Source organism: Phocoena sinus, chromosome 11 (genome assembly GCF_008692025.1).
Source record: "Phocoena sinus isolate mPhoSin1 chromosome 11, mPhoSin1.pri, whole genome shotgun sequence".
In the NCBI taxonomy this organism is placed as follows: Eukaryota; Metazoa; Chordata; class Mammalia; order Artiodactyla; family Phocoenidae; genus Phocoena; species Phocoena sinus.
Genome location: NC_045773.1, coordinates 21,414,867 through 21,703,224, shown reverse-complemented (window position 1 = coordinate 21,703,224; position 288,358 = coordinate 21,414,867). Strand labels below are relative to the sequence as shown.

General features: G+C 40.9%; 2 protein-coding genes across 2 annotated transcripts; one reads left to right on the top strand and one right to left on the bottom strand.

The window, feature by feature from the left end:
* Nucleotides 1-83,859: 83,859 nt before the first annotated feature.
* Nucleotides 83,860-213,417, bottom strand: TAFA4 (TAFA chemokine like family member 4). The gene is made up of 5 exons (XM_032648068.1): nucleotides 213,404-213,417; nucleotides 207,629-207,744; nucleotides 100,698-100,853; nucleotides 84,586-84,710; nucleotides 83,860-83,868 (listed from the first exon to the last, which is right to left on the bottom strand). The coding sequence occupies exons 1-5, from the start codon at nucleotides 213,415-213,417 to the stop codon at nucleotides 83,860-83,862; spliced, it is 420 nt and encodes a 139-aa protein (XP_032503959.1).
* On the top strand, nucleotides 162,539-162,846 carry LOC116762359 (small VCP/p97-interacting protein-like). The gene has a single exon (XM_032649242.1). It carries the CDS (start codon nucleotides 162,551-162,553, stop codon nucleotides 162,782-162,784), a length of 234 nt encoding a protein of 77 aa, XP_032505133.1. The 5' UTR covers nucleotides 162,539-162,550; the 3' UTR covers nucleotides 162,785-162,846.
* Nucleotides 213,418-288,358: the final 74,941 nt, after the last annotated feature.

The window sequence follows — 288,358 nt, the reverse complement described above, 5'->3', positions numbered from 1 at the left end:
TATTGGCCTGTAGTTTTCTTTCTTTGTGACATCCTTGTCTGGTTTTGGTATCAAGGTGATGGTGGCCTCGTAGAAGGAATTTGGGAGTGTTCCTCCCTCTGCTATATTTTGGAAGAGTTCGAGAAGGATAGGTGTTAGCTCTTCTCTAAACGTTTGATAGAATTCACCTGTGAAGCCATCTGGTCCTGGGCTTTTGTTTGTTGGAAGATTTTTAATCACAGTTTCAATTTCAGTGCTTGTGATTTGTCTGTTCATATTTTCTATTTCTTCCTGATTCAGTCTTGGCAGGTTGTGCATTTCTAAGAATTTTCCATTATGGTTTATCACAGGACGTGGAATATAGTTCCCAGTGCTATACAGTTGGACCTTGTTGTTTATCCATTCTATATATAATAGTTTGCATCTGCTAATCCCAATTTCCCACTCCCTCCCTCCCCCCACACCCCCTCCCCCTTGGCAACCACAAGTCTGTTCTCTATGTGAGTTTGTTTCTGTTTTGTAGATAGGTTCATTTGTGTCATATTTTAGATTCCACATATAAGTGATATCATATGGTATTTGTCTTTCTCCTTCTGACTCTACTTCTCTTCGTATGATAACCTCTAAGTCCATCCACGTCTGCGCCTTTGAATGAAGCCTCACCTGAAATATACTGTAGTCTCTAGACCAGTGCTTTCCATTGTATGGTCCCTGGACCAGCAGAGTCAGCCTTAGCTGAGAACTTGCCTAACAATGCAAACTGTTGAGTCCCCACTCCAGACTTCCTGAATCAGAACTCTGTGCGTGCAGTCCCATAATCTACATTTTATTAAGCCTTCGGGCTGATTGGGATGCACACTGAAATTTGAGAAGCACTGCTGTTGACCGATACAACAGAAAGTAAGCTAATAGAAAGTTAGCTAGTCCAACTCAAGTACAATTATTCCAGGGTTCTCAGTACCACAAGCCGATCTATGCCTTTCTTATTAAAGCTGGTCTGAGTTTGGTTTTTATATTCCTCATCCTAGCTTTAATCTTTTTGTTCTAATAGTAGGAAAATCAGATGAAATGTCTTAATCAGAATTCTTCCTTATATTTCCAAAACATATTGAATTATGTGATGATTCCTGCTCCTTGGGACGGCTCTCTGAAGGACAGCAAGGATGTTCAGTGTACAAACTCCTCATTGTAGGGATGAGAAAACCGAAGTGCCATCCCTTAAACCTCCTGGCTGGCTAAAAGTCTGGTCTGGTTCTTTCCACCATACTTGGCTACCTGTGTAGCTGAGTAATTAGACCCACAGCTGATGGAGTCCAGCCAACCCACATTTATATCCTGATTCTGCTACATGGGAGCGTCTAGCTTTTGTGTCTCAGTTTCTTTATCTGTGAAATGATGAAAACGGTTCTACTTCCTTCAGATGCCTAGTGTGAGGGATCTATGAGAATTAGTATGGAAAGGGACAAGCTCTGGGCAAATGGTCAATAAATTGTGTCCATTCAGAATAATATTGTCAAATCCATCATTGCTACTGCACTATAAAATGCAGGGCTGCACCCACAGCAGATTGAACCGAGCCAGGGAGTGTTATCTGGGAGAAGCAGCATCTCGGTCCTGCACGGAGTTATCCAGCCTGCTGATTTCAGGGAGCCCTCTGAATTCCCTCAGCCAGGCACCTAACTCAAGCAGCTCCAATCAGCATCATAATGTAATCTCTCACTTCAGCTTCCCGTCAGAAGCTGTGTTTCTAAACCTCATCCCCTTTAAGGCCATCTTTCTTCTGAAGGGAGCGAGGCTGCTGGTGATTAAGAGTTGTTTAAATTGCCATCAAAGCAATTAAAAAGTGAATCATTTTTACTAAAGAACCGGTCTTTATTCCTGTCCTGCCCCTAGGTTCAGGATAGGAATGAAGACGTAGAGAATGGACTTGAGGACACGGGGAGGGGGAAGGGTAAGCTGGGACGAAGTGAGAGAGTAGCATTGACATATGTCCACTACCCCATGTAAAATAGCTAGCTAGTGGGAAGCAGCCACATAGCACAGGGAGATCAGCTGGGTGCTTTGTGACCACCTAGAGGGGTGGGATAGGGAGGGTGGGAGGGAGACGCAAGAGGGAGGGGATATGGGGATATATGAATACATACAGCTGATTCACTTTGTTATACAGCAGAAACTAACACAACATTGTAAAGCAATGATACTCCAGTAAAGATGTTTAAAAAAAAAAAAAGAACCGGTGTGCTTGAATCAGTGGGTATCTCGCTCATTTCCATGGATGCTTGATTCATGTCTCATCCACACAGAGGGAGGTGGTTTATTAAGGATTATGACGTCCTGCCTTCTCTGGGCCATCCAGAGGTTGTGCTGCTCTGGGAGGGGAGGGACCACATTAAGCCCAGTAATATTTTTAGAGCTGCATTTCTCTTGCCTGGCTCTAGATCATTCATCTGGCCTTTCAGCATGGCTACAACTTAAGTGACACATCAGGGACATTTTCCTGATAGATCTTATTTGGAGCTGAATCTTGTAGCTGCACGAATAAAAGTTTAATAAGTGCCTGGGTTCAAATCCCAGCTTTGCCACTTAATACCTGTATGACTGTGAGGAAAATGTTTAGCAATTTGGTGCCCTGGTTTATCCATCTTTGAAACGGGGATAATGGAACCTACCCATAGGATAATGATTAAACAAGTTAACGTCTGTTAAACCTTCAATGAGTAAAAATGAATAATAATAATAAATAATAATATTTACCTTTTACTAAGAACTTATTTTGTGCCAGACTTTGCGCTAAGCACTTTACATTTGACAGATATGTTTATCCCAAACATAAATCACTGTAGTAGTGTGATAGTAATAATAAACAATATTGATAACAGTATTAATAATAATGGCAGAAATAATAATAATAATGTGTGCACACAGAACTATAGTACTATGTCTAACCTCACAAAACCTTATTAGTGAGTTTCTATTATAACCTCCATTCTGCACATGGGTAAACTGAGCCACAGAAAGGATAAGTATCTTTCCCAAAGTCACACAACTACCAAGTGGCAGAGTTAGAATTCAAATTTCATCCTCCCTGACTACAGATCCCAAGCTTTCAGTTGCCCACCAACTCAAAACCACATAAATATTGCATTATAAAATGAAGGTGTCAGTGTTCACATTTTCTAGATGCATGGGATAGATCAAAAATGTCAATACCATTTTTTTCTCTAGGCAAATAATTCCAAATAGGAGACACATAAATGGAATGGAGAACTGTAAAGGTTCCCAGTTGGCTGTGGGGCAAGCCCTGTGTGCTCCATGAAAACGAGGGATTGTTTTCCAAGTGAAAAATGACTCCATTAATAATAGGTTTTAAAAACTATAGAGTCAGCACCTTTCAGAAGATACTCAGTTGGGTAATAAAAAAAAAAGTAGAGGCTTTTATAGCATCCAATTACATGACAAGTGAGTTACATTTAAAGGTATTGAAAAAAAGTGATTTCAAACGTGAAATGAGGGGTGTGAGCAAATGTAACTAGTCCTCATATTAAGTTCTTTCCAAGCCCATGGGGGAGGTGAAGTCATAAAGGATAAGCATGTAACCTGACTTGAACTTGACAATTCTGCCTGTAAGTAAGCAGGTGTGTCTGGTGACCAGAGACAAAAGGGAAGGGTGATGATTAGAGCCATCACTCATCCACTACCCACTCTGTGCCTACTTCTGTGTGAGGTCCTTCCCAACACCCTGTTCTGGTCCTTCCTAAAGTGTTTCATTGGGAACCCTTATGAGCTCCATTTTACAGAAGAGGAAACTGGAACTTTGAGGTAGTAAGTGACTTGCCCACGGTCCTTCCGCCTGGTAAGGGGCCAAACTGGGGTTCGTACTGGTGTCTGTGTACTTGAGAGCCAACTTGCTTCCCACCACATCGTGTTTCCTTTCTAAAAAGAGACCACAAGAGAAATTCCAGGATTTGAAGGCTCAATTTTAGGGGAAATGACTTTTGATTTTCTTTGCACAATGTCACATTTAGGTAGAGAGGTAATTTTTTTAGAGGTGGAGACAAATTGAAGCCTTCCTATTGTGGAAATACCTAAGAAAAGAGAGCCTAATGATAAAGATTAGGGAAGATCCCTTCTGGGACTAAGTTCAAGAGAAGGATTTGTGTATTTATCTTTATGTCCTAGTGTTTTATGCCAAGCTGGTGTAAAGTACATGCTCCATAAACGTTCACTCCGTTGGCTCAAATTTTGTTCTTTTAGTTCCCAAACCCCTTAGGCGGAGCCAAATATACTTTAAGTTCCTTGAACCCTGCCAGAATGTCTAGCATTTCTTTGATACCCACATCTGCCCTCCAAGGTACAATGGTAAGCGTGTAGGTGCTCAAATCAATGCAATTAATACAGACCCCATAGGAAATTCTGTTAGGGTTTGCTTCAAGTTCAGTGTACTTTGGGAGGCTATGAAGGACCGAGCTAGACACTGATACCAAGCTAGACCAAAATAGTAGCTGTATCCTCAGAAATTCTGATTAAGCAGGATTGAGAGAATAACGACTAGAGATTGAAATTTTAAAGATAAGACTCTGTTTACTGCAAATCCGTATACAGAAAGAAGAAATGACGGAAGCCCAAAAGAACGGTTTAACTCTTCCATCTTCCTGGAATCTTGAAATTATAATCATTGTTGTATTCACCCTTATATGAATTAACTTAGTTGCTTGAACAAGTGGCCAGGAATCTATCTAAGAGAATTGTCCTTTTGTGTGTGGTTAGGGGTGTTGTTATTTTGATTTGTTTTCCTAGAACTGCTTTTTATTTTTCTGTGGTCACAGGATTCTAGTAATGTAGGGGAATTTGGGGCACAGGTGTCTCAGAAATCAAGGGTAGTTTATAGATTCTTGTAGTAGAGGAAGGCAGCAAATTAATAGTTCCCCAAATATACCGATGTCCTAATCACCCAAAACCAGTGAACGTGTTACGTTTATATGGCAAACGACATTTTGCAGATGTTTAAGGGGTTACGAGGATTAAGTTAAGGGTCTTGAGATGGGAACGTTTTCTTGGATTATCCACGTGGGCTCAATCATAGGGATCCCTCTAAATGGAGACAGGGTGTTAGAGCCAGAGAAGGAAATGTGATTGATGGAGCAGAGGTCAGAGTAATAAGACTGCTCACCTGGAAGAGAGAAGAGAGCCACGAGCCAAGGAGTGCAGGCAGCCTCTAGAAGCTGTGAAAGGCAAGGGACAGTTTCTCTCCCGGAGCCTCCAGAAGAAATGTAGCGAGACTTCTGACCTCCAGCAGTGTAACATAATACATTTGTATTGCTTAAGCCACCCGCTTGGTGGTAATTTGTTACAGCAGCCATAGGAAACTAGGACAAAGTTCCCCATCAGCAGCCTCGGCCAGAGAGGGGTGTTTCCTGACGGGAGCTTCAGAAAATAGTCTACCTGATTGGAAGCCTAAGTTATTATTATCTTTGGGTACTTGTGATGTACCTTAGGGTTTCTCAATCTCTTCAACGTCAGCGCTATTAATATTCTGGCTGGATGATTCCTTGTTGTGGGGCCGTCCTGTGCATTGTAGGACGCTTAGCAGCATCCCTCGCTTCTACCCAGTAGATGACAGTAGTACCGCTTCCCCTCAATTGTGACAATCAGAAATGTCTCCAGACATTGCCAAAGGTCCCCTGGGGAGAGGAAGAGCAGCAAAAGTGCCTCCAGGCTGAGAACCATTGATCTAGCTTGATCGTATCCTCCTCAGTTTTAAAATTTCTGGTGACAGTGAGCAAGCCATCTTTCTCCCACGGCCCTAATTCATAAATTAGCCAAACCCTAAGACACACAAAATGTGCTTTAGTCAGAGTCATTTTGTTGCTCAATTATAAGGCAAAAAAATCCTCACCTCTATACTCGATAGAATAATCTCATGGCTTGTACCAAAATATCAGACAGGATTTCTTTGTGGATGAAACTCCGCTGATAACCTAAGGCAAGTTATTAATCTACTCAGCCCAGCCAGCCAACACCTTAAGCCTGTTCCTCTCAGTAAATGCCAGATAAAGTGTTTTATCAAACTGAGTGAAATGGCTTTGCGGCCCTCCTCTTTATTGGTGGGAGTTAATTGGGAATCCAATTCATAACTGTTACTGGTTCAAAATTCCCAAAATGTACTGGGATGAAATGTGGTAAAGTCTGAGTAAAGGAGAGGGTACGCTCTGTGCCTCGTCTGGTTCCAAAATGTGGCTACTATTGGACATGGAAGCAGAAGCAGCCTCTAGAAAGCCAGTTCTCCCTTCTCCGAATCAACATGCCTGCCAAAGGATGCCTGAATTCAGGAGGCGGGGTGGGTGGGAGGAGCGCAAGGGAGAACCGATTCTAGTTCATTTACCGAAAGAAATTCACACTGTGCCATGGATAGGTTTGGCAGAGATAAGGCAGTCGGAAGTGGGAAAAGGACAAGAGAATAAATGACACTGAGTTACGATCAGCTAGGATGGACGGGTAGGAGGATGTTATAGACTAAACGTCTGCATCCCCTCAAAAATGCTCATGGTGAAGTCCTAACCTCCAATGTAATGGCATATGGAGATGGGGCCTTTGGGAGGTATTAGGTTTAGATGAGGTCAAGAGAGTGGGGCCCCCAGGATGAGGTTACTGTGCTTATAAGAAGAAGAGACCAGAGCTCTTTTTCTCTCCAACACGCAAGGACACAGCAAAAAGGTAACCATCCGTAAGGCAGGACAACAACCCTCACCAAGAACCCAACCATGCTGGCACCCCGATCTCGGACTTCCCGGCCTCCAGAACTGTGGGAAACGAATGTCTATTGTTTAAGCCACCCAGTCTCTGGTATTCTGTTGTAGCAGCTTGAGGAGGCTAAGATGAGCAACTGAACCACAGAAATTTTATGAAGAGCTAGAAAGATTTGAGTTTCTTGGAATGGCCCCTGCCATCACCACCAAGCATGAGACCTCTGGCTTTTTAATTAGTTCTTTGAATTTTGTAAACATGAAAATCACGTGCTAGGTTGAAGACTAGATTCTCACTAGCTCTATGAGTGTGTACAGGTCTCTTTCTTGCTTCCCTTTTTTGGTTTCTATATTAAAATGGGCATAATAATACCTGCCTTGAAAGAGCATCATAAAAAGAGAATGAAATCATAGGTGTGAAATTCATAGGTATGTGATAGGCACTCAGTAAAGGTGAGTCTTCTCCCCTCCCATCTAGCCTCATCTTGATCAGTTGAAAACAGGTCAAACCTAAATGAGGCAGGTTCAGTTAGTGTGTGAGTGTGAATGAGGGTATGTGAACATTTATTCCTGATTTGGATAATTACCAACACTAGTATACTCAAGTATGAAGGGTAGTTCTTCTAAGGGTCTCCTTGTGGTAAATATTTGAAAACACTGCTTTTGTAAACCCATCTTCTAGTCCCCATTCTTCTGGTAATTTCACCTTGATTCTCCTTTGAGAAGTCTCCTTTTTCTCATTCTCAGTCTATGAGTTTCCGTGGGAGCTGAGAACACTCTGTCTCATACACACACACACACACACACACACACACACACACACACACACACACACATCTAACTCAGGAAAGAACACTTCCTTGGTTTGTAAATACGATCATCTACACCAATTATTTCAGATTCCACATATATGCATTAATTTGTTTTTCTCTTTCTGACTTACTTCACTCTGTATGACAGTCTCTAGGTCCATCCCCATCTCTACAAATGACCCATTTTCGTTCCATTGAGTAATATTCCATTGTATATATGTATCATATCTTCTTTATCCATTCCTCTTTTGATGGACATTTAGGTTGTTTCCATGTCCTGGCTATTGTAAACAGAGCTGCAATGAACATTTTGGTACATGACTCTTTTTGAATTATGGTTTTCTCTGGGTATATGCCCAGTAGTGGGGTTGTTGGGTCACATGGTAGTTCTATTTTTAGTTTTTTAAGGAACCTCCATACTGATCTCCATAGTGGGTGTCTCAAATTATATTCTCACCAGCAGTGCAAAGCAGAAATAGAGATACAGACATAGAGAACAAACATATGGATACCAAGGAGGAAAGGGGAGGGGTGGGATGAATTGGGAGATTGGGATTGACATATATACACTATCGATACCATGTATAAAATAGATAACTAATGAGAACCTACTGTATAGCACAGGGAACACTGCTCAGTGCTCTGTGTTGACCTAAATGGGAAAGAAATCCAAAAAAGAGGGGTTATATGTATATGTGTTGCTGGTTCACTTTGCTGTACAGTAGAAACTAACACAACATTGTAAAGCAACTATACTCCAATAAAAATTTAAAAAAAAACAAAAACACTTCCTTGCATCTGGGCAGTGAGTTTATTAATCATTACTCAAACCAGATCAGAATAAATTAATCTCAAGAATACTGTTAGAATTCATTAAAAGGGGAAAGATTTCTTTCTGCTGGGATTGCTGGTAATAAGTGTACTCTGAGCCTGGAGTTGTCAGGAGTCACCATAATGAGAAGGCCAGTGTAAAACTTAAAAGTCATCACAGAAGAAAGCAGAGCTGAGAAATGGAGAGAGAGTGATGGCAACAAGTCCCCTGCATCCAGCTGTTCCTGAAGCTAGTTGGTCCCTTGACCTTCCAGGGATTTGAGCCAATTTACGTTTAAGCCAGAATGAATTCAGTATCTCTCACTCTCTACATAAAGACTCCTGAAAAATATATCCTCCCACAATTATTTCAGGATTTCACCTTGGGGTGAAATTTCCTGTGTTCAGAAATTAATTTTCTCAGCCAAAAGGAGACTCTGCAGCTGCTCTTCAAATGCTGTTAGAACCATCTCAGGGCTAATTGGTTGAGAATGTATGCTGATGGCCAAGCTCCCAGCACCACCTCCATATGCCTGGGAGACTGACCACAGCTACGGTCTCAGTGCTGGTTGTAAAGAAGTTTCACGGTCAGCCAAACAAGGCCCCAGTTTGAAACTATTAAGCCTAAGCCACCCCTTCCTAATAAACAAGGAGAATTCTCCTTCCTTCCATGTGACACTGGATAAGGGATACAGAGCTAGCCTCATTTAGCTATAAAGATTCCAACTGTTACTTGCTGCCTAAAGTCCCCCAAACATGAAATAGTAGGGGCTACTTTTCTCCCTTCTACTCCAACCATTGTCTTTTCCAGAAGACCCAGCCAGCACTTGTCCTGTTTTAATAAGTATTTGAGAGGTCTGTCTAATCAGGGAGGAAAAAGAGATAATAATAGGTCAGAAAAGAAAGCAAGGGAAGCAGAAATATGAGTGTAGGGTCCAAATGATGTGCTGTCATGATTTGTGGCAACATAGCGTTTAGAAAGGAGATTCACTAATGAGAGGTTTCATTTTATTCATAAATTTTTCCTGATGTAAAAAATGTAACTTTTTCTTGCTACTTAACTGCCAAATAAACTTGGAGAAACATGTCCATAGGAATAATGACTCCCTCAGATACTGCCCCAGCCCATAACATCAAGATGAATGCAGGTATTTAGGAATCAGCAATACTTGGGTCCATGATTGACATACCAAGCTAGGCTTTTTGTGTCTGCAATCACTGTCTACCTTTCTGTGCATGGATATCCTTCTCTATGAATTATGTTAGATGAATCCAACTGTGCTGCTTTGACAATATTTCTTACGTAGGCACAGCTTTTGTTAATTTCTCTACATTTCAAGTCAAAAAAAATACGTCCTGAGTGAGTGACTATCCTTTGAAAAGGTCTAGACTAGAAGAAGGAAAGTATTTAAAGATGGGTAAGATTAAGATGCCTCCGTAATTCTCTGCATAGGTAGCTCCAGCAATGTTATTATTCTATCAATTTTATGCCAGTAGGAATGCAAAGAGAAGAGTTTGGTTTTGGAAATGAGAAATGAAAATATAAAGTGGCTTTGATAATCAGACATGCTCTTTTTCCTTAACACTGACTAGTCTTGAAATCACTAACCTGGGAAGGAATCTGCCATGTGTCTGGAAACCAGAGACTACAGTTTCTAAGGGCCCCGGATCCCTCTCTCTCTCTAGATTCCTTTCTGCTTTTTCTAGGGCTTCCTCCAAAGGTTTCAAAGCCAACTCTCTTCCTTCCTCCCAGCTAAATGGAAATGTGGGACTGAAGCTGCCATCAACCTATATCTTTTGAAATGCGCATGTCCCAAGTTCAAGAAACAACAACCATAAATAGATTAGAATGCCTCTGTATCTCATTGCCAAATCCCAGGAGAATCTGATGGCCAAAATCGGGCCAGGTGTTCACCTCTGATCCAATCACGTCATCCTGAGGGGTGATACCGGGTAATACAAACATTGTCATTAATAACCACAGGGTTATTTTGGAAGTAGCTCCGAATCGCAGATGGTAGCTTTTCAAAAGCCATCTCTGTCGTTCCAAAATCAAAGTCCCCATTCCTTTCTGTGCTTTGCTCCCTTGCCATCTTGAGCTAATTACAGCTGTGAAGCCTGCCCTCCAAATCCTAGCCATGAGAAGGCTTGTTTCCCCTTAAGTGGAGCTTAGCCAAATGTTGCTTCTTCAAATGCAGATTTCATACAAACAGGCCCTGAAGTTTAAAAGGTGTCTTTAAACCCCATTAAATAACACAGTTCCTTAGCAGGAATATCTCCTGGGACGGGATGTCTTCTATTCAAATGCCATGTTATGACAAGCATGACAGACTTGATGGGCATCTGTTCTGACTCATGACATCCCTTAAATTAAGTTAGGTAGAACGTGTGCAGGCATTCTAAGAAAATCTCCTCGGGGCCCCAGTCCTATTATTTTTCTTAATAGCTCTGAGTTATGACCGTCTTCTCCTAGGGACAGTAAACCCTCTTTCCATACTGGCTACATCATAGCATGTTTTTAGTACCTGATACCTTACCAGCAAAGCCAGTTGGCCTGCCACACATTAAATACTAATTTACTGTTGCATTTCTTCTCCTCTCTCTCTCTCTCTCTCTCTCTCTCTCTCTCGCTCTTCTTCTAATAGGCCAGAGTCAGCTTCCCCCACCTGAACTTTAATTTCTGCAAACGCTACAAGGGCCCCTCCTGTTTCCAATTTAACCTTCACCAAAGAGAAGAGTCCTGGGATGCCTCCTAATCCCCAATTTATGCGTCAAACTTGATTCACAGTCGCCGTTTCTTTGGTGGCAAAGGCTCAACTTTCCTGTGATCATTATTGGTTATATTGGCTCTTCGATCCAATTTAGTGCATCCTCTCCATTGATCACTGCAATGTAAATCTACCTCGTTATTTTAGCTTCAAGGAAATTTGAGGCAGGACTTAATCGGTTACAAGTCGTCAGGAGTAAGTTTCTCTCTGCTTCTCAGTTCTGCTTTCCTATCAGGCAGCTTTGTGAAAACAGCTGGCAGCTGCGGTGTCACATGCTCCCAGCCTCAAGCCCGCAGAAGGCAAGAGTCAATTTTCCAATAGAGAAATTCCAGAATTTCTGTTGGCTTAGTTTCAGTCACTGTGGTCTGGAGAACAAGATGTTGTTCATTGGTCAACCCTAGTTCATTGGTCTGCCCTTAGACCCTCTACTCACTAGAGGCCAGTAGCACACTTCTCCCACCCCACCCCCAAATTGCCTCAGTTTGGACAAATAAAAATGTCTCCAGACATTGCCAAATGTCTCCTAGGGGGCAAAACGTGCACCTGGTTCGAAATCATTGGCCCAGTCAAGCCATTTGAGTGGCCAACCTCTTCTTGGTTTACTACGAAATAGCCATTCAGAATCGCGGAACTCTGGCTTCTTAACCTTCTTGGAAGCATCACTTAGAAGGAATCACTGTGCATAAGGATCAACCAGATTCTCAGGTCCCACCTCCAGAGAACATAGCTTAGTAATCACGTGTAGAGTCATAGAACGTGCGGTTTTTATAAGTACTTTGAGACCCAGTTCCATAGAGTACTAGTGGTCATTTTGCCACTAGTTCCTTCATTCAAGATCTATTTACTGAGCATGTACTGTGCTAAGAATTGTCCTAGAAGCTGGAAATACAAATATCACTTCCTTCAGTGAGCTTTCATTCTAGTGGAGGAGACAGGCAGTAAACATAATAAATAAGTAAATTATATAGTATAATGAAACATGATAAGTCATATGGGAAAACATCAAACCTTAAATGGGGGTGGCGACGGTAGAGGGGGAATCCCAGGAGTGGAGATAATAGACATGGTGACCTCAGTGAGGGAGTAACATGTGAGCAGGCACATGGAGGATTTGAGGAAGTATTCCAGCATGCATCTAAGGGAAGAGCAGATCAGAGCCAGGAGAGCCAGTGCAAAGGCCCTGAGGTGGGTGTGTGCCTGACTTACTGAAGGAGAACCAAGGAGATGACATGGCTGAGGCAGAGTGAGCAAGAGGAAGAGGGGGAGGGGATGAGGGCTAAGAGTTAATGGGGGGGGCGGGGACTTCCCTGGTGGTCCAGTGGTAAAGAATCCACCTTACAATGCAGGGGATGCTGGTTCAATCCCTGGTCAGGGAACTAAGATCCCAAATGCCACGGGGCAACTAAGCCCACGTGCCACAACTACTGAGCTTGCGTGCCCTGGAGCCTGTGTGCCACAACTAGGAAGAGAAGCCCTGACACCACAGCAAAGAGCCTGCACACCGCAACGACAGGTCCCACAGGCCTCAACAAAGATCCCTCATGCCGCAGCTAAGACCTGAAGTAACCAAAAATAAATTAAATAAATAAATAAATAATAAATAAATCTTTTTTAAAAAAAGAGTTAATGGGGGGCAGGGAGAATATCACATAGAATCTTGTATAAAATTATATGTACTTCATACAGTGAGAAGTGATAAAATAAATTTTCACATACTGTGATATGGGGAAGTCATTCTGGCTTACACATGAGTTAACATGAATTTTATGCTAACTCAAAGGGCCTGTTTGTGGCCTATCAAACATACATTGTACGGGGCTTCTCTCGTGGCACAGTGGTTGGGAGTCCGCCTGCCGATGCAGGGGACGCGGGTTTGTGCCCCTGTCCGGGAGGATCCCGCGTGCCGCGGAGCGGCTGGGCCCGTGGGCCATGGCCGCTGGGCCTGCGCGTCCGGAGCCTGTGCTCCGCAACGGGAGAGGCCACGGCAGTGAGAAGCCCACGTACCACCAAAAAAAAATAATAATAATACACTGTACATCTGCTTTAATTATTAGAGAAAAGGACACATTGACCAAAAGTAAAGAATGTCCCCGTTAAGAAAAAAGATTAAATGCCCCTCTTCCTGGGATGCCAATTCTGGTCCTCCTTTGATGATAAGACTCCCTTGCCAGGCGCCGAGGCCATACTGACTCTCTGTGTACGTGCTGGTCTGTTCTTCTGGGGTTTTTTGTTGTTTTTGTTTTTAACCTTGAAAAAATGTAACCCTGACTTTTTAATGTTCTTTGTTCTGACAAGATATAAAACTGTGCTGGAAACCATGCTTCTCCAGAACAGTTTCTCAGAGTAATCTGGAAAGCGGGCTTCCAGCCTCGTCCTCAGTTTGGCTTGAATAAAACTCTTTCCTATTCTTATTATTGATCGTGTATTGGTTATTTTCGTCGACAGAAGACATGAACATGTTTGGAGCAGAGGTGTGACATGATTTGACTTATGTCTTGTTGCTGAGTTTAAAATACTGTATGGGAGGGCTTCCCTGGTGGCGCAGTGGTTGAGAGTCCGCCTGCCGATGCAGGGGACACGGGTTCGTGCCCCGGTCGGGAAGATCCCACATGCCGCGGAGCGGCTGGGCCCGTGAGCCATGGCCGCTGGGCCTGCGCGTCCGGAGCCTGTGCTCCGCAACGGGAGAGGCCACAACAGTGAGAGGCCCGCGTACGGCAAAAAAAAAAAAAAAAAAAAAAAAAAAAAGCCAAAAAACCCATGTATGGGAGGCAAAGATGGGAAAAGCAAGACTAGAGAGGAGGTTATGAGAAGCGGTGACAAGGAATTCGTGGGTGACATCACTGAGAGCGCTTTCCGTGCAGTGATCTGTGTGAAAGCCTGAAAAAACTGACTGAACTGGTTCAGAGGGAAAGTGAAGAGTATTAGCATAAACAACGCTTAGAGGAGGTTTGCTTCAAGGAGAGCAGAAAAGTGAAGCTCCAGGGGGAAGAAGCAATGGGATCAAGGGAGACTGTTTTAAGGTGGGAGAGACGCCCGTAGTTTTACACAGCTGGGAGCAATCTCTAGATTGGCACGCACTGATGACGTAAGAGGGAGAGAGAGGTGAGTTGCGCGGGTGGTGTTTTCAAGCCGGAGAGCGAGGATCGGCTCTTGTGCAAGAGGGATGGTGTTGCCTTTGCAGAGGAGCGTGGTCAGTTTACCTACAGCGACGAGAAGGAAGACGAGGAAGGTGAGTCAGTGTTGCGGTGGGACTTTGTGGAAGTTCTCTTGTTATTGATTTAATCTTCTCAAAGGAAGAAACAGCAAGGTTGTCAGCTAAGAATCATGAGCAGGAGATGTTAGCATTTTGAGAAGGGAGGAGATGTCAGAAGGAGAGTGGGAGAGGGATGCGTTGTGGTACTAATGCCAGGAGCGTGGCTTTACACCCAGAGATGGGTCAAGGAATATGAAAGTGATGGAGTCACTTTCTTCTGTGTTGTTGGAAGGAAGGTGGGGACCGGATAACGTCCTCAGCACCGGGCATGGGTTTGAGGAACGTGTTCGGGACACACCAAGTTATTCATTGAGTCTTGGCGAACTATGGTGGAGAGGGCAAACCCTGGCAGGCAGAATTGGAATTGCGAGGCACGTGAAAAAAATGTCTTGCTGTACTGTTCGGTCTCAGTTTGATGTTGGCCTTGGACTAGTGCTTAATCCTCTGGTATATACGTGTTTGCCTTCTTGCTCTCACATCACCAGGATTTTCTCAGGGTTGGAGGTGGGGAGAAACTGTGAGAAGGTATTTGAAAGCCGTTCAACCTCTTCAGAGAACAGCTGCTATAAATCACCAAGTAGTGTTCCAGAATTAATACCAGTAGGGTTGGGGAAACATGTCTTTTAAAGTGAGGGTGCTTGTAATCTCGTGGTCACCCTGTGTTGAATAATAGATAGGTGCCTATCCCTTCAGCAAAGAAAATGAGATGAAAATGCTTTTTTCCAAAGTTATGCATTTTCAGAAGAGGACTGAGCCATCAGCACCTCACCATCCTTGCATAAAGGAAGGCTCAACAGGATCAATTAAGTTCACTTGTTGACTCATCCTATTAAAACGCCTCTAGGAAAAGCTGAGCCCAAAATGCACCGTCGTCAAAGAGAAAATTGTTGGATGTAAATAGACCAGCCAACCAAACTGGGTCTGAGAGGCAAGACTAGAGATTGGAAGGACTTATTTGAAAATTATATAAAACTGTTGCTAAAAAGGAACTGACTGCATCTCTCTATGTGTTCCCTTATGTCCTTTAAAAAAAAAAAAGTGCTTTTCTTACCTCACACCTTATAATGTATGTATCCGAACAAGCTTTGTTTCCTTCACAGTAGTTGCCTTTGAAGCTTAGCATTTATCTATCGTAATGATGTTCACATGAGATGCTGTCATAACGTACATGGCATCCTTTTGCACCTGCCAGCTTCCCAGTACATCTCCTTCTAGGGGGATTTAATTGCAAGGAGAAGCTACCAGCTGTTCTGAGTCAAAGCTAACAAATAACATGGCTGATCAGATAGGGGATCTGAAATTTTAAGAAGAGGCCTGGGCTTCCCTGGTGGTGCAGTGGTTAAGAATCCACCTGGGGCTTCCCTGGTGGCACAGTGGTTGAGAGTCCGCCTGCCGATGCAGGGGACACAGGTTCGTGCCCCGGTCCGGGAAAATCCTACATGCCGTAGAGCGGCTAGGCCCGTGAGCCGTGGCCGCTCAGCCTGCGCGTCCAGAGCCTGTGCTCCGCAACGGGAGACGCCACAACAGTGAGAGGCCCGCGTACCGCAAAAAAAAAAAAAAAAAAAGAATCCGCCTGCCAATGCTGGGGGTAGGGGTTCGAGCCCTGGTCTGGGAAGATCCCACATGCTGCGGAGCAACTAAGCCCGTGTGCCACAACTACTGAGCCTGCACTCTAGAGCCCGCAAACCACAACTACTGAAGCCCCCGCACCTAGAGCCTGTGCTCCGCGATAAGAGAAGCCACTGCAATGAGAAGCCTGCGCACCGCATCGAAGAGTAGCCCCTGCTCGCTGCAACTAGAGAAAGCCTGCACGCAGCAACAAAGACCCAACGCAGCCAAAAATAAGTAAATAAAATAAATAAATTTTTAAAAAAAGGAAGAGGCCTGATTTTCTAATACAGAATGTAAATTAAATCCACAATTTGCAAAGTTGACTCGAGATGGGAAATCGGCTCTAGAATATAATTGTAGCCTCCTACATCTAGATTTCCCCCTAATCAGAAATAGCTTTATATCATTTCTTCTTATTATTTAAACTTTATACAGAAAACATACAGATCAAGTGTAATCTCACTGCCGAGAGGTACCTGTGATTTATAGTTTTGTGTATATCTTTAATTTTTCCTTGTTCCTATAGAGTTCAAAATGAGGAATCCTCTTTTGTAAATGGGATTATTATGATAATTTATCTTGTCATTTATGTAAAATGAGTGCCATTCTGTGTCAAATGTAGAGCTAGACATCATCTTTAATGGCAGTGCAGTATTGCGCTGTAGGGAGGATTCGTAATTTAACCAGCCCACTCCTGATGGGCCCTTAAGTGGTATCCAAAATGTTGCTTCTATAAACATTACTAGGAACGTTGCTGTCCTTCCCAATTCTGTTATTTACAAAAAGGCCTTAACGTGTTCTTCCTACTCACTAATCCTCCCTTAGGCTTTCTTCTTGAGGTAACATGTTTTTGAAGGATGTCTAACTTACAGGGTTTCCGTAAGTCATCGTTTTTTTTTTAATAGATTTATTTTATTTATTTAGTTATTTTTGGCTGTGCTGCGTCTTTGTTGCTGCGTGTGGGCTTCTTCTAGTTGCGGCGAGCAGGGGCTACTCTTCATTGCGGTGCGCGGGCTTCTCATTGTGGTGACTTCTCTTGTTGCGGAGCACGGGCTCTAGGCACACAGGCTCAGGAGTAGTGGCACATGGGCTCAGAAGTTGTGGTTTGCGGGCTCTAAAGCGCAGGCTCAGTAGTTGTGGCATACGGGCTTAGTTGCTCCATGGCATGTGGGATCTTCCTCGACCAGGGCTTGAACCCGTGTCCCCTGCCTTGGCAGGGGGATTCTTAACCGCTGCGCCACCAGGGAAGCCATAGTCACCATATTTAATACCGAAGTTCAAATAAAAATGACCTGTTCTGTGGCCAGCCTTGGTGTGGACGCTGGGGATTCTCATCTCAATGTCGTCCTCTTGGCCAGGAGAGGACAAATTTTGTTATCACCTAAGTCACAGTTCTAGCCAGCTGTCCCCATGGGAGCCCCAGGGGACACATTTGAACATGTGTCACTGTGTAATGCCGTGCTCTCTGGGCTCACATGATAGGGTGATACACTTAGTCTGAGAAAAAATAGAGGAAACTGCTTACACATCGTCTAATCCATCCTCTGCGTTCTGTAAACAAGATGACCAAGGCTCAGGAAGGTGAAGTTATACCGCCACGGTGTGTAGCAGTACCTCATTGAACTGGAGATCCAGGTTGACACCTTGATTGGATTCCCTGGAACCCTGGTTAATAGCATTCTGTGAGCACATTAGTCAAAGTCTAAGACTTGGAAAATGGAGTTCCATTACTTAACTCATAGGATTATTTCAAGACCGTGGACTATAGTGACTTCTCAGTAGTTTTTTTTCCAGCAGTAGTGGGACAGTAGTAGTTGTTGACGTCACAGTTGCTGTTGGTATTGTTGTTGATATAGAAGTAGCTGGTGTTGGGGTAGAATTTGGGCAGAATTCACGCTAGATTCCCTATTGAGTATTTCTTTCATTTTACCTGGCTTACTAAAGTTCCCAATTCATTATTTTGAACCCTACATACAAGGCAGAATTCTCTCTGAGATCTGTGTGTGTGCTTCTATGGGGATAGTAATCCTCATTTTTTTCTATGATGGAGGAGAGTAAAATCACACCTACTTGTAGTTCAAATCACATCCTTGGTTGTCAGTTTCCGCAAACCCCGGGGAAACTCAAGTTTGGTTGAAGCTATTGGAGTGGCCATATGTTTAAAGAAGGAAGTGAAAATTATGTTTAGGACACTAATTTTTTCTATTTCATTTTTCTGTTTGCTTTTCTTGACACCGTGAATTCCTTTGGCAAAGTGTGTGTGGCTTTACATTTTTAAAAGGAAGGGAGGAGAAAAAAGTGTCCACAAGCAGGCAATCAATTATAATTCTCATGAAGAGAACAAGTGGATCACATCTGAGGTTACATTTTCAAGTCTTGTGTATGGATTTATTCATTGACTCCCCACTGACTTAATAAGTATCACACCGATAAATTACAGCACGTAACGTTCTTTTTAATTAAGGGCTAGACACCCACTGGGGATGCTCAAAATCAAATTATTTTTTTTCTTATGACCATATTCAGATAACCATTCTGAAGGAGAAAATAATTAACTAACCTTATAAGAAGGCTTGCAGAACTACCATACAACTGTTTTCATTTGGAATGTTCGTGCCCGAGCTTCCTCGAATTCGTCTGCAGTGATGCAGCATCCAAGATGGTTGTAAGCAATGGCGCCAGTGTTTGTTTAATGTTCGTTACATGCTGCACGTTGTGCTAGGGGTTTTCCGTTATCCTCTGTGTCAGTCTGGAACAGTGGTTTTAAGCTGGGCATGATTTGACCCCCAGGAGGTACATGGTGATATTTTTGGTTGTCACAACTGGAGTGAGTGCTCCGGCATCTAGTGGGTAGAGCTCGGGGATGCTCCTGAACATTCTATCAACAAGAAATTGCACTCACTTTTTCCCATTAAAATAAATATTTTTTAAGCTATTAAAATGCTGTACATCTCTGGCATGTCATATAAACATTTTTAATGATACAGTGAAATATAAAAATATGTGGAATATTTGAAAATTTAAAAAGAAACTAAATAAACAAATTAAATCTATTTGACTTGCATTCCACGAAGCTTCCTAGATGTTATTTTTTAATTAATTTTTTTATTAGAGTATGGTTGATTTACAGTGTTGCGTTAGTTTCTGCTGTACAGCAAAGTGAGTCAGTGAGTCAGTTATACATGCACATATATCCACTCTTTTTTAGATTCTATACCCACATAGGTCATTAGAGAATACTGAATGGAGTTCCCTGTGCTATACAGTAGGTTCTTATTAGTTACCTATTTTATATGTAGTAGTGTGTGTATGTCAATCGCAATCTCCCAATTTATCCCTCTCCTGATTCCCCCTTGGTAACCATAAGTTTGTTTTCTATATCTGACTCAATTTCTGTTTTGTAAATAAGTTCATTTGTACCATTTTTTTTAGATTCCGCATATAAGCAATATCATATGATATATGTCTTTGTCTGACTTACTTCACTTATATGACAATCTCTAGGTCCATCCATGTCACTGCAAATGGCATTATTTCATTCTTTTTTATGGCTGAGTCATATTCCATTGTATATATGTACCACATCTTCTTTATCCATTCCTCTGTCAGTGGACATTTAGGTTGCTTCCACGTCCTGGCTATTGTAAATAGTGCTGCAGTGAACATTGGGGTGCGTGTGTCTTTTTGAATTATAGTTTTCTCCAGGCATATGCCCAGTAGTGGGATTGCTGGATTATATGGTAGCTCTATTTTTAGTTTTTTAAGGAACCTCCATACTGTTCTCCATAGTGACTGTACCAATTTACATTCCCACCAACAGTGCAGGAGGGTTCCCTTTTCTCCACACCCTCTTCAGCATTTATTGTTTGTAGATGTTTTGATGATGGCCATTCTAAAAGTATGAGGTGATACCTCAGTGTAGTTTTAGTTTGCATTTCTCTAATCATCAGTGATGTTGAGCATCTTTTCATGTGCCTTTTGGCCATCTGTGTGTCTTCTGTGGGAAGATGTCTCTTTAGATCTTCCGCCCCTAGATGTTAAATTATTTACCACACACAACAACCCTTTTGAGGAAGTGTTGCTCGTAAGAATACTAGCCTCAGATAAGCAGCGCTGAAATCCAGTTATCTAGGGAACTGCCATCCAGACAAGCTGAGGAGCTTGCACAGGGTCTCCTGGCTAGGAAGTGGCACAGTCAGGACTCAGAGAATTGAGTATTCACACATCCCAATATAAATGCATCCCACCAGATTCCCTTGGCGTCTGCCTCTCTCTCCCTGATCCAGATGTTCACATCTCCTCTCCCTCTCAGCAACAACCCATCCGGAGGTGCCTGCCCAGCCTTGAACCAGCTACCCAAGATGAACAACCCAGAGTCAGAATCTTTATCTGAGTAACAGACTTCCAATCCATTTGTTGCAGTTGGAGATAAATTACCAGTTCTAACTTTTTGTAGGAGGAGATATTGCTACTATTTACGATTCCTGACTATCTTCTTAGAGGGCATAACTCAAGGAAAGTGTCTGAGCTAGTTCTGAATGTAAGAAAGTGCACAGACATTAGAGAGAGTGCCCAAAACTATACTTCTAATAGCTTTCCCAGATGATTCTAATACTCACAAAGTTTGAGGCTCACTTTTCCAGGAGGAGAGAGGACCATGTATCCTGGTTAATTATGGTGTAACTAGATAAATTACTGTGTAACCAGCCAAACGTTAAAATAGAGAAAATGCCTATCTAAATTCTGTTTAGCTTTCAAAGCTGAATTCCTTGTGCTCTATGAAGGGTTTTTTGGCTGCCCAGAATACATTGATCTCCAAAAATACTCATATAAACATAATTGTCTCTGTTTCTGAGTATAACGTTTTCCTTTTTCCATCTCGATGGAATCCCTTGGAAGATCATGATCTTGTATTCCCCAGAGTAAATAGGCTAATCTACTGAAAGCTCAGTCAGCCAGTAATCGTGGGCTGAGTGGCTATTGAATGGAATAAGTTGTATTCCTCTGTCAAGGTCCAGGGAGGGGAAATCAAGATAGAACCTAACTGAAAGAAAAATAAAAAATACTTCCTAAACACTGAGATTTGTTTCCATCCAAAATCTGAGTTCACCTGGCCCAATCCCCTCAAGGTGCCTAGCCCAGTCCTAATTTTTTTTTTTTTTTTTTTTTTTTTTTTGCGGTACGCGGACCTCTCACTGCTGTGGCCTCTCCCGTTGTGGAGCACAGGCTCCGGATGCGCAGGCTCAGCGGCCATGGCTCACGGGCTCAGCTGCTCCACGGCATGTGGGATCTTCCCGGACCGGGGCACGAACCCGCGTCCCCTGCATCGGCAGGCGGACTCTCAACCACTGCGCCACCAGGGAAGCCCCTAGTCCTAATATTTTTGAAGTTCTTTTACTAGAGTAGATTCTTCTCCTTTTGAGGGGTGGCCAAAGAAAAATTAGCAGAACCAATCATCAATTTCTTGCAAATTTTGCTGACATGACAATCAAAATAGAAACTGCTGAGGTGTCATGAGTTTGAGGACAAGGAACAGAGACCATGGGAGAACACATCCATGTCCTGAGATCCTCCATAATCACTTGGAATTTATCAGAGATATTGTAGTTACTACAGGCCCACTTACTAGGACATAAGTCAGGGTAAACACTCCATCCAGGGTCTTTAGGACAGCTAATGACAAAGCTTGTTTGGATACGTGTGTGTTTAATATTTTAGCAGTCTTCAAGGCCTATCTCACATAGGAGGTAGTGCAGATATCAAGATGATTGCCATCCTATAGAAAACTCACCAAGAAAAAAACATATCTTGTGTTAAGAGATAGTTGTGCACGTCCTCGTGGGTCCTACCTGTCTGGTTAGATCTCTGACACAGGAGGGAAAAATTGACTTATTTAGAGTTACCACCATGATGTGCACAGAGCAATTTGACCATGATCAAGTTTTTTTCTACACTAACACTTCAAATAGGCAGTTAAGCAATTATTCCCTTATCTGATCCATTCAGGGAGATAGTCCACTCAATACAGCCCCAAAATGAAGTTTGGAAGGTAGAATATAAATACCAGTGATTAAAAAAAGGACATGTAAGATACTATTTCAGAATAATACAGCATTTTGCTATGTTTTAATTTTTTGCCTATTGCCTAAGCAACCCCAAATTAATCTTCAAACCATATTAAAACAATCCTTCCATCACTACCAACCAATCCCACCCCCCAGCCCAGTACACATGTATAAGATTTGAGCAAAAGTATGCAAATTGTATGCAAATTTTAAAATTGTGGGTGTGTTATACTTGCGAATAAGGAATCCAACAAGTTACCAATTTGCATTTTGTGAACTGCCTACAGCTACAGTTTCCAGAACTGATGAGATGTTCAGACCCTAATACACTTTTTTTCATAATAAGGAGGTAAAAAATGGGAAAAAATACAAAAGGAAAGCTTTTATTACAAATTTCTTTCCAGCAGTTTGGTCAGGTTTAGACATGTTTTATTAAAAGATAGGCAGCCAGAGTCTATGATAGGGAAAAGGGTGGATAATTTTTCCAAGGCAAATGTATTCTACTTTTTCCCCTTCTTGTTCACTGTAGCACCCAAATACCAACACTTTTATCTGTATGTGGCTGGTAAATCCAACAGGAATGTCAAATTGAGAAAATTACTCTCTTCAATATCTTGTTATTGGCAGTGATCCTTAGGATCAAATACATGAGTGATGTCAGGAGTAACTCTTTAGATGGCTGAAATAAATGTTAACTCAGGGTGAACAGTTAGGAGAGAGCATGATGCGTGACCCATCAGGCAAAGCCACAAGAGAGAAGTTGACTTGAACCTCATCTAGGGTCCCTAGACATGACCTCAAAGTAGAGATTTTGCTAGAAATGAGATAATACCAAAAAAAAAGGTTGTCTTTTTGGGCACACTTTGGGTTTTGCTGACATGTTTATTTCAGTTTTCCAAGCACTGCCCAGATGTCTGTGCTGGTATATTGGGTAATATCTGGCTCGAAATTCACAGGCAGACTAATATGTCTTCTTGAGGTTCCTTCTAGGCCAATGAGAGTTCAGGCTGACATAAGCCACAGGAGAAGGACTTTAGTCCTTCCATGCCGAGAGGAGAATTGCACTATTTCTGTCAAGCTTATCAAGAAAAATCCCCTCACTTCATCTTTGACCTCGTGATATTTCTCAGTTTTACCACATTTCCTTATTTGCTGTTTATACTCATGCAATTCCAAGCAATCACTGAATAGCTGTCCAATGAGAGGAGATAAAACCTTCGAAATTGCTATCTAAGGGCTAAAATATAAGAATGGCATTTCTGAACAAGCTGTGAGAGACTTGCATACAGATGGAATGTTACTTTTTATGCATGGAGACATCAGGCAAACCAGGATAAGTGAAAGGAAATGTCTTGAAGTAACAATGTTTGTAATTTATTATCTCCTGTATTTCAAGCTAATTATCTTTGAGGTGAAAAACTAGAAAGACTTAATCTGTTTTTGAAGTTCAGCCCCATCAAATTAGGCAGAATATATATGGAGCTTCTTGCTGATGGAACTAGGATCCAGCAATTATTTAAAAATTAATAGCAACTACCTTTGTAATATTTTACTCTTTGGCAAATTTCATTTATTGATTCCTTAGAGGCTTATAATTGTTCTAACTCTCTAGGGAACCAGCTTTGTGTGCCACTGAACTAGCGGCTTCAATTTAAAATCAGGAAAGGAAAATGGAGACTTAATTTTAATGGTGTCATTTTTAGGTAAAATGTGTAATGTATGCAAAAATCTTACATATATAGTTATTAAGGCATTAAATGGTAGTGACTAAAAGTTGAAGTCTAGAATAAATTAGACATGGAATACAGTAGAAGTTCTGGGCTTCTGTTTACTGTTTGAGCAAGTTTCTTATCCCCTCCAGCCTGTTTTGTGATCAGTAAAAATGGGAATGATACAAACTTTCTGATAGGGCTGTTGCAGGTAATAAGTGCCTGGCATACAAATAAGCAAGCGTGTATGAGTAATGTTCTCGTTTCAAGAGTTTACCTTCTGACAAAGGAGAGGGAGACTAAATTATTGAACACCTAACTCTATGTAAGAATAAAATAGGGGTTATGGCCCTCTTTGTAAATGAGAGTAACGAAAAGCAAAGAGATCAATTACGCGGCTGCCCTTGGTCTCACAGCTACCCTTTGGTCAAATCGGAATTTGAACTAAAGTTGTTGGACACCAAAGCCCTGGGCTCTTATCCAGTACCATGCACTGATGGGTGCTCAGTGGTCCTTTTGGGGGTTTTTGGAAAGCAAACAGTGACAAGGATTCAGGAAACCAGGGCCCTGAAAGAAAGGCTATTTCACTTTCTCAGGGCCACCCAGTGACAATACCAAAACTGAGACCAACTTTCTGATTCCTGCCTGTGGGGCTTTCAGATCTCCCTGGCTAGGTCTCAGAGCTTGCAGTCCCCATAATACAAAACTTTTTGGGTCCTTAAAATCAATGCCCTTTCTCATTTATATAAGCCTACTTATGCACTTAATTGTCATTCCTATAGTTAGGAATGATCTTTATTCTTTGAAGTATAAGCCATGCTTTCCTAAGTGGTGATCCCATGTATGTGAACTCAACATAACAGCTCTCTGTATTTTTAAAAAATCTCTCTGAGAAGTTCACATGTGTAGAGATAGAAGCTACTTCCCCTCAAACAGCTGTTGCATTGAAAAGCACTAGAATTTGAGGAGGGTTGTCTGAAAATTCATCCTTGGATTTTTACCTAGCCATTTCAAAAACACCTGCTCTTTGGTCTCAAGAGTCTGATATAGCAAGCCCCATCTAGACATTCTCTTCCTTTATTGCTATTTTAAATGTACAATTCTCTATGTCATTCTTCTGTAGTTATGAGACACTAGACACGCCCTTTATGTGAGTTGACCTCGGAAGAGAAACCAGTATCAGCTAACCAAAGAACACTTTGTCTTCTACTTCTTTTTTCCTATTGGACCTTTCACTGTTAAGGAACCACGATTGAGTATTTAAGATCATTTCCATCATTTGTGATTGGTGAAAATCCCTGTATTCTCAACTCACTTAATAAATCTGCTGGAAAAACTATAGTCCAATATACTCTAATTACTAATGGGAGGAGAAATATAAATATTATTCCATTTGGTTAGATTAAATCTATAGTGTAGTCACAGGTGTTTAGAAAGCTTCTGGAAAACGGCTGAGTTATTGACTAAAATATAATTGATATACAGTATTATGTTAGTTTCACATGTACAACGTCTAAATACATAATGAAATGATCACCACAATAAGTCTAATAACCATCTGTCCCCATACAAAGTTATTACAGTTTTATTGACCATATTCTTTTTACTGTATATTATATCCCTATGACTTATTTATTTTATAACTGGAAGCTTGTACCTCTTAATTCCCTTCACCTATTTCACCCATCCTCACCCCACTCCCCTCTGGCAACCACTCATTTTTTCTCTATATCCATGAGTCTGTTTTCATTTTCTTTTGTCGGTTTGTTTGTTTTGTTTTTTAGATTTCATGTATAAGTGAGATCATACGATATTTGTCTTTCTCTGACTTATTTCTCTTAGCATAATACCCTTTACATCCATCCATGTTGTTGCAAACAGCAAGAGTTCATTCTTTTTTTATGGCTGAGTAATATTCCATTATATGTATACACATTATCCATTCATCCATCATTGAACACTTAGGTTGCTTCCATATCTTGGCTATTGTAAATAATGCTGCAGTGAACATTTTATCTTAAGGCCTAATGTGGGGGGCTTCTCTGGTGGTCCGGTGGTAAAGAATCTGCCTTCCAATGCAGGGGACACAGGTTCGATCCCTGGTCAGGGAACTAAGATCCCACGTGCCACAGGGCAACGAAGCCCACGCGCCACAACTACTGAGCTCACGTGCCTCAACTAGAGAGGCTGTGTGCCACAAACTACAGAGTCCATGTGCTCTGGAACCCACACACCACAACTAGAGAAGAGAAAACCCGTGCACCACAACCAGAGAGAAGCCCGCCCGCCACAATGAAAGATCCCATGTGCCTCAACGATGATCCCGCGTGGCACAACTAAGACCTGATGCAGCCAAAAATAAATAAATAATAAATCTTTAAAAAAAAAAAAAAAGGCCTAATGTGAATTCTTCATTCTTCTGCCTTGCCTCCTGACTAATGGTTACTTTTAACATTTAAAAAAAAAAAAGAATTAACCAGTTGTTATGCATTTTTCAATATTGAAAATGAAAAAAAAATCTGGCTCTATGTAGACGAGTCCTTAACCATATTTCTGTATCTTCTCTTTACCTACTGCCTACTAGATTGATTTTTAAACTATTTTAAATTTTCTCTTTCAAGATTTGTTTAATTTTGTTTTGCGACCACATTAACATTAGTTATATAGAATTTCTGTTTTGTTTCAGTGCTAATTGTTCCTATTAGGCCACAAGTAATTCATTTCAAGGTTTCATATATATATGTAAATATTACATATATACCTAAATTTAAATGTGTATCTATATATAATCTCTATATACATAACATAATTGTTTTAAGGAAAGATATGTGTGTGATACACTTTCTGAGCCATTAAATGTCTAAGGCCATCTTGCTGTTGTCTTCAGAGATGAAAAATTATTTAGGCAGAAGTAGATTTCTTGAATTGTGTTTTTCTCAAATGTTGGTGATTCACTTATTTTCTAGCTTTAGTATTATAGAGTCTACATACAGCTGGAGTTTTGTTCCTTTGTAAGTGACATTTTTCATCGTTATTTGTAAGATGCTTTTTTAAATCCGTAAAATTCAAAAGATGTCATAGGATAAGCCTACGATTTTGTTCTTTTCATTAATTTTTCTTTGGGCTTTTTTTTAAAGACAGAAAAACTGCCTGCTGTTATTTTCTTTGTTATTCATTCTGCCCATCAATTCTGTTGTCTTTCAGGGAATCCTCATATGTATTTCTTCATGTTTCTAACCTTTTCTCCCATTAATTTTATCTACTTTGCTTGAATTCTGAGTGTATTTTACAGGGTTGCTATTTTCTGCAATAATTGATTTGCTAGGATATTTTATCATCTTTCACTGCCTTTTTTACTGTTTTATACATTTTATATAAAATATTTATGAATGCTACATATTTTATTAAATCAGAAAATACAAGAAAAGAAAAATGGAACACTCAGTACAGTGCCATAAAAATAATTGCTGCTGTTAATATTTATTTTTCCCAACTCCAAATACTTCTTACATTTGAGAAATATCCCCTTTTAGATTTTATACGTGTTTTGTGTGTTCATACTACTAGTTAACCTGGGTTTTTTTTAACTTAGGAACAATTTCCCTGATGATGTATATAGATTTAGTTCAACATTAATAACTTCACATAAATCTAATTAGATGAATGTTCTATAACTTAATGATCCATTACCTAACTGATAGACCTCTAGGAATTTTACAGATTTTTTTCTTTTTTATTGAAGTATAGTTGCTGTACAATATTATATAAGTTACAGGTGTACAATATAGTGTCACAATTTTTAAAGGTTAATTAAACTTACTATAAAATATTGGCTATGCTCCCCATGTCACACAGTATATCCTTGTAGCTTATTTTATACCTAATAGTTTGTACCTCTTAATCCCCTACCCTTAAATAGCCTCTCCCCAATTCCCTTTCCCCAGTGGTAACCACTAGTTTGTTCTCCATATCTGTGAGTCTGCTTCTTTTTTTGTTATATTCACTAATTTGTGGTATTTTTTAGATTCCACATATAAGTGACATCATAGACTATTTGTCTTTATCTGTCTGGCTTACTTCACTTAGCATAATGTCCTCCAGGTCCATCCATGTTGCAGCAAATGGCAAAATTTCCTTCTTTGTCATGGCTGAGTGGTGTTTCATTGTATACCACGTTCTTTATCCATTCTTCTGTTGATCCCTGATGATTAGTGATGTTGAGTATCTTTTCATGTGCGATTTGGCCATCTGCATTTCCTCTTTGGAAAAATGTCTATTTAGTTCTTCTGCCCATTTTTTATTTTTTTTACATCTTTATTGGAGTATACTTGCTTTACAGTGGTGTGTTAGTTTCTGCTTTATAACAAAGTGAATCAGTTATACATATACATATGTTCCCATATCTCCTCCCTCCTGCATCTCCCTCCCTCCCACCCTCCCTATCCCACCCCTCCAGGTGGTCACAAAGCACCAAACTGATCTCCCTGTGCTTTGCGGCTGCCTCCCACTAGCTATCTATCTTATGCTTGGTAGTGTATATATGTCCATGCCTTACCATTTTTTAATTGAGTTGTTGGTTTCTTTGATGTTGAGCTGTACGAGTCTATTTATATATGTTGGATACTAACCTCTTATCAGTCATATCACTTACAAATATTTTGCCCCATTCAGTAGGTTGTCTTTTTGTTTTGTCAATTGTTTCCTTTGCTGTACAAAAGCTTTTAAGTTTAACTAGGTCCCATTTGTTTATTTTTGCTTTTGTTTCCATTACTCTAGGAAGTGGATCAAAAAAGGATATTGCCACAATCGATGTCAAAGAGTGTTCTGCCTATGTTTTCCTCTAAGAGTTTTACTGTATCCAGTCTTACATTAAAGTCTTTAATCCAGTTTGAGTTTATTTTTGTATATGGTGTTAGAGTATGTTCTAATTTCATTCTTTTACATGTAGCTGTTCAGTTTTCCTAGCAGCAGTTATCGAAGAGACTCTTCTCTCCATTGTGTGTTCTTGCTTCCTTTGTCATATATTAATTGACCATAAGTGTGTGGATTTACTTTTGGACTCTCTATCTTGTTCTCTTGATCTATGTATGTTTTTTGTGCCTGTGTCATACTGTTTTGATAACTGTAGCTTTGTAGTATACTCAGAAGGCAGAGCGTGTGATTCCTCCAGCTGTGTTCTTTCTCAAAATTGTTTTGGCTGTTTGGGGTCTTTGTGTTTACATACAAATTTTAAAATTATTTGTGCTAGTTCTGTGAAAAATGCCATTGGTATTTTGATAGAGATTGCATTGAATCTGTAGATTGCCTTGGGTAGTACAGTCATTTTAACAATATTATTCTGCCAATCCAAGAACACAGTATATCTTTCTATCTGCTTGTGTCAGATTTAGTTTGCTCTTCTTTTTCTGGTTCCTTAAGATGTACAGTTAGGTTATTGATTTGAGATCTTTAAAGTCCGACTTTATAGCTATAAATTTCCCTCTTAGCATTGCTTTGCTGCATTTCATTAGTTTTAATATGTTGTGTGTTCATTTTTATTTGTCTGTAAGTATTTTCTGATTTCTCTTGTGATTTCTTTGATCCATTTGTTTTGTAAGAGCTAGGCTTTTTCATGTTGACCTTTATCAAACTGAAAAGGATTAGCTTCAGTTGCTGGTTTCTTAGAGTTTTTATAATGAATGGATGTTGACTTTTTTATTATGAATAAGCATTAAATTTTGTCCAAAATTTATGCATATATTGAGATGATCGTGTGTCTTTTCTCCTTTATTCTACTAATACAGTGGATTGCCTTTATGATTTTCAAATGTTAAACCAAACTTGAGTTCATCTGGTAAACCCCACTTGCCCATAATATGTGATTCTTTTTTATGTATGGCTGTATTTAATTTATAATGTTGAAGATTTTTGTGTTTTTTCTCTTAAGTGGTATGACTGTAGTTTTCTTTTTAATATCTTTGTCTCGTTTTGGGTATTAGAATATTCCTGACCTGAAGAAGTTGGGAGGTGTTCACTACTCCTTTATTTTCTGAGGAAGTCTGTGTAGGGTTGGTTTTATTTCTTCATTAATTGTTTGATAACACTAACCACTGATACTATCTGGACCTGGAATATAACGTGTAGAATTCCTTTAATTCCTTTAAGAGACCTATTCAGGTTCTCTATTTCTTAAGTGAGCTTTGGTAGTTTGCATCTTTCAGATAACTTCTCCAGTTTTTCTATGTTATCAAATTTATTGAAATGAAGTTATTTACAATATTGCTTTATTATCCCTTTAATAATGTAGGGTTTGTAGTGCTGTCTTTGCTTTCATTCTTGCTATGGATAATTTGTGCTTTCTCTCTTGAGGGTCATTCTGACAAGAGGTTTGTCAATTTTATTTGTTCTATTCAAATATAGGCTTTCTTTTTCTTTTTAGCTTTCTGAATTCTTGCATGCTTGAACATGACTTACTTCACCCCCAGACTTGATTACATAATATATGTATAGTTTCTAAGTTGTTTAACATTGCTTTTCTTCAGAAATAGGAAGGTCCTGTTGTCTTCTCTCATCCAGTACTGCTGGAAGTTGAATTCCAGTCTGATTCTTGGCAGGTGACCTTTTTTCTCTGCAAGTAGAGGGGATGGTCAGTATGACAATTCTTTCTTTGTTGACCAGCAGGTTTCTGAATTGGCATCAATTCCTTTACATTCTATACTCTTCGGTCCTTCAAAATAGAGAGAGAGCATAGAGCAGTGGTTGAGAACACAGTTTATGAGCCACACTGCCCAGATATGAATACCAGCTCCATCATTTACTGGTTCTGTGACCTTGGGCAACTTGTGTATACCTCAGTTTCCCCAACTTTAAAATGGAAATGATGGTAATAATAGCACCAACTTCATAGAATCACTAGAATGATATTTATAACTCCTTAGAATTGTAACAGGTAGAGTAACATAGGGGTTAGCAAGCTACAACTCTTGGACCAGATCCAGCATTTGGTCTCTTTCTGTACTGCCTGTGAACTGAAAATGGTTATTATGTTTTTTTATGTCCCATATATTTTATTTATTTTTTTAACATATTTATTGGAGTATAATTGCTTTACAATGTTTTGTTAGTTTCTGCTGTATAACAAAGTGAATCAGCTATAGGTATACATATATTCCCATATCCCTCCCTCTTGCATCTCCCTCCCACCCTCGCTATCCCACTTCTCTAGGTGGTCACAAAGCACTGATCTGATCTCCCCATGCAATGTAGCAGCTGGGAAGCTAGCTACCTAATTTACATTTGGTAGTGTATGTATGTCAGTGCTATCTCTCACTTCATCCCAGCTTACCCTTCCCCCTCCCCGTGTCCTTAAGTCCATTCTGTATGTCTGCATCTTTATTCCTGTCCTGCCCCTAGGTTCTTCAGAACCATTTTTTTTATTTTTTAGATTCCATTATATATGTGTTAGCATATGGTATTTGTTTTTCTCTTTCTGACTTACTTCACTCTGTATGACAGACACTAGGTCCATCCACCTCACTATAAATAACTCAATTTCATTTCTTTTTATGGCAGAGTAATATTCCATTGTATATATGTGACACATCTTCTTTATCCATTCATCTGTCAGTGGACATGTAGGTTGCTTCCATGTCCTGGCTATTGTAAATAGTACGCAGTGAACATTGTGGTACATGACTCTTTTTGAATTATGGCTTTCTCAGGGTATATACCCAGTAGTGGGGTTGCTGGGTCATATGGTAGTTCTATTTTGAGTTTTTTAAGGAACCTCCATACTGTTCTCCATAGTGCTGTATCAATTTACATTCCAACCAACAGTGCAAGAGGGTTCCCTTTCTCCACACACTCTCCAGCATTTATTGTTTGTAGATTTTTTGATGATGGCCATTCAGTGTGAGGTGATACCTCATTGTAATTTTGATTTGCATTTCTCTAATGATTAGTGATGTTGAGCATTCTTTCATGTGTTTGCTGGCAATCTGAATATCTTCTTTGGAGAAATGTCTATTTAGGTCTTCTGCCCATTTTTGGATTGGGTTGTTTGTTTTTTTGATATAGAGCAGCATGAGCTGCTTGTAAACTTTGGAGATTAATCCTTTGTCAGTTGCTTCATTTGCAAATATTTTCTCCCATTCTGAGGGTTGTCTTCTCATCTTGTTTATGGTCTCCTTTGCTGTGCAAAAGCTTTTATGTTTCATTAGGTTGCATCTGTTTATTTTTGTTTTTATTTCCATTTCTCTAGGAGGTGGGTCAAAAAGTATCTTGCTGTGATTTATGTCAGAGTGTTCTTCCTATGTTTTCCTCAAGAGATTTATAATGTCTGGCCTTACATTTAGGTCTTTAATCCATTTTGAGTTTATTATTGTGTATGGTGTTAGGGAGTATTCTAATTTCATTCATTTACATGTAACTTTCCAGCTTTCCCAGCACCACTTATTGAAGAGGCTGTCTTTTCTCAATTATATATTCTTGTCTCCTTTATCAAAAACAAGGTGACCATATGTGCATGGGATTATTTATGGGTTTTCTATCCTGTTCGTTGATCTGTATTTCTGTTTTTGTGCCAGTACCACACTGTCTTGATTACTGTAGCTTTGTAGTATAGTCTGAAGTCCGGGAGCCCAATTCTTCCAGCTCCGGTTTTCTTTCTCAAGATTGCTTTGACTATTCAGGGTCTTCAGTGTTTCCATACAAATTGTGAAATTTTTTGTTCTAGTTCTGTGAAAAATGCCAGTGGTAGTTTGATAGGGATTGCATTGAATCTGTAGATTGCTTTGGGTAGTATATTCATTTTCGCAGTGTTGATTCTTCCAATCCAAGGACATGGTATATTTCTCCATCTGTCTGTATCATGTTTAATTTCTTTCATCAGTTTTATTATTTTCTGCATACAAGTCTTTTGTCTCCTTAGGTAGGTTTATTCCTAGGTATTTTATTCTTTTTGTTGCAGTGGTAAATGGGAGTGTTTCCTTAATTTCTCTTTCAGATATTTCATCATTAGTGTACAGAAATGCAAGAGATTGCTGTGCATTAATTTGTATCCTGCTACTTTACCAAATTCATTGATTAGCTCTAGTAGTTTTCTGGTAGCATCATTAGGATTCCCTATGTATAGTATCATGTCATCTGCAAGCAGTGACAGCTTTATTTCTTCTTTTCTGATTTGGATTTCTTTGATTTCTTTTTCCTATCTGATTGCTGTGACCAAAACTTCCAAAACTATGTTGAATAATAGTGGTGAGAGTGGGCAACCTTGTCTTGTTCCTGACCTTAGAGGAAGTGGTTTCAGTTTTTCACCTTTGAGAATGATGTTAGCTGTGAGTTTGTCATATATGGCCTTTATTATGTTGAGGTAAGTTTCCTCTATGCCTACTTTCTGGAGAGTTTTTATCATAAATGGGTGTTGAAATTTGTTGAAAGCTTTTTCTGCATCTATTGAGATGATCATATGGTTTTTATCCTTCAGTTTGTTAATATGGTGTATCACATTGATTGAATTGTGTATATTGAAGAATCCTTGCATTCCTGGGATAAACCCCACTTGATCATGGTGTATGATCCTTTTAATGTGCTGTTGGATTCTGTTTGCCAGTATATTGTGGAGGATTTTTGCATCTAAGTTCATCTAAGTTGCATCTAAGTGATATTGGCCTGTACTTTTCTTTCTTTGTGACATCTTTCTCTAGTTTTGGTATTCAAGGTGATGGTGACCTCGTAGAATGAGTTTGGGACTGTTCCTCCCTCTGCTATATTTTGGAAGAGTTTGAGAAGGATAGGTGTTAGCTCTTCTCTAAATGTTTGATAGAATTCGCCTGTGAAGCCATCTGGTCCTGGGCTTTTGTTTGTTGGAAGATTTTTAATCAGTTTCAAATTCAGTGCTTGTGATTAGTCAGTTAATATTTTCTATTTCTTCCTGGTTCCGTCTCAGAATGTTGTGCTTTTCTAAGAATTTGTCCATTTTTTCCAGGTTGGCCACTTTATAGGCATATAGTTGCTTGTAGTAATCTCTCATGATCCTTTGTATTGATGCAATGCCAGTTATAACTTCTCCTTTTTCATTTCTAATTCTGTTGATCTGCGTCTTCTCCCTTTTTTTCTTGATGAGTCTGGCTAGTGGGTTATCAATTTTGTTTATCTTCTCAAAGAACCAGCTTTTAGTTTTTTTGATCTTTGCTATTGTTTCCTTCATTTCTTTTTCATTTATTTCTGATGTGATCTTTATGATTTCTTTCCTTCTGCTAACTTTTGGGGTTTTTTGTTCTTATTTCTCTAATTGCTTTAGGTGTAAGGTTAGGTTGTTTATTTGAGATGTTTCTTGTATCTTGAGGTAGGATTGTATTGCTGTAAACCTCCCTCTTAGAACTGCTTTTGCAGCATCCCATAGGTTTTGGGTCATCCTGTTTTCTTTGTCATTTGTTTCTAGATGTTTTTTTTATTTCCTCTTTGACTTCTTCAGTTATCTCTTAGTTATTTAGTAGCATATGGTTAACCTCCATGTGTTTGTATGTTTTACAGTTTTTTTCCTGTAACTGATATCTAGTTTCATAGCGTTGTGGTCAGAAAAGGTACTTGATACGATTTCAATTTTCTTAAATTTACCAAGGCTTGATTTGTGACCCAAGATATGGTCTGTCCTGGAGGATGTTCCATGAGCACTTGAGAAGAAAGCATATTCTGTTGTTTTTGGATGGAATGTTCTATAAATATCAATGAAGTCCATCTTGTTTAATGTGTCATTTAAAGGTTGTGTTTCCTTATTTATTTTCATTTTGCATGATCTGTCCATTGGTGAAAGTGGGGTGTTAAAGTGCCCTACTATGACTGTGTTACTGTCGATTTCCCCTTTTATGACTGTTAGCATTTTCCTTACGTATTGCGGTGCTCCTATGTTGGGTGCATAAATATTTACAGTTGTTATATCTTCTTCTTGGATTCATTCCTTTATCATTATGTAGTGTCCTTCTTTGTCTCTTGTAATAGTCTTTATTTTAAAGTCTATGCTGTCTGATATGAGAATTGCTACTCCACCTTTCTTTTGATTTCCATTTGCATGGAATATCTTTTTCTATCCCTTCCCTTTCAGTCTGTATTTGTTCCTAGGTGTGAGGTGGGTCTCTTGTAGACAGCATATTTACAGGTCTTGTTTTTGTATCCAGTCAGCCAGTCTATGTGTTTTGGTTAGAGCTTTTAATCCAATTACATTTAAGGTAATTATTCATATTTATGTTTCTTTTACCATTTTTTTGTTTGAGTTTGTTTTTGTAGGTCTTTTCCTTCTCTTGCGTTTCCTGCCTGGAAACGTTCCTTGAGCATTTGTTGTAAAGCTTGTTTGGTGGTGCTGAATTCTCTTAACTTTTGCTTGTCTGTAAAGGTTTTAATTTCTCTGTCGATTCTGAATGAGATCCTTGCTGGGCAGAGTAATCTTGGTTGTAGATTTTTCTCCTTCATCACTTTAAATATGTCATGCCACTCCCTTCTGGCTTGCAGAGTTTTGGCTAAAAGTTCAGCTGTTAACCTTATGAGGATTCCCTTGTATGTTATTTTTTGCTTTTCCCTTGCTGCTTTTAATATTGTTTCTTTGTATTTAATTTTTGATAGTTTGAGTAATATGTATCTGGGTGTTTTTCTCCTTGGATTTATCCTGTATGGACTCTGTGCTTCTTGGACTTCATTGACTATTTCCTTTCCCATACTAGGGAAGTTGTCAACTATAATCTCTTCAAATATTTTCTGAGACCCTTTTTCTCTTCTCCTTCTGGGACCCCTATATTTCGTATGTTGGTGAGTTTAGTGTTGTCTCGGAGGTCTCTGAGACTGTCCCCAATTCTTTTCATTCTTTTTTCTTTATTCCGCTCTTTGGTAGTTATTTTCAGTATTTTATCTTCCAGGTCACTTATCCGTTCTTCTGCCTCAGTTATTCTGCTATTGATTCCTTCTGGAGAGTTTTTAATTTCATTTCTTGTGTTGTTCATCATTGTTTGTTTGCTCTTTAGTTCTTTTAGGTCCTTGTTATACGTTTCTTGTATTTTCTCCATTCTATTTCCAAGATTTTGGATCATCTTTACTATCATTACTCTGAATTCTTTTTCAGGTGGACTGCCTATTTCCTCTTCATTTGTTTGGTCTGGTGGGTTTTTACCTTGCTCCTTCATCTGCTTCATATTTCTCTGTCTTTCCGTTTTGCTTAACTTACTGTGTTTGAGGTCTCCTTTTAGCAGGCTACAGGTTCATAGTTCCTGTTGTTTTCAGTGTCTGCCCCTAGTGGGTATCGTTGGTTCAGTGGCTTGTGGAAGGGACTGGTGCCTGTGTTCTGGTGGATGAGGCTGGATCTTGTCTTTCTGGTGGGCAAGGCTGCGTCCAGTGGTGTGTTTTGGCGTGTCTGTTAGCTTATGATTTTAGGCAGCCTCTCTGCTAATGGGTGGGGTTGTGTTCCTGTCTTGCTAGTTCTTTGGCATGGGGCGTCAAGCACTGGAGCTTGCTGGCCTTTGGGTGGAACTGGGTCTTAGTGTTGAGATGGAGATCTCTGGGAGAGCTCTCACTGATTGATATTACGTGGGGCTGGGAAGTCTTTGCTGGTCCAAAGTCCTGAACTCGGCTCTCTCACCTCAGAGGCTCAGGCCTGACACCAGGTTGGAGCTCCAAGACCCTGTCAGCCACATGGCAGTTGAGTGGTTTATTACCAAGTGTATTAAAGCACAGGAACCAACAGCCAGATGAAGAGATTCATTGGGTGAGTTTGAGAACAAAGGAACTTTAGTCCTCTTGGAGTTTGGAGCCCAGCATGGTGGCACATGGAGGCATTCTGCTTCACCAACCTGGAAGCTCTCTGAAACCCTTCCTTTGGATTTTAATGGTGGCTCCACTCCAAAGATAGGCTTTTGATTATATTAGTTTTTTGTATTATTTTTTGGTTTCCTGATCATTTGTTTTCGTTTGGTTGGGTTTTTTGTTTGTTTAATGTGGGGGTGTTGGTTTTTGTTTTGTTGTGTTTTGGGGGATTTGGGGGGTTTTCTTAAACATAGTCTTTATTTGTTTGTTTATTTTTTGGCCGATCCATGCGGCTTGTGGGATCTTAGTTCCCTGACCAGGGATCGAACCCCAGGCCCTTGGCAGTGAAAGCGTGGAGTCCTAACCCCTGGACCACAAGGGAATTCCCAGTTTCCTGTATCATGGGTGTCTTTTTCTTCTTAATGACCCTCTTCCTTCTACATATTTGGGTGTTAGTTAATATCCACTCTACCTTTTCCCTGACTGTGCAGCCCTTCAGAGCTGCAGATTATTCTGGAGAGAGTCTCCTGCTAGAATCACCAGTTCCTTGGGCTCTGCATTCTGAGAGCTTTTCACAGTTGAAGGGCATTGTTTCTGTTATCTGCGTAATTCTCTGCCTTCTCAGTTTTCCTTTCAGTTTTTGCCAGCTAATTTCTTACTCTTCTGTTTCTCTTTGTTGTTTTAGGAAATTTATTTTATAATTTATCCTGCATTTTTGGTTGTTTTTCATAGTAGGATTTGTCTAGAAAAGCTAGCCTTCTGTTACCAGCAGTTAGATCCCTAGTAGTTTTTCCACTTTGGAGGGCCATTGTCTCAAAGGCATTTGTGGCCCTTTCATTCCCATCTTCTCATATTCCATCAGAAGCTTGATGATTGTGCTAGTTTCAGGACAATTAGGTTGAATTCAGTCTTCTGTGTCTCACATTTTTATTTTACATTTTTGGGAAAAAGTAATATTTGTATTTCCTGAGAGACCATACATGAAACTGTGTTTTCTTGATTCTAAACATAATAACTCTTGAACAGTTTTTAAAAGAATGAAGAGAGGGCTTCCCTGGTGGCGCAGTGGTTGAGAGTCCGCCTGCCGATGCAGGGGACACGGGTTCACGCCCTGGTCCGGGAAGATCCCACATGCCGCGGAGCAGCTGGGCCCGTGAGCCATGGCCGCTGAGCCTGCGCGTCCAGAGTCTGTGCTCCGCAAGGGGAGAGGCCACAACAGTGAGAGGCCTGTGTACCATTAAAAAAAAAAAAAAAAAAAAAAAAAAGAATGAAGAGAAAATGTCTATATGTTTTCATCCTAAAGAAAACTGCAATGAATATAATAGTGCATTTCCTGCCAACAAATTTTTTAATGTATTTAGATAGACAGCTGCTCTGGCCACTGACTGTGTGTGTATGTGTAGGGTTTTTTTTTAACATCTTTATTGCAGTATAGTTGTTTTACAATGTTGTGTTAGTTTCTGCAGTATAACAAAGTGAATCAGCTATATGTATACATATATCCCCTCCCTCTTGTGCCTCCCTCCCACCCTCTCTATCCCACCCCTCTAGGTGGTCACAAAGCACAGAGCTGATCTCCCTGTGCTATGCAGCTGCTCCGCGTGTCCTCGGGTCCATTCTCTATGTCTCCATCTTTATTCTTGTCCTGCCCCAGGTTCATCAGAATTTTTTTTTTTTTTAGATTCCATATATATGCGTTAGCATATGGTATTTGTTTTTCTCTTTCTGACTTACTTCACTCTGTATGACAGACTGTAGGTCCATCCACCTTACTACAAATAACTCAATTTCATTTTTTTTATGGCTGAGTAATATTCCATTGTATATATGTGACACATCTTCTTTATCCATTCATCTGTCGATGGACACTTAGGTTGCTTCCATGTCCTGGCTATTGTAAATAGTGCTGCAGTGAACATTGTGGTACATGACTCTTGTTGAATTATGGTTTTCTCAGGGTATATACCCAGTAGTGGGATTGCTGGGTCATATGGTAGTTCTATTTTGAGTTTTTTAAGTAACCTCCATACTGTTCTCCATAGAGGTTGTATTAATTTACATTCCGACCAACAGTGCAAGAGGGTTCCCTTTTCTCCACACCCTCTGAGCAGCACTTATTGTTTGTAGATTTTTTGATGAGGGCCATTCTGACTGGTGTGAGGCTGACTGTGTTTAATAGGAATCATACTATTGTACCTGCACTACTGAGTAGGTTAGCCACAAGCTACATATTGCTGTTGAGCATCTGAAACGTAGATAGTTTTTTTTGAGATGTGCTGTAAGTGGGAGATATACTCCAGATTTGCAAGTTTTATTATAAAGAAAAATAAGAGTGTAAAATATCTCATCTATAATTTTTATGTTGCTCATGTGTTGAAATAGTATTTTGGCTATATGGGTTAAATAAAATAGATTATGAAAATTAAGTTCTCTCTTTTTGTTTCTTTACTCTTTTATTAAGCATGGCTTCCAGGCATTGACAATTATTTATGTGACTCATATCTGTGTCTCTTATAATTCTTTTGGATGGACTTGATATATACTGTTTTATATTCTTTTTCACTCAGCTTTATAGAACAGGAAGTTTTGCATACCACACAAAATTCTTCAAAATTATCATTTTTAATGATAATTCAATATTTTATCATTTAGAGATACGATATTTATAGTATAGCATAAAGAAACTTTAAAACATATTTTTAATTTAATTGAAGTATTGTTAATTTACAGTGTTGTGTTAATTTCTGCTGTACAGCAAAGTGATTCAGTTGTATATATATATAAATATTTTTTTTTTCATATTCTTTTCCATTTTGGTTTATCACAGGATATTTAATATACTTCCCTGTGCTACACAGTAGGATCTTGTTGTTTATTCATTCTTTGTATAATAGTTTGCATCTGCTAATCCCAAACTCCCAATCCATCCCTCCCCCACTCCCCCTCCCCCTTGGCAACTACAAGGCTGCTTTCTATGTCTGTGAGTCTGTTGTTTCATAAGTAAGATCATTTGTGTCATATTTCAGATGCCACATATAAGTGATATCATATGGGATTTGTCTTTCTCTTTCTGACTTACTTCACTTAGTATAATCTCTATTTACATCCCTGTCACTGCAAATGGCATTACTTCATTCTTTTTTATGGCTGAGTAGTATTCCATCATATACATGTACCACATCTTGTTTATCTATTCATCTGTTAATGGACATTTAGGTTGTTTCCATGTCTTGGCAATTGTGAATACTGCTGCTGTGAACATAGGGGTGCATGTATCTTTTTGAATTATAGTTTTGTTGAGATATATGCCCAGGAATGGGATTGTGGGACAATATGGCAACTCTATTTTTAGTTTTTTAAGGAGCCTCCATACTGTTTTCCCTAGTAGCTGCACCTATTTATATTCCCACCAGTAGTGTGGGAGAGCTCCTTTTCCTCCACAGCCTCTCCAGCATTTATTATTTGTGGACTTTCTGATGATGGCCATTCTGATTGGTGTGAGGTGATACCTTGCTGTCGTTTTGATTTGCATTTCTCTAATAATTAGAGATGTTGAGCATCTTTTCATGTGCCTGTTTGGCCATCTGTCTTCTTTGGGAAAATGTCTATTTAGGTCTTCTGCCCATTTTTTGATTGGGTTGTTGGGGGGGTTTTGTTGACTTGTATGAGCTGTTTGTATATTTGGGAAATTAAGTCCTTGTCAGTCACATCATTTGCAAATATTTTTTCCCAGTCCATAAGTTGTCTTTCCATTTTGTTTATAGTTTCCTTTGCTGTACAAAAGCTTGTAAGTTTGATTAGATCCCATTTGTTTACTTTTGCTTTTATTTCTGTTGCCTTGGGAGAATGACCTAAGAAAACATCGGTACGATTTATATCAGATAATGTTTTGCCTATGTTCACTTTTAGGAGTTTTATGGTGTCATGTCTTATATTTAAGTATTGAAGCCATTTTGAGTTTATTTTTGTGTATGGTGTGAGTATGTATTCTAACTTCACTGATTTACATGTGGCTGTCCAACTTTCCCAACACCATTTGCTGAAGAAACTACCTTTTTTCCATTGTGTATTCTTGCCTCCTTTGTCAAAGATTAATTGGCTGTACGTGTGTGGGTTTATTTCTAGGCTCTCTGTTCTATTCCATTGATCCTTATGTCTGTTTTTGTTTTCGTTTTGTTGTTTTTGTGCCAATACCACGTTGGGTTTTTTGTTTGTTTTTTACATGCTGTTTTGATTACTGTAGCTTTGTAGTGTTGTCTGAAGTCTGGGAGCCTTATGCCTCCTGCTTTTTCTTTTTCCTCAGGATTGCTTTGGCAATTCTGGGTCTTTTATAGTTCCATTAAGTATTACTCATGACATGTTTTTTCTTGCAGTGGAAATTCTACTCCTGTTACTCAACAAACATTAATGACTCTGTGATTCCTGTTCACATACGTCTTTCTTCATTCCTTCATTGTATTTCTTTTGTTTTCCCTTCGTGTATTCATTTACCAGATATTGTTGAGGGGCCTCATAGGCAGGATAATGTAATAATGAAGCATAATTGCCTCTGGAGCCAGATTGCATGGGTTCAAATCTTAGCCCTGTCACTTAGTAGCTGGATTACTTTAGGCAAGTGACTTAATTTCTCTGGTCCAGGTTTCTCAATAATAACATGAAGCTTATAGTTGTATTTACCTCATATGTTGTTGTATTAAATAGAATATAATTAATTGTAACAACACATTTTGCACACCACCTAGCAAATTTTAAGTACCATGTAGGTTATAAGTTATTAATATCAATGTCTGCTACCTTGTAACAGTCTAGCAGGGAAGATGGGCACTAGACAAGTTACTACAATCATGCTCACTCTTAGGAAATCTCTGAGAGATACCCCAGTGAATAAGATATATTCATTGCTCTCAAGTAGTTGACAGCCTGTTAGGGGAGAAAGACATGAAGATAAATAGTCCTAGTACCGTGGGCTAAATGCTAACAGGAGTTGTATTCAAAATGCTACAGGAGGGAGGAAGGATGAGCTCACTTCCTTTGGTGGTTTGTAGAAACAGTATTTTTGAGCTGAGTCTGGAGGGATGCCTTTGGTTTTTAATTCCAGTCATTTGATCATGTGCAAAGACTCATGGAAGACATTCACATCAGTCAGCAAAATAAAATGCATTTTCACAAGCACGTTAGCAGTTGAATTGGACTAGCCAGTTGCATTTTTGTAAATAGGGCAAAGGTCACCAGTACCAGTTTCACACACTGGTACTTGGAATGGAGGAAGGGGAGATACTTCAGCAAACAGGGGACGCTCTTTCATAATAAAAGCATAAACAGATTACCAGTGTGTTGCAGGGATTATTTTCTTCTATTGCTGATGCCTGGTTATCAAGCAAAATACCAAATACCTCATCAGGTAAAGTGGGAAGCTTTTCCCTTACAATGAAAAAGAACTAAAGACTTCAAGTGTGAGCACAAGAGGAGTGTTGGGAGTTTAAGAAAAAAATTTAACTTAGATAAAAAAGTGTCCTTGATTTTAGAATGGCCAAGAACAACGTAATGATTGAAATTGATAGAATTGCTACTTACCCAGTTAAATTATCCACTCTCAGTATAATGTCCAGGTGACTTTGTGTGTTTTTCTTTTTCTTTTTTTTTTAAGTGATAAGAACTATACTTGAATCAACCCTCATTCAAGCCTTGAATCTGCTAAATTAACCGTCAGTTTACTGGGCAAAAACAGTTTGACTAAATACTTGTTTTTGTACTGAAGAAAATATATCAGAACTAGAAAGCTTCCTTAAAGTCATATGTCTCTCTTTGTGCTCTTTTCACATCATGTTTATCTACTGAGTTAATTAATAGCAGCCAACTCTTAAACAAAGAGAAGGAATGTCTAATAATGAAAGGTATAAAGATTTTGATTGAAAGCTAGTGTGATAGTGTGACCTTAACTTTGCTTTGTCATTCAGTTACAACTGATGAGGATGTCATTTATTTTTCTTCACCTTTTCATTAGAAAGTCAAGATGTTTATAAATCCAGATTAATGATAACAGCACTTAGCTACACCTGCTCATAGATCTATTTGTGTTAGTGTATTTTGACAGGTGGAATGCGTTGTAATCTAACTCCCACTGTACGCATTTCTCTTTTCTTTCCAATTTATAACAATCTCAAAAAGAATGCAGTAAGGGACACACTTATCCTATAATATGTTTCTGTGTTTTCACTTGTTTTGTAAACTCATTTCCAATTTAGTTATAATGCCAGCTTTGCCATGATTTATGGTTATAACTTCTTTGTTTTGGTTATATAGTTCTATCTACATGAAAATGCTCTGACTAATGTAGGCTGATAACGCTTCAAAATTAAGATGCTATGTTCTGTGCAAGTATTTAATACATTAAAGACATTTTTAACACAATAGCTGCTTGGGACAGACAGAAATTTCTCTTAAGGCAGTCCTGAGTGATAAAATGCAAGGTACATGTATATAATTTATGAAACTATCACCAAGGGATCCTGTGTTGATTTGATGTCTCTCTAACTGTTGGGTAACTAAAAGAAAACAATTGATCCACTTTTTCCCAACAGGGGTGATTTTTCTCCCCCAGGGAACATTTGGCAACATCTGGAGATACTTGTGGTTATCACAACTAAGGGATGGATACTACTGGCATCCAGTGGGTAGAGAGGCCAGAGATACTGTTCAGTGTTCCACAATGCACCAGGCAGCCCTCACGCTAACAAAGAATTGTCCAAAACTGCCAGTAGTACCAACGATGAGAAACCCTTTTCTGGTCTGAAGAATTTAAATCCCCTTCATATCCTTTAAGTGTGGCCATCCATATTTCTCTAGCTATTAGCCCTTGTCAGAGCTACCCAAGCAACATCTCAGATACATATTTGATGGTGCATACCTCTCTGGCTTGATTTAAATTGGCAAGAGTCCTGAGAAATTGAGGTGGCTGAGCTGGTCCCATCTGTACCTTCACTGGTACACACGCGCACACACGCACTCACTCGCTCACTCTCTCTCTCTCTCTCATATCACTCTTTGAACCCAAACATAGAGCCTATCTCTCTCATCTATATCCAGGCAGCCTGAAAGTTGCCACAGTTATTCTGACTTGCTGACAGCATTCCCCTACCATGTTGGTTCCCTGTGGTTTTTCAATGAGCCCAATAAGAGAAGCAGTGGGCAATAAGGAGAGTTAGGTGGCACCGCTGTGAGTAGTCGCTTGCTTTCCAAGGTAGCTGTGATTCTTGCCAAGCCTCAGCTCTTGTCAGCCTGGCTTTTGAACACCCTTTCAGTGTGGTTCTTCTGGAGATGAGTGGCTGTGACTTCCCTTTCAGGAGGTCTACAGTGTGCAGCCTGCCATTCCCAATGGCTTGCAGGACAGAGAAAATAATACTGAGCTATTCAGAATCAGTAATTCCGTGTTCCAGGAACTAATTCTGCAGAATGTGGCAGACGCATGTTTCTTTCCATGTACAGGGTATATATATGTCTTCCTTAATTTCTGCTCCTGGGTGTCAATCACTCAGCATATAATTACCAAGTATTTACAGCATGCAAAACATTCCTATGGAACTGTTCATAGAGGGGAGAAAAAAACTTCTTCTGTGAATTCCTCTGAAAGTTTGGGGGATATGTGAAATGATCTTACCCAGGAGTGATCTCAAGGCAGGATGGGATTTATAACCAATTAAGGTGATGATAATGGATGGTAAAAGTCACAAGAGGGACAGTAATACATGACAGTCTCACCTCCACTCCCCACTCCCATGCCTGAGGCAGACATAACATGTCAGAGCACTCTTGCCTGCTGTGCTCAGACATGGACTCAGAAATCTGAGTCCAACGTAGCAATGCAAGTGGCTATAACCACTCAGTGGGAGAAGCTGTCTGAGATGCACTCTATTTGCCATCCATGGAGTGTGGACTCAAGTCACAGTGGTGTGGAGAGAATAGACTGGTGGGTAGATGGAGTTTTGGTAGCAAGAAGGATAGTTCGGGTCTGAGAGTAACACCTTAAAATCCTAGTGTATGGAAAGTATTTGGAGAAGATTTCAAAAGCGTCTGAGCAGGAATCTGGGGCTTTATTAAAATAAGTGGAACAGTCAGAGAAGCTGCGAGTTTGGGGAAAACATCAAAATGGAGTCTAAGAATTACGGACCTCCGCTTCTTTTTTCTTAGTCCCTCCCTACATTCTGGGATTTCTTCTCCATGTCTTCTCACTTTTTCACCTTTTCCACCTTTCCTCTCTTGCCATTTTTCTTGCCCTCTCTTTCTGACATCACCCATCCCTAATGATAAGAGTGTTGAAAAGAGGAGCATAAAAATAAAGTCAGAGGCCTCTCCTTGTTTTCCTGAACTAGTTTTATAATTACCAATTTCAGCATTCTGCTTATGTAATTTTTTATTAGCTTGAGTGGTTTCAGGTCTCAGTTTATTGATAACAACTCTAATAATGGTAAATACTCAGAGCTAACATTTAGCAAGCACATCCCCTGTGCTAGATATACCTGCATAAATCCACTTCATCTTCAGAACAACTCTTTGAGGATAGTTACTATTAACATCCCACTTTTGCAAAAGAGACTTAGTTACATAACTCGCCCAAGATCATCTACCTAGGAAACCATGGAGATGCCTGGCTCTGAAATCCATGCTATTAATAATGATGGTGTTCATCTTAGTAGAGAAAGGTCATTAAAATAAAAGACTTATCACGATGAGAAATACAGATGTATTTAAGGAGCAGTGAGAAATTAAAATTTACTGTGTGTGTTTGGGGTGGGTGGAAATGTGTAAGAGTGCGTGTTTTCCTCTTCATGTTCTCCGAGTTCTGAAGGAAAGGGGAAAAGCTATAAATCTGCTGGATGAAGGAAACACTCAGGTGTCCCCAAATGGATCCGTTTGGGAAAAACCTGAGTGACAATCAGGAGATTAACTAACAATCTGGGGGGAGGTGATCTTGTTTAACCGCAGAGTCTGTTCTTCATTTGGGTAAAGTTATTGTTTCTGAGTAATTCTTTGTCCCAGACACGATCTACTTGGCACGGGTACCCGGCCACCCATTACGTTTCTTCCAAAACCATTGAAAAATACATTCATCTATTCTTGCATCATAGTAGTGGCTCATTAAATGCCTTCTCCCAGAGACATACACACACCTTCATTTGCCTCCATGCAGGGACGTGCAGATGAACTCAAGTCTTTCAACAGCGTCCCCAGCCATCATGGAGCTGTTGGTAGATATTGCTTGTTGAGCTCTTCTTAGTCACTGCTAATGCACATACCAGCACAGTCTGAATTACTCTGTGAGTCCTTTGGATGTCTGGAAGTCAGCCACCCTTACTGTTACAAGAGTTTACTCTGTCAGTGGGACAGCTACATTACCAAGTCTAATTATACACATAAAAAAAGAAGGAAAATGTCCACATATCAAGCTGGATATAGAAGTCAAAGTTTAACATAAAAGAGAGGCTTTTGGGGCTTCCCTGGTGGCGCAGTGGTTGAGAGTCCGCCTGCCGATGCAGGGGACACGGGTTCGTGCCCCGGTCCGGGAAGATCCCACATGCCGCGGAGCGGCTGCGCCCGTGAGCCATGGCCGCTGAGCCTGCGCGTCCGGAGCCTGTGCTCCGCAACGGGAGAGGCCGCAACAGTGAGAGGCCCGCGTACCGCAAAAAAAAAAAAAAAGAGAGAGGCTTTTAATTCAATATGTCAGTTATCTTTTGCTGTCAGCTCATAGTTTAATTCAGGCACTCGCATTGTGAAAACACTGGGTCAAGAATCCTTCCTCTGAGTGAAAAGTACAATTTTGTTATGGTTTTAACGATATGCAATAAGTTTTCTGATCAAACAGAATTTCTGAATTATAATGAAAACATAAATAAAAATAATTTTACATGTGTATTTTTCACTTTAGAAATTACTTTAGGTATCATATATAGAGAAAGAGATCCTGTTATTATGTCTGATTTTTTTTTTTGCGGTACGCGGGCCTCTCACTGTTGTGGCCTCTCCCGTTGCGGAGGACAGGCTCCGGACGCGCAGGCTCAGCGGCCATGGCTCACGGGCCCAGCCGCTCCGCGGCATGTGGGATCCTCCCAGACCGGGGCACGAACCCGTGTCCCCTGCATCGGCAGGCGGACTCTCAACCACTGCGCCACCAGGGAAGCCCATTATGTCTGATTTTTAAAAATTTTATTAAAAAATCACTAAAAAAAAAAAAAAATCTTTCCTCTGGAGACCTAGAGAATACAATCATTCTTGTCCAGCTGTAGCCAGATTCTGTTTGGAGGCCATTCCCACTGCTTTAATTAGGGGGAAAAATTTAATGTTGTAAATTCATAGCGTGTCACTCCGTATTTCCACACAATCCATCACAGTGTGAGCCTGTGTGTGGCAGCTCTTTTTAATAAAGGATTTTGCAGAGCACCTGCTGGGGCTAAAACACTTTATCATCTTTGCTAGCTCCAGGAGTCCTAGCATTATGTCATGCTTGACTCCAAAAAAATATTATTATAAGCCCTGGAATTAGAAACCCAACAATGGAACTAGCTGATTTCAATTGCCTGTGAAGCTATCACATTCTGAGGGATAAAACTTGGTACGTTTTCATTTTAATCAAGACTTATAACAGGACCTGGGGTGCTTGTCTAAAATGAATAGTTTCCACATTTCTGGATGCTATCAGATAATGCCTCTCTCATCCATGATTTAATTATAAAACCAGAAATACTCTAAGAATATCAAATTGTATCCCCCATACTTTCTTTTAATGATAACTTTGTTTCATACACTCAGAGCTTAAAGGATGGGAGTGAAGAGCCATCAAGGGACAATTTTTAGAACATCTTTCCAGCTGCGATGCCTGGGAAGATCATCAGGGTTTGCCGTGTCTCAAGCATCATCTGTGAATGGGCTTATTGAGGACTCACAAGTTATTGGGGTAACTTTCAGGGAAAACTTTTTTCCTAATAGTAGCCTTCAAGGAACATATGTAAAACTGCCTCTAGTATTTCCCAGCTGAGTAAGATCTCCTTTAGTATCTAAGCCCAATTCCACAAGTTTGAGCTATTTTCTCCTTATTCCAATGGTCTCTGCAATTTGTGTGGAGGCACAGTCCTGGTTGTTTTTAAATCTCATTCTCAGCTTTTCTCTGTGTGCCCCAGACCTGAATCTCACCAACCTTAGGAGAGAATCTTGTCTCTAACCTGTCCCCGACTTACAAAGAAAGTAGTTCTGTCCCTCACAAGCTTTAAAAGTGACTTGCCTGGAGGACTGTCTCTTGACTCCAAAGAGGGAGAATATCTCCCAACACAGACCCCCTGGTGAGAAGTAGAGGCAATAGCTCTGTTTTGTTTTGTTGTTGTTGTTGTTTGGTTTTAAGGTTTGCTTTTTTTTTTTTTTTGCTTTTCTTATTGAAGTATAGTTGGTTTATGATGTGTTAGTTTCAGGTGTGCAGCAAAATGATTCAGTTGTACGTACATAGATATCTCCTTTTCCCCCAGATTCTTTTCTCTTGTAGGTTATTACAAAACATTGAGTATAGTTCTCTGTGCTATACAGGAGGTCTGTGTTGGTTCTCTATTTTCTATAGAGTAGTGTGTATATGTTAATCCCACACCCCTGATTTATCCCTCGCTCCCCACACCAATAGCTCTTTTTGCTGTACTTGTCTTATTAAGGGGGTGGAGGTGAGGTAGCGAAAAGGGGCCAGTTTTACAGTGATGCCCTTAAGCAAGTGCTTCAGGGGAATAGCTGCTCTCTTCACTCTGACTTCAGTATATAGTATACTTCCAGATTCTTCTTCAGCTGTGGGCTTTAGCCACAATTCTGGGATGACAAGGGCAGTCTCCTGGGTACAAAGGAGACTTTATATACGCTCTCCTCAGCAAATTAATACTGACTTTCTAAAGTAGTTTTGTACCTTAATTAGAAAGATGTCATGGCTTGGAGAGATAACATACTATCGTGTCTATACTCTAACAGTTAAATGGACAAAGCAGTGTCAGACAGGACTTCAGGTTGTAGGCTCAGTAAATTATAACTGCTTAGTAGATCTAGGAGTTAGATGCGGGTTTGGGGTCTACCCCCTCCTCATTTTCTGTGCACTCATTCTTACCCTTAGCTTCTCTACTTCTCTCCAGGCCTATCTCTTATCTGAAGCTTCCTGACATAAACCCTGCTGCTCCTAGAGATCCTGTTAATTTCCCAGATCCAAGCCTTTGCTTACGTTGATGACTTACCTTAAAAGTTTTCCCTTCCCTCTTCTTCACCCAAAACTCCCAGAAGAAGAGTAATCACCAAATTATTAAGCATGGACTTACTTAATGACTACATTTGTCAGTTAGGATAAGCTGGGTTTTGCTGCAGTAACAAACAAGCCCAAACTATAAATGGTTGAAAACAACACAGATTATTTCATACTCATATAACATGTGTATTAGAGTCAGTTGGTGGCTCTGCTCCGTGGCTTCCTCAGTCAGAAACAGTCTCGAGCATGTACAGAAGCTCTGTCCCAATAGATCTCTCTGTGATGAAGGGAATGGTCTATGTCTGCACTGCCCAAAATGGTACCCACTAGTCACAGGCGGCAGTTGAGTACTTGAAAAGTGGCTAATGTGACTGCGGATCTGAATTTTTACTTTTATTTAATTTTAATTATTTTAATTTCAGTGGCCACAATTAACCAATGGCTACTGTCTTATAGAGTGTAGGTCCAAATCATCATGCATTGCTAGGGGCGAGCGAAATGTGGACACTTACACACTGGTCCTTAAAAGCTTCTACTCAGAAGTAATCATTGCTACACTGTCTGACATTTATGGCACCAAAGCCCCATGTCCACCTATAGATTCCAGGGATGAGATAGAGCTGTCCCGTCTTGTCCTTGGAGGAGGAGAAACAATAGTATCGGTGAGGAGCACTGATGAATTACACACCACTGCTATTCAGTATTCTGGATGTTAAGTGCAAAATGAAAGAGACATGTGCCTGGCCCTCATGGAACATAGGGTCTAATAGGGGCAGGAGGATGAGATGATCATTTGAAATACAGCCCCCTTTAACCAAGCTTTAAATGTGATTAAGAGACTGTGCTCTAGAGGCAGACACACTTGAGTCCAACCCTGCTTCTGTCTTAAGTAAGTAAAATGGCATTCAATGAAATTACATGACATTTATAAGCTATTTCATTACAGTTCCAACAATAAGTTATTATTATTGTGAATTCAGACTGTATGATTCTGTGTCCATAAATAAAATTTATCTTTATGTAATAAACTGGGTTTTTTTCCCTGAGTGCAAAACAATTAAAAATAAAAATTAAAATGCACCAACAAATAACATGGTTACCTATCTTTGGGAAAAAATAACTGACTTATAAATAAAGCCTTGTAATTTAGCCAGGGAAGTAGGAAAGTATGGAAAAATGACGTGACTGATGAGTATGAAATGGTTCAGAGTGTGGTAAAGAGTGTTGCAGATGAAGGGAAGAGCCAGTGTGAAGGCTCTGGATTTTGGAAGGTACCTGGTGGTGCCTTTTAGGAAGTAAAGGAAGGCCTGGGAGGTTGCAGTGTAGGTCCAGGGAGGAGATGGCACTGTGAGGTCTGTGTCATACACTCTGGGGTAAGCTGTGGTGGGAGTTGAAAGTTGGCTCTTATTAACAGGAGGCCATTAAAGAGTTTTAAGAGAGACATGATCTCCTGTACAATTTTGAAAGGTCATTCTGGCTGCTGCTTGAACAATGGGTTTGAAGAGGCATAAGAGAGAAGGGAGAAAACCATTTGTGGTGGTTAATTTTATGTGTCAACATGACTGTGCTAAGGGATGCCAAGTAGCTGGTAAAATATTATTTCCCAGTGTCCTCTGTGAAGGTGTTTCCAGGACAGATTAGCACCTGAATCAATAGACTGGATAAAGATGATTGTCACTAATGTGGGTGGGCATCATCCAGTCCATTACAGACCTGAACAGAACAAAAAGGTGGAGGAAGGGCAAACTTGCTCTCTGTTTGAGCTGAGACATTTATCTCTTCCTGCCCTGGGATATCAGCCTTCCTGGTTCTTGGGCCTTCAGATTCAGACTACATTGTACCACCATCTTTCCTGGTTCTCCAGCTTGCATACCACAGATTGTAGGACTTTCTCTGGGGAGCCTTGGTTAATACACCCCTCCTCCAGAAAGGCTTTTGTATTCGTTAACAAAAAAGATGCAAACATAGTGATTGTAAACAGCCCTCATTTATGATTTCCCAGTTTGAGTGGGTCAGGAGTCCCAGCATGGCTTATCTGAGTCCTCTGCTCAGGCTCTCCAAGCTGCAATCCAAGTGTTGGCAGAGGTACATTCTTTTCTGGAGCTCAGGATATTCTTCAGTTGGTTGTTGCCAGAATTCAGTTCCTTGCGGTTGTAGGACTGAGGTCCCTACTCTCTTAATAGATGTCCGCTGGGGTTCCTTCTCAGTGCCTGAAGTTCCTTGTTGTGTGGACTTCTCACAACATGGCAGCTTGCTTCTTCAAGGCCAGCAGGAGAATCTGTCTTTTCAGAACAGGCCAGTGTCTCTTTCAAGGTCTCTTACCTGATTAAGTCAGGCCCACACAGGATAATCTCCCTTTGATTAATTCAAAACCAGCTGACTTGGGGCCTTAATTACATCTGTAAAAAGTCTTCAGTTTTGACACATAATCGAATCACAGGAATGATATCCCATTATATTCACAGGTCTTTTTCATATGCAAAGGGAAGAAATTATATAGGGTGTGTGTACCAGGGGCAAGATTCTCAGCTGGGGCCTGGAGTGCCATCTCAGAATTCTGCCTACCGTGACTTGGTCTTTTGAGCTTACACAGCATTTGGCCTCTGAGAACCTCCCACAGCAGTTATTGTCTGTATTCAAGGGAAGAGAGAACAAAAATTAGGCAGCTCTTGACCCCTAAGAACTATTTCACTCATGTGGGTCATAAGAAGCCACAGTCTACCATTTTTTATCAACTTAATTTACTCATATATTTAGCTCTGAGAGCCTAATGTAGGCTACCCAGGCTCACAAGAGACTGACCAGTAAGCAAGAATGACATCACTCTTTTTTTTTAATTGATTTTTAAAAAAATTTTTGGCTGCCTTGGGTCTTCGTTGCTGCATGCAGGCTTTCTCTAGTTGTGGTGAGTGGAGGCTACTCTTCATTGCAGTGCACGGGCTTCTCATTGCGGTGGCTTCTCTTGTTGCGGAGCACGGGCTCTAGGCGCACAGGCTTCAGTAGTTGCAGCACATGAGCTCAGTAGTTGTGGCTCACAGGCTCTAGAGTGCAGGCTCAGTAGTTGTGGTGCATGGGCTTAGTTGCTCCATGGCATGTGGGATCTTTCCGGACCAGGGCTCAAACCCATGTCCCTGCATTGGCAGGTGGATTCTTAACCACTGTGCCACCAGGGAAGTCCCTTAATTTTTTTTTGGAGTATAGTTGATTTACAATGTTGTGTTAGTTTCTGCTGTACAGCAAAGTGAGTCAGTTATACATACGCATATATCCACCCTTTTTAGATTCTCTTCCCATATAGAATATTCAATACTCTGACCTCTATTCAACACTCTGGGAAAAGAGAACAAAATAATAGGCAGCTGTTGAATATTGAATAGAGTTCCCTGTGCTATTCAGTAGGTTCGTATTAGTTATCTGTTCTATATATAGTAGTGTGTATATGTCAATCCAAATCTCCCAACTTATCCCTCCCCGCCTTTCCCCCCCGGTAACCACAAGTTTGTTTTCTACAAATGTGACTCAACTTCTGTTTTTTTTTTTTTTTTTTTTAAATTACATAGTTTTTTATTTTAGTATTAGATTTTTTTTTATTTTTATTTATTTTTTTATATAGCAGATTCTTACTAGTCATTAATTTTATTTATTTATTTATTTTTTTAAACATCTTTATTGGGGTATAATTGCTTTACAATGGTGTGTTAGTTTCTGCTTTACAACAAAGTGAATCAGCTATACATATACATATGTTCCCATATGTCTTCCCTCTTGCGTCTCCCTCCCTCCCACTCTCCCCATCCCACCCTTCCAGGCTGTCACAAAGCACCGAGCTAATATCCCTGTGCCTTGCGGCTGCTTCCCCCCAGCTATCTACCTTACTACGTTTGTTAGTGTGTATATGTCCATGACTCTCTCTCGCCCTGTCAAAACTCACCCTTCCCCCTCCCCATATCCTTAAGTCCGTTCTCCAGTAGGTCTGCGTCTTTATTCCTATCTTACCCCTAGGTTCTTCATGACATTTTTTTCCCTTAAATTCCATATATATGTGTTAGCATACGGTATTTGTCTTTTTCTTTCTGACTTACTTCACTCTGTATGACAGATTCTAGGTCTATCCATCTCATTACAAATAGCTCAATTTCATTTCTTTTTAAGGCTGAGTAATATTCCATTGTGTATATGTGCCACATCTTCTTTATCCATTCATCCGATGATGGGCGCTTAGGTTGTTTCCATGTCCTGGCTATTGTAAATAGAGCTGCAATGAACATTTTGGTACATGACTCTCTTTGAATTTTGGTTTTCTCAGGGTATATGCCAAGTAGTGGGATTGCTGGGTCATATGGTAATTCTATTTGTAGTTTTTTAAGGAACCTCCATACTGTTCTCCACAGTGGCTGAACCAATTCACATTCCCACCAGCAGTGCAAGAGTGTCCCCTTTTCTCCACACCCTCTCCAGCATTTATTGTTTCTTGATTTTTTGATGATGGCCATTCTGACTGGTGTGAGATGATATCTCATTGTAGTTTTGATTTGCATTTCTCTAATGATTAATGATGTTGAGCATTCTTTCATGTGTTTGTTGGCATTCTGTATATCTTCTTTGGAGAAATGTCTATTTAGGTCTTCTGCCCATTTTTGGATGGGGTTGTTTGTTTTTTTGTTATTGAGCTGCATGAGCTGCTTGTAAATTTTGGAGATTAATCCTTTGTCAGTTGCTTCATTTGCAAATGTTTTCTCCCATTCTGAGGGTTGTCTTTTGGTCTTGGTTATGGTTTCCTTTGCTGTGCAAAAGCTTTGAAGTTTCATTAGGTCCCATTTGTTTATTTTTGTTTTTATTTCCATTACTCTAGGAGGTGGGTCAGAAAGGATCTTGCTGTGATTTATGTCATAGAGTGTTCTTCCTATGTTTTCTTCTAAGAGTTTGATAGTTTCTGGCCTTACATTTAGGTCTTTAATCCATTTTGAGCTTATTTTTGTGTATGGTGTTAGGGAGTGATCTAATCTCATACTTTTACCTGTACCTGTCCAGTTTTCCCAGCACCATTTATTGAAGAGGCTGTCCTTTCTCCACTGTACATTCCTGCCTCCTTTATCAAAGATAAGGTGTCCATATGTGCGTGGGTTTATCTCTGGGCTTTCTATCCTGTTCCACTGATCTGTCTTTCTGTTTTTGTGCCAGTACCATACTGTCTTGATTACTGTTGCTTTGTAATATAGTCTGAAGTCAGGGAGCCTTATTCCTCCAGCTCCTTTTTTCGTTCTAAAGATTGCTTTGGCTATTCGGGGTCTTTTGTGTTTCCATACAAATTGCGAAATTTTTTGTTCTAGTTCTGTGAAAAATGCCAGTGGTAGTTTGATAGGGATTGCATTGAATCTGTAGATTGCTTTGGGTAGTAGAGTCATTTTCACAATGTTGATTCTTCCCATCCAAGAACATGGTATATCTCTCCATCTATTTGTATCATCTTTAATTTCTTTCATCAGTGTCTTATAACTTTCTGCATACAGGTCTTTCGTATCCTTAGGTAGGTTTATTCCTAGATATTTTATTCTTTTTGTTGCAATGGTAAATGGGAGTGTTTTCTTGATTTCACTTTCAGATTTTTCATCATTAGTATATAGGAATGCCAGAGATTTCTGTGCATTAATTTTGTATCCTGCTACTTTACCAAATTCATTGATTAGCTCTAGTAGTTTTCTGGTAGCATCTTTAGGATTCTCTATGTATAGTATCATGTCATCTGCAAACAGTGACAGCTTTACTTCTTCTTTTCCGATTTGGATTCCTTTTATTTCCTTTTCTTCTCTGATTGCTGTGGCTAAAACTTCCAAAACTATGTTGAATAAGAGTGGTGAGAGTGGGCAACCTTGTCTTGTTCCTGATCTTAGTGGAAATGCTTTCAGTTTTTCACCATTGAGGATGATGTTTGCTGTGGGCTTGTCATATATGGCTTTTATTATGTTTAGGAAAGTTCCCTCTATGCCTACTTTCTGGAGGGTTTTTATCATAAATGGGTGTTGAATTTTGTCGAAAGCTTTCTCTGCATCTATTGAGATGATCATATGGTTTTTCTCCTTCAATTTGTTAATATAGTTTATCACATTGATAGATTTGCGTATATTGAAGAATCCTTGCATTCCTGGAATAAACCCCACTTGATCATGGTGTATGATCCTTTTAATGTGCTGTTGGATTCTGTTTGCTAGTATTTTGTTGAGGATTTTTGCATCTATGTTCATCAGTGATATTGGCCTGTAGTTTTCTTTCTTTGTGACATCCTTGTCTGGTTTTGGTATCAAGGTGATGGTGGCTTCGTAGAAGGAATTTGGGAGTGTTCCTCCCTCTGCTATATTTTGGAAGAGTTCGAGAAGGATAGGTGTTAGCTCTTCTCTAAACGTTTGATAGAATTCACCTGTGAAGCCATCTGGTCCTGGGCTTTTGTTTGTTGGAAGGTTTTTAATCACAGTTTCAATTTCAGTGCTTGTGATTGGTCTGTTCATATTTTCTATTTCTTCCTGATTCAGTCTTGGCAGGTTGTGCATTTCTAAGAATTTGTCCATTTCTTCCAGATTGTCCATTTTATTGGCATAGAGTTGCTTGTAGTAATCTCTCATGATTTTTTTTATTTCTGCAGTGTCAGTTGTTACTTCTCCTTTTTCATTTCTAATTCTATTGATTTGAGTCTTCTCCCTTTTTTTCTTGATGAGTCTGGCTAGTGGTTTATCTATTTTGTTTATCTTCTCAAAGAACCAGCTTTTAGTTTTATTGATCTTTGCTATTGTTTCCTTCATTTCTTTTTCATTTATTTCTGATCTGATTTTTATGATTTCTTTCCTTCTGCTAGCTTTGGGGTTTTTTTGTTCTTCTTTCTCTAATTGCTTGAGGTGCAAGGTTAGGTTGTTTATTCGAGATGTTTCCTGCTTCTTAAGGTGGGCTTGTATTGCTATAAACTTCCCCCTTAGAACTGCTTTTGCTGCATCCCATAGGTTTTGGGTCGTTGTGTCTCCATTGTCATTTGTTTCTAGGTATTTTTTTATTTCCTCTTTGATTTCTTCAGTGATCACTTCATTATTAAGTAGTGTATTGTTTAGCCTCCATGTGTTTGTATTTTTTACAGATCTTTTCCTGTAATTGATATCTAGTCTCATGGCGTTGTGGTCGGAAAAGATACTTGATACAATTTCAGTTTTCTTAAATTTACCAAGGCTTGATTTGTGACCCAAGATATGATCTATCCTGGAGAATGTTCCATGAGCACTTGAGAAAAATGTGTATTCTGTTGTTTTTGGATGGAGTGTCCTATAAACATCAATTAAGTCCATCTTGTTTAATGTATCATTTAAAGCTTGTGTTTCCTTATTTATTTTCATTTTGGATGATCTGTCCATGGGTGAAAGTGGGGTGTTAAAGTCCCCTACTATGAATGTGTTACTGTTGATCTCCCCTTTTATGGTTGTTAGTATTTGCCTTATGTATTGAGGTGCTCCTATGTTGGGTGCATAAATATTTACAATTGTTATATCTTCTTCTTGGATCGATCCCTTGATCATTATGTAGTGTCCTTCTTTGTCCCTTTTAATAGTCCTTATTTTAAAGTCTATTTTGTCTGATATGAGAATTGCTACTCCAGCTTTCTTTTGGTTTCCATTTGCATGGAATATCTTTTTCCATCCCCTTACTTTCAGTCTGTATGTGTCTCTAGTTCTGAAGTGGGTCTCTTGTAGACAGCATATATAAGGGTCTTGTTTTTGTATCCATTCAGCCAATCTGTGTCTTTTGGTGGGAGCATTTAGTCCATTTACATTTAAGGTAATTATTGATATGTATGTTCCTATTTCCATTTTATATATTGTTTTGGGTTCGCTACTATAGGTCATTTCCTTCTCTTGTGTTTCGCGTCTAGAGAAGTTCCTTTAGCATTTGTTGTAAAGCTGGTTTGGTGGTGCTGAACTCTCTCAGCTTTTGCTTGTCTGTAAAGGTTTTAATTTCTCCATCAAATCTGAATGAGATCCTTGCTGGGTAGAGTAGTCTTGGTTTCAGGCTATTCTCCTTCATCACTTTCAGTATGTCCTGCCACTCCCTTCTGGCTTGTAGGGTTTCTGCTGAGAGATCAGCTGTTAACCTTATGGGGATTCCCTTGTGTGTTATTTGTTGTTTTTCCCTTGCTGCTTTTAATATGCTTTCTTTGTATTTAATTTTTGACAGTTTGATTAATATGTGTCTTGGCGTGTTTCTCCTTGTACTTATCCTGTATGGGACCCTCTGTGCTTCCTGGACTTGATTAACTATTTCCTTTCCCATATTAGGGAAGTTTTCAACTATAATCTCTTCAAATATTTTCTCAGTCCCTTTCTTTCTTTCTTCTTCTTCTGGAACCCCTATAATTCGAATGTTGGTGCATTTCATGTTGTCCCAGAGGTCTCTGAGACTGTCCTCAGTTCTTTTCATTCTTTTTTCTTTATTCTGCTCTGCAGTAGTTATTTCCACTACTTTATCTTCCAGGTCACTTATCCGTTCTTCTGCCTCAGTTATTCTGCTATTGATCCTATCTAGAGTGATTTTAATTTCATTTATTGCATTGTTCATCGTTGCTTGTTTCATCTTTAGTTCTTGTAGGTCCTTGTTAACTGTTTCTTGCATTTTGTCCATTCTACTTCCAAGATTTCGGATCATCCTTACTATCATTATTCTGAATTCTTTTTCAGGTAGATTGCCTATTTCCTCTTCATTTGTTAGGTCTGGTGGGTTTTTATCTTGCTCCTTCATCTGCTGTGTGTTTTTCTGTCTTCTCCTTTTGCTTATCTTACTGTGTTTGGGGTCTCCTTTTTGCAGGCTGCAGGTTCGTAGTTCCCGTTGTTTTTGATGTCTGTCTCCAGTGGCTAAGGTTGTTTCAGTGGGTTGTGTAGGCTTCCTGGTGGAGGGGACTAGTGCCTGTGTTGTGCTGGATGAGGCTGGATCTTGTCTCTCTAGTGGGCAGGTTCACGTCTGGTGGTGTGTTTTGGGGTGTCTGTGGCCTTATTATGATTTTAGGCAGCCTCTCTGCTAATGGGTGGGGTTGTATTCCTGTTTTGCTAGTTGTTTGGCATAGGTTGTCCAGCACTGTGGCTTGCTGGTCGTTGAGTGAAGCTGGGTGCTGGTGTTAAGATGGAGGTCTCTGGGAGATTTCCGCTGTTTAATATTATGTGGAGCTGGGAGGTCTCTTGTTGACCAGTGACCTGAAGTTGGCTCTCCTACCTCAGAGGCAGAGCCCTGACTCCTGGCTGGAGCACCAAGAGCCTTTCATCCACACGGCTCAGAATAAAAGGGAGAAAAAGTAGAGAGAATTAGTAGAAGTATGAGGAAAGAAAGAAGGAAAGGAGGAAAGGAAGGAAGGAAGAAAGAAGCAAAGAAGGAAAGAAAGGAGGGAGGGAGGGAGGGAGGAAGGAAGGAAGGAGGGAAAGAAGGAAAAAAAGACAGAAAGAAAGATGATACAGTAAAAATAAAATAAAGTATAATATAGTTATTGAATTAAAAAATATTTAGAAAAAAAAAAAGGGACGGATAGAACCTTAGGACAAATGTTGGAAGCAAAGCTATACAGAGAAAATCTTACACAGAAGCATACACATACACCTTCACAAAAAGAGGTAAAGGGGGAAAAATCATAAATCCTGCTCCCTGAGACCACCTCCTCAATTTGGGGTGATTCGTTGTCTAAAGGAGGGAGGGAAGGAAGGAAAGAAAGAAAGAACGAAGGTAAAGTATAATAAAGTTATTTCAATTAAACTTAATTATTAAGAAAAAGAATTTTTAAAAAAAAGTCATGGACGGATAGAGCCCTAGGACAAATGGTGGAAGCTAGAGTATACAGACTAGATGTCACACAGGAGCATACACGTACACCTTCACAAAAAGAGGAAAAGGGAAAAAAATCATAGATTTCGCTCCTAAATTCCACCTCTTCAATTTGGGATCATTCCTTGTCTATTCAGGTATTCCACAGATGCAGGGTATATCAAGTTGATTGTGGAGCTTTAATCCGCTGCTTCTGTGGCTGCTGGGAGAGATTTCCCTTTCTCTTCTTTGTTTTCACAGCTCACAGGAGCTCAGCTTTGGATTTGGCCCTGCCTCTGCGTGTAGGTCGCTGGAGGGCGTCTGTTTTTTCGCTCAGACAGGACGGGGTTAAAGGAGCCGCTGATTCGGGGCCTCCGGCTCACTCAGGCCGGGGGTTGGGGGATGGGGGAAGGAGGGGCACTGCGTGCGGGGCCGGCCTGCGGCGGCAGAGGCAGCGTGACGTTGCGGCAGAGGCCGGCGTGACGTTGCACCAGCCTGAGGCCCGCCGTGCGCTGTCCCGGGGAAGTTGTCCCTGGATCCCGGGAACCTGGCAGTGGCGGGCTGCACAGGCTCCGCGGAAGAGGGGTGTGGAGAGTGACCTGTGCTCGCACACAGGCCCCTTGGTGGCGGCAGCAGCAGCCTTAGCGTCTCCCGCCCGTCTCTGGGGTCCGCGGTTTTAGCCGCGGCTCGCGCCCGTCTCGGGGGCTCGCGCCCTCAGCCGCGGCTCGCGCCCGTCTCTGGGGTTTGCGCTTTCAGCCGCGGCTCGCGCCCGTCTCGGGGGCTCGCGCCCTCAGCCGCGGCTCGCGCCCGTCTCTGGGGTTCGTGCTTTTAGCCGCGGCTTGCGCCCGTCTCTGGAGTTCCTTTAAGCAGCGCTCTTAGACCCCTCTCCTCGCGCACCAGGAGACAAAGAGGGAAGAAAAAGTCTCTTGCCTCTTCGGCCGGTGCAGGCTTTTCCCCGAACTCCCTCCCGGCTAGTCGTGGTGCACTAACCCCTTCAGGCTATGTTCAAGCCGCCAACCCCAGTCCTCTCCCTGAGCTCCGTCCAAAACCAAAACCTTAGCCTCAGCTCGCAGCCCCGCCCGCCCCGGCGGGTGAGCAGCAAGCCTCTCGGGTTGGTGAGTGCCGGTCGGCACCGATCTTCTGTGCAGGAATCTCCCCGCTTTTCCCTCCGCACCCGTCGCTGTGCACTACTCCGCGGTCCCGAAACTCCCCCCTCTGCCTCCCGCAGTCTCCGCCCGCGGAGGGGCTTCCTAGTGTGTGGAAACTTTTCCTCCTTCACAGCTCCCTCCCACTGGTGCAGGTGCCGTCCTTATTCTTTTGTCTCTGTTTTTTCTTTTGCCCTACCCAGTTACGTGGGGAGTTTCTTGCCTTTTGGGAGGTCTGAGGTCTTCTGCCAGCCTTCAGTAGGAGTTCTGTAGGAGTTGTTCCACGTGTGGATGTATTTCTGGTGTATCCGTGGGGAGGAAGGCGATCTCCGCGTCTTACTCTTCCGCCATCTTCAAGGTCGACTTCAACTTCTGTTTTGTAAATAGGTTCATTTGTACCATTTCTTTAGATTCCATATATAAGTGATATCATATGATATTTGTCTTTCTCTGTCTGACTTACTTCACTCAGTATGACAATCTCTAGGTCCATTCACATCGCTGCAAATGACATTATTTTGTTCTTTTTTATGGCCGAGTAATACTCCATTGTATATATGTGTCACATCTTCTTTATGCATTTCTCTGTTGATGGACATTTAGCTTACTTCCATGACCTGGCTATTGTAAGTAGTGCTGCAATGAACATTGGGGTGCATGTATCTGTTCGAATTATGGTTTTCTCCAGGTACATGCCCAGGAGTGGATTGCCGGATTATATGGTAGCTCTATTTTTTAGTTTTTTAAGGAATCTCCATACTGTTCTCCATAGTGACTGTACCAATTTACATTCCCACCAACAGTGTAGGAGAGTTCCCTCTTCTCCACTCTCTCCAGCACTTATTGCTTATAGATTTTTTTGATAATGGCCATTCTGACGACTGTGAGATGATACCTCATTGTAGTTTTGATTTGCATTTCTCTAATAATTAGTGATGTTGAGCCTCTTTTCATGTGCTTTTTAGCCATCTGTATATCTTCTTTAGAGAAATGTCTATTTCGATTTTCTGCCCATTTTTTGATCGGGTTTTTTGTTTTACTGACATTGAGCTGCATGAGCCGTTTGTATATTTTGGCAGTTCACCCCTTGTCAGTTGCTTCATTTGCAAATACCTTCTCCAATTCTGTGGGTTTTCTTTTCATTTTGTTGATGGTTTTCTTTGCTGTGCAAAAACTTTTAAGTTTAATTAAGTCCCATTTGTTTATTTTTGTTTTTATTTTCATTACTCTTGGAGGTGGATCAAAAAAGATCTTGTGGGCTTCCCTGGTGGCACAGTGGTTGAGAGTCCGCCTGCCGATGCAGGGTACGCGGGTTCGTGCCCCGGTCCGGGAAGAGCCCACATGCCGTGGAGTGGCTGGGCCCGTGAGCCATGGCCGCTGAGCCTGCGCGTCCGGAGCCTGTGCTCTGCAACGGGAGAGGCCGCAACAGTGAGAGGCCCACGTACCGCAAAAAAAAAAAAAAAAAGATCTTGCTGCTATTTATGTCGGAGAGTGTTCTGCCTGTGTTTTCCTCTAAGAGTTTTATAGTATCCAGCCTTACATTTAGGTCTTTAATCCATTTTGAGTTTATTTTTGCGTATGGTGTTGGAGACTCTTCTAATTTCAGGGAACGACATAATTATCTTCTGGCACAAAATAATACTGCCAGGAAGACCAAAACGATTGTGTTAGCTAAGGAAACTGCAGAAAGTTTTCCAAGAGTTTTGGAATCAGAGAAGAAGGTTCAACATGGTCAAGTCTTTTAACTGTTCATAGCCTTAGTTTCTTCATCTGTAAAGTGGGGATCGTTTTAGTCACTATGCAGCATTATTTATGGGGAAAATATGAGATAACGTATGTCAGACCCTTAACACAGGGCCTGGCACCAGATTTTAAAAAACTGGTAGCTGCTGTTATTCTCTTTGTCCTCCTCACCAGGCACAGCCAAAGCCAGATAAATACATGTTGCTGTAACACAGTGGAAGGCAGGCAGCTTGGGAAGCTGCCAGGTTCTGTCCCAAGAGGGGATCCAGAGTTGAAATGAACAAGCTTACCAGTGTGTCACTAAGCCACTCTGGGCCATCATTTCCAAATCTGTCAAACCAAGATAACCTTTCCCTCCACCTCCTTTGGTTGAGGAAGTTTCTGGCAGCAGATCAACATTTGTAGAAGAAATATGTCATGGGATAATCACACAGTGATAAATACCTTGCTTCCATGTCGCTTGTTTCCTCCCAAAGCATAAAGGTATTCTTGCAGCTCTGACTAACATGGCTTGGTAACAGAACCTTCCTGAACAATCTATCATTCCATTACTTTATAACTGGCATTTGATTATTTATTCATTTGGACTCTGCTACAGACTGCTTCATACCACTGAACAGCAAGTAATCAACTAGCACTCAATTTTCCTGTTGTCACACATGTACGTTGGAATGGGCACAATTTCCCCACCTTGCACCTCTGAAACCTCAGGAGTATTCTTGGAATCCTGAAGGCCCAAAACTTGCCAGATATTTCCTAACACATAGTTTTACGCATTCTCAGCTAAATATGCTACGTCTCAGTATGCTCTTTTGTAATTGATTTGCAGGGATGTGTTCAGAAAACGGGTGCGACTCATTCAGAGCCACACATAAGGATGTTTTGGTTTGCAATGAGAATATTATGTTTTCTCAGATTCACTGTATGTCAGATGTCAATATGCAGGTTTCCAGTAATGTAGACATGGCTGGTAACAAAAATGGAAATGTATTTTCACATCCACGTTTTAGAACTGGAGGCATATGTAGAAGGAAGAATTGTTCTCGTAAATAAACTCATCACAAATTGGTAGATTAGAATCTTCGTAATTCAGCAAAGTTCACAGAATCAAAATACTTGCTGGAATTATGCAGAGGAAGTAGCCCAAAAGAACACAAAGAATGATATTGATAAAAGAACCCAAGTAATAAATCACACTGCCAAAAACCATTTATCTAGACCAGGGGGTACTAAGTATGGTCCAGCCCACTGCCTATTTTTGTAAATAAAGTTTTGCTGGAACATAATCACACTTACTTGCTTTCACATTATCTATAGCTGTTGCGTCACTACAGCTGTAGAGTTGAGTAGTTGTGACAGAGGCTATATGGCTTGCAGAACCTAAAACATCATTGTGTCCTTTACTGAAAAAGTTTTCAGGCCCCCGATCTAGAACATCGGTTATTAACTTACTTTTGTAAAGACAATTACATACAAAATTCGTTTAGAATATTGCTGTATCTATGTCTAACTCACAACAGTGTCCATTATGATAGAAAATGTGTCAAGAGGAGACAGGTGTACCTAACAGCACAGTCCCAAAATATAAGAAGCAAACACTGACAAAACTGAAGGAAGAAATATACCATATTATTCAATAACGATAGTTAGAGACTTCAATATTCTACTTTCAATGACGGATAGAACAACTACACAAAAGATGAACGAGGAAACAGAAGCCTGGAGGAATAGTATGAACCGAGTAAGCTAAGAGGCATCATCTATAGAACAGCTCCTCCGAGAACGGTTCCTCATTTTTCTCAAGTGCAGATGAAAACTTCTCCAGCCATGATAGCACAGTACTTACTATCTTTTTGAGGGGAACTTTTCAGATAAAAAGATAAAGGGAATTCTCCTTTGTTAGGGAAAGATTTTGCGAAAGTAGAATGAAGATACTTATTGAAAAATAAATATGGCTTCAAGGCTTCATAGGAGATAAAATGAAAATATGCCTCTTTTTCTCCCATGCCTTTATTTTGTTATTGCTTCTCTGGACCAGTGCTTGGAGCAGTGGTCCAGCTTGAGGGGATACCTTTCTCTAACCGCAGGAAATGTTTGACTGACCAAGGAAATCTTATGTTTGATGTTCAGATCACAAAGCAGGTGGTCATCACTTGCATAGCTGCAAAACCAGAAGAGATTTTCCCCCAGGCCCTACTTGATCCTCCTCGTAGCCTGTGAAAAACAACGTCCTTTTAGCTAATTGCATCCTGTTGGCTCCGATTTTCTGCTGAGCCAGGGTCTCAGCCGTTGGGATGACATTCCATTAAACTCAAAGACACGTACTTTCTCATTTCAGCAGTCTTGCTGACTATACCTCACATAATGTCTTTTTACTAAAACCAATTAGTATCTTATCAAATTTTTAGTTAAGTAATTCTCATTTAAATTTATTTACTTTCTAAGAAGTCACATTCCCCGTTCTGGACAGTCTTATGTAATTACAAAATTAATTATAGCATTAGGCTCCAAGTCTCTCTCCTTTTGACTTCTATTATCACCACCCTGATGTGACTTTATTTTTACAGTGCCTTCTCTGGGGGGAGGCGGGTTGCTCAAGCTCTAAGGCACTGAGAATGACTTGAGGGTCCTGACATTACCATTTACTAACATTTTCTCGCAAAGTGCAAACCTCTAAGAAAGACTAGGTAGGAACACGACAGAAGGTGTGAATCTTAGCTCTGACACTTTCTGTGTCTTCAGGGTGGCTTTTCATTCTTTCGAAGACTCAGTCTTTTCATCTGGCGAATACTGGTGAGCTACAATGTTGCACCTTACTCATACCGGATGTTCAATACATATCAGTTCCCTTTTTCTCTCTAGTGATTTCTGTACCCTGGAACCAAAGATGTTTCGGGCTTGCGTCAAAATCTAGAATGTGAGGGATCAGATGGAAAGATAATAGATGAACTCTGATGGCTACACACATCTCTTTCCAAACATGCTGACACGTGACATCTCTAGGTTGGTGAGACTTACATTTGAGAGATCAAGTTGAAAGTGATCATCTTGGAGAGTTTTAACAGTCAAACAGAATGTCATTTCTAGCTACCTGCATTGTCCTCCCTGCAATGGAATAATAACTCAGTTTAAGTTAGAATGACTAGGTAAACCAAGGGAATATCTGAAGGGAGATCAGTTGGAGATTAACTATATTAGTGAACTTGTCTCAAAGAAAGATTGTGTAAAGAAGGAACTTAAAGCCACCCATCCTCCTTTCACTTAACATTTTATATATGAGATCCATGCCTGTATTTTAATAAAATGGGATTATACTAGAGAATTCAATATAAATCAGTAACGTTTTAATGGCTCTATAATACTTATTGCTTGGAGATGCCATATTTAGCCACCTCTTCTTTATAATAACCTTTTATTTTGAAATAGTTTAAGGGTCACAGAAAGTTACAAAGACAGTAGAGTTTATGTGTACCTTTCAACCGGGTTTTTCTAATAATAATATCTTACATAACTATAGTATCATGTCAAAACCAGAAAAGTGATGGTAGTTTAATCAGTCCTTATTATTCGTGGATTCTGAATTAGTAAGGTTCTCAAATCTGTGCATTTGTCTACTGGCCAATATTTATTTGTAACCCCAAAATCAATACTCTCAGTGCTTTCATAGTCATTTGGACGTGTGTCTGCACAGAGCGGTGAAAAATTTTAGTCATCCAAAGCGAACGTTCACAGTGGAGGTTGAGCATGGGGACACTCTGCCTTCTGGTTTCAGCTCTCATACTGTAAATGAGTGTCCTTTATGCAGTCTATTTAGCACCACGTTTTCTTGCCTTCTTGTGCTTTTTTATTGGTCAGCTCACTGTTAAAATGGCCTCCTGGCTAGCGCTTCTACACACAAGAAGGCTGCGATGTGCCTTATGGAGAAAATATGTGTGTTAAATAAGCTTCGTTCCAGCACAAGTTAGAGTGCTGTTGGCCATGCGTTCAATGTTAATCGGTCCACATTCACGTATTACACAGGGTGTCCTTAAACAGAAAGATACATTGAAAAAGGTAATGCACTGATCCGTTGATGAAAATGTTGTGACTGGAGGCCCGTAGGAAGATAGCCCCGTGTTTCCCATAGAAGCAGTGATTCAGCATCCATTCACTGAGCGGCCCTTGTGATGCTGCAGATCATAACTGCTGTAAAAAATCAGAATCACCTGTACGAAGCTGGTGAGGATGTAGAGTAACTAGATTTCTCACACAGTGCTGGTGAAAATGTAGGATGGTACCACAAGTCTGTAAAAGTTTGGCAACTTATAAAGCTAAACATACATTTACCATGCAACCCAGTAAGTGTACCCCTGGGTATTTATCCCAGAGAAACAAAAACTTACATTCACACACGTACTGTTGAATCTGTAAGTTTATGTCTGTTGTCAAATTTGGGAAGTTTTCGGCCATTTTTAAAGTATTTTTTGAGCTCCATATTCTTTCTACTCTCCCTGTGGGCCTCCGAGGACATGAATGTTAGATCTCTTGTTACTGCATCACGAGTCCCTGGGGCTCAGTTTATTCTATTTCAATCAATTTCCTCTCTGTTGTTCAGATTAGATGCTTTCTTTCAGCCTATCTTCAAGTTCACTGAGGCTTTCCTTATTCCAATTCTGCCATGAAACCCATCCAGTGAGTTTTTAAAATTTTTTATCTATTGTGTTTTTCAATTCTAAAATTTTAATTTGGTTCTTCTTTGTGTCATCTATTTTATTGTTGAGATAGGCTGTTTTTCAATTTGCTTCTTGAGTGTTCATAATTGCCTGTTGCAGCATTTTTATGACAGCTGCTTGAAAAACATTAGAAAATTGCAAAATCTACGTCTTTTCCATGTTGGCGTCCATTGATCACATTTTCTCCTTTGAATTGAGATTTTCCTTTCTCTTGGTATGATCAGTAATTGTGGACTGCATCCTAGGCTTTGGAATATTACATTATTAGAAGCTGGTTCCTATTTAAATCTTCTAATCAACCTATTAGGTTCTAAAGACATATCCCGGTTCACTCTTGTGGTTCATGGTTCAAATATCAGCTTCGTTTATAAAACGTGTGCAGTGGTTTTATAAACCTGTTCTCCTCACTTGCGTGTTACTTAGATGATAGGAGTCCACCCTATAGTGTCCCCACTGGTGGCTGGAGGTGGGAAGGGGAGAGACACATATCATTCCTGCAGGATGGGGAAAGAGGACAGAGTCTTATGCAGTGACAGACCTAGGGCAGGAGGGGTCACCTTGTTCCTGAAGAGAAGATTGAATCAAAATCTTGCCCACAGGCTCCACGGGACCAAAGTCTCCCCTCATTATCACCGTGGTGGCGTGAGGGTGCAAGTCAGAGTTCTGCCCACAGAAGAGGAAAGTTGCCTTATTATTTTCCACTCCATGGTGAAAACAGGCTCCGATTTTTTGCCAGCAGGCTCTGTGCGGAAGGAGTGCTGTCTGATTACCATAATAGGGAATGCAGGAGACAGGGCTCTGCCCACGGGCTACAAAGGAGCGGGGTACACCGCGTTCCCACCACAAGAAAGTGGAGGAAGTGTGAGTTCATCCCCCAGCCCTGCAGGGGAGGGACACGCTCAACACTGGGAGATGGGGATGAAGGACAGAGTTCCAGCTGCAGCACCCATTTGGGGAGGGAGTGGCTACAGAGGGCTTTCATGATGTTCACTCAAGAACAGGCAGATACGGCTAATGGTTTCTGCTCTTTTGGATTGCCCTTTTCTGAGTCCTTGGCGTGAAAGAAAGCAGGTTTTGGAGGGGGGCTGTGTTTTGTCTGCACCCTTTGGCATTTCTGGGTTGCAGGCTTCTCCAGCACCCAGCTGGGTTACACAGAACACAAGAAAAAAACAGCAACTCCAGAACCTCACTCCTCGGTTATTCCTTGTGTCGACTGGAAAAAAAAAAAAAAAAGCATAACGTGTGAGCTGTGAGTTATGTTTTATCTGGGGCAAAATGAGGACTATAGCCTGGGAGACAGCCTCTCAGATAGCTCTGAGGAACTGCTCTAGAGAGGTAGGGGGGAGGTCAGTATACGGTGATTTCGGTGAAGGTGGGGACGTGCAGTCAGGCACACACTTGGACAGGTTACTGCTGGTCACAAGAAGTTTGCTGCTAGTCCGAAGGAGCAGAGGTCTCCGTTAATGATTTTTGTGCTTTTCTAGATATGAGAAGATGTAAGAATTTGGGCTCATAAAATCTCCTGAAAAATGTCTTACTATCTGAAGTCCTGTTCTGCCAGTTTTTCCCAGAGCCCAGAGTGCCTCCTTCCTGATCTCCACCCTGAACCCCTTTAGGGTGTATTGAAGGTTAGTGGCTGCAGTGGCCAGTGACTTCATTCTTCCATAACCAGATGGCAAGTGACAATTTTTAGTTGGCACTTGAGTCCCAAGGTCCCTAGCTAGTCTGCCTGTCGTCCGTCTTTGACCCTGCCAGGATTTTAATGTGTTTTGTCCAGGAACTTCTGTTGAGATAAGCAGGAGTGCCCAGAACCAGAAGTACAGCCCTTTTTTTTTTTTTTTTTTTTTTTAAGTACAGCCCTTTTTGATGATGATGTAGGATTTCTGATTGCTTTTTGCCCTTATGAACAATTCTGGGATTCATATTCTTGTTCATGCCACTTGGCCTCGTAATTTCTTATGTCCCTGCAAGTAGAAACCCTGAGTCAGGAAGGTTGACTGCTAAGCCTCTTGATGCAATATGTACAGGGTAACATCACACCCCTGCAACTCCTGTTAGATATTCTTTCTTTTTAATATCGGCCAAACTGACTTGAAAGACTGTACAATCTCAGGTATTCATCAAAAATTGCAAACCATTTGGCCTTTTTGTATTTCTTCTTTTGTGAATTATTACACCTTTTGTTTGCTTTTCGATTGAGGTGCTCATCTTTCGCTTAGCAGTTTGTAAAAGTTTTGCGAGGATATTAATATTTGTCTGCCAATACAAGCTCTAAATACTTTTCCCACTTTGACTTTTAGTTTATGTGGTTTGGTCATGCATAAAGTTTTGCTTTGTATGGAGTCAAATCTATTAATTGCTACAAATCTTTTCCTGTTGAGTAGATCTGCCTTCCAGGTCCTACTCTGAGCCCGAAGAGATTTCTCTTCCCCCTTTGGACCCCTTTCTGCATCTGAAATGGCAGGAGGGAGAAGAGAAACTGACACAGCTCTGTTTAAAGCACAGGAAGATGAATGGAGTAACAAATGGGAAGACCTTCTACACCAGTCTTCTATCTAATCGTTAGTCAGAGAAGAGCCCTCCAAAGCACATGCAAACCCCTTTCTACTTCACTCTCTCTGACCACAGCCCAAGGGCCTGCATCACCAAATCAGAGCCATCTGTACTGATCTGCCACAGGCAAAGTCCCCTTCCCTTGAGAATATCAGACATAGCATCTTTTAAAGATCCCCTGCTCTATTCCCACTCTTCATCTGTGCTCTAGTAGTGAATCAGAAGAGACAGTGATTGAAATAGCATGTGGCAGCATCAGATACCAATTTTTCTGACTCTGACAGTTTCAAGGGTTGTCACGAACTTCTTCTCCAGCTGAGACTTAGTGGTTTTACTCCCCTTTCTTTACTGTGGCACTAAGGATCCGTTTCAGCCCTCTGTCAGATATATGGAGCTCACAAATATTTAACTGTTCCAAAGTATTGTCCTGATCCCTATTTCAACCCATGACCCCACTGAGCTGACCTAAGCAGTCCACTCTATTGATTTGTGTGTGAAGAGAGACAGGATGAATTATTTTTTAATGTTTTCTTTTCGGTTATTGCAACGCTGAAATAGTAAGGGCATGATTAAATTTTCTGTGGCGTCTGTCAATGGGCTGTAAGACACCCAATGTTGAACTTAATAGATGGAACAAAGCAAGGATGAAGATAAAATTCAGAAAGAAGGCAGGCGGGTTCAGAGATGCAGACTGAACTCCTGAGAGTAGGATTTCAGATTTGCAAGTAGAGGACCCAGGTCCATCGGCTTGCTTCCATTCCTTGGTTGTTAAGTACAGTTATTCAATTAATAATTCAGTGTCCTGAACTATTGTGATAATTCCTCATTAAGAAAACCAAAGCTGATCATTAAAGGACAGGTCACAGACCCTATCCACAGAGAGCAAAGGTCCAGGTCCGGGTGAACGATACAAAAGAAATACCACTGCAGGTTCCTCACAGGGAAGCAGGCTATGAATATTGATAGCACCAAAGAGGAGAGGAAAAAAATCTCAAGCATGAGCTTGTTTTGTTCACAGCCCCAAATCAATACTACAAAGACTGTCCAATATGCTTCAGTAACTATTCATCAATTATTCAAGGGGCTCTTTTGTTCCAAGTTTCTGTTTACAAGATTACTTTGTAACTTGAAATGATGGTTTCCTTTCATGTAGCGGCTGGATGGGGCTTGAGTTTTTTACACGATGAACCTGAAAGGACGGTGTTCACGTGTATGTCCTACATCTGTCACCTCGGGTTGCAGATTCAAATCAGCACCCCTGCGTAGTACATCTTTCTTTGCAGTGGTGCTCTGACTTCTACCAGGTAGGTACTACAGACTCAAGACATTGACGTGTCCATGCAGAAAGCATAAGCGTCTTCCGTTCTCTGCCAGATAAGACAGCCAAGGTTAAGGGGAAGCAGGGTTCCTTGAGTTGTTTGCCGAGTTTGTCCTCGCTCTGCTTTCTCAGAGTCTTTTACTGACTTGAAAACAGGGAGAGAACGCTTCAAGGTCTAGTCTCATCTGGCCCCGATTTTCTGTCAGTGGTGTCCACTTAAACCTTACACCCCCGTTTTGAGCCCAGGGCCTGCTACTTGCTTCTCCTTTTCTGTGTGAGGTGACTACTTGGATTATGAATTACTCATCACAGAGGCACAACTTTATCAAGAACCTATTATTTGCTCGCCACCATGCTAAGAGTTTGTTGATAGAAAATTCTTATCAAAAAACTCCTGCAGCGTGTATGTACCATTATCCTGACATCCCTATTTTATGAAGGAACTGCAACTGATGGCGTAGAAGACTTTGAAAGATGCGTAGCAGAGCCCATATCCGTACTTGGATTTGTCTGCCTCCAGAGCCTCAAATCTTTGCCGTTCTGTTACCAGGTTCCAGTGAACTCATACGATAACATCGCGTTCTTCCATTGTATAGAACATAGATTGGCCAACTTCTCTGCAAAGGAGCAAAGACTAAATATTTTAGAATTTGTGGGTCGCGTGGGCTCTATCACAACTAGTCTTCTCTGCTGTTGTAGTGCAAAACCCCAGCTTCTACACAAATGAACGGCACGGTTGTGTTCTAACACACCTTTATTAACAAACCCGGGCAGGCTGGATTTGACCGCCGTTTGCCAACGCCTAGTATAGAAGAACCCACAGGCTTTAGGTACACCTCTTAATAATGCTTTGCCTATTTCAGAGAGACCCAAAATGGTGAAGGCAGTTACCAGAGTAGCTGTGGATTAAGCCTTGGTCAGTGAGTCTCTAATTGCCCATCACTAGGAATTCTGTGCAGAAACATTTTCCAACCTTGGAGAAATTATCTATGACACAGGCATTTTGATGAGGTTGTTTTCACAGGTATTGGCAGGAGGCAATTCCCAACCCTGTGCACCCACAAATTCTTTCCAAAATTCCATAGTATGAGCAAAAATTCAAGTGAGGGGGGCTGGCTAAGTAGTCATGGCATTGGACCGGGGGCGGTGGGTTGTGCATACCCATGGAAGGGGCTGCCGTCTCCCCTCCACCCAATAGCATTGACGTGGAAGAATATGGGCTTAGCGTCACTGCATCTTCAGGAAACCTTCAAAATCCGTGGAACATATACCTGGGATGCATCTGCCCTGATGCACAGCCTCTAACTAAAACTTAACGTGGAGAAGGGCTGGTGTTCTGCCAGTGTACACAGTGGTATATGGAACCTTATAGTTGCTTACAGTCTAAGTCATAGTAATGAGCAGTTCAATTTTTTAATCATTGTATCCCAGGCCAACAGTATTTTTTTATTGTTCTTTGTTTTTTATTTAAAATTTTATTGGAGTATAGTTGACTTACAATGTTGTTGGTTTCAGGTGTACAGCAAAGTGATGCAGTTATACATATATATATATATTCATTCTTTTTTTTAGATTCTTGTCTCAATACGGGTTATCACAGAATACTGAGTAGAGTTCCCTGTGCTATACAGTAGGTCCCTGTTGGTTATCTATCTTATGTATAGTAGGGTGTACGTGTTCATCCCAAGCTCCTGATTTATCCCTCCCCCCCGCCCCATGTTTCCCCTTTGGTAACTGTGAGTTTGTTTCCGATATCTGTAAGTCTGTTTCTCTTTTGTAAGTAAGTTCATTTGTATCACTTGTAAAAAAAATTAGATTCCGCATATGAGTGATAGCATATAATATTTGTCTTTGTCTGACTTAATTCCCTTCGTATGATAATCTCTAGGTCCATCCATGTTGCTGCAAATGACATTATTTCCTTCTTTTTTGTGGCTGAGTAGTATTTCATCGTATATAGGCACCACATCTTCTTTATCCTTGGTTGATGGATGTTTAGGTTGCTTCCATGTCTTGGCTATTGTAAATAGTGCTGCTATGAACGTTGGGGTGCATGTATCTTTTCGAATTATGGTTTTTTTCTGGATATATACCCAGGAGTGGGATTGCTGGATCAAATGGTAGCTCTATTTTTAGTTTTTTAAGGAAACTCCATAGTGGCTGTACCAATGTACATTTTCTCCTACAGTGTAGGAGGGTTCCCTTTTCTCCACACCCTCTCCAGCTTTTATTCTTTGTAGACTTTTTGATGATGGCCATTCTGATTTGCAGTTTTGGTTTGCATTTCTCTAATAATTAGAGACGTTGAGCATCTTTTCATGTGCTTTTATAAAAAAAAATAGTTTGAGTAAAATTTACCACTTGAAATCGGCTTCTTGCAAGTCAGCCCTGTTTTGAATTCTTCTTGGATTACCTACCCCAGGGCATTTCTTGAGCGCGGGCTGTCCTTTACAGCCCTGCAGGCCTTGTGACTAAGTGTGAAATTGTTGTTATGGAAAATGGCCACAAGGCGGCAGCATTTCTTCATGCCCAACTCTGGTTACTCAGGCAACCAGAGCCTTCGCGTTCCTGGGTTATAACTTAGAGCTGAAGGTGCCAGCACACACACCCAAGGGCTTGTGTCTCATTACTTCTTTCCCCTTGCCTTTCACCACCCACCCTGCCCCGGGCAAAATCCCAACCCTGCATAACCGCTGCGGCAAAGGTGCTGTCTTGTGCAGGTGAGGCGACTCTCAGGAAGGAGGCTTGAGGGTGGGAACCCCACCACCAGGAGACATGAAGACCTGGGGACATTTCAAAGCTAATCCAACCCAGAGGCTCCACCATCCTTTGCGTGCACTGGGCTTGCTTTAGCTGTAGGAGGGCCCATCTGGATCTGGAGATTGTGGTCCCATCCAGAGGGAAGCAGGCACTCCAGGTCCAAGGGGGCGGGGCTCATTTGCTGGCGCATCCTCCCCAGTTCCCTTAGAACCAGGACAGCCCTTAGACCCCAAGCCTGCTCAGGCTCCAGCGATGTGACAGCTGCCCAGTTTTTCGAGGCCTGAGGGGAAGAGGGTAGGCATGTCTTTATTTTTTTTAATTAATTTGGGGGTGGGTACTACAGATGATTTATAACGTTGTGTGCGTTTATGGTGTGCAGCAACGTGATCCCATTCTATATGTACAGATAACTGTTCTTTTTCGGAATCCTTTCCCATATAGGTTATTACGGACTGTTGAGTAGAGTTCCCTGTGCTCTACAGTAGGTCCTTCTTGATTATCTATTTTGTATATATTAGTGCATATATGTTAATCCCAACCTCCTAATTTATCCCTCCTCCCACCTTTCCCCTTTGGTAACCATAAGTTTGTTTGCTAAGCCTGTGAGTCTGATTCTCTTTTGCAAATTAGTTCATTGGTATCAATTTTTAACTTCCACCTATAAGTGATATCATATGATATTTGTCTTTCTCGGTCTGACTTCACTTAGTACCATCATCTCTAGGTCCTTCCATGTTGCTGCAAATGGCAGTATTTCATTCTTTTTTATGACTAATATCCCACTGTATATATGTACCATATCTTCTTTATCCATTCCTCTGTTGATGGACACTTAGGTTGCTTCCATGTCCTGGCTATTGTAAATAGTGCTGCAGTGAACATTGTGGTACATGTCTCTTGTTGAATTATGGTTTTCTCAGGGTATATGCCCAGTAGTGGGATTGCTGGGTCCTATGGTAGTTCTATTTTCAGTTTCTTAAGGAACCTCCATACTGTTCTCCATAGTGGCTGTATCAATTTACATTCCCACCAACAGTGCAAGAGGGTTCCCTTTTCTCCACACCCTTGCCAGCATTTATTGTTTGTAGACTTTTTGATGATGGCTATCCTTACTGGTGTGAGGTGATACTTCATTGTAGTTTTGATTTGCATGTCTCTGATAATTAGTGATGTTGAGCATCTTTTCATGTGCTTTTTGGCCATCTGTATGTCTTCTCTGGAGAAATGTCTGTTTAGATCTTCAGCCCCTTTTTTGATTTGACATAGAGCTGCATGAGCTGTTTGTATATTTTGGAGATTAATCCCTCGTCGGTCGCTATGTTTGCAAATATTTTCTCCCATCCTGTTTGCAAATATTTTCTCCCATCCTCAAATCCTTGTCTTTTTGTTTTGTTTATGGTTTCCTTTGCTGTGCAAAAGCTTTTAAGTTTAATTAGGTCCCGTTTGTTTGTTTTTATTTTCATTACTCTAGGAGGTGGATCAAAAAAGATACTGCTGCAATTTATGTCAAAGGCTGTTCCATCTATGTTTTCCTCTAAGAGTTTTATAGTGTCTAGTCTTACATTTAGGGCTTCGGTCCATTTACTTTTATGGATGGTGGTAGAGAATGTTCTGATTTCTTTTACATGTAGCTGTCCCGTTTTCCCGGCACCACTCGTTGAAGAGACTGTCTTTTCTCCATTGCATATTCTTGCCTCCTTTGTTGTGGATTACTTGACCATAGGTGCATGAGTTTATTTCTGGGATTTCTCATCCTGTTCCACTGATCTATATTTCTGTTTTTGTGCTGTTACCATACTGTTTTGATGACTATAGCTCTGTAGTATAGTCTGAAGTCAAGGAGTGCAATTCCTCCAGCTCCATTGTTCTTTCTCAGGATTGCTTTGGCTTTTTGGGATCTTTTGTGTTTCCATACAAATTGTGCAAAAAAAATTTTTTTTTTTTTTTTTTTTTTTTTTTTTTGCGGTACGCAGGCCTCTCACTGTTGTGGCCTCTCCCGTTGCGGAGCACAGGCTCCGGAACCGCAGGCCCAGCAGCCACGGCTTACCGGCCCAGCCGCTTCGCGGCATGTGGGATCCTCCCAGACCGGGGCACAAACCCATGTCCCCTGCATCGGCAGGCAGACTGTCAACCACTGTGCCACCAGGGGAGCCCTGTGAAAAAGTTTTGTTCTAATTCTCTGAAGAATGCCATTGGTAATTTGATAGGGATTGCACTCAATCTGTCAATCGCTCTGAGTAGTATAGTCATTTTCACAGTATTGATTTTTCCACTCCAAGAACATGGAATATCCTTCCATCTGTTTGTGTCGTCTCCAATTTCTTTCATCAGTGTCTTATAACTTTCAGAGTAGAGGTCTCTTGTCTCCTTAGGTAGGTTTATTCCTAGGTATTTTATTCTCTTTGATGCGATGGTAAATCAGATTGTTTCTTGAATTTCTCTTTCTGATCTTTCGTTGTCAGTGTACAGAAATGCAACAGATTTCTGTGTATTAATTTTGTATTCTGCAACTTTACTGAATTCATTGACGAGCCTTAGTAGTTTTCTGGTAGCATCTTCAGGATTCTCTATGTTTAGTATCATGTCATCTGCAAACAGTGACAGTTTTACTTCTTCTTTTCCGATTTGGATTCCTTGTATTTTTTTCTTCTCTGACAAAGAAGGACTTCCAAAACTATGTTGAATAAAAGTGGTGGCAGTGGACATCCTTGCCTTTTTCCTGATCTTAAGAGGGAATGCTTTCAGTTTTTCACTGCTGGGAATGATGTTAGCCGTGGGTTTCCAACAGTCTTCTTTTAATAAATAAAAAAGAATAGTTATTCTTTTAAACTCAAGTGGAAATTCAGTAGCATAGTACACAAAGGGTCAGATATATACATTTGTGTGTATAAGGGTGGACAATTTCCCCAACAGCTCCGAGGGGTCTTGGGAAGGTTTATTAAGTGCTGTCGAATTTAAAGTGTGAACAGAGTTCCAATTTTCCAAGGGCGTGTGCTAAAAGGGTATACATGTTTTAGAGCAGCAGATCGGAACCTGAGAGAGTGCTCTAAAATCAAGGAGGTTGCCGGTTCCTTTGGAGAGACCCTGGCTGAGTCCACAGCCTAGCTGGGCAGCTGAAAGTTCTAAGATACAAGAATTGAATGTCTCTCGGGTATTGAGACCCCATGTGCCACAGTCAGAGGGCCTGAGCCTGACATGACTGATATCCTCCTTCAGTATCTTTGCTTTAAATTTTGTAAAAATACGGGAAAGTCTCCTGTCTACTCCCCTACAGGGAAAGAAAAGGAATGATAACATTAAAATGCTTCTCAAAGAAAGCCCCGTTTCAGGGCTAACTTGCGAACTAGGTAAAAAGAACACTTGGAAGCAGTAATGGATGAAATGGCAGCTTTGATACCTTCCATTTTCCCAAGTGGACTATTTATTCCCTGGTAGTAGTTTGTATCTTAGAAACGAACCTCAGGGTGAACCAGTGTCATTTTCACTTGATCTTACTTGGGGTACAAGATCAGATGGGTGGCTGAAAAACGTTTTATTTTATGTGCCATAAAATCTCTTATTTTTAAACTCGCTCTCTCACAGTGGAAGGTCTTAAACACTAAAGGCAGCAGAATACACGTAGAACATCATGAATGTGTCTCAACTTAATAAAATCGTCCTACATTTTAAATTCTCCTTACTGCTAGATAGGCTTGGGAGAAGAAACTAAGTAGTAATCTATATATAAATGCCAAGTTTGCCATATAGTAAACATCCCCAACGTGAAACTTTGTGTAAAGTTGTTTTTCACATTTATATTAAAAATTTGCAAGGCTAAGAATGTTAACACCACGTCTTAAGGCATAAAATAATCACAAAAACGTATATACGCCATACACCATGAGTAAAACGAATTTTTTACTTACTAACGTGAGAGGAACAATTCTGGTAAGCGTCTAGTCAGTCAACTTCAAACAAAAGGTAGCAAACAACCAAATAGCTATCACCTCATCCCGTTGCTTCTGCAAGAATAAAATCGAATAGACGTAATTGTTGCTGCTACAAACAGTACGATAGCATTATTTTCCCCCGTAACTGTGAAAGGACAGGGATAACCACCAGTGCAGAAAGTATGTTTTTGGCGTTTCTTAGTATATAAAATGTATGCCATATTATTATAGTGGTATGTGTTTTAATAACATTATGCATTTAAACTCTGGGTCACTTTTCATCTGTAATATGTTTCTGCATGAGAGCATCTGCGAGTATGTGGAGACACGTCTGCTGCAAGATAATTAAACCAAGAAAAGAATGACTCAGGTTTTACTTACATTTAAAGAAAGAAGATGAGTAACACATAAGTAGGGAAGGAGCTAGGAATAAATCACAGTCTAAAAATTCTGCATTCAAAGGCTTTTGGAGTTAACAAAATATTGTAATATAATTGCCATAAACTGGATCGAAGAAACCACCCTTGATCTAAACAGGAACTGTTTTATATTTTCAATGATTTACCTCTCTGACTACACTGCAGCCATAAACATCCCAACAGGTTTTCTTTCTGTTGTGGATATGTCACGATAGAGCTTTGGTTATAAAATACTGGAACCGACACCCTTCCTTAGTACTCGGTAAAACGGCACACAGAAGTTAAAATGGGAGCATTTGATTTCTGCTAACCTGCCAACAGAACCTCTAATGCAAAGATTTTAGATCGTCAAAAGCAATAATACAACTGCACACACAAGAACCCCGGTAGAAGTCCTTCTGTTCTTCCAGGTTTATAAAATAAATTTTCATCACCAGTTAATCAGAGTTCCTTAATCTATATATGCCAAAATGTTCTGCCAAAACGTTTTGTCATTCGGACCCCTTTCGGACTTCCTTCAGCCCTTGCGTTAAAGTAAAGTAGAGTTCAAGAGAGGAAGAGAATGAGGATCCTCGGAAACAGGTCCGTGCTCCTTTGTAAATGTAGAAAGAAACTCAAGACCCGGTGTTCCTTCAGAGGTGGTCCATTCGGAAACTTCTAGTGTGTTCCTCCAGAGTTTCTTGGAGGTATGTTCCTTAGTAATCCAGATAGGATGTCAGTTGTGTGTGCGGCAGCCCATAGGTATAATTCACTGTAATAAAATCAGGAAGCAGAGAGGGCTGGGACAGTTGAGCAAATGCCACCCTTCAGAGCACAGATATGCAAATGTGATGTGGGTGAAATCCAAGACGATTTCCTGCAAAGAGTCCAGGACTCTGGACAGTCCAAACAAGAGAGCGCTGCAGCCTGTCGCTCCTCCAGGGTTGAAGCACACCTCTCTCTTTGCTACCGTGTTACCTAAAATGAAGTTTACAAGTTAGCATTCGACACCCCACACCCACCAAAGATAACCCTTCCTGTTACCGGACCCATACATCTCTGGCTGTGTCACATGCATAGAATTTAATAGTGGGCATCTTTATCAGTAACCAACTTTGCCACATCACCTGTTCAAATCAAATCCTTCTTTACATGTCTTGCTTTGAGGTTGCAAAGAAAAACACACCCAAAGCCTTCCACAACATGGTATCAGCGCCCTAGCTCTGTATCTTGTTGCGTTACAAAAAAATCCCATCAGATTAGGTACATTCATTGCCCATCAAGTTAACTCACGCATGCTAAGCATGCTTTGTTAATGGGGCTAAAATATGTCCAAACGAATGCTGAGTTAAATCAGTGTACGTCAAGATCAGAAGGTTGCCTTTGTTCGTTCTCTTTTAAGACTGACGTTCACTTTCGTTTTCAAAAATAGGTTGTTTTTATTAAACTACTGTATTTACTGGAAACATACATCCATTAAAAAGTGTGTTGTTTCTTCCATTTTTAAGCACCCAGGCTCATTATGGCTTAGGATCTAAGGAAACAGGCCTGCGGTTTCTATAGTTTGATTTCATCATGTAAGAAACTGTACAGGTTAGATCATCAATACATCAGCTGGGAATACGTAAATAAAAACATAAGACTTTAACATGTCTACACCATCCAAATACTTTTGAAGTAAATGATATTATTTGATCGCACAGTCGTCATGCCTGGACTTTAGACCCAATCAGGTATTTTTTCAAACCTCAGATACGTTTTAACTGAAAGACGGCCTTGATTTATGTATTCTACACTATAATTGCTCTTTTGTTTGTACTGGGGAATACTATAGAGCAAACAAAATTAAAAACCCTGTCCTCGTAGAACTTAGTTAGAAGCCCTGTCCTCATAGAACTTAGAATAGGGATTGGTATACTTTTTCTCTAAAAGACCAAACCATAAAATATTTTCCACGTTGCGGGCCCTGTAGTCACTATCACAACTTCTCAGCTCTGCCTTTATACCACAAAAGCAGCCAGAGACAATACATAAATTAATGGGCAATGGGCATGGCTTTATCCCAATAGTACTTTACTTATGGTTGTCGAAATTTGGATTTCATATAATTCTCATGTGTTATAAAATACATTCCTTTTGCTTTTTTTCCCAACCATTTAAAACGTAAAGCTCCTTCTTCCCTGTTTGTTGTTGTTGTTGTTAATGGCCTGTGAGCTAAAGGCTGCATCCGGTTTGCAAGACATCGCTTGCCGATTCCTATTGTAGAGGAAAAGGGCTGGACAGATAGGTAAATAGTATGTCAACAGGGGATACGAGCTATGGAGGCAAGTAAAGCAATACTCTGGAGACCATTACTGGGGCAGGGAGGGCAGAAGGCTAGTGTTTCATAGAGGGTTGTCAGGGAAGGAGGTATTTATGGAGATACTTGATGGAAAGGAGCGAGCCCTGACTCTCTGGGGGAAGAACTTTCCGGCGAGAGGTAAATGCAAGGGCCAGTGCAAGGACTTTGGCCTTTTTCCGACTGCCGACTGAGGCAGAGAGGTGAGACAAGGGAGGCAGGGCCAGGCTGTCCACTTAAAGGGATCCCTTTGGCTGAAGTGATAAAAGAGGAAGGCGGCCGGGTTTGTGACAAATAAAGGGTGTAGAGAGAGAAGCAGCAAGGACAACTCCAAGGTCTTTGGCCTGAGCAACCAGAGGACGAAGCTGGTCATTTTCTGAGCTGGGAGGGGCTCTCTCTCCGCCTAAGGGTCTTCATCTGCTAAGTGGAGAACAGTCACACCGGCCCCCTTCAGTTGCAGTGCAAAGGGAATGAAAAGCACGTGAGGTTAGGGCTCAGGAAATGGTGGCTCTTGTCATGTTAGCTCTTTCTGGAGCTTTCTTTCATGCATCTATTGAAAACCCAGCCATGTTTATAGCCAGCCAACTATCAATCTACATCTAGGATGTAATTCTCAAAAGCATCTTATTTGATGCTTTTGAAGCTCATTCTCCATGCCCAGTTTGTTTCGGAGCCTCTCTGCCCTGAAGGTCGGATGATAAGCCCCTGGTGCTCTCCGGTTTAGTTTCTTTTAAAATACTTGTTGTGCTGATTGTATGTGGAAGGTTCGTTGTTATTTTGGTGGATAAACAGTTGCCATCCTGTCGCTATTAGCTCCAGTCTCGTGTGACAGGGTACCCTGAGGAGTTCTGGCTCTAGGGATCAGAGAAGATAAGGGTTCAGGATAAAGGAGTCATCTCGGCTAGACCTTGAAAGACAAGTAAAATTTTAGAAGTGGGAGGAGGTGATTAGAAGTGGGAGGAGATGAAGAGGAAGGCCGTGGGGTATGGAAGTACATGGCCTATTTGGTGAGCGGCCGTGAAAACCCATCCCAAGATGCTTATACTCTATAATGTCTGCCAGTTACCAAGGGGGATCCATCGATGGTCTCTCACTAGGGAGGAACCTGGGCAGGGACTTTACCCTGGCAGCACAGAAAGCAGAGTATAGGCCAGTTAAAGGCAAGAACAGAGAGCAGGTGGGGCGCTCGGCAAACGAGGGATCCCGGCATCCTGTGTGCTCGTCAGAATCACCCTAAGAACAACGTCTTCAAAGTATGGGTTTTTTTAAGCCCCGTCCATAAACATCCTATAAGGAGGCTCAAAATAGTTTGTTTTTAACAGGTTGCCATGATGATTTTCCTGTAGCCACTGATACCATTAAGTAATTTAACCTTGTGGTAGAGAGGATGACCCATCACAGTAGTCCAAGAGACAGAGGAAAAAGGTATCGATTTGAGTCCCGTGAGGAAGATACTAGAAGGACGTTGGTCATCTTAGATGTTGAGGGTGAGGGAGGTTTTGAAGAGAAAGCCTGTGGTTTAATTTCTTACCTCCTACCTCTAGGTTTTCCAGTACGAAATATTGGAAACAAAACAACTGGACACGTAATAGAAACTTTGAAGAACAAAAGGAAGTAAGAATCAGGTAGGATGCTTACACACAGCTACTAAAGAAAACGACCCTGTTCTAGAAAGCACAGTTTTTCAGCCTCAGCACCACTGCCACGTGGGGCTGTATAAGCCTTTGTCGTGGGCACCGTGCTGTGCATTTTGGGATGTGGAGCAGCATGCCTGGCCTCCACCTACACAAGGTGCCCATGGCAAGCCCCCTCCCCGACGTGTGACAACTAAAAGTGTCCTGAGACGTTGCCAAATGTCCCCTTGACGGCAGACTTGCCCCTCGTTGAGAATTACCGCTCTAAACACATACCTCTTCACTCTTAGTAGACGTTTTAAAATCAGGAACGTTTAAACATGGAAAACTTCTCAAGATTCAATGTGAATTGCTTACCTTTGCAAATCACAAGAAGCCCCCGGGGCAAGTCATTGCCTTTGGTGCTAAGAGGACTTGCACACAGTGTCAGGAGCCTTCATACTTCAATAGGGAGAAATCATGTAGCACATGTAGCAGGGTGGAGGTAAGAAAACTCAGAATTGAATTAGGGAAAACTGAGGCAGGATGACAGAGCGTCAGTTATACTTTCCCACAAAGCAGTAGCTGCCTCCTCTCTGGGGATCCTGACAACTCTACCAGCGGAATAAACTCAATGCCAACCTTCCTGGTTAGGGAATTGTCTCCTCTCGCGTTCCTATCTTCATCTAAGGCTATTAATATCTCAAGTTGACTGCTACCTCTGTCACATTTGCACCTAAGTGGAAGTGGAAAAGAAAAGTCGGACCTAGATGGCTTACCGCAGATAATCTTATTCTTTGGCCTTGCTGTGTTTTGAGGCTGCTGGGCATCAACTGTTAAGGACAATGGCAACTATTTTGTTCTCTAGTTAATTACCCCCCTCGAGGGAGGTCATTGTTCTACCTTTAGAGGACTGCTGTCTCACCTGGGGTGTAAGGTCCAGTGTCGATTTTAAGGTGCAGCTTCTGTGAGTACCAAGCGCTTCACTGAAGCCAGTCACAGCTCCACAAATGAAGTTACTCTATGTGCAGAAGCTCCATAAAAGACAGAAAATGTTTTATATAGTTCAAGTCACACTGACTTGGATTAATAAAGGAAACAAAGTTTTATGACTTAGAGATTATTCTCCAGTGCTGTATCCCTTAAGAAAAAAAAAAAAAAAAAGCTACGTATCATGAGGGCTGGGGGAACTGTATTATGCTTCTACAGCTTCCCAAGTGCTAAATGAAACGTCACTACCGTTCAGGATGCAGCTTGCGCAAACTTCTAACCCCCAGCACATAGAGCCGAAATGGCCCGCAAGGTTTGCTTCCTGCAGCTGCCCTCGCTCTCGGCACGTCAATAGAGAGGGAGCTGCTGCAGCAGGGGACCCCTTAGACACATTCATTTCTGGACCACAGCTGGCTGGCACTTGTGTTCTTCTTTTATATTTATATGTAAGAGTCAATACAAGAATAATCTTGCAAAATGTAATTTCCTAGTTGACAAGAAACACGTTGAAGGACATTTTTTTTTTTTTAATCGTTGATGGATTTAAGACCCTGGCTCCTTGGCCACTCCAAGATTTTGATTTAGGAGGGGGTGAGGGAAGAAGGGCTGCAAGGGGCGCATTGGGAAAGGATGGTGGAATCATCTTAAGGCGGGATTTGCTTAACAAGCACACTTGGGTTTACACAGGTTGGAAGTGTATGGGGAGTTGGTTAGAAGGAGAGCTGATAAAAAGGCTGGCAGTGCTAACCTCCTTCCCCCTCCAGCAACCTCCCCGAGCTTCTACTGCCCTGGACATAAAAGCCTAGATCAGGTCATTTAACCTGAGAGTTATGCTGTCACTAACAAGGACACGTTAGCTGATCATTGCAATTAATGTCACAATGGTCTTGATTTTGAAATTATTTTACCTAGATAATGAGGAACTAATCAAATCACTGACTATATACTATTGGTAATTTGGGGTAGGACAAATAGCAGCTAAAATCTACATTTAAAATGTATTATAAAACCCTGTTCTATAAGAGTCTGTTGTAGATGTAACCTTTTATTCATGACATACTTAAATATTTATTTTATAAAATCTCGTGTATTATAATACCCCACGTACACACACATAGGAGGAGAACTCACCTTCTCGTGACCTCAGGGGTTGAAAATGATTGAGAGCTCGAGTAATTCCAAATACTCATAAAGGGGAAACTGTAAGCAAGATGAGAAACGCTTCAAGAGATGTTATACCTCCTCAGGGGCCACAGCTGACACAGCAACCAGAACTAAACAGTCATCCCATTCCAGTGTGCCTAGCTCATTATAATCCTAGAATGACCGGTTTTATGAATATTTCCATTCAAGCAATAGTCACGGAGACATGCAGCTGGCTCTGGGACGATTATGGGTAAGCAAAGCAGCGAGGGGCCCTGACTTCACAGCTCTCCTCCTAGACAGAAAGCTGTCAGTATGAAGCCAATAAGTACAGCGCTCCCTGTAAAATGTAACTATAGTACCGTGCTAGAGATACAGGGAGCGTGAATCCTACCAGTGAAGGATTCCCTGAAGAAATAATGGTGAACTAGAAAAGAAAGGCAGAAGGCACGTTCCTTTGCAACTGTAAAGGCACCACAGGAAGAAGGACTAGACAGAAGGCCCAGATGGTTGGAGCAGAAAGAATGAAGGGAGGGAGGTGGTTTGCCAGGTTATCTATCTAGGGCCAGACAAGCACAGGCTAGCTAAGGAACCCAGAGAAGCCCCTGAAAAATGGGGAGGTGGACTAGCTTAGCGGATCTGCAATTCGCAAAAACGACTAGGGTCATCCGGTGGAGAACAGACCGGGAGGGAATCAAGAGCGGATGTGAGGCCGCAACCTCAGTCATCCAGATGAGACACAATGGCGGACCTCACGGGGATTGTAACTATGGGACGCAGAAGCGTGGAGGGATTTGGGAGTCACAGTCCCAAAGACAAAATAATAGACTGGACAGGGAGAGATGAGGAAGAAGTTAAATTTCTGGCTCAAGAACCAGGTGGAAAATGGAGTCTTTCAGAGCCAGAAAGAGGATGATCTGGGGAGGAAACTATTGACTCGCAAGGCTTGAATTAGAGTCTTCAACCATTCAATCTCCTCTTAGGCACTAGGTCTTTCTGTTTCAGTAAATCGTCTGGAGGTGGATTCCTGCCATACTGTTTTGATACACGGGACTGTCAACTCTGAAACCTTTACTTGAAAGCGGGCCGTGAAGGAGCTGAACTGAATTCAGCAGCCCTGCCTAAAAGAATGCGTTTCCCCACCAAATCACTGCTCTGTGAAATCTGAAACTAAGGCTGATGCTGAGAAATGGGCTTTTCAAAGGGCCAAAGTCACAGAGGGGCCCTGCCCAAGCAGGTTTAGCAACAAGAAGGACCGCTGTCCTCTTGACGGCAGGACGAAATGAAGGGGGGGAGACCCCACAGGTAATGGTATACTGAGGCTGTAGATTACTGTTGGGTTTTGTCTATACTTGCCTTTGTAGTTTTGACTTTATTGCCACTGCTACAGGACCAACCTGAGTGATCTGGCAGCTCTTTGCAATCCTCTCCTTCCAAACAAGGATTCATGTGACACCACCATTTCTGAATCACAACGGAAGCTGGAAGACAAAGCCAAATAATATTTGGGACATTGTTTCTTCCTCCAAATACAGGTAACATAAAGCTCACCATTGGTGAGTACACTGGCTTCCAAGATGGCTTATGGTGAAATCTTGTGAGTACAGAATCCAATCAGCCGTATACTGTACAGAAACAGTTTCTTTTTATGCAGCTGGCTAACCGAGGATGATGTAGTTAGTGAGATCTCGCACTGTGCAGTACGCCCGCCCGGGTTTGAATTTGGCTGTGCTACCTTTTCTGAAGGACCTTGGGCTAGCTTTTTTACCCTCAGCTTCAGTTTCTTCATCTGTTACGATGGGAATAAAAACAGAGCCTTGCCAGAAGGTGGCAAGAGCATAAAGGCAATCCGTGTGGAAGTCTCGGCTGACTGTGGACCAGTCACTGTGTGGTCAGAAAATGTTCACCATTACCGTGGTCTCCGTCTCTGGTTGCAGGTGATAGTGGTGGACGCGGATACCGCGGTTGTGTTTCATACTCTTTGTTTTCAACAGCAAAGACTCAGAACAGTCAACATTTTCAGCACACAGGGTGCCTCATCTCTCCACGCCATTCCAGCAAGGTGAGTAACCACTTGAGTCAACTACTAGACGCACGTTAGGAGGGGAGGGGCGGGCCAGCCCCTCACATGCCTACATTCTCGACTAGTCAGTTAGCTTACCTGTGAATTCCCTTTCCTCTTCATCTCACTATCCCCACAGCAGTCTGCCAATAAAATGACTGCTGTCTTAAGCCCCTGAATCAGAAACTAGTACCCCAGATCTCTGGGTTTGCAGGCAGACGAAGAGAAGTTAAGAAGAAAACCATCACCTTGATGGTTATTCCCATAGATCTCAAAGGACGAAAAAGACTGTGATTGATTTTTAAAGGTGAACCCCCACCCTGCAGGCTGGTATAGGACAAAGCTCCAGAGCTGGGGATAGTATGTGTGGATTGGGGGGTGGAGGTAGGTTAGCCTTGTTTTTTCTCTTTTTTCTTTTTTTTGGGTCGAAACAGTAACACGTTGACTAAAAAAAAACAAAACAAAACAATTATACCCCAATGGATTTTACCACTGCCTCAGAAGTCTGAAACTAAAGTTCAAGAAGAAGCAGGCATCCACAGGCCCACCTTGGAGAACTCCAGACCACCACCCTAAAGTAAGTGACACCAATTTTATGACTTCCCAGTGCCCAGAAAAGTTAGGTTTACACTACACTGTAGTCTATTAAAGGTGCAATATCCGTATATCGAAACTAAAAAAAAATTTGGTGTACCTACTGTAATTAATTATTTTATTGCTCAAAATTGCTAACCATCACCTGAGCATTTAGCGAGTCATATTCTTTTTGCCAGTGGAGGGTTTGAAATACCGCAAGAACTGCCACAATGTGACGCAAATACACAAAGTAAGCAAAGGCGGTTGGAGAAGTGGCACTGATAGACCACTGCCTCAAACCATCAGTCTGTAAAAACGCAGTATCTGAAGTACAATGAAATGAGGTATGACTGTAAATCCTAAGAGCTACTTTTTCTCGAGTGCAGGACACATCGCCAGATGTCCTGCCTGCATTTGCTAATTTCAAATTCACTTCAACTCTGAGGTTCAAAGTGGCTATTTCTTTTTTCTGCATTTTACAGAGAGGAGAAAACTGAGGTCTGGTGGTATTAAATGAGTTGCCCAGAGTCACCCTTTTTCCAAGTAGCCAAGCAGCATTTGAACAGAGGCAATCTAACACTGCTGCCACCACTTAATACGTACCCACTCCCTCCCAGCAGAGATCGCTACTAGAGGCAATGACAAAAGTAGGTAACGTAACGGAGGAAGCCAGCGCATTCAAAACCCTTCTCCTGTCAGGCAAACGCGATGTGGCAGGATGAGGGTATAGGATTGTTCCATTACTGGCTGAAGTAACCAGATACTGCATTTTCTCCACATGCAGCCACCGTTCCAGATTTGGCCAAATACTGAGCTATGTATCCAACGAGTCCCATCCAAACCAACAGTACATGAGTCAGGCAGATTTGTGATCTAGAATAACCAAGTGCTTTTTAAATCAGGAAGTGCCAACACTGAGAAAGGCACGTAGCTAAATGGGTTATTTATTTTGTCAGAGACTGACACTGCACTTGAGTGGACGGACACACTGGGGCCATGTCTGACCAAGTTACATTCTTTTCAGCCCCCGACATCACAACGGTTTCACCTTAAAATCGTATGGAGCTGTGCACTTTTACGTACTGTTCCCTTGTGATGGTCCCAAGAACCTTCAGAAGCAAGAAGGGGAGTCAGAGGGTTCCAGATCCAAAAACCAGAGCTTGCCACAAAGTGAGTAATACTTGAAGCGAGACCCTGTATCCATCGATCTTTCTACTTGTACCACAATTTGCAGTAATCGTTTAGATTAATAAGTGCTACCCAAAACTGACCATCTTCAAAGGGCCGACCGGTCATTGATTATTTTCTGAGTACCTTAGTTTGGTCCCAAGTAGATATAAAGATAAACAAGAGTGGTTCCCAGCCCTCAACTGAAAATGCCATCTGCAGGACTGGAAAAGTTATCTGAATGTTGCCAGAGCTTAGTCATATTTGCACAGAGTTAAAAGTGAATCTGAGGTACTTTTTAAAAAGGCTTTAAAACTGTTCCTTAGACAAACTTTCTTCCACTCAGCAGTGGAAACCTATGTACCCTTGACAGGTGTCAGAGCTACACGGATGATTGATTCAAAAAGAAGCTTTGACAGATGGCTAGTGATCTGTCCAGGTGAAGGCAGGGGGGGGCAGTGAACGGCCACCTGGAAGCCAGGAGACCCACATGGCTCAAGTGAGGGGTCAGCAGGGAAACAGTGGGCGTTCAGCTGAGAAAGGTGGTCTGGGAAGCAAACTTTAGGGACTGTCAAGGACAATCCAGGACTTGATTCTCTAAGCAGCGGGAAGCCAGCACGGTAGTGCAACAAGCCAGGAAAACCTATGTCCCTAGAAGGGTGAGTCTGGCAGGGACAATGAAAGAATTCAGAACAAAAAGGTGCCTGACAGGGAAGACCAACTGAGGTGTGAGTGAGGGGAGAAATCTGGGAATCAGACTGAATCCGATATTATCTCAGCTTCACAGCGGAGAAACGCCAGTACCTTCTCACTGGACTCAGGGGAATCGGAAATAATCCCGATGCCGAATCTAGAAAAGGAGCTTTGAGGTGGGGAAAAGGATGGCTTCGGGCTTTCATCACAGTCCTCAGCTACAGCATTGGCCTAGTATTTTGTTTAAGGATTTAAGTGTAATAATGTATTTAAATAAATACAAGAAGGAGGCATACGCAGTCAACCCCTTTGGAAACTATTTACCACTGTCCTCTCATTTCGTTGGAAACACGGAGCGATGGAGACAGATTCACAATAGACTCCTTAAAACAGCAGGCTGCCCTGGAATTCCAAATATTTCTAGTTGTAAAAAAGACATCGTGTTCATATTTGATAGAATGCGTTGAGTGAGGAGCCCTAGAAGTAGCCACTTTATCCAGATAAAAGTTTCCTTGTGAAAGACTTAATCGCAAATGTTCTTTCAGAAAAGGAGACACGATAAGAGCCATCCCGGTAGCCAAAATACAAGTTTCAAATTCCGTTATGAGTTAAGGATTGATTAAGGAACTCGCAGCTAAACTGAAAACCAACAGAGGGTTTGACCCGACAATGACTAAGGTGATTAAACAGCCCGGATGTTTCAGCCCTGAGAGCATACGGGGTAGGGCTATGAGCTGAGACAAAAGACTCAGAAGTAGGGTTCTATTAAAATAACTCCTGAGAACATCTGCCCACTTAACTGAGTTTTGCCTCCACAGGAAAATAAATTTGTAGGAGGCATACATGGTTTTTTTCCTGGTGCCAAATACCATAATATACTTATACTTTGAGAAAGTGTCTTGTCGCTTCTATTTTTAAAATGAAATTCTTTAAAAAGCCCCCTGCCTTAGGAAAATACAAAATATCCCTATCTGTCTATCTCCAAGCTGCCAAGCTGCCGAGCTCTAACGAATCTCTAGCTTTATGCAGAAACGAACTTAAAAAAAGACAGGCAACTAGTACTTTCTATAATGTTGTTTTTTAGGTGCTCCTGGTGCATTTTCTTTACTCTCTGTTGTATGAACTAGATGGAGGGTTTTTGTTTCTGGCCCTCGTCCCAAATAAATACCACTCTATTAAACAAAACACAATATGGTATTTATATAGCTATTCTAAAGAAGAGTGTATTTTTACCCTGAAACTACGGACAGAGAGATTAAGAGCACATCTTCGGGGAATATGTATCATCTAGAAAATGGAAACAGTCACAAGCATAGGTTCTGAGGTTTTAACGTATCGTATCTTCAGCTGTTTTGCTCTCACCCCTGTTATTTCAAGACACTCACTGTGTGCTTTAAAAATTAAGCCATTCATTAGCTTTTAAGATAGGTGGAAAGCCCTGCCAATTTATATTTCTGGTCATTCAAAGAAAAGAAGCCATTCCAACCTGACCCAGGTAACATGCATAAAAGCAGTAGTGAGAGGACTATAATTTTTTTACGGAACCTTTTCCTTGTTCCCACACTTCACAAATGACACAGTACTGTTATCTGCACAGAGTACGGCGGGAGGCTGGGGCTGAGGATGTACAGACTCCTCTTCTGTGATCTAGGTCTGTCTTCCCAGCTAAAGGCCCTCTCGCACAAGCACACACACATCTGGGAGAAACTGCTAAGGCAGGGTCTCTTGACCTACGTTTGGGACCAGATCATTCTTTATTGGGGGTGTATATCCTGTGCATTCACCGTGGATATTCAGCAGCATCCCTGGCCTCTACCTGCTAGATACCAGTAGCACCCTCTCCCCCAGCATAACAACCGGAAGTGTCACCAGACATGGTCAAATGTCCCCCGGGGTGCAGGGAGAAAATCACGCCCCGGCTGAGAAACATTGATCTGTGGTTATCTATTTATCTATGGTGATGATTTAGATGTATTCGGCCCAACATGAGAGGCTATGTTAGATCATCAGACCTCATCAAAGCTTTGGCTGGTGAAAGTGATACTAATTCACAGTAAATATCATCATGCCACCTCCATTCCATGGCTTCCGTCCTCCCTCCACCCCCCTCCACCGTGGGCGCTTCCACAAGTCTAACCTTTGTATCTCTCTTTCACACACACAAATCCTGGCTAATCTTGGGCTCACTACGCTGACAGTCTATGTGACCTGTCAGATTCCGAGATCACATTTTTCCTGCTCAGAAACCTCAGGGTATTTTATATGCGCTTTGTTCCTAGCACTTCATACCCTTTCTTATCGGCAGAGTCTGCTTCATCCATTCTCCTTGAATACAAATTCCCAGAAGGCAGGCAGTAAGCCCTAAAATTTGATTTGCTCTAAGGCCTTTAATATCACAGGCTCTGTTTACATCTCCAGCTTTGTCTTCTACCATTTCTGAGCCAGATGAGCTGCTTCTGCTTCCCAAGGCTGTCCCCTTCATTCTCAGGTGCTCTACACGCCTGCCCTCCCTAGCTCCTTCCTACCTGGTCAAGTCAGACCGATGGCGTCTCATGGGCACCACCGCTGACCCCTCGTCTGCTTTACTAGAGTTTAATTACCAATCTTTCCGAGTAAACTCTGGGCTCCTTGAAAGCAGGACCTGAGTCTAATTATTATGCTACCCTCCAGCATCTAGGACAGGCCAGGCACAAATGTGCTAAATTAGAACTTGATAAATGGACAAACATACGCAAGAGGCATGTCCTTCCAACTTCCAAAGTACTTTTTGTAAAGGATACTTCATTGTCCTTTACCTGACCAACACTGAGAAGAACTCAGAAAACTGCTTCGTCTGCCAGGTGGCACAGAGAACATAACTGGTAAGAAAACCGTGTGAACTCACAACTTAAAGACAGACCCTGCATCTCACCACACAATCCATAAAGCCATGAAAGACGTCTGCAATACACACAGTGACTCTTGTCCTTAAATAAGCGAAATCCGACATCTCAGAAAAGATATTTGGGCATCCTCGAAAGGAAAAAAACTATAGCTTTAAAAAGTAACTAACTGTCTTCCATTCCTAGGCTTTCACCTTATTAAGTTTTTTTAAAACCGATGTTTAGAAAGCATTCACTTTGACAAAAATAAATTGTTTCACTGTACTACACATTTATTTCATTTCATCCTACAACGATTCGGCATTATCTCTTGATAAATGTGTAGAATACGGTTCCTACCACAAAACAGCCTTGTCTATGCCAGTAGACGAGTCAAAAGCAAGAATGCTTAACAGCTAAAGTTTCTGTTTTAGGATCCAAGTAATCATAGCTTTAATCAAATAATTCCCCATCCCTTCTCCCAAATCCCAAATGTGTATTACAGACACATTTCAATAATTCAGGGGGACTTCATAAGTTAATTATAAGAAAAAAGCCCGATAGGAGGGAAAAAAAAGCTATTTTTTCTCCCTTTTTAACTAGGAAAAGCTATGATTTTATGGAAGAGCAACAAAAAACACCAGATAAGTATCTGTGGTGTGGATTAACAAAAATGCATAAAGATAGCCCAGTGTCTATACCAACATTAATAAGTGCCCCCCCATGTCTTCTCGCCTTGGTTTTAATTTAAATGTAAATTCAAGTAAATTTTATATTTTAGATCCTCTCTATTCTTAGTGACAAATAAGATAAAAGGAACATATCAGCAGAGACTAGGTTTTCCCGCATGCCAATTAGCAGCATGATACCGCATAATTATTATGGGATAAAGATTAAGCAGGTAAAGCTAAAAAGCCCTAATCAAAACATGTTCAGATAAGAAACAGATGATCAGGGAGATATGAAAACAGACGTACACCCTAACTAGAGCCTAAACTACAACTTCCTACATCTCCTCTGTGACTTTGAGCCAATAAACATTGACCGAGCACCGACTACTTGCCAAGCAATGCTAGTGCAGGGAACACAAATATGAAGACACAATTACAATCCCATCTTTCAGGGTTTTGGTATGCTCTGGCCACCAAATGTTGCACTGAAGTTACAGATTTACGTAAAGCTTCTCCTGCACTACCCAATATAGACGCTTCTAGTCACAAGTTCCCATGTAAATTTACACGAGTCACATCTCAAATGCTCAAGGGCCACCTGTGCTTAGTGGCAACCAATCATACTGGACACGTATACATCACGCCATATAGACAGGGAGATATACAGAAAGAACATCTGCGTCATCACAGAAATTCTACTGTACAGACTCTGCTCTGACACCAAATAATTGGTCTCCGTCACTCACTGATCCTCTACACTAGGGAAATCATGGACCCTGTGAGCGTGTTTCCTTTGCCACAGACACAACCGAAATGTCTTTCAGTAGAAGTACAGCTAAATAAATTATAACCTGTCCAATATAATGGATGCTGTGGAGCGATTAAAAAAACAGGTCAATAGGTACTAGTACACAAAGAGCTCCACAACCTAATACTAATAGGAATAATGCACATTGGATTAAGAAATATCCAGTGATAGCCATTTGTGTAAAACACATTCATACTGAAATCTACCACATTTTCCACAGACCTGTCTTAAATACACAAGTATATGGAAAATATATTGACCAAACCCATAGGGTACCCATAGGGTAGAGGCCAAAAGGGATTTTTCCCATATACAAAATTTAGAACAAGCCAGTGTATGATAAGGTACTAGTATTTCCTTTACTAAGAGACAGATGCTAATAGGAACTATTACCCTATCTGTACTTTCCAGGCATCGATAAAAGTGCTTTGAGTTTTGTAAAACATTATTTAGATATCTAAGGTTTTTATATCCAAATATTCTAAGCTAGACAGTATAAATACAGTTTGTTATGATTCGTGAGCTCGTGTAGAAGTTTAAAATATACAGAGGCGATGTTGGTTCTGGATAAAATGGCAGAATAGGAAGACCCTGACTGAGCTCACCTCCTCCCATGGACACACCAAAACTACAAATACCTATAGAACAACGATTTCTGAGCGTGACCTAGAGACTAGGAGAACATATTTCCACAACTAAGGCTATAAAGAAAAGGCCACATCCAAACAGGTACGAAGGTCAGAGATGTGGTCTAGTCAGAACTGACACCCCTGGTGCAGGGACCCACAAGCAGGAGGGATATCACGACCATAAAGCTCCCTGCTGAGGAGCAAAGGGTCCGAGCCCCACATCAACTGCCCCAGCCCGGGGGTCCTGCACCAGGAAGATGAGCGCTTAGAACATCTGGCCTTGAAAACTAGTGGAGCTTACGTCTAGGAGAGCTGGAGGAATGGAGAAAACTGAGACTCCACTCTGGAAGGATTCACACACAAACTCACTTGCTCCAAGTCCCAGTACGGAGGCACCAGCTTGCAAAGTGCCTGTGTGACACAAGAAGGAAATTCACCGACTAAATTTAGGACACATGCCAGAGGGGCAGGGATCCGGTGGAACTTCCTCCAGGGACTGAAGTGCTGGCAGGAACCCTTTTTTAACTCTCCTTTTACCTAGCTTGCCCAGCACTGATGTGCACCATTTCCGTAACTCTCGATCTACCTAGCTAACACTGTGTGCCCCACCCCAGTGTTCCCCTAAGACCCTACCCAGCTGTGATCAGTCCCTCCAAAGTAGTTCCTGCCCTACCTGCTGGGCCACCTCAGCCGTTACCAGTGCCCCTGCAAGATGGTTCTTGCCCCCTACCCCACCCAGCAGCTTGGCCGGCACTGGTGTCCCTCCAAGGCAGCTCCCATTCGGAGAGCTCCACACACCGGCAGTCCCACGAGAGTCATGATCAGGCCCCACAGCCAGTTGTGCCAGAGACGAGTTCTACGAGTTCTACACATCAACGTGCCCCATAACAGTCCCGGCCAACCCATGCAACCAGCAAGCCTGGGGGTCAGCCCTGCCCACCAACCAGTGTGTCTGTAGCAATCAAGACTCAACCGTAAAAGGAGGGTGCATACAGCCCACACCAGTGATACCTCTGGAGCAGCTGGCTCTGGTGACCAAGGGTGACTGTGCCACTGGGCCCCACAGGGCACCTTGTACGTAAGGCCACTCTTTCGAGACCGGGAGACACAGCTGACATACCTCATATATGTAGTTAGCCAAAATGAGGAGACAAAGAAACACCTTCCCAATGGAAATAAACAGGAAAAAACACAGAAAAAGAACTAAATGAAATGGAGGTAACCAATTTACCAACCAGCTAAAGAGTTTAAAGTAATAGTCATAAAGACACTCACTGAACAAAGCAGAAGAATGAATGAACTCAGAGAACTTCAAAAAAGGGATAGAACTTCAAAAAAACATCAGAACTAAAGAATACGGTAACTTCTACTCAATACTCTGTAATGGCCTATATGGGAAAAGTATCTAAAAAAGAGTGGATGTATGTATATGTATAACTGATTCACTTTGCTGTACACCTGAAACTAACACAACATTGTAAATCAACTCTACTCTGATTAAAAATACATACATCCAGTAACTTAAATACACTAAAGGGAATCAACAGCAGATGTAGCAATACTTAGAATAGACTCTAAAACAAAAACTGTAAACAGAGACAAAGCAGGACATTACCTAATAATTAAAGGGATCAATCCAACAAGGTATAATGCTCGTAAATATCTACGCACCCAACAGAGGAGCACCTAAACACATAAAGTAAATATTAACAGATATAAAGGTAGAACTTGACGGGTATAATAGGAGGACGTGAACACCCCACTTATATCAATGGACAGACCATCCAGACAAAAAATCAATAATGAAACATTGGCCTTAAGTGACACATTAGATCAGATGACCTTGATAGATACAGTCCACCAAAAAAAAAAGCACACAAAAAAAGTAAACTCAAGATGGATTAAAGACCGAAATGTAAGACCAGATACTATAAAACTCTTAGAGGAAAACATAGGCAGAACACTCTTTGACACAGATCACAGCAATATCTTTTTTGTTCCGTCTCCCAGAGTAATGGAAATAAAAACAAAAATAAACAAATGGGACCTAATGAAACTCAAAAGCGTTTGCACAGCAAAGGAAACCATAAACAAAATGAAAAGAGAACCCACAGAATGGGAGAAAATATTTGCAAATGATTCAACCAACAAGGGATTAGTCTCCAAAATTTACAAACAGCTCATGTGACTCAGTATCAAAAAAACAACCCAATCAAAGGATGGGCAGAAGACCTAAATAGACATTTCTCCAAAGAAGACATACAGAAGGCCAAGAGGCACGTGAAAAGATACTCAACGTCACTGATTACTAGAGAAATGCAAATCAAAATTATGAGATATCACCTCACACCAGTCAGAATGGCCATCATCAAAATATCTGCAAACAATAAATGCTGTAGAGGGGGTGGAGAAAAGGGAACCCTCCTACACTGTTGGTGGGAATGTAAATTGGTAGAGCCACTATGGAAACCATATTGAGGTTCCTTACAAACGGAAAAAGAGAGCTGCCATATGTTCCTGCTCTCCCACTCCTGGGCATATATCCAGAGAAAAGCATGGTTCAAAAGGATACAGCACCCAATGTTCACTGCAGCACTGTTTACAGTAGCCAAGACATGGAAGCAAACCTAAATGTCCATCAACAGATGAATGGATAAAGAAGAGGTGGTACATATAGACAATGGAATATTACTCAGCCATTAAGAAGAATGAAATAATGCCATTTGCAGCAACATGGATGGACCTGAAGATTATCATATTAAGTGAAGTAAATCAGAAAGAGAAAGACAAATAGCATATGATATCACTTATATATGGAATCTAAGAAAACAGATACAAATGAACTTATTTACAAAACACAAACAGAATCACAGACTTAGAGAACGAACTTATAGATACTGGGGGGAAGGGTGGGGGAAGGGATAGATTGGGAGTTTTAGGCTTGACAGGTACACACCTCAATATTTAAAATAGATAACCAACAAGGACCTACTGTATAGCAGCAGGGAACTCTGCTCCATACTCTGTAATAAGCTAAATGGGAAAAGAATTTGAAAAGGAGTAGAAACATGTATATGTATAACTGAATCACTTTGCTATACACCTGAAACTAACACAACACTGTTAATCAACTGCACTCCAGTATAAAATAAACAGTTTCCTATAAAAGCAGAAAAAACACATACATTTCAAGAGCACATGGAACACTCTCCAGGATAGATCACATTATACCATAACACAAGTCTCAATAAATTTAAGACGAGTGAAATCAAGCACTTTCAACCACCCACAGAAGTATGAAACAAGAAATCAAATTACAAAAAGAAACCTGGATAAAACACAAATGCATGGAGACTGAACAACATGTTACCAAAAAACCAATTCGTCAGTGAAGAAATCAAAGAGGAAATCAGAAACTATCTCGAAACAAATAAAAATAACATACAATTTTCCAGAATCTATAGGACGCAGTGAATGTAGTTCTAAGAGGGAAATTCAGTGATACAGGCCTACCTCAAGAAACAAGAAAAATCTCAAACAACCTAACTTACCATCTAAATGAATTAGAAGAAGAGGAACAAAGAAAGCCCAAAGTCAGCAGAAGGAAGGAAATAATAAGTATTAGAGCAGAAATAAATGAAATAGAGACTAAAACGAAAATAGACAAGATCAATGAAACTAAGAGCTTGTTCTTTGAAAATATAAACAAAATTGATTAACATTTAGCCATACTCATCAAGCAAAGAAAGGGCCCAAATAAATAAAATCAGAAATGAAAGAGAGGTTACAACCAACACTACAGGAATACAAAGAATCATAAGAGGCCAGGAGAAATAATCATATACCAACAAACTGAACAACCTCAAAGAAACAGATAAACTCCTAGAAACATACATTCTTCTAAGGCAATCAGGAAGAAATAGAAAATCTGAACAAATTGATTACTAGTATTGAAATTGACTCAATAATCCAAAAGCTCACAACAGGATACCAAGGGGGAAGGGGGGTTGCGATGAATTGGGAGATTTGGATTGACGTATATATACTATCAACACCAAGTATAAAATAGATAACTAATGAGAACCTACTATATGGCACAGGGAACTCTACTTCATGCTCTGCGGTGCCCTAAATGGGAAGGAAATCCACAAATGAGGGGATACGTGTATACATATGGCTGATTCACTTTGCTGTACAGCAGAAACTGACACAGCAGTGTAAAGCAAGTATACTCCAGAAAACAAAACAAAAAATCCCTTCACAACGAAGTCCAGGACCAGATGTCTTCAGAGATGAATTCTATAAAACATTTAAAGAAGAGTTAATACTTATCCTTTTCAAATTATTCCCAAAAGTTAAAGAGGAAGGAATGCTTCCAAACTCATTATCCTTATACTAAAACTATAGACAAAGACTGTACACCAAAAAAAGAAGAAAAAAAAAGACAATTACGGGCCAACATCCCTGATGAAGATAGAAGCAAAGAACCTCAACAAAACATTAGCAAACCTAATTCAACAGTACATTAAAAAGACCGTATGCCATGAGCAAGTGGGATTTATTCCAGGAATTCAAGGATGGTTCAATATCTGCAAATCAATCAAGGTGATGCACCACATTTACAAAATAAAGGAGAAAATCGTAGTCATCTCAACAGATAAAGAAAAAGCACTTGGCAAAATTCAACATCCAGTTATGATTAAAAGCTCTCAACAAAGTGAGTATAGAGGGAATGTACCTCAACACAATAAAGGCCATATACAATAAACCCACAGTTAACATCACACTCAATGGTGAAATGCTGAAAGCTTTTCCTCTGAGATGAGGAACAAGACAAGGACCCCTACTATCACGACTTTTACTCAACACAGTGTGAGAAGTCCTAGCCACAACAATCAGACAAGAAAAAGAAATACAAGTTCTCCAAATTAGAAAAAAAAGAAGTAAAACTGTCACTGTTTGCAGATGACATGATAGTATGTATGAAAAAAACCTTAAAGACTCCACCAAAAAACTATTAAAACTGATAAGTGGATTCAGTAAAGTTGCAGGATACAAAAATCAGTATACATAAATCTATTGTATTTCCATAAACTAATAACAAACTAAGAAAAATTAAGAAAACAATCACGTGTGGGATAAGCTAACCCTTATACACTGTTGTTGGGAGTTTAAATTGGTGCAGCCACTATGGAAGACAGTATGGAGATTCCTCAAAATACTAGGAATAGAATTACCATATGATCCAGTAGCTACCCCACTTCTGGCTCTCTACCCAAAGAATACAAAAACACTAAATGGAAAAGAAATATGCACCTCTATGTTCACTGCAGCATTATTTACAATAGCCAATGTATGGAAACAATCTAACTGCCCATCAACAGATGAATGGATAAAGAAGATGTGGTGTGTATATATATATATATATATACAATGGAATATTACTCAGCCATAAAAAGAAGAAAATTCTGTCATTTGCAACAATGTGAATGTATCTTATTTCTCAGTGAAATAAGTCAGACAAAGAAAGACAAATAAGATATTATTTCACTTATATGTGGAATCTAAAAAAATTTTTTAAAAGAGAAAAAAAGAACAACAAACAAAACCAAACAGAAACGGACTCACAGATGCAGAAAAAAAACTGGTGGTCTCCAGAGGGGAGAAGTGTGGGAGGTTGGACAAAATAGGTGAAGAGAATTAAGAGGTACAAACTTCCAGTTATAAAATAAGCCATGGGGATGTAATATACAGCACAGGGAATATAGTCAATAATTTTGTAATAATTTTGTATGGCAACAGGTGGTTGACTTACCCTGGTGATCAGTATGTAACGTTTATCAATGTCAAACCGCTATGTTGTACACCTAAAACTCCCATAATATTGTATGTCAACTATACTTCAATAAAAACATTAAACATCTTTACAACTGTTAATTAAAAATTAAATAAAATCTACAGAGGCAAGCAACCATTGTTGTTACCTTTCGAAATGAATCTGTGATTAGTGAAGATGAAATCATTCTCTCCTGTGCTAAAACTCATCATGCACCAGCTACTGCGGGGAGATGTAAATAAGAGACCCAGTTCCCATCCTCAAGCAACTTGCGGACTAATGGGAAGCATACATTCGACAAGTTTTTACAACAAAACAAGATGCACATCATGAACTGGAAGTATGGGGAGATACAAGAACATATAGAAGATTTGAAAGGAGACTAGGCATTAAGTGGACAAATGTGTGTTGGGGGGATGAAGGGAACGATTCAGGCAATGACAGGTGAAGTGCAGAGATGAAAGGGAACAGAAAAGACTCCAGTTTGCCTGGGGTACAGTAGTTCAAAGAAAAAAGTAAGACAGAACGAGATTATGCAGGGCTTCATCAGCCAAGCCATGGTAAGGAATTTGGATTTCATTTTAAAGACAGTGGAAAGTCACTGAAGTGTGGCTTTAAATATGCGAGTGACGTAATGAGTTCTGTTTCTGTAGAAGGATCATTCTGGCTACAGAGTGAAAATTGGAAGACGAAGAGTAGTAAGCTCAGCAAAATGTATTTAGGCCCTTAGACGGTGGAGGTGACAGTGGGGTAGAGAAGAGTGGACTGATTTGAGAGAGAGCCAGGAGACAAAATGAGTATGATCTGGATTCAGTAATGGAGCAAATATATACACTAAACTGTCCCAGCTGGGGAGACAAACTTAGCAATTTTTTTTTTAATGTTAAAGATCCTTACCTTTTTTTCCTATAGGCCTACAATCCTTTATCTTTAAGCCCCAAATCCAAAAAGCTCTGAAAATGGCAAGAATTTCTTTAGAATGGCAGCAATACCTAACTTGAATTAACATGAGGTTCTTCATCTTGCCTTATCCCATCCTGCATGAATATTCATATATTTTACTGTATAAATATTAATATCTGTAATTGTGGGGTGCAACTGCAGAAGACGTTAGGTCTGTTAGGTAATAGATGGCATATGCACCATGTTGCCTTAACTAAATCTGACAGAAGCTGAATTCAGCAACACGTTTGGCCCCCAGAGTTTCTGGTGAGGAATTCTAGATGGGAAATTTTCCACGTTCACTTTCCATTTTGAAAGGTGGCGGAGATCATGCTGATACATAGCCATGGTATGCATACAATACGTGTACACCAAACAGTCTACAAATGTGTGTCTGTTTGGTAGGGTAGGTGGGATGTGGTTAATTATCGTCGACTGTATGATTCTAGAGATAAGAATGTGTGTGTGTGTTAACCGCTGACCTTTAGAAATGCATCAGATAAGACAGGAAGTGTTCGTTTTCAGGGAGGTTTCACACCACTGTAGAGAAACTGCTACAAGACTTAACCTCATGCATCTGTCCCCCTGGGGACTGATACTTGTTTCTAACAAGGTGTCTGCTGGAAGGAGCCAGGGGGTATCAAAAGGAATCAGTCCCAGGCCTCCACCTACAACCATCAACATTGATTCTTTTTTTTTTTTTTTTTTTTTTTTTTAACCACTGCCACCATATTCTGCTAGGGGATAGGGAAACAACAAATGAATGATATCCCAAACTATTCTCACAGAACTTGCTCCAAAGATGTTGTATAAATAGTAAACTAGAAATAAAGAGAATATTAGTCTATAACGTCAAACACGAGGTGAGAAAACCAGGTTGCTGACTTTCTGAATAGAGTTTTAGAGGAGGCGGAAAAGCATGTCTAGGGAAGAAACTGCTCCAGTGGGTGATATGTGGAGAGACAGTTGGGCAAGCAGAAATCAAAGCATATCTTCCTGATTGTCCAGTAACTGAACTCCTCATTGGTACCTCTTGGGAGACATCATTAATACCCTACTCATTAAGAAATTTGTGGGGTTATATTTATGTTCATTTTTTAAATGACACTGACATAGTTGACACAGATGCAGCCCTAGTTTCCTTTGAGTTGCAAAGACAGCAAAGTAGGGGGGTTCTTTAGGTCCTTTTGCAACATTAGGGAAACTGACCAGAAAGGTCTTACCTTCAACACAAGAAGGCTGAGCCCGAGTTGTGCCAGCAACCTGTCCTGGGAAGCAAGAACACTTGACCGTTTGTGATCGCTCCTCTATGCGGTTCTTGTTACAGCACCTGTGCACTGCGACCACCTCACAGGTCCCTTGCTTGATTTGGTGGTGACCTGGTGGATAACAGGGGAGCAAAAGAGACCCAGTGCTGTTAGGAAGAAATGAAAGTACCAAGGATGTGAACAATGCCATGACTACATTTCCCAATTCCATGTATACTACGTTTATGAATCCTTTTGGTTTGTTTTGATGTGAATTTAAACTTATATAAAGGTGGCGAGAATAGTGCAAAAAACTCCTATAAAACTGAGGTACACAGAAATTTGGCTTCCAGGACCTTTAGCCCCGGTATCACACCAATGGCTGTGTTATGTTACTTACATGGCAAAAGAGATTTTGCGGATGTAATTAAGATTACTAATTGGTTAAGTTTAAGAGAGGGAGATTATCCTGGATTATCCATGTAGAGCTAAGGTGATGAGCCCTTCAAAGCAGAGAGATGAAGCAGAGGGCGAATTCAGATTTAAACCACGAGGAGGACTCAAAACACCATTGCTGGCTTGAAAATGGAGGGGCCAAGAGTCAAGGAAATGGAGACTTCAGTCCTACAACCACAAGGCACTGAATTCTGCCAAAAACCTGGATGTGCTTGGAAGCAGATTCTTCGCCAGGGTCCCCATAAAGGAAGGCTCTCCTGCGGATACCTTGATTTTAACCCAGAGAAACCAGCCAAACTGTGCCAGACTTCTCACCTACAGAAACAAGCCGCTATGTCACAGCAACAATAGCAAACTGATATAAGACCTTTTACCTAGATTCCCTAATTGTTAACATGTGACCCCATTTGCTTTCTCATTCACTCTCTTTCATATATTCTTCTGAGCCATTTGAGAGTAAGTTGCAGACATGACACTCCTTCACCCCTAAATACTGTGTATTTCCCAAGAATAAAGACTTTCTCCGACATAATTAACGAATTCAGGACATTTAACATTAATACAATGCTATTATATAACTGACAATCTACAGTCAAATTTTTCCTCTTGTCCCAAAAATGTCCTTTAGGGCCATTTCCCCCACTGCTCAGGATCCAATGCAGAAGCCTACATTATATTTAGTTCACATTTCTTTAGCCTTCTTCAATCAGAAACTACTCCTCAGCCTTTATCTTTCTTGACCTTGACATTTTTAAAGAACACATGTCAGTTATTTTGTACAATGTTCCTCAGTTGGGATTTGTCTGATGTTTCCTCCTGATTAGAGTCAGGCAATGCACTTTTAGCAGATTACCCCAGAAGTGACACTATGTTCTTCTCAGTGCATCATATCAGGAGGCACATAATGTCATTTATCCAGCTTTTGGTGCTCTTACTTTTAATCACATGCTTAAGGTGGTGGCTGCCAGGTTTCTCCATTTCTAAAGGTACTATTTTGCCCTTTGTAATTAATAAGCATTTTAAGGGGAAATATATTCAAACTATGTAAACACCCCACTCTTCAAACTTTGACCCACTCTTTTTAGCATCCATTGACGACTTCCACCAGAACCAATTATTAATATGATGGTTGCAAAACTGATTCTATATTAATATTCAAATTATCTCAGATCTAGACAGGAGGAGCCCCTTCACACTGGCAGCTGTGTCATTTTGACATATCCCCATTATGCTTTGAGATCTTAGCTAAATTTCTGGCTCAAAAGATGTGCCAGATTTTCCCTGCCCTCATCATTTTTCTCCAAGGAGCCCTGATTGTTTTTAGTGGGGCTTCAGATTTAGAAACCAGGACCTTGGCACAAAGGTTTATTCATTGCTACCAGGGAGTGACTTGGGGCTGAAAGGGCAGATAGACCTAGGAAGTGTGTGTGTGTGTGTGTGTGTGTGTGTGTGTGTGTGTGTGTTTACAGCATGAGTCCACAGCGTAAGTCCACACTGGCATCTCCAATTCCATCCTAGCACCACAGGTTCTCACTGCTCTGTCCACAATTCTATATTTCTACCTCCCATCGCCAACAACAATAAAACTGACTTCCATACTCCTGTAACAAACAGAAAATGGTTTACGTTTATATTGGAGTCCATTTTATCAGTTAGAAGTCTTTTAACAATGGAAAGTGATCTAAGCTCACTTAAGCCAAAGAGAATTTATTGGAAAATTAGCAGGAGATTGTAAAACCAAGAGAGAACTTAGCTTAACACTAAGTGGACCCATTCTCATGGCTGGACCTGAGGGAATGATTCCACTCCATGAGTCTGTCGTTCTGTTCAAGGCCATGTCAGCTGTAGCAGCCACCGTCTAAGATGGTCCCTAATGCTCCCTGCCTCCTACTGTCCACACGTTTGTGCAGTCCCTTCCCACATGGTACCAGGGTTGGTCTTTATGACCAATAGCGTGCAGAGGAAATGATGATATGTCACTTCCAAAATTAGGTGGTCACCCTTTCTGTGCCTTTTAGATCACTCACTTAAAGGAAACCATGGGATAAGTGGCCCTATAAAGGGGCCCTTGTGGCAAGGAAGTGAAGTCTCTTGCCAACAACCCTGTAAGTGAGCTTCGAGGTATATTCCCTCCTACACTGCACCAGCACTGGTCTGTGTGCCAGTGCCAATAGCACACATCACAAGTGATGGTTTACCACTTCCACAGTCAGGTTGTAAAAGACAGTGGTGCAGTCCCTTGCTTGCTCATCAGTCACTCTGGAGGAAATCATGCTGTGTGCTGCCATGAGTGAGTTTGGAAGTGGATCCTACAGCCCTAGTCGAGGCTTCAAAGACTACAATCCCAGCCAACAGCTCAACTGCAATCTAACAACCCTGAGTCTGGACCACCCAGCTAAGCCATTCCCAGATTCCTGCTGCTCAAAGACTGTAAAATAATATATAGTTGACCTGTGAACGATGCAGGAGTTAGAAGCGCTGACCCCACACACCCAGTCGAAAACCTGAGTATAACTTATGGTTGGCCCTCCTTATCTGTAGTTATGCATCCATGGATTCAGCCAACCACAGGTCGTGTGGTACTATAGTACATACTTACTGAAGAAAATCATAGTATGGTGGACCTGCACAGTTCAAACCTACGTTGTTCAAGGGCCAACTGTTTGTTGATTGTTTCAAGCATCTAAGGTCGGGGCTCATTTGTTACACAGCAATGGATAACTAATGCACCAACTCTGGTTACACCAAGATGGAAAGACTTACCTTTGCTCTGATAAAAAAAAAAACAACGGAAACAAGATTGTAGAGGCAATGTTTAGAAATTATTAATGAAAGGCAAGCTTTCCAGGCACCCTTGAGCACCCTCATGATTTTCAGATATACCGTTTACATATATATTGTTCTGTGAATTACAAGAAATCTCATCTACTCGTTAAAACAGGTTTCCCCGAGGATTCCCACAGGTTAATGCTTTGCTTGGTTTCTGTTGTTTGGTGTATGTACTTCGAATAACAAAGCTCCTTTTTACAATTCTGTATTTCAGATTTTTAATCCATAAAGACAGACCTTCTATAAAGTAACCTCTATATCATGGTGAATTTCTTCTGGCCCTTCCCTGTCATACTATCTTAAATGGTGGAAGCAAAATCCAATTAATGGTGAGAACAAACACTAAGGCAAAGTTTCATTTGTAAAATACGTAAAAGCGGAACCAGTACCCAGAGAGTCAAATCGCCAGCATGAGAGAAAGTTTTCAATCCACTACAGAGGAAAACATAAATATGAAAGGAGTAATTAAAACTATAAACCTAATTAAATGTTTGCAAGAAGAGTGTTGATTTCCCATAGGTAGTTGTGTACAATTGTAAAAAAGTAAAAAATAAAGAGTAATTACAATGTCGGTAAAGTACCATGGGACTTTAGCACCAAGTAAGCAGAAAAGTGAGGACTGGGGAGACTTCATGGGGAGATCCTTTCTGTAGTCTCCAATTGCAAATGAGCACTTCAGGTCAAACGGTCCTGGACAGGTAATGAGTAGCCACGAGGGGGAAGAGGGGTGGCTGGGATGAATTCATCCTCAGTCTTCTCTCAGTGACCACCCTCCCTGTTGGCCATTGTCTCAGTTTGCTCAGCTGCCACAACAAACTACCACAGACTGGGTGGCTTCAACAACAGACATTTATTTCTCAGAGTTCTGGAAGCCAGAAATCTAAGATCAAGGTGCTGGCCAATTCAACTCGTGGTGAGAGCTCTTTTCCTGGCTTTAAACAGCCTCCTTCTTACCATGTCCTCACATGGCAGAGAGAGAGAGAGAGAGAGAGAGAGAGCACACACTCTGGTGTCTCTTCCTTTTCTTCCTAAGGACACCAGCCCTATTAAATTAGGGCCCACCTTATGACCTCATTTAACCTCTATCACCTCCTCACAGACGCTCTTTCCAAATACAGTCACATTTGGGGGTTAGAGCTTCAACGTATGAATTTGGTGGGTGGTGGGGGCACAAACACTCAGTCTGTAACAGCCATCATGCCTTAATTAGATTTTTAATGGTCCTAGAGAATCTATAATGAAAGCAGCTCTAAACCTCATTAAGAAAATAAAAGAAACGTGCTTTAGTAACTTCCTAGAATAGTCAAGAAGTGATGTGAACATTCATTATTATTATAGTTTGCTGAGAATTTTGTTGCTATTTAGATAACCATCCACAAATGCAAATAGTTGTTTTTTTTATTCAATCTTTTCTCTGAAAAATCAGCTTGCCTGGTGTAGAATTTTATTCATTTATGTAGCACCAACTATGGTACTTCATTGATTTTTTTTTTTTTTTTTTTTTTTTGTGGTAGGCGGGCCTCTCACTGTTGTGGCCTCTCCCGTTGCGGAGCACAGGCTCCGGACGCGCAGGCTCAGCGGCCATGGCTCACGGGCCCAGCCGCTCCGCGGCATGTGGGATCTTCCCGGACCGGGGCACGAACCCGCGTCCCCTGCATCGGCAGGCGGACTCTCAACCACTGCGCCACCAGGGAAGCCCCTTCATTGATTTTTAAGATACATATTTTAACGTGTCAGGATGTGTCACAACTGATAGCATCTTACCATTATAATTGGCATTGCTTTTCTTTCTTTGAAATACACAAAACAGCAGTATATTTCACAATTGACAGCATCTTAGATTTGATAAAATATGGTAGGTTGCAGGCACTCTTCTAACCTTTTACAAATATTCTATGTAATCTTTTAAAACGCTACAGTACAGGCACTATTTTTATTCCTATTTTACATCTAATAAAATGTCCAGAAATTGATTTGCCCAAGTTAACACAACTAGAAAATAGCAAGAGAAGAGATTCAAACCCAGGCAGTGTCTATGCTCTCACAGCAGAAAGTGTAGTCGCTATGGTAGCTAATATTTCACCAAGTACAGCCAAAATAGTATCTCTACCTCAGCAAGTCACAAGATATGGCTCAGTTTCCCACATAAACATCTTTTCTACTTGATAACAATGTTTATGTGGCTCCATTTAGACAGTCTTTCTAGAAATGTGTGTACTGTTGACATGTGACAATAATCTTTGAATAAGGATGTGCCTCATTTCTTTGTAATCTTTGTTCCTGGCACAGGAGATGGGTTCTCAGAAACAGGTACTTAAAACTGCTGAAGGAATGATGGCAGAAGATAGGGATCCAGTGTGGGTGATGCACAGAAATCACTGATTATACGTGCTTGAGCAGCTCATGTGTTAACATTGTATTAGTCAGAGTTCTCCAGAGAAAGGGAAGCAAGAAGCTGTGTCCAAGGGTGGACAGATTCATGATGCAGTAAGAGCTGATGTTTCAGTTTGAGTGCAAAAACAGGAAAAGATACGTCCCAGTTCAAAACCTGGAAGAATTCTCTCTTATTCAAGAAGAAGGTTAGGTTTTTTGCTCTATTCAGGCCTTCAGCTGATTGGATGAGGCCCACCCATGTTAGGGAGGGCAATCTGCTTCACTCAATCTATAGATTCAAATGTTAATCTTATCCAAAACACCCTCACAGAAACACCCAGAATAATTTGTGACTGGGCACCCCGCCAGTCAAGTTGACATATAAATGTAACCATCGTAAACATCATACAGCTACGTAGTATAGTGTTGCTGGATGCAAAAAAAAAAAAAAAAAAGAAAGTAGAAAACAGACAAGAAACTAGTGGCTTAGTTCTCTAAAAACATACAAAAGGGATGCCTTGTTCAATAAGCTTAGTACCAGAAAGTGGCCACTTCAGGTAAATTCAGTTAAAACAAAGATGCATTTTCTCTCTTAAACAGCAGGGAACATTTCAGTTGGAGATCTGTCTTGAAAACTACAGCTAAATACATATACATAAGACCTGTGCAGTAAGTGAGAAGTTGTAGCTGAAATCTCTCATTTCTCTTACTTTAGAGCTTCAAAGTGTGAATTGGAGTACATACAAATGAATTATCCAGAAGTGGAGCCAGATTCACTGGACAGAAGCTGGCCAAAGAGGGGGGAAAAGAAAACTGTCCTTTTTTTGCTGTTAACCCTTGTCAGTTTCTGGGCCATTTTCCTTCCAGTTTTCTCTGGGCAGGTAGATGGAAGCATATTTATTTCTATTTATTTAACCAACACTTTCATACAGTATACTGTGTGGCAGTCACTATTCTCAGCATTCTTGGAGACATATTTTGTAAGTGGGGAAATTTAAAACTTCCTTGATTCCTTTCCACACTTCTGAACTTGCAATCAGGTTGTATATGCTCTTTTCAAAAAAGGTGACTTAAAATTAATATTGGCAGAAGTGTAAAAGTTAAGATGCCTGGTTCCTCACTCACCTGACTAACTGATGTATATAACATTAAAGGAGTTAGGACAATCCTTACCAAAAAAGTTGATTGCTTTGGGATTGCTATAGAGGATGGATTAACTTTATCTGCTTAAATACATATCTTTTTTTCTTATTAAATGTGCTTTTAAACTGAAACCATTTCCACTAAGATCAGGAACAAGACAAGGTTTCCCACTCTCACCACTATTATTCAGAATAGTTTTGGAAGTTTTAGCCACAGCAATCAGAAAAGAAAAAGAAATAAAAGGAATCCAAATCAGAATAGAAGAAGTAAAACTGTCACTGTTTGCAAATCACATGATACTGTACACAGAAAATCCTAAGGATGCTACCAGAAAACTACTAGAGCTAATCAACGGATTTGGTAAAGTAGCAGGATACAAAGTTAATGCACAGGGCTTCCCTGGTGGTGCAGTGGTTGAGAGTCCGCCTGCTGATGCAGGGGACATGGGTTCGTGCCCTGGTCCGGGAAGATGCCACATGCCACAGAGTGGTTAGGCCCGTGAGCCATGGCTGCTGAGCCTGCGCGTCCGGAGCCTGTGCTCCGCAACAGGAGAGGCCACAGCAGTGAGAGGCCCGCGTACCGCAAAAACAAAAACAAAAAAACTTAATGCACAGAAATCTCTTGCATTCCTATACACCAGTGATGAAAAATCTGAAAGACAAATTGCGGAAACACTCCCATTTACTACTGCAACAAAAAGAATAAAGTACCTAGGGATTAAGCCTACCTAAGGAGACAAAAGACCTTATGCAGAAAACTATAAGACACTGATGAAAGAAATTAAAGATGATACAAACAGATGGAGAGATATACCATGTTCTTGGATTGGAAGAATCAACATTGTGAAAAGCAATCTACAGATGCAGTGCAATTCCTATCAAACTACCGCTGGCATTTTTCACAGAACTAGAACAAAAAATTTCAGAATTTGTATGGAAACACAAAAGACCCCAAAGAGCCAAAACAATCTTGAGAAAGAAAAACAGAGCTGGAGGAATCAAGGCTCCCTGACTTCAGACTATATGACAAAGCTACAGTCATCAAGACAGTATGATACTGGGACAAAAACAGAAATATAAATCAGTGGAACAGGATACAAAGCCCAGAGATAAACCCACTCACATACGGTCACCTTATCTTTGATAAAGGAGGCAAGAATATACAATGGAGAAAAGACAGCCTCTTCAATAAGTGGTGCTGAGAAAACTGGATAGCTACATGTAAAAGAATGAAATTAGAATACTCCCTAACACCATATACAAAAATAAACTCAAAACGGATTAAAGACCTAAATGTAAGGCCAGACACTATAAAACTCTTAGAGGAAAACATAGGCAGAATACTCTATGATGTAAATCACAGCAAGATCCTTTTTGACCCACCTCCTAGAGAAATGGAAATAAAAACAAAAATAAACAAACAGGACCTAATGAAAATTAAAAGCTTTTCACAGCAAAGGAAACCATAACCAAGACCAAAAGACAACTCTCAGAATGGGATAAAATATTTGCAAATGAAGCAACTGACAAAGGATTAATCTCCAAACTTTACAAGCAGCTCATGCAGCTCAATATCAAAAAAAAAACAAACAACCCAATCCAAAAATGGGCAGAAGACCAAAATCAACATTTCTCCCAACAAGATATACAGATTGCCAACAAACACATGAAAGGATGCTCTACATCACTAATCATTAGAGAAGTGCAAGTCAAAATTACAATGAGGTGTCACCTCACACCAGTCAGAATGGCCATCATCAAAAATCTACGAACAATAAATGCTGGAGAGGGTGTGGAGAAAAGGGAACCCTCTTGCACTGTTGGTGGGAATGTAAACTGATACAGCCACTATGGAAAACAGTATGGAGCTTCCTTAAAAAACTAAAGATAGAACTATCATATGACCCAGCAATCCCACTGCTGGGCATATACCCTGAGAAAGCCATAATTCAAAAAGAGGCATGTACCACATTGTTCACTGCAGCTCTATTTACAATAGCCAGGACATGGAAGCAACCTAAGTGTCCATCGACAGATGAATGGATAAAGAAGATGTGGCACATATATACAATGGAATGTTACTCAGCCATAAAAAGAAACGAAATTGAGTTATTTGTAGTGAGGTGGATGGACCTAGAGTCTGTCATACAGAGTGAAGTAAGTCAGAAAGAGAAAAACAAATACCGTATGCTAACACATATATATGGAGTCTAAAAAAAAAAAAAAAGGTTCTGAAGAACCTAGGGGCAGGACAGGAATAAAGACACAGACGTAGAGAATGGACTTCAGGACACAGGGAGGGGAAAGGGTAAGCTGGGATGAAGTGAGAGCATGGCATGGACTACCAAATGTAAAATAGATAGCTAGTGGGAAGCAGCCACATAGCACAGGGAGACCAGGTCGGTGCTTTGTGACCACCTAGAGGGGTGGGATTGGGAGGATGGGAGGGAGACGCAAGAGGGAGGAGATATGGGGATATATGAATACGTATAGCTGATTCACTCTGTTATACAGCAGAAACTAACACAACAGTGTAAAGCAATTATACTCCAATAAAGATGTTAAAACAAATTTTGTTTTTAATAAATAAATAAATATGCTTTTAAGAAAAGTTGCAGACAGCAGGGTAAATAACTATTTGTCCCAGTGCAGTCAGGGCTTTCCCACTGTAAAGGAGGTAAAATATAAAAACCACATTTGCAATAAAAGTTCTTCGGCTGAATCTACTTGAAAGCTGATGGAGAGACAGAAGGCATCAGACTAGGCTGACTTTTTCTTTATCCTATTATTTCCCTTGAATCCTTTTCCTTTTGTTTAAATCCTTTTTTCCCTTCCTCCTCCAGCCCAGCACAGGAAAATACACCCTCAAAGAGAAGCGTCACACTCCAGTGATCTTAGAAGGCATTTATTTGATTTGAGCGGGGTATTCTCTTTGGCATTCTCAGCCTCCCCCCTCCATGGAAGCAGAACAGAGGAAACAAAGGGCTGAAAACAAGATTTCATGAAATGAAAGCAGAGAATGAGGCCATGGCTAGTCACCTGCCTTTGGGAAACATGCCCAGTATTCCTAGTTGTGCTTCCCTTAAAATTCTCAACTTTCTTCCCCTATCCCAGCTCCAACTTGGCTTTTCGTCAAAAAGAGGGACGTCACGTAAGTTAAGACTATGGTAGCCATGGGACCGTCAGCTGGACAAACATGGTAACTTAGCCGTGCAGACAAATATCCTCTGAGCCCCTACTATGCGCCAGGCCCTCTGCTGGGGTTGAGGACACAGTAGTAAAAAAGAGAGATGCTTTTGGCCTCAACAAGTAGAGATACCAAATGGAAATGTCTAACGATTCTCCTGAGGTGGAAATGGAATTCTTCCCTGTTGGTAACCAAGGGGAGAGCCCTGGACTTGGAGTCAGAATTGCTGAAATGGAATGCCAGCTTCCCCACTTGGAGAATTCCACTGAGTAATTCAATCTCAGTTTTCTGATACACAACTAGTACATTATCTATCACACATGATGGTTATGAAGTTTCAATTAAAGTGCTTAATGAACGAAAAGTGTTTAATCGTGAGCTACTTACACCATAGATGTTGAATAAATGACTTTGGGTTTTTTGTTTACATATTTATTCAGTAAATACTCGTTGAGCACTTGCTTTGTGCCAGACACATGGAAATATAACACCGAACAAAACAGGACCAAAAAAGCCTCTTCCTCAAGAGTCTTTTGTATTTTTGTGATGAAAGAAACACAAAGCGTGAAAAATGGAATTTAAAACAGGGAGGGCCTAAGAAACTAACACGTCAGTGTGAAATTAAAGCAGGTGAGAGACTATTACTTGCAGATATCTGAGAGAAAGAGGCCCTTTACCCGGAGCTATGTGAGAGAAGGGAAGATTAATAGGAGATGATGTCTGAAAGATAATGCAGGGTGAATGGGCAGGTTACTCAGAGCCTCATGAGTCACCGTGAGGCTCACAACCGGATGGGAAGCCCCTGGGAAGTCTGAACTTAGGATGACCGGATATGACAAATATTTGTAAAGGATCTACCGTAATGAGCACAGACTAACGAGGAACAAGGATGGAAGCAGGGACACAGCTCCTGTCACCATAACCCAGGGAGAGGTGATGATGGCTTGGTCCAGGTGGTAGCAGTGGAGATGTAAGGAAAGGTGGCATTCTGGATATATTTAGAAGGTAGAGGTGACAGGATGTGTCGATGGGTTAAATGTACCATGTGAGAAGAAGAGAGGAGTCGATGCAGACTCTGAGGTTGTTGCCTTCAACAACGAGAAGGGTGGGGCTGACTCTTAAATAAAACAGGGCAAACCAGGAGCTTGCTTGTTGGGTGTTAGGTTCCTAACTGAAGAACGTCAAATAGGCAGTTAGATTAGACGTTTGAGTCTGGAGTTTAAGAGAGAAGGCTGGTTTCAACCTAGACATCTGTTCATCATTAGAATATGTGGATGGTATTTAAAGCCCACAGACTGGGTAAAAATCCTCAAGGAAAAAACTGTAGCTGGAGAATTTTTTAAAAGGTTCATTTCAATGCTAAGAGTTTGGGAGAAGAGAAGCAGTGGCCAGTGGCCTAAGAAAAGAACCAAGGAGGAATGTGGGGTGCTCTGCAAGCCCAAGGGACAAAGATTTCAAGGATAAGGGAGTGATCATGTTAACTGCTGTTCCGAGTTCAAGTAAGATGAGGACCACTGGACATTGCAGTATTAAGGTCAGGTCAGGGGTGGCCTTCACAAGAAAAGTGTCAGAAAAACAGTGGAGGCAAATCATGATTGGAATGGGTTTCAGAGAAAGCATACAGTGAGAAATTGGAGACAGTAATTATAGCTAGAAATTGTGTTGTGAAAGGAAGAAGAGAAATGATACTGTATAGGGTATACAGGTGTTAGCAATTTCTTTTTTAAGATACGAGAATTTACAGCAAACATGTATGCTGTTGGGAAAAATCTGATAGAGAGGGAAAGCTGCTAGAGAGATGTCTGAGTAGGCAGGAGGTAATGGGTAGAACCTAAATGAAGAGGCAGGCATTTGTTAGGAGCACAGACAGTTCATTTATAACCCTCCTCTTTCCAATTTTCTGTGTGCCACCCTTGTGCTGGATGGTCTATATGGAAGCTGTGTTCATTGCTATGTGAGTATTCATTAACATCATCAGAATAAAAAAATATGCCTAGTCACACATAAAACTAGTCCCCACTCAACACCAGGGACTGTCCTGTCAAGGCTGTCAGAGAGCCTCTCGGCGACGGTCCAAAACATCCTATGATGCAAATGTTACAAAGGATGAAGAATTTCATAAGGTCATTGAAAGTGACATAGTAGAGCTGCCTGAATACCACTCAAAGCCATTCACTGAGAATATGGCAGATTTAGCCCAATAATTAAAGAGGAGAAAATCACCTCGAAAGACTTCACAAAAGAGAATGGCTGAAGTGGCGAAGGGCTAAAGAGCAGCTCATGGGGAAATTGGGGAAGCTTCTGAATGCTTTTGTAGACAGTTACGATCCTGCAGCAAAAGGCCATGATAAAATAAAAGGTGATCCATTACACCATGTTACAATTTTTCCCTGAAAAGCCATATCTAATGCAGTCTAAGAATTTTATCCCAACTACCTTTTCCTTTCCTGCCCAAGACCTTCCACCTACACTCAAAAAATACAACTTTCCTCCAGAAAAATTTCCCATCTACCTGGAACACTGTCTTTGTGGGGAAAACTATTGTTATCCTATTCTTATAGATATTACAAATACAGTTTTTCAATAACTGATTAAAAGTCAAAACAATAATATGTTCTAACGTCAACACAACCCAGCCACTTACCTTAGTTTTTAGAATATCTAAAAATCTCCCATACTCAGCATTCCTAATTCATCTTAAGAAAATTTTTCGTCTGACATTATTCAAAATAATACACCTATTCTAGGGATAAAACATTCACAAACAATGTGACTGACAAGGGACTAATCTCCAAACTTTACAAACAGCTCATGTGACTCAATATCAGAACAACAAACAACCCAATCAAAAAATGGGCAGGGCTTCCCTGGCGGCGCAGTGGTTGAGAGTCCGCCTGCCGATGCAGGGGACGCGGGTTCGTGCCCCAGTCTGGGAAGATCCCACATGCCGCGGAGCGGCTGGGCCCGTGAGCCATGGCCGCTGAGCCTGCGTGTCCGGAGCCTGTGCTCCGCAACGGGAGAGGCCACAACAGTGAGACACCCGCATACCGCAAAAAAAAAATGGGCAGAAGACCTAAATAGACATTCCTCCAAAGAAGACAGACAAATGGCCAAAAGCACATGAAAAGATGCTCAACATCACTAATTATTAGAGACATGCAAATCAAAACTACAGTGAGGTATCACCTCACACCAGTCAGAATGGGTATCATCATAAAGTCTACAAACAATAATGCTGGAGAGGGTGTGGAGAAAGGGGAACACTCCTACACTGTTGGTGGGAATGAAAATTGGTACAGTCACTATGGAGAACAGTATGGAGGTTCCTTAGAAAACAAAAAATAGAGCTACCATATGATCCAAAAATCCCACTCCTGGGCATATATCCAGAGAAAAACATGGTTCAAAAGGACACATGCATCACCCAATGTTCACTGCATCACTGTTCACAATAGCCAAGACATGGAAGCAAAGTAAATGTCCCTCGACAGATGAATGGATAAAGAAGATGTGGTACACATAGACAATGGAATATTACTCAGCCATTAAATGAATGAAATAATGCCATTTGCAACAACATGGATGGACCCAGAGATTATCATACTAAGTGAAGTAAGTCAGGCAGAAAAAGACAAATATCATAAGACAAATATCATATATCGCTTATAAGTGGAATCTAAAAAAAAATGATGCAAATGACTTTATTTACAAAACAGAAACAGACTCACAGACTTAGAGAATGAACTTATGGTTACCAGGGGGAAGGCTGGGGAGAGGGATAGATTGAGAGTTTGGGACTGACATGTACACACTGCTATATTTGAAATAGATAACCAACAAGAATCTATTGTAAAAGAAATAAATTTTTTTTAAAAAACACATATTCTAAAGACTTGCCCTCCACACTTTTCTTAAGCAAATCTACTATCTCTTTGTCAAGAATACCATCAACTAGAAGATACATATAAGAAGATGATAAGTACCATGGAATAAATGCTCTGAGAGGATCTCATCATTAGATGAATACATATCATAATATATATATATATATATATATAGTCTTTCTGATTATTTATATATATAAACTAGAAATAGTTCCCAGTTTAATTATAATATAAAAGCTGTCTGTAATTAATAACATATACTTTCACGTGTTACACTGAGATGCTACTTTTTAGTAGACTTAATCTTCCCATATTTCAGAAGTATTCCTTCAAAACGTCTGTCATAGACTGAATTATACCCCCTCTCCGCAAAATGTATATGTTGAATCCCTAACCCCCGATGTGACAGTACATGGAGATAGGGCCTTTAGGAAGGTAACTCAGGTTAAATGAGGTCTAAAGGGCAGGTCCCTCACAACAGGACTAGTGTTCTTATAAGAAGAGGAGGAGATACCAGAGAGCCTGCCCTTTCCACACACGCACACAGAACAGGCCACGTGAGGACACAGTGAGAAGGGGGCTGTCTGCAAGCCAGGAAGAGACACCACACCAGAAAATGAATGTGCTGACACCTTGATCTTGGACTTCTAACTTCAAGAACGGTGAGAAAATTAATTTCTGTTGTTTAAACCACCCAGTCTGCGGTAATTTGTTACGGCAGCCTGAGATGACTCATACGTTGTCACTCACTACTTCTAACTTCATGGACTGAAAAAGGTGACATGCTCCACATCAAGGGGTACCACAGTGAAAACATGACTGGGCAGAAGAAAGCTTTTGGGATCATTCATGTTTCTGAAAAAGTTTCTGTCTGCGTGTGTGTATGGTAAATGGGATTTTTAAACCCAATTCATTATCTGCCTTAGTTTATGGCCACATAGTTTATTACAGTAGCAAACTGGATTGGAGAATGGTCTTGTTCTTGGGAAACATATGCAGTTTGCCACTTACTTTCAAACAATTCAGAAAAAAGAAAAGAATAGCTGCATAGGCATAGGCGTATGTAATTGGCAGCTCTAATACGATAGGATCTCATAAGGGATCTAAAGATGTACTTTTCACTCAACCTTTCTTTAGATTTGAGAAGTTTCCAAATAAGAAGCTGGGGTTACCTAACACTGCGAGAAATAACTGGAAGTCATTACAGTCACTAAAGACACTATCCTGCCATCTCTCTACTTCTGGGAGGTTTTCAACAAGTGACTTCACTTCTCTTTGCCTCGGTTTCCATATCTGCAAAATAATAAGGCTTCAGAGGTCTGATGTGAGGATAAATAGTAATATAGATAAAGTGTCAAGAATGCTGCCTGGTGTATAGTAAGTGCTCAATAAATATTGGTAGTGCTAGATGCAAACTAGTTTATATAGGATGGATAAACAACAAGCTCCTACTGTATAGCACAGGGAACTATATTCAATATCCTGTGATAAGCCAGAATGGAAAATATGAAAAAGAATATATATATATATATATATATATTCTTAAAACTGAATCACTTTGCTATAAGTAGAAACTAACACAACCTTGTAAATCAACTATACTTCAATAAAAATTTTAAAAATATTTGTGGTGCTAATAATAATAAGTATGACAGTAAAATTACTGCTATTATTATTATAGACTACTTAAATAACTATTTAACTGGGAAGATCTAGGAAGAAATGCAAAGAACTGAATTCAATTCATTTTCAAAAAATTATGCTTCTCAGAATAAGGAAAAAGTAAGTGCCTCTAAGAGTGAAACATCCACCTTATAATGGTCCCCTTACCCAACGGATATTTATTGAATTAAAGATTTGAAACAGTCAGCAACCTTTGTTTTAATTTTTCCCCACCTGGTGCATGAATTCCTTATTTCCCGAAAAGTTTTCATTTAATGCCTCCTTAAACCCTTAGCTCTCCCATTAAAAGCCTGTTGCTGCCAAATTTAGGGCATCTCCAACGATGTGAATCATGACTCCCAACTCCATTGCACTGGACTACACTGGGCCCTCCGGTTTCTATCTCTCTGGCTCCCGGTTTCATCATTGCCTAGTACTTTTAAAGGTTTTCAACTCAGCAGGATCACTGGGGCACAGGAAATCAAATAAAGTGGCTCCCCACGTTCAGCTGATCAGACTGAGCCCCTTTTTCTTTTGAAAGGAGAACATAATTGCAGAAAGATAGGAGAGATTGCAAAAAGCCTCTCCCATAGCAGTAGCTGATGAAGTAGAGAACTGACATTACGATTTACTGGCACCTTCCTTCCCAGCCCCAGGCATGCTCCACCCACCCCTTTCCTAGCACTCCCACAAATCAGGGGGATAGCTAAGTGAAAGAAAGAGAGAAAGAGAGAAAGAGAGAGAGAAAGAGAAAGAGAGAGAGAGAGAGAGAGAGAGAGGGAGAGAGGGGGAGAGAGAGAGAGAGAGAGAGAGAGAGGGGGAGGGAGGGAGGGAGGGAGGGAGGGAGGGAGAGAAAGGAAGGAAGAAAGGAAGAAAGGAAAAAGAAAGAAGAGGAAAGAAAAAAAAGAAAGAAAAAGAAGACAGAAGGAGGAGTGAAACTGCTGTGTTCAGTTTCAAAGAGCCTGTTACACAACTAGTGTATATATATGCTAAAGTTAGAATAAAGCCAAATGGAGAGTTAAAAATAAACAAAAGGACTTGTTTTAGTCCCTGCAAGCCCCTTCATGCACAGTTGGATAGATTTCTTAACCGTTCTTCTACTAAATTTATATGCAGAACCGTCTCCGTGGACAAAAATAAATAAATCTATGTGCATGTAGAAATTGGTGATAAGCTTCCACTTGTACATTTTAAACCTAAAAAGTATATATGTATTTTTTAACATTTTCCCTCAGAAAATTTTGTTCTATTTTACTTCTAACTAAAACAGACTCCAGCAAAATGCTGCATGTTTTTTATCATAACCTAAACAATATTTCAGTTGTTATTTAAACTCTTATAAACATTATTTTTGTTCTCATGTTATACATGTCACTAAGTATCTAAGCCCAGAATTATCAATAAAATAGCATTCTGATATGCTACCCTGACATGTCACCATGAACCTTTCCTTAACAGCAACTTAGCAGAACCAGTTTTCAATAGATGTTTTAATTTTTTAATTTTCAAAAAATGGTAAATCACCCACCTATGTTGCTGTTCTCTCGTTTCTAAGACCCAACAAATATGACAGTTAAGGAAGACAAAAGATTTGAACTCACAAGAGCAAAGAATAAAATTGGAGATATCAACAAGTGAGAAACATTTAATAGTGTTTTGGGAGATGGAAAGAAGGTGAATTAGGAGTGACTGATTGAGACAGCAGGAGTAGGGGAATGGACTGATTCACTTCCAAGGACCTCAATAGGTCCTTCAAGGCATGGGGCTCAAAGCAGAAGCCTTGGCTGACCACCAATATACTCAAAAACAAATTCACTGGTCACCAAGTCCTATACATATTCAGAGATTCCACTCTTCTATAAGGAGGAACGACATTGAGAGAAAGTCTCCAATATGAAAAACACTAAAATAAACAAAATAGAAAAAATAAAACTAGAGGACACAGTGTTAACTCAAGGAACAGACAAAGACCTAAGAGTACGAACAGTAGCAGTATGACTCCAAAAGAAAAGGAGGAGGAGGAAATGATTAACATTTAGGATGTCCCAAAGTCTGTTTATTAATATTTAATATATACCTCTACTAGTTTTATATGTATTATAATATATATAAAATCTCATAGTTATAGAACATATACATTTGTGTATAGATAGATATATAGAGATAGAGATATATTCTCATTAAATCTTTGACAATACGTAAGGGAAGGGAATAAAACAAAACTTTACAAAGCCATCTATCAAGTATTCAAAAAACAACAACACACCACATCTCAAATCCAGGTAATCTGATACTGCAAAATGCTATGATAACAAAATCAATCTGATAATGAAAAAGCACTCTTGGGAATTTTTTAATAGATGAAACCAATGAAAATCTCTCATAAAATTCAAAAATGAAGATAAAGAGATGGAAATCATTAACACAAACAATAAATGCTTATAAAAACAATCCAAATGTCCCAATATCCTACTCCAGAGATAGAAAACAACAACAACAAAAAGTGTAATGAGGATATCATCAAAGCAATACATATCCAAATCAGAAGGACTTGAATCCAGTTAGTGCCCAGAAACACAGAATGAAGAGCAGACCTACGCCAAGATACATCTGCATAAAATTTTAGACTGCTCAGAAAAACAACAACAAAAACAAAACAAAAGGGTAATAGCTTTGAAAAGCCAGGGGAAAAATACTAACATGTGGAAAAAGAATAAAACAATTTTATTAGACTTCCCAAAAACAACACTATATGCTAAAAAGCAATTGAGTTATGCTTTCAAAATTCTAAAGGAAAAGATTGCTAAACCCAACAAGACTATCAATAAATTTTCAAACATTGTCTCAAACGTTTTACTTTCATGAACCCAATTGTTTAGGAATTTACTGAAGGATATGCTGTAGCAAAAAAAACCCAAAAGAGTAAAGCTCAAAAAGAGAGAGACAAGGGAAAAGAAGGAAATCAATCCAAAAGACAGATGAAACAGAAACAAAGCCAGAGGGTCAGTCTTTCAACTAGACACAATGGAAGAAGCAGTCAGAAGGGAGACAATCTCTGAAACAAAAAGGAATTTGATATGATGCATAAGCTAAAAACATTTATGCATGCAAATAAATGATAAAACTATCCAAGAAGGGACATGTATTCTTTATCTAGAAGTTTAATACGTAAGATTTAAACTTGTTGAGTCAATAAATCACAGTATATGCATATTGCTTAGAAATGTGATATTAACAAAATCTAAGATGTAAAAAAAGAAAACAGTATTTGCGGCTGTTTTGTAGCCATGTTTCTGGAAACAAAAAGACACATGCACCCCAATGTCCACTGCAGCACTATGTACAATAGCCAGGCCACAGAAGCAAACTAAATGCCCCTCGACAGAGAAATGAATAAAGAAGATGTGGTACATATATACAATGGAATATTACTCGGCCGTAAAAAAGGATGAAATAATGCCATTTGCAGCAACGTGGATGGACCTAGAGATTATTATACTAAGTGAAGTAAGTCAGAGAAAGACAAATATCATATGATGTCACTTCTATGTGGAATCTAAAAAGTGATACAAATGAGCTTATTTACAAAACAGACTCACAGACATAGAAAACAAACTTATGGTTACCACAGGGGAAAGGTGGGGGCGGGAAGGATAAATTAGGAATTTGGAATTAACGTGTACACACTACTATATATAAAATACATAATCAACAAGGACCTACTGTATAGAACAGGGAACTCCACTCAATATTCAGTAATAACCTATATGGGAAAGGAATCTGAAAAAGAATGGATATATGTATATGTATAACTGAATCACTTTGCTGTACACCTGAAAGTAACACAACATTGTAAATCAAGTATACTGCAATATAAAATAAAAATTTTTAAATAAAATCAAATCTTAAAAAAAAAAGGAAAACAGCATTTGCAGCTGGAGCATGAGACCAGGGACAGAGAGGTGAGGCTGATGCTTTTTCAAAAAGACACCAGTATTACTTTGATAAATTTAATCATGTATTTTGAAATTTTAACCAGCCAGATGATTTCCAAAGCCACAGTATCTTACATTCATAGCTAAGTCCTTACATACATCCATGCATACATACATACACGTACATGTGTACATACATACATACACATACATTAATTGACTCGTTAGCACTTGATAACTATGTCTAAGTAAGCTTTCTATTTTCAGTAAAGTTTTTCTAGAATACTAAAGTTACTTTCAGGTTAAAAAAAATTTATCTTTACGAGCATTTCTCAGATCTACTTAAGCAGTCACACACCCGTGTGCATACACAATTCCTTACGTGAATACTGACTAAAAATTCTTGTTAAAACTTCCAAGACAAAAGAGAAAATCCCAGTGAGTATAAAATACTTAATTGACATTCATTTTTTTTCTGGGCACCATCTCTTAGACTATCAGTTTCATCAGGGCAGGGAACACAACTCCCTTATTCATGATTGGATCCCTATGGTAAGCAGTAAGTTCTTCTCAAATTAAGGAGCTCATCCTTTCGATTTTCTTTGGCATATATGGCTTACACTAATACTGGAAGATAACTGCTACACAAAGCTTCATCAGCGGCCAACAAACCTGAACCAGTAGGATATTTATATTGTGAAAACCCAGGGAAGAGACTGTGTGCCTGTTCTGTAGGCTCATAATGGATTCAGACTCATTTTTAAAAATCCAAATATAATTATATTCAAATGCCAAGCCTTTTATATCCTGGATTTTAATTTGCTGGTTCATTTGGGATCTTTGTTTTGTTTCATTTGCTTTTAATGAAATGCTAGGTAAAAACACTTTGTCAAAAATGGCTCCCACCTGAAAACATGATGGCTTTACGAATGAAAGTCAAAGAGAGGTAAAAGTAGGGGTAACTTGTGGGGATTATACATTTTAAACGCTGTAAGGGTAGAGAAGTTTGTGACCACTCAGGGCAAGTTGATGATAACATGTTTTGAAATGGTCAGAAAAAAATCCAGTACGGTAAACCACTGCTGATAACAATGATTATCTCTGAGGAATGAGACTGAGGAAGAGAAGTTTTAGAATAGGCCAGGATTCATTCTTATAATTAAAGAAAATAAAATCAATTAGAAAAATGGAAATCAATAAAGCCGAAGCTCTCTTGATCAATGTTCTAAAATAGCAGTTTTCAAATGAGGGTATGTGAACCCTTAGAAATACACAGATTTTCCAAGGGGTACCCCCATATTCAGCTTTAAGCGAGTCAATGTCTAGACTATACTCCAAACATCTTTTTAACCGAAAAATGTAGGATGGGCCTATGATGAAGGTACATGCCTGCTCTCCAGATCCACCTCACCTTCTCTAACTTTACAAAGAAAGAATAACTTTTGGGCAGCCCATATCTCACTATGGGATTAGGAATAAACATTTCTGAATTAACACCCAATAAAAGGAGAGTCTGAAATGTGGTGTTATCGACAGTCCCCTCTCCAATATTCATCTCATGAAGAGATATTCCAATAAAATTTTACAAATGAGGAAGAATTTTTAGATGTCAACCTAAAGTATGCAAAAAAGGCCCCAAGTTGTTCTAAGTGTGATTACTAAACTACCCAATGACTTTCTAGACTTTTCTGATGAATCGCCACGGCACACTTAATGCTCTCACACGGGGAGCAACATCTGAGCTGCCTACTCATCAAAATTAAGAGTGTATTACCAAACACAGTGAAACCATTTGTAGTGTAACTGGAATTATGTGACTTAATTGAATATTATGTAAGCTGAAAGAGTTATTTCCTCTCCAAAAAGGAAGACAAATGCTTGGAAAGACTCAAAGGCAAATTGTGAAAATGCAATCAAATACGATGTAGGCAACTGGGGTTTCCCTGGTGGTCCAGTGGTTAAGACTCCGTGCTCCCAATGCAGGGGGCACAGGTTCGATCCTTGGTCAGAGAACTAAGATCCCGCATGCCACACAGCTCAGCCAAAAAAAAAAAAAAAATTTGTAGGCAAGGCAAATGTAAGAGCAGGTAACAGAGATTTTTTTCTTTTTTTTTTTTTGCGGTGCACGGGCCTCTCACCGCTGTGGCCTCTCCCGTTGCGGAGCACAGGCTCTGGACGCGCAGGCTCAGCGGCCATGGCTTACGGGCCCAGCCGTTCCACGGCATGTGGGATCCTCCCAGACCGGGGCACGAACCCGTGGTCCCCTGCATCGGCAAGCGGACTGTCAACCACTGCGCCACCAGGGAAGCCCGAGATTCTTTTGTTTAATTTTGTAAGGCTTCACCCATATCTTAGGTCCACACTTCATTTTTACAAAGAACCCAGAATTTGGGGATGACACACAGTAGGTGAGCTTTATGGCAACAAGACCATATGGAATTCAGACATTAGATCCCTGCTCAAAGAAAAGATCTTAATCTAACATCAAATGATTGGTAAATCAATGTATACTTATAGGTATTAAGTTCAAATAAGATATTTAAGCATATTTTACATTTTTTAACAATTCCTTCTCTAAGTGACTTTCTCACTTAGCCAAACAACCATTGGTCTCAATCACCTAGATAAGAAAGCATCTACTAAAATAAAAAGATTTAACTTCAGCTGGAAGTTGAAGAGTCATTCCCAAAAGAGTACATGGTGCCCCCTATAACAAGGAGGAGTCCCTTTAAGACCAAGAACTCAATTTCCACCCCAACTGGGTCATACTGTAATACAATTCTGACCCAGTCCCACAGGTCAAGGGCAAAATCCTCTACAAGACTGCCCCCACTTCAGACGCCAGGTCACCTGGCACTCTGGACAACTTGGCTACAAATTTGGGGGCTCCCACGTACCTCTTGGCTTTAATAATTCTCCATAACTACTTGCAGAACTCACAAAGCACTATGCTTATAATTAAAGTTTTATTATAAAAACTGCACATCCGGCCAAGTCTGGAAGGGTCCTCGACAAGGAGCTTCCACACCCTCTCCCCTTGGATTCAGGGCACGTCCCCCTCGTGGCACATCAGTATGTTCACCAACCAGGAAGCTCCTCTAAACTTCAGTGCCTGAAGTTTTTACTGAGATTTCATTGCACAATCATGATTGATTAAATCTGACCATATACGTGAACTCAATCTCCAGTTCTCCTCCTCTACCCAGAGGTCAGGAGGCTAAATCCTCCAACCTTCTGATCACATGCCTGGTCTTTCTGGTGACCAGTCGCCATCCTGAAGTTATCTTGGGACCCATAATGAGTCACCTCATTAGGATAACAAACACAGTCCTATCACTCAGGAAATCCCAAGGGTCTCTGAAGCTCTGTGCCAGGAATCGGGGACAAAGACCAGATGTATCTGTCCTTATACTACAACAGGTAAATTAATATTGTGTAATAGAGACAATTTCATTAGAATTTTAATGAAATTGGGGGTAGAGGGAGACTAAGAGTAGGGGAGCTTAAGAAGAGGTAAGGAGGAGAGGAAGCAAGGAAGACTGAGAACAGTGATGAAGGAACACGGAGCCAGTGAGAGAACCGGACCAAGGAGTCAGCGATGGCCTAATATCAGAATAGTGCTGTCAACATTTTTGCCAAAAAAATACTGTTGATACAGAAACAAAGCATCTGGAAGGAGAAACCAAACACAAATAGACCTTGCTTCTTCATCTAAGAGACGAACTAGACTGATCACTCTAGACCTAGGGTAGATGTTGGGAAGGCTAGCGATAACAGTAGGAATCCCCCTGCCAAGCTCCCGTCCTAGAAGAGGTGGCAATACTTGGAAAGGAAGCCTCTGGAAGGAGGAGTTCACTCCTAGAATTACCTGTTATGTTCAATCAGCAACAAAACCCTGGAATTCACAGATGATGCCTAACACAGTATATTGTTAGCGTTACAGAATTCTTTCATTCTCTCTCAAGGATTAGGTAGGTGGGAATTACCGCTTACTTCAGTAGAGGCTGCTTTACTGAGTATTTAATACGTATCGTCCCATTTGAAATTGTTCTTGAACTGGAGGAAAGGAAGATAAAACCATGAACACAGAGGCACTGCTTGTGGAGAGGAAAACTCTCTCCATGCTGTGTACTCTCAAGCAACAACAGCAGAAAGTAAATAAAGACGAGGTGCTTAAATGGAATACCAGTAAAGTTTAAGCATGACCTGAATCCTGTCTGCCACGCCTTAATGGCACATGTGTGAGAAGCAGTAGATCAAAGATGAAGTCAACAAATGGTATTAGGTCAACTAGACAGCCACTCGGAAAAAATCAATCTGAATTAATATATAATGCTACACGCCAATGCACACTCCAGGTGGATGAAAAAATTGAACATGAAATAATAAAATGTAGATGCACTATTAGAAAACAGGAGAGGTTTTTTTCTCCTTTAGTAGTAAGGACACCCTTTCTAGTCAAAACATAAACCTCAGAGGCCTATGGGAGAAAACTTATACGTTTGCATAAAAAGGAAATTATGTGGCAAAACCAAAAATAAACAGTTGAACACAGAAGGGGGCTCTGCTTGTGAAAATGACAAAAGAAAGCCACTCCCACCATAAAAAACAAAAAGCCAGACCACCTACAAAGTCACTAGTTTCCTGAGCCTATCAGAGAGTCACAAAGAACTTGGGTGAACTGAATTCCAAAGGGTGGCAAGTACCTCTGAGGACGTGAATTGTGTGCCTTTTGTCAGAAGAGGGGAAGAAAAGGTGGCTGCCACAAAAGCAGACGAGGAGAAAACAGCTGAAATGTTAACCATTTCTTAAAGGCCCAGTGTAAGCAGGGAGCCCCAGGCACAAGGGAAATTTGCACTCACTCTTTTCCAAGGTAAACTCCCAAAAGTCACTGGGGAACACACAAGACTCATTGTTCTAGAACCTTCTCTCATACTATGCAGAAGTTATGTGCAGCCCCAGACAAAGGTTGCGATCACCATCAAGGAGGTTGAAAACCTGAGTGTGCTTGCCCACCCTGCCATCAGACAAAAGCCACTTGCCACTGGGGGGAAAATAGGAAAACCCACTCATTGCCAGGATCCTATAAAGATCAAAAGCACTGGTCGGAGCGGGCAGAGGAGAAAGGCAGGCAACCTACTCCTGCCCGCATAACCTTCCCCCACAGATACCAGAGTAAGTTCAGCCACCATGGAGCGAGGAGCAGAAGCAAAAGGGCTTTGAGAAAGCCCCACCCCTGAAGCTCAGGCATGCAGGACCTGCCTAAGACTGAAGCCGGAGTCGAAGAGACAAGAAGCCCTGCTCCCCACAGGACGCACCATGAATAGTGAGCACCATCAGCCTACCACTGGGGAGGGGGCAAGAGCAGGGAGGGAGGCTGCCACGTGTCATGGGTATATGGGACCTGCTGCGGGTGAAGCAGAAGCAATGGGGGAAAATGCTCTGATAAAACAGGCCCCCACTAAGCATAAGGTGGCATTGCTCCACTGCTGAAGGGATGGGAAGTCAGAGGCACTGAGGGTAGTAAGAGCAACAAGAAAAAAACAAATCCAGCTCAACTGACAGACTAGACTGACGCGACTTACGGCCTGATAGAAGAAGGGAAGGACCTATTTCTAGTCATAAACGGCGCCTATCTTAGTCTCCTGTTCTATACACACTGTCTCATATTCAGTAAAAACAAAACACAAAACAAAACATAACAAAAAAAAAAAAAATTATGAGATTCACACAAGAAATCAAGAGGAAATGACCCAGAAGACAAGGGAGCAACATCATTAAAGTACAGAGAGAAAAACTGTCAACCCAGAATTCTGTGTTCAAACTCAAAGGCAAAACACAACAGGAAAGTCAAAGTAGAATTCCAAAAAATTATTCAAAAATGACAAGAAGGAGGAAATGGAGGGACAAACAAAGAGAAGGAGCAAGAAAAAACAAACAATAAACTGGTAGACTCAAACCCAAACAGAGCAATACTTAGAGTAAATGGTAGTGGATTATGGAATTCAGTTAAAAGGCAGAGACTCTCAGAAAGGACAGAATAAAAACAAGGCCCAAATACATGCTATCTACAAGAGACACCCCTTAAGGAACAGAAAGGTAGGAAGTAACTGAACTGAAAAAAGATACATCATGAAAAGAGTAAGCATAAAAATATTCATATCATTTTATTAATAGCAGATAGATTATATTTCTAAACAATATGCATTGCCATGAATAAAGAAGGATATTTCATTATTTAATAAAAGGTAAATTTAACAGAGGGAAATAGAAAACATTAAAGGGTATACAAAAGAGCTTAAAAATACACGAAGCAAAGTCATGGAATAAAAGGAAAAATAGATAAATCTAACATTCAAAGTGAAAATTTTCACCCCTTCTCTCAACAACTATTAGAACAAGATGAAATCAACAAAGACACAGAAAATCAGAACAGCGCTATCAACCAACTTGACTTATTATTTAAAGAACACTCAACAACAGAAAAAACGTACGTTATGTGTCCAAAAAAATGTATACCAGAATAGACCATATTGTGTGCCATAATTAAGTTTCAATTAATTTAGAATTATTGAAATCATAAAAAGCATGATAACTGAACACAGTTTAATTAAACTGGAAACAAATAATACTAAGTTAACCAGGAAAAACATTTGGATATTTAACAACATACTACTAAATAATCATTGAGTCAAGAAGAAATCATGAAAAAAATTAGAATATGTTTTGACCTGAACAGTAAGAAAAAGAGAAGGCAAAATAAACACTTTCTCAGACAAACAAAAGCCAAGAGAAATTAATGCCAGCAGATCAGCAAAACAGAATAATCAAAGCGTTTCTCTGGGGAGAAGGAATTTAACACTGGATGGAAATATGGATTCATACAGATAAATAAGGTATGTTGGAAATGGTAGAAATGTAGTTAAATATGAGAGATATTTTTCTTACTTTTAATCTCTTTAAATTATAACTGACCATCGAAGGCAAAAATAGTAATATATTAAAGGGTTTAAACCATCACACAAAAGACGGATGAAATGAAAGCACACTACTGTAAGGCTCTTACGCTGTACATGGGTTGGTATACTATGTAAAGCTAGGCTATGAGAAATTAAACTTATCTATGTTAAACGCCAGAGCAGTACTATATAAGAAGACATTCTTTGATGATGGAAATGTTTCAAATCTGTCCTATCCAATACAATAGCCACTGCCCACATGTGGATACTGAACACGGGAAATGTGGTTAGTCCACCTAAGGATATGAAATGTGAATTATATTTAATTTTAATTAATTAAAAAATTAAATTTAACTGGCCGTACATGGATAGTGCCTATCAGTTTGGATAGTGTAGCCCAGGTGAAAATAACCACTAAAAAACTGTGGAAGAAAAAGGCATAGATAATTACTAATAAAGGAGGGGAAAAGACAATCATGAAAAATACTCAATTCAAAACAGGCAAGAGAAAAAAAGAAATTAAAAACATATGAAAGAAGGAGAAAAAAATAATGTACTAGATTTAAAACCAAACATGTATATAAATGTTAAATATAAGTCATTAAATACACCAATTAAAAGGAAGAGATTGTTAGAATGTATATACAACAAAACCCAACTATATGCTGTCTACTTTAAATATGAAGATATAGACTGCTTAAAAGGAAAAGGATGGAAAAAATATACCATGCAAAAATACACCACTAATGAAAGAATGGAGTAGCTATTTATTATTAGACCACATGAATTTCAGAAAAAGTAATACTACTAGAAGTAAAAATCGGAACTTTGTGGTCATAGAAAGGTTAATATATATCAAGAGGACATAATAATCCTAAATGTGTATGCATCCAATACCAAAGTTTCAAAATACACAAAGCAAAAACTCATGCAACAAAGAGAATAGAAAAATTCACAATTATAAGAAGAAGCTTCAAACCTCTACTGCTAGTAATGAATAAATCAGTAAAAAAATAACTAGCGGGCTTCCCTGGTGGCGCAGTGGTTGAGAGTCCGCCTGCCGATGCAGGGGACGCGGGTTCGTGCCCTGGTCCGGGAGGATCCCACATGCCGCGGAGCGGCTGGGCCCGTGAGCCATGGCCGCTGAGCCTGCGCGTCCGGAGCCTGTGCTCCGCAACGGGAGAGGCCACAGCAGTGAGAGGCCCGCGTACCACAAAAAAAAAAAAAAAAAAAAAAAAAAAAAATAACTAGCATAACTGACGTTTATGGAACAACTCCAGGGAACATCAAAATACACATTTTTAAGTGCACGTGGAACATTCACCAAGACAAATTACATTCTAGGCCATTTTTTAAAAAATCTCTAAAAACTCAAAAAGATAGAAATCATGCCAAGTATGTTCTCTGTCCACAAAGGAATTAAACTAGAAATAAGTAACAGAAAAATATTTAGAAAATATTCCAACTATTGAAATTAAACTACACATTTTTTAATTGGTCAAATAAATCACAAGAGTTAAGTCAAAAACATATTGAATTGAATGAAAATGAAAACACAACATGTCAAAAATTTGTGGGACACAGCTAGCTCAAGTAAACTTATATAACTAGGTGCTTGTATTAAGAAACAAGAAAAGCCGCAAGTTGAAAGTTTATGATTTCATATGAAGAAACTATAAAAAGGAAAGCAGATTAAACCCAAAGCAAACAAAAGGAAGAAAATAACAAGAGCATACAGTAATGAAAGAGATCACAGAAAAATAATAGGGGATAATAAGTAAAACAAAAGTTTGCTCTTTGAAAAGGCCAATTAACTTCTTAAATTTCCCCAGAATGATCAAGAACAAAAGAGAAAAAAATACGTAATACCAGTATCAATAACAGAAGAGGAAACATCACTACAGGTCTTACTGACATTAAAAGGATAAGTGAATATTATGAACAACTTTATGCCCGTAAATTTGATAACTCATCAGAAGAATGCCCTGAAAAACACAAACTTACCACAGCTCATTCAAAAAGATATAGATAACCTGAGTATCCTTATACCTAATTAAGAGAATGAATTTTTATTTTAAAACCTTCCTGCCAAGAAAACCAGATGTTAGATGATTTTACTGCTGAATTTCTAGAAACATTTAAGGAAGCATTAACACTCATTCTACATAAACCCTGAAAGGAAACAGAAGATATGGGAATATTTACTAACTACCTCATTTTATGTGGCCAGCATTACCCTGATGCCAAAACCAAACAAAAACATTATAATCAAAGAAAATCACAGACCAATATCTCTCATAAACATAGATGTAAATGTGCATTTAAAATCTAGCAAACCAATAAGAGCTAAAACTTTAAAACATTTATAAGAAAACACAGGAGTAGTGAGGTGGATGGACCCAGAGTCTGTCATACAGAGTGAAGTAAGCCAGAAAGAGAAAAACAAATACCGTATGCTAACACATATACATGGAATCTAAAAAAAAAAAAAAAAAATGGTTCTGAAGAACCTAGGGGCAGAGGACAGGAATAAAGATGCAGACGTAGAGAACGGACTTGAGGACACGGGGAGGGGGAAGGGTAAGCTGGGATGAAGTGAGAGAGTGGCATGGACATATATACACTACCAAATGTAAAATCGATAGCTAGTGGGAAGCAGCTGCATAGCACAGGGAGATCAGCTCAGTGCTTTGTGACCACCTAGAGGGGTGGGATAGGGAGGGTGGGAGGGAGACGCAAGAAGGGGGGGATATGGAGATATATGTATACATATAGCTGATTCACTTTGACATAAAGCAGAAACTAACACACCTATGTAAAGCAATTATACTCCAATAAAGATGTTAAAAAAAAAATAAAGAGGGCAAAAAAAAAAAAAGAAAACATAGGAGTAAATCTCCACAAGGGTGGATTTAGAAATGGATTCTTATGACACCAAAATTATATGCCACGAACCAAAAGGAGATAAAACAGACTCCTTGAGAATTAAAAACTCATCAAAAAACATTTAAAAATTAAATTATAAGACACATATTGGGAAAAATAATTTGGAAAACATATCTAATAAATGGCTTTTATCTAGAATATATAAAGAACTCTTCCAACTCAATAATAAGGCAAAAAAATAAACACATCCTCTCACTGAAAAACAGACACAACATTAAAGAGACATTTCAACAAAGAAAATTTACCAATAGACAGTTTAACATATGAAAGTATTCACAACACCAACAGTTATCAGAGGAATGCAAATTACAGCCATGGTAAGATACCACTAGGTATCTACTAGAATGGCTAAAATCGTAAAAGTGACAAAAGCAACTGCTGTTGAGAATGAGAACCAGCTAGAATTCTCATACATTAGTGGTGGGAATGCAAAATGGTATAGGCACTATGGGAAGCAAGTTTGCAGTTTATTACAAAGTTAGCCATATGATTACCATACAACCCAGCAATCTAATTCCTCAGTATTCACCCAAGAGAAATGAAAGCATATTTCTATACAAAGACATATATGAATGATTATAGCAGTTGTTTTCATAATAGTCAAAAAGTGTAAACATCCCCAATGTCCATCAGTTGGTGAGTAGATAAGCAAACTGTGGTATATCCATACAATGGAATACTATTACTGAACAATAAAAATGAATTAACTACTGATACACAACAACATGGATGAATGTTAAGTGCATTATGTGAGTGAAAGAAGCCAGACTCTGGTCTACATACTGTATGATTCTATCTATATGTCAATCTAGAAATAGCAAAATTATAAGGACAGAAATCAGAGCTGGGTATTGGGGGACAGAGTAGATGTCATAAGTGCCCAAGGATAATTTTGGGGGTGATGGAAATTTTCTGTATCTCGATTACAAGGATTAAACAAACTATATATATTTATCAAAACTCATCAAACTGTACATTGAAAAGGGTGATTGTGTATGTGAAAATTATGTCTTAATAAACCTGACTTTTAAAAAAAAGACAATGCAAGCTGAGAGGCAGAGAGTGATCCTTAAGTCCAATAATTACGTCCCCAGTAACAAACCAAAACAAAGTCAGACAGTCTCAGAATCAGACAAATATAGACAAAGGAGCTCCATCCAGTTCGGGAGCTTCAGCCATGTGAGCAAAGATCTACCAGGGAGAGGCCCATTTACACCCTCCCTAGAGAAACAAGAAAAGGATCCTTAATAAGCACTGAGGATTTTCCTTCTTAAAGAAAATGGGAAAAGGGAGGTGATACAAACAAGTTAATGGATCTGCTTCAGAGCTTCCCACCTAGTTTTTTGACACGCCAGGTGGCTCCAGAAACTGCAAGATAATACAAACTTTGAAACACAATTATCACACACACTCACACATACCGGAAAAAGACTAGAACTTTCAACAAAAAAACAAAAGTGGTCACTAAATGACAGAATTATGGTGAGTTCCATTTTCTTCTTTTTGCTTTTCAGATTTTCCCAACTTTAATCTTATAATTGAGACAGGCTGGGACCTGGGACTCTTTGCAGCAGTGCTGCAATGCTTGCACCTGGACACATCTCTCCTCCAGCAACAAAATAGAGAAACTACATGGGACTAAAAATAACTGTGAGCATGCAGTTGGGGCAAATTCTGCACCCAAAAGATACAGAGAGACCTAAAAACCCAACTGCCACTTTTGAAGAGCCTGGAGCAAAATCAGGGTGTCCGAAGCAAAAGCAGGGTACTGTGCGTGCCCCCTGCACACAACAGCACCTAAGGGGTGGGCAAAACACCTAAGCCACCCCTCTGGCCCGACCCCTGGACACACTCCTACCCTCACTCCATGTAAGGAACAAGCTCGCCTCCCCTCAGTGAACAAGTAAGGGCACCTGTTGTTTGCTCTTGTTCCCCCCCCCACCCCCGCTGCAGCAGGGGCCCCAATAAAGCCTTGCCCCTATTTCTTGTCTGGCCTCTAGTCAATTTCTGTTGACTGGGGAAGACCAAGAACCCTGGTCGGTATCATAATGACCATGTTTACTCTTGTAATAAAAATTGTTTTTTTTTAAATGAATAAAGGTCAAAACACAAATGATAAGTTGGGGAAAATAGTTGCAACAGGATATGTTCTTCAATACACAGGGTTCTTAAAGTTATTAAGAGAATAAAAAAAACATAACAGAACAGAGAACTGTAAATGAAATATTGATACAAAGTGCTTATAACCATATGAAAATATGATCAACCTCACTAATTAAAGAAATGAAAATTAAAACAACTCAGACTGTCAATTTAAAAAAGCGTTATGATTTAATGTATTAGACTAGTTGTAAGGGAAGGTGTAATCTTTCGTATACACTGTTATACTGTGTAAATATTGTAGTGAAATAATAGGACACCTTTAGAAATATGCATCAAAATTTTAAATGCATCTACCTGATAGCTCAGCAATTCTACTCCTAGGAATTTGCCTATCTGTCTAGAAACAGGCGTATTTCCAATATATATGCAAAGATCATGTACAAGTCTCTTCAGACCAGTCCTCTTCCCTAGTTCTAAAAAACTGTAAACAACCTAAATGTCCACCAATAGGGGATGGTTAAATAAACTATGCTAAGTCCCCACAATGTGGGAGGGAAAGCTGCAGGACCTGTGATCATATATGTTCAGTTTCCACCCACACAATTAAATAAATAAAGCAAGTTGCAGAACTATGGAGAACATTATCTTCTTTGTTAAGGGAAAAATTAAAAAAACTATAGACAAGTTTGAACATGCATGGAAAACTACTGGAAGAAATGCATGAAAATGGATAATTATGTTTACCTCTAGGTAGGGAAACTCTTGTGTATCCTTAGTACTGTTTCAAATTTTACTATTTACATGTATTAGCTTTTATAACCACTTAACCTTGACCCTCAGTCTTGGTTTTCTACTTTGTAAAGTGGTAATAATACTTGTCAGGCTCACCTCAGAAGATATTTGTGAATACTAAATGAGAAAATGCAGAGGCATTGAAAGTGATTTGTAAGGTTTATATGGTAATACATAAACCGCATAAAAGTTGGGTATTATCACTAATGATTTTTTTTTAAGCTACAGGAAATCATTTTATGACCCAGGATTTACAACGGATAGGTATGAAGAAAAGTTAATTTAAGGGAAAAGGACAAATGAGAAATAAAGGCTAAGAACATTGCTACAAAATACATGAGTGGAAAAAGGCTTTTGTCTTGTTTGCCTCTAAGGTCAGAGTAGAAAAAATAAAAAGGGTCAAAAAATATACATACAAATGCTCATGTGAACTTAAAAAATTCTCTGCTAAATAAAATTTTAATCCTGTAGAACATTTTTAAGGCCCTTAAAAATGAAGATAAAAACCTTATGCGAAGTTCCACAGGAGCCTTATAATTAAAGGAGAGTCAGTTGAGACCAAGGTGATCCAAAGAGCAGTATGTTCCCTCCATGCAGAGTGAATTTTAAACAGGTGTTTGCAGATATCAATAAAGCTAACGTTCAAGAGAAACAGAAAAACAAGGAGACCTCAGAGTATTCAGTGGAGAGTGAAATTGCAACAAACTAACCCCCTACACTCACTATTAAAAGCTCATTAACTCCCAGCTGTTCATCCATTAGGCTAAGAAGAAGAAAAAATGCATGCCCTTCCTGTCACATATCTGTACCAGAGGTTTTCATCTAATAAAAGGGAGAGCGAAGGAAGATGAGAAGATAACAATCACACTCATATCACCAGGCTGTAGAGAGAGCTGTGCTAAGTGTAATAAACCTCTCGGCAATAAAGTCAGATGAATGTCCAAAATCTGCCATGTAAGGAGGAAAGAAGGGCGGAGTGGACACCCAGAGGCGTCACCGGACTCATCCTTGAACCACTTACAAACCGGAGGCCCACGACCCACCCGGCCAGGGGATAAACACCTCATCTACACTACAGACAGACACACCGGAAAAGAAAACATTTTCCACCAAGTTACTGTGGTATATAGTGTTTGACTACAACATTAAACAGAAGAGGGCATAGGAGCGCAAATCAGATGTAAAATAATCTATGCACAAACTACTGTTTTCTTTAAAGAGCGGTGGGATGGAGCTGCTTATTGTACGACAAAGCTTCCAGGCCAGCACTTAAACAAAGGCAGCCCAATTCTGGCCCATGGGGGTTATGTTTGGCTCAGAGCTCCAAAAAAATTGTAATTTTTCAGTTGTCAGTATTTACGAGTCGAGACAAGTAACTGAACGGTCTATCTCCAGCTTGTTCGGCAAAATTGGAAGATTGCAATGCTAGGCCTACACTTACATATTTCAGCAGAACACAAGACTAGTCTTAGGTATTTGAGTTTTTTGACCTTGATTATAGCCCAAGAAGAGTGAAGTATTAAAAATAAAATAGTTTTCCCTACGTCAGTCGCACGCTGTGGTGTAATAAATGGTTGGTCTTTCTTAAATCTTTTTCACAGTACCATCTCTATGGCCACATCTTCACCTATCTGGCACTATTCCTGCATGCCTCACCACCCTCCTTCCTCACTACCAGGGCCACACTGGCCTCCTTGCTGCTCCTCACACATACCAGTCACCCTCTGTCTCAGGACATCGGCACTTGCTGTTCCCTCACCTGGAACATTCTTCCCCCAGATATTATCAGGGCTGGTTCCTGCACCTGATTTGAGTCTTTACTCTCACATTCCCTTCTCAGAGAGGTCATATTTTTGACCAACCTTTTTAAAAGTCCATCTCTGACCCCTGCTCTATTTTTTCACATAGAACTCATGACATGTGACTCACCATGCTTTATTTGCTTATTTACTGCCTATCTCCCTCCACACATGATGTAAGCCTCAAGAGGGCAAAGTTATTGTTTTGTTCACTCTCTGATGAATATCAGTGCTGGGCACACAAGAGGCATGGAAAAAAGAAATTCCCATTGGACAAATTAACTTTGGTTCTCATCAGGAAACAAAAGAAAAGCACACATTCAACATATAGTCACACATATCAATGAAACCATGGTGACCACATATCTCTAAAAGGAGAGTACAATTTGTCAGGACAGATTTTCCCTAAAAGAAAAGCTAAAGGATATTCTTCAGGCTAAAGGGAAATCATATCAGAGAGAAATCTGGAACTTCATCACTGAAGGAAGAGCAACAGATAAATGGTAAATATCTGAGTAAATAGTCTATTGCTCTCCTCTTCAATTTTTAAAAAAGTGGATGACTGTTGAAAGCAAAAAATATAACATTATCTGGTAGAGTTTTCAATGTACATAGATGTAATATATTACATATATAATATATAAAGTAATATAAAGAAAGGAGGCTAAATGGACCTATATGCTTGTAAGCCTTCTACATTTTGCTCATTGTGTCAAAATATTAACTGTAAAGTGACTGTGAAAGATTAGTAGGTACCTTTTAAGCCGTAGAGCAATCCCTTAAAAAATGCAAAGAGATATAGCCAAAAAGCTAATAGATAGATTAAAATAGAATGTATTAAAAATTATTCAAATGACCCCAAAGAAGGCAAGAGAGGGGAACAAAGAAAATCAGAAGTTACAAACAGAAAACAAAGAATAAAATGGTAGGCCTAAGTCCAAATATATCAATAATTACATTAAATGTAAATGACCTAAACACACTAATTAGAAGACAGAGATTATCAGATTAGCTAAAATGAGAATACTTACAATTTAACCAAAGAAGAACCGGTTCTGTGTTGAAGAACAAGGCTGATTATACTCAGGTGACTTGCATTACACAGTAAATTCTTAGGTGGAAAGTCAGAGCCACATTTACATTGATATGGGAATCCCCTGAGTTAATTGTACAAATGACTTCAAATTAGACATAAGTGGAACAACCAACCAGGAACTATTACAATGGCACAGTAATAAAGCAAAATGGCTGAAACCATTGGATTCAGAAACTTGGGGTCAAATGGGAGAGGATGAACCAGAATCAGTAAAAAATTTAAAAGAATCTCTCCCACCTTTTGTATCACCTCAGCACTAATGAAGGAAGGAAGAAAGCATCAGGAATCCTACTTTGGTAACTTTTGGCTCTCTGGCATCCATGCCCACCCCCTAACAGCATACTGATTTCCTTTAGAAATATTTATGGCAACCCCCCAATATGTGCAGTGGCTTAATGGGAAGATAAGGCAGCTGCATATAGATAGAGACTCTTATAGAGACATGTGATCGAAACAGGAAAGAATGTGGTAAAGAACTAAAACAAGGTCACTGGGCTGGAGTCATCTATTACTGTGGGTTGGTATCAGGTGACGTGGTCCATAAAAGGGCTTCACCCTAACCACCTCACTACCTATGGCCCAGGAGCCATTGGTCATGCTGGTTCTGCTCTCTGTTCAATGCAAGTGATGTGTGTTGAATTGTGTCCCCCAAAAAGACATGCTGAAATCCTAACCCTCAGCACCTGTAAATGTGACCTTGCTTGGAAATAACGTTTTAGCAGATGTAGTCAAGTTAATATGAGGTCTAATCTAATATGACTGGTGTCCTTATAAATAAGAAGAGGAAAATGCCATGTGAAGAAAGAGATGCACAGAGTGTGATGATGGAGGCAGAGACTGAAGTGCTGTAGCATCCACCCAAGGACAACCCTTGGAAGAGGCAAGGAAGGACACTCCCCTGGAGCCTTCAAGGGGAGCATGGCACTGTCAACACCTCAATTTCAGACTTTTAGCCTCCAGAAATGATAGAATAAATTTCTGTTGTTTAAAGCTACCCTGTTTGTGGTACTTTGTTATGGCAGCCTTAGACAACTACTACAGCAAAGGATGATATTCCTCTTTGTTGGAACACACCATCATTTGAAGAGGGTAAAGGAGAGGAAAAAATATAGATTTGTTTCCATCAGAAGAACCGGACACTCAAGGAAAAAAAAAAAAAACAAAAAACTATATCCTGCCTCACATGAAGCAGCAATCGTAAAGACTACAAAGTAAATGAGAGGAACAGCCATATAACCTAATAAGGCACAGAAACAAATGGGAGCATCTCTTGTCTAGGCACAGTTGTTCATAGAAGTGTCTTACGATCTTTTGTATTTCTGTTGTATCAGTCGTAATGTCTCCTCTTCCATTTCTGATTTTGAGTCCCCTCTCTTTTTCTCTTGGTGAGTCTAGCTAAAGGTTTGTCAGTTTTGTTTATCTTTTCAAGAACCAGCACTTATTTTCACTGATCTTTCCCATTGTCTTTGTAATCTTTATTTCATTTATTTCCACTCTAATCTTTATTATTTCCTTTCTTTTACTAACTTTGGGCTTCATTTGTTCTTTGTCTAGTTACTTGAAGTGTACAGTTGGGTTGTTTATTTGAGATTTTTCTTGTTTCTTGATGTAGGCATTTATCACTATGAACTTTCCCATTAGAACTGCTTTTGCTACATCTTTTAAGTTTGGTATGTTGTATTTCCATTTTCATTTGTCTTAAGGTATTTTTAAATTTCTCTTTTGATTTCTTCTTTGATCCATTGGTTGTTCAGTAGTACGTGATATAATCTCCACATACTTTTGAATTTTCCAGTTTTCTTCCTGAAATTGATTTCTAGTTTTATATGACTGTGGTTGGAAAGGATGCTTGATATGATTTCAATCTTAAATTTATTATGATTGTTTGGTGGCCTAACATATGAGCTATCCTGGAGAACGTTCCATGTGCACTGGAGAAGAATATGTATTCTGTTGTTTTTGGATGACATGTCCTATGTATATCTGTTAAAACCACCTAGTCTAAGAAGATATGCTAATATTTTGATAGAAACTAGAAATCAGGATTTTGACATGATATTCCCACACTGAAACACCGTGCAGACTGAACACAGCACATATTTGGGCCAAATATGTCTCACAAGCCACCAGCTTACAATCCCTCCTGTCAATCACACCCCTGCACCCCAACGCAGAGATTCACATTCTAACAATGTGAATCTTAGACCAGCAGAAAAATCACGGTACTTTCAAAACTCAACAATCTACCAATGGATTTCATTGGTTGTCTAGAGTTTCTGAAGTATTAAGCAATCTTAATTGTTCTTAGAAAAATACCTTCAACATCCATCCTTGCAAGCTCATTTCACTTATTCATAAAATGAAATGCTGGCCTGATACCACATTATTAAATAGTACTTAACAAGGACAGAGGTTCATAGACAAAAAACCCATAACTCATCATCATTAGTAGAAAGAAAATATCAAATCTAACCTTATTTCTATTTTTGGTTGAGAACATTAGCTACAACTACATATGTAGACTCACCCATTCACAGTCATTTTCTTCCTCAATAAGTCCAAGAAATTTTTTTAGAAGAGACAGAAACGAAATTTCAATTTTGGTGGCACGTATCCTCATTTCATGGTCTGGGATATGACCTGAGCATCAGGATTTTTAAAAACTTCCCTGATGATCCTAGCATGCAGCAAACTTTGCAAACGTCTACAAAAGACAATGGAATGAAGGACTTTTTCTAACAGTGAGATAACATTCTTTCTTTGAAATTCAAAATACGATGCACTCATACACCAAAGATAATCCCTGCAAAGCTTTCAAAATTTCAGGAAAAAAAATCAGATTGATTTATGCTGTCTCTTGCCCTGATTTTGGTTAGTGAAAATCTTCTAGGTTCCTAAAAATGCTCTAAAGTTGCCCATGTCATTTTATAATCGTTGTTCTTCATGCAGCAATAATTTTCATCTAAAATGTTTTCAAATTAACTGGATTAAAAGAAATGCCATTTATAATGAACAAAATGTGTTCTGAAGATACAACTTTGCTTCCATTCCTAATGAAACTCAGACCTTTCATCTTAAATTCGAGCAGAATCTCAAACACTAAAATGAAATGAGTTTGATACTTTCATATTTCTATTAAATTGATGGCCATCTACACACAGGTAAAAAGCCTCCTCAGTCTCTTCATTATACCTGTACAGCTGTGCTACTACTCCTGTGAGATCAATGGGTTATACTGTCTCTTAATAGTGGGATTACATTTTTCCTATATTTCTGCTTTTATTATTCTGGACCTTGCAAAGCATCTCAACTTTGGCAAGCAAATACAGGCAGTTAATCGCTCTCTGATGTCAGGGAAGTAGAAGCTGACTTATCCAAAGCCTCCACTGGGAGACAGATCTTCGAATGACATCGTTTGAAAAATTCAAAAAAAAGAAGATAGTCCGTGGGCATGACCCCAACATTTGCTAAACAGAAAAGGAGACTGGACTATTGTTTTGAAATTCCACTAAACAGACTGCATAATTAAGAGAATACAGGCCCCGTAAGTGCACTCAGATGATCACTGCTCTACTGATAAACGCCCTCTGTTTTAATTGCTTGCTCGTAATTCGTTTCAGGGTTTGGGTTTGCAGCAAACCCTTTCAGATAAGCAATCCTATTTGGTGGTTCACAGATAGGCAGCCCAATTCGGAAATCCAACTGCCATTTAGGCAATGATTAGCCATAAAGCTAAATGGCAAAAATGGCATTTTAATTTTGAGCAAGAGAACATTAAAAACATTTAGCATGAACCAATGCTCTCCTGCAACAGTTAGCTGAACTTCACGGAGAGTAACAATTATGATCTTTTGCAAAAGGAATGAGTGAGACTTTGAGCCAGTTTTTTAAAAAAGGGAGCTGCCATTTTTATTGCTGTGCCTGAGTTATGGATTTTAAAAACTCCACCTCGTATGCAAGTTTAATTCACTCTATAACAAGGAATCAAAGGTAAGCACATAAAGTGGGATTCCAAATCAGATAAAGTGAAATTCAGAAGATGCCATCTTTACCTGCCAATCTACATAACTCAAGAGGTAGCCTCAATGTATTTAACAGCGTAATCAAAAAAAAAAAAAAAAAAAAGTCAAGACACTGGAATGGTGAAGCCGCTCCACTTACACCCTGTCCCCGATGAGTCATTTAAAAGTGGGCAGGGAATTCCCTGGTGGTCCGGTGGTTGGGAGTCAGTGCTTCCACTGCAGGGGGCCTGGGTTCGATCCCTGGTTGAGGAACTAAGATCCCGCAAGCCGCGTGGCGCGACCAAAAAAAAAAAAACTTTAAAAAATAAAGAAAAGTGGGAAGGTTGTCCCAATCAATGGGACATAGACACCTCTTATTCCCTGAGATGCTGCTAGGATCTTGACCTGTGCAACCCGTTATTTTTCAAACTCCTCTCTTTGGAATAAAAGGTGCTCTTGAAAGTTCTAGGATCTTTTACTAAACATTGGTAGGCATATGACAATGGATTTTGCCATTGATGAGAATACAGACTTCACGTTATAAGGAGTCACTGTTCATGAACACATGCTAAGGAAAGACAGCACCAGTTACTTTGTGTCTTTTTTTTTTTTTTTTTTTTTTTGCGGTACGCGGGCCTCTCACTGTTGTGGCCTCTCCCCTGGCGGAGCACAGGCTCCGGACGCGCAGGCTCAGCGGTCATGGCTCACGGGCCCAGCCGCTCCGCGGCATGTGGGATCTTCCCAGACCAGGGCACGAACCCGTGTCTGCTGCATCGGCAGACAGACTCTCAACCACTGCGCCACCAGGGAAGCCCCGCTTTGTGTCATTTTTTTCCCTTCGATTTACCCCTGCCTGGAGAACTAATCACTAACACGGGGAGGTCTGTCTTCATCCTGGCTGTCTTCCTTTCTTACCTTGTACTTTGAAAAGCTGTAGGGTGTATAAAGATCACTGTATTTGACTCATGTTAAATACAGGCTGCATTATTATAAAGTAACACAGGTAACTTTAAAGATCCTCACTCGCAATTAAATAAAAATAACAGGGACAGCTCTGGCCTTCAGATGACTTTATCTTCTTCCCCAGATTGACCACTGGTCTGCTCTTCCTTACATTTCCATATCACTTCTCCCTGCTTTCCGTGGCTCCCTCCTTTCTTCACATTTCTTTCAATATTCCACATTATGTATTGATCTTAGTGAACGGCTTAGGCCTACCTGAAGTCATAAGGGTAACTGAGAGCCAAGAAGATGTCTTTGTTAATCATTTGGAATCAAGGGGTGGGGAGATACATATATATATATATATATATATATATATACACACACACATACACTCCACCCCTCAGAAAGCATGCTGTAACCCCTTTATTGAATGTGGACGAACGACTCTGATTCTTTTTTTATTTTTTTTAATGATCATCCACTTAACCCCACTAAGGCAAAGAGCAGTAGGAATTGACCGCATCAAAGACAAAGAGAGAAAAAAAAAATACAGCTACTGTAGAACCAAGTGTTGATGCAGATGAAAAAACATAGGCTACCAAGAGTTATACAGCCTAAACTAAGCCTATGCTTTTGAATCAGGTTTATGCTTCAATAGGGAAATCACAATTAATTTTGAAAAATTAAATTCAGAGTGCTATAAGTGCTTTACTAGCACTCAAAAACGTGCTTCGATTTTTATTGTGACTTGGACAAGAACTGAAGGTTACAGAAAGAATAAGCATAAAACACACTTTTCTGGCAGAAGTGTTTCTCCAGATATGGAAATTCCTGAGGAATTAGAGGAGCAAAGGAAGTAGCCTTTGAAAGGAAGCTGGTTTTCTGATGTGCTTCCACATGTCTTGTTTAGAGAAGAAAGTCAGATATATGAGTCCATGAACTACAGAATAAATCCCAAGGGCTCCCTCTTTCAACGAATACGTATTTGAAGGCCACCATGTATCCAACACGGTGCAAGCACCAGGGATGTAGCTCTGAGTGGAAGAGATCCCATCCCCATGGAGCACACAAGCTTCTCTACTCCATTCACTGGATAAATATAACAGTGGACATCACAACACTGTATATTGTTAGTAGAATTACAAATCATCTTGACCTATACAAGTACACACACAAAGGACCGAGGCCAAAGAGCGAGATCTCAACATACATCATTATCAAATGCATCACGGCAGGAAGAACCAGGGTGTGTAGATGTTATTTTTCAGGTAGGGCTTTCTGGAACAGCGAAGTTCTGAGCAAGGTTTATTTGTAAGGAAATGAAGAACATGAAGTAAGATTCCATGTGTAGCAAAACTGGTGCTATGACTTGATCAAACTCAGGCAGGTGACAAAATTGAGAAGAGGATGATTTTACTTAATTAGACAGCAAATATGTGCCTAAGAGGTAGAAATCACCATTCAAGGTGTTGGGCAATAGTTTCTTACACTTTATAATGCTCTCTGTCCTATATGTGTATTCTGGTTGGGAGCAGATGACATGAACACACAAGTTAACTAATTGGGCCTCATTCTTACTTCTCCCTCACCTCCCACATTCAATCACCAGTGTCCTGACAGCACTGTCTCCTACCTCATAAATCCATCATGGTGGATTGCCAACTTGGCCACAAATTCCTCCCCTCCTTTCATCTGTGCCCTTGCAATGTGACTTGGTAACTTCTCCCATCAAGAGGTGGAGTCTTTTTCCACACCTGAATCAGGGTTAGACTTGTGACTTGCTTTGGCCAATACGACATCAGCAAACAGTGAAAAAGCACTTGCGTGTTAAAGACTTGCCTTCTTGCTGCTCTTTTAACTCGCTGCCCTGTGAACAAGCCCTGGATAATTCTGGATGACAAGAGACACGTGGCCCCCTCACCCCCTCACCCAGCCAGCAGCCACCCAACCTCAGACAAGTAAGTGGAGCCATCCTGACCAGTCAGCCCCTAGCTAACCTTCCAAGTGATCTCAGACAAACAAGTAAACCCCATCAAACCAATGGCTTGTCACAAACCGAGAGAACTGTCCAGAAGAAGTGTGAGCTGAATAAATGCTAATGTTTTAAGCCGTAAATTTTGAGGCAAAAGCTTATACATCGAGTTACTCATCTCTTTCCTCTGCCATCGTAATTTCTCACCTAAACTATTACATCTTCCATCTTGCCCTCGCCAATCCACTTGCCACAATGCAGCCAGATGGATCTTTGAAATTATATACATGTGAGTCTACATGTAAATGTATATATATATATATATATATATATGTATATATAATGTATGTACTATATAAATATATTTTTAGATATTAAATATATTTTTAGATATTAAATATATATAGGGACTTCCCTGGGGGAGCAGTGGTTAAGACTCTGTGCTCCCAATGCAGGGGGCCTGGGTTCAATCCCTGGTCAGGGAACTAGATCCCACATGCATGCCTTAACTGGGAGTTTGCATGCCACAACTAGGAGCCCACATACCACAGCTAAGGAGCCGGAAAGCCACAACTAAGGAACTGGTGAGCTGCAACTAAGACCTGGTGCAACCAAATAAATAAATAATTTTTTTAAGTGCCATCTTTAAAAATAAATATATATATAATATACATATGTACATATAAATACAAACATAGAAATTTGATGAACTCACTCAATGGTGTATGGTAAGTATTTAACAACCCTTTCAAGGGTAGGAAGAGTGACTTGTGGCATTTGCCAATTTCCACAGTGCAAACAGTCCCACCATGGCAGATTTCAAGCTACCAATGGTTTAACCAGTTGCTTGCACAAATTTTGAAAAAGGAACAATCAGCTTTCATGAGCCAGTATCAAGCGCACTCTAGCAAAACACTCTTTTCTCCTTAAAACTTTCAATGGTTTCCCATTAAATTCCGGATAAAATCCAAACCTCACACGCCATATCCTATAAGGTCTGTAGGACCAGACTTTGCTTCTCTTTCCTTCCCAAGTTCTACAGTCTAGTCCTGTTAAATTTCTTTCATTTCCTTTAATGGTGTTTCTCAAAGCATGGGCTTAAAAACATTGGCAAAAGAATCTCACGGAAGGAACACCGGTTAAAAATTGGGAAAACAAAGCTTCATCCCAGCGATCTCAAGTTAGAACTTCTTGGGAGTGGAGTCCAGAGATTACAGGTTTTAACTACCTGAACAGATTCACGCCCAGCAGAGGGAGCAAACCTAGACAAAGGACCACGTTAGCCCACAGGATTTTATTTTGCCCATACAGTGTTTTTAAAATTTTAATCCATTGCCAAAATTTTTGAATTGGCAAATGTGAAATAAAAACTCTTCAGAAACAGAAGTTCTGGCAACCTGGACTAGAGCTGAGAGGACAAAGCGACTTGAAATAGCCTTTTGACTCACAACGCTGCCAACATGCATTGTCCTCATCCTGGCCGGCTTCTTTCAATGATTCATCCTCCCAGACAGAGGAGTTTGAGACCCTTGGTGTATGACAGTTTCTGGGCCTTTCTACTTCCTCCCATCTACAATAGTCCATTCCCCTTCTTCTACACTATCCTCACCTGCACCTAGGTAATTCTGGGATTCACGTTAAATAACACCTCCTCACCGAAGCCCTCTCAGATCCCGCAGACTAAACCTTCCTGTTAAATTCTCCCACCCCTTCTCCTGCTGTAACACTCATCACACCTATAATTACCTGGGAGATGCCAGTCACCTCCACTACATAGTAAGTCCCTCAGAGGAAATAATCAGCATTTCTGTGCTCAGCACACAGGGTCTCAGAGATGAACATACTTTAGATGTTTGTTAAATGAATGGATAGACTCATAAATAATCAGATAAATTTCAGATCATTTTGTGCTGGGAGTCCTGCAGGAAGGACTCTGAGAAGAGGTAAAATTTTAGCTAGACATTAAAGAACAGGTGCAGATACTAATAACAGAGAAGGCAGAAAGCATTCTAGATGGGCCAATTCCAACAGCTATTAATTTGGGGCCACTCAGCATCCACTGCCTTCAATGCTAGTAAGAGCCTGTTTTTCCTTCAGTAAAAGGCCTTCCCTATTTCCAATCTCATGATTCAGGTGGGGCCCTACCTTCCAGCTCCCGTTACAGATCCTATGACCCAAACCTAAGATGTCAGTGCCTTGCATTTGCCCCCTGTGTCACAATAAATGGTTTAGTAAACAATAAGGTCTTACTGTATAGCACAGGGACTATATGTAGTATCCTGTGATAAACCATAATGGAAAAGAATATGAAAAAGAATGTATATATGTATAATTGAATCACTTTACTGTACAGCAGAAATTAACACAACATTGTAAATCAACTATACCTCAATAACATTAAAAAAACAAAAAAACAAAAACAATAATTGGTTTAGTGATGAGTTCAAGTCTACCCAAGCAGGCCCAGTTAGAGCTAACCCAGTCTTATACCCAACTAACAAGTATATTGCTCCATCCCATGACAATGAAACTGGAATGGTTGTAAGGACTGAGCTACTATCTTGCCACCACATGGACCCTAAAAATAAAAATAAAATCCAGAAGAAAGCAGAGGCAAAAAGCAGAGAAAAATTGCATCTTGGAGCGATTGTTTGAAGCTCAATCAAGCTATCAACACAGCAGACTCTGCCTTCACAAGAGCCACCATATGCCCCTTTTGCTCAAGACAAACTGGATGAGTTTCTGCCACTTGGAAGGAGACCTAAATAAAACAAGGAATTATGTGAACAAATTTACAGAACCTCCATACCCTAAAGAAATCACATGCTGACTGCAGATTTATAGGCTGGCGACTAGCGGATGGAGCTGGAAAAAAAAAATATTTTTTTTTTTTGGCCAAACTATAGAGGAGCAAAGGCCTGATTGTAGGGTTCCAATACCTTACTACTTCCAAAAAGAAAATAGGGGTGCTACTCAGTATTTTTAAAATCTATATACAGAAAGGTGATATTGTGATTTATCATAAGAAATATACATATTTGGTCTTTGTTCCCATTTCTGGCACAGAGCTCTCCAAACCTTTGGAATTTCCTAAGTGCTGAGAGTGATAAAGGTGTCCTTTATTATGCTAATAAGGTGACCTGTGGACAGTACATAGGATGGAACTGGTTGCTAGTGGAGCCAACCCTATGATCAGAGGGTCAGAATTTCCAGTCACATCCCCTATCCTCTGAGGAGGGGAGAAGGGCTGGAGATCGAGTTCAATCACCCATGGCCAGTGATTTAATCAATCATGGCTACATAATGAAGCCTCCATAAGAACCCCAAAGGATGGAGTTCAGAGAGCTTCTTGGTTGAACATGTAGAGGGGCTGGGAGCAGCTGGGAGAGGGCAAGGAAGCACTGACCCTTCCCCGTACCCAACCCTAACCTTACACATCTCTTCCACCTGAATGTTCATCTACATCCTTTATCATACCCTTTAACAAACTAATACTGTAGGTAAGTGTTTCTCTGAGTTCTGAGAGCTGTTCTAGCAAATGAATCGAACCCGAGGAGAGGGCTGTTAGAACCTCCAATCTCTTGCCAGTTAGTCAAAATAACCTGGGCTTGCAACTGATGTCTGAGGTGTGCATGGGGGCAGCCAGGGGGCAGTCTTGTGAGGCTGAGCCCTTAACTGGTGAGGTCTGACCATACCTCTGGGAAAACTGTGTCAGAATGGCATTAATTTCATATACACACTACTACATATAAAATAGATAATCAACAAGCACCTACTGCATAGCACAGGGAACTCTACTCAACACTCGGTAATAACCTATATGGGAAAAGAATCTGAAAAAGAATAGAGATATGTATATGTATAACTGAATCAGGTTGCTGTACACCCCAAACAAACACAACATTGTAAATCAATTATATTCCAATAAAAATAAGAAGAAAAATTTTAAAAGCAAGGGATGGAGGGAGGAAGGAAGGCCTACAGTATTCCCCTCAGGCCTCGGTGACCTGGGCTGGTGTCACATCCCAGGAGCCGGAGCAGCCTTGGGTTCCAAGGCTGGACTGTCATGGGGCAGAGGGAGCTGGGGAGGATGTGCCCACAAATGAGCCCCCCTTGGACCTGGAGTGCCTGGTCCCCTGCGGATGGGACCACAATCGTCCCCTGGTCTCCAAGTCTCCTGGTGGTGGGGTTCCCACGGGCAGCCTCCTTCCTCGGAGTCTCCCCACCTAAGTAGGACGGCAAGCTCAGCATAGCGGTTTTGGCAGGGCTTGGGATTTGTCTGCCAGGGTGAAGGGTAAGGGGGAAGAAGTAAGGAGACACAAGGCCTGGGGTGTTTCTTCTGACGCATTCCACTCAAATCTACCACCCAAGGACAAGACTTCCTCTAAGGCTCTGGTTGCCGGCGTAACCCTAGTGGGGCATGAGGAAATGCTGCCCCCTTGTGGATATTTTCCATAACAACAACTTTACAAAAGGTGCTTATGGACACTTCATATTCGCAAGGCCTGCGGGGCTGTGAAGGACACCTGCCTTCAAGAAAAGTCCTGGGGTGGGTAATCAAAAAATAATTCAAAACAGGGCAGGCCTTCAAGAAGCCAATTTCAAGAGGTAAATTTAATGCACACTGTTTTTGTTTTTTTTTAAAGCACACGAAAAGCTGCTCCCTATCGCTAATTGTTAAGAGAACTCCAAATCAAAACTACGAGGTATCACCTCTCACCAGTCAGAATGGCCATCATCAAAAGGACTACAAACAATAAATGTGGGAGAAGGCATGGAGAAAGGGAACCCTCCGACGCTGTTTTTGGGAATGTAAATTGGTTACAGCCATGATGGAGAACACTATGGAGTCTCCTTAAAAAACTGAAAATAGAATGACATGATCCGTAAATCGCACTCCTTGCGTATACCCAGAAAAAATCATTCACGTGGACCTAGGTGTACACCTGAAACTAACACAACACTGTAAATCAACTATATTCCAATACAAAATAAAATTTAAAGAAAAGAATTGCATTAAATTGTAGGACACCCAGCTGGTGTCAGAGAGAATTGCTCGATGTGGGGAAAAAACCTCCACACATTTGGTGACCAGAAGTGTCAGAAGTGAAACATTCTCTTGAAGGTAAAGGAGACACACAGGAAAGAAAGACATAATAGGGAAGAACTGGGTTTTTCCTTAGATAGAAAGATAGAAAACTGTAAACGTATTCATTTACAAGAATAAAATCATCAACCTCTTTCCAGAAAAGCAGGACTAGTAAAATTAAGTTACACAAAATAAAACAGGACCAAGGAAAATAATAAAATATGCAAATTTAAATTTCCACATGGTTATTACAATTAAGTTTAAACATGTCACTGAGTTTCCTGATAACCAGTTTTCCTGCAGTCTTTGTTTTATTTTTAAAAGAAAGATGCATCTTGAAAATAGTTTACTCTCTGGGCTACAGGGAACGATTGAAGGGTTTTTGAACAGAGACATGTTAGGAGTATGTGGTGGACAGAACAAAGCCATCCCTCTCCCTGCCCCGCCCAACCCCCCAAGACGTCCACGTCCTAATTCTCAGAACCTGGCAAAGGGACTTTGCAAGTGTGACTAAGTTAATGATCTTGAAATGGGGAGATTGTTCTGGATTCTTCTGGTAATCACAAGGGTCCTTGTAAGAGGGAGGCAGGAGCCTCAGAGTCAGAGACAGGGCAATGTGACAAGGGAAGCAGAGAGAGAAAAGGCAAAATGATGGGAGGACACGCACCAAGGAATGAGGATAGCCTCTAGTAGGTGGAAAGGGCAAAGAAATAAATTCTCCCCCCAGAGCATCCAGAAGGAACCAGCCCTGCGGACACCTTGATTTTAGGACTTCTCACCTCTAGAACTATAAAATGATACACTTGCGTTGTTTTAGGCATTTAAGTTTGTGGTATAAAGCCCATTTTCTTAGACATACTCTATCTTAGTGTCACTTACAGAATCAAGCTTTTAAACAAATGGAAGCATGGCATGGATTTTGTGAAAATCCAGTTTGGCTTATATGAAAAAAAGTGAGTCGGGGAGCGTCTAAGCAACCCGCCAAGCTCAGGAAGTGTGAGTTCTCGGCCTCCCAGTTCACATTCATCTCTGTAACAGGTTTGCTCCACAGGTGCTTTGAGTTCTCCAGGGCCTGGCACCAGGACGCAAAGGCTGCTTTTGAAGAATTTCATTAAGACATGTCTGAAAGACTCGTCACAGCTTAAACGGAGAAAGAAAAGCAAGTTCTGCCAGGCGCATCTTCCACAAATTTAATGAGAACTGAAGCACGTGAAGAAATGAGTTGCGATCATTATTAACGAGATGTGGAATTGAAAATAAGGCTAAGGACAGGACAAACTCATGAGGTTAAAATGATGGGACGACAGCTTTGTCACCAAAGCCATGGCCGTGTGGCAAGTATTGAGGGGAAGACAGCAGGTGCCACCCCTTCGACAGGTGCAGAGCTAATAGGGCTTGCAAGTGTCAAACGGCCACTGCTGCCTGGTTCGAAAGAGCCCCCCATTAACCTGCGTGACCTCAAGACCCCAGAGTCTCACAGCCAGATCTGCTCTGGATTTACATTCCAGGAAAGGTTACTCCCCTACCTTCCAAGGTCATGAGTTTTACTTTTACGCAGGGCAGTTAGGAGACTTAATAAATACTGTTTTCAGTTATTGTCGCTGGCATGTAGATTTCTAAGTGAAATTCACACCCATATCCTCACTGGCCAAAATATTAGCAAAAATTACCATTTTGCTGATGTATCCCTGTTTCACTCTGTCTTTGCCTAATTGACCATCCCTTGTGGCTCTGAATGAGCCCTAATCCCTGTGGGTTTTGTGGCAGCCTTTGGGGGGAATATGCAGGTTTAGGCTGAGGACCACTTTCATCTCTTTTCCACTGATGGCTGTTCAGTGGCTTATGTGAAAAGCTGGAATTAAGAACCTTCTTAGTGTACAAAGTTTCTCCACTCACAACACCAACTGCAGTGGTGCTTTGCTTACTACAGTTATCTGTTGACGGCAGCATGAATGTGGCCCAGAAAGGCATTTTTTACCTGCTACGTATCCATCATGGCAATGCAATCAGGCAGAGTTTTACCACCACAGTCTAGATCAGAGGTTGGCAAACTTTTTCTTAAGAGACCAAACAGTAAATATGTTAGGCTTTGAGGGCCAAGAAGGAGAATCAAGGCTATTATATCAATGCCTAAATAATCATTTGAAATACGACCATTTAAAAATGTAAAGAATATTCTTAGCTCACAGACCATACAGAAAGATGTAGGGGGCCACGGTTAGCGCAAGGGCCATACTTTGCCAACCTCTAATCTAGATAATTAAGAAAGCCTGTTCATAGGTGGGGGGAAAAACCCTGGAATTTGAAGTGTTCCCTTAATCATTCAAGATCCTTTACATAAAATCCATGTAGTATTTTTTTTCCTAGAGCCCAGAAAACAATGGTGTGTATAAGATGCAAACCAGCCACTGGGAGCTTCAGGGTTTTTTGCAGGTAAATACAGTTAAGGAATACTGATACGCACTTAGGTTCACAAGATTTTTCGAACTAACAGGGTAGGGATTACATTATATTTTTACTCTATTGCAAAATGATAATAGAGGTATTAAGCAACACGGAAAGCTATTCTAATTGATATCACCAGTTAGCTAACTTTTATATGCAGTTTAGCCTCCTCTAATTGACATTTTATAAATGGTATCTGCTTCTAAGCATTCCCTTTTGATTCACACCAATCTGTTGGCATTACACAGGAACTGGAAGAAAATATGGAGCCTTCTGCTTCAAGTATCCTAATTTACATGCTAAATCAGAAGGTCAAAATGAATCTGTGTCATATTTAGAGCCCGGTACATTGGCCCAGAAATAAAAGGCAGCATGTTGATTTTTTTTTTTTTTTTTTTGGTGGCAGGAAGGATAATTCCCACAAACAAAGCAGCAAGTCATAACTCAGTGTGAGTTTAGAACAACAAAATCTAGTACACTGGAAGATGGATACTGCGGAATGTGTTTCGGCATGATGAGTATGGCTCTGTTGAAGTTGAAAATTCTTCTTCATTCTGATAGTAGCTGAGGAACACATGGCTTGCAGTTATCATAAATATGTAAGCCCTAGAAGTGTTCTGCATTGAAGAGCAACCAGAACACAACAGTGCTGAACTACACAGAGCACAGAGAAAACCGTCTGACACCTACAGAAGAATGCGAAGCCTTCCCCCATACAGTATGATTTCTAAGCGTAGTAGAACATCTGAGACACCACCTAGCTTTCCCACACAGCAGTAGTGCATAGAGCAGCCCCATTTTTGAAAGGCTCCGTGGGGACGAAGTTAGCCTTTCTTTCAATTAAATTACCACATTTTCGCAACACAGAACTTGAAATAGAACTTCAAGTGCTTTCTTCTTTGGAAACTTGCTGTCAAAATCGAAGCTTACTAGTACGATGAAGAGCTGTACATTGCAAAGGAGGACTCTAATCGGATGGTTTGCTTCAGCTTAAGTGTAACTTTCCACCCTTCTCTAGGCACTGTGATTTTTTTCCCCTTGTTCCTGTCTGCCTAACTGAGTATCTGAAATGCCACCCAAAGAGATCTTTATTGAAAATTCCCTTCACTGATGAATTATGAAGGTAGCTCACTTTATATCTATGGCAGCTACAGCCATAATGTTTTGTAGTTATCAGGCGTCAATAAATAAATACACATGAGATCCATCCATCTATTTGTTAATGCCTATTATGTGCTATGCTAGATAATGAGAAATACAGAGCTGAATAGTTTACAGAGGGCAATACTCCTCTCCCTGTGTTGCTACAGAATTGGTTGGAAACTACTGCCTTCTCACACTCAGTCCTCCAAATGGGAAAAGGAGGAACTGATTTGATTGGTGAAATAATGAGAATCCAAAATCCCTGGTCCATCATTCGGTCCTGGGCAAGTTGATTTATTCACAATTGCTCTGCTGACCAGCATCATGGTCCACCACGATGCTGCACGTGGGTTGATGGATAACTGTCTGTTCTGCCACTTAACAGACTACAGTACAGTGTAAACGTAACTTTTATATGTGCTGGGAAACCAAAAAATTAGTGTGACTCGCTTTATTGCAATATTTTCTTTATTGCGGTGGTCTGGAATCAAACCTACATTATCCCTGAGGTATGCCCGTATTCTGTTTTAATACGATGATCGCAGTGGATTTGAACATTTTAAAGTACAATCAAAACCCTGAAAGCACAGTGGATCAGTATGAATCACAGCCAACAGTGTGTCTTTTGGATTGCCAGTTCGTGAACTCAGTTTACCAATGCGATGAAATTCTAGTACAACAAAATAATCTGGACATGGATTTAAAGTTCATTATGACAGTACGGAGTTTAGAGTTATTTATCTAGAAATATAACTTGTGGCCAACACAATTTGGTTGCTTCTTTTTGGCAGTTCTGAAATATACAAATTTGATATAGTAAGATAGGAAATATTATTAAAGTTTCACTATATGTACAATGTTAACCCTTCACAATTAAACAAAAGGTGATGAATTTCATTTCAAAGCTGCTGAGCCATGGAAACTATAAACAGTTTGTGCTACACCATATGAAGGTGCCAATTTAGCTGGTATGCAGATACACAGACTTTGTTAGCCCTGTGGAAACCAATTCTGCAAATTATTTTACCACCTTTCATGGCTGTTGTTTTAACAGTTAATACTTACAAGTTACATTTTTTTAATCTATAAGAATGTCATCCATACATTCACTGATGCTGAAGAACACGGCCAAAAATCAATAGCTTTTGAACCACTGCCAACATATACCATGCTGTTAATTTAAGTACAACTTCTGAGCTATTAGAGATAATACTGAGGAAATAAACACAGTATCAAAGCAACAATAAGATATGATGGCTGTAGATTTACGGACCATGAAGACAACCCCATTTGATTTTTTTTTTTTTTCCCAGAAGAAAATCAGTCTCAGATGCATTGTGCATTGTGAATTATGTGAGCTCTTCAGGCAACACTCCTCACAATAAATCCCACTGCCACTGGGTTTTAAACCTTGTCACAAACAGTGAATCCATGAGGGCACATTCCCAGTAGCTATGCTTCATTGGGGTGTTTTGTCCCTATGTAACTTTTTATTCGAAAGATGAATGAGAAAATATTGACTATCTAAACCATGGTAAGTAACTAAGAGCTCTCTGTCTTCTATTTCAAGACACGGCTGTCAAATCCATCACTTACAAAGACACTTGCAGGTCCTTCCTCCAGTAAATCTGCAATGGAAACCGCCTGCAGAAAAGCTCTACTGGTATTAATTCTGCAAACCTATTGAGCCTCATGTTAACAAAATAAAAATGTATCATGCTCGCTCCTGTTATATGGCAGGTGTGGACAGCTTTGAAAAGCTATGTGTTTACTTGGGGCTACCATAGCTTTCTAAATTATGCTGTGAAAACAAATATTGACTTTTCAAAAAATGTCATCCAGGTAGTGAATGTGGTGTAAAATGTTCTTGAGTCAAATGAATTTGACAACCACGAGCATGCCTACTATGTGCAAAGCCATGTGCCATATTTAAGCCTAAAACTCTCACCAAATAAGCTATCTGATATGCTAGCTAATGAGTTCCTCTTAGGAACTCTGGTTGAAGCTCACCTGTGGATACTGAGCAGTGACAATGGTCAGCACAATTTAATGGACCTTCTTACTCATTCTTGGTCAAGAAAATTTTCCTGACCACTGTTATTTAACCAAAATTGCCTCTAAGAGGCAACTGCACTGAAATTCTTATAACACTATTCATTCCTTTCATTGTGTTTAATGCTTTGCTAACATGGAGTTAATTTCACTCTCACTACCCTATCTTACTGTTTATTTGATAGGTCTTCTCTCCTGGTAAGTTAGCTTTATAAATAACGTTTCAAACCACGAAACCCAAATAAAATTCAATTGGTACAAGAAAGCCCTTGCCCTTTTCCAAATGAAACAGACCAGTCATATCCTTGTCCTAATAGACCTACAGTCCCTTCGATCCTCAAGGATTTACAGAATACACACACTGACTCTTGATATAAGTATTAAGATCTCGAAGTTTCACTATACTGCCTTCTGGTCTTTCCAAAATGCGCTTCCCAGGGATTCACGCCCCAAGGGGGTCCACAGTCAGAAATGGAGTTGGAAGACACGGCAACTGAACCAGGATGGGGAAAAATTACATTTTCATTCCATAAGCTCAAATTGAAATCTCCAATGATGAGGCAATGAAATGCAATAGTATCAGCAGTACCTGCGGTTTTATCACCAAAAGAGATCATGAATATTTTCATCTCACATTTCAGTTTTTGGAGATGCGTTGAAATATCATTTATGCTCATTACAACTTCTAAAGTACAGTAGATTTAAGGCCTGCCACAAGATCTTTTTTAATGTGTTACTAAGGTTCAAACATAACTTTAACGCAACATTTGAGGGTTTTTTAGTATTTGCTAAGTGTAATTCAATATAATGGAATTTCTGGGTCATAGTACTGAGTTTATGAATTAAAAAGAGAGTTATGAGAACAGTCCATAGACTACATAACGCACTGCCAAAGGGGTCCATGGCTCAGAAAAAGAACCAAAATAGGTGCAGTACAGTGACGGTACGTGAGCACCAATGAGAACCTAAAGCTTAGAAACACTGTGAGCGGCCCACGTTGCTTGGCTCACTGCCCCCTCCATCTTCACAGCCGGCAGTCACTTCACTCCAGCCTCTGCTTCTGTCCTCCCAGCTCCTGACTCTGACACTCCCACTTCCCTCTTTCACTCACAAGGACTCTTGTGACTACACTGAGCCAGCCAAATCACCCAAGACAATCTCCCCACCCCAAAATCCTTAATTTAATCTCATCTGCGAAGTCCCTTTTCCCATGTAAAATAACATTCACACCGGTTCCAGGGATTAGGAAGTGGATCTCTTTCAGGAACTATTATTCTACCTACCACCCTGGCCCTATTTCCTTCCAGCCATGCTTTACGTGGCATAACAATCCAATGAGTTTCAAAGTATCATCTTCAGTGTAACAGATGAGAAGTCTGAGATTTTAAGTTCAGAGTTCAAAGTCATATGGCCAGCAAGGGGCAGAAACAAGAACCAGTCCTCTTAGACACCAGACATTTTGGGGTGCCTTCTGTGTATCAGATGTTTATATCCAGGTTCCCTTATCCTTTACCCTCCAGGCTTGCTGTCCCATACTCTCTAGACCAACTCTCATTTACACTTGGATGCGAAGTTTAATGCTTCCTTTCATGGCTCTCGGGGGGCTGGTACTTTCACTGACATGTCTCCCCATCTGTCCCTGAATTTTACTTTTACTCATCCATTATCTTACTGCACATACTTCAGCATAGGGGGAAAGCAAAAAGGAGAGGCTCACTTAGCAACGTCTTTATCCTTTGATGAACTTGGTCCTCATAACTCATAAAATGCAACCGTTGAAGGGAATGACTTTCAGTATCTGTAAGGCCTTCTACAGGGAGTCTCAGGTCAATTCAATGACCGTCTCCACTCTCTGGTGCAAGACTTTATATTGGATTCTATTGGGGACACAGAAAGGTGTTCATCCCTGCTCATAAATTGTTTATAACATAAGGGATGGGAGAGGGATAAGCAGAAATCAACTCGTGCAAACGTGACTATTTGACAGGGAGGGACGCAGTCAGCGTCCCAGGCTACAGGTCAGCATCACGAAGGGGCTTTTAATAAGAGAATAAATCAAACCAGCAGGACCTTCCTTTGGAACAGGCAGGGAGCTCGGCAGAACAAAGAGGGTTTTGCAGGTGAGTGATGGCTGTTGGCTTGAAATCATGGCACAGCTCAGGGAAGAGTTTTATTTGGGCTGAAGAGAGGAGGTGAGACAGGAACAGACCACTGGACCTGGAATCAGAAAGCCAAGGTTTGGAGAGTCAGCTCTGCCACTACCTGTATAACCAAAAATACTTGATTATCTCAAGTTTTCTCACCCATAAAAAGGGATAAGAAGGCTAATTCAGAGGGTGGTATGATTAAAATGAAATGAAATAAAATAAAATAAATAAAATGTAAAGTAAAGTAAAATAAGTGAGCCTGTGTAAATGTTCAGCTGAATTTGAGGATAGAATCCCTACAGAAGAGCATCACCTGGAAACGAAGGAGAAGAGGAGGCACAGTATAGTCTGCAGAGACTCAAGAATAAGGAAAACCCACCTTCCTTCTGAAGACTCAATACTTTCCTACTCCAACCTCTTTCTTACTCAGTAATATTAGAGCAAAGAGATGTGAGAATAAATAACAGGTCTTGTATTATTTCAGAAGATTTCTATTTTACAGGAAGTCAGCTCTTCTCAAAAGACCATAGAATAATCACAGATTCAGCAGATGTACGCAGAGACAGTCTAGAATTTTCCACGACTGAAATCCAACTTTGTATGAAATGTGGCACCCAGATTTATACTACCATGTCTTGTCTAAGAAGCCCCAATAACAGTGCCAATGTAATGATTATTTTGAATAGCTGAAGCATTCAGGTACTTGGGAATAAAAGTGAGAGTAAAGATTGGTTCAACATGGCGGAGTAGAAGGACATGCGCTCACTCCCTCTTGCAAGAACACTGGAATCAAAATTAACTGCTGAACAGTCATCGACAGGAAGACACTAGAACTCACCAAAAAAGATACCCCACATGCAAAGACAAAGGAGAAGCCACAATGAGATGGTAGGAGGGGCGCAATCACAATAAAGTCAAATCCCATAAATGCTAGGTGGGTGACTCACAGACTGGAGAACGCTTATACCACAGAAGCGCACCCACTGGAGTGAAGGTTCTGAGCCCCACAACTGGCTTCTCAACCTGGGGGTCCGGCAATGGGAGGAGGAGGAGTTCTTAGAGAATCAGACTTTGAAGGCTAGCGGGATTGGATTGCAGAACTTAGACAGGACTGGGGAAAATAGAGACTCCACTCTTGGAGGGCACACACAAAGTAGTGTGTGCATCAGGACCCAGGGGAAGGAGCAGTGACCCCATAGGAGACTGAACGAGACCTACCTGATAGTGTTCAAGGGTCTCCTGCAGACGCGGGGGGTGGTTGTGGCTCACCGTAGGGACAAGGACACAGGCAGCAGAAGTTCTGGGAAGTACTACTTGGCGTGAGCCCTCCTAGAGTCTGCCATTAGCCCCACCAAAGAGCTGGGTAGGCTCCAGTTCTGGGTCACCTCAGGCCAAACAACCAACAGGGAGGGAACCCAGCCCCACCCATCAGCAGACAAGCAGATTAAAGTTTTACTGAGCCCTGCACACCAGAGCAACACCCAGCTCTACCCACCACCAGTCCCTCCCATCGGAAGCTTGCACAAGCCTCTTAAAGGGCCACATCCACCACAGGGCAGACAGCAGAAGCCAGAAGAACTACAATCCTGCAGCCTGTGGAACACAAACCACATTCACAGAAAGACAGACAAAATGAAAAGGCAGAGGGCTATGTACCAGATGAAGGAACAAGATAAAACCCCAGAAAAACAACTAAATGAAGTGGAAATGGGCAACCTTCCAGAAAAAGAATTCAGAATAATGATAGTGAAGATGATCCAGGACCTTGGAAAAAGAAAGGTTGGCAAAGATCGAGAAGATGCAAGAAATGTTTAACAAAAACCTAGAAGAATTAAAGAACAAACACCTAACAGAAGTAAAGAACAAACAGAGATGAACAATACAATAAGTGAAATGAAAACTACACTAGAAGGAATCAATAGCAGAATAACTGAGGCAGAAGAAAGGATAAGTGACCTGGAAGACAGAATTGTGGAATTCACCATTGTGGAATAGAATAAAGGAAAAAGAATGAAAACAAATGAAGACAGCCTAAGAGACCTCCGGGATAACATTAAACACAACAACGTTTGCATTATAGGAGTCCCAGAAGGAGAAGAGAGAGAGGAATGGACCCGAGAAAATATTTGAAGAGATTATAGTCGAAAACTTCCCTAACATGGGAAAGGAAATAGCCACCCAAGTCCAGGAAATGCAGAGAGTCCCATACAGGATAAACCCAAGGAGAAACACACCGAGACACAGAGTAATCAAAATGACAAAAATTAAAGACAAAGAAAAATTATTGAAAGCAACAAGGGAAAAAAGACAAATAACATACAAGGGAATTCTCAGCAGAAACTCTGCAAGCCAGAAGGGTGTGGCAGGACATATTTAAATTGATGAAATGGTAGAAGCTACAACCAAGATTACTCTACCCAGCAAGGATCTCATTCAGATTCAACAGAGAAATCAAAACCTTTACAGACAAGCAAAAGCTAAGAGAATTCAGCACCACCAAACCAGCTCTACAACAAATGCTAAAGGAACTTCTCTAAGTGAGAAACACAAGTGAAGAAAAGGACCTACAAAAACAAAACCATAACAATTAAGAAAATGGTAATAGGTACATATCAATAATTACCTTAAATGTGAATGGATTACATGCGCCAACCAAAAGACACAGGATTGATGAATGGATACAAAAAGAAGACCCATCTATATGCCGTCTACAAGAGACCCACTTCAGACACATACAGGCTAAAAGTGAGGGAATAGAAAAAGATATTCCATGAAAATTGGAAATCAAAAGAAAGCTGGAGTAGCAATACTCACATCAGTTAAAATAGACTTTAAAATACAGAATGTTAAAAGAGACAAGGAAGGACACTACATAATGATCAAGGGATCAATCCAAGAAGAAGATATAACAATTATAAATATATATGCACCCAACATGGGAGCACCTCAATACATAAGACAACTGATAACAGCTATAAAAGAGGAAATCGAAAGGAACACAATAGTGGGGAACTTTAACACCTCACTTACACCAATGGACAGATCATCCAGACAGAAAATTAATAAGGAAACACAAGCTTTAAATGACACACCAGACCAGATAGATTTAATTGATATTTATAGGACATTCCATCCAAAAACAGCAGATTACACTTTCTTCTCAAGTGCGCACAGTCATTCTCCAGAATAGATCACATCTTGGGTCACAAATCAAGCATCAGTAAAGTTAAGAAAACTGAAATCATATCAAGCATCTCTTCTTACCACAACACTATGAGATTAGAAGTCAATTAAAAGGAAAAAAATATAAAAAACACAAGCACATGGAGGCTAAACAATATGTTACTAAATAACCGAGATTACTGAAGAAATCAAAGAGAAAATCAAAAAATACCTACAGACAAATGAAAACATGACGATCCAAAACCTATGGGATACAGCAAAAGCAGTTCTAAGAGGGAGTTTATAGCAATACAATTCTACCTCAAGAAACAAGAAAAATCTCAAATAAACAATCTAACCTTATACCTAAAGGAACCAGAGAAAGAAGAACAAACAAAACCCAAAGTTAGCTGAAGGAAAGACACCATAAAGGAACATAAATAAATGAAATAGAAACAAACAGAACAATAGCAAAGATCAATAAAACTGAAAGCTGGTTCTTTGAGAAGATAAACAAAATTGAGAAACCTTTAGTTAGAATCTTCAAGAAAAAGAGGGAGAGGACTCAAATCAATAAAATTAGAAATGAAAAAGGAGAAGTTACAATGGACACCACAGAAATACAAAGCATCATAAGAGACTACTACAAGCAACTCTATGCCAATAAAATAGACAACCTGGAAGAAATGGACAAATTCTTAGAAAGGTATAACCTTCCAAGACTGAACCAGGAAGAAATAGAAAATATGAACAGACCAATCACAAGCACTGAAATTGAAACTGTGATTAAACATCTTCCAACAAACCAAAGTCCAGGACAGATGGCTTCACAGGTGAATTCTATCAAACATTTAGAGAAAAGCTAACACCCATCCTTCTCAAACTCTTACAAAAAACTTCAGAGGAAGAAACACACCCAAACTCATTCTAAGAGGCCACCATCACCCTGATACCAAAACCAGACAAAGATAATACAAATAAAGAAAATTACAGACCAATATCACTGATGAATATAGAGGCAAAAATCCTCAACAAAATACTAGCAAACAGAATCCAACAACACATTAAAAGGATCATACACCATGATCAAGTGGGATTTATCCCAGGGATGCAAGGATTCTTCAATATACACAGATGAATCAATGTGATCCACCGTATTAACAAATTGAAGAAGAAAAACCATATAATCATCTCAATAGATGCAGAAAAAGCTTTTGACAAAATTCAACACCAATTTTTGATAAAAACTCTCCAAAGTGGGCATAGAGGCAACCTACCTCAACATAATAAAGGCCATATATGACAAACCCACAGCAAACATCATTCTCAATGGTGAAAATCTGAAAGCATTTCCTCTAAGATCAGGAACAAGACAAGGATGTCCACTCTCACCAATATTATTCAACATAGTTTTGGAAGTCCTAACCACAGCAATCAGAGAAGAAAAAGAAATAAAAGGAATACAAATTGGAAACCAAGAAGTAAAACTGTCTCTGCCTGCAGATGACATGATACTATACAGAGAGAATCCTAAAGATGCCACCAGAAAATTACTAGAGGTAATCAATGAATTTGGTAAAGTTGCAGGATACAAAATTAATGCACAGAAATCTCTTGCATTCTTACACACTAACAACAAAAGATCAGAAAGAGAAATTAAGGAAACGATCCCTTCACCATTGCAACAAAAATAATAAAATACCTAGGAATAAACCTACCTAAGAAGGTCAAAGACCTGCACTCAGAAAACTATGACACTGATGAAAGAAGTCAAAGATGACACAAACAGATGGAGAGATATACTATGTTCTTGGATAGGAAGAATCAATATTGTGAAAATGACTATACCACACAAAGCAATCTACAGATTCAATGCAATATCTATCAAATTACCAATGGCATTTTTTACACAACTAGAACAAAAATCTTAAAATCTGTATGGAGACACAAAGACCCCTAATATCCAAAGCAGTCTTGAGGGGAAAAAAAAAACAGAGCTGGAGGAATCAGACTCCCTGACTTCAGACTATACTACAAAGCTACAGTAATCAAGAAAATATGGTACTGGCACAAAAACAGAAACATAGATCAATGGAACAAGACAGAAAGCCCAGAGATAAACCCACGCACCTATGGTCAACTAATCTATGACAAAGGAGGCAAGGATATACAATGGAGAAAAGACAGTCTCTTTAATAAGTGGTGCTGGGAAAACTGGACAGCTACATGTTAAAGAATGAAATTAGAACACTCCCTAATGCCACACAGAAAAATAAACTCAAAATGGATTAAAGACCTAAATGTAAGGCCAGACGCTATAAAACTCTTAGAGGAAAACATAGGCAGAACACTCTATGACATAAATCACAGCAAGATCCTTTTTGATCCACCTCCTAGAGAAATGGAAATAAAAACAAAAATAAACAAATGGGAATGAAACTTAAAAGCTTTTGCACAGCAAAGGAAACCATAAACAAGACGAAAAGACAACCCTCGGAATGGGAGTAAATATTTGCAAATGAAGCAACTGACAAAGGATTAATCTCCAAAACATACAAGCAGCTCCCACAGCTCAATATCAAGAAAACAAACAACCCAATCCAAAAATGGGCAGAAGACCTAAATAGACATTTCTCCAAAGAAGATATACAGATTGCCAGCAAACACATGAAAGGATGCTCAACATAACTAATCATTAGAGAAATGCAAATCAAAACTACAATGAGGTATCACCTCACACCAGTTAGAATGGGCATCATCAGAAAATCTACAAACAACAAATGCTGGACAGGGTGTGGAGAAAAGGGAACCCTCTTGCACTGTTGGTGGGGATGTAAACTGATACAGGCACTATGGAAAACACTATGGAGGTTCCTTAAAAAACTAAAAATAGAATTATCATATGACTCAGCAATCCCACTACTGGGCATGTACCCAGAGAAAACTATAATTCAAAAAGACACATGCACCCCAATGTTCACTGCAACACTATTTACAATAGCCGGGTCATGGAAGCAACCTAAATGCTGCCTGACAGACGAATGGATCAAGAAGATGTGGTACATATATACAATGGAATATTAGCCATAAAAGAACGAAATTGGATCATGTGTAGAGACGTGGATGGATCTAGAGACTGTCCTACAGAGTGAAGTTAAGTCAGAAAGAGAAAAAGAAATATCGTATATTAATGCATATATGTGGAATCTAGAAAAATGGTACAGATGAACCAGTTTGCAGGGCAGAAACAGAGACACAGATGTAGAGAACAAACGTATGGACACCATGGCGGGAAAGTGGCAGGGGCAGTGGTAATGGTCAGATGAACTGGGAGATTGGGATTGACATATATATACTAATATGTGTAAAATGAGTAACTAATGAGAAAAAAAGTGAGAGTAAAAAGTTTTGCTAAAAATAAGTCCAATGAGAATGAATAGTCCACAGTCTTTTTTATTTAAATTGCATCTAAATATTTAATGTGGTTGGAAAAACAGCTTTTCTAAATTCTTTTGTGACTTTGAATAAAAGTTTCCCTTAACTGATGTCTACCCTAAACACTCCATCAGCAATAACAAAAACCAACGCTTTCATGTCTGTAGTTTGAAAAATAATAATAGAACTGGGACTCGGGTCTGATCGCGCAGTTCGCACGGCCTGGTCTGGGGCGGACCCAGGAGGGGAACCGCCCCCCCCCAGCCGCGATCCCCATGGGGCTGTGTTTTCCCTGTCCCGCGGAGGCCGCGCCTCCTTCGCCGGACCTGGAAGAGAAAAGAGCAAAGCTTGCAGAGGCTGCAGAAAGAAGACAGAAGGAGGCTGCATCTCGAGGCATTCTGAATGTTCGGTCTGTGGAAGAAAAGAGAAAGAAAAAGGAAAAAATAGAAAAAGAAATGGCTGCATCTGGACCCCCACCAGAAGGTGGCCTTAGGTGGACAGTTTCATAAAGCATAACACGAGTGGAAGAGTCTACTGCCAATAGCTAGTATCTGCAATCAAGCGGACGTCCTCAATTTAATTTCTCCTCTGAATAAATGAAGATTCAGACTTCGTAATTTTAGTGCTCTTAAAGGCAGTGCTTTTTCAAAATTGAATATTGAAAACGCTTTTGATTGTTAGACTTAGAAAATGGGCAGACCTTTCATTAAATACTTAGTTTCCCTACATTTGCTCTTCTGCAGACACTGGGTGATTTGCCGTTTTTTAGTAGTTAAAACATGGGCCTAAATAGTGAATATATATTTATATATTGCATGGAAAAATTCTGCATACATCTCAGATATTAAAGTTTGCACTTGTATTTTCCCTCCTTTACAAAACGACCTAGCCATTTATAGTGTGCCGATTAACCTTATATCTCTTTATTTCATTATATGTGAAGACTTTTGCTTAAACTTATGGACTTAGTGCCTTTAAACTGATCATCAGGGAAAATCTTGAAATATCATTTGAAGGGCTCACATGAAGGAACACTGTAAATTTTTATAACTTACTAAGAAATTAATATTTGTAGAAAACATTGAATTTCCCCTAATTTATTTTCTACTTCTGTAGCTTATACAATTAACATACTGTGTTTTACATTATAATACTTTTTGGGTTTTTTTTTTGCTTGCTGAGTTTAAAATTATATATTAGTGGTACCATCAGAGGGCAGTGATGTACTATTATACAGTATCAGATTCAGCTCTATAAAGATCTTTGCAGTAATTGAATGAGTTAAACTAAGAATCTGGATGGGTTAAAAATAACAAAGTATAGTGGTAATGTGCTTGTCCAAATTTCATAGGTGTTTTTATTCTTTTGTATTTATTAAAGAATGATCATCAGATTTATATAGATGTCAAATTGCCAAGGCAAGTATGAATATATGAAAGAGAAATATGTAAGTACTGTATTTTAAAAGGTCCACTTTAAACATAAAAATATTGCGAGGTAATTCTATATGATACACTGCCATGAACTTTGTAGATTTTTGTTCATTTGTAACATGGATTATAGCATATTTGGTTTTTTGAGTTTTTTAATATATAATGAGCTAAAATAGAAGAATTGTTGTGTCTTTTAATTTGGTTGCTCTTTAGGATGACAAGGCCACAGTCTGAGCCCTAAATTAGAATTTTCAAATATCAAGTACAATAGGGACTGTCAATTAGATAGACCAGCTCATTTGATTTACAAAAAGGAAACTGAACCACTGTCTCGCTCATCCTTCCCACAAATCTTGTGTTACGTTGCAGTATGTTATATATGTTAATTTAAAAGAGTTTGAACTAGAATATAGATCTCTTGACTCCTCATTGGAAAAATCACTTCCTTCTATTACAGAATGAAATATCTGTGACTATCCAGGCAAGATACGTAGTTATAGGCAGGTTCAATTTTAAGTTTTAGAGAATTAGTGGTATGTTTGCTCATAAAGGATAGTGAAGTCATTGAATTATATTTTAGAAATATAATTTTTGACTTTTTGAACATGATTAATTATTCCAAGGCAGAAATAAAAAAGGAACATTAATAGATGAATGGATATAGAACCAGAGCATACTATCCTAGAACTGTGCACTTTCTTGCTTCTGTTTTAGTACAGAAAGAACAATTTTATCTGTATTACAGCTTAGAGAATTACAGCTTGGGTTGGTGTAAACAAAAGGTTTACATCTAGGGGATAATGCTGTATTTCTAATAGTTTATATCCAAATACCATGCTCATTTACTGTTGAACCAAGAATGCTGTGCTGATGAATTGCTTTCTAGGAACAGTGGGATATGCCATTCCCGCCAACCATGGCCTGCCTCCATGGGTGTGATCGTGTTTCCTCAAAACCACATGGGTTGCATGGGCTAAGGGGTGATACTCAATGGGAAGGAAAAAGGGGAGACTGGATGCATGATAGGAAACCAATAAGTGACTACTTAAAAAAAAAATGTATACACACATACACATATTCCAGGAATCTTCCTCAAAGTTATGAATCAGTTCCTGATGAAACCTTAGCCTAGAGCCAGTTTCCCATAATTCATAATTTAAATAGGAAAGCATTATAATGATTGATATGTCACCCAAACTCCCCAACCAAATTACTAAAATAAAACCAAACAGTAAAATGCTTATATGTAACTATCTTATTGAGATATAAAATGCTTAAATCACTACTTCTTCATTCTAATCATTGAACTATTACTATGGTAACAAAAAGTTGTATATTACCGCACAGCCCCTCTGCTAACGTGCTGCATGTTTTTTAAAACATCTGTATGTGATACTTTTGTTCCACTGATTGTATTTGGAATGTAATTAATAGTTTTGTTATAAATGCTGTACTGCCTTACAGGGTACAAATATACGTTTTCCTATATAAGAAAAAATAATAATAATAAAATGATCACCCCTTCGCTAGGCATGGACATATATACACTACCAAATGTAAGTTAGATAGCTAGTGGGAAGCAGCCACATAGCAGAGGGAGATCAGCTCGGTGCTTTGTGACCGCCTGGAGGGGTGGGATAGGGAGGGTGGGAGGGAGGGAGACGCAAGAGGGAAGAGATATGGGAACATATGTATATGTATAACTGATTCACTTTGTTATAAAGCAGAAAGTAACACACCATTGTAAAGAAATTATACCCCAATAAAGATGTTAAAAAAAAAAAGTTAATCAGTGGGGGGAGAAAAGCCATTTCAGTTTGAACCAAACATAAAAATTCTGTCTTTCATATTTTTGCCTACTAGTTTTGAAGTGTTTCAACTTATTCAGGAATACACTTGATAGTTTTAATATCTCATATGTGTTTCTAGGTCTAAGAACAGCAGATGTTTTAATATAATTAATGCTGAGACATTTAATTTCTAGTAGAAATCAAAAAAAAAAAACATAGCAGAGGAACTAAAGACAAGTGTCAAATCACACAGAGATGTTCCCATTGCAAACTATACGATCTTAGGTAAAGTAGCATCTTTAAGTGTGAGTTGCCTCATCTGTAAAATGGTGATAAAAATGTGGAGATTACTTGAAACAATTAGTGTAAAGAATCTAACATTCAATCAGATGAGTACCGGGGAGATAAGTATTCCCAACGCCTGAGGCTCCATTAGCTAGAGTTAGTGCTCACCCTGGCTTCTCTCCCCAAACCTAAGGAGCCTCTCTCTAGAGGGAGAAGAATGACTTATGCATTGACTGCTTGGCAAGTTTAAGGAGAATGAAGTGACTTTCAAGGTCTGTGTGTGATAAGAGTTCATTCAAGATCTGCTTACCTGAGCAGACACTAACATTCTGATCTGCTCAGTACCTCCATGCAGTAAGAGACCCACCCCTTAAACTGTCCACCTCGACCATGCCTGGTAGAAAGCCTACCTGACTCAAGAGTAAAGTATGGGCAAGTCCACTTTGCCATAGACACGTTCTCTAATCCTGTGGTTATCAGCAATAAAGTTGACATTTCAATTCTCTAACTGTACAGCTTTTGTTTCAACGTATCACTTGGTTCTGAATGCAGACACATGAAACAGAATGTTCTTTATTGTGTTCATACACTCAAGTAACAGGCACTCAATATTAACAGCTCTCACTACCATCATCTTCCGAATCCTCCATATGACCTCCACCACCACACAACCACGTGCCTTCCTGACCTCTTCATTTGAGTAGCTCATCAGCATATCAGCTCAACATGCCCCAGATCAGACTCCTGATGTCCGTGGCCACCCCCCACCCCTGTTCCTCCCATACACTCCCTCATCTCAGAAACAGCATCACCTCCCTTCTGGTTGCTCAAGCCCAAAATATTTGCCTCATCCTTGATCCCTCTCTTTCTCTCACCATCTGTATTCCATCTGTCAGCAATCGTGTTGGCTCCATTTCACAACATTTTCCGAGTGTACTCAGTCCTTGCCATCTCTAGTGGTACTACCCTCATCCAAGACACCCATGTTTCTTACTAGGAATTATTTCAACAGCCTCCTAACTGGTCTCCCTGCTCCAGCTCCCACCCTTATACTTATCAACACACCACCAGAGTGATGCTTTTAAAGTGTAAGTCAGATACGGTCCCCCCTGCTCAAAACCCTCCAAAGTCTTACATCTCATTCAGGGTAGAAGCCAACATCTTCACAATGGCCTGTGAGGCCCAATACTATCTATGTTCCCATGCAGGGGCAGGAAGGGCAGTATTCACTCCATTGAACTCTCTTCCTCTCTTCCCTCCTCCCTCACAGCCTTCAATGTGTCGTGCACCCCACCTGGAACACTCACTCCCACTCATCCTCAGGACTTCATCTAAATGGTACCCCAGCAAAACCTCCCCTGATGGCCCTATGTGAAATGGCTACCACCTCCCACATCCAACCTGCTCCCCGCAATCCCTTGAACCTGTGTAATTTTTCTCCTTAGAACTCGTAACCATCTGATGTTCACTTTTTTCTGTTTGTTGATTACCTATCTCCACTCACTAGCATCAAAAACTCCTGGAAGGCAAAGACTTTGTTTCCCCGGAATGAGAACACTACCTGATACACAGTCAGCATGCAAATATTTGTGGAACGAATGAATCAAAGAATGAATGAATGAGGTCAACGTACATGATAGAAACAAACGTTAATATTTCTTCCTTGCTAGCTGGCTTCTGCAAGGTCTGATAATAATAAGTATCATGAATAAATAAAACCCCAGAATGTAATGTCTCAATTTTTCTATCAAAGGTAGTCTAGTCAAGTTAGCTGCTCAAGTACAGTACAAAGAGAACACTCTTGGACTTCCCTGGTGGCGCAGTGGTTGAGTCCGCCTGCCGATGCAGGGGACGTGGGTTCGTGCCCCGGTCCCGGAAGATCCCACGTGAAGTGGAGCGGCTGGGCCCGTGAGCCATGGCCGCTGAGCCTGCGCGTCCGGAGCCTGTGCTCCGCAACGGGAGAGGCCACAGCAGTGAGAGGCCTGCGTACCGCAAAAAAAAAAAAAAAAAAAAATCCGCCTGCCAGTGCAGGGGATACAGGTTCGAGCCCTGGTCCAGGAAGATCCCACATGCCACTGACCAACTAAGCCCGTGCGCCCCACAACTACTGAAGCCTGCGCTCTAGAGCCCGTGAGCCACAACTACTGAGCCCACGTGCCACAACTACTGAGCCTGCGTGCCACAACTACTGAAGCCTGCGCTCTAGAGCCCGTGAGCCACAACTACTGAAGCCCACGCGCTCTAAGACCTGTGCTCCACAACAGGAGAAGCCACCCAACGAGAAGCCCACGCACCGCAACAAAGAGTAGCCCCTGCTCGCTGCAACTAGAGAAAGCCCACGCGCAGCAACAGAGACCCAACACAGCCAAAAAAAAAAGAGAGAGAGAGAGAGAGAGAGAGAACACTCTCGTAAGAAATTTCACTACAAAGCCCAGACGTCCGTGGCAGTCTTGCATGGGCACAAAGTTGGCTTGCAGGTGAGATCACTAGGTCACCTGAGGCAAGAAGGCTTAGCAATGCTAAAGAAATTGATACAAGTTAGTGTCCTTGTAGCTTTAGCAGCTGCGCCTTCCCTCTTGCCTCCTCAGGATCGAAAGCCCAACTCCCAGCCTTCCAGCAGCATCTCTACTTCAGTAAATTCCACTTTCAGCAGCCCTTCTGTCTTCCTCACATACCCTTCTTCAAAAATTATATGTGATGCTTTAAACACACCTGCCAAATTGCCCTTCCCTTTGTGTCAGAAGAACCTTGTACAAATTATAGTGTGTTTTCTAGCAATACACAACACGGTTACCAAGAAACCCATTCCAGCAAGGTCTGTGGATTTCATTTTTAAAATCTTATCAACTGTCCTAAAATGAGAAACTCCAGAGAACAAAGAAGAAAAGGGTGTATTACCCTTGTCCGGCCCCTTATTTCTTCTGATTGGTGACGTGACAATTGACTATTGGTTTTGTTTTGGAGGAACGCCCCATGAGAAGATGATAGGAGTTTTGTCTGGGATCTCTTGCCCCAGGAATAGTCCTTGATTCATTCCTCCATTCACCAGGAGGTTCGCCAGAAAACAATTTTATCCCCAATGCTGAGAAGGGAGTGAAGGTTTAAAATTAAAAGGAGGTAGTATCTGTTTGGAGCTACACGGTAATGACTTAGGTCCTTGCAAATTACATTTATCAAACTTAAGTGCACCGCCGAGCATGAAGGAGGCTGAGCGTAGAAAAATCTGCTTCCTAGGACTTGCAATGAGGTTCACTAACTGTATTATGGGTTGCATTGCTTTACCTCAAAAATCCCTTCCCATAAAACACTATTATTAGAAGTGGGAAATCATGAAATAGCCGTTCATTCAGTAACTGTTTATTGAGCACCTACTGTGTTCCAAGCCCTCTTCTAGGCAGTGAGGATACTGAGAGAACCAAAGATATAAATTCTTGCCCTCATGAAGTGTACATTCCTCCACTCCTTCAAAACAAAAGTTACTTCCAAAGCAAGATTTATTGCTAATGTGGAACCCACAGTGTATAATAAATAGAAAAGACACTCAGATTGTAGTCCAGAGGTCAGGGCTCAAATCTCAGCTCTGCCACCTGGTAGCTGTGCATCCTTGAGAATGTTCCTTAATTAACGTTTCAGAAGTCATTTTGAGGGAAAAAAAATTACTTAGAGTAGCTCCAGGCAATTAATACACTCCCAGTGAATTTTAGCTATTTTCATTTTATCAGCTTTTGGATTCATCAGTTTAGTTTTTAAAAACATGAAAAACCTGGAATGACCACAAACTAGTGATCTTAAAAATCAGTCATTGTGGGGGCTTCCCTGGTGGCGCAGTGGTTGACAGTCCGCCTGCCGATGCAGGGAACACGGGTTCGTGCCGCGGTCCGGGAGGATTCCACGTGCCGCGGAGCGGCTGGGCCCGTGAGCCATGGCCGCTGGGCCTGTGCATCCGGAGCCTGTACTCCGCGGTGGGAGAGGCCACAACAGTGAGAGGCCTACGTACCACAAAAAGTAATAATAATAATAAGGCATTGTGAATTCATTTAAAGTGCATGCACTCATCCCTAAATTATATCACAAAAATAGACTACTTTAGTAATAAACACATAGATCAATGAAACAAAATAGAGGACCCAAAAATGGGCCCACATAAATAAAATTTTAAAAATTGAAAAAAAAAGTAGTTTTGCATATGCTACCGGGATACAAATGAACGAAACCACCTTCCAAATGACCTGTCACATGAAAGGTGCTCAGTAATTCTGAAGAACAGTAATAATAATTGGTATGATTTGGCAAATCATGGCCCTCAGGGCCAAATCTGACTGGGGCCACCTGTTTTTGTAAATAAAATTTTATTGGGACATAGCCCATTTATAATTTATGTATAATCTATGGCTGCCTTGGCGCTACAATGGCAGAGTTGAGTAGTTGAGACAGAAGCTTTATGACATGCAAAGCCTAATACTTTTACTCTCTCACCCTTTAGGGAAAAAATTTGACAGCTCCTGCTCGAACCCCCTGTTATGCTAAATGAGGTTCAAAAACAGATGCAGGTACCGTCATCTGGCAGCTTATTTGAAATGCAGAATCTGAAGCCCCACTCCAGACCTGCATCAGAATCTATTACATTATAACAAGATCCCCACCTGTGATTTGTATGACATGGAAGCCTGGGAAACACTGACATGGAGTCTGCCATGATGACAGCATCCTTGCCCTACAATGATATGGTGAATTTCACCCTTCCCCTTCCTCCCAATATTTGAATTCGGAACAATGCTTTTCCACCTTAGTAAACATCAGAATCACATATGGAGCTTGTTAGAAATATAAAGTCCTGGGACATCCCTCCAGTGATTCTGATTCAGTGTGTCTGAGGTGGAGTCAAAGACTCAAAATATTTTTAAACAAGTACCCCCTGAGGAGATTCAGACACAAGTGACCCTGGGACATCACTCTGGAAACACTGCTTGAAAAGAGTAGACTTTTATATCCTGTAGAGTTGGGGCCAAAATCAAGAAGCATCATCTGTGTCCACCACTATTAATGTTTTTCTTTTGGATACTTGAAATACCACCAGGAGATCCATCAGCTACAGTTTATTGTAAAGTAATGACTCATGGGGTCTCCGTGCCTACCAAGGGGTCAAGCGCCGTACTCTGAGCCACAATAAATATTTTACCACAGCTACTGTTTTCAGTGACAGGAATCCAGTTTTATGCCTTCACAGCCTTGTTCAAGACACTTTACTCGACACCAGATGTTTGTGAGACGACATTCTAGGTAGATGGAGAGTCCAAAATTGAGGGACCCAAGTGACACTCCTTCATTGCACAAATATTTGTTGAGGGTTGGCATAACAGCCAGGCTCTGTTCTAGGTCAGTGGTCAGCACATGTTTTCTCTAAAGGGTAGATGGTCAATATTTTAGGCTTTGTGAGCCACAGAGTCTCTGTTACATACTATTCCTCCTGGTTGTTTGTTTGTTTGTTTTACCCCTTTTATAACCCTATAAAAAAGCAAAAATCATTCTTGGTTCTTAGGCAGTACACAAACACAAAGGGCCAGATGTGGTCTGTGGGCTGTCGTTTATCGATCCCTAGTCCAGGTGATAGGAATACAGGAGTGAATAAAAGTCCCTGCCCTCATGGAGATTACAATCTAGCATAAGGACATATATAATAAACCAACAAATACAGTAAAATGACGGTAGCAATTAAGTTCTATGAAGAAAAATGTTAAAGGAATTAAAGAGTGACAGCAGAAGAGGGTAGCCAAGGAAGGTGACATTTAAGCAGAGATTTGAATGATGTGGGGAAATGTGTACTCCTCTTCCAGATATGGCAAGACCTGCTCACGTTAAATTATCATCATGGGGAATAATGTTAACACCACTTGGGAACAGTGGAAACACTGTCCAAAACAAACAGAAGTCATTCATCATGAAATGGGCTTCAGGCCACAAACAGGAACAGTCAAGGTGGAAGTGAAATACTTCAAACAGGGCCTGGAAAAGTCGGCACCAACCGAGCTTCATTAACAGCCAGATGCAATTCACAACCTTTTCATGTGAGAAATGTTCCCCTGCCTCTTAAAACAACATTCTAGTCATGTACCAAAATGTTCATTGCAGCTCTATTTACAATAGCCCGGAGATGGAAGCAACCTAAGTGTCCATCACCGGATGAATGGATAAAGAAGATGTGGCACATAGATACAATGGAATATTACTCAGCCATAAAAAGAAATGAAATTGAGCTATTTGTAATGAGGTGGATGGACCCAGAGTCTGTCATACAGAGTGAAGTAAGTCAGAAAGAGAAAGACAAATACCGTATGCTAACACATATATATGGAATTTAAGGGAAAAAAATGTCATGAAGAACCTAGGGGTAAGACACGAATAAAGACACAGACCTACTAGAGAATGGACTTGAGGATATGGGGAGCGGGAAGGGTAAGCTGTGACAAAACGAGAGAGAGGCATGGACATATATACACTACCAAACGTAAGGTAGATAGCTAGTGGGAAGCAGCCACATAGCACAGGGAGATCAGCTCGGTGCTTTATGACCGCGTGGAGGGGTGGGATAGGGAGGGTGGGAGGGAGGGAGACGCAAGAGGGAAGAGATATGGGAACATATGTATATGTATAACTGATTCACTTTGTTGTAGGGCAGAAACTGACACACCATTGAGGAGCAATTATACTCCAATAAAGATGTAAAAAAAAAAACCTTCTAATCCCTCCTTTCCCTGACAAATGTCCTGTTGCTCTGCTTTCCAACCTCTTGTTACTCCATGAGAAGTGTTAACTTTGAGATCAGTGGATCCTCACCACAGAATTTTGTTGCAAAGGAGCTGCTGAGTCTTGGAAGTTACAGTTAAGGGGAAAAATCTAAAGACAGCAACTCCTTAAGCTAGCTGGAAGTTTCATAGGTCAGAGAGACCATCAGCTCTAGTCACAGAGGCACTGGGCTGGGATGGGAGGAAAATGGGAGACTTTTGATGGGTCCACCATGAAAATGTAGCACTGGCCACAGATTTAAAACACAGTTAGAAAGCTTTCTTAGACTCTCTTCACCTTCCTTGGCTTCCAGGTAGAAGCTCTGATATGACACCGTCTTTCCTCCTCAAAGAAGCTTTTGTTCCCTTAGGCTAAAGTCTCAAGGAAAGATGGAGATTGTGAGACAGAGGACCACATGGAAAATGTGGGCTGCTTCAGTAAACCTTCCCTGGCTAGAAATCACGGTCTTGCCACTTAGTGGTTTTAGAAGTACCATCTGTTGGTACAAATGAACTTATTTAAAAACAGAAACACTCACAGACTTAGAAAATGAACTTACGGTTACCAGGGGGAAAGAGTGGGGGCGAGATAGATTGGGAGTTTGGAATTGACACGTACACACTACTATATTTAAAATAGATAACCAGCAAGGATCTACTATATGGCACAGGGAACTAGGCCCAATATTCTGTAATAACCTAAATGGGAAAAGAATTTGAAAAAGAATGGATACTTGTATGGGTATAACTGACTAACACATAATTGTTAATCAACTCCAATATAAAATAAAAATTAAAATAAATAAACTGCCAAAAAAAAAGAAATACTATTTGTACCTCTAGGTCAGCTGTCTCCCCAAGAAACGCTGGAGAGATACAACACACATGACTTTTAAAAATTAAATTCAAAGTCTAAAGTTCTGTTTCCTTAAATACGCAAAGACAAAAGCTGAGAAGCTGGCAGGTGACATTTATGTGTATCCAATATGGTGATGGAGAAGGGAAAATAGAGGCCTAGCCCTTCCCCATGGGGAAAAATTACAGTTCCAGAGTTGTTTTAGCAACAGCCACTCTGCCTGGGTGACGAGCCTTTCATAGTTTGTCCGTAGGTGCCACCATGCCTGCCAAATACCACGCTGGGCGCGTTGCCCCTACTATAGCTAGAATGACTCTTGCTTCAGTCACTGTTACTTCCTGAAATACTGAACTAAGTAGTTTCTTTCTAAAGCTGGACTTGCCCTGTCTCACATTCCCTACCTCAGCTGTCAAGACAATAACACTGTAATCGGTGCAAAAACCTATCAACACTCAAAGGCTTTCATCCTTTCTTGACAAGTCTAAATAGAAGGTGATCTTCCAAGGGGGGAAAGTGGTGGTGGGGATGGTGGTGGTGGGATGAACTGGGAGATGGGGATTGACATGTATACACTAATATGTATAGATAACTAATAAGAACCTGCTGTATAAAAATAAAATAAAATAAAATTCAAGAAAAAAGAGGGAGGGGATATGGGGATATATGTATATGTACAGCTGATTCACTTTGTTATAAAGCAGAAACTGACACACCATTGTAAAGCAATTATACTCCAATAAAGATATTTAAAAAAATAAAATTGAAGGTGATCTTAGAAACACACACACACACACACACACACACGCACAGGTGCGCGCGTGCGCCAAAAAACAAAACAAAACAAAAAAGAAACTTTTCATTTTCATTGAGTCTCTGTGGTTCCACAACTGTCTGGCACTGTTCTTGCCTTTCTTCCCTGACAGCACAAGGTCACCAGCCCCTGAGCTAAATCACAAGGCGTGGCTATCACCCTACACAATTCATGCAATGTCACCTTCAACTGATTGACTAGTGGGGTTTGAGAGGAACTGAGCTTCTCAAAGGTCACAAGTTCCAAATTAGTAGATTAGAGCACAGTAAGGTATAAAATCACTTGGTCATAAAATTCACATTAATTTCCCAGGTGTACAGCATGTTTTGCAAACATTTACTACCTTTGCCTGTACTTCCTGCTTTGCCTTGTCCCCCAAAGTGTAAGCGAAACACATGCAGAATTCACTCATCTAACATTCTGAAGTCCCTACTTTGTGCCAAGAATTAATGCTAGGAATTACTCTGGAAAAGATAAACACCACTACTGCTAACAGCTACCGCTTTTATAGCATTCTGTCCACTTTACATGCAACCATGTAGTTAACCTTCACACCTCTACCAAAAGGTAAATGCTATTGTTAGCCTCATTTTATAGGTGAGGAAACTAAGGCAAAGAAAGATTAAGTAATTAATCTTAGTGTGTACAGCTATTACATGGTAGAACCAAGACCTGAACACAAGAAGTCTGGCTTCAGGATGTGTGCCATTAACTGCTCCACTACACCACCTTGTGACATCTGTGGAAATGTGTCTTCTCCGCATTTAAGTGGAATTCACACAAAATTAAACTGTCCAGCATGAGGCTCTACCCTCTACATGACTCCATTTCTAGACATGGGACAAGAGACAAGGAATAGGACAGTATCCTCTCTCTACGCCCAGCCATGTATCAGCAAATAAAAATAATGGTCTCCACTCATATTTTGGGGTTTTTTAAGCACATGATCTAACTGGCATTTCCTATCACCTATATGCCTTTCCCCTACAAAGCAGGTAGCCTAAATCAATAAGGTAGAGACTTTTAACAGCCTTTTCATCCTACTGTTCAGCCTTTCCACGGACCATGGGTGGTCAATGACTTGCTGACAATGGTACCATGAACTTAGATGAAAGGTAAAAAAGGACATGCATATTTAATTACATCACTTCCCCCATGCCCTTCGAACATCTCCCACACCCAGTGCCCGTGGCTCAGACAATCATTTCTATTGGCACCTCCAGAGGAAACGAAGCCTGCACTACACCACTGTCTTCCCCAAGACCAAGGTCCCTAGCTCCTCTGCCACTTTCTCAGGCATGACTATTTCAGGACGGGAACACACAGTTCATAGTACATGGAAGGTGGCAGACTGTCTCCTTTCCACCTCATTAGTTCACCATATAAAAATCAAGTTGATTCACTGGAATGGTTTTCCAGGGAGAATGCCAACTTACAAAGAAAAATACGTAGGAAGGAAAATAAAAACACTCCTCTAAAAGTTCTCTCTGCAATAGATTTCCCACCTTTAGCACAAGTTATCCTTCCAGAGAAATGGAGCAATGAAAACTACAGCTGATGAATATAACGCATATATCATTTTTCTATTAAGTATCTTTCCCTGGCTACTCTTGTATGATTCTTGCTTTCAAACCCCTATTTCCTTCTTCTCAGAGCTCTTAAATTCCTTTTGGCCAACAGATGCATCAAAAACTGGAGGTAGGGCTTCCCTGGTGGGGCAGTGGTTGAGAGTCCGTCTGCCGATGCAGGGGACACGGGTTCATGCCCTGGTCCGGGAAGATCCCACATGCCGCGGAGCGGCTGGGCCCGTGAGCCATGGCCGCTGAGCCTGTGCATACGGAGCCTGTACTTCACAACGGGAGAGGCCACAACAGTGAGAGGCCCGCGTACCGCAAAAGAAAAAACAAAAAAATTGGAGGTAAGTCATTGTGGCAGATGAAAGCCTGCCGCCAATGCTTTGACGCCCCTCTGAGGGAGAAGTGGGGATCTGTGTGCCCTCCTTTGAAGATGATGAGCTCTGTGACCACTCTGAATAACAGAATATGGCAGAAATGACACTGTGCCGGTTTCTGGGCCCAGGCCTTAAAAGACTGGCAGCTCCCACTCCTTGGCTTTTGGCAAGTTTGTTCTTGAGCTCTGAGCCACTATTGAGAAGTACTATAACCTCCCCGCCCCCCGCACCGGGAAGACCACATGGAGAGACCCTGAGACTCATGCAAAGGGACCCAGCTGACCGCCGCCTCCCAGCTGTCCACCAATGTGGCATTAACATGAGTGAAGGCACGTGAATCCTTCAAACTAGCCAGATGTCATCTGAATATCACCAAGCAACCCAGTCCATGTGGAGACCACCCCTAACCAAGTGTCCAGAATTCCTGATCTGCCATCACGACATATGACAAAACACTGCTTTAAGTCACAAGTTTTGGAGTCGTATCTCATATTGCATTAAATAACTGGAACACCAGTCCTTCCACAAAAGCCCAACTTTCATTCATGTTGCCTAACTCACCTCCTTCTCCAAAGGGATCCACTACTGAACAGCTCACTCACTGTGCCATGGCCTTATGGCTGTCCAATGCTGCCAGCAACAGGGTAGAGAAGTCCTAATTCCAGGCAGAAGCATTAGCAAGCTCCTCTGGCTATAAACGTGAAGGCACATTCTCCAGCCAGCTTGAACAGTGCCCAAGGCGATGCACTCATCTCCACTTGCCTGACTCCATAGCTCTCTCTCAACCAGTTCAACCAGTAACCACCCAGGGGGTGCAAGTTCCCAGGCCTCCCAAAACTTTAAAAGTTTTGAGTTGAACTGACCAAGCTTCAGCTTCTGCGTATAAGTCAATATACACTGGTCATCAATTTCCTTTCAGATTTACTAAGCCTGTATCCTTAGTTATTGAAATTCATTAACCAAGTCCCCAAACACTATCAGTCCACCTTCAACTTAGCCTTGTCATCGACTAAAACGAAAGCAAACTAGCAAGACTGAGCTCCTTGGTTCTTTTATTTTTATTTTTTGGAGTATAATTGCTTTACAATGGTGTGGTAGTTTCTGCTTTATAACAAGGTGAATCATCTATATATATACCCATTTCTCCTCCCTCTTGCGTCTCCCTCCCACCCTCCCTATCCCATCCCTCTAGGTGGTCACAAAGCACCGAGCTGATCTCCCTGTGCTATGCGGCTGCTTCCCACTAGCTATCTATTTTACGTTTGGTAGTGTATATATGTCCATGCCACTCTCTCACTTCGTCCCAGCTTACCCTTTCCCCTCCCCATATCCTCAAGTCCACTTTCTAGTAGGTCTGTGGATGGACCTAGAGTCTGTCATACAGAGTGAAGTAAGTCAGAAAGAGAAAAACAAATACCGTATGCTAACACATATAGAGCCGGAGGTGCGGGGTTGGGGAGGTGGAGAAAACAAAACAAAAAAACAAAAGAACAACTCCCTCAGCTCATATTCATGATTGGACTAGATAATCCTTTTGAATCTAAAAACTCTACATGTTTCCCAACAGTGTTCTGAAATAATTCCTCCTTAATGAACTCTTCTCCCTTCAAAGGAAAACTGACAATTCTTTTTTCCCCCTTTTTCTATGAGTTTATTTGTTTGCTTCTTTTTATCTAATTTTTAACTTTATATACAGTTTTAAAGTTTACAATCCATTTACAGTTATTAGAAAATATTGGCTTTCTTCCCGGTGTTGTACAATACGTCCTTGAGCCTACCTGACACCCAGCGGTTTCTACCTCTCACTCTCCCACCCCTATATTGTGCTCCCCCCCAGCTGGTAACCACTAGTTCATTCTCTGTATCTGTGAGTCTGCTTCTTCTTTGTTATATTCACTGGTTTCTTGTACTTTTTAGATTCCACAGAAATGCGAAGGTTCAGGTGTGATTCCCCTGAGCCTTTTGCAAGTACATGGTAAGAACGTACGAAGCAATGTGATTTCTGCATAAGTAAATTATACTTTAATTTAAAATGTCAAATAGATTTAAAGTTGGAGTGTCACAATGTTTCTATATCTATTAGCCTTAATTATTATCATTATCTACTACAGAGTTAAGGGGAAAAATAATTTTCTCCCTTGTCAGTGTTCTAAAAATAAATCTTCAGGTGTTAATAGATATGACCTCGTTGTGTTTTTAAGACAGGAGAGTGTGACTCCATAACACCCATCTTCCTTCTATTACCTTTACGTCTATTTTAAGTAATGTTTTAAATGCATGATTTATTGTTTTTATTAATTTCCTCTGGAAGGCCCACATTTCCCCCTCTCTTAAAATCCAGGTAAGCCCCCTCTCCCCTTTGAGGTGGGGTTGGGGTGAGGGAGGTGTTGAGTCATGACCCTTCCTTTCCCCAGATCATACCTTGGCTAATTCCTACCCTACTTCTAACTTATACAGCACAGTTATCACCCCCTACATGCTTCTTTAGTCTCTTACCATCCATTTTCCATAATATGGCCCTTTATTATTCATTCCAATGCAATAAATATTTATTGAATGCCTACTGTAGGCAAAGACAGTGCAGTGAAGTGGTTAAGGGATCACCGAATGCCCAAGTACAAGGATCCTCCACTTACTACCTGCTTGACTTTGGGCTAGCTGGTCAACCTCTGTGCCTCAGCTTCCTTCTTTGTACAAAGAGAGCTAAGAGTCTGACCTACCTCAAAGGTTCTTTAAACAAATTAATACTTGCAAAGCACTTGGAACAGGGCTTGGAGTGTAGCAAGCTTCGGTAAACATTAGCTGTTACTGTTATCACTACTGGTAATCATATTCCTGGGCTCAGGGAGTACAGAAATAAACAGGGCATGGTGCCTTTTCATATTTTAGAGCTCATTCACTAATTTAGCAAAGATTTACTGAGCACCTACTATGTGCCAGACACTGTTCAGGGGATGTGACTGTGAAAATTCTCTGTCTCAGTGAGAGAGAAAAACAATAACTGGTAGAAAAATAATTGAATATACAATAGGATGTCAGATAATGATGAGTTCCATAAAGAATTATAAAGCAGAGTAAGGGGAGAGAGAGATGTAGCAGGAAAGGGGACACCAGAAGAGATGACATTTAAGCAAAGTCCTCAATGAAATGGGACAGTGAACATGCAAGAAGGGTTTCAGGGCAGAGGGAACACAAGCCCAAGATGAGAATGTTATGTGAGGAAGGGCAACAAGGCCAGCGTGGCCGGAAAAAGTGAGTAAGAAAGAGAAAGGCAGGAGATGATGCCAGGGATGGAGCCAGGGCCCAGACCAAACAGGGCCTTGGAAGTCACAGGAAGGACTACAGCTTTATTCTAAGGATCATAGGAAGCTGCTAGACGGTTACATGCAGGGGAGTGACATCATCTGCCATGTGCAGAATATACCAGAATCACATACGTACATTTTCACTAACGGTCAAAATGCTGTATATTCACTAGTTGCTCTTGTGAGCTCTCTGAGCTACTTACAGGCAGGTACCAAGTCTTAATATTCTGGGGCTCTCATACAGTTCACATGGAGCGAGGAACAGACACATGATAAAAACCTTACTGACTGGAAAAATAATCTTCGCCTCTCGTTTGATGCAGTTTTTCTAAAAAAATCAAGTATTTTCTAATATGTTTGTCTCTCTGTTCTGTTTCTTTGTATGGTTTGCTATGTTTGCCTCTGTTCCTAACCAACTTTCAAAAAAAGTGAACAACAATTTTGCCTTCACAGAAGTCCATTTTCCAACAACCTCAATCTTCCAGGACAGTCTTGAAAAACAAAACAAGAAACATTCCACTAAGCTCTCCAAGAATCGGTCATAACTTCCCAACACACAATCTCTGTATTTTACCTGTAATCATCTGGATACACTCGCATTCACTCTTAGTTAACATACAATTCTAACACCTCTGGTCCCAAACCCCCAACAGAATAAAAATCTTAACAGGGGATAGTGGAGTTCTTAGGCGCCAGAAAACTGACAATGATAAGTAAAAGATAACTCTATGAAAGCTAAGTAAGAAAGAAAATCTAAATTATAACAGAACTATGCTGGGTGCTCCCAAAAAACTCAAAAGTAGTTGTTTCTAAAGTTGCTGACACCAAAGCATTCAATTATGTTCTTTTCATTTACAGAAGAAGAAAAAAAAAAAAGGAAACAGTAAAGTATCTCCTAGATGGATTTCTATGCAAAATGGTTAAAATCAGCAAAGTTTTGGTATGTGACAGGAACGGCTTGATTTACTCTTGTACTCTAGAGGTAATGGGAAGAAAATTTGATTGCTATAATGAAGCCCAATAAATTACTCACATAACAAACTGACAAGTAGGGAAAATAAGTTGCAGAACAATATCTAGAATATACATCGTTTATGTGTGTGAGAGAGAGAGAGAGAGAGATTTTATGCATACTTATACAGGTACATAAATTCATTGAAAAAGAATGAATGGATAAGAGACACTGGTAAAACCAACCCAACATCCCTTTGTCCCATATTCCTTACTATGAGAAACATGATTTTTTTCCCAAGTGGTCATGAGACAACATTCTGCCCAGTGAATGTAAACAGATTTCACTGGGCATGGTCTCCAGAAAAGCTACTGTTTTCCTAACAAAAAGGACCAGAATCAGCTGCCATGCACCTATTTCTGTTTGCCCTTTCCTGTTTTTCCTGCTCAAAATGCACAAAGGCTATCCAGAGCTAGAGCAGCCACCTTGCCACCAGGAGGACAAAAGCCACAACTAAGGATGGTGAGGCAGAAAGAGAGCAGTCGTCGATGTCTGAACAGTTATACCACCCTGGAGTACACACCCTTAGATCCCTTGTTAGGAGGCAAAAATAAACTGATTTGTTAAGTTTAGTTGATTACATGCAGAGGAAAACAATCCTAACTGATTCATACACCAAACTAATGAAGAAAACTGGGTTAGCGGCACAATGGGAGAAGAGGATTGGAAGCTCTAAGACCGCTTTACTTGTTTAAATGTTTTAAAATAACAATACTGTATTATTTATGTCATATTTAATTAAAAAATAGATGACTGGGCTTCCCTGGTGACACAGTGGTTGAGAGTCTGCCTGCCGATGCAGGGGACGCGGGTTCGAGCCCCGGTCTGGGAGGATCCCACATGCCGCGGAGCGGTTGGGCCCGTGAGCCATGGCCGCTGAGCCTGCCCATCCAGAGCCTGTGCTCCGCAACGGGAGAGGCCACAGCAGTGAGAGGCCCGTGTACCGCAAAAAAAAAAAAAAAAAAAAATAGATGACTGATGGTGACTATACTTATCATGGTGATCATTTCACAATGTATAAAAATATCGAAGCACTGTGTTTTACACCTGAAACTAATATAATACTATAAAGTCTATTATACTTCAATAAAAATAAGTAATAATAGAATAGAAGATCATTCTGAGAGTCCATGAATAATATGGCTCAAATGAGTAAGACAGCCACTACGATGGCTCAAATGAGTAAGACAGCCACTACGATGGCTCAAATGAGTAAGACAGCCACTACGATGCCCTACAGGGCATCGCTCTCCAAAGACTGAGATGGTCTCAAACACACCTAACTTGTCTGACTAACCCCCCTTAGAACATTCTTCCAGAGTCTTATGAAAACTTCTCTTGACCTGTGTTTTCAACCCATTAGGCAGCCTTTTGGGGTAAGAAACTTCACAAGCTATGGAGCAGTAAACTTCACATGATTTTCAAACTAACTCCTAGGAGTGGTACTCAGGCAGGAAGCTTAAGCTAGAAAACAGACCCGGTTCCACTCTTATCCGTAGCACGCATCGGTACTGAGAAAGTCACTCAACCCAAGTGGAGTTGTCAGCATTCCTATGGATGGAATAAACGAGAGCTCCACTCACCCATCCTCAGGGAGGTGCAGATGAGAACACAACACAGAAATAAGGATGTGTCACTGGTGAAGCACCGGGGTGTGGAGGGGAAGGATATGGGTTCTGGAGGGGAACTGGTGCCATTCCAGCCGCAGTCCTACCACTGCTGGCTGTGTGGTGTTGGGCCAGTCACTGAACGAGTCTGAGCCTCAGTGCAAATATGAGAGGATAACAACGCAGACCTCCAGGACCTCGAGTAAGTCAAATGGGAGGCATACAGGGTAGAGGATTTGGCCCAGCGGCTGTTAATAATATCATAATAGGTATTAGCATTAATTAAACTCATCAGCATGTAAATAACATTCTTCCTGAATTAAACTTAAAATGCTCAGTATCCTTATTATCAGCTTCCACGCACCTGTTATATGTTCAAAGCGTGGCAATCAGATTCCCTTTCCCCATGGCGTTCGATGGCGCTCCCACTTGGTGCAAACTGTCAAAATGTAGCCACGTAGCCATTTCTGAAAACTCAAAGATATATTGGTGGCACGACTGTTAAGTACCACAGCACAGCTAAAGGACAAAAGTCCCTCTTAATAAAGCATTCGCCTGTTGATTCGCTAAGCACCTTATGCATACACAGAGTGTTGGAAGGATGGAAACACAATGCCTGTACCCTAAGGTATGGAACTTATTTGAAAAGAGGATAAACAGGACATAATGGTAGATGTTAGCTAATTAGAACCCGTGGATGTAAACCTTTCATCACGATACCATTCATCATTATATAATGCTCTTAACTGCCATTAAAACAATTTCAAATCATTGAAATTAAAAATGGCTTTTACAGACTATGATTGCTTTACTAATTTATCATTACCTAAAAAATACATTATGTAGAAGAAAAATGTAAATTCATATACATATATGTAGTGTATATATATACACACATACTATAGTTAAATGTTATTAACTTTCCTTGAGTTTTAGAGCTCCAGAGGAAAAAAACCACTCAGAAATGCACTTAGTTTTAGCACTAAATAGCTTTGGAAGCCAACATCGTCTTTTAACATAAGGAGGGGGTGGGGAAAAGCCATATTAGCTGAAGAAATACAATGTATTAAGCTCAGATTCTAGTCAAGAGAGGACATAACGACTAAAGCAGGCCAACTGATCTCCATCTCATTCCATCATTCAGTAACTTAAATCTGATTTCTGATTCTCCATCTGCTTATCAAACACCAAACACCACCATGAGATGTTATCTCTGACAGTGATCCTGCTTTCCTTCCCCTGTGGACCGTCAGATCCTGCTACTTTACCCATCAGCCTGGCATTAGTTCCACCTCCTCATGTGGAGCATGGAAGCCGTCACTTAAAGCCACCTGACTCACGTGTAAGGAACAAGGCTTGCGCTTATGAGCAAAATGCTTTGTGAAAACGCTTTGGCATCCTTGCCACACGTACCAGCCCCTCAAGCCTCACTGCTTGGGAGGACATCAAGAGCAGGATAATGTCCATCAGCTTTGACGATTTCTTTTTGTAGTTAAGTTAGAATGGAGTTAAAAACAGTATCAACCTAGCATACCTGCAAATTTTAAGGAACATCACATGCAGCCAAAAAATATTACTTTTTGCCTTTTTCAGCTGAGAAATGGAAGAGGAATTATTCTTTTATTTATCAATTAAATTTTCTTTTTCAGCCAAACTGTCTTTTTAAATATTGATTCTAAATATTTGATGAGCTAGCATGAACAAGGCACTATTCTAAGTGGTATCTGTGTGTATATGTGTGTGTGTTAGTATTTAATGGATACGCACCCACACAGATGCCGATGGAATCCTGAGAGCAACCTTAGGAGGCAGATACAACTGCTGTCCAACTTAAATGAGAAAACTAGTGTTCAGAGAGGTTAAGTAGACTTTTTAAGGTCACACAGCTAAACTGGAAGAAACCAGCACTTGTTTCCATGCAATTTTGATTCCAGAGCCCAAACTCTTAACCACTGTGCAAAGATGCATGAAACCTGAAATAAAATCTTCTAGTTATTTTTATCTTCATTTTGAAACATGTGAGCCAAGGCTCTCAAACTCAACTGCTTATATTTCAGGGTCAAGGGGGTCAACATAAATGAGGGAAACAGGTGACAAAGATGAAAAATGCCCCATCTGCTGGGAGCAGCCAGCAGTCACCTACAGCAAACTGTTACAAAGCAGAAAGAAAAACCCGGTGTTGTCCCAAATCTGGATTTATATGTGAAATCCTATGATTTTCAAACAATGCAACCAATTTTTAAAAGACTTTTTCGACATAATCTGAGCCAAATAAAACACATCTGTGGGCCTAATTTACCTGTGGGCCGCCATGTTGAGACCTCTGCTTCAGACCATAACTTAATCAAATTTTTGGTGGGGAAAAAGATATCAAATCACTGGCAATAAATAACTGGTATCTGTTTGATTCTCTGTATTTCTAAATATCTTGAATCCCTCCCTCCCCCCCGAGATGTTTAACTCAACCTGTTTCTTCATTCACTTCTTCCTGCTGCCAAGTTTACCTTTGGTCAGGTAGAAAATGACCTTGCTGGTTCCATTTATTACTTCACAGAACTCAGTCTCAAAATCCCTGTCATAATCCATAATAAAATAGAGAGAGCAAAACTTAATCGGCTATAAATGTACAGTAGTTAGCATTCACCACAAAATGCCAATAATATTTCGAGAATGCCATTTCTCTTCTTGGCCTTTTGACCAAGCTGGTTAATGGACTGAGACTTGGGAAATAATGGAAATAATTTAGGCAGAGAACTTCCAAACCATGCATCAACCTCGAATTGCATTGCATCCGAGCAGAGAAAGCTCACCAAGATGGCCCATCACGCAGCTTTGCCAAGAGCTCACCAACCAGCGTGAACACTTGTAACTCTGACAAAAGGAGAATCTAATATTTCATTCTCAAGTGGCCAATACCCACTTTTTAAGTATTCCTAGCACCAAATTTTCTTACAATACTATGAATTTAAAATTGAATGTCTATTATGTATGCAGAATGCTTGAATCCTATGGTTGTAAAGAATCGTTTAAGTCCACAAGCACTTATGTAGCACTTAGGTCCCTAACCCAGAATGCTAATCAGCAGGCTATGACCCCTATGAAACTCATCAAGCGAAGCATGGATATTATTTTCTAAAAGCTTTGCCTTCAAATTCTTTCCTTTCAGAGAGGACATCTCATACACAGCTTCTAGGACTGTGAAGGAGAGTGGCCACTGTGGCTGGGCATCTGTTACTATTTTGTAATGTTAGGTATGCACTCCCTTCCCTGGTAACCCAATAATCCCTCCCACCTATCCGTATATCCCCAAAATCCCTGAACAGGTCCATTTACACGGGTTATCACGAGTGCACTTTTCTTGTTGCTTGTTTTGTTTTTGTTTGGGGATAGTGGAGAGCGGGAGCAATCTAAGCGTCCGTTACGAAGAGAATGAAGAAATTCACCTGTGATGGACATTCACGATGGACTGCTCCACAGCAACTGGAATCTTGGTTTGATCTTCATTCACTCTCAGGAACTAACTCGCAAAAATCTCTCCCACTTGTATCCTGAAAAGCTGAGATGATAGGCCCTGGGAAATTTTACCTTAGGAGAGAAAATATCCTACGAGATTCAATATTCACTCACTCTGTTAATTTTTTTAAATTCTATTGTGCCAGGTACCTTCAGAAACAAAAGTAAGATACCTCTGCCTACCCTGTAGGAACTCTTGCCTCGAAAGGGAGACTGACACAAATCATGTTCACACCCAATGATAAAGGCCACAAAAGATGTGTATACCTATGCAGGGAAAGCGCTGAAGGTGCTGGCTGTCCGGCAGGATGCCTGCAGAGACTAGGACACGCTGCTGGAACCTGCCACGGAGGAGAGCACGCCCACCTCCCTGGAGCCCAGCTCCACAGCCTCTGAGAAAATCCCACAGCCCAGGAGATGTTCAAGCACTTACTTGCTGCTCCTCTCTCCACGAAGAGAAAAGGGCACCAGGACTCACCAGAAAACCAAGCCATCTGTGACCTGTCATCTGATTCCCACCTGCTGGAAATGCAGATTGAGACAACAAGTGTCAGGAATGGAGATTCAATACTGGACACCTGATGGGGTAGAAGTCCTACAATGACAACTGTACTGAAGGCCCCCGAATCAGTCACATATAAGCTCCATGTCCCAACATCACAATATGATGCAATTTGTTCCACTTCTGCCTCCTCTTCCCTTTCCCCACTGGCCTGAGGGGAAACTCATCTTTGTGGATACCTGACGTCATGATAGAGCAGCTTCCCACGTGACCACCAAATCACTTTCCTGTAGGGAAAGAGTTCTCTGATGAAGCCGTGAGATGCCTCTGCTACCAGCAACCCTTACCAACTTAGGGGACTCGTGAAGGGCAGGTAGGCTACGATGCAGCTGGAAACGCTCACAGCAATTCCTCATCATTTTTGTGCCATGGTGAGTCTACAAACTTCCTCTCAGAACAAATATTGTAAATGCATAAAATAAAACTCATAGGATGGCAAAGGAAATCGGTTAAAATATTGTAAGCAATTTGTAAATACCACGTATGATGTGTCTGTGTGTGTGTGTGTGTGTGTGTGTGTGTGTGTAAAGACATGTAACTGTTAGTAAAAATAAGCAGAGAGCAACATATAGATCACATGACAGTCCCTACAAGGATGTGTCATTTCACCCTAATTAACCTGTTTTTTAAACATGTTCCTGAGGGTTTCCAAGCTAGCACATGTTATAGGATATTCACAGAGAGAGGTTCTAACTCTACCCTTCAGCCCGAGCTATGAATATCCTCTAATAGTGATATACATGACCACACTTACCACCCATGCCACCTTCTGAGCCATCAGCAGTGTGAATAGAACAGAGCTAGGAACACTGTCGGGGCCAGTGAGGAGAGTCGAGACATTTACTAACCTAGGACTGGAACCATCAGAACAAACTGGCATCTCGGCGATGCTAAAACCCACCAGCCACAAATGCTGATCAACTAGGACCTCACAGCCTCATTACATCTCAAAGCACGAAAGACTCTTAGTGGAGGATCACTGAGATACGTGTTTTCCCATCTAAAATGAGTAAGACTACATTTTACTAGTAAGAATAAAGTTTGTGTTTCCAATCAGACAGTGGTTGCACTGCTGTACTCCTTGATTACGAAAATGTAGACCTGACACAGCATTAATAGGAAGTCAAAGCCCTTTTAAGTCAATTTTAAGTCAATTTCCATTTTCTTCATCAAATTCCATCAACACATGCTTGAAAAATGAACTACCCACAGCTGAGGGACATCTAACCAACCTAGTCAATTATTGGTGCCAAGACAAATATAAAGACTGGTAAGAATCTGCCCACCCCTAGTGGGCAGAGTTGCACACTGTGAACATAAAAACTCATCTAACTTCTGTGTATGACAGCTGTAGAAACTGACGCCAAGAGATTAAACAACTTGTCATGGTCTATACAACTGGTTATTGCCCAAGGCTGAAGGAAGAGCTGGTCTCCTGGCTTCCACGTTGATGGTCCTCTCACTGTTCAGAGTTTCAGAAACGCGCTGTTTCAAATATTCTTACCTGAAGTGCTGTATTGCTTAAATTATTGCACACCTTTATTTTAACTCACTAATTCACACTAGTGTGGGACTAAGAGTCTGGCTCATTAAAATACCTAAGTTATTGAAAAATAAATCTATGATTTTATTATTTTTGAGTACTCTCAGCAACTTCACCTAGGTAACGGGGAGAATTCATAATGAGCAGTCTTTTCTTACCTACACAAACTGCATTAAAGTACATCATATAGAGAGGGCAGACAGCAGAAGCAAGAAGAACTACAGTCCTGCAGCCTGTGGAACAAAAACGACATTCACAGAAAGATAGACAAGATGAAAAGGCAGAGGGCTATGTACCAGATGAAGGAACAAGGTAAAACCCCAGAAAAACAACTAAATGAAGTGGAGATAGGCAACCTTCCAGAAAAAAGAATTCAGAATAATGATAGTGAAGATGATCCAGGACCTCGGAAAAAGAATGGAGGCAAAGATTGAGAAGATGCAAGAAATGTTTAACAAAGACCTAGAAGAATTAAAGAACAAACAGAAGCGAACAATACAATAACTGAAATGAAAACTACACTAGAAGGAATCAATAGCAGAATAACTGAGGCAGAAGAACGGATAAGTGACCTGGAATACAGAATGGTGGAATTCACTGCCACAGAACAGAATAAAGAAAAAAGAATGAAAAGAAATGAAGACAGCCTAAGAGACCTCTGGGACAATATTAAACACAACAACATTTGCAATATAGGGGTCCCAGAAGGAGAAGAGAGAAAGAAAGGACCTGAGAAAATATTTGAAGAGATTATAGTCGAAAATTTCTCTAACATGGAAAAGGAAATAGCCACCCAAGTCCAGGAAGCACAAAGAGTCCCATACAGGATAAACCCAAGGAGAAACACACTGAGAAACATAGTAATCAAATTGGCAAAAATTAAAGACAAAAATTATTGAAAGCAGCAAGGGAAAAGCGACAGATAACATACAAGGGAACTCCCATAATGTTAACAACTGATTTCTCAGCAGAAACTCTACAAGCCAGAAGGGAGTGGCATGATATACTTAAGGTGATGAAAGGGAAGAACCTACAACCAAGATTACTCTACCCGGCAAGGATCTCATTCAGATTCGGTGGAAAAATCAAAAGCTTTACAGACAAGCAAAAGCTAAGAGAATTCAGCACCACCAAACCAGCTCTACAACAAATGCTAAAGGAACCTCTCTAAGTGGGAAACACAAGAGAAGAAAAGGACCTACAAAAACAAACCCAAAACAATTAAGAAAATGGTCATAGGAACATACATATCGATAATTACCTTAAACGTGAATGGATTACATGCTCCAACCAAAAGACACAGGATTGATGAATGGATACAAAAAGAAGACCCATCTATATGCTGTCTACAAGAGACCCACTTCAGACCTAAGGACACATACAGACTGAAAGTGAGGGGATGGAAAAAGATATTCCATGCAAATGGAAATCAACAGAAACCTGGAGTAGCAATACTCATATCAGATGAAATAGACTTTAAAATAAAGAATGCTATGAGAGACAAGGAAGGACACTACATAATGATCAAGGGATCAATCCAAGAAGAAGATATAACAATTATAAATATATATGCACCCGACATAGGAGCACCTCAATACATAAGGCAACTGCTAACAGCTATAAAAGAGGAAATCAACAGTAACACAATAATAGTGGGGAACTTTAACACCTCACGTACACCAGTGGACAGATCATCCAAAATGAAAATAAATAAGGAAACAGAAGCTTTAAATGACACAATAGACCAGATAGATTTAATTGATATTTATAGGACATTCCATCCAAAAACAGCAGATTACACTTTCTTCTCAAGTGCACATGAAATATTCTCCAGGATAGATCACATCTTGGGTCACAAATCAAGCCTCAGTAAATTTAAGAAAATTGAAATCATATCAAGCATCTTTTCTGACCACAATGCTATGAGATTAGAAATGAATTACAGGGAAAAAAAATGTAAAAAACACAAACACATGGAGGCTAAACAATAAGTTACTAAATAACCAAGAAATCAATGAAGAAATCAAAGAGGGAATTAAAAAATACCTAGAGACAAATGACAATGAAAACACGATGATCCAAAACCTATGGGATGCAGCAAAAGCAGTTCTAAGAGGGAAGTTTATAGCTATACAAGCCTACCTCAAGAAACAAGAAAAATCTCAAATAAACAATCTAACTTTACACCTAAAGGAACTAGAGAAAGAAGAACAAACAAATCCCAAAGTTAGCAGAAGGAAAGAAATCATAACGATCAGAGCAGAAATCAATGAAATAGAAACAAAGAAAACAATAGCACAGATTAATAAAACTAAAAGCTGGTTCTTTGAGAAGATAAAAAAAATTGATAAACCATTAGCCAGTCTCATCAAGAAAAAGAGGGAGAGGACTCAAATCAATAAAATTAGAAGCAAAAAAGGAGAAGTTACAACAGACACTGCAGAAATACAAAGCATCATAAGAGACTACAACAAACAACTCTATGCCAATAAAATGCACAAACCAGAAGAAATGGACAAATTCTTAGAAAGGTATAACCTTCCAAGACTGAACCAGGAAGAAACAGAAAATACGAACAGACCAATCACAAGTAATGAAATTGAAACTGTGGTTAAAAATCTTCCAACAAACAAAAGTCCAGGACCAGATGCTTCACGGGTGAATTCTAACAAATATTTAGAGAAGAGCTAACACCCATCCTTCTCAAACTCTTCCAAAAAGTAGCAGAGGAAGGAACACTCCCAAACTCATTCTAACAGGCCACCATCACCCTGATACCAAAACCAGACAAAGATACTACAAAAAAACAAAACTACAGACCAATATCACTAATGAATATAGATGCAAAAATCCTCAACAAAATACTAGCAAACAGAATCCAACAACACATTAAAAGGATCATACACCATGATCAAGTGGGATTTATCCCAGGGATGCAAGGATTCTTCAATATACACAGATGAATCAATGTGATCCACCATATTAACAAATTGAAGAAGAAAAACCATATGGTCATCTCAATAAATGCAGAAAAAGCTTTTGACAAAATTCAACACCAATTTTTGATAAAAACTCTCCAGAAAGTGGGCATAGAGGCAACCTACCTCAATATAATAAAGGCCATATATGACAAACCCACAGCAAACATCATTCTCAATGGTGAAAATCTGAAAGCATTTCCTCTAAGATCAGGAACAAGACAAGGATGTCCACTCTCACCACTATTATTCAACACAGTTTTGGAAGTCCTAACCACAGCAATCAGAGAAGAAAAAGAAATAAAAGGAATACAAATTGGAAACAAGTAAAACTGTCATTGTTTGCAGATTACATGATACTACACATAGAGAATCCTAAAGATGTCACTAGAAAACTACTAGAGCTAATCAATGAATTTGGTAAAGTTGCAAGATACAAAATTAATGCACAGAAATCTCTTGCATTCCTATACACTAATGATGAAAAATGTGAAAGAGGAATTAAGGAAACACTCCCACTTACCACTGCAACAAAAGAATAAAATACCTAGGAATAAACCTACTTAGGGAGAGAAAAGACCTGTATGCAGAAAACTATAAGACACTGATGAAAGAAATTAAAGATGATACCAACAGATGGAGAAATATATCATTTTCTTGGATTGGAAGAATCAATATTTTGAAAATGACTATACTACCCAAAGCAATCTACAAATTCAATGCAATTTCTCTCAAATTACCAATGGCAGTTTTTACAGAACTAGAACAAAAAACCTTAAAATTTGTATGGAGATACAAAAGATTCCGAATAGCCAAAGCAGTCTTGAGGGAAAAAACGGAGCTGGAGGAATCAGACTCCCTGACATGAGACTATACTACAAAGCTACAGTAATCAAGACAATATGGTATTGGCACAAAAGCAGAAACATAGATCAATGGAACAAGATAGAAAGCCCAGAGATAAGCCCACGCACCTACGGTCAACTAATCTATGACAAAGTAGGCAAGGATATACAATGGAGAAAACACAATCTCTTCAATAAGTGGTGCTGGGAAAACTGGACAGCTACATGTAAAAGAATGAAATTAGAATGCTCCCCAACACCATACACAAAAATAAACTCAAAATGGAATAGAGACCTAAATGTAAGACCGGACACTATAAAACTCTTAGAGGAAAACATAGGAAGAACACTCTTTGACATAAATCACAGCAAGATCTTTTTTGATCCACCTCCTAGAATAATGGAAATGAAAACAAAAATAAACAAGTGGGACCTAATGAAACTTCAAAGCTTTTGCACAGCAAAGGACACCATAAACAAGACGAAAAGACAACCCTCAGAATGGGAGAAAATATTTGCAAACGACTCAATGGACAAAGGATTAATCTCCAAAATATATAAACAGCTCATGCAGCTCAGTATTATAAAAAACAACCCAATCCAAAAATGGGTAGAAGACCTAAATAGACATCTCTCCAAAGAAGACATACAGATGGCCAAGAAGCACATGAAAAGCTGCTCAACATCACTAATTATTAGAGAAATGCAAATCAAAACTACAATTAGGTATCACCTCACACCAGTTAGAATGGGCATCATCAGAAAATCTACAAACAACAGATGCTGGACAGGGTGTGGAGAAAAAGGAACTGTCTTGCACTGTTGGTGGGAATGTAAATTGATACAGCCACTATGGAAAACACTATGGAGGTTCCTTAAAAACTAAAAATAGAATTACCATATGATCCAGCAATCCCACTACTGGGCATATATGCAGAGGAAACCATAATTCAAAAAGACACATGCACCCAATGTTCCTTGCAGCACTATTTACAATAGCCAGATCATGGAAGCAACCTAAATGCCCATCAACAGACGAATGGATAAAGAAGAGAAGATGTGGTACATATATACAATGGAATATTACTCAGCCATAAAAAGGAACGAAATTGGGTCATTTGTTGAGACGTGGATAGATCTAGAGACTGTCCTACAGAGTGAAGTAAGTCAGAAAGAGAAAAACAAATATCGCATATTAACGCATATATGTGGAACCTAGAAATATGGTACAGATGAGCTGGTTTATAGGGCAGAAGTTGAGACCCAGATATAAAGAACAAACGTATGGACACCAAGGGGGGGAAACGGCGGGGGGTGGGGGTGGGGGTGTGATGAATTGGGAGATTGGGGTTGACATGTATACACTGATGTGTATAAAATGGATGACTAATAAGAACCTGCTGTATAAAAATATAAAAATTTTTTTAAAAAAAGAAAGTACAAAGTCAAAGTCCCCACTTCATACCCCAATCTCCCAACTCTACACTCAAAGGCATTTGCTGTTAAGGGTGATATATATCCTTCTATCTATTGTTTGTATATAGAATTGCTTGAGTGAATGAAAAGACAAAGTCCTAGGAATGGAATTTTGGAGTGAAAGTTTTGTGTATTTCAAATGTTGAAGGAAAATGCCAACTGTATACTAAGCCTTTTAAATGGACATGATCAATCCATATAAATGCAGAGCTAGAGTGAAGTGAGAACTCAGTCTGGCCCCATCTCTCCAACAGCGCTGGGCCAGCTCAAAGATGGTAGACCAGTACTGCCCCACAGGTGCTTTGGAAATTTGTAGGAGAAAGGGTATTCCGTTGCCACAATGATTGGGAGGGTGGAATAAGGGGCTTGGACGTTAGACATGTTACAGTGCATAGGGCAGTCTCACCGAATGAACAACTGTCCTGCGTCCCATACAATCTACAAATGTTTTGGTGGGCATTCATGTTGGTGAAGAATCTTTATTATCCTGGGCCCAGAGCTTGGCTACATTTTACATATAAATTCATCCACAGTTTTTTGTGGGTTTTTTTTCCTTTGTCATGTTTTTAATATACATTGAATTTTCCAGGAATACAGCCACGATGTAAATAGAGTTAAATGTTTTGGAAAGTTGCATCACAGTGGCATTTTAAGTCCTAAACCAACATATTTTTATTGTTCTCTATTTATAACTAATGAGTTCACAGTGATTCTATTTGTAATCTATGTTACCACTATACCCAAGCTTATACATAATGACATATATGTTTATTATATTAACTACTTGCCTTTTGGTTTCTTTAAAAAAACAAAGCCTGCCACCAGATGCAGCTGTACAATATAAAAAAATAAATAAATTTTAAAAATAAATATATATAAATAAAGTACAACATATACACAAATTAACTCAAAATGAATCACAGACCTAAATGTAAAGACTCAAATTAAAACGTTTCACAGAAAACAAGCTTTGTGACCTTAGATTAGAGGCAAAAAGACACCAAAAGTATGGTACATAAAAGAACAAACTGGCAAGTGGGACTTTATCCAAAAAAAATCTGCTTTTCAAAAGACACTGTTATGAGAATGAAGAGACTGGGAGAAAATATTTGCAATTCCTTTCTCTGATGAAGAAATTATATTGAGAATATATAAAGAACTCTCAAAATTCAATATTTAGAAAACAATCCAACTTTTAAAAACATGGGCAAATGATGTGAATAGACACTTCACAGATATACAGATAAGCAAATGGTAAGATGTACAACATCATTAGTCAGTAGGGAAATGCAAATTAAAACCACCATGTGATATCACTACCACCTAGTGAAAGGGCTAAAATTAAAAATACAGATCATACCAAGTGCTGACAGGAATGTGAAGGAACTAAGACTCTCTTACTCTGTTGGGGGGAGTGTGAGCTGGTACAACCACATTGGAAAACCGTTTGACAGTTTCTTGAAAAGTCAATCGTACATCTACCATATGAACCAGGCATTCTGTTCCCTAGGTACTTCCTTAAGAGAAATGAAAGCATATGTTCATATAAGCACTTGTAAGAAATGTTCCTAACACCTCTACTTGTAATAGTCAAAACTGGGAACACCCCCAAACGTCCATCAACAGGTGAATGGATACACAGTGTGTGACACAGGATGGGCTACTATTCAGCAGTTAAAAGAAATGAGCTACTGACGCACAGGACACCACGGATAAACCCTAAAGCAACTATGCAGAAAGAAATCAAACAAAAAAAGAATACATCTTGTATGATTTTACTTAAACACGATTCCAGGAAATGCAAACTCATCTATAATGGCAAAAAGATCAGTAGTTGCCTGGCAACGGTGGAGGTAGGGGCAAGAGGGACTGATTACAAAGGGGCACAAGAGAACTTTCAGGGGTGATGGGTATATTCATTATTTTGATCATGGAGATGGTTTTCATGGGTGTGCATATATATATATATATATACACACACACACACACATATATACATTATATATGTTAAAACTTATCAAATTGTACACTTAAAAATATGCAAAGTTGACTGTATGTCAATTACACCTCAATAAAGCTGTTTAAAAAAAAACAAAATCAAAATAATGCATTAAGTTCCCGATGGAATCCCCAACTTTTCCTCTGAACTATTTTATTTAAACCTCACGAAAACACTTTGAGATAGAAGGTGCTGTTATACCCATTTCCAGGAAAGGCAAACTGAGCAAAAGTCTCAGAGATTGAATAACTGTTATTCAATAACTCACATAGCTAGGACCTCACAGGGCCAAGGCACAGGCATTTTTATTTCATGTTATATAAATGCTTCCAAAGCACTTGACAATTTTTTAAGATAACTTCAACAGCTCCCAGGCAAACATATTTACACTATTTATTTGCTTAGCAAATCTCCTTTCGTAGACGGCACATGGGTAAATTTCAACCCTATCATTTCAGGATCATCACAAATTCTAAAATTAATAGGGTTCAACTTAAGGTTTCAGTGACTTAGAGAAACAATCCAGGTTCCGACGTGTCACACACCCAAGAGTCACCCAGTCAGCACATTGGAAAACAAACTCAAGATCAGCACAACGTACAGAAGAGACAGGCTAATAACCTTTTGGGTCCCACCTGGAGAGATCAAGCTCCGTAATTTTTCTTCCGGAGCACACACACACACACACACACACACACACACGCACACACACACTTGGCAACCAAAATGCTGAGTGTGAATGTTTCAAGTTTCTAGACGTCCACTAACTAGAAAAACATTGTTGATTGTTGCTTTCTTGTTTTACATACAGTCATTATTTCCTATCGAATAAGACTGACCAGCAAAAGCTCAAATACATAGAATATCCCCCATTAAAAGTCGCTGGCCTCCACTGGTCGACAGTTTGGAAGTTTCCTAATGACCGCAGGACAGCTGTGGAGGGGGACAGGCAGAGAAAACTTCAACAAGTTCACTTCTATGGCTCAAATCCAATCAGACTCTCAACGCTCCTCTTGCAAAAAATGGCTTCCACCATGCCTTGCAAACGCTTCCCCAATAGCAAAGCGTACAACTGTGTTTGGTTTGGGGGAAGAAGACACACACCTTAACTCTGTGCCAAGTTCAGGCGGTTCAAGTCCCCCACCCCCTCCCTGGACTGCTGGTATTAATTTCCAGCCCTTTAGCAGGTAGCTGTGCAAAGTCAGTGACAAACTACAGAAAGATGACCTGCTGGTGGATTTACTCATTTATTTCATTTTGTGCCCATATTATTTTTTTCGTGAAACAAAGTTCTCTCCTGTTTCCCTTTCTGACTCTCCACAACAGATAAGAAACAGGAAAAGAGAGCACAGTCCGAGATGCTCCCACCTTCAGGCCCTCCTAGCCTGTTCAAATTGGTTATAGTTCTTATCTGATTTCAGACATTCCCTAAAATATACGCATTGATGGCACATGGCATAAGGAGTGGTAAAGTTTTTAACTGTTGAACACACAGTCTTCTCAGAGTGAATTAATCTGTTTTAATGGATTTTTGAGTATCCATTCAATAATATTAATTAATTAATATTAATAATATTACTTGTGCTATTCTGAGACCACCATATGAGCCAAAATATTTCAAGCATCCAAGCTACACCTAGAAAGACACAAAACCTCTTTTTCCTTCCTGTACCGTCTTTACCCCTGCTGATTCTTCTTACCAAATGATTTTATTTTCCTTATATGGGACAAAAGATTCTTATTTCCTCAGATAATGCTGACAGATGATATACTGACCCCTGGCTTTTTAAGCCCCAAATTGTAGGCTTTGTTTAGATAAGTTCAAGTGCATGGCTTGAAAGAAGAAAGAGGAACTTTCTTCTCAAGGGTAAGGAGAATCTTTTCCCTAACTACCCAGAGAACTCTTCCAAGGCCGTGGGTTGCCTCTTCTGCCTCAAAGACACAAAAGGGGGCAGGAGAAAAAGCCTGCTCTGCCACATAGGGTGGCTCACAAGCTCGTTTAAGGAACTAAAATTCTTTACTCTCCTGTCAGTGAAACAACCCTTCCTCCCCATGAAAAAGAATGTGAAGCACACTCATCTGTCAGATATTTTGCAAAGCTGACCTTGACGGTGGCACTGGGATTTGAACTTGCAGGCAAGGAGATGAGAAGTCAAATATTAACACCTCACATAATCTGTTCCTTTCCCTTCTTGTGAAACATCGAGAATAAGACGAGCCTATCAAGATGGAACTAGAGAAAAATAATGTAGGGTCCAAGGGAGGTCAATGGAATCTCTCACACTACAAGCTTTTAGCATCCAGGAACAGCCCTGCCAGGGCAAAATGACCAAGCGTCTTCACAGTCCTTCCAAAGAGATGGATACGGAGGTCACCGCTAGAGGGAGAAAACACACCTCTGCTCAGCCTGGCAACATGTAGTGAGAATGAAATGGAGACTCATCACCACTGGAATCAAACTGTAGCTTAACAAGAGCTTGAGTCAAACCTGACTTTTTGTTCTTCTGAATCAGTGGTTCTGACACCCACCAGGCAACTATTAAAAAATAGAGTTGACTGGGCTCCACCTTGCAAGATTCAAATATAACGTAGATATGGTAGGGCCTCCATGCTTTTTAGTGGAAAACTCCCCAGATAATCAAGTAAGCATCATCACATAGATGCCCTCTTCACTACCAAAACACAGGCTTTTCTCCCGTTCCAAAATCTTTTTCTTGTTTATAAAATAAAGGTTATTCCCGTAGAATTGCCTACATAAAAATATACCCATACAGTTAAAGAAGTAACCATTCATTGGGGGCAGGGCAGGAAGATGGGAACAGTCATGGAAGAAACCATATTAAAACTGTATCTGGGCTTCCCTGGTGGCGCAGTGGTTGGGAGTCCGCCTGCCGATGCAGGGGACACGGGTTCGTGCCCCGGTCCAGGAAGATCCCATATGCCGCAGAGTGGCTGGGCCCGTGAGCCATGGCCACTGAGCCTGCGCGTCCGGAGCCTGTGCTCCGCAATGGGAGAGGCCACAACAGTGAGAGGCCCGCGTACCGCAAAAAAAAAAAAACAAAAAAAAACTGTACCACTGGATTTCACTCCAGTGGATAAACACTGATTATGGGTCAAAGTAAGCTTCCAGGGAATAACTTTACGACTTAATGGCTGGGCTTCCCTGGTGGCGCAGTGGTTAAGAATCTACCTGCCAATGCAAGGGACACAGGTTCAAGCCCTGGTCCGGGAAGATCCCACATGCCACGGAGCAACTAAGCCCGTGCACCACAACTACTGAGCCTGCACTCTAGAGCCTGCGAGCCACAACTACTGAGCCTGCATGCCACAACTACTGAAGCACACAGGACTAGAGCCCGTGCTGCTCAACAAGAGAAGCCACTGCAATGAGAAGCCCGCGCACTGCAACTAGAGAAAGCCCGCACACAGCAAAGACCCAATGCAGCCAAAAATAAATTAATTTATTTTAAAATGTCTTCATGGCTGAAGCCATCACTCACACCAACGCACACACATACACTTTCAAATTATCCTGCTACTTCTCTCTCCCTAAAAAATATGCTCTTGCAAAGAATGATCATATGGGCAGTTCATTAGGAAATGGAACCATTTTCCCCACCCTTTATGAGGGCTACAAACCCCACTTACCTGGCGCTTTTCCTGAATTTACATGCAATCATTTAGGAAGAAAATAAAAAGAACTAAAACCAAAAACACGAAAAGAAATTAAGTGAAATAAAGGGAGATAATACATTGTGCCCTAGGACTGACCCATGAAAATATATATAAGTCATAATTCTAATCTTTCAGAAAGTAATGCTAAGACCCAATTCATTACCCTGTACTAAACAGATTACACTGGCCTCTGGCTGCATGTAGCTATTGAGTCCTTAGAATGTGGCTTGGGCCGCAGGTTGAAATGATCATATTTGGGTGTGTTAGATTAAATAAAATACACTATTAAAATTAACCTACGTGTTTCTTTTTACTTTTTAAATGTGGTTATAAAACATTTAAAATTCCATGTGGCTCCCCCATTTCTGTTAGACAATGGCTGCATCAGGCTAGAGTCCCGCTTCTCGCTATTTAGCTCTTCTAAGCCTTGCCTGCCCCCTAGTGTCAGAACTCTGGCAATGCAGACAAAATATTTTTCAAAACCATCTGTATTGCTTGGAAAGAAATAGAAGTTTCTTCCATTAGGAAGATTAGGGCTAAAACAGTCATTCCAATCAAAATCATCAGCAGGGTTCCTATAAAAATTCAGCCTTTATAGGGGACAGAAATAGGTGCACTCTTCATACTTAGGTGCGCTCTTCATACAATTTAACCAAAGTTAAAGACAACACAAGGCACCAAAGCACACAAGCCCAACAACATTCATATTCTGCATATATCATTTATAACAGAGAAAAGAGAAAACCTAAATCTCCATAAATTTAAACATTACAGAATCTCTATAAAACGGGATTCACTCAAAAGGAGAAGGCAGTTCTCAATAAAGATGACTAACATTTATTAAACACTTACTGCGCAAACACAATTCTGAGCACTTTCCCGGTATTAAGTGACTCCTCATTACAACTCTTTAAGGATGACTTTTATTGTTTATTATCCCCACTTTACAGAAGAAGAGACTGAGCCCCAAAGAGGTTTTTTTAACCAGCCCAAGTATGAAAGGAGAATGTAAGCTAACCTGGATGCCTGCTGCTTAGTGCGCAGTGAGAATAAATCCTTCTTCTCTGACCCAGGGATCTCATGTCTTCTGCAAGCATCCAGGAAACTGACATGCTATCCTGTTAGCCTGCAAGAAATCTCAGACCTGTCACAATTTTTGACACCAGCCCCCAAGAGTGAGGTGCCCCCTCTACAGAAGATCTGGCTGAAGGCCAGCAGGTAAAAGGGCTCTCAGCATCCTTCGGTCACTCTGTTTTCAGCTTTTGAAGCCTTGTTTGTTAGAAATTTCTTTTTTCTTAAGGTTGGGCTGAAACCCCAGTATTCATAAAGAAACTGTCTTCATTATAGTCAGCTTCTAGGACAATGAAAAACAAGCCTTTTTCTCTTGTACACGATAAAGCTTCAAACCTTAAGCCACTGATCACATCTCCCTACACATACAAAGCCGTCAATCACTCCTTGAAAATTTCCAGACTCCTTTTCATTTTGGACGCCTCTAAATATGAAAATAGCTACCATTTATTGAGTGTTTACTATGTACTAATCCCTTCACCTACTTTCTTAGCTAATCATTCCAATAATTCCATAAGGTAGGCACGTACATCATTTTATTTTTACAGATAATGAAGCAAATTCAGAGAGGTTAAGTGACCTGGATAAGGTCACACAGCTGGGATGTGGCATAACCAGGGTTATGTTTGACTCCAGACCCCCTATGCTTTGCTGCCTCATTCTCAGTTGTGCTCCAGTTTCTTGGGCCCTTAATACTTTGGACAGACTATATTAAATAAGAGATTTTACAGCGTAACAGAGTATATTAAATAGCAGCTAGGCACCATGGCATCTGCTGGAATGAAAACACCCCAAACCAGTCATACTTAAAGCTCTCTGGAGAAATGGAACTATTAAAATGAACTTGTAAACCAGCAGCACCCCAGTTCCCAACTCTCTCAACTATAACGGAAAAGTAGCTATGCTTCTGTTTTCAAAGGGGAAAATTTTAATTTTTGAAGTGTCCGAATATTCCCAGAGATAAATCTCCAGGATGTAGGGTGTTTCGTGTCCCAAACTCATCATGTAACCAGCTAATTAATTTCAAATGACTCTCAAGTTTCTGAACCTATCAGCATCTTTCCACTGCATTACATGTGCTGCCTTCTCATGGGGAAATGATGTTACATATGGGGCTGGGGAGGGGCGAGACAGGGAACTAAAGGACAAATTGCTAGTTGAAGAAATAATAGAGTTAACTCTGCTTCCTTTTAAAAGAAACTAACCTACCAAATGGCTCTCACACCTTTCCTACAGATTGGGCTACAGAAGCCCATGTCTCCTACTCAATTATTATGTCAGGTAGGATTTTAAAAGCAACAAAATGGCCTTTTGTGTTTTCTAATTCCTTAAAGATACTACCTCTGGACTCTTGTGAAAGATTATCAATGCCATGTGCCTTAAAGAAAGAGTCCTACCACCAATTCTGTGAAAATTAGGTGTGTTTTTGTTTCTTACACTTGAACTAAAATGAAACTTCGGTCCACACCTAACAATATCCCATCCGATCTGCCCAAATTAGGGGCAGTGTCCCACATTCTTCCCCTCCCTCTCTGTCTTAGAGGTATGAGTGGAAATGGGATTGTAAAATATCTCCTTGTTCATACATAGCCATCAACAAGCCACTTTCCTAATCTGAGCCATTAAAAGCATCCAAAAAACTTCCAACTAGGGTTTCCTAGGGACACAGTTCCTTAATTGGCCAGCATGAACCACAAACTCTTGGGACAGTGTCAGGGGGTCCTCTGGACACCGCACAGAGGCTTCTTCAGTTAACTCTCTGCAACTTGCTCCCGCTCTCAGGCTGTTTCAGATACACCCAAAAATCTGACCAGAGTTTCTCAGGTCTGACCCTTGACTTTGTCACCAGCTGAGCGCAATTCTGGGAAGAAACTCCACATGGCCACTGCAAGGTCATCAGAGAAATGTACAACACCTCCCTGCCACCGCCAGTTCCCTCTCTGTCCACCTCTCTCTCTCTCTCTCTCTCTCTCTCTCTCTCTCACACACACACACACACACACACACACACACACACACACACAGACACACACACTCACTCACTCACTCACACAGCCTGCTGGAATACACAGCCTTACTAGAACGGGAGTAGTGGGCAAAGGAAAAGCAGGAAGAAACAAGGAAATGAGGATCAAAGTACTCGGGTGTCCTCAATTTTCAAAGAGCTTTCACAAATCGACAAGTAAACAATCAATAGAGCCAAGACAAAAACGGATAAAGGATAAGATAGTGCAAAGAAGAACAAACAAATAGTCCCCCAGCACACTGAGTACTTGGTCAAAAAGAGTTGCAAGGGCTTCCCTGGTGGCGCAGTGGTTGAGAGTCCACCTGCCGATGCAGGGGACATGGGTTTGTGCCCCGGAACGCGAAGATCCCACATGCCGCGGAGCGGCTGGGCCCGTGAGCCGTGGCCGCTGAGCCTGCACGCCCGGAGCCTGTGCTCCGCAACATTAGAGGCCACAGCAGTGAGAGGCCCGCGTACCGCAAAAAAAAAAAGAGTTGCAAGACAATCCAACAGCAGTTTTCATTACCATACTTGCAAAACAGTAAGACCGATAGCACCCAGAGTTGATGAGGGTCTGGGGAAACGGGGGTTATCGTACTATTACTGCTGGTGTAAGTATAACTAAGTCCAGAAGTCTGGGAGGGCACTTTGCACTATCAAAACTTTAATGCGTTGTGTCAAAAGCTGCAGGATACTCACCAAAAATCATTGTCTCCTCTTTGAACTGGGTCCACAGCTAGGGTATGTTTCCCAGCAGCCCAGGCAGTAAGGTGTGGCCATGGGCCTCAGCTGCAGCCAATGGCAGGACAATTCAAGGGACGCAGTCAGCATCTAACCCCGTTCATCAACACCTCCCAGGTGTATCCTCCACGCCCACTTCCCTTCCAGCTGGCTGGAATGAAGACCACTCTAGAACAACCCTTAAGGCCGCGGGTTGAAAACACTAGAACTTCCATCCACTGTGGTTCCAAGAAGACCACAGTAGAGGACATCCAGCTGACGTATTACCCACCCAGCACTCATGAGCAAGAAATACAATTTCTTTTATTTAAGCCATTATGTATATTTACTTGGTCTATGTGTCACAGAGATTAGCCTACTCCCATACATTTACATGCACTTTAATTCAGCAATCTCACTATTAGGAATTCATCTGAAGTCAGGACATACATATTCGTACAAATACGGTAACAAGCGATATGTCCACCAAAATTGGGAGTGATCAAATAACTTATGGCACATCCATACAACAGATGACTATGCAACGTTACAGGGAGTGATACAGATCTGCACGCACTCACATGAAAAGACCTCTAAACTTTATTGTTAAATGGGGAAAAAAATCAAGGCACAAAACAGGGTGCATAAAGAGACATCTGTGCATACACACATACTGGTATATACATGCCTTTTTCTAGAAGGATAGGTGTGGATACATAAAATCTAAAACAGTATAGAAAATATATAAAATATAGATGACTACATAAAACAATACCTAGAAGGCTATATGAAATTAACAATGTGACTGGGCCAGGGGACACCCAGATATCTGCTTAAACATTATTTCTGTATGTGTCTGTGAAGGTGTTTCTGGAAGAGGTTAGCATTTCAGCTGGGGGCTGAGTGAAGCCAATGGCCCTCCCCGTTGTGGGTGAGCCTCATCCAATCCCTTGAGGACTTGAATAGAACAAAAAAGCAGAAGAAGGTTGAATTTGTTCTTTGCCTGATTGTTGAGCTGGGACATTGACCATCTCCTGCCCTCTGTGCTCCTGGACCTCAGGCCTTCAGACTCAGGCTGGAATCTACACCATTGCCTCTCTGGCTCTCAGGCCTTTGAACCACATCATTGGTTTTCCTGGGTCTCCAGCTTGCAGACTGCAGGTCATGAGACTCCTCAACCTCCATAGCTGTGTGAGCCAATACCTTAAATCAATAATAAACTAGTTGTGTTGGTTCCGTTTCTCTGGAGAACCCTAATAGTCAACAAAAAGTTAAAAGCCTATCCTTTCACACCTGCCTATTATTTTCTGGAATTTTTACCACCAGGAGAAAACTACGTCATTGATCACAGGGTGACAAATGGGCAAAATGAGCCTATTAATAAATATTCATTTAGCACCCATTATATTCCAGGCATCAAGGACACAGCTTAAGAAACCCGCGAGGGAGTAAGACTCCACAGGATTCAGGAGCCCTCATCTGCGGGTATGCAAAGGGTACAGGCAGACCTCAGGGATTTTGCCAATTTGATTCCAGACCCACGCAATAAAGGGAATATCGCAATAAAGCAAGACGTGAATTTTTTGGTTTCCTAGTGCATATAAAAGTTATGTTTACACTATACTGTAGTCAATTAAGTATGCAATAGGATTATGTCTGAAAAAACAACTCACATACCTTCATTCTAAAATACTTCAAAGCTGTAAATGCTACCCATCATCTGAAACTTCAGCGAGCCATAATCTTTCTGCAAGGGTCACATCAAAGATCATGGATCACAGGTCACCACAACGAACAGAGTAAAAATGGAAAAGTTTGAAATATTGCGAAGATCACCAAAACGTGACACAGAGACATGAAGTGAGCAAATGCTGTTGGAAAAATGGCACCAAAAGACGCTGCATTTGTAAAAAATGCAAGATCTGCAAAGTGTAAGAAAGAAGCTAAGTGCAATAAAACGAGGCACGCCTGTACTTCTGCAAAGATGGTTCTTCATGCAGCCTGCAGCCCCAGTGAGAGAACAGAGCCCATTGTGGGCAGGAACCAGTCCTGATTGCTTTGATGGTTGTTAAGATAAGGCGTGAGAAGGACTTAAGTTCCAAAAACGAAAGCAGGAAGAATCCCCCAAAAGACAAAAAGAAACCAAAAATGGGCTGAGAATCCAAATAAAATCATCTAGAAAGTCTAAGATGAAAATTTCATTTCTTGCGCAAAACTTGCCAAGGCTTTGCTCAGACTTCTCACCCTCCCTGTTGCAGGAGGGTCTTTGCTTATATGGGAGACACTGCATCTCTTGTGTACACAATTCTAATCTTAATTTAGATTTATCACTACAGTTCCACGTTTTCCAACTTTAAAGGGTTATGGTATGAAATGAGGATTGCCACAAAGATTTAAAAGTGAAGGTTCACATAAAGACTACCAATGTCGGGGGCTGGGGGGCTGGGGGGATAAATTAGGAGATTGGGATTGACATATATACACTAATATGTATAAAACAGATAACTAATTAAAAAAATAGGTAACTAACAATAACCTGCTGTATAGCACAGGGAACTCTACCCAATACTCTGTAGTGGAATGTATGGGAAAAGAATCTTTAAAAAGAATGGATATATGTATAACAGATTCACTTTGCTGTACACCTGAAACTAACACAACATTGTAAATAAACTATATTCCAATAAAAATTTTTTAAAAAGACTACCAGTGTGTATATGTTGGATGTGGAGGGGTGATAAAAATAAGTAATCTAACCTGGAAGAAAAAAAACCTAAGTATAATGCCTTTTAATAAGTGAATATTGAAATAAAGAAATATTGAAGGTTCAGTCATGTCCCCTGTTTCCTCCAAGTTTAATCATTTTTCATCATAATCTCTCTGACATCTGGAAATGTGCTGGTGATAACTCCCCACCCCGAAATGCTTTGCTTCTTTACTAGCCTGACTCTCTACCTGCACCCAAGAAACGAGATGTGTATCAAACAGGTAAGACTGATGACTTCAAATTCTCTATCCTTGAGAGCAAGCTCACCAAAATATACACAGCACAATAACCAACCAGCCCTGGGCACTTTCACAGCAGCCAAATGGTATTGATTTTATGCTGATTCATTAAAATTTCAATCATTAATTTTCTTGTCTTCTTGAAACTATTGCTTAAGGACAATTGAGTCATGAGAGAGTTTAAAAACTTAAGCCTAGGGCTTCCCTGGTGGCGCAGTGGTTGAGAGTCCGCCTGCCGATGCAGGGGACACAGGTTCATGCCCCGGTCCGGGAAGATCCCACATGCCGCGGAGCGGCTGGGCCCGTGAGCCGTGGCCACTGAGCCTGCGCGTCCGGAGCCTGTGATCCACAACGGGAGAGGCCACAACAGTGAGGCCCGCGTACCCCAAAAAAAAAAAAAAAAAAAAACTTAAGCCTAGGACTTCCCTGGTGGCGCAGTGGTTAAGAATCCGCCTGCCAATGCAGAGGGCACAGGTTCCAGCCCTGATCCAGGAAGATCCCACATGCCATGGAGCAACTGAACCCGTGCGCCACAACTACTGAACCTGCACTCTAGAGGCTGCAAGCCACAACTACTGAGCCCACGGGCCACAACTACTGAAGCCCGTGCGCCTAGAGGCCGTGCTCTGCCACAAGAGAAGCCACCGCAATGAGAAGCCCGCACACCGCAATGAAGAGTAGCCCCCGCTTGCTGCAACTAAAGAAAGCCTGCGTCAGCAACAAACAACCAATGCAGCCAAAAATAAATAACTTTATTTAAAAGAGAAACTTAAGCCTAAAATTAAATCTTAACCTTAACTTATCAGAATAAGTAAGTAGAGAGCTTCACCTGCTGTATATCTGAGGGTAAGGATAACTAACAAGCTTCTCTACATACTTTCTTGGAGAGAGACTTTACAATCCTGATGCGTACATAGTTTAGGGCTCAAGCTTCACTCTTTCACTAAAAAGTCAAAGCATGCCTGGCACTGCCACACCTCCAATTACTGAAGCAGAGACAGCAAATTAATTGCTTGACAAGTCCACTGACAAATGTGAATTATTTAGGAAAACACAATTCTCGGGGGAGTTTCCAAGTCTGTGTCACTTTAAATGTAGATGTAACAAGGAAAGGGGACAAGAAACACACAGGAACACACACACACAGGTACTTTACTGATTATTTTCATCTTTCTTTAGAAATAAGCAACTACAGCCATGGGTCTCACTAGAAATTAACAGAATGATTCTCTAAAACTTCAGACATTCTATTTTAGGTCCTGTGTAAAAGTGACCACCGCTTTTTTTTTCTTTTGTTCCTTTCTTTCTCAATCATTCACCATCTTTTCTTAAAGGGGTTTTAAAATTATCTGAAAGCTCCCTTCACTATAGCCCTGGAAGTGTTCATTTAAGTTTATTAATGAAGATGTTCTGCCTTCAAAGGAAGATGGAGTATATAATCACAAAGTGCTGCTGGTTTTCCAGGATTCTTTGAGAAAAATCACTGAAAAAATGAAAGTGTACTCAGGAAGGTAAAAAAGGAAAAACCTGGAGGACATTTTAGATAGATGTCCAGAACAACACGCTTTAAGCATCAAACCCTTAAACTGCTTTACCCTGTTGCATTTCATGCTTCCTCTGGTTAGTTACACACCATCAAAAGATTTTGTCAATTACCTGTGTCTAAAATGTGGGCTTAGGGGGCTTCCCTGGTGGCACAGTAGTTAAGAATCCCTGTGGGATTTGAACCCGCAAGGGACATGGGTTCGAACCCTGGTCGGGGAAGATCCCACATGCCACGGAGCAACTAAGCCCATGTGCCACAACTAATGAGCCTGTGCTCTAGAGCCTGCGAGCCACAACTACTGAGCCCACGTGCCACAACTACTGAGGCCCACGTGCCTAGAGCCCGTGCTGCACAACAAGAGAAGCCACCACAATGAGAAGCCCGCGCACTGCAATGAAGGGTAGCTCCCTGCTCACTGCAACTAGAGAAAGCCCACGCACAGCAACAAAGACCCAACACAGCCAAAAATAAATAAATTAAATTAAAAAAAATTTTAAACAATAAAATAAAATGTGGGCTTTGGTGTTTGAAAGGGTTTTATTACTTGATCTCAGTGGCGCGCAACGAGCTTAAAGGGCTTACCTGCGTGTCCCCGGAGATGCTGGCTGGAGGCAGACATCAGCTTACAGCACACCATTAACACATAGGCCAGAAAGAGCCAGTGAGACAGCAAGACCGACCTAGCACAGACTCTCATCCTGGAAAGAAAGCAGGATGCAGTTAGGGAGGGCTGAGTGACACAAGGCTTTTCAGCAAACACCATCCTGAGAAGGTGGGGAAAGCAGTGGATGATGCTCAACTATGGACTTCTTCCCCCACAAGGAAACTGAAGGCCAATCCAACCTTATTTGCACTGTCCATTCACTCAATTTTCAATAAATACCTTTTTTTAACATCTTTATTGGAGTATAATTGCTTTACAGTGTTGTGTTAGTTTCTGCTGTATAACAAAGTGAATCAGCTATATGCATACATATATCCCCACATCCTCTCCCTCTTGCATCTCCCTCCCACCCTCCCTATCCCACCCCTCTAGGTGGTCACAAAGCACTGAGCTGATCTCCCTGTGTAAAAGTTTTCGAAGTTAGCTTCATGCCTCGGTGAGAGGTCTATTTATGAATCCCTAGAGTGTAGCCTGAGTGGCCCTGATAGAACATGGGCGTTATATACTATTTTATAGCATGAAATTTAAAAAGCGACATACTTAGAGCCGGATTCAAATAGAAGATATGTGGTTTCCTCATCAGAAAAAAACACAGAAATTTTCACACCAGGCTCAAGAGATTTCCCCTGGTTCCTCTGTTTATTAATGCCCTCTGCCTAGAAGCCTGGCTGAATAGTTTATTAATCCAATCTCAAAGTTTGATGGGAATATGAGCAAGTACAGGTGAATAGAGAAACAACTTCATATAGATGTCAACAGATAAATGGATAAAGAAGATGTGAGATAGATATGATGAAATATTATTCAGCAATGAGAAAAAAGGAAATCTTGCCATATACAAAATTTTAGATGGACCTTAAGGGCATTATTGCTAAGTGAAATAAGTCAGACAAAGACAGATACTGTATGATCTCACTTACACATGGAATCTAAAAAAGACAGACTCAGAGAAACAGGTTAAGTAGCATGGTGGTTACGAAGGGTTGAGAGTGAGGAAAATGGGTAGATATTAGCCCAAGGTCAAATATTTCAGTTACATGATTAACAAGTTTGGGGATCTAATGTATAGCATGGTGATTATAGTTAATAATACTGTATCATATACTTGAATGTTGCTAAGAAAAATGTTCTCATCACCAAAAAATAATTTTAAAAAAAGGTAACTATGTGATAGTAGGAAGGTGGTAGCTGATACTATGCTGAGAATCATTTTGCAATTGACCATCATTAAATCAACACAGTGTACACCTTAAACATACACAGTGTTATGTGTCAATTACATCTCAATAAACCTGGGAAAATAAACTTCACCTCATATGAATGGACAATAACCAGACAGTTGCTCAAAGACAATTCAGGTCACAGATATGGTTGTGTGGTCTATTCTAAAACAACTCCCCCCCCCAAAAAAAGAGTAAGTAAAAAGAAAATAGCCAGTATGCATGCCAAGCCTCTCCCTAACTTTCTGCCCTTTTTGATATTATAGAGAAATTAGATAGCACTTGATTAACTTTTATCTTTGCTATTTTTTTTTTATTAACTTTTTCAAGCAAGAGTCAGAGTTCTTGGCGTTTGAAACTCCAGTGATACTAGGTTCTGCCTGGCACATGTCTCACGGTATTTAGGATAAAACATCCACCACAGAGGATCAAAGGAACCCCCTTTTCACATACACAAGATGTATAAACACTCATGGGCAGACAATAAAGACATGGCCCATGGGGATGGATCCCTGTTTGGGTAACACTAGAGGCAAAGCTTCTGAGGAAATCCTGGAAGGAAGGGTCTAGCCACCTCCCGGCTGTCAGCCACAGTGCCTCAACCAGAACCATGATTCCATGCTCAAGGGAAGGCACAGCCTTGGGGACCTGGTGCCCACATCACACTCTGGGAAGTAGGTTGTGACCTCTCACAAGTTAGTCAAATAGATCTTGTTGAAAGATCTCGTATTGCTCCCTGATTTGAGACTCAATCTGCCTTTGAAGCAACCACAGTAAGACAAGATTCTAAGATTATCTTTGAAGAGCACGGTGTTAAAAGGGACTCAAAGCTTGACATCTTTTTGCCCCCTGCCTTGGAAACCCTGAAAATTTTAAACCTACATGGAAACATAGGGTCTCTTTGCTTTGAAGGGCCTGCACATGCCTTAATTTTACAAAGCATGTATTCTGTCTCCCCCACCTTGGCACACACACGTGGTAAGTAGGAACCCTAGGATCAGTTTTAAAGGTGGCAAAGAATATACACGTAAGCCTATGTGAGCTTGAGGTGCTATTGTTTAATTATATTTCCACTTCAGGAAATTGATTATTAATTTATTACTAACAGGGAAAGCATGTAGGTTCAGAATTCCATATTTGCTAATTTTTGAATGAGGTGCTCTATCTCACCGATAATGTTTTTGTTTTTGTTTTTGTTTTTGCGGTACGCGGGCCTCTCACTGTTGTGGCCTCTCCCGTTGCGGAGCACAGGCTCTGGACGCGCAGGCTCAGCGGCCATGGCTCACGGGCCCAGCCGCTCTGCGGCATGTGGGATCTTCCTGGACCGGGGCACAAACCCGTGCCCCCTGCATCGGCAGGCGGGCTCGCAACCACTGCGGCACCAGGGAAGCCCCTCTCACCGATAATGTTTTAAAATTTCAGCTGTTAACCCCAATATCAGTTACTGATCTAATTGTTACAAAGGCTTATCCTTCTTACTCAAGGATCAAAAATTCAAATATCTCTAAATAAATGCGTAGGCTGCCTGGGTCAAAAGCACTGGTGAACAGTAGGTAGTGTAGAGACCTGTCTAGGAGCAGCTGCTCCAAGTGATGCCAGGAACGACTTTTAAAGAAAAGCCGTTTTCTGATATGCAGTCTACACACTTTATATGTTGGCAAGTAATTCCATTTTCTTTGTTTTTTCTGTTTTTTGTTTTTTGGGGGGCGGGTACGCGGGCCTCTCACTGTTGTGGCCTCTCCCGTTGCGGAGCACAGGCTCCGGACGCGCAGGCTCAGCGGCCATGGCTCACGGGCCCAGCTGCTCCGCGACATGTGGGATCTTCCCGGACTGGGGCACGAACCCGTGTCCCCTGCATCGGCAGGAGGACTCTCAACCACCATGCCACCAGGGAAGCCCCATTTTCTTTGTTTTAAAAGCACAGTGCATAGCTTCCCTGGTGGAGCAGTGGTTAAGAATCTGCCTGCCGATGCAGGGGACACGGGTTCGAGCCCTGGTCCAGGAAGATCCCACATGCCGTGGAGCAACTAAGCCCGTGCGCCACAACTACTAAGCCTGTGCTCTAGAGCCCACGAGCCACAACTACTGAAGCCCGCGTGCCTAGAGCCTGTGCTCCTCCACAAGAGAAACCACCGCAATGAGAAGCCCGCGCTCCGCAATGAAGGGTAGCCCCTGCTCGCCACAACTAGAGATAGCCCACACACAGCAATGAAGACCCAACACAGCCAAAAATAAAAATAAATAAATAGATTTTAAAATAAATTAAAAAAAAAAGACCACAGTGCAGACTGAACAAAACACATTTGCAAGCTGGATCAGGTACCCCGGTTTCCAGTTTGTAGCAATTAGTGGCCCAAAAAGCAAACTTTCAAAGAGTCAAATGAATGGAGTACTAGTTTTCTATTGCTGTATAACAAATCTGCCAAGTTTAGCAGTTTAAAACAACGGGTCTCCTACTGGCTTCTTAACTTTTCTATCCTCCACTTTTTCCTGCTTGGCGGGTTGGCTGCCCTCCCTCTAACCACAGTGCCCCACCCAATTTAGAGTCTCCAAATTCAGACTAGGTCTTTCAGGTGAGCTATAATCCCTCCCACCTAAAGCATAAGTGAAATTCAGTCTCCATGTGTTTATCAGTCCCTGCATCACCTAAACTTGTCTGAACGGAGTTTACCAAATCTGGAGAGCATGTCTGAGATGATCTGAGTCTCAAAGGTTGGTTACCCTGGGAGGCCAACTGTGAGATGGAAATTGATGAGCAGGGGGTTATTTAAAGGATGCTCTAGGGAGAATCACCTGCGGAAGGGAAGGGGCGAGAAGAAGGCAGGACAGAAGGAGGAAACAGCCTCGGATAACCCTACGGAGAGTTCCAAAGCTGAGACGCCCCTTCTCTGCGGTACCAAGTTGGAGTGAGGGGCCAGGCCTTTATACTTGGACATAAGGGAAAATCTTAAATCTTCAGCAAGGAGGCTCTTTGTTTTGTTTTGTTTGTTTGTTTGTTTTTGGCCACAGCACATGGCATGTGGGATCTTAGTTCCCTGACCAGGGATTGAACCTGCGCCCCCTGCATTGGAAGTGTGGAGTCTTAACCACTGGATCGTTGGGCGAGTCCCCCAGCAAGAAGGAGGCTCTTTGAATTGAGGACAATTCAAAGAAGCTGTAGGCCATCTTCTGTAATACTCCCAACGGTTGAGGGAATAAATCCTTCATTCCTGAAGGGGCTTCTGGGCAGTGCATCACAGACCACTACTGTCCATCTTCAGACAGAAGATTCCAGAGCATATGCATAATTTACTTGGTGGGGCTGGGAGAATCAGCCTCAAGAGAAGACTCATCCTCTGAGGTAGAAAAGCCTGTGCCACGCTCATTAAAATGTCATGGGAAGAGGTTTCAAATATAAACTCTATGCCAGCCTGGGCCTGTTTTGCCCTCAGAACCATTCTTTCCCCTTCCCCTGGGTAACACCCATACACTGCATTTCCCAGCCTCCTGAATCACCTGGCTCCTGGCTGGGCTTAACCAATAGGAGACCCTGGCTGGAGCCTGGAGGGTGGAAGGGAAAGGGCAGGGTATTTCTCCCCACCTTCTCTGTCTTGGTAGGTGCTATGGAGTGGCCATGTCTCCTCCACAGTGCCAATTTCCAAGAGAAGGGCCCACTATGGATCCAGCTGCTGCTGAAGGTCCCTTCCCCTAAGCACTGATCAGCAGTACTGCCCTCCTATGTCCCACCAGCCTCAGGATGGCAGAAGCTTCCCGCTGTTGCTGATCTCTGGGCTGCCTCTGTATCTTCTGCTTAACGTCTCTGACTCTCCCATCACACGTGTAACCAGTTCCCTGAATTCACTTCCCTCTGTTCCACATTATCAGGATGGTTTCTGTTTTCCTGGTTGGATCCCAACAGCAAACCCCAAATCAAAAGTCTCAAGGGCCACTGTTCCTAATCTCGGATGATAATTCCTAACTTCTTCTTCATGGACAACTCTACGTACCAGTGCGGGTTGAATAGTTACAAATTCCCAGTGCCTATAGTATTTATAAGTTAAGTATTTACTTAACAATAGCTATGATTCCCCTGAGAAATGCCTACAGATAAGTGGGCAGCTATTGAGCAATGATTCTTTATTTCATTCAATAATCTAGGACCCCCTCCGCCAGTAAAAGGATTTCTCACCTACTACATCTACTGTGATACCTCAATTTCTTCTACATTGAACAATTTTGCCCAAATGTGAAACAAAATCGCTTTACCTTAAAAATATCACCATTTACCCTGCTGAAGAGCTGAAACACTGCCTTACAAACTGAAATAATTTCAAAGATGAGAGCTAAAATTTTTTAACCTCCCCAAATTCCCAGAAATTCAACATAAAAAGAAGGCTTTTATAAAGGATCATCAACTCTAAGATACTCAGTTTGGCTAAATTCTTTATGCTTCGTAAAGATACCATCTCTAGGTATGTGTTAAAATCACTTTACCTTGGAGACTTCATAAGATTTGGTTCCAGTCAAACACAATTATTCCAGGATGTATTTCAGAGTGACTCCAAGTTCCCATTGGTAGCTAGGACCACTTCTGCAGTTCCAAAAAATTATCTTAGCTTGGAAGACCTATTTTGAAAAACAAAAAAGACAGGAATCCATTAGCATTTTAATGCTGAAATGATGTAGATTTCCAGTAGCAAAATTGTGGGTTTTTTACAATGCCACCCGCATTTTCAGGCAAGCGGTAGACAGCCAAACACATCCACATTTGTAAAGTGTCCTAACAGACGGAGCAGAGGGGAGGAAGATACAGAATTCTACACTTATTAACTAGCCACATATTAGTTAACATAATATAGTTTTAAAGTAGAAGTTCCCTCCGGAGCAAAGGCATCCCCAAGTTGACAGACGGTCTAAACCATGCAAAATTTCACTCTCATTTCATTAACAATGGGATGAAAATGAAATTGGAGGTAATCCAATCCCAAGAGTTCTACAACTCGCCCAAGTTCACAGAGCAGTGGAAAAGCCAGCATGAAGATCCGAGTTCCTACGTTTGTGTGATATAAACCTGATGATGCTAAACAATTTGCAAGACACACTACCACGCATAAAATAACCAACAAGGACCTACTGTATAGCACAGGGAACTATACTCAATATTCTGTAATAACCTGTAAGGGAAAAGAATCTAAAAAAGAATATATATATATACAAAAATATATATACATATATAGATATGTATATATATATAACTGAATCGCTTTGCTATATACCTGAAACTCACATGATATTGTAAATCAACTATACTTCAATTAAAAAAAAAACAATTTGCAAGGATGCTTTTTGAAAAATGTTGATGGGAGGCAGAAGGCAAAAATCTTTCCAACATAAAACACCATACCAAAATACAGAAAAACTTGTTAATACCATAATTGACACTCAACACTGTCCTTTAATGCAGACCTAAAAGGACTTTTCTACTCAGTGAAAACATTTTTCAGGAAAGACTCAGATGACTCCAAACCAAAAGACATCGCAAGAAGAAGGAAAAAAAAACAAACAAAAAAACCCCACGAAACTACCCATTTTTAATGTTGCTAAATTAAATACGTCTCCCCCAGGGGTAGAGATCAGAGAGAAATAATGATGGGCAACAATAAATATTTAAGTTGCAAATATGACATAAAAATTATCTTTGCAACACAGTCTAATTACTATTGAATCCTGTGGAACCCATTACAAATCCACCAACAAGCACAACTGAGATTCTTCTCTTCTTTGGATGCCCCTTTACAGATGTTTGTCTAGAGACCACTTTAGGTGATAGACTTGAGATCCATCCATTCGGGGCTACAGGAGAGACAGGGGAGGCCTTGAGTCATTAGCGCCACAAGAGGGAAGTGGCTTTGAATAACTGTATAAATATAAGGTATTCGAAAAAAAAAAACACTGGAAAACAGTCATTTCCCAGATCCTCCAACTTTATTAAGTATGTTTGTCCTGATGTCCACCCAAGGGCACTACGTGACCTTCTGTTATCGGAAAGAAGTACACAGCATAATTTATCAGAACCCATCCTAATGAACTCCCCACATACTGGAAACCAAAATGACCTTTCCTAGCTAATATTTATCTTTTTTTCTTCACACAAAGGGAACCACTGGGGATTCTTTTTTCAATTCATTTTAAAAAAATGTATCCATCCGTGAAAAGAAATGTGATCCAATAGTTCGTATGCCAGACAAAAAGCCGAGTTTAATTTTAGGCTGAGCAGTAACTCATTCAGTCAGATTTTCCCAGAGTGTATCCTAGGCACTTGCTTAAAAGAATTAACGCTTTCTTGTCACCTCCAAACTTTAGTATGTTCAAGACCATCAGTTATTTTGTGCATTACGCCAAAAGTATTTACTTCCGGTCACTCTACTTCCCTCTCCGTTGTTTCACATCAATAGCACAGTCCTATCATTTGGCCCGTATCTAGACTACAAATAAATTTTAATGTGTCTGGTCATTGTCAGAATGAAAAAAACTCAGCATTTAGCTGCTAGGTTACACTTTTCATCTTTCACCTTACATGTTGGTCTTATGTGGAGACAGTCACTCTTTGACAACAAAAGAGCAGGATGCCTGGTTATGTTTCCTGGTACCAAGAAATTTTGAGTTCCCCAGACAGAGGAGACCATTCTTCAGATGTTTATTTCCGTCGTACACAAGAAAGAATTCTGCCTGCGCTTGATTTCTTTTCAAGGAAATAGCAAGGCTCTAACTCTTGATCTACCTGCCTTCACTATTAGTAGAGTGAATTCCCTAAAAGGATTATTTTGGGAGAATATAGTTATTTACTTGTTGCAAATAAGCATCCTCAGAATACCTCTTATGCGAGTTTCGCTACACCCACCTCCCTCCACGCATGCCGATCTGTGCAACATGACGTTCTCCTCATCTTTTCATTCCAAAAATCTACACTGGTGAAATATCACCGTTCCTTTTAAAACCATAAGACACAACGACCTTAAACCTGGACCTAAGCGTGAGACTAACTCAGATTTGAGGGACATTCTGGAACGTAATTGCTCTCTATTTTTAAAAAGTTTCCAGGTTACGAAAGACAAAAAAAACTTTGAGGAATGGTTAAAATTAAAGACTTGATACAGGGCAACTAAATGAAATTGTGACCCTATGTTGGATCTTAGATCAGGAAAAATATATACACATAGTCATCCTCAGAATGAACTGCGTGTACACACACATACACACACACACACATATGTTTACACACATATAGCTATAAAGGACATTACTGGGACAATTAAAAATTTCTAAATATAGCATATAGATTAAATTCCAGTGTTGTATCAACATTAAATTTCTTGCTTTTGATCACTGTATTACAGTTAAGAGAGAGAATGTCCTTTAGAGAACAGACTTGTGATTGCTATGGAGGAGGAAGTTAGGGAAAGGATGGATTGGGAGGCTGGGATCAGCAGATGCAAACTATTATATACAGAATGGATAAACAACAAGGTCCTACTGTGTAACACAGAGAACTATATTCAATATCCTATGATAAACCGTAATGGAAAAGAATATTAAAAAAAAGAATGTGTATATATGTAAACTGAACCACTTAGCTGTACAGAAATTAACAGACATTGTAAATCAACTATATTTCAATAAAATAATAAAATAAAAACAAAGAAAAAAAGGAGAGGGGATGTCCTTGTTATTTAAAATACACCCTGAAATATTTAAGAATAATGGGGCAAATGTCTCCAACTTATTTTCAAATGATTCTGAAGGAAGAAAATAGACATGAAAAAGGGAAGAGGAAAGGAAGGAAAGAAGGGAAGAGTGAATGAATGAATGAACACAAAACAAAATGCAAGCAATTGGTGACTCAGGGTAAAGGGTTATATGGGAGTTCTTTGTACTCTTCTTTTGACTTTTCATTAAGTCAGAAATTATATCAGAATAAGACAATAAATATTCACTAAAAGACTTTAGTTTATCACATATACTAAAATGATTTAGAACTTATTACCAATCTTAAACAATAAGGAGAGTTGACAGTTGAAATCTTCTGGCTAATTTAGTTCTCTGAATACTCACCCAAGGCCCCGGGGGAAGTTTGTTTTTATTTAAAAAGCACTTCTGGGGCTTCCCTGGTGGCGCAGTGGTTGAGAGTCCGCCTGCCGATGCAGGGGACGCGGGTTCGTGCCCCGGTCCGGGAGGATCCCACGGGCCGCGGAGCGGCTGCGCCCGTGAGCCATGGCCGCTGAGCCTGCGCGTCCGGAGCCCGTGCTCCGCAGCGGGAGAGGCCGCGGCAGCGAGGGGCCCGCGCACCGCAAAAGAAAAAAAAAAGCACTTCTGGGGTGGGGCTAATGGCAGACTCTGGGAGGGCTCACGCCAAGGAGTACTTCCCAGAACTTCTGCTGCCAGTGTCCTTGTTCTCACGGCGAGACACAGCCGCCCCCCGCCTCTACAGGAGACCCTCCAACACTTGCAGTGATAAACAGCACACAGCGATGGACTGCTTTCAACATCCGAGCTGCTAGACTTGACCTCCCCACCAGCTTTAGGATGACAACACTGAAACCCCACCAGGTGGGAGAAGTTAACTGCATGCTGCCCACGAGCACGGAGACCCCAGACCAGCTGGAACCAGAAGGTTGATGATGCTGACGCCCACTCACCTCCCCACCAGCCAATCAGAACAATGTCCACAAGCTGATCATGCCCTCTTTGAACAATTACTATAAAAGTCCTCACTACCCCCTCCAGGTCGGGACAGTTTTGAGGGCATTAGCCCACTGTAGCCCCCTTTGCCTGGCAAAGCAATAAAATTATTATTTTCTACTTCACCCAAAATAAATAAATAAAAATAAATAGAAAGCACTTACGTGGTGCCTACTATGAGCCAGGCACTTAACATAATAACTCACTTAAAAGTAGGATTTATTTCTATCCTGCTAAGCAGATGAGGGGAGTGAGGCACAGAGACGACAAGGGTCTTGCCCGAGGTCACTCAGCTAGCAAGTGGCTAAGCCAGGATGCAAATTCAAGCCATCTGGCACCAAGGTACCTACTGTTTCAATTCTTGTAAAAATACTTTCAAAAAGCATCTGTCCTTTTTCATGCTTTAGTAAACAGACTGAAAATAAATCTATCTTTCTTCAGGAATTCAAGACATTGATCATCAACCTAAAAATAAAAATTGTCTGCGGACCCACATGTGTAGACAAGTGGACTGAATTAGCTACCAGACCCTGGCTTGGAGCCTAAGGTATTTTATATTAACCCCTAAATAATTTCGGCCTCATCTCTGAGAAGCTGGTGAACAACAGTGATTCTGACTTGCTGCAGGGTTCTGCTTTGCCACATATTTATTAAAGGCTTATGTCATTTTCCAAATTAAGACCAAACATACAAGAATCCTAAAGACCTTGAGCACTTAAGCTGCCATTTTTCAAACAGATGGAAAACAACCGCACTTCAGATCAGAACTCCTCGAAGACGCTTCAGCGAAAATATAGCAGAGCCACAACATAAGGCTAAATGACTTCTGTCGATTTCTATAGGAATTCAGCATCGAAGCAAAAACAAAATGGATTTTTCTCAGCGCATCCACTCAGACTCATATCCTGATAAACTCCAATTCAGAAGCATTTTTGCAACAATATAGCAAGGCAGATTCTGGCGTAATAACAAAACAGACAGTCCTCCAGCTACCAATCAGCACTGCCCTTTCCTGCCTGCCCACTCACCTAGGAGGCTTCCAAGCACTGTCTTGCGTCACCTGCGGAGTGGGCAATGTTTGAATAACTATTTCCAGACTCACCATCAGTTCAGGTGACCTCCCGGAGTGGGATCTACTGGGATGATCTGGTAACTGTGGTTCTTAGCCCCTCAGGTATCAGGGCGCAAGTAAGGAATAATTCTTCCAGCTAATGATGTAAGAGGTGATACCCTTAAGAGTTTAGACATCGCTGTAAATCATTTTACCACACTAATTTCAAATCGGTCAAGATGGAAGATGATAGAAGCGAGGAGTGTTTCATAAATTAGCAACCTGGGCTTGGGGAGTAAAAGCAGAGTTTTATGAGTGGAAAAGGGTTAAAAGGATGGTCCCCCAAGTGAGGTCTTGTCTGATAACCAATGGAAATTTTGAAACAGAAGTTGCCTCCATGAAATAATTCATCATTTCTTCAGGCAGAGAGGAGGAAAGATGCTTCCATTTCTAGCTGCTTAAATAACACAACCACATTGCATTGTCTTCTGGAAATTTTCAAAGAGCTTTTCCACAAAAGCATGCAAACAAAGTGTAACCTCTCTCTTGACAAATTTATGCTGGAACAAGACAAGTATTAATGAGCGTCTGATATTTAAGAGGGTGCTGATGAAAAGCAAATGTACTTGCTAGGTTATCAATGCTTTTGTGAATGTATTTCAAGCACTGATACATGGCTGATACCTCAGCTGAGCTATCACTTATAACTATCACATGATGCGTGGGATTACTTTGTAATTTAGAGCATGTGTAGTGTCATATGTTCAAGTGGACATGTTTTGCTGCTAAAATGTGGTATATACATGTCATAAGTTGCTTTTTTAATGCTAACTTAAAAAAATCAATGAAGAATTTACTCTTTCACTTTACAATATGCCAAAGCATGTTCTAAGTGAGCCATTAAAGACAATAACTGTGTCTGTTAAATGTTAAAGAATTTTACAAAATTTTATAAATGGCGCTTTAATTTCAAGTGTTGCCAATACCATCGCATTTCAATTAGGTGGTAGAGGTCTTCAAAAGGGCCCTCCTGGTCAGAGATGGTTCAAATACATTAAACAGACATGTTGTGATCTCCTAAGGTTCACATTCTGTCGCTTTAAGAACTGAAAAATTCCTTACAAACCCGCAGTATCTTTATTTCCATGCAGTGACATGTTCCTTTCCAATGGAAGTGTGGGCAAAAAATGCATTTTGTTAATGAATAACAATTCTAGCCTACAAGTGACCATGAAATGTACGAAAGCAATCATCGCTAAGTGATGATGGTTCAGTGACGGCCATTATCAGTCACAAAACTGAGAAAACAGACCTGAGAGTGACATAAAATAAAATGCACTCACCAAATTCAGGGACACTGAGCATGATTCCACAGCTCGTTGTCCAAGTGAAACTGCCCAGGTCTGGGGCTGAACAAGTGTGAGTGGTAATGGCAATTTAAACATAAATCTCTCAAAGCCCAATTATCCTTACGGCTAAGGGTTTCTTTCTTTTAATTAGACCAGCTTTTAATTGGAAAATTTCCTCTCCTTTCTCAACTTTCAAAGAATCAAAACAGTGTCCATGGATTTTATTTAGCATAACAAATAACCAACATAATATTTTGAAGGCTACCCACAAGTAGCCAAGCACTCGAACTTTTATTTAAAAAAATTTCACGTGATATGATCTAACTAACTTCTACATAGTATTATAAAAATACAGTAAGTTGTACGTAAGTATCAGTAACAGAATTCCTATGACATGAATAGTTACCTTGCTGTGGTGGAGGCTGTATGTTCATTTACAAACGGAATGTAAAGCTCTCGAGGGGAGGGTTTATGTCTTACTTCCCTTCTACCCTAATCTCTAACATGATGCCCTGCACATCATGGGTGTTAAATACATTTCGTTGAATAAACGAATAAATGTAAGTCTCTAGTTTTACTCCCAAATGAATGGTCATTTCACTTCTATGCTTCCCTAATTCCTCACCTGTAAACTAATATAGTTCAACTACATGATCACCAAAGTGCCTTCCAGCTGTAACAAGCCTCACAGAACATTTTAGGAAAAATACAGTAAGACGCAGCTCTAGATAATTTACAGCTCATGGACATATATACACAGTAAATTCAACTGCAACAGGATTACACAGCAAGACAATGCCCATCGCAGGGAATATTGGCCATTTTAATCCATTAGTGGGATAAATGCTTCTTAAAAGCTTAACCTAAACCATTTTTAAATTTCCAAACTTAGTCATCTTTTGTTTGACAACAGTGCCCTCCTGTGGCCAAAAAAGGAAGTCTCCTGGCGATGCTAACATAATCTGATTTACATGTTTTTATTATAAGTACGTTTTAATTTTGTTAGTAAAGTCACATTTATAAACAGAATGAAAACTATACTTAAATAAGCATAAGATACTTATAGTTTAAATAACAATTTCACACTAAATGGCATCACAAAAAAAGTCAAAATATAGTAAAAAGCTTCTAAATGAAATGGTAATTATTTATATGGAAAACTACACAAAATAAGCACAAGCATAACGGGATTCAGTATTTGTTGGTTCTCCCAGTTACTTCTACAACACAAATCCATGATACAATCTGTGAAAGCTCCCCAAGCTACTTAAAGATGCTCTAAACACAGCCTATACATACAAAAGCATACTGAGTTCTGGCTTTATACCAAGACATGCTAAGGGAAATCAAGAATAAGACTAATTCCTGTCTATCTAAAAATGACAAACTAATTGGAAAAGACATACATGGGGCAACGAAGAGAGTAGGTCATTAATATTTGCCATTGTCTTTTGGAATAATAAAAATAAAGACTTCAACAATGTTGAGAAGAGTAAGATTGGTGAGGACTGCTGCAATCCAGGAAAACTTCCTGGAGGAGGCAACAACACAGAGGAGCGGGGGAAAGAGTAAAGAGGTGTTCAGGAATTTTAAAATTTTTGTTTGTTTGGTTGGTTCTTGTTGAGGGGAAAAGATCTGCCTATGTGTGTGAGTTTGTTTTGTTTTGTTCTGATTTGACCTGGTGGATAAGGTGAAAGGGCCACTGAAGGAAACCACACAGAGAAAGGGGGAAGGGAGGGGAGGTAGGTAAGGCACGCTGACCATACGTGGAAGTCATACAGAACAGGTGAGCAGTCTTCCATATTCTACCTCACGCTCAACGGCTCACCTCTGCATGATTCCTTCAACACGTATTTTTTGATCAGCTCTTTTGCACCAAGCCCTGTGTGGGTGCTGGGCACAGAAGGTGGTGGTAAGGTCCCGGGTACCCTGGAGCTTGCATTGCACCATGGGAAGACAGACAAACAAATAAATGGGTGTGAATAAGATAACTGTGGGTTGAGATAGGTGTGACAGAGGAAAAAAAAGTGAATAGTGTGACAGACAGAGAGATCAGCTCGGTGCTTTGTGACCACATAGACGGGTGGGATAGGGAAGGTGTGAGGGAGGTAGATGCAAGAGAGAAAAGATATGGGGACATATGTATATGTATAACTGATTCACTTTGTTATAAAGCACAAACTGACACACCATTCTAAAGCAATTATACTCTAATAAAGATGCTTTAAAAAAAAAAGAACCTGCCTGCCAACGCAGGGGACACGGGTTTGATCCCTGGTCCAGGAAGACCCCACATTCTGCGGAGCAACTAAGCCCGTGCGTATTAAAAAAAATAAAAATAAAATAGTGTGACAGAAACTGTCTGGGTTTGGAGGAAGAGAGGCTGCACGGATGGGGTGTTCCGGGAAGGAACCTCTTTGAGAAGGTGACTCTTGACATGATGACGGATAATACGATGTGACTTCCGGGGGAAGAGGGTCCCAGATAGAGAAACAGCGTGGCCCTGTAGGAGCCTAATGCCAAAACAAGCTGGATGTGGTCAGGTGCAGAGAGGCAGTCAGAGGGGCTCGAGGAAAGTGAGTGAGGCAAAGAGGCAGGGGGGTGATGTTGGGGGGGTTCTGAGAGCAGATCACGCAGGAGTTTGCAGACCACGGTGCGGAGCTGGGATTTGGTTCCCAATGTGATGTGAGAGTTGTCAGCAGGAGAGAAATAGGAGATGGTTTATGTTTGCACAAGAGCCCCCCAGCTGCTGGGTGGAGACGGCCCTCTGGGGAGAAAGAGTAGAAAATGAGAGATTACTGCAGTCGTCCAAGCAACGGATGGCGATGGCTTGAAGCAGGATGGGGACAAAAGAAACCAAGAAAACTTGATGTGGGGAGTTCCCTGGCTGTCCAGTGGTTAGGACTCAGCGTTTTCACTGCCAGGGCCTGAGTTTGATCCCTGGTTGGGGAACTAAGATCCCGCAAGCGGCGTGGGGCAGCGAAAAAAAAAAAAAAATTAATGTTCCTATGCCTAAAATAGAGCCTAGCATACAACAGGTTTTAATAAATATTTGTGAATGAATGAGTGAGTGCTTAAATGAGCAAGGGAACAAACTCCCATTTTGCAATCTCCCATTTGTCCCTCATTAATTCTCTCTAGGGCTGGAGTCTGTCTGACATGTAAGTGCAACAAAATTACTGCCTTATCTAGGCCCTCAAGAAAAGAAAAACCGGCAAAACATTTTATCGTCTGCTTACTTGGGTCAGACTAAGGTCTCAGCCCAGAAGTACAAGAGAATGAATCTGGCCAGATGTCTGAAGAGCACAGCACTAAGGAAGTCAGGCCTCTTAGCAAGAGATCTTTTAACATACACCGCTGGGTATCCTAGACCCTCCACCTGGAGTCAAATTACTGAACTAACTTGCAAGGTTCAAATGTCAGGTACTGGTACCAAGAATACTAGTTTTTATCTTATGGAACTGTAAATCTTATACTCAATTGTTTTTTACTCTTCACTTTGGCAGCTAGGAAGCTCAGAGCCAAACTTAGAGTCCACCTTCAATAAGTGAAGAGGACCTTTCACCAAGCATATCATATAATAACCTTCTGCTTAGTTGTCCTTATTTTCTCTTTATCTCCAATCTCATAAAAGATTTTTTAAAGTTTTCTCAAGTCTGCTTTGATGGGAACAGGTACACATACATGAATATGTAAACAAGACACCGTATGCCTTAAAAGGCCCAACTTGTCCTGTCTCTTCATCCTCTTCCCTTTTTCTACCCATTCTACTTACCAGACCAAAACTCAAAACTCCCACTTTGACATGGTTACCACAGGGAAAAGCATTACTTCCAAATACTAAAATGAAAAACATTATCTAGACTACACAGCCTAGAAACTAACGAGCGATGAATCACTTTGGGATTCATCGATGGGTTTCTCGGTAGACTGCGGGATGTGAATGAATGGGACAAAGGACTTGGTAACGTTTGGTTTAAGGTGAGTAAGAATGTGAGGAACAAGCTCTAATGCCTGCAGTACAGGGAAGTGAGCACAGTCACGGGACGCAGAGGAAGACAAGGGGAAAACAGGATGGGATGGAAAGGGACCCGAGGACACACGTTTAAAAAAGATCAGTCCCGGCCAGCGGTGATTCATAACCAATCGCCCCCTCTGATATTAAGATCACATTATATATAATCTAAGAATCCAGAAAAGTGTTCACGGGACACAGGAAACACTAGAAAGCCATATCTGACTGTTCTGTACCTTAGTTTAGAGAAGAGAATCAAGGAATCTAACATCATGATAATAATCTAGCAGCTGGATACTCTGAGCGAAGCATGAGATCAGACACTATCACTTCCCATCTCATGGAACCCTCAGAACAACCCATAGGACAGTTTTACTTTATTCTGTTTTAAATCTCTAACTTGGGAGAATATAAGTAATTCCACTTACCCAGGAGCACAAAACGAGTAAGTAGTTAGTGGACCCAGGATTCCAAACTAGGCTGGGATATTCCCCACGCTGGGAGGAAAAGGGAGGGTAAAAAAGGAAAAAAGTCTGGGAAAACCAGAGAGCGGGCTGGAGGTGTAAAGTAGTCAGCCGAGGCTGTTTCAAGACTGGAATTTGCACAGTACAGAAAATCCAACTCAGAACGTCTCCCAGTTCAAAAATGGAGTTGTTAAAAAACATGGAGTCCCCCAAACAACTGGCCATATTTGAGGAAGGAATACATTATACAATTTCAGTCACATATCCACTTTTTCTGATGTAAACATTACAAAATAAATGAAACGCCTATCAAACATTTCCAATGAAAATTTACCATCTAAGATGCGCCCTAAGTATTAAAAAAACACATAGGATCATAAAGACTTAGAACCAAAAAAGAACTCCCTCATTAAAGTTTTAATATTGTTTTAATAAAGTTTTAATATTGTTTTTATAAAGTTTTAATAATTTAAAGTTTTAAAATTAATACTGTCATTACTTGTTGAAATGACAGTATTATAGATATAGCAGATTAAAAAAATACATTATGAAAGTTAAAACAAAACTCAGGCTTATGGTTATCACCACAAGTTGTTATCTATAGACAACAGTACACTCTGGATGATTTGTTTCTTCATTTGGGAAAATCTCTTGGCTTTCACAGCAGTTGTCTTCAATTCCTCCCATGGTTTGACATCACTGACTCATGTAAAGGCCTATGAGGCCACTCCTCTTATTCAGGCTCTAAATAAGACACAGCTCACATTTATAATGCAATACAGTCAGAACCTGAGTTCTAAGAAATTTCTACGTCTCGTTCACAGTTCCACACAAGAGTTCACTAATCACACTTCATTCAGGCATCAGGGAAACATTCTGGCAGCAAGTACGCCCATATAATCAAATATTAGGTCATGATCCTATAATCCCAGTACACAAGAGATGCACCACACTTTAGGCTTTCATTTCCTTTTTTAAAGTATTTTTTAAATTTTTTATTTATTTATTTTTTAAATTTTTGCCTGCATTGGGTCTTCGCTGCTGCGCACAGGCTTTCTCTAGTTGCAGCGAGCGGGGTCTACTCTTCGTTGCAGTGCGTGGGCTTCTCATTGCAGTGGCTTCTCTTGTGGCAGAGCACTGGCTCTAGGTGTGCAGGCTTCAGTAGTTGTGGCATGTGGGCTCAGTAGTTGTGGCACACAGGCTTAGCTGCTCCGTGGCATGTGGGATCTTCCCGGACCAGGGCTCGAACCCGTGTCCCCTGCATTGGTAGGCGGATTCTTAACCACTGTTCCACCAGGGAAGCCCTAGGAGACTTTTTTTTTTTTTTTTTTTTTTTTTTTTTTTTGCGGTACGCGGGCCCCTCACTGTTGCGGCCTCTCCCGTTGCGGAGCACAGGCTCCGGACACGCAGGCTCAGCGGCCATGGCTCACGGGCCCAGCCGCTCCACGGCATGTGGGATCTTCCCGGACCGGGGCACGAACCCGTGTCCCCTGCATCGGCAGGTGGACTCTCAACCACTGCGCCACCAGGGAAGCCCCCTAGGAGACTTTTAAAGCAGAAAAACACAGGAGGCCAGCAAGAATGACCTCTCTTTCCAGGGACCAGTCTATACCTTCCAGGTAACAAATGCACTCTTCATCCCCAGAAGGGAGAAATGCATGTGAAAACACAGATTATCATAATCTGCTGTGTAACATAAAAATGTACAAAATGCAGATTTATCTTTGTGACCTATAGGACCTTCACCTTTTAATTAAAATGACAGAGTCCCCTGAAAACCCATCAATCATAGTCAATGCCAAAGTATTTTTGGTAACTGGGGCCAGGGGAGCAGAAACAATAAAACTCTCACATGAACCAAGTGAAGTTTCCTCTTCTACAATTTAGAATGGAGCCTATGAGACAGCAAATCATTCTGGAATAAGCTGCTGAAGGAGGGAGATACACATTTGGGGGTTGTGGGGTGGCCATCCTTGTCTCATCACATGCGGGGGGAACAAAGAAAGCCTGTCTTCACAGAGACAAGATCAGCACAGATGTGCCAAGAGCAGAAACGACCCAGAAGAGCTTGATCATGACCCTGAAGATCATTCTATTTTTAGCCTTTCCTTGGCCCGCTTTTATTCCTTCCCTTGGATTCCACAGAAATGGCTATAACTTTTCAAAAAATAATAACATTTTTGTTTGGCCTCGCTAGAGTGAATTTTTAATTGTCATTTTTGTTTGGTCTCGCTAGACTGAATTTTTAATTGACCCATTCCACAGATAGGGAAACTGAGCCCTCAGGAGTTATCTTCCCCAGGTGGCAAAGCTAATCGGTAGTAGAGCTGGGCTTTCCACCCAAGCTTTCTAACACAAGAGCCACTCTGTCTGCACTGTCCAACTGGTAGCTACTAGTTACATGTGGTCATTGAAATTTTTTTTTTTTTTTTAAACATCTTTATTGGGGTATAATTGCTTTACAATGGTGTGTTAGTTTCTGCTTTACAACAAAGTGAATCAGCTATACATATACATATGTTCCCATATGTCTTCCCTCTTGCGTCTCCCTCCCTCCCACTCTCCCCATCCCACCCTTCCAGGCTGTCACAAAGCACCGAGCTAATATCCCTGTGCCTTGCGGCTGCTTCCCCCCAGCTATCTACCTTACTACGTTTGTTAGTGTGTATATGTCCATGACTCTCTCTCGCCCTGTCAAAACTCACCCTTCCCCCTCCCCATATCCTTAAGTCCGTTCTCCAGTAGGTCTGTGTCTTTATTCCTATCTTACCCCTAGGTTCTTCATGACATTTTTTTCCCTTAAATTCCATATATATGTGTTAGCATACGGTATTTGTCTTTTTCTTTCTGACTTACTTCACTCTGTATGACAGATTCTAGGTCTATCCATCTCATTACAAATAGCTCAATTTCATTTCTTTTTAAGGCTGAGTAATATTCCATTGTGTATATGTGCCACATCTTCTTTATCCATTCATCCGATGATGGGCGCTTAGGTTGTTTCCATGTCCTGGCTATTGTAAATAGAGCTGCAATGAACATTTTGGTACATGACTCTCTTTGAATTTTGGTTTTCTCAGGGTATATGCCAAGTAGTGGGATTGCTGGGTCATATGGTAATTTTATTTGTAGTTTTTTAAGGAACCTCCATACTGTTCTCCACAGTGGCTGAACCAATTCACATTCCCACCAGCAGTGCAAGAGTGTCCCCTTTTCTCCACACCCTCTCCAGCATTTATTGTTTCTTGATTTTTTGATGATGGCCATTCTGACTGGTGTGAGATGATATCTCATTGTAGTTTTGATTTGCATTTCTCTAATGATTAATGATGTTGAGCATTCTTTCATGTGTTTGTTGGCATTCTGTATATCTTCTTTGGAGAAATGTCTATTTAGGTCTTCTGCCCATTTTTGGATGGGGTTGTTTGTTTTTTTGTTATTGAGCTGCATGAGCTGCTTGTAAATTTTGGAGATTAATCCTTTGTCAGTTGCTTCATTTGCAAATGTTTTCTCCCATTCTGAGGGCTGTCTTTTGGTCTTGGTTATGGTTTCCTTTGCTGTGCAAAAGCTTTGAAGTTTCATTAGGTCCCATTTGTTTATTTTTGTTTTTATTTCCATTACTCTAGGAGGTGGGTCAGAAAGGATCTTGCTGTGATTTATGTCATAGAGTGTTCTTCCTATGTTTTCTTCTAAGAGTTTGATAGTTTCTGGCCTTACATTTAGGTCTTTAATCCATTTTGAGCTTATTTTTGTGTATGGTGTTAGGGAGTGATCTAATCTCATACTTTTACATGTACCTGTCCAGTTTTCCCAGCACCATTTATTGAAGAGGCTGTCCTTTCTCCACTGTACATTCCTGCCTCCTTTATCAAAGATAAGGTGTCCATATGTGCGTGGGTTTACCTCTGGGCTTTCTATCCTGTTCCACTGATCTTTCTGTTTTTGTGCCAGTACCATACTGTCTTGATTACTGTTGCTTTGTAATATAGTCTGAAGTCAGGGAGCCTTATTCCTCCAGCTCCTTTTTTCGTTCTAAAGATTGCTTTGGCTATTCGGGGTCTTTTGTGTTTCCATACAAATTGCGAAATTTTTTGTTCTAGTTCTGTGAAAAATGCCAGTGGTAGTTTGATAGGGATTGCATTGAATCTGTAGATTGCTTTGGGTAGTAGAGTCATTTTCACAATGTTGATTCTTCCCATCCAAGAACATGGTATATCTCTCCATCTATTTGTATCATCTTTAATTTCTTTCATCAGTGTCTTATAACTTTCTGCATACAGGTCTTTCGTATCCTTAGGTAGCTTTATTCCTAGATATTTTATTCTTTTTGTTGCAATGGTAAATGGGAGTGTTTTCTTGATTTCACTTTCAGATTTTTCATCATTAGTATATAGGAATGCCAGAGATTTCTGTGCATTAATTTTGTATCCTGCTACTTTACCAAATTCATTGATTAGCTCTAGTAGTTTTCTGGTAGCATCTTTAGGATTCTCTATGTATAGTATCATGTCATCTGCAAACAGTGACAGCTTTACTTCTTCTTTTCCGATTTGGATTCCTTTTATTTCCTTTTCTTCTCTGATTGCTGTGGCTAAAACTTCCAAAACTATGTTGAATAAGAGTGGTGAGAGTGGGCAACCTTGTCTTGTTCCTGATCTTAGTGGAAATGCTTTCAGTTTTTCACCATTGAGGATGATGTTTGCTGTGGGCTTGTCATATATGGCTTTTATTATGTTTAGGAAAGTTCCCTCTATGCCTACTTTCTGGAGGGTTTTTTATCATAAATGGGTGTTGAATTTTGTCGAAAGCTTTCTCTGCATCTATTGAGATGATCATATGGTTTTTCTCCTTCAATTTGTTAATATGGTTTATCACATTGATAGATTTGCGTATATTGAAGAATCCTTGCATTCCTGGAATAAACCCCACTTGATCATGGTGTATGATCCTTTTAATGTGCTGTTGGATTCTGTTTGCTAGTATTTTGTTGAGGATTTTTGCATCTATGTTCATCAGTGATATTGGCCTGTAGTTTTCTTTCTTTGTGACATCCTTGTCTGGTTTTGGTATCAAGGTGATGGTGGCTTCGTAGAAGGAATTTGGGAGTGTTCCTCCCTCTGCTATATTTTGGAAGAGTTCGAGAAGGATAGGTGTTAGCTCTTCTCTAAACGTTTGATAGAATTCACCTGTGAAGCCATCTGGTCCTGGGCTTTTGTTTGTTGGAAGGTTTTTAATCACAGTTTCAATTTCAGTGCTTGTGATTGGTCTGTTCATATTTTCTATTTCTTCCTGATTCAGTCTTGGCAGGTTGTGCATTTCTAAGAATTTGTCCATTTCTTCCAGATTGTCCATTTTATTGGCATAGAGTTGCTTGTAGTAATCTCTCATGATTTTTTTTATTTCTGCAGTGTCAGTTGTTACTTCTCCTTTTTCATTTCTAATTCTATTGATTTGAGTCTTCTCCCTTTTTTTCTTGATGAGTCTGGCTAGTGGTTTATCTATTTTGTTTATCTTCTCAAAGAACCAGCTTTTAGTTTTATTGATCTTTGCTATTGTTTCCTTCATTTCTTTTTCATTTATTTCTGATCTGATTTTTATGATTTCTTTCCTTCTGCTAGCTTTGGGGTTTTTTTGTTCTTCTTTCTCTAATTGCTTGAGGTGCAAGGTTAGGTTGTTTATTCGAGATGTTTCCTGCTTCTTAAGGTGGGCTTGTATTGCTATAAACTTCCCCCTTAGAACTGCTTTTGCTGCATCCCATAGGTTTTGGGTCGTTGTGTCTCCATTGTCATTTGTTTCTAGGTATTTTTTTATTTCCTCTTTGATTTCTTCAGTGATCACTTCATTATTAAGTAGTGTATTGTTTAGCCTCCATGTGTTTGTATTTTTTACAGATCTTTTCCTGTAATTGATATCTAGTCTCATGGCGTTGTGGTCGGAAAAGATACTTGAAACAATTTCAGTTTTCTTAAATTTACCAAGGCTTGATTTGTGACCCAAGATATGATCTATCCTGGAGAATGTTCCATGAGCACTTGAGAAAAATGTGTATTCTGTTGTTTTTGGATGGAGTGTCCTATAAATATCAATTAAGTCCATCTTGTTTAATGTATCATTTAAAGCTTGTGTTTCCTTATTTATTTTCATTTTGGATGATCTGTCCATGGGTGAAAGTGGGGTGTTAAAGTCCCCTACTATGAATGTGTTACTGTTGATCTCCCCTTTTATGGTTGTTAGTATTTGCCTTATGTATTGAGGTGCTCCTATGTTGGGTGCATAAATATTTACAATTGTTATATCTTCTTCTTGGATCGATCCCTTGATCATTATGTAGTGTCCTTCTTTGTCCCTTTTAATAGTCCTTATTTTAAAGTCTATTTTGTCTGATATGAGAATTGCTACTCCAGCTTTCTTTTGGTTTCCATTTGCATGGAATATCGTTTTCCATCCCCTTACTTTCAGTCTGTATGTGTCTCTAGTTCTGAAGTGGGTCTCTTGTAGACAGCATATATAAGGGTCTTGTTTTTGTATCCATTCAGCCAATCTGTGTCTTTTGGTGGGAGCATTTAGTCCATTTACATTTAAGGTAATTATCGATATGTGTGTTCCTATTTCCATTTTATATATTGTTTTGGGTTCGCTACTATAGGTCATTTCCTTCTCTTGTGTTTCGTGTCTAGAGAAGTTCCTTTAGCATTTGTTGTAAAGCTGGTTTGGTGGTGCTGAACTCTCTCAGCTTTTGCTTGTCTGTAAAGGTTTTAATTTCTCCATCAAATGTGAATGAGATCCTTGCTGGGTAGAGTAGTCTTGGTTGCAGGCTATTCTCTTTCATCACTTTCAGTATGTCCTGCCACTCCCTTCTGGCTTGTAGGGTTTCTGCTGAAAGATCAGCTGTTAACCTTATGGGGATTCCCTTGTGTGTTATTTGTTGTTTTTCCCTTGCTGCTTTTAATATGCTTTCTTTGTATCTAATTTTTGACAGTTTGATTAATATGTGTCTTGGCGTGTTTCTCCTTGTATTTATCCTGTATGGGACCCTCTGTGCTTCCTGGACTTGATTAACTATTTCCTTTCCCATATTAGGGAAGTTTTCAACTATAATCTCTTCAAATATTTTCTCAGTCCCTTTCTTTCTTTCTTCTTCTTCTGGAACCCCTATAATTCGAATGTTGGTGCGTTTCATGTTGTCCCAGAGGTCTCTGAGACTGTCCTCAGTTCTTTTCATTCTTTTTTCTTTATTCTGCTCTGCAGTAGTTATTTCCACTACTTTATCTTCCAGGTCACTTATCCGTTCTTCTGCCTCAGTTATTCTGCTATTGATCCTATCTAGAGTGATTTTAATTTCATTTATTGCATTGTTCATCGTTGCTTGTTTCATCTTTAGTTCTTGTAGGTCCTTGTTAACTGTTTCTTGCATTTTGTCCATTCTACTTCCAAGATTTCGGATCATCCTTACTATCATTATTCTGAATTCTTTTTCAGGTAGATTGCCTATTTCCTCTTCATTTGTTAGGTCTGGTGGGTTTTTATCTTGCTCCTTCATCTGCTGTGTGTTTTTCTGTCTTCTCATTTTGCTTATCTTACTGTGTTTGGGGTCTCCTTTTTGCAGGCTGCAGGTTCGTAGTTCCCGTTGTTTTTGATGTCTGTCTCCAGTGGCTAAGGTTGTTTCAGTGGGTTGTGTAGGCTTCCTGGTGGAGGGGACTAGTGCCTGTGTTGTGCTGGATGAGGCTGGATCTTGTCTCTCTAGTGGGCAGGTTCACGTCTGGTGGTGTTTTGGGGTGTCTGTGGCCTTATTATGATTTTAGGCAGCCTCTCTGCTAATGGGTGGGGTTGTGTTCCTGTTTTGCTAGTTGTTTGGCATAGGTTGTCCAGCACTGTGGCTTGCTGGTCGTTGAGTGAAGCTGGGTGCTGGTGTTAAGATGGAGGTCTCTGGGAGATTTCCGCTGTTTAATATTATGTGGAGCTGGGAGGTCTCTTGTTGACCAGTGACCTGAAGTTGGCTCTCCTACCTCAGAGGCAGAGCCCTGACTCCTGGCTGGAGCACCACGAGCCTTTCATCCACACGGCTCAGAATAAAAGGGAGAAAAAGTAGAGAGAATTAGTAGAGGTATGAGGAAAGAAAGAAGGAAAGGAGGAAAGGAAGGAAGGAAGAAAGAAGCAAAGAAGGAAAGAAAGGAGGGAGGGAGGGAGGGAGGGAGGAAGGAAGGAGGGAAAGAAGGAAAAAAAGACAGAAAGAAAGATGATACAGTAAAAATAAAATAAAGTATAATATAGTTATTGAATTAAACAATATTTAGAAAAAAAAAAAGGGACGGATATAACCTTAGGACAAATGTTGGAAGCAAAGCTATACAGAGAAAATCTTACACAGAAGCATACACATACACCTTCACAAAAAGAGGTAAAGGGGGAAAAATCATAAATCCTGCTCCCTGAGACCACCTCCTCAATTTGGGGTGATTCGTTGTCTAAAGGAAGGAAGGAAGGAAGGAAAGAAAGAACGAAGGTAAAGTATAATAAAGTTATTACAATTAAACTTAATTATTAAGAAAAAGAATTTTTAAAAAAAAGTCATGGACGGATAGAGCCCTAGGACAAATGGTGGAAGCTAGAGTATACAGACTAGATGTCACACAGGAGCATACACGTACACCTTCACAAAAAGAGGAAAAGGGAAAAAAATCATAGATTTCGCTCCTAAATTCCACCTCTTCAATTTGGGATCATTCCTTGTCTATTCAGGTATTCCACAGATGCAGGGTATATCAAGTTGATTGTGGAGCTTTAATCCGCTGCTTCTGTGGCTGCTGGGAGAGATTTCCCTTTCTCTTCTTTGTTTTCACAGCTCTCAGGAGCTCAGCTTTGGATTTGGCCCTGCCTCTGCGTGTAGGTCGCTGGAGGGCGTCTGTTTTTTCGCTCAGACAGGACGGGGTTAAAGGAGCCGCTGATTCGGGGCCTCCGGCTCACTCAGGCCGGGGGTTGGGGGATGGGGGAAGGAGGGGCACTGCGTGCGGGGCCGGCCTGCGGGCGGCAGAGGCAGCGTGACGTTGCGGCAGAGGCCGGCGTGACGTTGCACCAGCCTGAGACCCGCCGTGCGTACTCCCGGGGAAGTTGTCCCTGGATCCCGGGAACCTGGCAGTGGCGGGCTGCACAGGCTCCGCGGAAGAGGGGTGTGGAGAGTGACCTGTGCTCGCACACAGGCCCCTTGGTGGCGGCAGCAGCAGCCTTAGCGTCTCCCGCCCGTCTCTGGGGTCCGCGGTTTTAGCCGCGGCTCGCGCCCGTCTGTGGGGTTTGCGCTTTCAGCCGCGGCTCGCGCCCGTCTCGGGGGCTTGCGCCCTCAGCCGCGGCTCGCGCCCGTCTCTGGGGTTCGCGCTTCCCGCCGCGGCTCGCGCCCGTCTCGGGGGCTCGCGCCCTCAGCCGCGGCTCGCGCCCGTCTCTGGGGTTCGCGCTTTTAGCCGCGGCTCGCGCCCGTCTCTGGAGTTCCTTTAAGCAGCGCTCTTAAACCCCTCTCCTCGCGCACCAGGAGACAAAGAGGGAAGAAAAAGTCTCTTGCCTCTTCGGCAGGTGCAGGCTTTTCCCCGAACTCCCTCCCGGCTAGTCGTGGTGCACTAACCCCTTCAGGCTATGTTCAAGCCGCCAACCCCAGTCCTCTCCCTGAGCTCCGTCCAAAACCAAAACCCGAGCCTCAGCTCGCAGCCCCGCCCGCCCCGGCGGGTGAGCAGACAAGCCTCTCGGGTTGGTGAGTGCCGGTCGGCACCGATCGTCTGTGCAGGAATCTCCCCGCTTTGCCCTCCGCACCCGTCGCTGTGCACTACTCCGCGGTCCCGAAACTCCCCCCTCTGCCTCCCGCAGTCTCCGCCCGCGGAGGGGCTTCCTAGTGTGTGGAAACTTTTCCTCCTTCACAGCTCCCTCCCACTGGTGCAGGTGCCGTCCTTATTCTTTTGTCTCTGTTTTTTCTTTTGCCCTACCCAGTTACGTGGGGAGTTTCTTGCCTTTTGGGAGGTCTGAGGTCTTCTGCCAGCCTTCAGTAGGAGTTCTGTAGGAGTTGTTCCACGTGTGGATGTATTTCTGGTGTATCCGTGGGGAGGAAGGCGATCTCCGCGTCTTACTCTTCCGCCATCTTCAAGGTCCGCAAGCTGGTCATTGAAATTTAAATGAACTTAAATAAAGTCAAATTTACAATTGAGTTCATCGGTGGCCTTAGTCACAGTTCAAGTGCTCAGCAGCTCCATGCGGTCACTACTGTCGTCGTGAACAGCACAGCTACAGAACATCTCCACCACTGCAGAAAGTTTGATGAGGTGGCGCTGGATCCCTGAAGGAACAAACCTCTTCATTTGTAAAATCTGAAACGAACTGCAAAGGCTCATTTCAGCCACTCTGCCAAATGCAGTGGGACCCACTGGAACCTGGATATATGTCTCACCATCCCAAAGCTTAGGCTCTTGTCTGCACTGCTTCATAGCCTTTCAGTGGACAAATCATTGAACCTCTCTGTACCTCAAGTTCTTCATCTCGAATATGGATATTAAAATAGCTACCAGGGTTACTGTGGGATTCAAATGAGGTATGGTACAGGGAAGGGCTCCGTGGACTGCACCTGTACTAATATGAGTTGTTCTAATGAGTAAAGCAGCAGCTTACGACCACTTCCAGAGCCCGTATTAATGCCTGGCTCTGCTCTAAGAGTTTTCTAGGCATTAACTCTCTTCATCTTCTCTACGTGCTCGGAGGTATTTGCTATCATTATCCCCATTCACAGAGGAGGAAATTTGGATGCAGGGAAGTGATTTACCCTGGGATTTACCCAGGGTCAGCTACCAAGTACCAAGCGGCAGAGCTGGGATCTGAGCCCAGGTTCCAGAGGCTGCCTTCTCAACTACTGGGTACACTGCCTTTCCAATATCTAAAAATGGGCATTCACCCCTCCCTCCCTTTTACCCCACCACCATTTTTTCCAGCTGATACCTATATAGTTCACTTTGTGTATGTGCACTCCAGTTATAATCTTGTCTCTTCCAATATTTTTCCCTCGTGCATAGATATAGATATAGATTTTGTATATGGGTATGAGAAGCTTACTAAGGACACAAAAACACTTGATGTCAAAACCAAAAGCAGGCTTGTTCACTCTACACCATTCTGCAGAGTAGTAACCAGCAAACAGATCCCGCCTGAGAAAACCTGACAAACCAAGTTAGTAAAATCACTCTGCAAAGTATTTTCAATCTAATAACTAATTTCAGACACCATTCGTTCTCCCAATCAATGGCCATTTCTATTATAGATGAAAGGAACCAAAAAAAAAAAGCAGAGACAGGAATCCTGAGAGATAACAACCCAGCATCACCACTCTCATTATTAATGTTCACCAGAGTCCTTGGATAGAATTCAGGGGGTTCATGAACTGGGATGAGGGGGGAAAAAATGACGTCTTCATTTTCACTAACTCCTATTTAAAACACCATTCCCTTCGACTGTAAACGTCAGCAACAAACCAGAGGGGCAGTTAGCGGTTTCTAGGACTTGACCACAAACAGAAACCTCAGGTATTTTCAAGTCACGTGACACTCTGTTGCAGATACCTCAAAACATGTGCCCATCACAACCTCATAATTAGAGAGTTAATGGATCTGCCTGTAAGTCGTGTTGTTTAATGCATCCATGCAGAAGTATGCATGTCCTGTATCACGAACAAGGTTAACGTTTTGATGACCGCACTTCTGTAGACGTGGCTCCTTTTGTAATCCTACAAACTTTGTTTTATGTGTTTTACAACATTATTTTGAGACGGGATCCACTGGCTTCACCGAGCCTCCCAGGGAACCCACGGCAAAGAAGAGGTTAAAGGATCTACACCCTAGGAGATGGCAAAACCCTATCTTCGATGTGCAATACCACAGCTGCCTTCTCCCTTCTCCCCCAACACCCACCCTACATAAGCTGAAACTTTCACCCATCAGTTCTGCCGGTACTGACACAGAAGTTTGAAAGAAAACTGACGGATGATGTAATGACTTCTGTGCAGGGCATAAATCAGTCACAAAAGTACCAGATAGGGCTCCCCTGGTGGTGCAGTGGTTGAGAGTCCGCCTGCCGATGCAGGGGACACGGGTTCGTGCCCCGGTCCGGGAGGATCCCACATGCCGCGGAGCGGCTGGGCCCGTGGGCCTATGGCCGCTGAGCCTGTGCTTCCGGAGCCTGTGCTCCGCAACGGGAGAGGCCACGACAGTGAGAGGCCCGCGCACCGCAAAAAAAAAAAAAGAAACTAGGAGAGCTGGGGGCCGGTGGATTGCTCAGTGAACAGCTATAAGAAAAATGAGGCGAAGTTTTTAGATCTTTAGAATAACAGGTCTCAGAAGTCCAAGAGACCCTTGTCAGCCTGAAAGATGTAAAACACATAAGCAGGCAAACGCTCATAAAGACATTCATAAAAGGTTTCCCAATTTATACTGTAAATGTCTATGCAGGCTGTGACAAAGGACAGGCAACGACAAAGTGAAATTATCCGTGTGAATGGGGTCTTAGGGTGGGTTCTCCCCAAAGCAGAGCCTGAGACAAGGATGTAAGATAAGAGCATGTGAATGAGGTTGCTGATGTGAGTGATGGCAACTGGATTCCCCTAGGCCCCCCCAAGAAGCGTAGAGAATCATCCACCTAAAGACACGAGGTGGCGGCATTGACACATCAGTTTTCCATCAGAGGCATTAACTCCCCGATTCTTCTGCACAGCCTCTGCTTATACGCCATTGCAACAGAGAAGGCCCCGTTGACAAAGGTGGAAAGACGATTGGCGAATACTAGGGACAGAACATGAGCTGCTCATCCTATCTGGTACCTCATGTCCTCAGCTCCCCACAGAGCCACCTCTGAACCTGTTCAGGACGGTCCTTTGAAGCTGTGGGGAGCTGAGGGCTTGGACACGAGGTATCAGAGCTACGTGCTACCCACAGCAAAGGTGGAATGTAAGCTTTTCTTTCCTAGAGTAGCCTCCCCTGCGTTACCTTTTTTTTCTTTGCGTTTTCTTGAGATATAATTGACAGACAACACCATATACGTTTAGAGTTTACAGCGTAATGATTTGACTTACATGCATCATGAAATGATGCCCACAATAAGTTTAGTGAACACGTATCATCTCATAGAGATACAACATTAAAGAAAGAAAAAATGGATACATTTTCTTGTGATGGAAACTGTTAAAACTTACTCTCTTAACTTTCATATAAAATGTACAGCAGTGTTAATTATATTTATCGTATATATGTACATATATGTACATTACATCCCTAGTACTCATTTATCTTTTAACTGGAAGTTTGTACCTTTTGACCGCATTCCTCCAATTCCCCCTCCTCCCTAATACCTGCCTCTGGTAGCTACAAATCTGACCTCTTTTTCTATGACTTTGTTTATTTCTGACCTATAATTGTCCTATAACACTATGTTAGTTCCTGGTATACCACATAGTAATTCAATACTTCTATACATTTCAAAATGATCACCACGGTAAGTCTAGTTACAATATGTCACCAAAGATATTACACAGTTATTGACTGTACTCCCCATGCTGTACATTTCCTACCTGTGACTCATTTACTTTGTAACTGAAAGTTTGTACCTCTTAATCTCCCTCACCAATGTCCGCAAGGAATTTTAAAATTCATTCACTCGCCAAATATCTGTGAGCCCCAACTATGCGCTAGGCACTGCCTCTAAGTGCTAGGACATGGCAGGGACAGGACAGATGAGGTCTGTGTCCTCATACACCTTGTATTCCGAGAGCAGCCATCTGAAAAATGAGTATTCCAGATACCGACAGAAAGAGATGATAAGGAAAAGAAGGATGAGAAAAGGAGAGAGGGCAGAGAGGATAACTTAGCAAGGGTAGCTAGGAAATGCCATTTTGATTTGGAGCCTGAAAGATAAGGAATCAGCCCTGGGACATGCAAAGGAAGAACACAGCACAAGCAAAGACCTTGAGGTGCAAAGAAGCCAGTTAGAGCACCAGTCAGTGCAATTTCCCACAGGGTGGGTGAGGGGAGCATTTATTACCATCATGAGTTCTCCTCTGTCAGAGAGCAAGCACTGTGGAAATCTGTTTTCAGATGGTCATGAGCTCTAGACAATACACAGGGTCCTCTCTTTAGGCAGACCTCCAACCAAACCAAAGTGTTTCCTTTCTTTTTTCCTTTTTATTTTTTTTCTCACCACATTTTCACCCACGGATCACTGAACTTGGAGTTTCACAGTGTTAACCATGCTTGAACCAAAGGGAAAATCCCCAACTGCCTGTAGTCCCAGGGCATTTGGGAAAGAAGAGAACAAAAGGAAATCATAAAGTACTTTCACGTCTGAGGAAGAGATGAGAAGGAGCAAATGGGGATCGGTACCCATAGACCAAAATAACGTTCCGTGTACACAGCTGGCCAGATAAGGAAGCAGGATGTGGGCTTGAGGCATCTCAAAGGATCGAGTGTCCTTCCTCAAAGTGGCCAAGCCAACTCTGCATCTCCATCCCTTTCTCACATCCTGAGTGATGATACCTTGACTGGCGTTAACAGAAAATCAGGTATTGATTTCACGTGTCCCTCGCTGGGCATTAGAATTGAAGATCTCGCCACAGGACTGCCCTTTAATTTCCATTATTCGGGGCCTTTTAGCCTTGAGAGACTCGGTAGGCAAATCCTAACTGCTGCCATTAGAGAGCTTTTATTTAGGATTAACTATGCGCCAAATACGATGGTGAAAACTTGTTCCATACATTAACTCATGCGAGTCTTAACAACAGCTTTCTGAGGTTGGGACCTCCTCAGAAGAAATTCAAATTCGGCAAAGTTAATCACTGGACCAAGGTCATAAAGTTGATAAGCAGGGAAGCTGGGATTTGAGCCAGCCAGGGTATGACTCCAGAGTCCCTCTCCCAACCACAAGCTCTAGGGCTTTGTTAAGTCCGTGGGAATAGCACAGCTGACCTTCCGTGTTGATTTTTTTTTTTTTTTTTTTTTTTGGTGAAGGCATTTTGAAGGTGCTGGAAGCCTGCCTATAGAGAAAACCCTGTGTCTCATCTGAAAACCACTTCCCACAGTATATTACACCCATCATGAAAGGGTCTCAGTAAAGTGATTTTAACCAAGAGAGAGAGTTGTTTTTTTTTAACAAAAAGGCAAGGGAGAGAAGGTTTAGAGAAATTGATCCTCCGCTAATACCCAAAGTAGTCCAAGAAATTAATGCTCATTGTCTGAACCGAAGGTGGAGGCATAGATATGCACCAGCTGTCATTCTCAGTATAATAGCTTTCTATCTTGCTGGCTCCTTTAAAGTCATCTGCTTTGGAGAATGTCTTGATCCTTAAATGAAAAATCTTCCAGCTTCTGATATGACTGTCGGGAAGGCAAAAGGCTGGAGAATGAGCTGAGCCCAGCAGAAAACACGCAGGACTACAAAAGGGCTATTTTTGTTACTCTCAGGGCAAGGAGAACAACAACAAGACATTGGTCTCCTGCTCGGAGAGGGTGGTGTGACGCTCATAGGTGACAGCAGGCAGAGTTACCCAGCCTCTGGTCTGCATGCGTGTTCTGTCAGGAGGGGTCAGATGCTTCCCATAAAGAGAACAGGGGGCACTGATGAGAGGGAACTGAGGTCCAAACCAGGCGCTGCGATTGTCAGAGTGCCTGCTCTCTCTGAACGTGTCTGAGGCTCCTGGCCCTGCTGAATTAAACTCCATGCTACTGGTGGCATGAGGTGGGAGGTAGCAAAAACATCGTTGGCAAACTCCGAAGCATATCGGAGAATAGGAGACACACCAACAAATGAAAAGGAAGGAAAACAGAGGTTCTGACAATTATAAATCAGTAAGCAATTGCTAATCTCACCCCAAAAATTCTTCAAATGCCATTATTAACATGGGGGGTGGGGACAGACAGCAGCAATGATTACACGCAATACGCGTGGATTCACTAAGAATAATTCATACCAGGCAATGCTCACTCCCTTTCTCCATACTCACTGACATTGACAATCAAAGGACTGTTACAAAACTTATGGTGACTGAAGGGGAAAGTAGGGAAGGGAGGGATAAATCAGGAGTTTGGGACTAACACTACTACACATAAAACAGACAAACACTGGAATTTCCTGGCAGTCCAGAGGTTAGGGCTCCGCGCTTCCACCACAGGGGCACCGGTTTGATCCCTGGTCGGGGAACTAAGATCCTGCATGCCGCGTGGCCAAAACATGAAGATAATAAGGACCTACTATTCAGCACGGGGAACTATATTCCTTATCTTGTAATAACCTACAACAGAGAAGAATCTGATAAAGAATATATACATATATGTATAACTGAATCACTTTGCTGTATTCCTGAAACTCACACGGCATCGTGAATCAACTATACTTCCATTTTTTTAAAAATTTATAACAAGGAGCCTGTTATGGTCATAAAATCGAGAATGCAGCAAGATACTCTGACTAGGTTTTTCATAAAATTCCAGTGCAAACATATAAAGAAATATAGGCTAGACATAATGAAAATAAGTAGGCTGAATAACTCACTAGAAGTTTGCTTCTGCTTAATTGTATCTGTGTCGATTTAGAATGCAGTCTCTAACGGCATGCCACCAGGCTCCATCCAGAGCACTGTCCTGTTTGTCTTCTTATCAATAACTTGGATGCCAGGGTTGCCAGCATCCCACTCAAATCTGAGGATGAACTGAAGCTTGGAAGGATAACAATGATTCTGAAATGTTGGAAGCAAAGTTGAAAAAATTCCAATACAGTACCCACTCCGTTAAATGCTAACAGAATTAAATTCTCTAGAGGTAAATGCAAAATATTAATATGAAGCTTGGGTCTAAAAATAGAAGTAGACAACTACAGGAAATAAGAAACACTGCTCTCTTGTATCACCCGGGTAAAGATTGCTTATACATGTCTTATGGACTTTCAATTTAAAATGAGGAATACAACATGGCTGCTAAAATTGTTACTTTGATCTTATGTTTCATTAACAAATGTATATGACTTACAACCAGAGAAGGGATACAGTTCGCTTATACTGAGTTAGACCAGAAGGAAACCCTCTTTTGGGGAATGTGAAATTAAACTGAGCAAACATTTCAGGCTAAAACTGTCATCAGATCTTTTTTACATGCTTAGTAATTTAAAGGGAGGTAAGAGTTGATGTTCACCAAACGATTAGGTACCAAGCATTAAGTTACCCTTTTAATGATGTTTTATTAGGACAAACCCATGAGGTTGGGACAATGGAATCTGATTGTACGTGGGATTTGGTGTTTAAGTGTGTAAAAGAAAACTCACATATAGTCAGATATACTCTCTGAAAAATTCCATAAAATATTTTTGTGTACAACCCTGTAGAAGAGTTCTTAGCCCTAAAGTTTGAGAATTCACTGAGCTAGGCCATAGGAAGGAATAAAACAAATGTCTCCATGGGGAAGTCTGGGCATTCAAATTTATTGAATAAATGAATGTTGAATGAATTCTGCTTATAACTATCAAAGTTCTATAGATGGGTGATGGGTTGAGAATTCTTAAGTATTTCTCTGGCTTAAAGCGTTGGCTAGGAGATTTCTTGCTGCTTTCGCCCACGCCTCCATCATCTTCTCATAAGACAAAGACAAAACATCAACAATTAAGAGGTGCTGTCCAATTAGAACCAAATGCTTTTTTTTTTTTTTTAAGATTAACATTCCCTGTGGATTTTGGACTGAGAGAGTAAAAAGAAAGGGGACAATAACAGAGGCATTATGTGTCAGACACTGTGCTGGACGAGGGCCCCGTGCTAGGTCATTTGTACCTCACATCCACCCTAGGTGAAGGGTACGAGCAATTCCGTTTCACAGCTGAAGAAACAGAAGCTGTGAGAAAGGTCCCATGGTTTGTCCAAAGCCACACACACACACCAAACTGCAGCTGGAAGCTAGACCCTCAGAAGAGGATCCCCTAATATACAGCATGTCTCCAGCACAGGAGAATCCGCAAAACGAATCATCTGTTCAACAAATATTTGAAAGTCTTCTATGTGCTGGACAACCCCAACTGCTGCATGGCTTGTAAATAAACCAGAGAACCAATCAACAGGGGAGACCCAGAAATACAAGTTCATCTGTACTCTTGGGGTAGCAGATGGGGGACAGGGAAGGAAGATGGCTTAATTTCTACCACTATGTCAGACAAGGTTAAACAGAAAAATAGAATGCCACAAACCTTCCTGCAGAGGGTGTCTGTATGTCAGGATGTATGTGTCAGCAGATGCGGCTGCCTTGGCTCAAAACCCTTATTAGTAGTGATGTGTTTGTTACCCACACCGAGGGCTCTAGCACCCAGCTCATCAGCCCAAGAGCTGTGAAATCATTTCAATTCTCCGCACCTCATCTCCAAGGCATCACTCTCCTCCCGTAAGCTCCCTTGGATCAATGTTTCATCCGCTACATTTGAGCGAATCACTGATCCTTCTCCTTCATTCTTTTGGTCCAGGCTCGCAGAATATTTCCTGCACCTTGATTCCATTATTGCCATTCTATTATTTTCCCCACCGTCTGTTTTCCACTTCCCAAGACATTAAAGAGAAGCCCTCTCCTAAAGGGTATACAAGCCAATTTGCTTTCTTTCACCTGACAAGGCCCCTTTAATCATGAAACATCAGAAAAGACCTGCAAACTCAAATCCCCCTTCCACTTTTGCCGGTCCCATCGAATCAAATCTGGGTCTTTTTATTTGCCTGCAGAGTAGTAGATCAAAAGAAAGGGGTGGGGGGGATGATTAAAAGACTGCAGCAGCTCAAGGACACAACCAAAACATAACATGCCTGACTTAACTACTGACCGTTAATTCAATGCAAGACAGTAGTGACAATGCGAAATGGGACAAGCAACACTGTATTTATTCGGTTTTCCTTTTTCCTGCGCAACGAACAGCCCTGGTTTCCCCCACCCCCATCCCGCTGTATTTTCAAAGTGTTTGGGACCAGGTGAGCGAGCGAGCACGACGCCATTAATCAACCCTTACTCACCTGTGTGTGCCCCTGCATTCTGAGAGAATCAATAATGGGCTGAGCTAAAAACCAGGGGACCAAGGTGCTGCTGGCTCCCATTCAAGTGCTCTCGGATTCGTGGCTGTTCGTTTAAGCCCCAAGAGTTCAAACTCACTTGTTCTTCTGTTAGAGACTGAAAATTGGAAAGCCCTACGAATACCCTCTCTCGGCTTCAGGAAACCACTGGAGATTAACAAAGTCGAAGGAAAAGACTCTGGGTTCTCAGATATCTTCCTCTGGGTGGATGTTAAACCACTTGTGGATCTCACTTTGTGGGTTCAAGGTATTCACCCAAGTTCTTAATGCAGGCTAGCTGCTGGGAAAGGCGTGACTGAAGGCAGCAGGAGAGGGAACCCAGCCCCCCAATATTTCCCCAGGCAGGTTAAAGATCAGCTCTTGGGGTTATTAAGGAATTGTCTGTCCTGGAGGAATTCACATGGGAAGACTTTCAGCTGTCCAGTCATTCATTGAAACGGCCCTGATGACACTCACTTTGAATAACAATTAAAATAAACATTGGGTTGGCCAAAAATTTCCTTTGGGTTTTTCGCAACAGCTTCTGGAAGAAACCAGAACAAACTTTTTGGCCAACCAATAATAAACACAGCGGCTGATTCTACCAATGAAAACTTCCTGTGTGTCAAACACCACGCTGTGCGCTGTATACACATTTCCCGTCTAATGCTCACCTGAGATTTTCTCCGTTTTATGGATGAGGACACCTGAAAGGGTTGCACAGATAGTTAGGACTGAAGCCAAGGTTCAGGCAAGGTCCAGGCAAGTGATGCCAGAGGCCAGTTTTCTAAAGGCCACCCAGTTCTGCCTCTTTACACGTGGTGGCTGGGTGGCATCGCCAAACAAAGCTTGCCAACCAGGAAGAGAACAGAGGGCATCGTCGGGGGGAGGGGCAGTGCTGCCACCTGGGGTGACAAAGAGCCCAGGAAGAGGGGGAAAGGTTTGCTGGAAGGGACAAGGAAAAGCTGACCAAGATGAAGCTTGTTCTATTTATGCAGAATAATTAAGAGTAGAGCCTTTGGAGCCATACCTCCTGGGTTCATATTCCAGCTCAAATCAAGAGCTGCTAGAGATCAACCTACAGTGATGTTCCTTACTCACCCTCTCTCTGGCACGGGGTCCTACACAATGATACTCATTTGGAGAAATCAACGTAATTAATCTGATCGATGCTTGAAAGGCATTCTCAGTGAGAGACAGAGAGAGATGGAAAGACAGAGAGAGACGGAAAGAAATTCAAGCTCTTTAAGTTACTAGCCGGTGACCCTGGCCAAATGCTCCATCACTCAGTTTCCTCATCTGTAAAATGTAGACAATACTCCTACTCACCCCATTAAGAAAGGCTGATAGATCCAAAGGATTCAAAACAGTGTTTTGCACAGGATAAGCGCTACTTCAGTGTTAACTGTGTTTTATTTTTGTAAGAATTCTGGCAAAAAAATAGCTCTGGCTCAAACACCCAGTCTGAAAAACATGAGGATACGCTACAGAAACGAAGGTGTATGTCAACCAAAAACATGATGCGAGCGTTCACAGCAGTCTAATGCATAGGCTAGAAAAAACCCAAATGTTCAACACTAGAATGGATGAGTAGAATGGGTTTTTTTTTTTTTTTGGCTGCTTTGGGTGTTTGTTGCTGCACGCGGGCTTTCTCTAGTTGTGGTGAGCGGGGGCTACTCTTCGTTGTGGTGCGCAGGCTTCTCATTGAGGTGGCTTCTCTTGTTGCGGAGCACGGGCTCTAGGCCGTGCGTGCTTCAGTAGTTGCGGCACATGGGCTCAGTAGGTGTGGCTCACGGGCTCTAGAGCGCAGGCTCAGTAGTTGTGGCGCACGGGTTTAGTTGGTCCGCGGCATGTGGGAGCTTCCCAGACCAGGGATTGAGCCCGTGTCCCCTCCATCGGCAGACGGATTCTTAACCACTGTGCCACCAGGGAAGTCCCTCGGAGTGGGCTGTTAATACAATGACCACTACACAGTGAAGAGGAACTACCACTACGTGCAACAGCAGACATAAGGCAGACCAAAAAACTCAGACAGGAAGGAATACATGCTGTTTGTTTCCATTTATACGAAGCTATAGAAGAGGGAAAAGTAAACTCTGCTGGCAGAGGTGAACTAGAGGTCACCTAAGCGGGGGTGGGTATGGCTAGGAGGAGATACAAGGGACCCATCTGGGAGCTGGAATTTTGCAGTCTGTCGGGGTAGTGGTTTCATGAGGGTGTATGTGTACGGTCATGCCATTCAGGTTGGCTGCTCTCTGTACCTCCCCTGCTCAACCAGGCCCTGCTTCATTCACATGACTATCCAGTCCTCTGAATTATACAGCTTAATCTGTAACTGCCTACATGTGGGCCCCCTGCCCCAGATGCCGGTTTCCCTGGTAACTGAGGAGCCAATCTGACATCAATTCCCTCTATAAATGGTAGCCTCTTTCTCTCTTGAGTAGAGAAGATTGCTGCCGTGTCCTGCCTACTGTCTGCTATAAGTGGTGGCGTATTGCTCCTGAACATTTTGCTTAAGAACCCTTGTCCAATAATGGGATGTCCGTTGATGTCTCTGTCACTGTCTCGGGGCTCTTTCTTCAGTCTCAAGGCTGGGCAACTACAAGTCTTGCAGGCCTGCGGGGTGCCACCCAACAGTACATATGTGCAAGTTCACTAAGCTCTAATGGTTAAGATTTGGGTACTTTATTAGAAGTTACACCTCAATTTTTAAAAATTAACGAAAGGTACTGAGTCAGTATGGTATGTGACGTGATTTTATGTTCCATTTTAGTAATTAACATTTAATTAATATTTAAGCAGTGGTTCCTTTAGCCTTATTTCATTAATATATAATTGTTCAAGATGAGACTGAATGTAAGGCCATTTCAATAAAAATATGGAAAAACATGGTAAAAAAAACAAAATCTCTCAAAGGCAGTGTGCAAAGACTGAAATTTGGAAATCACTAGACTGTGAACAGCACACACCTTGGCTATGGAGGGAAGTCAAAGGGGCCTTTATTCTATCCCAGACTGAAAAAAACTACACCCAAGGACCAAGGCCAGCCCACTGCCTGTTTTTTAAAACATGGAAACTAAAAATGGTTTTTACATCTTTAAATGGTTGAGGGAAATCAAAAGGATAATATTTCTTGACACATGAAAATTAAATGAAATTCAAATTTCAGTGTTCATAAATAGAATGTTATTGGAACATAGCCTTGGTTACTCATTTACATATCGTCTCTGGCTCTGTTCCGGCTACAACGGCAGAGCCGAATAGTTGTAACAGAGACCATGTGGCCCATAAAGGCTAAAATATTTACTACATGGCCATGTACAGAAAAAGTTTGCTGATCCTGGCTCTACTAGCTAATTTCCATCTTCACCACTGATGCCGCCCATAAAGTTACCTACTCTCCTAATCTTTCCTCACTTAGATGCTGTCCTCAAATACCCACCATAAAGAGCTCCTTGGCTCCAAATTCTGACTTTATAAAGCCACAGCATGTGTCTAAACTCTGATTTCTGACCCAATGACAACTAGAGCGTTATGAGAAGATCTTAGCCACAAAAGACAATGCAATCTCAAACTACCATGGGCAAACATTAAGAGTTCGTTTCTTCAGTTTCATTGTAAAACTGTCCATTTTCTTTCCTGGAAGGTTTACTGCCCTCAAGTTAGTTCTTGCTTAAAACCCAACCAACTATAGAGTCCTTTTTTTTGTTTTCAAGTCATTAGTGTATCTTCGTAGTGTAAACATTTAAGGCTGTTGTTGGAAAGGCACCAATAGAAAATAATTGAGGTGCTAATTGGCTGATAAGAAAGTTTAACTGTCTAAGGGTGAGGGAAGATGAATTTTCCCATCTCTGAAACTTCAATAGGTTTATTTCCTCCACAGGGAATATCCTTCCTTCTAGCTCCACTGTAGCTAAATCTCCCCTACTACCCTGAAAGCTCGCTGAGCATGAAATCCATATTAGAATCCAAAATCATACCCAGCCCACCACCTTATGCAAAATAAGCTTTGGAGAAATACATGGAGAAAAGAAGAAACTTAGAAGACAAAGTCCGATCCTCATTCAATAAATACTGAATTGATCAAGATATGCTAAATTTATCTGCTCATCTCCTTAGATTTTAAGTGACTACTTCTCCATTTGCAAAAGCAAGAGCTATTTTTGACAGACAGGTTCAAAATCTACCAGCGTGAATGTGTACTTTTGGAAACAGGGGAAATACCTTGTGATTGTGAATTTCTTGAGAAATTCTTTCTTGTGGAATGCTGTTTAAGAAAATGTGTGAGGTTCCTACCGGCTCTGTCTAACGTTAAGCATTTATGAAATACTGTGGTGCGGAACTCAGCAATTGGAATCATCCGAGGCAGTAAATATATATTTCCTGCCAAAACACATCAAACGGACAAGGCTTCAGTTTATTTGAGAATGAGTTGTAACTAACTTCAATGTTGGCAATTTGGAGAAGTCTCTGATGGCTTTTAATAGCCTTGGCTGTTTTCTTCACTTCTTGCCCTTAAACCACAGAGTATCTCTGAGTGACTCTCCCCAGAAATGGCTCTCACGATCTATCTGTGTAGTATTCATTCCTCCTTTTCCAAATCTGTTGTATAGGGTAGCCTTCCCATCAATCAGATTTTCCAGAACCAAACCTACGTCTATACGTAACTTGAAAGGGTGTTCTGGACTGACAGACTATAAATCCCTCTACTGCATTAGGAACTCATTAAGGGTAGTTCTAACCTTACTTGTCACTGCATTGCACCTGTATCATTTCGTGTCACTGCATGTAACAATGACATAAAAAATAAAGGCTTGCTCTTTTACAAAAATTAAGTCAAATGGTAAGCAGGTCAAGGCAGGTACCTCAGCTCCACACATCAGGGCCTCAGGCTACTTCCATTTTCCTCTTCAGCCATGTGCCTTTCATTCTCGAGGTCACCTCATAGTCCAAGATGGCTGCTGCAATACCAACTACTACATCACATTCCAGGATTTAAGAGATCCAGGAAGGGCTCCCCCCGCAATTTTACGAAGACGCCCCAGAAATAGCATCCAGTACTTCTACGTTTATCTCACACGGTGAAAGAGGCTGTAAAACACAGTCCTGACTCCATGAAGCACGTGCTTGGCTAGAAATCAGGGTTCCATGATGAAGGAAGGGGGAAAGATATAGGCAAGTAGCATCTCTTCCACAAGCCTGTATTGTATACGTCCATCGTGTACGTATGACCATCAACCATTAAATAAATGAAACACATGTAGATTCTCCAACATGGTGCCTTTCATCACCTCGGGAAACCTGCTGGAAGACTGCATTCCACCACCCTGAAAGGCAGCATTCACCACTATATGTATTTCTTCTCAGTTTGGACATTTCTTCTCAGATTGCTCAGTATTGCATATTTCCTTATCATGTTAACATAATAAAAGATTTCAGATGTAAATAGTACCACGACTGCACTTACCATGAGACTAAGGTGTTCTGTGGTTTAAATTTTTAGGTTTTGTCTTCGGTGATATTTATTGATAAAACCATAGGTGTTTCTATCTCACTGAACCCAAGAACAGAATTAAAGACTTCTGCCCCTGACACACCCCTGTGTGTCAATGTGGAAAAGACTAAGAGTTCAGAGAAACAATGGCATTTATGTAAGATGGGATGAGAAGGCAGAAACCCAGACTCTGAATTCAACACCTCTGAGTTTTCACTCCGATGCCCAGCCTTATCACTACAGATCACTACAACTTGGCAGAAGGAACATGGCTTCTGGCAGAACTTCAGGAATATTGGCAATGCCTCCTGAAACACTGAGCTGCAGTTTTCCAAGGATTTCTACATAATAGCAACTGGAAACACCCACCAATGCTTTATAGAGGGCAGACTGCTGTCGCTCCAAGTAGGTAAAAGACCTAAGTACTCGAAGTAACATTTGAGACTTAAAAGATGAGAAGGAGCTGACCAGAAAAGAAAAGGAAAAAAAAATAGGAGATGCACATGCCAAGGTAAGTACAGAGCCACTGAAGAAGGAATAAGTTTAGTGCATTCTAGGGGAAAAGATGGATGGCCAGTGTCATTACAGGAAAGTAAACAAGGCGGGGAGGTCTCAGATGACATCAGACTGTTAAAATCCATAGAAAATTCCAGAAGTAGAAGACACCATTTGCTTAATAGCAGGTTTTCCATAAACTTCCTTTAACCTCAATTTGTGTATTTTTAAAATTAAGATGTACATACAAATACACAGTCCTACTTCTTATGTATCAATAGTAAACCTTCAAAATATCCTTCTGCAAGAACAGAATTCCCAACCCCTGCCATAGTATTTACACCTAGTAGGCCCTCAATTTCACTGGTTCCTTCGGCTGTGACTTGCAAGGCCCACTGCTTCAACCAGTTTAGAGGAAAAGAAAAAACATTTTTTTTAATATCTTGGCATCCATCAACTGACATTTTCAAGGGCAAGAGAACTGCAGCGCCCAAGGAGCTGTCCGAGGTGCTTAAGGTTAATGGCTGTATTTACATAGCCATCAATTCACTTTACGAACTGCCCCAGCAGAACTGTGCAGCTCCCACCAGGCCGCCTAACCAGGCAGAGCAGACAACAGTCTCTAAACGAGGGAAGAAAATGCCTGATAAATCTTAATGGCAGCACCTTGTTTTCATTAGATTATTCATCTCTTTATTTTCAGTTAAAAGGTCTTAAGCTTCTTATTGAACAAAGCAGACTACCCATCCATCTCTGCATGAGTCACCCTCTGAAACATTTTGGGACAGAAATAAAACAGTAGCTGTACTTCTAGGATGGTGATTCCCTCCCGCTTGTACTGTCCAAAATGAGAGCCACTAAACACACGTGGCCATTTCAATTTAAAGTTAAATTAATTAAAATTAAATAAAATTTAAAATTCAGATTCTTGCTCACAAAAGCCACATTTCACGTGCTCATCAGTCACTTAGTGGCTATGATAGCTGACAGCATGGATTTTAGAACACTTCCCTCATCACAGAAAGTTCTACTGGAAATTCTAAAATTGTTCATCTATAAAGCCCAGGACCTGACCTGTTCTGGAGTTTGTACATCTTTTTCTTTCTCTTTTATTATTTTTTAACATCTTTATTGGAGTATAATTGCTTTACAATGGTGTGTTAGTTTCTGCTGTATAACAAAGTGAATCAGCTATACATATACACATATCCCCATATCCCCTCCCTCTTGTGTCTCCCTCCCACCCTTCCTATCCCACCCCTCTAGGTGGTCACAAAGCACCGAGCTGATCTCCCTGTGCTATGCAGTTGTTTCCCACTAGCTATCTATTTTACACTTGGTAGTGTATATATATCCATGCCACTCTCTCACTTCATCCCAGCAGCTTACCTCCCCGCTCCCCGTGTCCTCAACTCCATTCTCTATGTCTGTGTCTTTATTCCTGTCCTTCCCCTAGGTTATTCAGAACCTTTTTTTTTTTCCCAGATTCCATATATATGTGTTAGCATACGGTATTTGTTTTCCTCTTTCTGACTTACTTCACTCTGTATGACAGACTCTAGGTCCATCCACCTCACTACAAATAGGAGTTTGTACATCTTAATTACAAAAGAACATAATGATGAAACAGGCTTTCTGCATCCTCACATTTTCGAGATTCATCCTTAAGCAACGTGATGCTCTAAAACATACCCCCTGACCTGGCAGTTCCACTTCTACTCCAGAAAAACACATGCACATGGCTACAAAGAGATGTGTAACTATGAGAGGGCTATAAACAGTAAACACTGGGTCTCAGTTAATGTCAAGTACGAAGTTGTTCAAGAATGTTCTCATGATACTCTCTGTAACAGAAAAAATGGGGAAAAAATATGAATGCCCACCTGCAGGAGAAGAGCTAATTAAAATGTAGTACATTCATAATGGAACATTAATGGCAGTTAGAGAAATGGACAAGCGCTATGTATGTATCAACATGGATAGACCTCAAAGACAATGACAAGTGAACATTGCAAATTACTGAACCAGATGAACCGTGTGTTGCTATTTAAGCAAAAAATTTCACACAGCATTATATCTTTCATAAACATGCATAATTTAAATAACATAAGTAGAGCAGGTTAATATATTTTGATGTTTCCACATTATAAATTTTAAATAACGTTAAATGCCAGATATGCTTCCTACTTCTGTTGATCAGTGAGCATTGACAAATCAACTTCAAATGGTTAGAGAGAGTCTACTAGGACGTCCTCAGTACATTTTCTCTTCACATTTGGATAATGCATATTAACTATTTTAAATATATGCAGAAAAATATAAGCCAAACTCTTAATAGAATTTGGGGAGTGAAGAATAGAAAGGTGTTAGAGAGATTCTTAAAGGTGATCTGTACTTTTCATCTTACTCTAAGTTTACTTTTACTGTTTTAGAACTCGTGTGTTACCAGCGGGGCTTCCACAAAGTCACTATGATCCTGTATGACGACCGGTGGCATCCTTGTCCGTGTGATTCAATGCTAGCAGCTGTAATAACACTGACCAGCCATTCCCAGCCAGCAGAGGACACACTCTACACGCATCAGGCTCTACAGTAAATCAAATGCCATGTGTTTTTCCTAAGTGGATATTTGTTCTTAAAAAAAAAAAAAAAAATCGGGCAATTTTGTAGTTTGGAGGCTTCTGCGGTTTCGTCTTCCATGTAAGCTATGTTCCACTGTGCCCTCATCTGCCACTCAGCTTGGAAACCTCATCTTCTAACTGTCTGCAGTTGAGGGCTGAGGCGGACAAAGGGCAAAGTGGCAGGCAGCTGAGGAGGAGAGCCGTAGCGTCTTGACAGTTGGGCAGAGATGACCAAAGTAAAAACCTGTCGAAGGGACAACACTGACTGATGGGTCCCAAGAAAATGTTAGTACAAATCTAGTCATATGCAACATGCCACAGCCTTAGAGGAAGCACCACACCTCCACAAACCAGCTATGTAATCAAAACACAGCTCTGGAGACGGAGGAGGTTAAGTGCCTTTGACCCAGCCCATCCACTCCTCTTGGTGGTTGCCAGTTCCGTTCCTACCAACACCCACACGTTTCTGTAAGCCAGGCTATCTCTAAAAAATCTCACAAAACCCCAGTTTTTAAAAATGACTAAGATTTTTTAAAAAAATCAAGCCCCTCTCATTTGTCTTTTATTCAGAAGAGACTTCAGTTTGCAAACTTCACATGTTTTTAACTAGTGCAAGACAAAGTCAAATCCACCAAAAGCTTTTCATTTAAGCAAACACAGAAGACAATTTCTTCCTCCAAGTGGCAGGAGAACACAAGAAGCAAGGCATCTGTGCAACAACTTTCCATACCCCCTGAAGTCCTATAACTCTATCTACAACTCCAACTTCTGGTCCTGACTAAATCTTCAATTATTCCCAGAATGCATTGAAACCTTAAATCCACATCAGCTTTTAACATCTGCTGAATCTTAACTATGCGGGAACAAAAATGAAATTCCTGTATGTCACCTGCCGACAGGATTACAGTTTAAGTCAGACTCAAAAGTATATGGAATTAGAAACCAGATTTTTTCCCTAGTCAATACAGACATCAGCCAGATGACAGAAGTAGGCAACATGCTAGTTACGTGCTCCGTTCAGCAAACCTTCCTCAACATCCACTTAAAGAACTAACCAATTCTTAGTTTAAAAGTCCTCGATTACAGAAAACGCATCTTATGCTCTAAAAGAAATTTAGTGACATAATCAACCTCAGTTTCTCATCCATAACACTGATTCAACCAACATCCAGTGTGTATATTGGGCTCAGGAACTCAAGTCAATCTTCAGAATCATTCTATTTAGACAAGCTTATCAATGTATTACACAACGTGAAACCCACCACCTAATCAACATAGCCTTGTTTTCTGAAAATCTTTGTATTAAAAATGCTAACTCTGGAAAATGAACTGTAAAAAGAGGTGTTAAGCCAAGTGTGGTCTGAGGCTTGGTAGCATCAGAGCTGTGTGGGAACGTGTCAGAAATGCAGATTCTCAGGCTCCATGCCAAACTTGCCGAACCAGCAGCTCTGGGGGGTGAGCCTGGGAATCTGTATTTTAATAAAGCCCTCCACGTCGTTCTTATGCACTGTTCTAAGCGATAATATTAAGAATTGCAATAATACCGGAACTGGGGGACAAGCATACCAAGCAAGATTGATAATATGAAACGCTTAAAAATCCAAAATTTGCAGAGGATGAAAACAAACCTGCAATCAACATGAACCTGATATCCATCTCCCCTCATCATTTACCTCTAAGTAAATGAAGGCACTGAAACTCATATACAGACGTAGTCAACTGCTTTTAAGTTCACGTCTATTTATGTTATGGTTCAGAAATATTTGCACATGAAACCAGAAGCTGAGTTTACACCTGGGATCCCAAGTCTTCTGTAAATGTGAAGAGAGTCAATTCGGAATCAAAATGTCTTGAAGAAACGAGTCTTCCAGGAATCTTGTCAGTCCTTTTCCTCAGAGTGACCTTAACTTTCAAACTGGAAGAGCATTTTCCTTTCCTGATTAATACTTCTGTAGGAGGATTAGTGAACTTTGGTGGTGTATATGTCAGGACTAGATGCCCCCGCTCTGCTATCAAGAACACTAGAGCCTGCTGCCCCATCATAAAAGGGTAACCCCGTATGGTAGACCAGTTTCAATGGCAAAGCTTACTCTACTCTCTGCTCCCCTGACTCCCCCATGAAAAACGTGGAGCTGATGTGTTCCAACATTACCAGTTTCCTTTCAAACAACACAGAAACCCTGCAGATGACCTACACACATCTGACTGAGGATTCCAGGAGGGCCACCCCCGCACCTTAACAGAGCCTTATTTCTAGGCTTTTAGAATCAAATTAGAACATCCCGTCAGATACCGATTGGTGCAGACGTTAATTTCAAGTACACTTAAATGTCCTCACAACGAGCTGCTCCCGCTATGTAATCACAATAATGAATAAACATGGGGTGTTTATAAAGGACCCGGGCACCACAAAACTGATCAATTGTTAATTCTCTAAAGTGACTATATGTGCCTTCTTTTGCAGTAACTCCATTAAGCTGTGCTTTTGGTGGGGAAAAAAAATGCCCATGTCTTCTGCTCACTGTCTCTGTAAAGTAAAAACTCAATCATCACTCAGATCTGACCTAAGGCTTATCCTGATCTCGATTATTTCCTTGTACTGTCTCAACCCACCACTACCCACCACCTGCAACGAGTAACAAAATCCGCATGGCGTTTTATAAAAACATAGGCTGTGTGGTTAGTAGTTGCCAGAGGACTTGAGACAGCACTCACTAATATCAACAGCCAAAAGAACCACAGTGTTATTTACTGGCTTCTTATTATTTTGATCAAAGATCAATTTCTCAATGAGTATTTGACCCATGTCTCACTCAAACTCTTCAGTGTGGCAGGATGAGGACTTCTAGAGCTTCTCTTTGGAATCAACATGTTTTTTACTTAGCTCTTATCCCCCATTTTCCTGGGCCATACACAGGAGGAATGCAGTCAATCTTTCCTGAAATGGAAGAATGGATACTCTACTGAGAGCTTTGGCTCTACCGCACTGCCTGGGTTCAACTCACGGCTCTTTTCACAAGCTACCTGTGTGCCTACATGCCAACGTGCCTCACTTCTCTCATGCACAGTATAGAGATGATGACCGTAGCTACCTTGTAGGGCTTGAAGGAGGATTAAATCAGACAGTGCACAAAATACAGCCTCTATGGAAAACAGGATGGTTTCCAAAAATTCAAAATAGAATTACCGCACGACCTAGCCATTCCACTTCTGAGTATTTACCCAAAAGAAATGAAAGCAGAGACTCCAACAGATATTTGTTCACCCGGGTGCATAGCGCCATTATTTATTTGCAAGAGCCAAAAGGTGGAAGTTAACCCAAGTGTCCATGGACGGATAAATGGATAAACAAAATGTGGTGTATACGCACAGTGGAAAAGATCCAATCTTAAAAAGGAAAGACATTCTGACACACACTACAACATGGATGAACCTTGAAGACATCATGCTAAGTGAAATGAGCCAGTCACAAAAGGATAACTAATGTATGATACCAGAGCAGCTCAAATCATGGAGATACGAAACAGAATCGTAACTGCCAGGGGCTGCAGGGAGGGGAAATGGGGAGTTGTCCTTTAGTGGGTACAGAGTTTCAGTTTTCCAAGATGAAAAGATTTCGGTGGATAGATGGTGGTGATGGTTGCCCAACAATGTGAATGGACTTAATACCACTGAACTGTACACTTTAAAATGTTTAGGTAGGTAAATTTTATGTTATTTCTATTTTACCACAATTTTTGTAAATGTTTAGTGCAGTAGCCAGCAACATCCTTATTCAACAAATGATAGCCATTGTTACTACCATACTTTTTTGAAAGCTCAACAAAGCAAATATTTAACAAACATTCCCTAATGTAAAGATGGCAAATACCAGCAGAAAACTCTAGTGAAAGAGACATTGGCTATCAATGTCCAACTCCATTAAATGTCTCCTTGCCCACCCCACTCACCCCTACCCCTACATGCCCTTCTTGGGGATGTTTAAATGTTAACCAGTTTCCCAAATCTCCTCAGTTGATCATCAAGGCCCTAGGCTTTGAGGTGGTGGAAATGCAGCACACGTAGAGAATGAGACCGGTACCAAGGGACAGACTCACAGCCATGCCCCAGCTTGCTTAATGGAGCTCCGTGCTCCTGAGCTGACCCGACGGTCTGCAAAGAGCAGGACGGAGCGCAAGAAAGATGGGAGTTTTATCCTGGGAGGACTGGGCTCATGCTCACCAATTTTATGGCTCTTTTGATTTGTGCCTGTGATGTGTGTGTGTGTGTGTGGATGTGTGTGTGAGAGAGAGAGAAGGAATTAATCCAAAAATACAGATGAAGAAAGCTGTGCGTCTCCGATGTGAAGCCCGCTTGCATAATCAGTTCTGAAAGCAGGGAAAAGGTAACAGATGTTTACATCATCATCTGGCTGCTTCTGGAAGAGCTGCCAAATGATTTAAATAATAAGGAAGATGGCAAGATCGAGGGGCCCCTGTGATTTGTTGCCCCACTGATACGTGCAGAGAATTCACCCCAATAATATTTTCTTTGGATGGTCTCAATTAAACACCTCTTTGTATAAATTATTTTGTCCTTCAAGGTACTTTAAATCTTAAACTGGACACCAAAAAAAAAAAAAAAGGGAGAACTCAAGGACTCGTTCCAACACTAACATCATGAAACTTGCTGTCTTTGGCAAAGGGGAATGCATTAAGATGAATTTTTAAATAGCATAACATACAGTCATGAAGACTCCGGGCTCCCAGTGCAGGGGACCTGGGTTCGATTCCTGGCCAAGGAACTAGATCCCACGTGCATGCTGCAACTAAGGAGCCCGCGTGCCACAACTAAGACCCTACACAACCAAACAAATAAATATTTTTCAAAAAGAAAAAAAATGGCATTTAGCTCTTTTCATTGATTCATCATCCTTCCTAGAATGGCCCCAGAGCATATCTGAGTCTCATACGAATGCATGTAAAATGGTCACCACTGCACAGGAGGTCTCCACAGTCAAGGGGATTTTGCCTGACAGTGTGGATGTCACCTGACCACGTGGACGTCAGCCTCCTTTCCCAGCTGTGGGTTCACTAAGGGCCCTCCAGTAGCCCTTTGCCAAGTAAACAAAGCAGGACACAGATTATATGATGTATGACCCCATTTATCTAAATGATTTGGTCTAAATGTCTGTATGTGGATAAAAGCAGAAGGAGGGAATTGGAAATAAATTTACTGAAATATAAAAAGGAATTGTCTCAATGTCAGGGTTGGGTTCATTTTTCTTCCCATTTTATATCCTTCTATAGTGTTTAAATTTGCTACCCCAAACATGTATTACCTTTATAAATTTATTAAAAAGACAGAGAGAGGGCTTCCCTGGTGGCGCAGTGGTTGAGAGTCCGCCTGCCGATGCAGGGGACACGGGTTCGTGCCCCGGTCTGGGAGGATCCCACATGCCGCGGAGCGGCTGGGCCCGTGAGCCATGGCCGCTGAGCCTGCGCGTCCGGAGCCTGTCCTCCGCAACGGGAGAGGCCACAACAGTGAGAGGCCCGCGTAACGCATTAAAAAAAAAAAAAAAAAAAAAAAAAAAAAAGACAGAGTGAGACCGAGAACACTACAAAACAGAAGCCTAGAGTGATTAAAAGAATTCTGGCTTATGTATTTACAGACCTGGGTTCCCTGCCAGAAATAAGGTGCTGGGGACACTGGATAAGCCATTTCATGACTCTGGGCCCAAAAAGTTGCACTTCAGCAGCATTTCTCAACCTGAACACTATTGACATTTTGGGCTAGAGTATTCTTTGCTGCAGGGGCCGTCCTGTGCGTTATAGGATGTTCAGCAGCATCCCTGGCCTCTACTTACTAGAGACCCACCTAACCCCACCCCAACTTGTAACACCAAAAATGACTCCAGACACCGACAAATGTCCCCGGAAGAGCAAAACTGCCCCCAGTTGAGAACCACTGCCCTAGATGATCTTTAGGTTTCTTCCTTGCTGAAAACCTTCCTTGATTATTTTAGGAGCTGTGTCTAAAGTCTGAAGTTTTAGGCTCAGTGAGGTACAAGGAAGTACCTTTGTTATAACAAGGACACATCCATATTTTAATGATTCATTAAGCACAGGATGATACGAAAATGAATAAAGAAATAAAAAACATGAATTTTCAGAGAAAACTTTCCGACACATGGCACAGATGTAAAACTAAGAGAATTCAAGCAGACACAGTGCTTGTTACAAAACTAATAATAATAGTAACTCTAGTTTTTGACAGTTCCACCTTTAGAGTTAAGACAAGTGAAATGCTGCAGAAACATTCAACTGCCTTCTAGCACTAACAGCTAGAACTTACAGCACTAACAAAGCCAACACAGGTTATGTTCCCTGCAGTGCTGTATTTTTATTTTTTTAAAAATCCTGCTGTTCTCTCTTTACTTTATAAAAATACAAAGACATCTTCCTATCTTTCTGAAAGGGATATTTTACTCTTCTGCACTAACAATACTAAAAACAATCCTATAAAAGGAGACAAATTATCCCCATCTTTATTATCTTTCTAAATACGCCATCTTCCTTTTATTTGGCATTTTATTAACAAGAGCTTCCTAATACCTGACACTACCATATCTCTGGATTAAAATTATTTATGCTCATGCTAATGACTTGCTACTGTAAGATCCTGACATCTTTTGGATTAAAAAGAATGCCAAAAAAAGATCCAACCTGGTTTTAAATGCATGAATCTTTCAAATTCAGTAGTTTATCTATATAAGCCAGTTATTAATCCTATACCTGGCACACACTAAGTGTTCAGCAGAGGTAAGATACCATTATCAATATTCACAACCATGCTAGAAAAGATTTCTATTCCAAATCACTGGTTCGGTTTTACAACAACTAGAAAGTACAAAGTATGAAAGAAGAATCTATCACACAATAAATGAATGTCTTGAGTTCTCAGACCTTAAATGATGTCTCATTTTATCATCTGTGTCTTTTCCTGCGCTCAAACAGGTCCAAATTTAGTCACTCTACCCAATCCTCATCCACCATCACCTCCCAGCTCAATGTCTCTTTTATAACTGCAGATACTATAAGACAGCTACAAGGGAGTGACCGAAACTAACCTGTGCATACAGTTACCAAATCCTGAGCTGGGTTCAACTAGCATAATGTTCTAACTAACGGAGCCTTGATAATGTAAGAAGTGGTGTGGTCCTCCTCCATGGAAGGACCAGCTGAAATGCGGGGTCCTAGCACATCACAATAGCCATTCCCTGTAGGTCTTCGTTGGAAAAAGCAGTGGGCTAGGAGTAAGGACCCTGGGATTCTAAGCCCACAGTGGATGCAAGTCACAACACCTCCTACCCTTGGTCTTCTGGAAAGCTGAACTCTGAGGTACTTTCCAGATTTAAAATTCTATGAGCCTTTGAATCTTTCCTTAAACCACATTGCACAGTTAAATTTAATGTTAAACACACACACACACACACACACACACACACACACACACACACACACACATGCCCTCTTAACTGACTTTATGGAGGAAAATGGGTTTAACTTGAATGGCCACTGCAAAACAAGAAGAGTTGTTTTTATTTTTTCCAATAGATACTAAATACACGGAAAGCCAAAGTTAATTTTACCTTGTGAGAAGTGGGTTGCTGGAGTTCACAAAGTGAGTGAGCTGTTATTACAAAGCCCAACTCCACACACCCATTCAAGCCTACGTCTGTAAGTAAGGGCTGCCTAGGAAGGACATGAGCTTTCTCTAATAATGTTTTCAAAACAAATAATTATGAAGTCATTACAGCAGCCAAGATCACTGCACCAACCCATTTGTGGATACCTTTTTCCTATTGCCTGTCCCCCTGCCCTCAACCCTGTATCTTCTCGACAAATTAGGATAAAGTACACTACGATCTCCCAGTCATTTATGATTGGCTTCAGGACTTGTAGTTATGTTGTTAATCCTTAGCAGATTTATATCCAGCGCCTGATGAAATGCACACATGTACACAAACAAATAAGTCCATCACCTAGATGTTCCATCTATCTCGAGGACAAAAAAAAACAAAACAAAAGGTTAGTCCATTTATTATGATGTCTCTCCATATCTATAAAGAAACAGAGCCAAAATGCAGGATGAAAAACTCCCAAAGAGGAAGAAAGCATAAGGGGAAATGTACTTATGCCAATACTGCAGAGATCTATAAAACTGGAATCCGAGAATTTTATTATTAAGTTAAGCTTCTTAGTATAGAAATCCCCAAAACTCTCCAACTGGGCAATTAATTGAGAGTTAGGAAGAGCCCAAGGACTCCCCTCTTTTTCTGATTCATCACAGGCAATATAGAAACCCTTGCTGAATATGAGAATGTGATTTTGTCAATGCATGTTCAAATCAGATAGAGGATTGGCTGGTGATGATGTCATACCCATGGGTTAATCTCCAGTGAATGCAGTTTTAATATCATATGCACCAACACATCATTTACATAACGAAGTATTTTATTAAGTGTACCAACAAATGAGCTGTTCAGATAAAAGCAGCTATTAGAGAAAGGCTACGTGCCACTGAAAAGTAGGTAGGGAGACAAAGCAAAGAATCTTTGTGTGTGCGTGTGTGTGTGTGTGTGTGTGTGTGTGTGACTAAATGGAACTAGGTCATCAAACAAAACATTTCTCTAAAAAGAGCCAAAAAAGAAGAGTGAAATTCAAGTGACCTAGAACATTCTAGTACTAGAAATATGGAAAGGTTGCCGCCAACGAAAAATATTCAATAATCAAGATGATTTGTAGGGTTTGTGTGTGTGTGTTTGGGGGAGAAGTAAAAGAATTAGTCCTTCAAAAATAAATGAATTGGCAGCCACTGCTTTTCTGGGAAGAGCAATTTTCTTATATTTTAACAGGGAAAACTGGCCACATCAAATCGTGACTTAAAACCTTACAATAAATTTCAAAGGTTAAGATGGTATAGAGGAAAGAGAGCAAAGTCATCCAAAGCTGAAAAATTAGAAGAACTGAGGAAGAAAACCTTGAAATCCCGCTTTTGGTGATGAGAATACTGATCTACACAGATAAAGAAAGCTTTTTGCACAAATGAGCAATGCCAACTCACACGGTCAGTTTGGGAGGACATAAGTCATCATTAGCCATAATGATTCTGAAAACTGCTCTCACACTGCCTTATTAAGATCCGTATTTCCAGTCAAAAGGAAGTGTTGGGCTTCCACACCGATTTATGACTGCAAACTTAGCAGAAATGCTCCTCAGTGTAATGCTCCTCTCACAACGATCTGTTGAAGAATTCTTCAAGTCACACATCTGTCCTCAAATGACTGAGGGGAAAATGCAGGTTATATTGGGAAATGGACATTCTTCAGTTATTTTAGACTTTTGTTTGTTTTTAAATCCAGGCCCTGCCTGAACTGGGCTCAGACACACAGACAAATTGCCCTCACCTCACTGCCCCTCAGCAAGTGGCCTGGAGGGGGCCACTGTGATCAGAAAACTAAGCCATCAACGCGCACAAGTTTGGGCATCTGGGTCTACAGGTAGGGGCTTCGGGTTGTTGTGGACAATCCCCAGACCACGGATATTACAGAAAGAATCAGACCGAGGCTTCGAACATGTCATTCCCACACACCGGGATCGCCTGTCACATCATATCAACCTTGCCCGTCTCGGAGGGACAGCCATTGAAAAGTTAAAGGGGAACCGAGTACAGGGATACAGACACTTCGCCAAGGGGGTCCTTAAATCCTGTGGGGGGATGGGCACATGGGTAGGTTTCAGCGAGTAACCATGAACTTATGCATATACATCTTGCTGAAAAGTTGATTCATAGCTTGGGTAAGGCTCTCACAGGGGCCCGTGGAGCCCCCAAGCGTTACGTGATACTGATTCAGGAGAAAAACGCACCAGGGGCACCGTGTCTGGCTGGGGCTGCCTCCGTAGGTGCGGTATATCAGACTTTCCACTCCATCCTCCCCGAGGATGAGCTCATAGCTTAGGGTTAAAGACGCCCTCCCTTCCAGGAACGGACTGACAGGGCAAATAAAACAACAGCGGACGAAATTGAAAAAGAGGGAAAGAAATTGAAACACGCCGGCTTGGTGGACAAATCCGAGGTACCTAAGGTAGGAAGAGACGGAACTTCCAGACCCGCTCCTGTTCACCACTTGCGCGGAAGCTTTGCGCTCGCAGCTGGAAGACGTGCCCCGGGCTCACGGAGCGTCCTTCCAGCAACAGCCCAGCAACCAGGGGTTCAGGTATAGGCTAACCTGCTCCCTCCTGCAGGCCCTTATACGGATACCGGCTCAGACCTAAGGGATGAAACCCCAAGGCTGGCTTCTCCAAAACAAGAGCTTGCCCTCCCCCTCCTCATATCTATCCATCAAGTGATCTCTCCCCGCATCCATGGAGCACCCCCAGGATCTCTGAATAGCAGACACAAACCCCGAAGTTGGAAGCGTGCCACAAATCCCCACTTCGCAGCGCTTGCTTCCAACTTCGGAGTGCACGGCAACTACCGCACTCCAGAGCGCCAGGATGAGCGGGCGAGCAGAGTCAAGCAGGTATCAGCCCGAGAGGCAGCTGCTGCCCAGGAGACGTACCCTGAGCATGGGGTCCAAAGCCACCCCAACTCCATCTTCCCACCCCCTCCTTTCCCTTTCAACCTTCCTTATTCGACTAAAGCCGGCAGCCAAGTCGGAACTGCGCGCCCAGGGCGAGGCACCAATCTCCGCACCGGATCCGCAGGACGCTCACCATGCCGCCTCCTAGCAGATATCCCGGGAGTGGCCCATCATCTCCGCGGGCTCGCTGTGAAAGGAAGCTCCCAAGTCTCTCTGAAGACAAGTCCGAAACTGCATCTGGAAAACCAACGTCTGCTGAAGCAGCGGCTTCGACTCCACTCGTCTGGTCTGGTGACAGCACCGCACCAACCCGTGCGCCCCGTCCAGGATGGCGAGCAGCCAGCAGTGCCGAGCAGAGCCTGGCGAGCGCCCCCGCGGGGAGGGGCCGGGCCGCCGCGGGCTGCGCTGATTGGCCAGACTGGTTGGCTACCCACGCCCCCCGCCCTGCCTGGTAGTCCACGTCGGCTGGCCCTCTCCCCGCCCCGTACCCCTGATCTGTCAGGGTGCTGGACTCCCGGTGCCTCTCCCGAGCGCCTCGCTGTGGCCACCACTCACTGCGTGCTGGGGAAAGCTCTTCTTTCTGAGTAACTGAGAGCCTCGCTGAGCCCTGCTTCAGCAAGAGGAATTTAGGGTTCGGCTCCCAATCGAAAACAGTCCCCACACACGGTGCCCCCATCGGAGGACCCAAAGCAGTTTGCAGACAGGCTTCCTTCGCAGCCCTGTGCGTAGCACATGCATAACTAATCCAGCTTCTTATGTAACTTACTTGCAAGGAAAAGGAGGGAAACCTACACAGTTATTACCTAAATACTTTCTTATTTTAAAAATTATGAAAGTACGGCTAAGGGCTTCCCTGGTGGCGCAGTGGTTAAGAATCTGCCTGCCAATGCAGGGGACACGGGTTCGAGCCCTGGTCCGGGAAGATCCCACATGCCGTGGAGCAACTAAGCCTGTGCGCCACAACTACTGAAGCCCGCGCGCCTAGAGCCCGTGCTCCACAACAAGAGAAGCCACCGCAATGAGAAGCCCGCGCACCGCAACAGAGTAGCCCCCCCCTCCCGGCAACTAGAGAAAGCCTGCGTGCAGCAATGAAGACCCATCGCAGCCAAAAATAAAATAAATAAAATTTAAAGAAAAAAGGAAAGTATAGCTAAGACTTCTTTGCCTCACACCCCATACCAAATCCTCTTCCCTCTCCCTTCCCCAAGTAACAGCAATAATCCGCGACACTTAAATAGTATTCATCTTACAGAGAACACCTCATCTGATCTCCATTTTATAGACAAGACAACTGAGGCACAGACACATTCAATTACTTACTGAAGATCACACAGTTAATCAGTGGTAACTGTAATTTGAACTCTGGAAGTCTGGTTGTAGAATCCATGTTCTTTGATATTCAAAGTGTAATCCAGAAGAGGCATCCCCTGAGAACTTGTTAAGAATGAAGACTTTCAGACCCCACCCAGAATCAGAATCTTCATTTTAACAAGATCCCTAGGTGATTATCTGCATAAAGGTTGAGAAGCATTGCTCTCTATCACTGTGGAGTTCACTGTCATTGGTTTGCCTTACCTTCTGGTCCTCTTACTCTGCATTGACATACCATTATGCATCATCTTGCCCCAGCTGTACTCCAAAATATATTTGCCCTTCGCTGAGCCTACTGCTTGAACTACTGCAGGCTTCCTGCCTCTGTTCCCCACGCCTTTGTTCTACAACACACACGTCGTGCCATATGATTTTATGTATCGTTTAACCTTTTCAGTCGTTTGCTCTTTTAGTCTCAGAGTTGGGGCTCTGCAGCCAAAGAGCGTCATATTACCAAGACGTCACCTGTCTGAGAGGGAATTCAAGCATCAGAGGCAGGGCTTGATCTTTGAGGAGTCCCTCAACACTGAGATTCTACGAAGGACAGGGCAAATCCAAGGAAAGCTTGAAATTACATGCCAGGAGATGCCAGAGGTCTCTCCTGACAGCATTCATTCATTCACCTAATGAAACTGAAGGCGTACTCTGTGTCAGGCACTGTAACAGGTGCTGGTATATACGGAAGTAACAGAAGTAAATGAAACAGTAAAAATTCCTCCTCCCATGGAGCTTACCTTCTAGTGAGGGAAGACAGACAATAAAAACCATACATAAGTGAAGTACAGAGTATGGTAGAAGGTGTGTCACAGAGAGAAATAAAGTGCAGAAAGGGAAATGAGCTCAAGGAGGTTGTGATTTTAAATACAGAGGTCAGGCTAGTTCTCAGTGAGAAGATAACATGGGAACAAAGACTTGGAAGAGCTGAGAGCACAGCTCATTTGGAAGAACTCTACAGCCATTCAGTCACCGAACATTGATTGACTGAGGACTGTGTGTCAAGCATGGTTCTGGCATGGGTCTGAGTGTTTTCTTAAGTCCTGCTGTATTTCATAGGTCTAAGTTTCCCCCGGACTGAAGTTTTCTTGTCCTGGTGGGGAAAAATATGCAAGCGATTTTGTGTGGCTCAACCTACTATCATATTTTCCCATCCTGGACGTTTAGGATTGTTAGGGGTTTCTGTCCCCCAAATTCATATGTTAACATACTAACCCCCAGTACCTTGCAATGTGACCTTACTTGGAGACAGGGTCTTTACAGAGGTAATCAAGTTAAAATGAGGTGATATGGGTGGGCCCTAATCCAATGTGATTAGCGTCATTATCAAAAGGGGAGATTTGGAGACAGACAAATTCAGCCCTCGGAGGGAACCAACCTTACCAACTTCTTGATCTCAAATGACTACTTCCAGAACTGTGAGATAATAAAATTCTGTTGCTTAGGCCACCCAGTTTGTGGCACTTGGTTACAGCAGCCTAACAAACTGATAAAAGTATGTTTCTAAGGTAAGATGATACTCTTGTGACTCATCTACAAATTTCCAATGACCTTTATGGCTTCCGTGTATTAACAAGAAGCCAGGATGATCTGAGTTGAGATTTACCAACCAAACCACCACAAGAAAAGGCAAATTATTATTTTTTTAAAAGCCAAAGGAGCCCCAATTCTTCAATTATTTCTTCATCGACTATCCAATGCCTGCTATCTGCCAGGCTCTGAGATATGGTGACAAACAAGGTGGACGTGGTCCCTGCTCTCGTGACTTCTGTATATCATTATGGCAAGAGTTGGACGGTAAACAAATCAACAAACATAAACACGCTAATTCCAGAGCAGAATAAGTGCTTAAAAGAAAGAAAAGAAAAGAAGGCTAGAGAATTAAAAGAACAAGGGGATGGGTTTAATTTTGACTGGCTGCCCAGGGAAGGTTCCTATGAAGGGAGTGAGTTTTGAGCAAAGACCTCCGTGACAAAGGCCATCCAAGCAAAGATCTGACAAAAATTGTTCCATTCAGAAATAATAATTCCTCTTCTAAGAAAACGTCCAAGCCATTTACTCTGTACCACTCTTCCTTTCTCTCTTTGCTACCCATTTTGCATCCTTTGAGGTTGTACAAAATCAGTCAATGTCTTTTTGATAAAAATGGGGTCAAAGTATTTATCTTCTTACGTAAGAACCCGTGAAGGTCGTACCAACAGGGTTTTGCACACACACTGTCACAAAACATCCCGTGATGTGCCTCTGTGCTTACAGGTAGTGACATCACGTGAGTTGAACATTGTGTTTATTTTCCTCATTTGTATAACATCTAGCATACGACCAGGCATGATTAATCAATATGCTGATGAGTGACTATGCCTCCGAAAGAACATTCCGAATCTCCCAGGCCTATTTTTAAAATGCTCTTATTATCAAGTGAAGCTTCAGTTCTAAATTTTTGCAATGCTCATGTACTCTGAAGGTAGTTTTTACTTAAGAGACTAATAAAAATAACAACATTAATCGGGGGCTTGAATGTGGCTCACTCTGCTAAGTGCTTCCCATGGATTGTTATCTCCATCACCCTACAAGGGAAATTCTTTTTATAACATCCGTTTCACAGATGGGAAAACTGGGGATCAAAAAAGGTAAAGTAATAGGCCCAGGGTTAAAACCACTATGGAATTGCAGACTTAGGCCTCGAGCTGGTCTCTTTCATTGTGAGGCTTGCACTAGTGTGGATGAACTGAAAGCAAAAAGCATTTGTCTATTCTTTTGCATTTGTCTTTGAAATGTTCAAAGCACTGTTTTCTAACTTCTTTTTTTTTTATTTTTTTACATGCCAGCCCTCTAGCTTTCAAGTTCACTTTTCTAGCCAGATATTTGCTTTGCTTTCTCTTGCTTCAAACCGGGAACTGCAACAACTTTGATAAATGAAACGACAGATACACTTTTTGTTTTCAGCCTGTTTTTCAGCATCCTCTGAGGAAACGTGAGTCAAGCTTCTTGGAGGTCAGCCTACTTTGACAGACATCCGTATCTCATACACTGACAGCTCCCCGTCACCAAGAGGTTCCCTCCTCTCGCTCAACTCATAGAGAAAATCGTGCCCCCCGCCAGACCAAATGCTGTGCACAATGCATGATGCCAGCTCTCGCCCTCTTTAAACAGATACTAATAGATCCTCCTGGCTGAGAGTGAACATCTAAAAATGGCTTCAGCTGGCCTTTGCGAATCGTTTTCTGTTCTCGTGGCTTCCCCACAGTCCTGGTCAGTGAGAAAGCCTGGGGAACCTGCAGTGCTGAAAAGATGTGAGGTATCTCTTGCTGGATCCCGGATTCCCCTGCCTCGCTCAGAGAGTAGGCAGCCATTTTCTCAGTTCAATGAATTCCTGCCTGGGATGCCTTGGTCAGGCTTGCTCTAAACTTCCGGAACTCGGACAAGGTATCTGGCTGTTCACTTTGGAAGGCTCGGGTGGGTTTCACTATCCTCCCCTTTGCTAGCCACAACTCCTTCAATAATTTATGCCTTGGAAAAGCACAGCACTTCAGGGTAAATTAGCGTAAGAAGGATTTATGAAACCACAGTGGGAAGGCATTTTTAGACATCGAACAAGAGCTGGTGCATGGAGCATTATGAGCTAGTTCCAGGCAGGAACAGGCTCAGGTAGAATCGACAATGAAATAATGCTCCTTTTGATACCCTTTCTTCTTCCCAGCCCTTCGACCCAGCATCTCCCAGTGTGGTCATACTCCCCCAAGCTACGCAGAAGACTGCTGCTGTCATTCATTAATTCATTCTTTCATCGATTCTTTTATTAATTCATATAAAATTTTTGTTTGTCAAAGACATATGTGTACATCCATGTTCATAGTAGCATTACCCACAATAGCCAAAAGGTAGAAGCAATCCAAGTGTCCATAAATGCATAAACAAAATGCGATATAGACATACAATGTAGTATCATCCAACGTTTAAATGGAAGGAAATTCTTACACATGCTACAAGGATGAACCTTGAGGGCATTATGCTAAGTGAAATAAACCAGTCACAAAAACACAAATACTGCATAATGCCTTCTGTATGAGGACCCAGAGCAGCCAAATGTATAGAAACATAAAGTAGAATGGAGTGGAGAGGTGGTGGGGAGAGTTACTGTTTAATGGGTACAGAGTTTCAGTTTTGCAAGATGCAAAGTGTTCAGGAGATGGATGGTGATGATGGTGGCAACCAATGTGAATGTCCTTTGTCACTGAACTATACCCTTAAAAAATGGTTGTGAGTGGGCTTCCCTGGTGGCACAGTGGTTGGGGGTCTGCCTGCCGATGCAGGGGACGCGGGTTTGTGCCCCGGTCCGGGGGAATCCCATGTGCCGTGGAGCGGCTGGATCCGTGAGCCATGGCCGCTGGGCCTGCGCGTCCAGAGCCTGTGCTCCGCAGCGGGAGAGGCCACAACAGTGAGAGGCCCGCGTACCGCAAAAAAAAAAAAAAAAAAATGGTTGTGAGTAAATTTTATGTGTATTTTACCACAATTTTAAAATATTTTCAAACCTAGTGAAAATTCTTCTAAATCAACCTAAAATGGAAAAATTTTCAAGCTAAAATGTCAGATGTGATTCAATTTGTATCACAACTTACCAGACTTAGACTAAACACACTTTCATGTAAACAAAGAAATTTTTTTTAATCTTTGTGTGTGTGGGCTAGACATTGTACCAATCTAGATGCAGTTGTAAAAGAAATTCATAACCCCTGACCTCAAAAAACTTAACAAAAGAATACCATGATGACCTGATGGAATCCCTTACTCAGTTCATACTTTCTCCCTCCAATGAATATTTATTGAGTTTCTACTATGTGATAGGCTCTCTGTTACCTGCTCAGATACATTGGTGAACAAGACAGACACAAACGCAGTCCTCACAGGGCTGCCAATCTAGCAGGAGAGAAAAATAATAAACAAGAAATTAATGTTTCTCTAACTCCTCTGCTCCATCAAAATTTACTGATTCTCATTTAGACTCTTTCACGAATGACCTTATGAAGTCTACTAGTGATACCCAAGTATAAAGCTTCTAACTGTCATCTCTTCAATATTTGTAACATATACCTGCGGTAACATTAGAAACAATATATTAATCCAGTTTTTTCCAAATGTGGCTTGCATCCCAAAGATGGTTTGCAAAATGATTTTAGCTAAAACACAGAAGAATTATTTTAACAGTTGTAACTTATTTTAATGTATATTAGGAAAAAAAGTTAAATGATAATATCAAATCTGTGATTTCCTGAAAACTGTTATGAGGCTAAATTAAAAGGTGATTCCAATGAAGACAAGTGTTACGATAACAATAATAATTTAGGCATATGGCAAAATCAGGAAGGTGAGACCCAACAAAAATCAGGAAGAGAGCTGACATTTGTAAAAATAGGAGTGACTCTATTGGCAGAAATGCCTGACCAGTGATAGGCTGATGAGAATGATATTCTGGGTAAATACAGGTTTTATAGTCACCTTTATATCCCACCACAGGCCTAGCCTGGCTCCAATGTTCATGTTCTCCTTCCTTTCTAACTCTGCAGCTCTTAGAGGCAGCCACCCCACATCACACTGAGTGATGATGACATGTACTATGACTCTCTTCCTTCCCCATTCACCAGCTCATCTTCTTCTGAAAAGACACAATCCAGAGGAGGATGGTGGTGAAGAATGGAAGATGGTCAAATATCTTTGGTGCTTGGGTTCTCAGCATGCTGAGTTTGTATCATGCAAATTGATACTGTAGCAAACTAACGGTAGAAACAACAATCCCATTTCCATCCTTACCTGTCTTATTTACTCTCCTAGATGTCTAGTGCAAAGTTTGTGGGCAAAGCAGAAACTAAGTATTGGGTTTTATTCCAACTTTCTTTTCACCTGCCCTATTTTAATACATGCAAAAAAAAAAAAAAAAAACCCCACACACCAGTTGACTTTTATTTTTGGACCTTGAATTTTTTGCCTCTACCTATTTAGTAAAAGGTCATGAATGTTAAAGTAGGATTTAAAAGGCTTCACTTGGACATCTGACATTTGGAACACCCTTGATCAGGGACTTACCCACCATGGAAGCCAAATCTATCAATAGACCTCAAATCCCATGGATTTAAAGACAGTGAAGGACTAGACATTTGCCTGCCTGCCAAACATCCCCTTATGAGAAAGCATACTAACCAGAACTCTTGATTGCCAGTGACAGAAACTCAACACAAACTGACATAGGCTGAAAGGGGTAACTGTCTGTTTACATAACTGAGATGCTCCAGAAGTGTTATTGGATACTAGTAATCAAGGGAGGGCACATCTTCTCCATCTCTTGGCTTTGTTTTTCTGTTTTTTGTTTTTGTTTCTGCATGGATGGGCCTCATCCTTCCCAACCAAGAGGAGGCTTCTTCCCAAAGGCAGGGAAGAAGTCCTTCAACAGCTCTGTGCCATATTTTTCCATCCAAATGACCCTAAATGCAACAAGAATTCTTCTTTAGCTTCAGGTTAAAGAAATCTGGCCCAGCTTGTTTCCTAAGCCCCTCTACATGCCCAGTTTGGGCAGAGGAGATGGCAGTCCCACCCTAATCATATTATAAATTCCTCCAAAAGAGAGAGTGCTGGACAATAAAAACTAACGTCCAGGCAGGAATCTGCCTTACCTGCTGCCCTGATGGACCAACCCACACAACAACAGCTGATTAGATTAGTTTGGGCTCCTAAACCAAGAACTGTCCATCCATCCAATACTTCTGACTTGTGTGGCCTGGCTAGAAAAGTGGCATGGGCTAATCAGGCTTTTCCCCTGGAATTTGAAAATGGGAGCCCGAGAGACTGAACATTTAGATGGGGCAGTTGAACTAAATGACATGACAGACAATTATAGGCAATGTGCAACTAAAGCTGTGAAGAAGCCAGCCTACAGAAACTGGAGATCAGAGCAGAGAGAAGCGTTGACTCTGAGACCACATCACTTCTGAATGACAGGTTCAGGGAGTTGCTGACTCGGCTTACTGATGGAGGTTCCGCATGTTGTGCACTCTACCAGAAAGAGAGAGATTGGGGCAGAATTGGGGAGATAACAGTGATCATGCTTCTAGGTGCCATAACATGAAAGGGACTTCTAATAGTTTGTTTCTGAGGGCTTGGTCATTTTTCTGCCATGCTTATGTGGTTTCATCCTCAGAATGTGCCCAGTCTGAAAAATTCAAGAGAATCTCCCTTTTACACATGAATTTCTAAGCAAGCCTTGCAAATGAGCACAGGCCTAAAGGGCCGGAAGGCAGAGAAGGAGGTGGAACTTCAAGAAGTGGGTGTCGGGTTGAATATGGAGAACCCCCCCCAAGGCAACACTTCCACCCAATCTTAACAAACAAGGTTCCACATTGAGCCGATTTTGCCCCTGGTGAATTGAGGATATTCTAGCATTTTAATAAGATTTTTTTAAAGCAACACAAAATAAAGTATGATTCATCATGTCAGCACTTTATTTTGTAAGGTTATTAGCACACAGTGACATACATTTTAAGGAATAAATAAATGTTCTGAGATGATTTTTAAAATATTCCCTTTGCTTCCTTTTACTCTATGAACCTCCATCCTCGCCCAGAACAAATTTGAGCAGCTAGACAATATGCTTACCACCCTAGGGGAAAATATGCCAAAGCCAAACTCGGAGAACAAAGAGACAAAGCCATGGCTTGTGAGTTTCAAAACAGGCCGCTGAAACCCATGCCAGAGATAATAGTTGTGAAAGGGTTTCTGAGCCTCAGAAGCCAGGTTTCTGAATATCAGAAAGCCACAACATACCGTGAACAATAGACTGGAGAAAAAATAGCCTCCCCTCTAGCTTCTGGATAGAAGAGAAGATAGTTCGCAAAGAAGAAAGTCAGTTGAGGGTGAGCGTTACCGAGAGAGACCGCTGTGGACAGCTGCCCCTGAGTTGTGTGAGGTCAACCAGAAGTCTGACCTAGAATGGAAATGCACAGGGCTCCTCAACCATGTTGCTATTGGCATTTTGGCTGGAAGATTCTTTGCTGGGGGGGCTGCCCTGAGCACTGTAGGATGTTTAGCAGGATCCTTGGCCTCTACCTGCTAGATGCTGGTATTACCTCCAAGTTTCGACTGCCAAAAATAACTCCAGACATTGCCAAAACTCTCCTGGGGGAGTGGAGAAAAATTGCTCCTGGGTGAAAACCAATGAGATAGAGAAAGAGAGAGAGGTTCCACATACATACACACATGTATCTTCCTAATAAAAAAAAAGAAAAGTTGTATATTCTTTATACGGAAAACTGTAAGAACACACAAAAAAATCACCCCCCCAATATTATCTATACTCTACCCACTGAGAAGCCATTATTGTTCGTTTTGTCTACACACAATTTTTCATATACATATATATATTTCCACATAACCCAAAGTGGGTCCATATAAACATATGTCTTATAATCGGCACTTCTTTTACTTAACAAGAGATCATGAACTTTCTTAGAGGTATAGCATTCCTTAACATACTCATAACATAATCTAATTAGCCAATCCCCTATTTCCAGACATTTAGGTTACTCCTAGTATTTCACCATCATTGGTAATTCTCTGATGAACATCTTCGTATCTTCCTTTGTTTTCTTAAGATAAATTCCTAAGGAATGTTCTTAACAGAGAAAACTGATATTTGGGGGTTGTATCTATAATATTTACTATTTTGCTGGTTTAAGTTATAATTGACTGATTTAAAATATACCTTTATTCTTCTAGTGCTTTTACCTTTCCACAGTGCTTTCCACTTTACCAAGTATGCAAGGCAGCTACCAATTGCCCCTTTTTACTGATATGAAAACTGGTGTCCATGGAAGTTAAATCAATTGCCCACAGCAACACCATTATTTAGCAACACCATCTCACCTGAGCCCTGGGTTTTCGTTACTGCTCACATTGATAAAACGTATACCACCAAAACTGAAATAATCCAGAGGAGATCAGAATGTCCCCCGTTCACAGATGATGTGCAATTTTGTGAACACTAGGATGTTAGAATAATTCTTGGTTGAGTTCTGTCTCTAAGTACAATTTTGTGTAGATTCCAGAGGTCCCAAAACATAGTCAAGGCTATGAAGTCTTGGATGAGTGAATCTACCACTTCCCATGCAAAATTCCACAACCCATCTCATCTCCCAGTGCTGACTTAGAGGGATAATATTTAAAGATGCTAATTCCAACATCTGCTTCCTTTTTATCCTTGAAGCCAAATTATGTTGGTACAGTCTGTTTTTCCTTCCAGTTATACTCTAACACAGATTTATTACCAATTAATTTCTTATAGAGGAGAAACAACCCCATTATAAGTATTTGAGATAATGATATCTAAGTATTTTATATTGCTTTTACTATGAACAGTTAGAATACAGAGTGCATCCAGTGTTCATTACCTCTTAATGCTTGCATTCTTTTCCATGCTTTGATTCACAAAAAAGAAAAAAGAAAATGCTACCCGCTGCCTAGCCATTTTTTAGGTTTAATGAGATTCTGAGGGGGAAAGGAGTACAGCTTAATAATGTTTTAAGTGGTTTGTAGAAACATTCCTTCTACCATGGGCACAATTTTAAACCAAAGCCAACTTCTGCAGTGCCACTGAAGGCTAATGAATGCCTTAATAATATGCAGAGGAAAAAAAACCGATGATTCTAGATACAGAAATATCTGAGACCTCTGAAATATGATAACAACTCAACTGTACTCAGAGACAGAACTCCTAAGAAAGAATTACCCTACCATCCCAGTGATCCATTTCACTACCATTAATAATAAGTGATTTTGGCAGCATACGGGGAGGTAATTGACACTCACTGATTTGAGAGCTCGACTTTAAAGCTCCAGATAAACCTTGAACCAATTTCCCTCGGTTCTAATAATACCTAGAAAATGAGCACAATTTGGAACATCATATAACTTTTCTATTTTCTAAAACCTGGTTGACGCCAATCCTCCCTCCAGCTAATTAAAACTCTTTTGCAACTTTGTATTTTTATTTCTTTTTTCACAAAGTATTCAACAGATTCATCTATAAATTTTATTTTACTTTTCCTGGTCACCTATCTAGTCCTAGGGACTGTTCTGTATGTGCCTGTCTGTCTGTGTGTGTGTGTAAGATTGTTACCTTCAAACATACTTGATTTCTAATAGTTAGAGATCTAATTGTGTCTAACATAATGTAATGTATTTACATTACACAAACCTGAAATAAACAGAGTTTCTTACAGTCTGGCAAACTCTAAGATGGTTTTTACTTGATCCTTGGAGTCTGGAACAAAGCGATACATTAGATGTGACACTGCCTGGGTAAAAAAGGCAAATATCAAATAGCATATACCGTTAGGGAGGGAGCTGTCAAAACAAGTGAAGAATCAACAGACAGGAAAATGCAGGGAGAGCAAAAATAAGAAGGAATGAAGTACTGATACATGCTACAACACAGATGAACACTGAGAACACTGTTTGATTCTATTATTAAATGAAACCAGCCAGTTACAAAAGTCTGTATGATTCTATTTATCTGAAGCGTTCAGAATAGGCAAATCCATAAAAAGAGAAAGTAGATCAGTACCTAGGGGCTGGGGGAAGGGGAGACAGGAAGTGACTGCTAAATGGATAGAGGGTTTCCTTTTAGGTGATGAAAATATTCTACAAATAAGTGGTGGTGATGGTTGCATAACTCTGTCAATATACTAAAACCACTGAACTGTATAGTTTAAACAGGTGAATTTTATGGTATATGAATTCTATCTCAACAAAGCTTTTAAAAAAACAACAAAAACCCCAAAAAACAAAACAAAAAACAGGCAGACAGAAAGGAGTCAGAAGAAAGACCTAGAGGGCTGAGAGGTGCAGGAACCTCGGTCACTAAGAGACGCTTCTTTCCTCATTGGTGTAAGTTGACTGATGAGGTTTCCAGGCAACTTGGACATAACTAATTGGAAATTTTTTTAAAAAACAAGATAAAATCAATACTGGATCTGTGTTCATCTCAACCAGCTAGATTCAGCAAACACCGCCTAGCACCTACTATGTGCTAGCCACCTAAAAAATAAAGAGAGCTCTGCCCTCGTGGAGTGACAAGCTTTTGACTAGAAAATAACATATTTTTTTAAATAAAGGAAGAGAGTACAAATGTTAAAAATGATTCTTTTCAGATGATGGAATTATGAGTATTTTCTTTTTTTAGGGGTCTAGCATATAATGACTTTTTATATTATATAGAGAGGGAAAGAATTTTTAATGAAAAAATAATAGAGAAAAATATGAGTGCCCTTTTAAAGCTATGGAAGTACAGAGGAAGGAGAAAAGAGTTGGGGCTAAGGAAAATCAGAGAAAGTTTGACGGGCAATCCTTGGTGTTAATCCCAAGAGATGGGAATCTTGGGCTTGCAGAATTCTGAGCATGTTTCTCCATTTTTCATTCCTGATTTGCAGGACATGAGAAAGATTGACTCCTTCAGAGTCTGGAGCCTGCTAGAGTGGGCCACAAGACTCAACTGCCCCCTGACCCCTACCCCAGGCCCACTCTGGGGGAACCAAGGGGCTATAGCCTCCGGGCCTGGGGAAATACCATTCACTATCCCCAGATACCCACTCAGCTCCACCCACCATTAGGACCGGCTTTTTGTTTCAATAAGGGCAGGAAGATTATTAACAAATAGAAATAATTAGGAAGGAATTAGCTTCTGGATTTGGGCCAGTGGGTACCACTTCAGACTCTTCTACTGTTGCCAAGGCACGTAACACAGTAAGATGGTTTGCCGCAGAAGTAAACACAGAGAGCTTTGCGAGTAGTGCACACACAGCGTGGGCAACAGGTAGAGGAAAACCTCCATCGGTTCAGTTATTGTGTAGGAGAGATAGCTGCCTTTTCAAAGCTGATGCATGGTGTTTATCATTACGAACTGTTCCTCACCACAATTCTCACCCCATCATCCTTTGCCTTGCGCTTGCGGTATCCCAGCCTTCTCTGCTGGAACAAAAGAAGATGGCAGAAACCACACTGGCTCAAACCCATGGTCCATCCCTCCCTGCATTCTGAATGCAAAGCAGGGAGGCAGCCTATGATGAGAGCATGGCTTTGGGTTTGAATTCTAGCTAAATCAACCCATCAGCTAATTGACTTTGAGAAAGTTACTCCAGCTCTCTGGTGCTTTGTATTTTCCTCTATAAAATGGGCATAGTTTTAATAATGCCCTTGTAGGGTGGTTGTGAAAACTATTTCAAACAAGATACACAAAATCACCTGGCACCATAGGTATTGAATAAATTTGAGGTCATTTTCATCAGTTCTCCTAATGGACGTTTCTCTATAGCAACAGCTCCCAAAGTTTAAAGACAATGACTATGAATTCTACCATTTTTCTTCATTGATTTATTTAGCCAACAAAAATATATTTATGTATACATAAACACATAGGCTATACATAGATATATATACACGTACATATCTATACAGCATCTACTTTGTTGGAACGGTCTTTGTTGCAAGTGACATAAATTCAATTTCACCGGCTTAGAACGCTTCCAGACATTTAGAGACTGTTTGTTGATTCACATATATGAAAAGTCCAGTGACAGCTGAATTTCAAGCACCGCTGTATTCTGAGACCCAAATAATACCATCACAAATGTGTCTCTCTTTATGTTTTAATCTCTGCATTTCTCTGTGTGGTTGAGTGAATTAACATACATAAAGCACTTAGAATACTGTTTGGCTCATAATATAAATATTTGTTACTATCATTTCATTTACTCTTCCTACCACCCTCTGAAACATGGACCACTAGTATCCTACTTTTGTATATAAAGAAACTGAGGCACAGGGAGGTCAGATAGCTACTCAATCACTAAACTGGGCCAGGCAGTCTGATTCAAAAGTCTTTTCTTGACCACTTCTCCAAACTGCCCCCTCATTGGGCTGGAAAAGGAGGTTGAGCCCTGACTGCAAAGGGATGGGAACCCTAAAGACAGGTGCTTCTAGTTAAAGCAAATACGCAAGAAAGTTTGGGTCACTTGCCACTTGACAGGATACTAGCCTTTCAAATCTGTGTATTTTTGAAGCACAAAATAAGTCCCTTTTTCTATAATTCACGCGTGGATCCTGTCACTGCTACACAAAAGCAGGAGTTACACCCGCTTAAAAATTCTCGAGACAGCAAGTGGTTGGAATATGAGTCCTAGTATTGGTTATTCTTTGTTGACAAGCCCATCTCCCATCCCCAATCTATTTTCTGCTCTCGCCTGTCCTACTCTGTGCCCTACGAGGCTGAGCTATGTGGACTGACCTTTGGGTTACTTTTTCTTCTGGCTTCCCGTTGGGTTTGGCCAGTGGTCACATGCCCGTGTCAGTTCAGGCCCACAGGTGGCGAAGGTTACCACAGTAACTAGTCCTTGTGTGCTTTGCTCCCCCTTGTTGGTTTTCTTAATTCAAACCACACCTTTGCAAAGAGCCCCTTCCCCTCATTCTCTTCAGTGAAAACTCTTTGAGCCTGCCATCAGTTTCCAGGTCCACACAATGAATTTTATGGACCTTGGCATTTCCACCTTTGTGAATTCCTTCCTCCATAAAAAACTATTAAAATTTTTTATTTTATAACTGCATTGATATAAAGATGAATATAATCCAGGCTGGATTACAGCCACTTTTTTTCTTCTGGTCGTAAAGGAAATTAAAACATTTTCATGGGCTTCTAAAAGTATCATGGGCCCCAGACACTGAGCTTGCTGTGTTTAATGGCAAAGTTGGCCCTCGTTGTTTTCTGCAGTCTCTTCTACCTACAGACCTAACAGGCAGAAAATGGACAGAAGCTCCCAAGTAGATAGGCTACTATCTATCAAGTTAAAATAATGATCCTTGGGTCAAGTTTCCCAAACAGCCTGTTTCTGTTACAGTAAACCCAGTACCCTTGTCCCTAAGCAGATCCTATTTCCAAGTCACAGCTATGATGACATGATAATAACAGAAAGAAATGGAATATCTAGTGTTGAATTAATTCCTAATTCATTTATTACTCACCACATTCCAGTGCCTGATGACACAACAATCAGAGACTTTATCAATAAACCTCACATTCCCATATGTAAATCTATCACTTGACAGTTGTAAAGGAGAGAACTTTTTCTATATGTTCTCAGAAAGATCCCATTGTTTTGCTTCAAGTACTGAAGAGCAAGGTTCGAGCTTGTTTTCTCTTTAATTGAGAACTGAGAGTTTTTGGATGGTGCAAATCGCCTGTCATTGGTCATTGGTTAAGTATTGACGATACTGAAGGTTATAGTTAGGATTCTATTTGCTTAGCCGGCTCTCAGTCTGTGGCCAGCCCAGGGGGGAGAAATGGACCATGTAAAATGATGCTGGGAAGACAAAGCTAGACAGCAGAAGGATTTTTTTTAAATTAATTAATTAATTTATTTTTGGCTACGTTGGGTCTTCGTTGCTGCGGGTGGGCTTTTCTCTAGTTGCGGTGAGCGGGGGCTACTCTTCATTGCGGTGCGCAGGCTTCTCATCACGGTGGCTTCTTTTGTTGCGGAGCACGGGTTCTAGGCACACGAGCTCAGTGGTTGTGGCGCAGGGGCTTACTTGCTCCGTAGCATGTGGGATCTTTCCGGACCAGGGCTCGAACCCGTGTCCCCTGCATTTGCAGGCAGACTCTCAACCACTGTGCCACCAGGGAAGTCCCAGCAGAAGGATTTTTAAATCTAAGACCAAGTTATTGATTTTCTGTTGGAGGTAAACTCTTCATACCCTACTCGAATGTGGGACCAATGCCACCTCAGATTCATTTCGCCTCTTTTTAACCTTCATTTCTAATTTCAAGTGAATGCCAAATTTAAGCCTCTAAGCCTCTGGATCTCTCTGCATCCCTTTGCCAGTCAGTTCTTTGACAGATTGGAGGCGTGAGAAGGTCCCGAAGAGGACAGGGGAAGCTGAAAATTTGCCCCTCAGCACCCTAAATATCAACCATAAAACTAATGAACTGTGGCAACTGAATTGTCCAAGTTCATTCCAAATTATGTCTTGGTAAAGTTCATTTTTGTTTTCACTTATCATCCTGGAATCATAAATGTCGAATCTGAGGTACAGCTTCTCAGCTCTCTGAATCTTGTTTGCATTCTTCTTACTCTTACGCCCATGATATGCAATTGCTCACTTTGCTGAATACTTAGGGCCATGAATCCTCTCTTGGAAAACATTAAAAAGACAAATAAAAAAACCAAACTCTTTTATTTTTAAGGAATTAAATATGAAAAGGTCTCTGAAAAAACTGCCCTGATTCAATGAATCTCAATTTTGATGTGTTGCTGAAGACGGTGTTTTTAAGCATATGCCCCTTAACTATTCATAACCCAGTTATAAGTTCATGTATATTTTATATCTTCTTTCCCTTCATCCTCTTAGGCCTATATAACATTTACCCTGACAAGTTTATAAAGAATATTGAGGTTGATACTTGCTGGTTCTTAGTAGAAATTAATCAAAATCCATCTGTTCCCTTCTCAGCCTGGACAATTTCATTACAACTAAACCAGGGATTAAAGGATTCTTACAGCTTCTTTTTTTCCAACACAGTTCAGTTGATTTAGAAACAATGATTAAAGCTGCTTACTTTAAGGAAGATTGTTTCCAATCTTCCCTTCTTGCAAGGCAGAGAAAGATGAAAGCATCTTGATCCTGAAATATTGATATCTAAGGCTGGAAATCTGTATCGGAGGCATGATGAGTGATTCCACCCAAAGACGTTTTTATTTTAAAGTCGTATTTATCTTTACATTTCACTTTCCTCACAAGCTGGAGGAAATAAGCACTAAATACACTCACTGCCCCCTATCCCAGGTAGATTTCCTATCTTTATTTAATTGTAAATCCAATGTGGCATAATAAAGAAATTCTAAGATAAAGATTACCTTTCTGACACTGACTGTTTATAGGGATAAATGTCAGTTATCCTTATGTGGCCTTAGAGTGACTGCCTTCAAAGGAATGCAGCACACAAATTAGAGGAAATGAATTTAAGCCTCCCACAAGGACATACCTTGACCTGGGATTCAAGAAATCTGAAGAATTAGAAGTGATTACTAGAGAGTAATTCCGGGTTTACCCAGCCTTACACAGGTGCTATAATTAACTATTCTCACTTTTTAAAAAATCTGGTTTCCACACTTTTTTTTCCCTCTAATGCCCTTTTGGTTGAGGTTAAAATGCTCAGATCTTCAGTATACAGTTGGATCGCTTTGATAAAGGTATACACTCATAGAACCATCACTCCAATCAAGATTTAGAACATGCCCCACACTTAATTTTTGTGTGGGGGGCTGTGTTTTTAAAATGAGGATGATTACAGCCCTCTGCTACTAGGAATGAACTCCACTCTGAAATCCAAAAGGGATAAAATAAAACCAAAGACCTGTGAGCTGGTTCCCTATGGAGCCAAAAGCTGTTTGAAACGGGTCCATGTCCAGGGCCTTTTAACAATATAACAAAAAAACGGGAACTGATCTTGACTAGCAGGCAGAGGGGATGGCATCATGGCCCAAACATCAGATTAGAAACACAACGATTCCCTGGGACCGGACGCTAAATCCTGGCAGACGATGCAGCCTTTCACCTTCTGAAATGCAGAAATCGAATGAAGCAAGGCCAATTCTGGGCCAGACTGTTGGATGAGCTTCTTTTTTTTTTAAGTTCCTAACTGTTCTACATAGACATTAAAACTTCAATTACTGCAGACCTAGAAACTGTCCTCCTGACCTTGACATTTCCTCCTTCCACACAAGTTCCTGTGTAGCAGGAAATCAGTTACCCACCTAGATCCCCAGACCTCAGCACCCTGCTCTCAGGGGCGCTTCCTTGTATGACAGGAATCTTGTTGCATAAAAGTATAAACAGCTATCCTTAGAAAGTTTGAAGGGAATATTGTATAGGTACAGCCTAAGGAGCGCAAAACGCTCTTCAGTTCATTCAGGAATTGCTGCTTGGGGACTTACATACAAAAATAAAGTATGAACAGACTGTAAAGTATAACAAAAAAAGAGCTGAATTCTGGGAAGTTGTTTCTGCTAGTTTGTTTAAAACGAGGAGTTCTGGGTTACCAAAGGGGAAAGTTTGGGGGGAAGGATAAATTGGGAGTTTGGGATTGACATATACACACTACTATATTTAAAATAGAGGGACTTCCCTGGTGGTACAGTGGTTAAGAATCTGCCTGCCAGTGCAGAGGACACGGGCTCGAGGCCCAGTCCAGGAAGATCCCACATGCCGCAGAGCACCTAAGCCCGGGCACCACAACTACTGAGCCTGTGCTCCAGAGCCCACGAGCCACAACTACTGAGCCCACGTGTCTAAAGCCTGTGCTCCACAACAAGAGAAGCCACCGCAATGAGAAGCCCACGTACCGCGACAAAGAGTAGCACCCACTCGCCGCAACTAGAGAAAGCCCGCATGCAGCAACGAAGACCTGACACAGCCAAAAATAAATAAATAATTTTTTTAAAAAAATTTAAAATAGGTAACCAACAAGGACCTATTGTATAGCACAGGGAACTCTGCTTAATATTCTGTAATAACCTAAATGGGAAAAGAATTTGAAAAAGAATAGTTACATGTATATGTCTAACAATCACTTTGCTGTATATATGAAACTAACAAAACATTGTAAGTCAACTATAGTCCAATATGAAATAAAAATTAAAAAAAAAAAAAGAGAGGAGTTCTGTCCTGGCAAGTTTTACTGTCACTGCACTGTGGTACCAGAGTATCCAAGTTCAAGTTCTGACTCTCACATATATGATACGTAACTTTGAACAAATGACTTACTTCTCTGTACTTCCATCTCCACCTCTGTAAAATGAGGGCAGTAATGGCACCCACCTCAGGGGTCAGCGAACTTTTTCCATCCAAGGCTGGATACTAAGTCCTTTAGGCTTTGTGGGTACCATGGTCTCTGTCACAATTAATCCCAGACCGTATGCAAATGGACGGATGTGGCTGTCCCAATAAAACTTTATTTATGGACACTGAAATTTGAATCTCATATCATTTTAAGGGGTGAAGAAATATTCTTCTTCCTTTGATTTTCTTGTTTCAACCACTTAAAAATGTAAATGATATTCTTAGTTCACAGGCTGTACAAAAATAGGCAGCAGGCAAATGTGGCCAAGGCGGCCATAGTTGACCAACTCCTGAATTAGCTCACAGCGTTGTTAGACTATTAACACATATACAGCTCTTACATCAGTGCCTAGCACATCATTATCACTACTTCCGTGTTACGATCTGTGATTATTATCTATTAGAATGTGATTAGTGCAATGGAGAGTACATTCTCCAGGGTCTGATATCAGTACTATTTCCCAGAAAGTTGACCTTATGGGCTTCTCCTTTTGAGAAAAAGAAATAGAGGTCCTAAGAGAGAAAATGATCTTAGTGTCTTCCTCCCATATCTAAGAAAGATGTAATGAACACTGTCTCCAGATATGGATCCAGTATACAGCGTGCGCCATTGTATAGATCCCATCATTTGGGGAGTGATTCTTTAAAGCCATTGCTGTCCATTTTTGCACATTAAATCCCACAAAGAGATTTATTTACAACATTAAATCATTTCCTTGCTGCCTGCCTACGTTTTAACTATTAAAATATTCATCACACATTCTAAGAACCTAATGCCAAGTGTTTTATGACCTTTTAAAGGATGGCTTCTTTAAAAAATCACCTTCAGACCTGGATGTCAGTTTACAGGCAGGTCTGACGAAGAGCAGTCCATTGTCAAACATCAAGGAGATAAACATGAGATTGCTACCCTGAAAAGCACCCCCGGAGATGGGCCGATTAAACAGAAACGTATGTGATGCACAAAGCTGTCAGTTGGGGCTGGGGAGCTGGGGATGAGACGTAGGGAGGAGTACGGGGCAAAATATTTTTGATTCCTACTATGAGAAACACACTCTATCGTCTACGGCACTGGTTCTCAAAGGGGGCAACTGGGTCCTTTGGCAATATCTGTAGACTCTTTTGGTTGCCGTGACTGCGATGAGGGGAGGGAATGGCTACAGCATCTAATGGGTAGCAGCCAGGGATGCTCTTAAACATCCTGCAAGGCACAGCATAGCCCACCCTGCCCCCCACCACACACACACAAAGAATTATCTGACCCCCAGATGGTCAGTAGTGCCAATATTAAGAAACTCTGGTCTACAGGAATCACCCCAGCTGACCCCCACCTCACATCCCATTTTATTTTGCTTTTACTTTGAATTGGCTATTACAGGCATATGTCAAATAACTAAACATAAACCCAGGAAAGCATCCCTCCGTGTGTTTCTATTAAGGACCACAATTCAATGTGAACTCTCCATCCACCCACTTTCTCAAAGGCATCATGATGGAAAAATTGCAAGATTGGTGTTCATTTAAATTGCACAAATTAATTCAATTACCCTGAAGAAAACTGGTACCAGATCACCAGATTGCTGAGCAACTGGTGCTAATTTGGTAATTCAATTTACTAAAGAGGTAATTGACAAAGTTTAAAAGCTAGTCAGCTGTACCTAGTATCAAGCCATCCAAGGAAGCCTCTTCCTTCTGGGTATCAATTTGGATCCAATCTTACCCCTTGTTCTACACCAAAATGAATCTGCTCAATTTCCTTAAGTAAATAAAGCCCTTTTAGACCAACACAAGATGAAAGGAGAGCTGAAAATCAACTCCCACCCTTTTACAAAGAACCAAAATACTAAATAGACAAGGAGAACTGTTACAAAGCTTCCAGGTCAATTTATGGAAAAGTCAAAGTAATTCTGATGATCCTAATGTAACTTCAAATTATAAGTACACTCATTAACATTGAATATTTAATACCATTTTTAATTTTTGTAATATCAGTTTAGAACTTTCTTTTCACCATAAAAATCTAGTTAAACTGTATTGATAGAGTGCTTTACAGTTCTATTTAAATTCGTCTATATTTGCAGAGTGCTTTCTAATTTATGAAGTGCATTCACGTATATAATTTCACTTGAGCCCTAAAATAATTCTGAGCAAAAGGGATTGCAGATATTATCATCCTTGATTTACAGGTGAAAACACAGGTTTTAGACCAATGTATAGGTCCCTTTGACTTAAGAGAATACTGAACTGATTGCATGTTTCAAAGTTGGATTAGGAGGGAGTGTGGCATAGACACTGCCAAAAGTGTGGCATTCTACTGCCAAATAAACAACCCCAGACTCGGTGACTTAACGCAGTAAACATTGCACTGCACCTCACAATGTAGTGGGATAGGACTCCGGGGGGAGCTTGGCTGAGCAATTCTGCTCTGTGTGGTACTCACTGGGCTCCCAAGTGTCGCTCTGTGATATTCAGCTGTTGGCTGGGTTGCAGGATCCAAGGCAGCTTCACTCACCAACCTGAGAGGGCGGATGCAAGCGGGGCTCAGCACCTGTGTGCTTGTTTGTATTCTCTGCGGACTGCCGGCTGTCTTTGATCCCATTTATTCCCAAGGCTTCAACCACCATTTCTATGCTGGGAGCATCTATTCTGCCAAGCTGTAAGACTCCTATACCCACAGGATACCTCTACCTCACAGGCACCTCAAACTCAGCACAACCAAAATGGAACTCATCATCTTTCCTCCAAAACCAGCCTCTCTCCCTGCTTCGCTGATGCAGTAAGTGACACAATCATCCAGCCTGTTTTCCAAATCGGCATCCTTAGTAACATCCTTGACCACTTCACCCTCAGTTTCTTCATTAAATTGATAATCAAGCTCCATGGATTCTAATGTCTAATATGGACGCACTTCCCTCCATCCACGCTGTCACTATAAATAGTATCCTATCTATACTTGTCTCCTATTTCCCCTGCTCCCATCCCCGTCTTGCTTCCATACAATCCAGATTGACCTTTCTAAAATACAAAGACGATTATGTCACTTCCCATTTTAGTTGGGAGACATACGGTTAAGGATAAAATCCAAACCCTGTAATGTGATTTACAAATTTTCTGTGATGCAATTTGAAGACACCAAATGCCATCCTGCCCCCAAATATTTCTCTCTCTGGCATTGCCAGTAAAAAGGTCCCAAACATCCATTCCTTCTAGTCAAGGCATCTGGAGTGTCTGTTAATCGCAAATGGTATCTAAGAGGAGGGGCCCCAATTAACATCTTATCAGCCATTCACTCCTCCATTGGGGTTCACTCATCAAAGTATCTCTGTGGCTATTCAATTCTTTGGGAATGGGTCACAGGAGAGGTAAGTTCTGGAAAAAGCTAGCGTTGTCAACGTTTGCCTGGAGTCATTTCTAATGCATAACAATTAAAATAACTTATTGATGTACATTTTTAAAAATCAAGCATCTGGAGAGATGCTGTATTGTGAAATTATCCTGTATGCCATTTTTTGGATGAAGAAATTAGTGATCAATATTAGTCAAAAAGTAAGTGCTTCGCAGTGCCCCTCCTTCCCCCATCCCCCAACCCCCGGCCTGAGTGAGCCGGAGGCCTGTCTGAGCGAAAAAACAGACGCCCTCCAGCGACCTACACGCAGAGGCAGGGCCAAATCCAAAGCTGAGCTCCTGTGAGCTGTGAAAACAAAGAAGAGAAAGGGAAATCTCTCCCAGCAGCCACAGAAGCAGCGGATTAAAGCTCCACAATCAACTTGATATACCCTGCATCTGTGGAATACCTGAATAGACAAGGAATGATCCCAAATTGAAGAGGTGGAATTTAGGAGCGAAATCTATGATTTTTTTCCCTTTTCCTCTTTTTGTGAAGGTGTACGTGTATGCTCCTGTGTGACATCTAGTCTGTATACTCTAGCTTCCACCATTTGTCCTAGGGCTCTATCCGTCCATGACTTTTTTTTAAAAATTCTTTTTCTTAATAATTAAGTTTAATTGTAATAACTTTATTATACTTTACCTTCGTTCTTTCTTTCCTTCCTTCCTTCCTTCCTTTAGACAACGAATCACCCCAAATTGAGGAGGTGGTCTCAGGGAGCAGGATTTATGATTTTTCCCCCTTTACCTCTTTTTGTGAAGGTGTATGTGTATGCTTCTGTGTAAGATTTTCTCTGTATAGCTTTGCTTCCAACATTTGTCCTAAGGTTATATCCGTCCCTTTTTTTTTTTTCTAAATATTGTTTAATTCAATAACTATATTATACTTTATTTTATTTTTACTGTATCATCTTTCTTTCTGTCTTTTTTTCCTTCTTTCCCTCCTTCCTTCCTCCCTCCCTCCCTCCCTCCTTTCTTTCCTTCTTTGCTTCTTTCTTCCTTCCTTCCTTTCCTCCTTTCCTTCTTTCTTTCCTCATACCTCTACTAATTCTCTCTACTTTTTCTCCCTTTTATTCTGAGCCGTGTGGATGAAAGGCTCGTGGTGCTCCAGCCAGGAGTCAGGGCTCTGCCTCTGAGGTAGGAGAGCCAACTTCAGGTCACTGGTCAACAAGAGACCTCCCAGCTCCACATAATATTAAACAGCGGAAATCTCCCAGAGACCTCCATCTTAACACCAGCACCCAGCTTCACTCAACGACCAGCAAGCCACAGTGCTGGACAACCTATGCCAAACAACTAGCAAAACAGGAACACAACCCCACCCATTAGCAGAGAGGCTGCCTAAAATCATAATAAGGCCACAGACACCCCAAAACACCACCAGACGTGAACCTGCCCACTAGAGAGACAAGATCCAGCCTCATCCAGCACAACACAGGCACTAGTCCCCTCCACCAGGAAGCCTACACAACCCACTGAAACAACCTTAGCCACTGGAGACAGACATCAAAAACAACGGGAACTACGAACCTGCAGCCTGCAAAAAGGAGACCCCAAACACAGTAAGATAAGCAAAATGAGAAGACAGAAAAACACACAGCAGATGAAGGAGCAAGATAAAAACCCACCAGACCTAACAAATGAAGAGGAAATAGGCAATCTACCTGAAAAAGAATTCAGAATAATGATAGTAAGGATGATCCGAAATCTTGGAAGTAGAATGGACAAAATGCAAGAAACAGTTAACAAGGACCTACAAGAACTAAAGATGAAACAAGCAACGATGAACAATGCAATAAATGAAATTAAAATCACTCTAGATAGGATCAATAGCAGAATAACTGAGGCAGAAGAACGGATAAGTGACCTGGAAGATAAAGTAGTGGAAATAACTACTGCAGAGCAGAATAAAGAAAAAAGAATGAAAAGAACTGAGGACAGTCTCAGAGACCTCTGGGACAACATGAAACGCACCAACATTCGAATTATAGGGGTTCCAGAAGAAGAAGAAAGAAAGAAAGGGACTGAGAAAATATTTGAAGAGATTATAGTTGAAAACTTCCCTAATATGGGAAAGGAAATAGTTAATCAAGTCCAGGAAGCACAGAGGGTCCCATACAGGATAAATACAAGGAGAAACACGCCAAGACACATATTAATCAAACTGTCAAAAATTAAATACAAAGAAAGCATATTAAAAGCAGCAAGGGAAAAACAACAAATAACACACAAGGGAATCCCCATAAGGTTAACAGCGGATCTCTCAGCAGAAACCCTACAAGCCAGAAGGGAGTGGCAGGACATACTGAAAGTGATGAAGGAGAATAGCCTGAAACCAAGACTACTCTACCCAGCAAGGATCTCATTCACATTTGATGGAGAAATTAAAACCTTTACAGACAAGCAAAAGCTGAGAGAGTTCAGCACCACCAAACCAGCTTTACAACAAATGCTAAAGGAACTTCTCTAGACGCGAAACACAAGAGAAGGAAATGACCTATAGTAGCGAACCCAAAACAATATATAAAATGGAAATAGGAACATACATATCAATAATTACCTTAAATGTAAATGGACTAAATGCTCCCACCAAAAGACACAGATTGGCTGAATGGATACAAAAACAAGACCCTTATATATGCTGTCTACAAGAGACCCACTTCAGAACTAGAGACACATACAGACTGAAAGTAAGGGGATGGAAAAAGATATTCCATGCAAATGGAAACCAAAAGAAAGCTGGAGTAGCAATTCTCATATCAGACAAAATAGACTTTAAAATAAGGACTATTAAAAGGGACAAAGAAGGACACTACATAATGATCAAGGGATCGATCCAAGAAGA

Bases quoted from the DNA above. Each gene is read 5' to 3' on its own strand.
- LOC116762359 (XM_032649242.1), top strand. From the start codon at position 162,551: ATGGGGCTGTGTTTTCCCTGTCCCGCGGAGGCCGCGCCTCCTTCGCCG.
- TAFA4 (XM_032648068.1), bottom strand. The intron at 100,854-207,628 runs GTAAGCCCTTTA...GTTATCCACCAG, and splicing joins GCATCTCCGGGGACACGCAG to GTCACCACCAAATCAAGCAA. The intron at 84,711-100,697 runs GTAAGACCTTTC...TTTGTCTTCCAG, and splicing joins TCAGCCTTCTTGTGTTGAAG to CTTCCGTTGTGATTCAGAAA.